At 40.8% G+C, this 288,358-nt stretch overlaps 2 protein-coding genes and 3 long non-coding RNA genes across 16 annotated transcripts; 3 read left to right on the top strand and 2 right to left on the bottom strand.

Moving 5' to 3' along the window:
• Positions 1 to 7,814: 7,814 nt before the first annotated feature.
• On the top strand, positions 7,815 to 76,105 carry AFTPH (aftiphilin). 9 transcript variants are annotated; one of them, XR_014235112.1, is made up of 10 exons: positions 9,873 to 14,100; positions 40,245 to 42,211; positions 52,446 to 52,597; positions 54,406 to 54,532; positions 54,930 to 54,986; positions 57,864 to 57,986; positions 63,598 to 63,658; positions 65,240 to 65,268; positions 69,170 to 69,293; positions 75,853 to 75,990. XR_014235112.1 is itself a non-coding variant. In XM_082358051.1 (10 exons), the coding sequence occupies exons 2-10, from the start codon at positions 40,277 to 40,279 to the stop codon at positions 75,995 to 75,997; spliced, it is 2,808 nt and encodes a 935-aa protein (XP_082214177.1). In that variant the 5' UTR covers positions 13,756 to 14,100; positions 40,245 to 40,276; the 3' UTR covers positions 75,998 to 76,105. The 9 variants fall into 9 exon arrangements, 6 of the variants coding, with proteins under 6 accessions (XP_082214182.1, XP_082214181.1, XP_082214179.1 ...); XM_082358051.1 differs by having other exon boundaries at positions 13,756 to 14,100; positions 65,185 to 65,268; positions 75,853 to 76,105; XR_014235110.1 differs by lacking the exon at positions 57,864 to 57,986 and having other exon boundaries at positions 7,815 to 14,100.
• A 744-nt stretch (positions 76,106 to 76,849) lies between these two features.
• LOC309612513 lies at positions 76,850 to 90,120 on the bottom strand. Of its 2 annotated transcripts, XR_014235234.1 has the most exons (3): positions 85,945 to 90,120; positions 82,708 to 84,826; positions 76,850 to 81,835 (listed from the first exon to the last, which is right to left on the bottom strand). It is a non-coding gene; the product is annotated as an uncharacterized lncRNA (long non-coding RNA). The 2 variants fall into 2 exon arrangements; XR_014235235.1 differs by lacking the exon at positions 85,945 to 90,120 and having other exon boundaries at positions 82,708 to 85,188.
• A 17,923-nt stretch (positions 90,121 to 108,043) lies between these two features.
• SERTAD2 (SERTA domain containing 2) lies at positions 108,044 to 222,698 on the bottom strand. Of its 3 annotated transcripts, none has more exons than XM_082358323.1 (2): positions 222,024 to 222,698; positions 108,044 to 113,289 (listed from the first exon to the last, which is right to left on the bottom strand). In XM_082358323.1, exon 2 carries the CDS (start codon positions 113,283 to 113,285, stop codon positions 112,350 to 112,352), a length of 936 nt encoding a protein of 311 aa, XP_082214449.1. In that variant the 5' UTR covers positions 113,286 to 113,289; positions 222,024 to 222,698; the 3' UTR covers positions 108,044 to 112,349. The 3 variants fall into 3 exon arrangements, with proteins under 3 accessions (XP_082214449.1, XP_082214450.1, XP_082214448.1); XM_082358324.1 differs by lacking the exon at positions 222,024 to 222,698 and adding an exon at positions 221,453 to 222,002; XM_082358322.1 differs by lacking the exon at positions 222,024 to 222,698 and adding an exon at positions 130,250 to 130,577.
• Positions 121,676 to 128,550, top strand: LOC309612546. The gene is made up of 2 exons (XR_014235269.1): positions 121,676 to 125,283; positions 128,292 to 128,550. It is a non-coding gene; the product is annotated as an uncharacterized lncRNA (long non-coding RNA).
• A 315-nt stretch (positions 222,699 to 223,013) lies between the features above and the next one.
• LOC309612143 lies at positions 223,014 to 259,885 on the top strand. Its single transcript, XR_014235008.1, has 5 exons — positions 223,014 to 223,217; positions 224,486 to 224,663; positions 231,436 to 231,515; positions 253,387 to 253,575; positions 257,654 to 259,885. It is a non-coding gene; the product is annotated as an uncharacterized lncRNA (long non-coding RNA).
• The last annotated feature ends 28,473 nt before the right edge of the window (positions 259,886 to 288,358 follow it).

The following is a 288,358-nucleotide window of genomic DNA, read 5'->3' as shown; positions in this document are numbered from 1 at the left end:
ATTATGTTAAATTTACGTGGACAGTTTCAGGCTACATGTATCCTTTGGCTACTTGCTTTCTCTTCCAATCAATCTTGTTTTTGAAATTTATCCATTTGTACATGTAAATCTAGTTCATTCATGTTAAGTGTGAATAACCACATTTTGTTTACCCATCCCCCTGTAGGATAACAGATTGTTTCCACTATTTCACTGCTATAAACAGAGTTGTAATGGATATTCTTATACTTATTCCTTGGACACGGATGCTGGAATGGTTCATGGGAGTTACTGGCATAGGTATTTTCTGAACTTCTTCAGAATGAACTCTGAAACATTTAAGTGAATATTTTATTTATTAAAATAAAAATAAAATTATTATTCATTGAACATATCCATCATTCTATGAGTATTTGTGGTCTCAAATGTCTCTAGATATGTATGGTTTAATTCCTTAGGGTATGTTAACCTTATACCAAGACGAAAGAGACGACAAAATCAGTGATAACGATTCTTTGCCCCTTAAAAAGAGAAATTGAATTTTGTGCTATCTGTCTTTTTATGTATATAACCTATCTCCCCAACTAGCCCATAAGCCACTTGTCAGAAATTAGTGTTAGATGCCTTAGAATTCCCAGCACCTAGGAGGGTGCCCTTTACATACTATAACCCGCTCGCTACTCAAAGCATGTGCTGCAAACTGGCACCATCGGCATCACCTGGGTGCTTGTTAGAAATGCAGAATCATATGTCTCAAGCCAAACTAACTGAATCAGGTTCTGTAATTTAACAAGATCTCTAGGTGACATTAAAGTCTGAGCAGCACTGGTGTAAACAGAATGTTCCCCGGGCCTTACCAGCAGGTATGGTAAATTTTGTGTTGACCTCAATAACTCAGATTCCCTAATCCTACCTGTATTTGCTCTCAAGGACCTTAACTATTCCCGTGCCATATGATGTGTCACCCAGTGTGCTGTGGGGCCTTAGAAATAGGGCATTCTCAGATGAGTGAGTCAGAACATTTTCCCAAAGAAGTTGATGTCTGAGCAACTCTTAAAGGACTCATAGTCATTATCCAAGTAGGCAAGGGAAGAAGTGAGAAAATGCATGCATGCTTGAAAATGTTTAGGGAGCTGCAAGTAATTGAGTTCAAATGAAGAAATAACACGACAGGAAGCTGAGGGCAGACTACAAAAGATCTTATTTACTAAGCAAAAGAGTTGTTTTTATCATTCAGACAGGCTGGAAGAAACTAGAGCAGCATTTTCGGTAATAAACGACACAATTACATTTGTTATATATATATATAGGTCACTCTGGAAGCAATTAATCGGGGGAGGCTGGACTGGCCAAAAAACTGATGGATGGCACGGTGGCCGGCATATCCAGAAGTGACCTGCAGACCAGAGTCAACGAAGGGAAGCTTAAGAAATACCCCACCTACATGGCCAAAATATTCAGAATCTGCCTGACTACAGATCCTGGTTGCTGATTTGTGATGGAGCTGAAAAGTGAGCTTCAGCAACACTTTTCCAGGTTGGGTGTTACAGAAGATGGATAATTTAGTTTCTCTCAGAAGGTGCTGTGGTAAGATCAGTACTCCAGTTGTTCAGGATGGACACATTTCTGGGGAAGGTAACACAGACTTGATACTGCTGATGCATTTGAGACATACATGCTCATTCATTGAATAAACATTTGAGCATCAGATGTGCATTATACTGATGGAAGGGTAAAAGCACCATGGCAAGCTCATAAAAGCTCCCAGGAGATAGGAATCACCAACCCTATTTCCTTAGTGCACGGATTTTACAGGTTCTCTCTCATACCTGAGTACAACCCAGATTCAACCCTGTTTCACCCCACTCCAGGAGCTGCTTTGAGAACAATAGGGAAGGAAGGACCTTGGGACACCTGGAACACTGATCCACTTGAACCCATGCTCAAGAGTCCTGAGATGAAACACATTATTCAGGGTATGACATCCTCTTCTTGGCATGACTTGTCCATCTCAAATTCCAGGCAGCTGATATGGCAAGAAGAGATGAGCTCTATCTCTCAGATGGTAGAGATACAACACCCATGGAATAACCATGACAACAGCAACAGCTAACATTTGCTGGTACTTTCATGTCCCACGCCTTGTGTTCAATACTGTATTTACAGTATCTCACCTAGACCTCAGGTAGATCCATGAGGTAGGGACTATTATTTTTCAGCAATTGTTTTATGAAGGCATAAAACTTATAGAAAAGTGCATAAAACATGCAAAAATCTTTACATGTACCTGATACCAGGCTGCAGACTCCTGGAGGACAAGGAGTAGTTTATTCACCTTCATGCCCCACGGCACCTGGGACTGAGCCTTGACATACCAGTTAATGTTGTTAAGTGGTAAAATAATAAGCTAATAGCCAAAAGAAAAGGAATGGTCCCTTGTCTTAGTAGTTCTCAACTTCTGGTGCGTTTTGCCATCACCTGTGGAACTTCGACTGACACAGCTCCCAGTGCCCTAAGCCTGGGGACTGATGCTGTGGGAGAATTTTGATTCGGTAGTTAAATTTTTGACCATGCAAATATTTTCACTCACCTTTAACCCTATGCTCTTCTCAAATGAGAACACGTTTGCTTTACTAAATCATAAGGTTAGAAGCTCCATGATGTGTATCTATCAGCTCTTTGCTTCTAAAATGATTTTTCTTATACAACTCTTCCTCTCAAAAACTTAAGGTACTCTAGGGAATATCACTAAATGGATTTTTTTTAGACCTACACTTTCATCATTTTTATATCAAAAAGAATAAAAGTAATCATTGGAATAACAATGAAAATTTCTCTGGCACTGCATAAAAAGAGAATAGTTACTAGGCTGAAAAGGAATCCATTAAGATTATGGATATAAGTAATATCTAAATAATTTATAGCAGTATTTTATAAAAGCAATCCTTTAAAATTTGCTCTATTTTTATTGTCAGTAGAACCTTATCAATGCTCTATTATGACAAGAATGTAAATGGTTAAAAAAAAAAAGAGAAACTTTGAAATGATGTCTATTTACGTCCAGAGCTGTTTTAACATACTAAATTTCATACCATCAATTTCATTCATTCAATTACTCATCCATCCAATAGCTGTTAGATGAACGCTACACAAAGCACTAGGGATACAGAGATGAAAAATACAGTTCTTTCCTTTAAAGTTGTGAGTTTAATGGGGTAGACAGTTTAAGAAATTGGAAATTACAATGCTTATGATAAGAACAATATCATGGGTATACACGAGGCACTGCAGGGGCTTAGAAGAGGAACAAAACCTTTGAGTAGGGGGGCAAGTACAGAGATGATATCAGTGAAGGTTAGTAGGAGGAGTAATTCTTGATCTTTGAATTTTATCTTAAGGGAAAAAGAGAAGCCAGCTGGTTTAAAAGGAGTATCATACGTAATAATAATAATGCTAACTAACTAACTAACTAAATAAATAAATAAATAAAAGGAGGACTTCCCTGGTGGTCCAGTGGTTAAGACTCCACACTTCCACTGCAAGGGGCACGGGTTCGATCCCTGGTCAGGGAAGTTCCGCATGCCGTGCGGTACAGCCAAAAGAAAAAATAAAAAAGACGTATCATTCAGAGTTATTAGTCACAAGCAACAGAAATTGACATTGGCTGATTAAAGAGAAAAGAAATGTATTAAAATGATAGTAGATAGCTCACGGAACTTCCTGAATGACTCAAGAACCAGGCTCACAGTACATGCAGCCAGAAACATCCCCCCAAATCATGCCAGAGATCTAGTCCAGTGAGGATGCTGGTGAAGCTGGTATTACCAGTGCCACTGGCCCTGGACATTCAACAGCAACTAGTCCCTGCTGCCTCAGAAGTTCAGTCTTGCTGCAACTGCTACCATCACCATCAGCAAAAGTTCTCTGAGTTCGTGTTTCTGTGTGTCATGAGCTCCTAAATGAAAGTCTAGAGAGAGGCATCTGGTCAGCAAAGCCTAGGTCACATGCTATACCTAGCTGCAAAGGAAGCTAGGAAAGTCAACATCTTCCTGTTTTCTTTACCCACTGCTGCATAACAAACCACCTCAAAACTTAGTGGCTTCAAACATCAACAACAATTATTACAATATGTCTCAAGATTCTGTAGGTTGACTGGGCTCAGATGGACAGTTCTGCTCCAAGTAATGTCTGCTGGGTCTAAAATCATCTGAAGGCTCATCCAAGATGGCTCACTCACATGGCTGGCTGTTGGCTAGGAGTTCAGCCAGCCATCTAATATTATTTTAATAAATTTATTTTCTGCTTAATTAGCCAATTTGATTGGCTGAGTATTACTTGATTGAGGAAAAAATAAGACTGAGAAAGAAATGGAACTGTAGCAGGTCAATTCTCCTCAATGGGCCTCTTCACATAGATTGGGCTTTCCCACAGCATGGTGCTCTCAGGGAAGTTGTATGTTTCCCATGGTGTCTCCCTTCAAAGTGGGAGCATTCCAAGCAGCAAAGTCAAAAGCTTCAGATCTCTTAATGCTCAGCCTGAAAAGTTACACAGCACCGTCTCCACCACTTCTGTTGGTCAAATCAAGCCACAAGCTAGCACACACTCAAGTAGAAGGAAGATAAACTCCATCTCAAAATGCAAAGAGGGGCAAAAATCCTGCAGCTGTCTTTAAGTCCCCATACTGGCACTTTCAGCTCTTATACTTGGAGGAAGGCTTTGCCTCCCACCTAGTCTCATAAGTTAGCAATTGTCTCAAATGTATGAAAAGGGGTTCAGATGCTGAGCTCTCAAAAAAAAAAGGTAACCGACCACTGTAAGAAGCAGAAAGAAGGGCATTCCATGCAGAGGGAACAGTATTGGAAAGTCAGAGAGAGGGCTTCAGTTGATACTGCCACTTAAATAGTGCAGTACTCATGATAACATAATTCTTGCTGTTTTCTTGCTAATGCTGCGTTAGAACTGCTCCTTGTTGAACAGAATTGTAATTCTACCGTATTTGCGCATATTAGAGGGTTTAAACTAATTACAATTGATTTGGGAGTTGCAGTCCTTGCTTGTTTTCTCCTTTCTATATCTTTAAAACACTTTACAAGATCACTGTTTACAAGATCTGCTCCAGAATCAGAAATGTGTGTTTGACAATGATTGCCTAGGGTGTGCAGTAATTTGGAAATAAATATAAGGGAAATCCAAACCTCATATGCTCAGGCATTTTTAATAGTCTTTTCTTTTACTTTTCATTATGAAAATATTCAAAATAGAGAAAAGTAGAAAGAATAGTACAATAAACACCAAGATATCCACCACCTTGATTCAATTCAATAATTGCTAGCATTTTGCCATATTTTCCTTATCTCTATGTACATGGTCTTTTTTTCTGAACCATTTTAAAATAAATTACACTTATTATGATATTTTAGTCACTTCCAAAAAGTAAGGAAATTCTCATACATGTCCATAATTTCATTATTATATCTAAAATAGTTAATAATAATTTCTCAAGAGGATTTCATGGCCATCCACATTCAGATTTCCTCAGTTACCCCCAAAATGTCTTTTATAACTGTTTTGTTCAAATCAGGATCCTATTAAGAACCACGCACTACATTTGGTTATTATTTCCCTTGTCTCTTTTAATCTAGAATATCCCTTTTGAAGAGACCAAGTTGTTTGTTTTGTCCAATAATCCAGGTACTGGATTGGTATGATTGTGTCTTTGTAGTCCTGTTCAACTGGTTCCTCCAGCATTTCCTGTAAAATGGAACATAGGTTTAAAGGCTTATTTAGATTCAGGCTAAATATATTTGGCAAGAATACTGTGTACCTCTGTGACCTGTATGTTTCATCTGTGATCTGTGTACTTCACATTGCATCATATCAGGAGGCTTATTGTGGCCAATTGTCTTTGTCTTTTAGTTTGGGGAGGGGAAAGCAAAAATAATGTATGCCAGGTTCATGAGGCAAAATAATCTAATACAGGGTCATGGCAGGACTAAAGGTGTGGAGAGGAATGATAACCAGCCCACAGGGATGCTGTCTGCTTCTGAGCCCTAAGCTTCAGGCTTACTTGTTCACCTGAGAGACACTCATCTTGATGGTATTAATGAAGGGAGGAAAAGACCGTCTCTGGGATCTGAAGACAAGTCCTCCTCTCTAGCTCAGAGAAGAGGAAGACCCCAGCATAGCCCCTGAACAAGTCTTTCTTGCCCCGTCCTGGGAGAAGTCTGGCCTGATTTTCTAACAAGGAAAGCAGTACAGCAACATTTATTTCATGGGAGCTACAGAGCTGTGAGAATTTAGGGTCTGGTGTACTTAAGTGGGCCCAGAGGCCAGAACACCAAAATTATTGTCTCTGTCAGCTCTAACACACCAGAAGAAGCCCAAAATGGCAGTAAGGAACCCTCTGGAAAGCTGGTGCAGAAATTTGGCTCCTTGAGTGCTTTTAAGTTTTTAGGTGCAGTAGCAGACACTTGAGGGGCCCAGGACTAACAGACCCAGTGGACAGAATTAGCCAAAGCAGTACAGTAGCACCTGGCAGCTTCAGGGTGGTCTGGAGCAGGATTTCTCAACCTAGCAACTACTGACATTTTGGACTGAATACTTCTTTGTTGTGGAGGCCACCCGCTGCATGGCAGGATGTTGAATGGCATCCCTGGTCTCTACCCACTAGATGCCAGCGGCACCTCCACCTGAGTTGTGACAACCAAAAGTTTCTCCAGACATTGCTAAATGGCCTGGGCAAGCGAAGAGGGGGCAAAATCGCCCCTGGTTTTGAATCACTGGTCTGGGGGAAGGATCAGTTAGGCGGCAGTAGGGTTTCCCACTGAGGGACTAACACCAGGCTCTATACTGAAATCTCTTACATACATTAGTGCATCTCGTCTGGATAGCGGCTCTCTGTGAGGTAGGGGTACTGTCTCGATTTTTACAGCTGAGAAAACTTCTCAGCAAGGTTCTGTGATGTTGCTAAGGTTCTGACCAGTATCTATCCCACTTTAAATCTAATTCTCTATCCATATACCCAGCTGCCTCTCTTTCTGATAGCAGGGAGCAGCTGCCAGAATGCCAGCATCCCAGGCCTGGTTGCAGGCACTGAGCTTCAAAGTAGGTGAGGGGTGTGAGGGGAAGAACTGAAGGAGCATTAGCTCGGGGCAGGGAGCAACTTCCAGCTCAGCATCATTAATCTGGTCGTTCGGGGGCACAGGGAAGTTTCCATCGGTGGTCTTCCTGGGGCTGCTGCTACCTGGTCTGACAAAAGACGTGAGGAAGGGATAGCCAAGAGGGTTGCAGAGACCTGGCATGAGAGTTGGGAGAACATGGAACATGTGAAAAACATGAAGGGCAAACGTTTTGGGTCCCTGAGAAATAACGATGAGAAGATTATCCTTAAGGTCTCTGAGTAATGTATAAGATCCTGGCTGCAAAGAAGCCTAAGATAATTCAGGAGTTGCAGTGTGAGAACAGTACCTGGGCAGACTGCACTTCCACGGAAACAGCACAGAGTTGAGAGAAGTTCATCGGATACCCTAGTTAGGAAGGAGGGGCAGGGCCTGAAGCACTGGGCCTGGAGGAGTCTGGAGAGCTGCCCCACTGCCAGTAGAACCAATCAGATACACTGGGGCAAACACATATCTGAAGTGAAGCATTTTCCAACTACTCCAGCAGATCTTCCTCTTCTCTGAACTCCAGTTACTTTCACCAGTTCTATGCAGCTCGGCATTTCATTGTTCTCTGTTTTACAGAATCAGAAGTTTCAAGGTGGCACTTGTTTCAGGTATATTGGTCTTGTCTCCCTAACTGGACTGTAAACTCTTGTTTACGGGCAAGAACCAAGGCCTGTTTCTTTGTAGTCCCTTAGCACAATGCTGAGTGCATAAAGGTGTTCAGTAAGTTGTTAATTTATTTTAAAAGACAAATTACAAAAATAATCAAGGACAGGATTACTTTAAACCATTGAATAACATAGTAAACAGCAAAGGCTCAAGAAAGCTAGTAACAAGTATTTTTCAAAGTTTTTTCTGGAAACACTCATCCTACTGATCCAAGAGAATGTCATTTGTTCAACAAATGTGTATTGTCATCAACCCTGTGCCAGGCAATGTTCTTGAAGTTGGGAACAAAGAAGTGAATAAGAAATCTCTGCCCTCATGCAAGTCTAAGTTGCATGAAATTTTCTCTGTCATATTTCCCTGGATCCTGCTACCACACAAAGTTAAAGACAGATGGAAATTTTTCACAAAAGTAATACACTAGTTTGTCTAATAGAAATATAATTCGATCTACATATGTGATGTAAAACGTTCCAGTAGCTACACTTTTAAAAAAATAAAAAGAAACAGGGGAAATTAATTTCAAAAGATTTTATTTAATTGAATATATCTAACATATTATCTCAACATGTAATAAATATCTTTAAATTATTAATGAGATCATTTACATTATTTTTTCTGTTAGGCCTTCAAAATCCTGTGTGTATTTCATACAATAGCACATCTCAATATAGACTACACACATTCTGAGTGCTCATCAACCACATGTGGCTAGTGGCTACTATATTGAATAATGTAGATCTAGTTGTTTTTAAGTAGCTCATTTGATTAGCCAATCACTTCTGTGATGGTTATTTCAATATGTTAATAAAGGCAACTAAAGAGGAGTTAAGTTTAGGCATTGACCCCTCTTCCCCTACACCTAGGAAATGTCTTTGGGGTCCTTAATTTAAATGCTATGTATTAATGTGAATTCCTACCCCCAGGAGCCTATCCTTCAAAACTTCATCCTTGGAAAGGTCTATATTGCCCTGATATAGTGAATATTTTTCTAGAATGTTCTAGTTATCCAGTAGTCCAGAAAGTACCACAACATTAAATAGTAATTTTCATTATTTATACAATAAGCTTGATAAGCAAGTTCAAGAAGGACCAGTGGGAATGAATAAAAAACCAAATCTCTGTTGTTCATCACACTTCCACAAAGTATAAAATGGTGAAATCCCCATTAAACCAACAAAAAAAATCAGCAACAAAAAAGTTTAATTGTATTCCCACTATGAAACAAGTTTCTTTTTATACTTTTATTCCATATGATTAAGATAATTTATATCTAACATGAATATTTATCTTCAGCACATCTTATATTATGGCCGCAGCCAGCTGAGCATAGAAAACAAGTTCATTTCGGTTCCAAATAGTTTTGGTTTCTTATGTGCTTTGGTAAAAAAGAGAAGATTATAACAAACAAGAAATAATGTAGAGTAAAAACGGAGATTACACTGGATTAGGAACATGAAACCTGGCTTCTAGCTTCTAATACCTAGTTCTCTACAAGCCAATTGGATAACTGAGGACATCACTGTCATTTAACCTCTTAGGACATTATTAATCTTACCTGTAAAATTGGAGGGAGAGGTGAGGATGAGACTGCTTTTGGACTAGATGATTTCTCAAGTTGCTGAAACTTTTTCAGCAAAGTTTTCAATGGCTCAAATTCAATATACACAATACTTAGATTAAGTGAAGGCATGTTCCATTTATTAACCACACTTATTGTGAGAAGAAAAAAACTCCATTTGAAAACATGAAGAAAACGGGGACAGTGTATTAAATGATGACATGAGGCAAATTGTCTTTACTATGAGGAATCTGAGGGACTACATTATTACTCTTCTATAAAGTGAGAAGGCCAAATGGTGTAGGGGGAAAGAATTTTGAATCAGGAAATCACAGTTCTAGCCCTAAATCCATCTCTAACTTTTTAATTTTGTAAAATCCCAATGTCTGCGATCACACCTTCTATAAAATGGCATTAATTCATTCTAAGGGGGTCTATGTGAGAGTCAGAAGAGATAATATACTTAATAGCACTTTGAAAAGTTGTGCAAATTTAAGATATCAGCATTAGCATAATACATCAGGAACTATCTCTAGGATACTGTTCACAATTCATGGTTTTAAACTAACTGGTTCTGGAAAAGTTATTTTTTAACCATGAAAAAATGAATGCAGAATATGTCAGAGAATTATATAACAAACACTCATGTACCCTCTACCTGGAATTTAATGTAAATGGTTTGATCAAAACATCAGGTCATACACCTTAAATATATACAATTTTTATTTGTTAATCATATCTCAATAAAAGTGGAAACAAAAATGTAAATGGTTTTTCACATTTGCTTCAGATTTTTTTTTTTTTAAAGAAATTCACGTTCTTTTATTTATTTATTTATTTATTTATGACTGTGTTGAGTCTTCGTTTCTGTGCGAGGGCTTTCTCTAGTTGCGGCAAGTGGGGACCACTCTTCATCGCGGTGCGCGGGCCTCTCACCTTCGCGGCCTCTCTTGTTGCGGAGCACAGGCTCCAGATGCGCAGGCTCAGTAATTGTGGCTCACGGGCCAAGTTGCTCCGTGGCATGTGGGATCTTCCCAGACCAGGGCTCGAACCCGTGTCCCCTGCATTGGCAGGCAGATTCTCAACCACTGCGCCACCAGGGAAGCCCCAGATTTTTTTTAAAGATATAAAACTTTGCAATAACGTAAAGTCTTCTTTAGCGCTTTCTGACCTATTCCATACTAGCCTCTAATGAATGTTGTGTTTATCATTCCAGTCCATATATTTATACTTTATTATAAAAATGTACATCCATAAATAATGAAGTATTGGTTTATTTTAAAAAGTTACATACATTGTAAAATTCATATCATATACACTCATTTTGAACTTCACATTTGTATTTATAATCTAACCACACTGATACTTATAGTTCTAGTTGGAGTGCTGAATAGTGACCATCTATGAATATATATTCGTTTATCCACTAAAAAGTATTATTTAGACATAAAGTATTTACTGGGTTATAAAATAAAACCATAGGAAATGTTTAGATGTGGAAGAGACCTTGGAGATCATCTGGTACAGGGTTTCTGAAGCTGCAGTTCATAGAACCTCTTCCATGAATGAGATTTAGGAGGCCTAAGAAATTCTGAGCATCCATGGGATGAGCATTTTCTGCAGAAATGGCCAAAGCTTTGATCATATTCTCAGAGATAAATGTGTTAAATAGTTATGTCCTAAGAGAGTGGAGAGCATGTGGTCTAGTTCCATTCTCTCATTTGACATGTAAGAAGACTGAGCTCCAGAGAGGTTAAGTAATTTACACAAAATCATAGTGATAATAGAGCCTGTTCATAGACCCAGGTCTATGTATTGCTTTTTCAGAACGCCACATGGGTGGGGTTTTGTGCCTGCTTGTTTGTTGATTTCTTATACAATATAATATGAGTTAAGTTCCTTTCAACTTTTTAGTCTACAAAGTACAATTCAATCTTTTTTTCTCTTTTAATTATTATCTACTGCTGGTGATGAGGTAGTAAAATTGGTATACTCCTATATTACTGGTGGTGTTGTAAATTGATATAAATCTTCTGGAAAATAATATGAGATGATGAAATGCCAATAAAACATTCATAGCCTTTTGGCTCAATTGTTTTTATATTGAGAAAAAAATTCCTAAAATCGGACAAAGACACAAGCACAAAATGTTCATCAATACAGTATTATTTGTAATAGTGGAAAATATCCACTAATAGGATAATGGATAAATCATGGTTATGTCCACTCAGTTGAATACTATGTAGGCAATTAAAATCAAAGTTTTATATAAAAAAAAAAACAGGATGCAATACTTACAACATAATATTAAGTGAAAAAAGATACAAAATTGGCTTACATTATGATGACAATTTTGTAAAAAGTCTGCACAGGAGAAAAAACTAGAAGTAACTACAACAAATGATAACTGGCCATTTAATTTTTCTTTTCTTGATGCAAAATCTTGAGTAGTTATGGTCATAACTTTTAAAAAACTAATAAAAACAATACTATCATTGGATGCAAATACAATGAATGTTAATGTTTTCATCATCTTCAAAACATTCAGAGATACTTTCTTTTTGTAATACAATTTCATAAGCATTGGAATGCTGTCTTCAGAATTATGTGTAAGATTACCAATTACAAGTTCGTTGATTGCTCACAAGTCAGCTGGCCAAACAGTGACTCAATTTCTATATACAACGTTGGACACTGATTTCTGTATTGTTGTCCTTAAGTTAATAGAATTGGTTTCTGCATTTACTTGACAAAAATCATCATTTTGTAATCATATGTTATGTAAGAAATTAGGAAGATATTTTTCTGAACGCAGTTTTCTTTTTAATATTTTGATGTTTAAATTTATTATTTCAGTTTAAACATTTTCTTGATCTAGGGTCTGCTTTAGGATTTTGTCATATGTTCTTATTCTGGTATTTCTGTTTAGTTGAGCTATCAAATTAGAACAAGCATGTGTTCATCTAAAATCAATTCATTTCCAGTTTCTACACACACACACACACACACACACAAATATTTTTGTTTCTTTCCTTCCTGGTCAATAAACATTTATAGCGATATATATATCGCGTATATATAGCATATATATATGGTTGCACACGAGCAAAACCAGCAGGGGGCGAAATACAATAGGATTAAATTTGACAAACTATATAGATTTTTCTTGCTTTAGTGACTGAGCAATAACAAAAAATCCAGCACCTCCACAAAGCAATTGGTACTCCAATTTAAAGTGATGCAGTCTCCGTATATCTTACAGCGACTGAGTTGTAGAGACAAATGCGTGTCTATTTTAGCGCTCCAAGTTAAGTTGTCTAGAACATTGCAGAGGCGGGATCAACCCTGATGAACTGCTTTTGTCCTTATCTTTCCCCTGATTTGTATAATTCCTCCACTCAAAGGGGTGGCCACTTCCCTGTGGCTGAGGGGGTGTTTTCCAACCTTGTTTCTTCGCGTAGCTGATGAGCTTTGCTATTCCGGAACGATTTTAAATCATTCAAATTGCCGGTGCAGGTTTGGCAAAAGTGAGCAGAATGAGCACGCGGTAGGGCTCAGGATTGCAGGATAGGACCCCGGGCTCATCATCCCGGACGATAACAATAATCCTTGCAGCCTAGCGGTCTGGTTTTTACAGTGGCCGGTGTTCTACATTACAAAGGAAGGGGAAAGGTTGTAAAAATGCAAATGACCAAAACTGATGATAGAAAAATGTTATGACCGCTGTTAAAGAAACGCGGAAGTTGATTTGATTTCTTTAGTTTCATCGAATAGTCTTCCGCAGCATCTATGAAAAATGACCACCGTCTCAATACGTTAGCAAAACCCCCCAATTTTTTTGTTGTTGGTCTCGAAGACGATTTGTCAGTTCGGCAGCTGCTTTCCCTCTTGGTTTCCATTTTAAATTTGATTTCATTCTTCTTTGTTATTTCAATATATCAGCTTCCTCTTCTGTCAGCTTAAATTAGAAAGAGGAAGGGACTTGGTGAACGAAAAAGTCGTTTTTCGGGGCGAAAAGGGCAAGCTGATAAGTGCTCTCCAGCAGCTTTTTGGTGGAGAAGATAGGGTTCCGTATTTCAAAACCTTTGCAATTTTTACTTGGAGAGCAAGAGACTTAACTCAGTCCTGAGCTGAACGTTGACGTTAGCCGGCTAAGGAGCACCTGTCCCTCTCCTGGAGCGCTGCCTCAGGAATCCCGGAGTGCGAGAGTACTTCTTTTCCCCTCACAGCTCGATGACTCGCGAGGAAGTCAAGAAAAAGGGCGGCTTGCCCGCACCCAAAATGGCGGCCGGCGCTCTGAGCGACGGCGCCTGCGCAGGGGTAAGCGTTCAGTGACACTGATTTCCCCGGAGTGTCCTCCCCCCCACCCCCCAGCACCCACTAGCGCCCGGCCCCGACCTAGCCACCTGCGCCCGGAAGTGACGTGTCGGCGGCAGCGGTTCTCCCGCTGCATGATGGGAGAGTGTGTGGAGTGGGCGGGGGGTCTCCGCGGAGGAGGAGGTGGAGGCGGCGGCGGCGGCGGAAGAGGGCGGAGGGTAATGGGATGGGGGTCTCGCGGCAGCGCTGAAACTCCGGGTGGGCGTCCATGGCGCTGCTTTGCTGACAGGGCTGAGAGCAGCCTGCCTTCCGCTTTCACCAGCTCCGCGTCCGAATAACCGGTCCTTCCCCGGGGAGCCAGTTCCTCCTCGGGCCCCTGAGCCATGCCCATCGAGGCCGCCCCGGACGAGCCAGGTAAGCGCCACCGCTCCGCTCCCCTAGCCGCGTGGGGGAAAGAGGATGGGGGACCCGGCCCAGCCCACCGGCCGGATCCTCGCCCGGGCCGGGGGCACCTGCCGCGGAGCTGGGGGCTGCGGGGACGGTGCCGGCTCTGCGGGCCTGCGCGCTGCGGGCTCTGTCCTTTTCCACGGCGGGTGCGGGGACGCCGGCGGCGGCGCCCAAAGCACACGGCCCCTCCTTGCCATCCCGGGCACCGGCCGGGGAAGTGAGAGCCTTTCCAACGTCCCCGGCTGCCACGGTCTCGCCCTGCCCCGCAGCTTCCACCTGCCTACAGCTCCGCACCGGCCGCTCCCTCCCGGGAGCTTGTTGAGAAGTTTGGGGCTTTGCTCCGGCTTCCTCTTTCTCTCTCCCCCTCCCTCGTGACAGGTGTAAACACTGACTGCTTCTCCCAGGCCCTAGGCCAGCCGCGACCAGAATGTGATGCTTCCTAGGGTCTCTGAAGCAAGCGGATTTTGAGTCCTCCAACAGGCAAAGGAGACGGCACCAAAGGTCCTTCATCCCTTCCTGAGAGGACCTTTTCTGCTCCCTTCTTGCACTCCTCAAGAAATAGTCTGCGTCCCCTCCCCAGACTGCGTGCGAAAAGTTGGACCATTATACTTTAAGTGTCCTGTTTGGCACGTGCTACGTCTTGCTTGGGCAGGGGACGGAGTATAGGGTGAACGGTGGTAGGATCCTTTCACCATTAGGAAAGTGCTGAGAATGACTAGGTTTTTCTCTTGTTGGTTAATTCAAGTTACAGCTTGGTTTCCCACTGAATCTTCTTTTGGGGCCGAGGGAAGGACTAACCCCTTCATGGAAATATTTTACTAGGGAGCAAATGAAACAAAATCAGTAGTTCCGTTTCAAAGTTCTCACTTTAGGAGAAGAAAAGTAAAACTTTACTTTTGAACTTTAATCTTCCCTTTCACCAGCTACGTTTTAGTTTTTTTGGTAGGATGGGAGGGAGAGACAGTCTAATCCTTGATGTTACATTTAATTGTTGCTTTCTGTTAACTTTTAGACATGGATATATGCTAAACTCTAAGGGAAACAACTGTTTCAACGCTATTGTGTTGGCATAATCTACACAGTTTCTCTACATTTTATATGCTTTGCCAACTTAAATATTGGCTTTTGTAGTACTCATTTTTAACTCTTTGCAGAAGTAGATGTGTTTAAACAAAGTATCTATGGTAGTCTTCTAAATTTTGTCCACGATGATATTTCACATGTATTAAAAAGCAGATCCTGTGTAAAACATCTAGGCAAGTAAATGTTACCTATTAAATGCTCATTAGATCGAATTCCTCTGTTTATGTATCATTATATTCATTAATCTTCAAGGCATAGACACCCTTTTCTAGATATCTATTAAAAGTATAGATATTCACATAATACGTAGGACATTAAATTTTAGTGTTTTCTGGTCTTTTGACCTAGAGACTGTTATAAAAATAATCCTATAATCAAAGCAAAGAAAATGTATCCACAGTTGCATTGATAAATTTTGCAGAATCCAATTGTCTACGAAAATCTTGTAATCTAGGTGAATCCTATTTTAAAACATCATTTTAAATTCTCATTTTTTTTCTACTTACAGTAAGTTAAAAACTTGTTCAGGAAAATAGTGAAATTTATCAAATAATGTTTTATTTTGTGTGAAATTCTAACGTGCCTCCCTTAACAATCTAAGAAGTCTTTGAATAGCATCTCATTGAGGGATTACCCCTTCTCTCCCAAGCCTACCCCCAAAAACTCATAAAAGGAGGACATTAAATTTTTAGGCATTTTTAAACAGTCATACATTATTTAAACCAAACGTTGATATTCTTATTTAATTTTACCTACAATTTGTAAGTTAAAAAATACCCTTTTCTCTCTATGCTTAGCACTTTCAATTCCTCTTCAAGTAGGCTAGTGAACCTTTCCAGCCTGAAATTTATAAGTATTTCTGGTTTCTACACAATTTTGGAACTATCTGGTGTTATGTGGAGTATATATACATTTCACTTTGGTAATTAATCTTTTCTCAATCAGTATATATATACACGCATACATACATGTACACACACAGTCACAGGTTCTTTTGCAACTTTATATGATAGTTACTAACACTGGTATACACTACTTCCTGTGAGCAAGATACTTTTCTTTTTTTTTTTTTTTTTGGCTGTGCCATGCGGCTTGCGGGATCTTAGTTCCCTGGCCAAGGATTGAACCCAAGCCCTCGGCATTGAAAGTTCAGAGTCCTAACCACTGCATCGCCAGGGAATTCCCAGCAAGATACTTTTCTAAGTGATTTATATGCAATATATTAACTCATTTAGTCCTCACAACAACCCTGTAAGCTAGGAGGTGGTATCCCCACTTTTCAGAAAGGAAACTTAGGCACAGAGATGTTAAGTAACTTGCCTGAGGTCAAACAGCTGGTGACAGAGCCAAGATATGACAGTTTTATTTTTCATATTTATATACTCTTTATGTAGTTTTTAAAACATGCCAATACGATATATTTTATGGGAATCGTATAATATGTAGCAAAAGTATGAAAACATGCATTGGAATGATAAATTCCAAATCAGTTAAAGTTACCTCTGGAGAACTGGAGAGGAATAAGGGATCTAGGAAGAGTCCATGGTTTTTCAGCCATAACTGTACTGTCTTTAAAATAAATCTGAAGCAGATTTGGTAAAGATTAAGATATAACACAGCCAGGTGGTGTGCACTTGATCATTCACTGTATGTATTTTTCTAAACTTTGTTGTATGCTTGAAATCATAATAAAATACAAAGTTCAGGTTTTTCATTTAAAAACAAAGGATCACTCTCATCTTTCAGCAGTGTATATTTAAAAAGAGGACAGGAAGGAGTTAGTGTTATTTTGTGTTGATTTCCTTTTAAAATACAAGGAGCTTTTAATTTGAAAACATTTGAATTAAGAATTGTTGCCCTCCCAAGGGTCCTCTGCAGTAACTTCCCTTGCCTGGGCTCTTCTCTAATTGCTGCCAACCATCTCAACAGCCCTGTATCACACTTCTAATTTCTATTTCTGGCCTTAGCCTAGGGTAGGACTTATAGGTGTCAATTAGATGTATTCCCTGGGAAAGAGAAAAGGAAGACACTATATGTGGGGAAGAAGCAGGGAAGTAAGGAGTTTGGGAAAAGTGAAAAAAGAGGAAAAATAGGAGATTTAAGACTCCATCCTTATCATTCCTCAGTCACCACCACCCCTATTCCAAATAACTAACTTAAAGGTTGTCTGTATGCTCAAAGCTTAATTTACAAGCACTATTTTGGTGAGTAGTTTCCAGAGGGAAATTAAGTAGTAAATTAGAATAAATTCACTGCATGTTCTATTTATGTAAATATTTACAATATGCCACGAACCATTTCAATTAAATATCTACTAACATCATGGTGTTTTCTTCCTTTCATTCATACAGCAGATACCTATTGAGCACTCACTATATGTCAGGCCCTGTTCTAGGTGCTAGGGTCACTGAAATGATCAAATTAAAAAAAAAAAAATAGCCCTTATAGAGCTTCACTTTCTTGGCATTTGTATATGTGTGTGCACATGCATGTTTGTGTATGTGTATTGGAATCAGAGATTTAGAGTGTGAGAGGGCAGTGTTGTAGGGCTTCGTAGAAATTCTAATGTCTTTGGTTTTTTACTGTGTGAGATGGGAAGCTATTGCAGGGTTTTTGAGTAGAGATGTGACATAATCTGTCTTTTAAAAGGATCTGTCTGGCTGTACAGACAGATCTTACTGCTGTACAGTAAGTAGATTATAGGAGTGCAAGAGTGGAAGCAGGAAGATTTCATTAGGAGTTGGTGACTAATACAGCTAAATGATCATTTTGTAATGAATACAAATGTCAAATCTGTATGTAGTACCCCTGAAACTAACAATATTGTACATAAACTGTATTTCAATAAATAAATAATACATCAAAAGTTAAAAATAAATAGATGATAGTAGTGGCTTGAACCAAGATGGTAGCAATAGAGATGATGAGAAGTGGTAGGACAGTTACTAGAATTGGAACCTCTAAGATTTTCCCCATTGCTAAACTCAAAAAACTCAGAGGTACATACTCCCTTCTGAAAAGTCAAGGCCCACACAGCCTACTTTCCCAGCATACTGCCTACTCGCTTCATATATCCTACATTCCAGCCAAACTCTGTGATGTGACTTCCTGCTCTTTGACAGTTGCCCCATGCTTTATCTTTAGTGCCTGCCGTTTCCTCTGTTAATTAAAATCCTTCGCATTTCAAATTCTCTTTCATGAAGTTTTTTTTTTTCTCATTTTCACCACTCTTTCCAGTCAAGTGAGATCTTTTTCTTAGAATCTTTAAAACCACATTTTACTTTATTTGGTGTTTATATTCTGCCTTGTATTAATTACTTTTACTGTCTTCCTGTATTGGTCCTCATAATTAATTATAAGTTTCTTTAAGTTGTGGCTCCATTACTCAGTCCTACCCCTTATAGAACCTGTCGTATGTAGCAGATGCTCAGTAAGGTGCGTGTGTGTGTGTGTGTGTGTGTGTGTGTGTGTGTGTGTGTGTGTGTGTGTGTATAGTTTAATTTTTTAAGTCTTATTACAGAAGCATACAGAAGCATCGTAGAAAATAGTCAATCAAAAAAAAAATTACATTCCCATTACCCAGGAATCCCACTGCAAACAGTTCAGTGCATATCTTTCCACACATATATTTATGTATGTGTACTTTTTACCAGAATGAAATTTTATCATACAGACTGTTTTGTAGGTTGTTTTGATTTAGTCAGTTAGACTCCCTTACCACTTCAAGAAATTTTCATCTAAACTAATATTCAAGGCCATATTCAAATTCTTCCCCAGTTGACTCAAAAATATCCCTTTACAGCTGACTTGGCCAAATCAGCATTCACTCCATATTCTTCTGGTTATTAAAATTATGAAAGGGTAATACACTTTTACTATAGAAAATTTGGAAAATGTGGAAAGTGTAAAGAAAACTGGTATGCCTCTTAGTGGCAAATATCCATCTGTTTTAACACTTGGGACAGAGTAGCACTCAATAAATATATATATTTAAAGGAATAATAGAAAAATATGTCATTAGTCATCACACTACAAAAAGATAACTGAACATTTTGGTTTACATTTAGTTTTGTTTTTTTCCCTATGGATATACGAGTTTCATACACACATACATATATGAATGAATCATATTGCATCTCGGTGAACAAGTTTGTAGGTAATTTGGTTATTTCCATAGGACTGAGTCTTAGAAGTGGAGTTACTAAATCAAAGGGAAAGCCAATTGCTTTCTAAGAGGTTGTAATAAAATCACTCCTACTAGCAATAGTCGGGAGCACCCATCTTCCTGTAATCTGCTCAGATGGTCAATAAATACGCAGTTTTAAAATTGTTTACCTGAATTTTTATTTTGAATTTAGGCTTTTCAGCAGCGTGGAATGTTTGCATAATTTAAAATTTTTTGAAGGGTTTAAACGTGAGACATGTCCTTGTTGATAGAGGTTAAAATTGTTTAATGTCATGCTCTTTTAAAAATAGCTCTGATTCTGTTAGCAAGCTATTTAAGTACAAGAAATAGGATATTATTTTCTAGAGCTATGTTGTGCAATACGGAAGCCAGTGGCCACATGTGCCACTTGAAATAAAGCTAGTCCAAAGTAAGGTGTGCATTAAGTATAAAATACACACCAGATTTCAAAAACTAATGTAAAATATAGATTTCACATTGATTACATGTTAAAATAATAATATTTTGATACTTTGGGTTAAGTAACGTATATTAAATTAATTTCACCTCCTTTTTAATTGGCTACTGGGAAATTTTAAATTGTATATGTGGCTTTATTGTATTTTGATTGGACAGTGCTACTCTAGAGTATGACATTTTTACCTATGGAAAAGAAATGCAAGATAACTTCATTGTTCTAGAAAGTAGTTAATAGTTTTCTTAAAATTACTTCCTACATTTAAGCCTGTCAGTGTGTTTTTCCCAGTATACTCAGTTTGCTCATTTTTCAAATTATGTTTTTTATTACAAACTATAACTTATTGCAGTTCTTATGCTCTGAAGGAAATATGTGTAGTAGGAATTGGGGGAGGGTGTTAGGAAACTTACTTGAGGAATTGATACTTCTTCTAAGAATTGAAGCATGTGTGGGCATGTTTTATGCAATAGGATTGTAGGTGCAAAGGCCTTGTGGCACAAAAGAATGTTATTGTCTGACTTTCAAAAACTGAAAGAAGGCCTAGTTTAGAGCATTGAGAACAATAGGGGAAGGGAGAAGGAATCTGTGATGGAGAGATGGGAATGGCTTAGACTTTATTAAAGATTTTTAAAAAATCTTTATCACAAGCAGGGGATTGATGTGAACAGATTGGCTTTTTTTTTAAGTTTATTTGTTGTGATTGTTTATGAGATATTTCTATATATATATATATTTACATTTATTTTATTTATTTATTTTTGGCTGCATTGGGTCTTCATTGCTGTGCTCGGGCTTTCTCTAGTTGCAGTGAGCCCCGGGGGCTACTCTTCATTGCAGTGCACGGGCCCTTCATTGCGGTGGCTTCTCTTGTTGCGGAGCACAGGCTCTAGGCGCGCAGGCTTCAGTAGTTGTGGCGCGTGGGCCAGTAGTTGTGGCTTGCGGGCTCTAGAGCACAGGCTCAGTAGTTGTGGCACACGGGCTTAGTTGCTCCACGGCATGTGGGATCTCAAACCCGTGTCCCCTGCAATGGCAGGCAGATTCTTAACCACTGCGCCACCAGGGAAGCCCAGATTGACTTTTTAAAAGATTACTTGGGTTGGGCATGATTGAATACTAATCAGGGAGACTAGTTTAGATAATGGAAGCTTACACCAGAATGGAGTCAGGGGAGTTGGAAGGAGGTACAGGTATTCCAAAGTTGAGAGATTCATGAGATAAAAATAATTCTTTAGAGATAGTGGAGGGTGGGGAGCTTTGTCAAGAATGGCTCTGAAGTTTCTGGCTTAGTGACTGGGTGGGTAGTGGGGTCATCAGCCCAGGGTTAGAGAGCTCTGGATGAGGACCAAGTTTGAGGAAGAAAAGCTTGGGTTCTGTTCTTCTTAAGCCCAGTTCCAGGTCTTTGAGGACCTCAAGTGGAGAGAACTGTAGAGAATTGGCTTGGCTGGACTGGGTTTCAGGTTTGAGGGCTGGGCTGCAGGGAAAAATCTGGGAGTTCTAGAATGTACTAATTAAACCTTAGGTGGATGAGATTGTTTGAGGGAGAGTTGAGTAAGAACAGAGCCTAGATGAAACCTGGAAGAACTTATGGCACTAATTTGAGTATGTTCAGTACTTACAAGAAAATATCAGTTTGTTTTGAATCCTACTTGTAAAAGTGAAAGTAAGGAGTAAGTTGGATCAAATAAGTTAAATACTTCTGTTTGACTTATATGTATTTGAGTAGATAATCTAAGACAATTCTTATTTGATTATTTGGAAACATACCTTTTTCCTGCAATAGAAAACAAACTGGGCTTCCCTAACATCAAACACGCTGGGAATATTTATGAATAAGTATTGGTATTTTTGCTATATTAGTAGATCTAAGGAAAAATTATGTAATTATCTCCATAAATACTGAAAAGTCACTTTAAAAACCCATTTTCTGATTTTTTTTAAACAAAGCAACTTAAAATAAGAATTACTAGAAAATTCTGTAATATGATAAAACATATATACCTCAAACCAAAAATCAGTACCTTAGTTCAGTATCCTAATTAAGGGGAAATACTAGATGCCTGCTATCACCACTACTACTAAATCTGGTATTGGAGGCATTAGCCAACACAATCAATAAGGAAAAAGAGACATAAGAATTGGAAAGGAAAAGGTCAAACTACCCCAATTTGCTTATGATGTGATGGTATACTGTACAAGTAACAAGAGCTTTCAATTTTATAAACAGTACTCAGCAGTTAGAAAATAAGACATGAGCAGAAGAAAAAAAAAGGTAAAGTACCTAACAATAAACTTAATAATGTAAAAACCCTACATTGCTGTTTCAGTTTTATTAACAATTCTGTGTTTAGGTAATAGAAGTCATTCTAAGTCATATCTTCTTATTCTTTAAATGCTGACTTCCAATGATACTTTTCAAAGTAAGACTTCTAGGAGTAGGATCTTTAATATTTGTATACATCTTAATGAGACCACAGTTTTTTAAATGGATGAAGTGAATAACATTTCTGCCTCACCCACCCTCCCAAGTGGACATTTTTGTTGTTGTTTTCTTCTTGGTCATTGCTTATGTTTTGTAGTATTTTCTGTTTTGCTGTGGTTTATCATCTCTCATAATAATTGTTTATTGTGAGCATGCAGAAATGTTGACCTGGAGTATTTGCAGATAAAACACGTCTGCTGTAGCAACACTCAAAATCTGAAGCATTGATTAATTTTCTCTCTTAAAGCTTTCATTTTTAGTAGCTATTTATAAAAAGTAATGAACCTATCATTAAGAAATAATTTAACTCTCTCTCTCTCTTTTTTTTTTTTTTTTGGCCATGCTACACAGTTTGTGGGAATCTCAGTTCTCCCCCCAGGGATCTAACCCGGGTCATGGCAGCGACAGCCCAGAATCCTAACTACTAGGCCACCAGGGAACTCCCTAACTCTTTTTACATTGAATATTTTTAATAGCATCTTTGTTCCTTAAAAAAAAAAATTATACAAGAGATTCAGGTATCAAATTCAAATTTTCTCTTAGCTAAAACCAAACAGAATGTTTGACTATTCATTACTTTTTACTTGTAGTTAAATCATGATTTCTTCTTACTCCTTTCCATATTTCAGACTCATTCCTCTATATCATAATGAGCCAGCAGATGATAGCATTCTGTCTCATTAAGTTTCAGAAGTTTACTTGAAGCACAGTACAAGTGTTACACCTGAATAAAATGTACAGATTTTTATCAGGTAACCAGTGACCTTGGTTTCTGGAGGTGGAGAAAAGTTTCTGTTGTTGCTGCTATTCACATATTCATTTCTTAGTGTTCAGCTGCAAGTGAAACTGTGATTAATTTTTTAAATGTGGGTTTTTTTTTCCCAAGAATTCTATAACATTTAAATTATATAGATAATTATAAATGTTTCAAGGATTAGTGCAGTAATTTAAATTTGATCCTTTAAGGAACTTTTCCAATATTCATTTTTAAGAAAAGTACTAATTTATCGTGAACTCCTTGTTTTTGAAATCTTAAGAGAGTTAAATTTTGTAGTGATATTCTCATGTATGTGTACTGACAGAACTTTAAGAAATATTTGTACAATCAAATCACTGTAAGTAAGGGAAAACTTTTTTTATAAGAAAAAGTACTATTTCATTGATTTACCTATATTAATGAGTTCAGCAGTGAAGTTTAGAGATGTTTATGTTATCCCCAGAGTTATGAAGTCCAGTAATATTTATATTCTCTGGAAGCTTAACACAGTGGTTCTTAACCTTCGCTAACCATCAGAATTATCTTTGAAACTTTTTTTTTAAATACAGATATTCAGGCCCACCTATTCTATTAAAAAAATACTTAATACAAAGCTAAGATTGAGACGCATTGGTTTATAGCCTACTAGAGGAGAAAAACATGGAAATAAATTTGATTCACTTTGTTAAATGTAATAAAAGAGATAGATATAAAGAAGAATTAATTCAGACATGCAACCTGACATAATGAAAAGAACACTGATTTTTTTAATGTTAGAATCCTGCTGCATAACTCTTTGTGGGACCTTGAGCAGATTTTTTGACCTCTCTGAGCCTGTTCCTTTTTCTAAAAATGGATGTTTGAGATTAAATTGGATAGTGTACGAGTAAGTACCTTGCACAGTTCCTATCACATAATAACTTGATAAATATTGGTGATATCACTTCACAGAAAAACTCTATGCCTGAATAGGGTTTTGAAGGCTTAGTAAATGGGTTTTCTGGACAGATAAGAATAGTAAATTAGAAGAAGTGGCGTATGTGACAGCCTAGAGGTAACATAGTGCCAGTGGAGAACCCAGGGGGTAGTGTTGTCTGGCTGGAGGGAAGAGGGAGTGTCTTGGCTATATGGCTAAGATAAGGAGTTTCAAGTGGACTACAGGAATCCTGGCCAAAAATAAGGAGGCCCTGAAATACGATATTGGTCGTGGGATATTAAATACAGTAAGAGTTGTTAAGGACTTAATTTGTGGTTCATTTAATTTGAGGGAGGGAGATGGCAAAGAGGGAGCAGTCAGAGGTAACACTCAGATTTCCGGACTTAGAGCTCAGAATGTTATAAGAACGAGTGGTTTCTGTTTGTTCTTTGAGTAGAGGTTGACTTCAGTTTTGGAATTGGAGGATATGAGTTGTACTTGGGACATCCAGGTAGAGAGATTCAGAAAGGCAGTTGGGTAGGCAGAGGTTGGGCAGCCACAGATAGATAGAGGTTTGGCCATAGTGAACATACAATATCAAACAAAATGGGGAAGAGATCTCTCAGGGATAAGAATATGAGGAAGCCAAGGCCTGGGGAACATGGACATTTATGAGGCAAGCAGAAGAAGCAGATACACTGAAGGAGGAGAAAGAAAGGATATGATAGGTAGGAGGAGAATCAAGAGAGAATGCCTCTTCAGAAAGGCTTTTTCATTTAAAAATGTGTTTTAGACACCTTTCCCTATTAGCAGTATAGCTTTATCTTTTTAAAAAATGGTTACAGTTTCTATTTACCCTAATTCCTTATTGATAGATATTTAAGTCGTTTTCAGTTGCTTCTTTAAAAACAAACAATGCTTCTTTAAAAACAAACAATGCAGGAATTAACATTTTGTGGAAATATCTTTGCATACTTATATGAATGCATCTGTGGAATACATTCTTGCAGATGAAATTGCTTAGTCAAAAGAATATGCATTATAAAATTTCTGATATATTACTAAATTGCCTGGAATATGTGAACCAATATATACTCCCACCAGTAGTATCTTTAATTTTATCTTTATAGTGGCTTGCTTCCTAGATTGAGGGTAGTATGAATTTGAAAAATAAATAATATTTTTTATTTATTACTTTTATGTAAAATTCTTTAAAGAGAAAGGGAATACTTTGATTTTATCAAATTACTTGGTTCATTCAAATAACATAATTTAAGAATGCATTTTGTCCTTGAATGCACCAGATCAAGGAGTTCTTTGTTTTAAAAGAAGCTCTGTTTCCTCTTCTTATATGCTGGAAGCAATAATTGGATTTAGAGGAAGTGAATCAGAAGGAAGGAGAATGATAATATTATTGTGAGGTGAATTAAACTTGAACAGAATTAATGGATGCAAACAGTTCTTGTCATTGTTGTAGACATAATGACATAACCAACACAAATTCTGTGCTAAGATTTTAGACAGAAATATTTTGATTTTTTTTTTCTTCTTATATAGACTTTAAGCAATGGCCCCAAGACTGGAAAATGAGTTATTCTTATAAATCTGATCATAGGAGAGTCAGTGCCTTAGAAAATACCCAGAAATACTGCAGAAGTTTTAAGTTGCCCTAAATTGTACTGCTTACATAATTTAAAGGTAAAAACTATGGACAAATTTCACAGTTTGTTTTTATTTTGTTTAATTACCTGACATTGTTCACAGTACCAGTATGGAACTACCCACTGCCTTTTCCTAACTTCAGTGATACAAACAATATTAGGGGGAAATTAAGGTTAATTTTGGTCATTTTCTCTAAACTCCTTAGTATCCTTTTTGTCAGACTTTTTTTTTTTTTTTTTTTTTTTTACACTTTGGGTTATGACCTCTTTCTGGTTTGTAAAATTCGCTATAGGGGATCATGACCAGCTTTTAAGAAAAAATGCAATAGAACTAAAAATATCAAGAGTACACAGAGTAACAGTAAATACTGAAACTTTTTTTTTTTTTTAATTTATTTATGGCTGTGTTGGGTCTTCTGTTTCTGTGCAAGGGCTTTCTCTAGTTGCGGCAAGCGGGGGCCACTCTTCATCGCGGTGCGCGGGCCTCTCACTATCGCGGCCTCTCTTGTTGCGGAGCACAGGCTCCAGACGCGCAGGCTCAGTAACTGTGGCTCACGGGCCTAGTTGCTCCGCGGCATGTGGGATCTTCCCAGACCAGGGCTCGAACCTGTGTCCCCTGCATTGGCAGGCAGATTCTCAACCACTGTGCCACCAGGGAAGCCCCTTTTTTTTAATGTATATATTTCTACTGTGAGTTACAGAGGGGAAATTTTTGAAAAATTCTGCTTTATACAATAGGCTAATTCTCAAGTCATTTGTAACCAAAGGTATAATAGTACATTGTAAATAATAAATGTCTGTTTTTTGTTTTTTGTTTTTTTTCCTTTTTACCCTTTAGTCTTTCTACCTCTTAGGAGAAAGTAAAACTTTAAACCAAGCAATAACACCATTAAAAGGTCAACTAGCTAGAAATTTGTTTGTAATGGGAATTCCTTCCATAGTTTCCATGAAGTTATCAGTACAGGTAGATCCACTTGTGGTAGTACCTGTATATCACACACACACACACACAAGACACACACACACTCATGAGCACTGTTTTGGAATGTGTTTACATTTGATTTTTCAGATATACAAAGCTTTTGTTTTATGATAATTTACCCCAAGAATGCCATTTATGTTATTGTCTGTGGATAATTTATGACTATTTCTAAGCCTGGTTCATTGTCTGGTTTCCTTCTGTTACCTCATGTGTCTCTGGGTCATCTTCTCAATTGATGGGTGGTCAGGGAACAAATTAAAGTAAAACTAATAGTACTTGGGAAAGACATCATTTGTGAGGTAAATCTTCTGTTACATAGGTCATAGTTTAAGGCCAAATTTGTGAGTTTTAGATTATCTAGGACATTGCTTTCTTTCTCATTAGCTCAGATAATTGAATTCTAACTGCATTTGGTTGCAGTTTTATAACTTTAGCTAGATGCTTTTTCCTCCAAAAGGTGAGTTGCTCTCATGGTGGGTGTTATGATACAGAGAGTAACACTGTCAGGAGAAGGGCAGCTGCCAAGAGCTTCACAAGGTGTACAGATTTTAGTTACAGACTAAAATGATGTCTTTAGTTTTGAAAGCCCACAAAGTATGGTTTTGGGGTTGGTTGGTTTGTTTTTCCCAGAATACCCTGGGCCCTTGAGGTTTAACTTACCAGTCTTGACCAGAATGCTAATTTAAAACTTTACAGCAAGAAATTTCTTTCAAAGTATGTCAGCTGTTCATGTCAGCTGATAGCAAAATCTGTGGGAAGATTTACATGGAGTACTGAAGAAAGTTGCTGGGAGCAGAGAACAAGAGCAAGGGAAATTAGTTGACTGCCCAGAGTAGTATCACGCTCTGGTGACACCGGGTGACACCGGCTGACACCTCCACTTAGGCGGAGAAACGGCCTCAGATTGAAGCAGGTATTTATGTTATTTGGTCTATTAAAAGCACACGAACAAATTTTTGTCCTTTGGCTGTTTTTTTTCCCATAGCTGCATGTGAGTACTGTTCCTCTCCACACATTCTTTCCTCAGACAGATTGCAGCAAAATGATTGGATTTGTTTTCTTTCACATGTGTCATATTTCAGACCAGCCTCTCTCAAATCACACTTACTTACCTTGATTGAACTTAGGTATTTCCTAACTTCTTTGGGTGAGCACAAGGAGACCAGAGCTAGGGTTATAAGAAATCCAGCGGGGGCATGGAGGAGGTGGCAGCTCAAGAGGGTCAGTGGACCAAATGCCCCAGCAAGAACAAAAGTAGTGTATGCAGTTCCTACTGTGAGCCAGGCCCCGAGGACGCAGTGGTCAACAAAAGAGGCCTGTGCCTGCACAACCTTTCTAGTCTTTTGAGCTCAAGTAAAGTACCTCTTGGAAGAGCAGTTTCAGTGGAGTGGTAGGGTGAAGCCACATTGTGCTGGGCTGAGGAGTGAGTATAGGAGGTTAGGAAGTAGAGATAGCGAATAAATAAGGCCCTTTCAAGAAGCTTGGTGGTGAGGAGGAGGAGGTGAGCTAAAAGGGCACAGAAGGGAGGGGTTTGTTTTGTTTTGCTCTGATTTGTTTGAGGATGAAAGATTCTTGAACATTGACAGGCTGATGAGAAAGCATCAATAGTAATAGAGAAATTCAAAAGAGGCCCCTGAGCAAGCAGTTGAGAAAGAAAACAGAAGGTCCAGGGATTATCTGTAGACAATACTGTGAATGTAAGCAAGATTTTAGTGAAGGGGCATGAAATTGAAGTAGTTTCTGCTTTTAGATTCTATTTTCAATGTAAAGTTTCAGGGATATTAGGGTGGAAATTTAGCGTGGCTAATTTATTCTGCAGCTATGTAAGAGCAGAGGGTAAAAAGGGGAAAAAATGGTTTTCTGAGGGCTAATGCATCTGCCCTCATTGCTGCTTCTGTTTCATGGCCTTTTTATCAACAGTTATCCAGTGTCATTTATTCAATTTCAAGTTGAAGTACCTTCTGGGAAAAATAGCTAGTAAACTCTCAAATATGGTCAGTTGATACTACAAGTTAAAGGTAAAACAGTTTCTAATGTTTTTATTTATCTTCAATTTTTACTGTGAAACTGTACAAATAAGTAAAATACCTTATGGATTTGCATAGAAGGTTAAAATATACAATGAAAGAAAAGCTCTTTCTTAGGAATTTTTGAAAACCAGATTCTGTAAAGTAATAACTTTTATTGCTGTTTAGCAACATTCATTGAAGAGTGAATATATATTGCTGCTCACATTGTCATTTACCTTATATATAGTATATTGGTACTTTTGTGACTCATCCTTATATTGAAACCAGGGAAGACAGATAATTTGGTTGTCACTTTTGGCAGTCTGGCCTTTTGAGGGTGGTCGACTTAGGTATAAAGATATTTTGCTGTTTATTTTCATTGTTTACCACATTTTTACCACTATGTACATTAATATTGAAACAAATTCACTTCTTGGCATTTTTGTTGGTTATACTTTTTTTTTTTTTAGGTGGGGGCTGCATTGGGTCTTCGTTGCCGAGAGCAGGGGCTACTCTTCATTGTGGTGCACGGGCTTCTCATTGCAGTGGCTTCTCTTGTTGCGGAGCACGGGCTCTAGGCGCGGGCTTCAGCAGTTGTGGCTCGCGGGCTCTAGAGTGCAGGCTCAGTAGTTGTGGCACACAGGCTTCGTTGCTCCGCAGCATGTGGGATCTTCCCGGACCCGGGTTCGAACCCGTGTCCCCTTCATTGCAGGAGGATTCTTAACCACTGCACCACCAGGAAAGCCTGGGTATACTTTCTTCATCTTAGCTCGTAAGCATCTTTTTTTCTCCCAAATTGTTGTGGAAGTTTCAGAAAACTTTTAGGGAAGATTCTTGTAATTCTAATATTTGATGTCAATTATTTCTGCGATAGGACATTCTTCAAATATTTTATTAGCTTGTGACTGACTCACCGCTTACTAGTTATACTACCGTGAGGGATTATTTAACCTCTTTAAGCTTTTATTTCTTCATCTGTAAAATGAAGATAATCATTCCTACCTCATACTATAGTGTGAGGAATAAATGAGATAATTCACCAGTGCTTTTCACATAGTATTGACACATAGTTAGCGCCCAACAAATATTAATATTGTTATTGATGGAAGCAGAGAATGAACGTATGTAGAATATACTATTTATTTAAAAGATATTTTAAATAATATTGCATATTATTGATACAGTTGATGTCAGTGGTATCTTGGGTTTTTGTTTTTAAATTGGCAAGTTCTAAGGAATTCTGAAATCTCTGAAAAATGCTCAGCTTTGAGATTGTGGGAGTGTGATTAAGTAGCCTTAAAGTTTGCAGCCTATGTTGATGGGAGGATGATAGTCCTAAAAACAAACAAACAACACCATCTTTCTCAGTTCTTTACTAAAAAGCTTTTATTTTTAGGGGCTCTCTTTGTTTTCTTAGCCGTGATTGAGCTAATATGCTGAGGACAAACCACTCAAAAAGAGAAAAAATATTATCCTTTTCGTAGATTCTGAATATTAGAGGCATGAAAACTTTTGTGACATCATATTCCAGTCATCTCTAGATGTATTGAAAACCAAAAAGTTAACTAAATTTAAATCTTCATATGGCTCAGAAGAAGGGCTTTTCCTTTTGTTTCTTTATGACAAGACAACTCTTAAGCAGGAATATGGGCAGGGCAGATTCATTTACAGTGCATTTTGATAGTGATAGTATCTTAAAACTCCCATGAGGATTTTACAGTAAAGATTTGAATAATTTCAACTACTGCAATAGCAGGCAACATTTGTAATGCAAATTGATGTTGTTAATTGCTTATGTAATATTTTCATTCATTTTTCTAAAGAAAATACAAATTTTTTTTCACTCACCCAAATGATTTAACAAATGATTAATTATAAACCTCAAACATATTGTGGTAAAAAGGTAGTGATTTTGTGTATGTGTGTGTCTGTGTGTGTGTTTCATTAAATAAGGCTTGTTAGTGTGGTTTATACTACTTAAGTCAGTAGCATAACTTCAGATACAATTGTTTGTCTTTCTTTTCCCTTTTCTTACCACTAACCTTTCTGCCTGTGTTCTTCACCACCACCACCCACTTCTGTCCCAGTCCCTGTAAAAATAAGTTTGGAGCGAAGGGTCCTTGGTAAAGCTGGATTGTATCATCTAGAAGTACTATCTGGCCTTGAAAGTTGATGTACAAGTTGATAAAGCTGGGCTGATGTCCTGTAAAAGATGGGAATTTCTCTGTGGTGGGTTTTTAGCTTCTCTGGAAGGAACTCTCAATGTTTGATTCTGGGAGATTCCTAGAGGGCCTCTTAGAGACCCCACCACTATCACCAAATGTGAGCCCAAGGATCTTTGGGGTAGTTAACACTTTGTGTGGATGATGGAGGGTAGAGGGTTGGTCGAGGATTAACTCTCTCTTAGAGGAGTATGTGGAATCCTAATCCAACCAGGCACGTTCTTAGAAGCTTTTCTTCTTGTGGTCTTTCCTCTAACTTGAAAATATCTACAGCCGTATAATTCAAGGTACTACTGGTGAGAACTTCTGGGTTGCCTTGGCCTGTTCCACTTCAAAACCTCCATCTTTTAACAGACTACTGTTGGTCCTTTGAGTTGGTTCAGAGGATACGGTCTTAGTCCTTTAACCTTGGGCATTGTTTCCTATTTTCTAGGGATTGGTTATAGAAATTAGAAGTAAAGTCAACTTCATGTATCTTTAATGTGGTTAGTAATAGTTTTCTTTAATGATTTATTCTTTCAGTGACTTATAAAAGTATATGCAGAGTCATGTGAATGTTTGTGCCAACTAAGCAAATGTTGGCTTAGATTTTGTTAAGGGTAGACTATGATTTGAGCCGCAGACTTGGTGCAAGTTCAAATGTGATGATAGTTTATAACTTACTGAGTGCACAGAATGTGCCAGGTACTTAAGGTCTGTTATCTTTAATACTCATAACAGCATTGAAAGGTAGGGACTGCTAGCCCCTTTTTATAGATAGGAAACTGAAGCTCAGAGAGGGCAAACTCACATAGTTAGTAAACGGGGAAACCAGAATCTGAACCTAGGATCTGTCTAACTCCAGATCCAACATCTTTCCCCCATACCATACTACCTCTTGAGGCATACATATATAGCCTTAAATCCCAGAATAAGGCAAGGTTAAACAAGCACAACTTTTTTTTAATAGAATGGTATATTTTAAACTATGGTCACATATTCATTCACTTATAACATAGCTGCTGGTAATCTAAGTATGTTGATTTTCTGAGAAACACTTTTTGACGTATAGCATACACACAGCAAAGCACACAAACCTTAACTGTACAATGGGGTGAATTTTTACAAAAGTATGTGCCTGTGTAACTACTACGCAGGTCAAGAGATAATAACATTATCTCTATTAGCATCCAACAGGCTCTTTTATGCCCCCTTCCAGTCAATGCTCTACCCCCTCCCTATAAATAACCACTATTCTGAATTACCACCATAGATTAGTTTTGCCTGTTTTGAAGTTCATAGAAATGGACTTATACAATGTGTATTTTGTGTGTATTTATCTGGTTTCTTTTATACATTATGTCCGTGATAGTCATCCATGTTGTTGCATATACTAATAGTTCTTTTCATTGCCGTGTTTGTCTATACCATGGTTTATCTTAACCATTCTCCTGTTGATGGACATTTGGGTTATTTTCAGCTAAGAATAAAGTTGTCATGAAGAGTCTTGTGCATGTCTTTTAGTGCATATATATATATTAGGGGTATAAACCTGGTATAGTTTTAGTAGATACTTCCAAAGAGAATCCCAATTGCTCCACATCTTTGCCATCAGTGGCTATAGTTTAAATTGTTCTAATTTTAGCCATTCTGGTGGGTGTGTAGTTGTGTTTTGTGGTGTTTTTTTTTGTTTGTTTCTTTATTTTGGCTGCATTGGGTCTTCATTGCTGCATGCAGGCTTTCTCTAGTTGTGGTGAGCGGGGGGTTACTCTTCATTGCGGTGCACAGGCTTCTCATTGTGGTGGCTTCTCTCGTTGCAGAGCATGGGCTCTAGGCGTGCGGGCTCAGTAGTTGTGACACACGGCCCCTAGGGTGCACAGGCTTCCGTAGTTGCAGTGTGTAGGCTCAGTAGTTGCAGCGTGCGGGCTCTAGGGCGCGCGGGCTTCAGTAGTTGTGGCATGCGGGCTCAGTAGTTGCAGCTCATGGGCTCTAGTGTGCAGGCTCAGTAGTTGTGGCACATGGGCTTAGTTGCTCCGTGGCATGTGGGATCTTCCCGGACCAGGGCTCAAACCCATGTCCCCTGCATTGGCAGGTGGATTCTTAACCACTGTGCCACCAGGGAAGTCCCTCTTGTTGTGGTTTTAATGTGCATTTCCCTGACAACTTTTCAAATGCTTACTGGCCATTTGGACATCCACCTTTGTGAAATACTCTTTTGTTTAAATATTTTGGCCATTTTTCTTTTAGGTCGTCTCACATTGATTTGTAGGAATTTTTTGCATATTCTGGATATGAGTTCTTTGACAATTACATGTATTGCAGATATCTTCTTCCAGGCATTGGCTTGCCTTTTCATTCTCTTAATGTTGTTCTTTTGATGGACAGAAGTTTTTAATCTTAAGTCCAATTTATCAGTTTTTTCTTACATGAGTAGTGCTTTCTGTTACTTGTTTAAAACATCTTGTCTTCCTTAAAGTCATGAAAATATTCTCTTAAATTATCTCCTAGAAGGTTGATTGTTTTACCTTTCACATTGAGGCCTACAATCTGTATGGAGCTGGCTTTTGGGTAAGATGTTAGGTAGAGTCAAAGACCTTTCCCCCAGTTGATCTAGCAGCATTTGTTGAAAAGGCTGTTCTTCCCCCCCCCCCCCCCCCACACTGCATTGGCATCTTTGTTATCATGTGGCCATATAGCTTTAAACCAAGGCTTGGTATCTGGTAGGTTAAATCCTCCAATTTTGTCTTTCTTGAGAAACTATTTTGAAATGGCTAGATAGTCTTAGATGATAGACCAATCCTTCTTCATTCCTCTGCCTTGCCAAGCCCATCTTGCCACTTAGCCCCAGAGCTTTCAGCCTAGAGACTCACCATCTTTTTTTTCTAAGACTATTTCAGACTTGAGGCTAGAACTCCGTAAGCAAATGTGGCGCCTCTTCTTGTGAGAGATTAATACTGAATCTCCTTCACTCATTATATCCCCTGTCACCTTGGCTGCTACTCTGGCACAGGCCTGCTCTGACTACCTTTAGGACTACCGTTACTACTCAGTCATGAGAGCCTTGTGTATACTATGACTTGAATCTTTCCTGAATATCCCCATTACTTGTTTACTCTCCTCTACCAGGTCTTGGAATAAGCAGACAAAACAATGGCAAGTTGAGCACACCCCCTTCCCTGCAGACATACACACACACACACACACACACACACACACACACACACAAGTGCTTGTTCAGGTTGTAAAGAAATTGGATGATTGATTAGGACTCCTTGTGCGTGGAGTAAGTAGTTCATTAAGGATGAAGAAACATTTATTGAGGTTGTCGTGTGCCAGACACTGTATTAAAGTAGCTCATCTATCTTTTTTTCTTTTTTCTGTTAAGTAGAAATAGCTACTTTAAAATCCATATTTTCCTGTGGTTAAAAAAAAAAAGTTAGATTTGTCTAAGTCAGACTTAATATGTAAATTCATTATACAAATAATACTTCAGTTAACGAACAAATATACTTCAGTTAACAAATTTTACTGAATTGCCCTGGGCACAGAAGAATTTTCTGAAAAATTTCAGGCCTCCTCCACACTGGCTGGTTGGCATTCTTGGCTGAAACTCGTGAGCAGTGGCACTCTCTTAGGTTTCTGAAGGGTGAGTTGGGCCAGAGCCAAGACCTGCTGAAGGGGAATGTGCAGCCCACGTTCTTCCCATCAATAGGTGACACAGGTTTGAGGAATGTGGAAATGTTCATAGTCTGGGGGGCTGATAGAGCCTGTTGCACCTAGAAGGAGAAAGAGAGTACCTTGCCAAGGTGTGACAGGAAGAAAAACTACTTTGTGTTGTTGGATTGGTTACAAAGTTCCTGATTTCAGGTCTTTGTATTTGCCTTAGCATCTGAGTTTTAAATAAGCCTTGAAATAATAAAATATTTTTCAAACAATGAAAAGTTTTAGAAAAAGCAATAGATTAACCATGAACAGATTCTACTTAAACATCACAGATGGTTCTTTAAAAATATAGTATTATGAGAATATAAAATGATACAGCACTCTAGAAAATAGTTTGGCAGTTTTTACAAAACTAAACATGCACTAACTTAGGACCCAGTGATTATAGTCTTGGGCATTTATCCCAGAGAAATAAGAACTTATGTTCCCACAAAAACCTGTATGTAAATGCTTTAGCATCTTTATTATAAATACTATTTAAATATACTATTAGTGTATGTATTATTAATGTAGTATATATACTATTTATAATAGTAACATATAGGAAATAACCCGTATGTCCTTCCGTTGGTCAGTGGTTGAACAAACTGGTATATCTGTACAGTGGAGTACTACTCAACAATAAAAATAATTGGCCTACCGATGCACGTAATAACCATACATTGGACCTTAAGGGCATTGTAGTGAGTGAAAAAAGTCAACCTCAAAAGGTTACATGCTGTATGATTCTATTTACATAACATTCTTGAAATGATAAAACTATGGATATGGAGAACAGATTAGTGGTTGCCCAGGGACAGGAATGAGGTAGGGGAGTGGGGGCAGTTCTGTATCTTGATAGTGGTAGTTTCATAGATCTGTATGTGGGATAAAATTGAACTATATACAAACACAGATGAATGCAAGTGTTTTGGGTTTTTTTTAATGGTGAAAACTGAATAAGGTCTGTAGTCTACTTAATAGTAATACCAACATTTCCAGTTTTGCTATTGTACTAGAGCTATTTGAGATGTCACCATTAGGAGGAACTGGGTGAAGGGTGTACAGACTTTACTATTTTTGCAACTCTGTTCATCTATTATTATTTCAAACTAAAAAGTTTTTAAAATAAGGTATGCTGTACACTCACGTTCATGGCAGCATTATTCACAATAGCCAAAAGGTGGAAGCAACCTATCCATCTGTCGACAGATGTTAGTATATACATACCATGGAATAATATTCAGCCTTAAAAAGGATGAAATTCTGACTCATGCTACAACGTGTATGAACCTTAAGGACATTATGCTAAGTGAAATAAGCCAGTCACAAAAGGACAAATACTGTATGATTCCACTTATATGAGGCACCTAGAGTAGTCAAATTCATAGAGACAGAAAGTAGAAGGGTGGTTGCAGGAGCTGGGGGAGGGGGAATGGGGAGTTATTGTGTAGTGAGTACAGAGATACTTTGTTGTTTTGGAGGATGAAAAAAGTTCTAGAGATTGATGGTGGTGATGGTTGCACAACAGTGTTAATGTACTTAATGCCACTGAACTGTACACTTAAAAATGGTTAAAATGGTAAATTTTATGTTATGCTTATCTTGCGACAATTTTTAATAAAGCATTATTATTGTATAAGTAACACGTTTTTTTATAAAATAGGCATATTTTAAATGCAAACATAAATCTCCTGGAATGCTTTTAATCTTTTTCATTTTGCAGTGATCACAAACTTATAAATAAGTTGCAGGTTCAGTACAAATAAGATTTTTTTCCAGAACAATTTGAGACTGTTGCCAACCTGATGCCCCATCTCTTTCAAATATTTTAGAGTGTATACCAAGGACATTCTCTTATATAGCCACAATACTACCATCAAAATCAAGAAATTAGCATCAGTGTATTGCTGCTGTCTAATTCTTGGGCTCTTCAAGTTTCACGGTCATCCCAATAATGACCTTTATAAAAAGGGGAGCCAGTTGAGAAACAAGTGTTATATTTACTTGTCACTTCTCTTTAGTCATCTTCAGTCTGGAACAGTTTTCCAGTTTCTTCATAACTTTCATGACATTGATCAATACTTTTGAAGATTTTAGGCCAGTTGTTTTGTAGACTCTCAATTTGAATTTGTCTGAAGTTTCCTCATGAATTTATTCAGGCTATGTATTTTTGGCAGGAATATTCCAGAAGTGAGTCTGTGTCCTCATTGCATCCTGTCAGGTGATGCATGATTTCGATATTCCCATTACTAGTGATGTTCACTTTGATCACTTAAGTGTCAGGCTTCACCACGGTAAAGTTACACTTGTTCCCTTTGTAATTAAGTATGTTGTAGTGATATTTTGAAACTACGCAGTACCTTGTTCCTCATCTAACTTTCAGTTTATTCACTTATATGTTTATATCCATGAGGACTGATAGTTTATTATTTTATTCAGTGAATTATAATCCATCATCATCTTTATTTTGATGCTCAATTTGTCCCTGATTTTAACAGCAGTAACCCCTTCAAGCTGGTTTTTGTGTCCTTTTGACATGTTCCCATCATTATGAATGCTTTTAAATTTAAAAAAAAAAAAGGAATTATGATATTAATGAGTACATAGTATCCTATGTAGCATAATTTGCTTAAGTAATCCCTTTGGAGCATTTTGTTTTACTTTAAAAACTTTTTTTTTTTTTTTTAGTATAGCCAGATTGCCTTCTGGAAGCCTTGTAACAATGTATGCACCCACCAGTAGTATGTGTGTACAAGTGTCCCTTTCTCCACACCTTCATTAACAATTGGAGAGTATTTTTAAATACTAGGAACTTCATCATTAAAGGGAAACTGTCAGAGGTCAAATGACCCTGTACACCCAGCATTAGAAGGGGTATTGGGGATGTTAGACAAGGGAAGAAAATAGGGTTTATGTGTATCTTTTACTGTTTTTTTTTTTTCTCTTTAAATCAGCAGAAAAGAAGGTATCTTAGCACTAAAGCAGTTATTTCCTTCTTTATAATGCTGATTTCATAGGTGAACAATTAAAAGTAGATGTTACAATGGAATCTTTTTTCTCATGACTTGCTTATTTCTCTCAGCAGCTGACCAGTCATTGACCTAAAGATCTTTTCGAAATTCTGAAGCCATTCTCTGCTAACCAGCTGTATGACTGTTGGTAAAGTTGCTCACCAGTAGGCCTCATTTTCCTCATCTCTGAATTAAATTATGTGGTTTCTAAGGTACCTTCTCTGTAAAACTGGAAGATCTTATGAAATTTTATCCTGATAGTCGGAAGAAAGTTTTTTTGTTGTTGTTGTTAGCTTGCAAAACTGGTTGAATTTTGTAGTAAACGTTTTCCTTATGTGTCTAAGGACAACTGTGAATTGTAGTCAGTATCAATTCATTATCTATGGGCTGTTTTTGTTCTAGGACTTTGATGTTAATCTTCCCTTTGCTTTTAATGTTAAGTTTGTCTTGTGACACTTTTGACTGTTTAATACAGAGGACCAAAATAACCCAGACATAGATTTCATTTAAGAATTAAATGTATAGAAAAAGAAGGTATCATAAACAGGTGGGCATGGGAAGGATTATTCAATAAATGGGATTATGATAATTGCTAGTCAGAAAAAAAATTCACTTAGACCCTTGCTTTAGACCATATGCCAAATAAATTGTAGATGTATTAAAAATTAAATGTAAAAAAAAAACCTCTAAGTAGAAGAAAATAAAAATGTATTCAATTGTAAGCTTATATGATAGCAAAATAATGAAGAAAATTACTAATGGAAAATTAATTAATTTGATCCCTTAAAAATTAACTTGGGAAAACGGTTTGGCTTATAAAGTTAACCACACACTTACCATGCGACCCAGCATTTGCACTCCTGGGTATTCATCTTAAAGAAATAGGAACTCATGTTCACATGATAATCTGTACACAAATGTACATAGCAGCTTTATTTGTAATTGTAAAATACAGAAAATAACCCAAATGACTTGAATGGAGTAAGTGGAGAAACAAACTGTGGTAACATCTATATAATGGAACAGTACTTAGCAATAAAAAGGAATGAACTGTGGACACATGCAACAACATGGATGGATCTTGAGGGCATTAAGCTGAGTGAAAAAGCCAACTTCAAAGGGTTACATATTATATGATTCCATTCAGATAACACTCTTGACATAGCATAATTATAATGATGGAGAATAGATCAGTGGTTGCCAGCAGTTAGGGTTTAGGGAAGGGCATGACTGTTAAGGGATAACACAAGGGACTTTCTTTATATTGATGAGTATTATTGAACTATTTTTGCAACAGTTCTAATCCTCAATTATAGTGACAGTTACTGAAATCTAATCTGCACATATGATCAATTTCATAAAGCTATACAGACACACAAAGAAAAAAAGTGAAATCTAAACAAGGTCTGTGGCTGAGTTAATAGGTTGTACTGATGTCAGTTTCAGGGTTTGATCATGTACTATTGTTGTTTACCATATTCTTATTGAGGGAAACTGGGTGGGAGTATACATGAGAACTCTCTGTACTATTTTTTCAACTTCTTGTGAGTCCTAAGCAATTTCAAAATTGAAAGTTATAAAAAATTAAGTAAACTATGGTACAACCAGACAATGGAACATTATTCAGTACCTAAAAAGAAAAAAGAAAAAAGAGCTATCGAGCCATGAGACATGGAGGAAGAACCTTAAATACATAGTAATCAGTGAAAGAAGCCAATCATACAGTGTATACAGGCCACATACTCTGTGATTCCAATTATACGACATTCTGGAAAAAGCAAAACTATGGAGACAGTAAGAAGACCAGTGGTTGCCAGGGCAGGGGAGTGGGAGGGATGAATAGAATAGGTGGAACACAGGATTTTTAGGGCAGTAAAATTATTTTGTGTGATAATGTAATGGTGGACACGTCTTTATGCATCTGTCCAAACTCATAGAATGTACAGCACCAACAATGAACCCTATTATGAACTATGGACTTTGGGTAATAGTGATGTGTCAGTGTAGGTTCATCAGTTGTAACAAATTTACCACTCTGGTGGAAGATGTTCATAATAGAGGAGGCTATGCATGAATGGGGGTAGGAGATATATGAGAAATCACTGTACCTTCTGCTCAATTTTGCTGTGAACCTAAAACTTATCTAAAAAAATAAAGTCTATTAAAACAAAAAAAAAATTAACTTGGGTCAGAAATAAACATTGAAAAGTAAAGTGAGGAAAATATCAATATTCATAGCCATTTTTAGAGATAAAATTTTCATGTCTTTTATTTATAAAGAACTCATACAAATCCATAAGGCAAGCCCTGAGTCCCCAATGAACTGGAAAGAGAGCTTAAGAGAACAAGCAAGTGCCCCAAGAGAGACTTTTGTAGATATACTTTTTTAAGTGTTTATTTGAAATTTTCTGGAATCCCCAGATTCAGTAATGTACTACCAATGCCCGTGGAAACATACACTAGAAGAGAGTGTTTTTTTTCTTTTTTGTTTTTTTTTTTTTGCCATTATATTATAGCTGTGTAATCTCACCTAAGATAAAAATAGTTTAAAAGATAAAAAACAGAGCACTGTAAATTTGCATAGTTTTGAAGTTTCTTTGAGAGAATTTTTAAAGATTTTGTTCTATGTAATCAGTTCCCTAAAAAAAATCTTTTTTTTTTCAGGTGTAAATTAATTATTTGAAAGCAATTGAACAATGGAGCCAGACATCATTCGAATGTACTCTTCATCCCCACCACCACTAGACAATGGAGCTGAGGATGATGATGATGATGAATTTGGGGAATTTGGTGGGTTTTCCGAAGTTAGCCCTTCTGGTGTAGGGTTTGTTGATTTTGATACACCAGATTATACTCATCCCAAGGAAGAGTTTGTACCTTCAAACCATTTTATGCCAATTCATGATTTCTCAGAAAATGTAGATAGCCTTACAAGCTTGAAGTCCATTAAAAATGGTAATAATGATAAGGACATCACTGCTGAACTTTCTTCTTCTGTGAAAGGACAGTCTGATATTTTACTTTCTACCACCAGCAAAGAAATAATTTCATCTAAAACTTTAGATACTTCCATTGATGGCATAGAAAGTCCAAGAGATTTGAATGAAATAGTGGAACAGAGACAGAATGTTGGAACACCTGAAAGTTTCTCTCCAGGAGATTTTAGAACTGATATGAATGTTGTTCATCAAAACAAGCAGTTAGAGAGCTGCAATGGTGAAAAGCCTCCTTGTCTGGAGATTCTAACAAATGGGTTTGCAGTATTGGAAACTGTAAATCCTCAGGGAACAGATGATCTGGACACTGTAGCTGATTCAAAAGGACGAAAGCCTCTTAGCACTCACAGTACTGAGTATAATTTAGACTCTGCACCTAGTCCTGCAGAGGAATTTGCAGATTTTGCCACATTTTCCAAAAAAGAAAGGATACAACTAGAAGAAATAGGATGTGCAGTTTTAAATGATAGGGAAGCACTTACCATTCAGGAAAACAATAAAATTAATAGAGTCAATGAACTGAATTCTGTAAAAGAAGTGTCCTTGGATAGAAGCATTGACGATAAAGGAGACACTGCTGGAGAGGATCAGGTTTGTGTTTCAGAAATAAGCATGGTGAGTAATGGAGCTTTCACCAGTGAAAAACAAAGCCTTCCAACATTGCAACAGGATGAATTTTTAAATTCAAGTGTTCAATCAAAGGCTTGGAGTTTGGTAGACTCAGCTGAAAATTCAGAAGCCAGTAGGAGAGAACAATGTAAAACTGAGGAAAAACTTGATTTATTTACTTCTAAATGTGCTGACCTATGCATGGATTCTACTAAAACTTATGATGCTGATGATGAAGTTGGTTCTTCCAAAGAAGAAAGTAGAAAGTTTACTGATTCCCGAAGCCTCAGCATTGATCGTACAGAAGAAAATGTTTTGGATGATTCTATAAGTGTAAAAAATGGTGATAGTAGTAATGACTTTGTGACTTGCAACGATACCAATGAGGATGATTTTGGTGACTTTGGCACAGCCAGTGGCACGACTCCACCTTTTGTTACTGGTACACAAGATTCAATGAGTGATGTCACTTTTGAAGAGTCTTCAGAGCACTTTCCACATTTTAGTGAACCAGGTGATGACTTTGGAGAATTTGGGGAATCAAATGCTCTCTCTTGCCCAGAGGAAATTATATTTACTGAGTCAGTTCTAAAACAGACTTCTGATAGTTTATCAGAGGGATGCAATTTGGCAAGAAAATCTACTGGGACAGGCACTGAACCTGTTTCAGAACTGAAAATTGGGCAAGAAGGTGAGTTTGGAGATTTTGATTCTGTGCCAAACATTCAAGATGACTGCAGTGATTTTCAGGACTCTGATGATTTTGCGGACTTCAGTTCAGCTGGTCCTAGCCAGGTTGTAGACTGGAATGCTTTTGAGGATGAACAGAAAGATAGCTGCTCTTGGGCTGCTTTTGGAGACCAGCAAGCTACTGAATCTCATCATCGAAAGGAAGCCTGGCAGTCACATAGGACAGATGAGAAGATTGATACTCCAGGAACCCCCAAAACGCACAGTGTCCCTTTAGCAGCTTCCAAAGGAGCAATTGCTGGTGGTCATTTACAGGAAACAGCCACTTCAGCTCAGGTATTTACTCATTTTCTCTATTTTGTATGACATTAATTGCTGTGTAGGTTTCTAATTCAGCTTTTCAAAAAGTATTTTTTAATTGGGTACCTGTTAAAGGCATCTCTTTATGATACACAATGCTTGCCAGATTTGTAGATTAGTTACATGTTTCACAATCATTTGGTTAATGTTAAAGAGACATTCTTATAATAATGCTTGGTAAGATTTTTCTTTATCTCAGTGGGTTTCTTTAATATTTACAGAAATATTAAATAATCATAATCATCAACTTGGTTTTTTGATAAATATAAATACCACTTATGTAAAAATTCATTAGTTAGTGAACTATTCCAGCAAATCCTTCAGTTTTTACCTTTATAGTGATTTTAAAAGAAGGTTAAACTGAGATTTAGAAGATTTTTTAAGCTTCAGAAAGTAATGTCTCTTAATTTTGTCTATCAAAGACCTAGTTTTGATTACAAAAAAGAGCAAGCAGAGTTTGAAACCTCAATCTGTGCTGAAGGCTATAGGGACTTGAAGGATAGAAAAAGAATTTGAAAAAAACAGATATGGGCCTCATAATTTAACAGCTAATAAAAGGCCTGAGGTGAGGATGTCAGATGGATTAAGGGTTAGAGCTAGAACATGCAACAGCTGTAGCCGACTTAGCCGTACTGTGACTATTTATTTGCTTATAATTTCTTGCAAATGTATATTTATGTTTACTCTTAGGAAGTAGGATTGTCAGGAATATTTTTACCCCTTAGCCCCTGTACTTTATCCTTTTCTGGTCCAGATTCTTTCAGAGAAGATTCATTAAGATTTATTTTGACCTAAAGTAGCCCCTGGAGGTGCAGTGTGATATCTAGATTGTTCCCCAGTCCTGAGTTGTACCCTGTGCTAAATTTAACCAGGGGTATGGAAGAGAGCACTCCCTTGAATATCACTGCTTTTTATTGATATATGTAACACTTGGTCCACAGGCCTATTTTAAAAATACTGAGAATAAAATCAGAATCTATAAACTTTGCTTCTCCAATTATCTTTTGCTAAGCAAACCATTTTCAATTGGAAATATTTCCAGAGTCTGTTAATTAAAATGGTTATACATCATTGCTTTGATATCGCTGATACATTAAGATATTGTAGAAATTGTGGTACCACCAGTTGGAGTGCACAGCTAATCACTTTTCATTTGACATTGAGTGTCTGAATAGCTTAATTTGCTAATTCAGTTATTACATGGTTTGGCTAATGTGTATTATTCCTGTTGAGTAATTCATTATTGAGGCAGAAGCTTACAATTTTAAATAAGGAATGAATTAATTATATAATGCAAAGTGAAGACTCTTGGTTTTTGACCTAATCCTTTCCCTGTTTAGTTTCATCTTATTAGAGTATAGGGTGACACTAGTATTGGATAATCTTTAATTTATAGCCTTAGAACTTTTAACATCATCATATAATGTATTTTTTAAAGTATGACCACTTCAAAAAGGAATTTTTTGCATCATATAAGTTGATTGAACTTATTTATGTATAATCTGATAACTGGATATAGGAGGAAATAAAGTACAAGGGCTTTATGGAATCTTACGGATCTGAGTTTGAATCTTGACTCAGAGTCATATAAGTGTTATGATTTTGGACAAGTTACTTCTGAACTCAGTTGTCTGTAAAAAAGGAGGTAATATCTGTTGCAAAGGACTTTTGTAAAGATAAAATAACAGTAAACGTTAAAACGAGTGAAAAAAATCTATTGAAAAATAAGAATCTTGTAGTATGATTCTGTTTTGTAAAAATAAAACAAAAACTATATGGATGTGTCAAGATGCATTGACTTCCTGAGATTTGTCTGGTTCAGTCCTCAGGCTTTTCTTTTCGCTGAATGGCTATGCAAAATGAGCAGAACTTGGAGATGCATGTTGGAAAGGAGAAACTGCTGGAAGGGGGCTAGAAGAGAAGTTTGGAAGGAAATTGAGGTGGGGAAATGGAAAGTGACTGAGTTGGAAAGTGACTTCCATTCTTATCCTTCTGTTGTAAAGGAGGGTTGTGACCTGTAGTTTCTTCCTTTTCCAGAATCTGCTGGAAATGCACATTAATCTAGTTCTCTAGGAGAGGATTAGATTTATTAATATTTTTCTTAAAATGTTTCTCCTAGTTGCCACCATTTTGGGGACAGCACAGAAATCCTCACATATTAATGACACTAAAAGTTAGATTTTTTAATCATAAAATGATTTATCCCTATTGAATCTTACCTGGATACAACAATTCTGTCTTGAACAGAGTGCCCTCAAATTGTGTTTTGACAGAATGTTGTGAGAGTCTTTTAGAATTCAGAGCTCAGTTAATTCAATTAAGCAAACATTGGGAACAGTTCTTTGTGAAGTCAGACAAATGGTATAGTTGTCATTTCAAATTTCTTTGACTTTTTTGCTATGTATGTGACATTGTCCAGGTCCCTGTTTTTTTAGTACTTTCCTTTTTTCAGCCTACCAAAAGGATATCTTAACATTTTAATAAAATATATCTTCCGTGGGTCAAGAGACAATCAATTATTGCAACTTTATTGCAATAATTTGTTACTTAGGGAAAAGTCAACCAAGTAGAAATCTTTGAAACTTATAAAATGTTTTTAGTCAAGCCAGTTCTCAGATGGTGAGTCGAGCAAGCCTCAGAGGGTTCAGGCCTTGATGTAAAAGCCATAATGACCATTTATTGAGAAATATTCTTCCCCTTCAGTGAATACTTTTTTCTGAGAACGCAGAGTTCAGTTTATTTCATTCTCCTGTTAACATTCTTATAAATTGTAGAGAAAAGCAAGTTAGTGGTATCTCTATTGTAGAAATTGGAAAAAGGTCAAAATTATTCTTCACTTTTGGGGCTAAGATTTAAAACAAAATAAAATGACAGTAACAAAAAACAAAAATCTCCTTACTTTGAAAGCAGTTCTTTTTCCAAAAGACCATTATATGTATCGTTTTAACAGTTTTTTGTTTTTTGGGGTTTTTTAACCTGTTAATGTTCCAGAAAGGAACCTTGATTGAAATAGCCAAGATGCCTTTTCTTAGGTATAAGGTAAAGGAGATAATGTCATGAGCACTGCATTAAACTCTGAGCTTTTGTAAAATTTTCAAAATACTGCTCTGGGTGTTATTTGAGAATTTAGGTAATTGGTAAGTAATCTCTTTATACTAACTGGCTATAGAAAAGGAAGCTATGAGTCATTTTCTTTTATTAGCCATCTAATTGATAATGCTACTGGGAAAATGTTATTAGAAGATTTATCTTGAGAGCTTTAAAAATTGAGTATCACAAAAAGGAAAAAGAAGAGAATCACTAATACTTTGGCTTATGTTATTTTGAGATTAAGTTATTGGTTTGCTCACCAGAAAGTCAGCATTCTCAAACTGAGTGTAACTACATTTTTCACCGTCATTTATTTAATCACCTGCCTAAGATTTGTGCAGGTTTTCCTTAATGTGGGTGAACACTTGAACTTATGACTGAAAACATAAGTAAGCAACAAAATAAAGAAATTAAGTGGTCAAAAGGTACAGCCTTCCAGTCATAAAATAAATAAGTCCTGGAGGTACAATGTACAGCATGGTGACTATTGTTAATAATACTGCATTGTATATTTGAAAGTTGCTAAGAGAGTAGTTGTTAAAAGTTCTCATACGAGAAAAGAAAAATTTGTAACTATGGTGACCATTTTGCAATATATACATATATTGAACCCTTATGTTGTACGTATGAAACTAATATAGTATGTCAATTATATCTCAATTTTAAAAAAAAAAGAAAGAAAGAAATTGAGATTTTGGCCGTATAGCTCTTTGCTTGCTTGAAGTATTTGGACAGCAATTCCTTTTGTTATTTTTCCCTCAGAAAATTTGAAATTCTGTCTTTAATTCCAAAATAGATAGAAATACTTTATTCGATTTATCCAGAAACTGTGCAGAAGGGGCAAACCATCTTTTTAGAGCATAGTGAGTACTACAATTGGTTACTCTTCTTACGTAGCTTGAAACTGGGGATTGATAAGTATACAGTTGTAGATTGTACTTGATATCTTACTTAATATTTAATGTTGGTAAGGCATAAGGTATCCTCTTAAATGGAAGATTAAATTGCCCAGTGGATTTTATGTTTCTTCTAAACTTCCACTTAAGAACAAGACCTAATGCTATCAATATTAAAACTATTGACATTAATCAACTACTGTTTGTAAGGAAGAAAGGAAAACTAACTAGAAATATGTTGAAGGAATTTTAGAAATTACCTTAAAATCAAGATACTTTAAAGGGGATATGCCTTTGAGTGGCCTCAGAACCATAGTCTAGGATCCTCGGTGCTGTCTTATACACTCCTTTGGAAAACTGAATGAGAATTTCAATACACAATCTTTTTATACTCCACTGTAGTCATTTACAAAATAGAGTTGTATTAATCATGGTTCTCCAGAGAAGTAGAACCATGCATGCATGCATGCATGGAGAGACAGACAGACAGACTGATGTATTATAAGGAATTGGCTCGTGCAGTTATGGAGATGATCACGAAGTCCTAAGATCTGTAGTCCGCAAACTGTCTTCAGTTGATTGAATGAGGCCCATTCATACTAAGGAAGACAATCTGCTTTACTTAGTCTACTAATTCAAATATTAATCTCATCCAGCAACAACCTCACAGACATATCTAAAATAATGTTTGACCAAATGTCTGGGCACCCCTTGGCCCTGTCAAGTTGATGCATAAAATTAACTGTCACAAGAGGGAACACCAAATATCCATATATAGCTTTCAGGATTTTTGGAAGACCTGTAACCTGTTTGTAACTGAGCCACGTCAGTTGAGAAGCTCTGCATTAGATAATATGACTTATTTACACCAGTGTATAAAATGAAAGGGTTTTCTTCCTCCAAACCCAGACATGGAGACAGGACAGAACTGGGAATGAGTATAAGTGAATTCATGCATAGTGCTTTGCCCTCATTGATGAATTAAAACATTGGGTAATCGTTTTTGCTTTTCCAGAAACACTGTATGGGTTGAAAAAAATAAAATATAGAGGGATTCAAGGTAATAAAGAACCCTGATAGGAAAACAAATATACGAGAAATGAGAAAATTGGGAAAGAGAGAAATCCTATAAAAGCCAGTGTACCTTTGGAGAGTAGTATAGCTAAGACCACATATGACTTTTGTGAGCCCCTTCCCCATAAAAGATATTTAAAATTCTATTTTATGACTTGATATAAGGTTGAGTATGTTAATATTAACTATTAAAACGTTTTCATGAACCCCTAAAATTATTGTGGACCCTAGGCCCTGTGCCTACTGCATAAGTTGGCCCTGGTTATAGTATAGTACCTAAAAATCAAGGCTCTGGAGTCACGCTGCTAGATTCAGATCCAGCTTTCAGCACTGACTTGCATTAGCCACTTCTCTGAACCTGAGATTTAGAGAATAATAATAGTACTTACTTCAAAACTCTCATTATGAAGGTAAAATGAAATTGTGCATATTAAAGGTGCTTAGCGCAGTGTCTTGCACATAACTTGTGCTCAATAAATGTTAGCTGTTACTGAATAATCTCAGAAATGCACTTCTTAGAAAATGATCTTCAAAGGTGCAACAAATAGTGTTGCCAACTGGATTTTTTGGTGAATAGCAAAAAGTAATAGGGAGATAAATGAGAATTTGTGTGGGAGTACCCCTAGTTCAGCTATATACTCACCTGTCAAACTAGTTTGAGAGCAAAAGTGCTGCTTCTGGCTAGTTTCCCTTCTCAGAATAGTTTTGACAGGTAGGAACTCTTCTGAGCACAAGTGTGCTTGTCTGCAAGTAGCAGACCTTCTCCTTTGGCTTCCGAGTGCTGGAAACGATAGAGAAAATAAAAAGGGAGTCTGGTACCTGTCTAGAAAAGCATTTGCCTTTCAACCCTGCATTTATCAGAGCCCCCTGTTCTTAAAATGTTTAATGGCCAGATGTGCTGCTGTTTGCGGGTTTAGAATTTGATATGTGTTTGAATTGACAGACATGGCTCAATCACCAGTTTCCTAATTCCAAATTCAAGGGAGAACTGATGACTCTTTTTCCTCTTTGACTTTGAAGTTGAAGGCATTTGAAATTCAAGTAACTGGAGTGAATATTAACTTATTTAGTTTGCTATTTAGTTACTGTTGTAACCTCAGCTAAATATTTAATATGCTAAGTGGGTGTGTACTTATTTTGTTACCCTCACATTAATTTAGAGTGCAGCACTGGCTCTTTAGTAAAAATTTACTATTTGCTTTGTTGGAAACTATGAATAGTAGTGTTAGATGAATAATTTGCTTATGCACAGTAGAATAAATCGAAGTTTAAATAATATTTCACTTTACTGACTTTAAGGCTGTTGCATGTGTTAAACTACCTTGGCTGACAATGTTGAGGAAAAAATTGAATATATTTTAAAACAATTAAAATTATTTAATAATCTTTAAGAAACAAAAAAACCCAAAACCTTTACCAGGATCAACCTTTACCTTTTTTTTTGGCTGCATTGGGTCTTCGTTGCTGCACGCGGGCTTTCTCTAGTTGCGGTGAGCGTGGGCTTCTCATTGTGGTGGCTTCTCGTTGCAGAGCACAGGCTCTAGGCACGTGGGCTTCAGTAGTTGCAGCACGCAGGCTCTAGGGCGCACAGGCTTCAGTAGTTGTGGCGCGCCAGCTCAGTAGTTGTGGCTCCCAGGCTCTAGAGCACAGGCTCAGTAGTTGTGGCGCACGGGCTTAGTTGCTTTGTGGCATGTGGGATCTTCCCGGACCAGGGATTGAACTTGTGTCTCCTGCGTTGGCAGGCGGATTCTTAACCACTGCGCTACCAGGGAAGTCCCAACCTTTACCTTTTATCTCATGCTCAAATTTTATGAGTTTTTAAAAATTGAGTGTCTGATTACAGTGTTTTGGGAAATCTGTTTTTTTGAAAGAAATTTATCTGCTTGGTCATAAGAGAAACTATTCTTGTGGTAAGTTAGTTTCTCTTCTTCTGAGTGTTAATGTTAGTCGTATTCTTATACCTCTTCTACTTACCATGTTACTTGGGCTATGTTCCATCATATCTTTGAACTTTATTGTGCTTCTTGGGAAGTAAAGCATCTTAACACATCTCATGTGTGGTTTACACTCTTTGATTTTCAGAATGTGATCAAGATTTAAGTTACAAATGCCAACAATCAACCAAAATGTTCACAAATTTTCAAAATTTAAAATCCCCAAGGAGTAGCAGTAACAGGTTCTCATTATATAAGCAGCTCTTAACAACAGATATTTTTTAATTAGGTACCTTTTTCCCAACTTGATAGGAGGATCTTGGGGAGGATGCAAAATATTGGGATTATTTAATTTCTTGATATAATATGGTAGAAATTGATATAAATTGAGACAGGTATTTTCATAATGATTTAGAATGCTAAATAGTGGTGGAGAAATAGCCTTAGTGAGAGTTGAACCTGGTTTTGACATTTATTCCTTGGCAGGCCACTGTGTCTGTATGTATCATCTATATAATAACAAGAGTAGTGATAAAAGCTACCACTTCTTGAGCACACACTGGGTGTCAAGCATTTACTCCTCTAATTTATTATTCACCTTGTAAGGTAGGCCCTGAGAGCTCCAGTTTATAAATCCTGAAACTGAGTCTCAGCCCCTTGGGTCCACAGTCCTCTATTGAAGTGTTATAATTACATCAGCTATTTACTTACTGGAATTAACTAGTAGTAAATGAAATTTGGCATTATTTATTACCATGAACAAGATAGTAGCCCTTTTAGCCTCAAACTGGTCTTATAGATAGTTGGAAATTAATATACTTTAAAAAGTAAAATGTTAGGAAATTTAATTTTAATCAAAATCTTTGTTAATTCTATTAGCTGCTTTCTTGTTGAATTGTTGAGGAGTTCCTCCTTGTGGTGAGTGGTGCTGGTCAGTTAGTGGATTCTGGTTGTTTGAATCTTTATTTAAAAAATTTATTTATGGCTCTACCTCCAGGGTCGGCAAACTATGGCTTAGCAGACAAATCTGTCCTGCCGCCTGTTTTAGTAAATCAAGTTTCATCGGAACACACCCACATTTACTTGTTTATGGATGGCCTGCAACACGAAAAATATTCACCATCTAGCCCTATAGAGAAAAATCTGCCAACTCCTGCTCTACCTCATTCAACAAAAGATTTGAAGCAATTGAGTCTAATATCTAATCCTAAAGACATATGGAACTTTCTTTTAAAATTTCCATGTAATTTTATTCTTTATGAGAAAAGGTTGGGAAGACGTTTAAAACAAAGTTTAAACGTGATTGGGTTAAAATAATGTTCTGTTTCCTCAAGTACATTCCACTAATTTGAGAATTTGCTCACTGGTATACCTAAGACCTGGTAGTTATGTGTAATGATTGATCCAAATCATTGAATATGTTTTGAGGTCCTTTCTTTCATCCTTAGATAAATGTTTTTTCTATCCCATTAAAAGGATAACAAAGAGGATACAAGAAAGATTCTGTTTTAATTTACAGAGAAATAAAAGTTGGTCATATGTGAGTTTTTGCTTACCCTCCTTGCCCAAGAGGAGCCAATGCTTATTATGTTTCCAATTAGACGGTTATCTGATCCCTTTAAAAGTAATGTCTGTCCATTCCCTCTGTTGAAGTGAGTTAAGTATGGGTCCCCTTGATGCACTCAAGTTTCACAAGCCTTGGGATCTTGAGTCTACTCTTTACTGTAGGTTTCATAATTGATACTGAGAACCTTTTCCCATATCACATACATGAATATAATGAAGGTGTTAAACTTTTGTAGAGATAGCAGAAGAGTACCCTGAGACCAATTATGCAGCGTTAAGTTTTTTGCTCTGATACTGCTTCCAAAAGAGATTTTGTTTTGGAAAATATGTATGTGAAAATTTTTCCTTTTGTTTTTAATTTTCCTGTTTGCTGACTATACTAAACAACAGAAATCAAGCATTAACTTGTTTTGTTACTTGGCAGGAAGTACCACCATGATGTGGCATTTTCTTGTACACAGGATGTCATTTCAGTAGTACACTTAATCTTCCAACAAGTTTTGACTTAAAAGTTTGTATTCCTAGTTGATGTTTAAGTAGTAAGGTGAGCTGAGTTGAAAATATTTTACATGTATCTGAAATAAAGTTAGGAAAGTGGGAATAAATGTTATTGTAGGTTACTCATGTAGACTAAACCTACTGGTACCCCCAAAATCTAAGTTAATCTAAATCCAACAAGTTTTAATTAATAAAAATACTCCAAAAATGCCAGTGTTCTCAGAGAAAATACTCTAGGGAATATGCAGGCTTTGCTTGGAGGAAAGGTAGTGTACTATTCAGAAATACAAATATGCACACCATAGAAGAGTAGAGAAATGGAATTTCTAAAAGATAGCACAGATCATCAAAATGATAAATGAGCCATTGAATTTCTTAGTAAAAATTGAGACATTCTTTCCTACTTTGGTTTCTTCTATTAGCAGATATTTTTAAAGGTTTTCACAACAAGGTCATTCTGTATATCACAGGGAACTATATTCAATATTCTGTGACAAACCATAATGGAAAAGAATATGAAAAGGAATATATATGTATGTATAACTGAGTCACTTTGCTGTACAGAAGAAATTAACAAAACATTGTAAGTCAACTATACTTCAGTAAAATTTTTTAAAAATTGTAAATAAGGTTTTCAGAATTCACGTGTTCATATCCAGGTTCTGTCCAACTATAATAGGATAATACTTTTTGCAAGCACCAATCTTATTGTTCTATAGAGTATGTGAGTGGTAGTAAGAAACACCCCAGTGTTATGGAAAGATTATGAATACTGTCTGGTTTTTTTGGTTTTGTTTTTGCTTGCAGATTATTCAAACTTTGAGATTGCTTTCTCACTGTACAATGGGGTAGTAATTTCTTCTTTGTAGAATTTTGTAATAGATTAAGTAAGATAATGTTTGTAAAGTGCCAGGCATGATGCTTGGTGTGTAACGACATTTATTTGTCCTTACACAATTATTTAAAGCTGTTCTATGAGTAGTTATGCTTCTTTCACTTAGTGTTTCCTGTATCTGACTGGTAGTTCCCCCACCCCCTAGTAGCGGACAGGATCTTGGTGTATGGGTGGGTGGGTGTGTATTAATGATAAAGCTATGACATTATTAAAATTACAAAAATGAAAATAAACTTTTGGGGGGTGTTTTGATGCAGACAGCTTTACTAAACCGCCTGGAGCGAATTTTCGAAGCATGTTTTCCTTCCATATTTGTCCCTGATACTGAAGAAGAAGTTACTTCCCTGAAGCACTTGCTGGAAACAAGCACCTTGCCAATAAAAAGAAGAGAGGCCTTAGCTGAAAGTGGGTAAGTAGTAGACACTTTCCAGATAGCATGTATATTTGTTAGTTTCAACTGTTCTAATTTATAAGGTTATCTAAGGTTATCTTAAACCATTAAGGTTCTAAAACATTACTGTGTTTAAATTTAAAAAATTATATTGTGCCAAAAGATATGATTTAAAAGACTCTCTACTTGTCCATTTTTGAGCTTTTTAAAAAAAAATTCTAAATCGATATTCTAATCAATTTTATATATTATTTTTTGATTTCCTAGTATGATAGATGAAAATTTAGATCTTACATCTGCTATTCTCTTCTCTTCATCTTCCCAGTATACTTACATCATAGTTTTTGGTTAAATTGTTATTTGGTATTTTCATTATTATCATCATATATATAGTGTTCACAGCTAAGCCACTATTTTCTTTATAGTATACCTTTTTCCTGGATTTAATAATTGCCTCTCTTTTTCATTTACTGAGTCTTTCCCTACCCTCCAACAGCCTGTTAATATAATTTTACTTGTGATAAAACCTATCAAGCTGACCATTCCATTTTTTACCTGGAGTCCTCCATCTTCCAGTTCCTTCCAATCTGGAATGGATCAGTCTAGGCCCCCTAAACACATGTTGTCTTGGGACTTGCCTTCACTTAAATCCCATTTTGGTGGAGCACATCCTCTAATAGCCTCCTGAGAGAAAAAGGTACACAGGAGGTAAAATTTTACTTTATTCTACCCCTACATCAAATTTATAATTTAGGGTCTTTTGTTGCTGGTGTTCTGAAATTTCACAATGAAGTATCTCGATATGAATCTTTTTTCATTCATTGGACTGAGTACTAGGTAGGAACCTTTCAATCTGGAAGCTTCTGTTCTTCAGTATTGAGCAATTCTCTTATAATGACAATTACCTTCCCTCCATTGCCTCTGTTTTCTTTCTGGAACTCCTATTAATTATTAGATGTTAGAGGGTCTAGATTGACTTGCTAATTTTAATTTCAAAGTTATTCTTATTCCTGGGTACTTCTGTTACATTTCATTACTCCCCACCTCTGGAGGCAGTATTTCTTAATTTCATTGAAGATGAATATTATTTTTGCTTCTTGACTTTTGGGGTGATTTCTGAGAACAGAAGGGGACAAAAAGGTTGATGTTTTGCCATCTTTAAACTGTAGATATTTTTTAAAAATATGCTAGCTGTGCAGATAGTTCATACTCTTAGACCCAAGAGATTCATTCTAAGGAAATAACACAATTCTGCAATAACACACACCATAAAATACAGGAAGATATTCTTGCACTACTAGCAATAGGAGCCAAACAATAAGAACAACTTAATTAAAACTGTAGGATTGTGGCTAAATAAATGATGATGCATCTGTCTAATAGAACATTACACAACCACTGAAAAAGATACATATGTACATAAGGAAATGCTTAAAATCTGAAAAGAGAATACAGAATTTTAAATATGCTGTAATTGCAGTTGTGTATTTGTGGGTCAAGACTCAAGGAGAAAACATATTAAATAGCTCCAGAAAGATGGTGGGATGCTGGGTGGTATCTTTCCTCCTTTTAAATATTTTTGCCTTACAATTTAAAAAGAATAACATACCAGCCCAATTTTTGCTTGATTGTTTCAAATGAGTTTAACTTAGTTACTTTTCTAATGACTAAGTGTTGGCTGTTGATTTCATTCAGATAGTAGTTATATACTCATGTTAGACACAAGATTAATTGAAATGTATATTTCACAGTCACATTAAAAGTAGAATTCATGGTGAAAGCTATTGAGTAACCCATTGTTGGTGGCTTCATCGTGACCTTTGCAGGGAACTGCTGGATGTGTGGGCTGAGCTACAGGACATCCATGATGCACATGGCTTGAGATATCAGTGGGGCGGCTCCCATAGCAACAAGAAGCTCTTGTGCTCCTTGGGAATAGACACCCGAAACATTGTGAGTTTATTAGTACCTTGGAAAATCCTTTAATCAACCTATGAATGTTTTTAAATTCTGTCACACTTCTGTTGAAACTAGTTCCTCAGAAAAATAAATATTAGTTGGTTTAACATGTTCATGTATTTTTGAATATGCCAACATAAATCTATCTAGATTTTTCTGCAATATTTCTTATTTTTAGGAAAAGTTGTTTTAGTGTTTTTCCTTAACTATAAAATGAAGGAATTGGGCTAGGAGATCAAAAATATAACCCCATAAGGGCAATTTAACAATTTCTTCAATTTATCATTCATGATGTATGTAATAAACCATTACAAGCATATTTTGGAAACTTTCATTCTGTGACAGATCATTCTCTAAATATATGTTCTTTCTCTCTAACGTACGTATATAGCTCTTCACGGGCAATAAGAAGCAACCTGTTATAGTGCCCATGTATGCAGCAGGATTGGTAAGTACAAAGATGTCTTTGCATGTGTTTATCATTGCTGCATTTATTCTGTAAAATCATCTTACATAGCACGACATGGAAAGTGTATTTTAAGGGGCATTTACTGTGGGGCCATTAAGAGAATAAATACAGTATCCTTTTTCGATCTCATAAATCCCTTCAAGTCTTGATCTGAGGATATTTTTCTGTATTCTATTAATTATAGACACTTTTGTTTTAGATTGAAGATTATTTTTTATCTTAGTAATATTAGTGCTCATAACTTTTTGTAAAATGCACCTTTGGAAGTCTCTCTCTTTTAATTTGCTTTTAAAAAGAAGAAGCTGAAGTATCTGAAGCCTTAGCTATCACTTGTTTTAATGCATTTGTGATTTTTTTTTAAATAATGCAGTATTGAAGCCATGGATGTATATCAAAGCTTGGAAATATCAAATTATAACAAATGAAAATGAGTCAGGACCCATAATTGGTATTTAGTTTTTCCATTAATGTTTTAAACGTGTTGAATTTTGTTTTTTCAGATATGCCAGGTAGTCCAGGAAAACTGAGGAATTTTCATTCTGTACCTTATCAAGACTCAGTCATATTTTAAAGTTTGACTTGTTTGTGGTTTTTGGCGTGTCTTTGAGTTATTGGTGCATAAAAATGGCCTATCAAACTAAAAATATTTTAAAATTCTTTCACCAATAACTTGAAAATAAGAAAAAAATACTGTGTTTAAGATAGAGAAAAAAAATAACTGAGGAACCCTTGGTATGGAGTTTAAGTTTAAAAACCCTTTATGTGCATGTGAAAATGAATTTGCTGTGGAACTTGACCTTTTTTTAATCTGCAAACTTTTCCATGAATAAGCTCTAATTATTGTTATTAAATTGAAATGTTTGCTTTGTTTTGTTTTGTGGAATTGCACAAAAACTTCTGTGCTTGACCTTTTTTTAAAAACTCAGTTTCTACTCCTTTGTGAATGGTTATCTTGTATTTTCAAAACACCTTGATCATCCCTACTCTCTTTTATGTTGTAGGTAAATGTAATCCAGAACGTTTCTTTAACTTTCTGGTTATGTGGATCTCTTTCCTCAGGGAGTAGCATTCTAGAGATTGTTGGTGGTGTTATTGTCACATTCTGAATAGGAAGTAGGAAATTTAATTTGTGGGCACTTTTCATTCAGCATGTTGGCGACAGTAACCTACTTAATGCTCTGTGTTAGGGTCAGCACATTAGCCAATTCTTTAAGTTTTGTGTGGAATTAGAGACTAATGTCTATGCTTTTTTTCCTATCTTAATTACAACCTTTTATTAGTAATGTAATTTTACCATTTTTGTAAGCTTTTAATACCAAAGTTGGTTTAGTGAATGTATCATCTCCTCCTCCATCTTTGTGATGCCTTATATTTAGAAACTTACTCTTTTTCATATCTGGTTTCAAATTTTAATGATACCTGAATTTTTCCCATGGTGCTTTACACACATGTGATGTTAAGTATCTTTTGATCTCATCTGGAGGAATAGTACCTGAAATTGTCATTTAAGTCACTGGCTCTGAGACTTCAATGTGCATTGGAATTGCTTGGAAGACTTGTTAAAACACAGAATGCTGAGCACCACCCCCATAGTTTCTTATTCGGTAGGTCTGGGGTAGGGCTCAAAAATTTGCACATTTGACAAGTTCCCAGGTGATAGAGAAGCTACTGATGGGGACCACTTTGAGAACCACTGACTTAAGGGAGAGCTCACGTTAGAAAAGTTGGCTAAGACTAGTAATTGTTTGCCAAATGCATGGAGCCTTTGTAGAAGGGCACACTAGAAAGCCTGTATAATGTGTATGGTATTGAATTAGACCATGAATTTATTTTCATTTTTCAAGCTGCTAGATTAAAGCCTTTTACATGCACTGTTAAGAACTAAATCTGTAAATTGCTTATTTAGCTTATGCTTGATTTTATGAGGGTAGGGGGATTCTCCTGAAAACTTGGTTTTAGAAATGTATAGATTCTAACTATAAGATTCCTGACTTAGCAGCTTTGGGGTTTTTTCCCCAATAGTAAAGGGAGACTTTTATTTGGTTGATAACTATTCAAGAGCTTATCAAGTATTATTTTTAAATTTGTAAAAGCTTGGGCCTTTTTTCATGCCAGTAACCTGGATTATTACCCATTATTTTTAGTGTTTGATAGAACATTAATGCAAAATGCTGATTTTTTTCTTCTTCTTTGTTTCTACATCCATCTTGAATGTTTTTCTGTCTTACTCAAAAAGTGTGTTAGATTCATAGTGGAATATGTAAGATGTTTTCCCCTCTGAAATGACTGTCTCTGCTTTGCCAGTCCAAAGAACCAAGAACTAAGGTTCCCATCTATAGTGGAACAAGGATCAAACACTAAATTCACGTTGAACCATGTAGACGTCATCACATTATATGGTGTGTTTTAGAATCAGCTCTCACCTCTCCAAGCACCACCTTGGTGTAATGTGTATGAAGAGTGCCCTTTCCTGCAGTTTCAGATCTGAAACATCAGAATAATGTTGGATTCTTAGGGCATGGATGTAATATACTGTTCTGCTTGCCTCTTCCCCACCCCCACCATCCCATGTGCTTATGCTTTTGTGTGACAGTGATAACCAGGCACTTTACAACAAATCCAGTTCAATTACAACGTCTTGCTTCAAAAAGTTTGGATTCCAAAGGTATTATTATGAAACATTTCCCATTATAGTGCTATAAGATTTTCACTAAGCAAAATTTAGGACTAGTTCCTTTTTGTCTTCAGTTCTTTCCAGATGACCTGTTTTCTTTCTGCTTTCTGCTAGATTAACTTTCTTGTAAAGTTTATGGGCTGATCCTTCCCCCCCATTAATGGCTAATATGCCTTTTTCAGGGTATGTTAGAGCCCACCAAGGAACCGTTGAAACCACTATCTGCTGCAGAGAAAATCGCTTCCATCGGTCAGACAACCACTATGTCACCAGAAATGAACACATGTACATCTGACCAATTCCAGGTAAAAATATCTGGATGTATGTAGATATTTTTATGCATGTATATACATGTATGTCCACACACATTGTTGTTTCCCTTAATATATAATTTTCAGTTTTTAAAATATTTTTAAAATTTAGTTTCATGATGGATGTGATTTCAGTTACTTATTAACATCCCTTGAAATACAATGAGCAAATTCTCTTTAATTTTAAAAAATAGACAAGGCAATTTGAGAACTGGCTGGTTATGGGTAAGTCCTTTAAACCTATCCAGGACTTAGTCTTCTTACCTATAAAATGAGGACTTTGAAGCAAGCATCTCTAAAAATCCCTTACGGCCTGAACATTATGTGATCATTATTACTGACACACAAATCTGGTAAGTGCTAGATTTCAAAAAAATGGAAAACACTGCATTTATACCAGCTCTTCAAGTCTGCTGTATTGTGTTTTTCCTGAAGCCTGCAAAAATTTTATAAAGTAATAAAATTTAGGTGTGTTTATTACATCAAAAACTGTTGTTTTGAGAGTTTGAATAAAGCTGTTAAGTTAAAAATGATGTAGCCTTTAACAAAACATTCTATGGATTAGGAAAAAAAGAAGGCTCTCTTACCTTTCTTATCCTTTACCTCCTTGGGACATTTAAGCACAAATCATATTTCAGTCTAATATGTTTAATATCAGAGCCGTCCCTCTCACTTTTTATCTGGGAGAACATAGCCACTTTGGTTTGCTTACTTTTTTGACATCAAATTAGAAACTGACTCAGTGCTGGTTAAACATTGTTTTTTAAAATATTAGTATTCTTAATGAACATTACCATTTCTAAAACATATTCTTGCTGTGTTTGTCATTTCTTAACCTTAGATATCATCTTTGATTATGTCTAACACTGTAATGTATGTTTGGACAGCCTTTTCCAAAATGTGTGTTCCATTGAACACTAATCCCCAGAAATGCTCCACTAAAGAAGGGTTCCATAGTGAAGTAAGTTTGGGAAATATTTCATATCATACCCTACAACCACCCTTGGAGATTCACAACCCACACATTAAGGACTCTGAAGAATCTTGCAATGAATAACCCTATTTAATTTTACTTCATTTCTCAAATTTACTTGGCCACAGGACCCTTTTCTGAAGAACATACTTTGAAAAATAATTTTGTAAAGCAAGGTCCTACTTTTTCAGGTGTGTTTCAAGAAACATCTAATATTACTGCTATGTACCACTGTGGTTTATACTTGGGCTTAGCTTAAACATCCCTCTGAACCCAGTTTATTACCGGCACTGAATTAGTGGGCAAGGGGACCTAATGCGTAAAATGCCTGGCCTTACTGATGGTTGGGCAAAATGTCTCAGTAGGTTGAATCTGTCCTTAGCTCTCTTCTTTTCATTGGCCTTATATTGCCCTCTGGCTATCAACTGCTCTCCCAGGCCTGCCATGTCTATGCAGGTTCCAAAATTACTTCTCCCACAGCACATTCTCACTTCTGCCTCAGTCAACATTCTTATTCCTACAATGCTAGGTATTAGGAAAGTAATTTGAGTAACTGCCTGGTATGTTTTCTGGAAATGGAGCTGTTCTTACTTGAGGCCACTTGTTGCTACTTTTACTTGCCTCCTTCTCCTCTTCTCCTCTATCCAACTACTTCCACGTGTTACAGCCCCATAAGTTTGCTTATTTTATCAGAGTTAGCTGTCACCTGTCATTTTTGCCTAGTCATACCTCATACTTATCATCGTTCTTATATAATTTAATTATAGACTTGATTAAAAGTCTAGATAACCTAATAAAAAGCATGTGTGTTAATTTAACAGAAGATTTTTAATAGAAATTAATGTGTGTTAATTTAATGGAGGTTAGTTGCAGCTCCATATGTATTCAGCTGCTGCCACCTCTATGCATACATATACACCCCTATGTACTTGTAATCAAGGGACTCTCTCCCTATTTATAGGCAAGTGTAGGAATTTTCAGCAACATTTAAGCATATCTAACATTTTTGCTGGAAGATGGAACTTGGTCTCTTGCTACTTATCTTTTTTAAAAGCTCTTTTTAAGCAAATATGTCCTTTTATTCTGTTTCATGCACACATTTCTCTTTTTAAAAAATACACATATAAATAATGAATTAACAAGTTTATTCTGTACTTTTTTATGGTAGTTTGTGATCCTCACTGGCTTTAGCTTTTAGGCTTTTGGGAAACCAGTGAAAACAATATTTCCCAGTGGAAATTCAAACTTATTTCTGAATTGACTTGAGCCTGTGTAGGTCTGCATTCTAACATTCAAATTGAAGATTTCAGCATGCATATCAGAATTTTGTGCTGAGATGCCTAACCTCCATCACTAGATTGCATGACCTGTGCTTGGCTCCATACTTCTGATTCAGGTTAAGATACTTAACAAACATCTGCAATGCATTGTAAAGATTCTCTATATAAAGTGATATTTCTTACCACTATTCTTTGGCATGCAATGTATATATTCTATATACATTATATAAACATGTATATATTTTTCACTTAACATTTTGGCCATGCAGTCTTTCTCCTAGTGATAATTTTCAGATGAAACAGCCATAGCCATTAGTGCTAGAAGCTTAGCAAAATGTGTCAGGAAAGACCTGTTCAATACCTAAATTTCCCCCGCCCCCCCCCCCCCCCCACCGCCCAAAGCATATAGCAGACCTTCCTCTTATGTTTTGGCATCATTGAACAGTGACTTTCAAACTTAGCATAGTTGTATAATTCTCATTATGACTGCATTCTTTTTGGTCTGTCTTTTCTATTTCAGTTTGGTACCCATTGAATTTTTATCTTCCGCATCAGTCTGTACTCATCAGTCTTAGAGCCATTGCATCTCTTGTTTAGGAATTTAATATTTTACTAACAACTGTTAATGTTTTTTTAAAAGATGCTTTTACCTGAAAAAACATTTTATAGGTAAAAAGCAGTAGTGATACTTTTTCTTGTTGTTGTTTGCCTCTTTATCCACTGAATTTCAAGGTCACACCATTCACGGTGCCATTATTGATTCCCCTCTAAGATCAGTACTTTAACCATACTCTATTCACTGCTGAGTAAAGTCAGCTCTCTGGCTAGCAGTTATCCAACTAGTCACCACTAGCAAACTTCTTTTCTTAGGCTACTTTATGTTGCTATTTCAGTTGTGAATCAGAATTTTAGAGTTAGAAGAAAGAAAAAATGACTATCTAGCACTGTACTCTCTTTTTACACTTAGAAAACATATTAGGAAAGACTAAGTGATTTACCCAAAAGCACACATCAGTGCTATAGCTAGGACTAGAACCAGAGTCTCCTGTCTCTAGTCTTTTCTTTCCCCCTCTTTTTATTATGACCTTGTCTCCTTTCTTTTGTCTCTTCAGTAATCATTCATGCCACATTACTTAAAGTTGTTTGAAAATGTTTCATTCCAGTGCTTTCTCTTTAAGTTGCCTACTTGTCTGTGCCGTTAGTTAGCCTATAATTATTTAGGTATCTGTTTTTCATCTATCTCTTTTCCACTGAATTTTGATTCATGATTTAGCACCTCATTATTACAATATTGGCTATGTCTTCAAAAGGCCATACGCCTCTGTGAGAAGCTAAAATTCCAGAAAATCACTGAAATATTTCAAAACATCCAGCTACTTAACATCATTTAGGTAAAACATGTTAATGAAAGACCTTTGCTCCATTTACCCAGAAACTTTGTTATTATGTAAATCTGGGTTTGGTCCATCCAGTCAGTGTTGAATAGTTCTAAAGGTGTTTCTGATCTAGAAGTAGAATAATATAAGTTGAATCTGTTGGAATGCCTAGAGCTTTTTGTTTGTTTTTGAGATCAGCTAAAGAAGATCTTTTCTAAATGTTATTTATCGGTCTTGCAGGTAGGTTATAAACTAGATTTTCACCAGGATTTTTTAAAATTTTATTTGAAATAATTATAGATTCACAGGAAGTTCCAAAGGTAGTATAGAAGAGGTGCCTTGTGTCTTCACCAGTTTCCCCCGTGATTACATCTTACATAATCATAGTACAAGATCAAAACCAAGAATCTGACATTTGTGCGATATGTGTGTGTAGTTCTATGTCATCTTTCCATGTGACCACCTCCACAGTCAGCATACAGCATTTCTTCCATTGCCACAGCCAAGTCCCCGCCCCACCCCACTCCAGCTCCCACAACTCTCTCTCACCCCTGGCAACCACTAATGTTAGTGTTTTATTTTGTTTATACCTAGCCCCTCCACCTCCAGGCCCGACTTATATGGGGGAGACTAAGTGCTTATAGTAACATTCCTATAATTGGTTATCAAAGCAATTGTATTATAATGTCATGGGATTGGACTTTCAAAAATAGCCGATTCATGTTCCCTTCCTACAGGGAACAATGTCTTTGTCTACACAGAAAAAATGATTATAAAGTTGTTTTTTTTTTAATTTATTTTTTTATATTTTATTCATTTATTTTTGGCTGCGTTGGGTCTTTGTTGCTGTGCGCGGGCTCTCTCTAGTTGCGGTGAGCAGGGGCTACTCATTGCTGAGGTGTGCGTGTTGCTCTGTGGCATGTGGGATCCTCCCGGGCCAGGGCTCGAACCCGTGTCCCCTGCATTCGCAGGCAGGTTCCTAACCACTGCACCACCAGGGAAGCCCCGATTATAAAGTTTTAATAAGTGCCTACCTTACAGTAAAGCATGGTGGTGAGCAATACAGAAAAAAAAAAGATGGCAACATGTTGATAGTAAGAGTCTAATAAAACACAGGTTATTTCAATAATTGTTGCCAACACCACCCTCAAAATAAAAGAAGAAAATGAAAAAAAGGCATTTTTTTTCTTGTCAAGAATATTCTTAAAACAGTGATCATTTTTAAATGTTTTGTACTACCTTCCATCTTCTATGTATCATTTGCTCATTTTATCTTTATGTGTTCAGTAGTTAACAGAATTTTAAAACCTAGAATACTCAAATGAGTTCTGAGTATACTTTTCAGTACATTATTTTAAAAATTAAATTCTAATACTGATTGTAAGTAATTTCTAAATTAAAGAAGATGATTAATTTAAAACAATTTTTTATATATAAGGAAACCAACTAAATTAACCATACATGTTTATACAACTAGTTAACTTAGTCTTTAATAACCCAAATTGCCTCACTTTCAGTGGTACCTTCTCTATTGCATTATATCATCTATTAAGAAATTTTAAGTGGATAGTCATCTAAAATAAAGTGGATAACTCTTTAGTGAAAAAAAATCAGTGATGTTTTTAAATATTTTTATTGTAATCAAGCCAGTAGTTTAAATCATGATTTGAGAATAGATTGAAATCTTGACATAGGATCAGTCCATAAATCTCTGTTTGAAAATGTAAAGATAATTCCATTTCTCAGGTACAACATTTTTAATGTCAACAAGCTGTACTGTTTATAAATTTTGCAATTTCAGTTTGTGTTAATATTTGTAGATAACCTTCTGAAATTGTAAATTATCCCAATTTTGTCTTTAGGTATCTTATTGCCTAATGATCTTGCTATAATAGTGTTTCGTTTTATTTTTAAGGATTCTTTATGTTGCTACAACCTGTACTGATTAATTTTGATTTTTTGGTTTTCAACTCTAGGAGTCTCTACCACCCGTCCAGTTTGACTGGAGTAGCAGTGGCCTTACTAACCCTTTAGATGGTACGTCTCTCCGTAGAGCCTCTAGCACCAGAGCTAGAGTTAAGAAAGCTACAAAGTTCAGACAGACTTCTCTCTGCTGACTTCTTTTTTTGTTTGAACATAACTTCTTATCTTTGGAAATTCAGGCTTTCTTTCTGAATAGTGATTGCTCAAGAAACCAGCTGTTACTATTATTAACAGTATTAATGTCCATATATAGGTAGTAGTAGCCAGATAAAATTTTAGTTTCTTTATCGCAAGTCAAAAACAAGCTTCTTTATTTTTCACAAATATCTAGGCAGTTTAAATGATACTTTAGGTAAGACCAATTTACTTGAAATTTTTTTCTGTAGTTTTAGTTTATGGAATTTTCTTGGATGCAAAGTCTTGTGTGTAGAGGCTGCTTTAAAGCACAAAGCACAATTATTTAACCGAAAACAATGTGCAAATAGATCCATATTTATTGACTCAAAGTAGTTTTCAGATTTAATAATATTTTGTAGCGCACTTATGTGCAAATGAAAAACGAATGATTTTCATGATCCTTTTCTAAAACTTATCTCAAAATACTAGTAGGTAGTTCCAGAAAGAATTGGTTTCACTTATGGCTTTAAAAGAAAATCCTGAAAAAGGATTAACTTATTCCAATAAGGTGGGGTTTTTAAATAATACAAAATGCTAGTTTTCCTGTGTGTTGACATCACAAGTTTTAATTGGACTCTAAGGTATAATTACTCTTACTCCTTATACTTCATAAGTTGTTTGAGCCGTGGTCTAAAACACCTGTTATTCTATCAGCTTTGCCTTAGAGTGGGGGATCCCAGGATATCTGGAAAGCATCCAATTGAACATCCGTGCTGAAGGAAAGCCTGGATGCACCTTCTGCTGTTGTCTGGTGTCTTATTCAGTCAAATCATCATGCTTTTTATTAACAAACAACTTCTTTAAAAATGTATACTATTTCTGATTACTGTTTCAGAGTTAAAGGGGAACAGTACAGCTTGAGGTTGCACGTCAGGGTAGGGCAGTTATGACATTCCTTATTACGTTATTTTATTTTAAGCTAAGTTAATGTATTGGTGCCTGTCCTGAAACTGACAACTTTGTCACTTTTAAAAAGCATTAATTAGAAACCAACACTACTAACATAAAAGATTTATTTGGGCATGTACAGTGATTTAATGTTGGGTTGAGATCAAAGTATTGTTTCCCTTTAACGGGTACACTTTCCCCTTGGTCTTTCTGGTATGGCTTCGAGTTTCGATTGAAAGAACCGAACTCCTAACTAAAACCTTACTAAGTGTCAAATTATTTACATTGTACATGAGAAAATGTACATTGAATTAAATTGTTACTTTAGAAATGTCCTTAGCAGTGAAAAACTAATACTGTACACATTGTTTTAATGTTGATTTTAAAATATGTAATGACTACTAATTATAACTTGCATGTTCAAGTGTGTGTCTTACCCCTTTTTACACATAACCCCTCCTCCCTTGGCTTACCTTCTGTGTGGCTGCCTACCAACACGGTCACTGAATTTCAAGCTAGTGGAGGTTCCACTCTTCTGAACCTTGATTTCTTTGGGCCCGTGGATGACAGTAGCTCTAGCAGCAGCACCACAATCCCAGGTCAGCAGAGTGTTAAAACCATAATTCTAGTTTATTTACTAAAAGCATGACCACATCACTTGACTTTCCTATAAACAAGGAAACAAGTAGATTGTATTCTCTATAATGTCTACTACTTTTCTTTCATCTATCTACTGTTATTTTCTAGTAGTATAACTAAAACAAATGACTTATGTGAAATGTATTTTAAGGAAAGCTTTGTCAGAGTGTGATATTCAGAGCTGAAAGTAGTTTCTAGATATAAAACAGCCCTAATGTCCTTACACAGTTAAAGGCAGGGGTTTTTTTTCCCCCTGTAAATAGAAAATGTGATATTTTATATGCTTATTTTTTAAAGCATATTCTACAAAGCCATTTGAAAAAATACAAATTTAGAGATATAAGAATATTTTAGTACACAAAGATGACTTTACATTATAGTGTCCGTGATAATAGAACCTTTTACAAATTCTAGCATTCAATTCGTTGTTCATTAGTGCTGCTAAATGTATAATTAGGTTCCAAAATGTTGGAGTCTAACACTTAGTTATATAGTCCCACTTAGTTATATAGTCCCACATAGAATTATTACTGTTTTTATGTAGCTCTTGAATAGAAAGTTTACTGTTTTCCATGGAGAAAAAAAAAAATGTTAAAGGTAATAATAGAAAATAATTGCTATGAGATACTAAAAGCTAGAAATTAAAACTTACTGGAGTGCCTGTTAAATTAATGCTCAGCCTGGCAAAAGTTCAGTTCATTGACCAAAGGCCTAATGTACTTTGTCATTTTCTAACTGAATAAACGATTAAAATATAATGGCATTTTTATGTTTACATTTTACTTAATATGATTTTAATGACTCCCTGTCATCCCAACTTGTGATCTGGTAATCATGCCCACTGATACCAGACGGCTGTAGAGGTGCTATGTAGATGCCAATGCCCAGAATGCATAGGGAGGGTCCCTCTCAGTCTCCACTAGGATCAGTTAGACAGCCAGCCTGGTTCCCGAGAATCTGCTGGTGTTGTTCAGCTAGATAACCCTGCCACCCACTTCTAGCAGTTTAGGAGCCATGATGGGAAATGGGGGAGACTAAGACAATCAGCTAAGGGTGAACCTGGGACCCAGAATGCCCTCCTCCAAGAGCTGGTTATGGAAATCTGATTGTGCTATAAGGACATGCCAAGGCCGTTTTGTAGAATGACTGGATTCCGCATATCTAATCCCCTGGTTATCATTTTCATTGTTTCCAAGATTTTACAAGCATATGAAAAAACTAATGTGTCTGGTTTTGACTTCAAAATGATATTTCGCTGTTTAAATTACTTCTATAAATACATGTGAGCTATGGAATGACCTGGGTGAGCTAATTAGTTTTTAATACTTAATGGGGCGAAGAAACCCAAAAACTTGTGTATCAGTTTCCTTATTACTGTAATCCCAAGAATGAATTACCAAGCTCCTATTTTTAATTTGCTCTCAGCTTTGTTTTGTCATGGACTGTATCATAATTTAAATGAGGTCACTATTTTTGGGTGTCTGGTTTAAATTTAATTTTTGGTTACATTTCAAACTCAGTTAAAAGTCACCCATAAGAGCACAAATCATCTGACCGTATAAAGAAGTACAGAAATGACCTGATAAACCAGGCTCAGTATACATACACAGCTTTGAGAAGAGCAAGCAGTTTCAGAAGCTTAGAGCTGTAATGGAAATGAAATTAGCATGGTCAATGACGGTCCTCATTACTTTGGAACCTTTTAAATATTTTCCTTCCGTATTTTCATTAATATACTCTAGCTGCTGTGTAAACCTGATTACTATAAATTTGCTTTGGCTTGTTTTATTGCTATTGGGTTTTGTTAAAACTTACCATCAAGCTACAGGTGTCAACACTTTCCTGAGTATTCCATTTCACCACTTGCTTGCACTTTTTCTGACTTGTTTCTGGGAAAGTCATTTTGTCTTAGCTTGCGGTTATTTAATTATTTTGTGTTTGAGACTTAGGAGGTTGGCATAGAACTTGGTTGGCTAGCTTTATTTATGTAACTAAACTATGCCTCATTAAGGTTCTGTTAAAAAAAAAAAAAAACTCGTCCATTAAAAAATTTACTCTCCAGTTTTTTGTGTAGAGTAAATAGTTGTCTTGTTTTTTAAAAGTATAAAATATAGCCATAGTACTTTTTTTGGTGATAATGGTTTTGGGGGGTTGGGGGAGGTTGAAGGGTTTTTTTTTAAATCTCCCACTTCACTGTTTGACAGCCAAGTTGTCAGTATTGTATAAACCGAACTAAATTTTTACTAGCACTTTCCTGTTGCCAGTCAGAATGCAATTGTTTACTCTGCATTGTGCATTCACCATCTACTTAAATTTTGTGGTTACTTGAAATCTAACCTTTCATAGTGGAGGAAGGAGGTGCTTTGGGTTCATCTGGTCCCTTTATAGGCATCTGTAAATTTTTACATTTTAATTGCAACCTTAATACTTATTATAGAAATACAAAGAGAGGGCCTTTTAAATTATATTTTGAAACTGTACCTTAATGAAATACTAAAAACTTGGGAGAGTCAACAAACATTTTCTATAGCCTTCCTCCCTTGTTGGACATGGTAACTGTGGAAGCCGCTTTTGCTAGTATGATTTCTGTAAACATCTGAGATCTGTGTTTACATCTGCTAGTCAGCTACAAAGTTGGTTAATAGAAGGCAGTTCCTGATTTTTTTTCTTAACCTAGAAATATCCTAAAGGAGGAAACTTGTTTGTTAATATCGATATGGTACATGTATATACAATTTTATCTACAGATCTTAGGGCTTTTTTAGAAATAATAAGTAGAAATTGATGAAGCTATAAGACATTTGTACTTACAGTCTGCTTTTCTATTATACCCTGAAACTACTGAATTTGCTAAAACCAAAGAGAGTGTAGGATTAAAAATTTTTTATCTGATTATCTTTATTTTCCAAAGCTTAGCTTGAGTTGAAAATATTTAATTGTTCCTGTTTTTTGTAGTCATCATATTTGATATAAATTAATGTTCAAGGGAAGTTTTTAAATATGTATGTATATTTTAATGAAGTCAGATGGGAAGGATTTTAATAGATTTTACAATAAATCTAATCCTCTAACTCAGCTTTGTTTTGAATTTTTCCAACAAGATATTTGAACTGTTAGCCACTAGGTTCAGCTATGAGACAATAGAAGTATAACCCTTGAGACAGTTTTCATTTTGTTCAAAAGTAGTGCTTTTATTCACTTTTTCTGAAAATATTTTACCCTCCCCACTTCTTACCTGAAGAAAGAACAATGTGGTATATAACTTTTCTTTAGTAATAGATTGATACTTTGGGTAATGTTTCATGTCCTCAGATAGTCAGAATATATTTAAACCAAATCATTTACTGTATCTGAGACTTTATACTAACTTACAAATTTGGGGGTATGGACGAAAATAATGGAGGACAAATGGTCAGGGAGGTAAGGGAAAAGGGAGGTTCAAAAAATGAGGTTAAATCAGTCAATTTAAAAATTGAAGTGTCATATTATGTAACAAATCGTGCATTCTATTTATAAAACATTGATAACCTTCATATCACAAACAAATAAAAAATTTAGGGAGTTTTCTATAGCAGATAGAATTTTTGAGAAGTATTTTGATGGTATCTTCTACATAAACGTTAGATTAATTAAGGCTATATTTACACCAAAGTGGAATTTTAAGAGTATTTTCCTACTTTATAAAAACTCCGAAGAGTGGAATTTATAATTTAAAAAATAAATGCAATATTACAGTGTTCTAAAGATGTGTTGTGCTTATAAAGACTCAGATGTTTACAGAGTAATTGCCTTTTGCGTCTTGGATTGTGGCTGAGTACCCATTGCAGCGTGCCCTCACTGACTATCATTTTATACTATAAGGTGTGGATCCAGAGTTGTATGAGTTAACAACTTCTAAGCTGGAAATCTCCACCTCAAGCCTCAAAGTGACTGATGCATTTGCGAGACTCATGTCCACAGTAGAGAAGACAAGCACATCTACCAGGTAAAAGCTAGTGCTCATTACACCCTAATTTTGAATTCTGTGTTAAACAAAGTAGCCCAGATGGGAAAGCACATAAGTTGGCAGTATTTCAATATATTATATTAAAATTCACTTTACATTTATAAAACCAATAGATGCCTAATTCCAGAAAATAGTATCAAATTATGTTTAATTATGGATTTACTAGAGCGGAGCTATTTCATGAGAGACTGGAAAGGGCTGACAGATGTTTTCTCTCTTTCCCTACCCCTACACCCAACTTTGTAGAGCAGAATCTGATAAAAGAATGGAGATCATAAAGCCATTACAGAAATGCTCCCCCTTTTCTTTCAAAACTACTGAGATGATCATCTTTGGGAACCCAGTTTCACACTCCCAGAGTCACCTAGGCTGATCCTTTCACCTCTGGGCTAAGAGAGAGTAGGGAATGGCCACTGTTTTATTTTCTGAAATTTCGCTGATGCGTAGCACCTCTGATTTGGGTCGTGAAGCCTTGCTTTTAACAAGCTTTCTGGGAGCCCCTCAGGGGCAGGGCCTTTAGAAAAGCAGTTATCTCAGATACAGGAATGTCATGTGGGCGTTGTGTGCAGGATTCAGGAAACCTTTTGTTTTACATAATTAAGCACTGGAATAATCCATTGCTTTGACATGTTAGCCATAAGAATAAGGCAGTTTCTAATAAGAAGGTAATCATTATGAACCAGGAAATCACTACTGCAAGAGCACATACTGGTTGATTGGCATACCAACTCTGCGGTACCAAATCTATGATTCATCAGCACTTTAAAGTGAAAATATTTACCTGTTTTTGCCCAGTTAGGCAGAGATATTATAGCTCTTTCCCCTGTTTAAATACATTCCACTCACACGTCAAATTCAGATTTATCTTTTAAATCAATTCTTCTGTAGAAAAACATCCATTTAATAAAGCCGTGTTTTCCTTGCAAATAATAAATGTTTACCTGTCTTAAAACTTTGGCTTGAATTATCACATCACCTTTAGAACTGTGTTGTGTGCTTAAGTATCTATTCAACAGATATTTATTATTACTAATACAATTAATATTTATAATCATGAAAATCCATTATTATTTGTTTTATAATTAAGGCTACCCTGAACTTTTCCCGGGAATGGATTTGTAGTCTGCACGTTCTTGTTTGGCCACAGATTCTCTCCCTTGTTCTTATCACCCCTATTTCTTTGTAGTAACACTACCTGGCGCTGTTAAAGCCTCCTATTAAGTGAACTTGCTTGTAAATGAAGCTAGTGTGGATTTTTTGCTTGCTTTCTAATTTCTCTTTCCAAATAAATCATATTTTCAAATTAATGTTCTCCTTATACAAATTTCTCATCCATTTTTTGTATATATGTTAACCAAAAGCTAATGACTTTTAAAACAAACAGACAAACAAAAAACTGATGCTTTTATCGTTTGGGCTTTCTCCTGCTACTTTTTGGACAACCTTTTCTAAGGACAGTCCTAGTGTTTCCTCACCTTTTTCCCTCTGCAGTCTCACTGAGTGAACTGTAGTAGTGTTGAAAGTCCCGGTGGTGAGAATTCATTCTCTGTGCCAGTAGGAGGAGCTCTAAGCCACATTGTTAACTTGCTTGCTCTCCTAACTTTTCAACTCACCCTTAAAACATTCTGTACACTAGAGCACTCTTCCAACTCCTACCACTTTAAGTTATTTTCATTTTTTCTCTTATTCTGTACTATTCTGGAATGAACTGAAACTATAGTGTGAATCCTGGGGTCAGTGTTGTAAGTGTATTGAATTAGTCTCTGGTACCTGTCCAGCTTCACATTTAAAACAAAATAAATTGCAAAGAAAACAAGTTGTCAACTTTGTGTTTTCTCTTTGGAGGAATTAACTATTTGAAAGTGATGAGAAGTGCAAATATTCACAAGTCTTATAATTAGAAGGTAATACTGTAAAATGCCCCCATGAGTGATTCTCAGTTGTACAGGGAAGAGAAAGGCAGGGTGGCATAATTCCAAAGGAATTTTAAGCATCTTTGTTGTTTTTCGGTTTTGCTTCATTTTTTGTTTTTGTTTTTGAATAAAATAAAATTTGAAGTGTACACATCAGCAAAATCTTGGCTTTTGTCAATACACAGAAGATAGAGTGAAAAAGCACTGAAGAACTGTAGGGTAAGAAAAGGTTAAGAAACAGTGGTCTAGGTAGAGGAAATTTGCCATGTAGCAAACAACATCCCATACTCTTCCAAATGCCTTTGCATATGTAAGAGAAAGTACATGTGCTCTTCACTTTCTAAACATAGGTTGTGAAAGTGACTTCTTATTTTAAAGAAATGCAAGTTCTCAGTTTTAAAATAGCTCCATCTTCTTGCTTACCTTTTCTAATATAGAGAAAAATTACTTCCTAATCTTAATCAGTGGGTAGCCAGCTAGTTAGTAGGCACAGACCTCTAACTGAAGATTATACAGGCCAGAGGACTAGTTGCCAAAAGGCATGCATGGTTTTTTCTTTTCTTTTTTTTGACCTTTTAATTGAGATATAATTCACGTGCCATGAAATTCGCCCTTGTCAAGTGTACAATTCAGTGGCTTTTAGTATATTCACAAGGTTGTACAACCATTACCACTAATTCCAGAACATTACTATCTAATTCCAGAACATCACTATCTTAATTCCAGAAGATTTCTATCATCCCCGAAAGAAACCCCGTACCCATTAGCAGTCACTCCCTATATGCCAGTTTTCCCAGCCCCTGGCAGCTATTAATCTGCCGTCTATCTCTATGGATTTGCATATTCTGGTTATTTCATACTAACAGAATAATACATTATATAGCCTTTTGTGTCTGGCTTCTTTCACTTAGCATAATGTTTTCAAGCTCAGCCAAGTTGTTGCATGTATTGGCACTCTCTATTCCTTTTTATGGCTGCATAATATTCCATTGTGTGGCTATACCACATTTTGCTTATCCCATTAATCAATTAATGGACATTTGGGTTGTTTTCACTTTTTGACTGTTACGAGTAATGCTGCCATGAACATTCATGTACAAGTTTTTGTGTGGACAAATGCTTTCGATTTTCTTGGGAGTGGAACTTCTGGGTCATATGGTAACACTATGTTTAATTTTTTGAAGAACTACCAAACTGTTTTCCAAAGCAGTGGCCCCATTTTGCATTTCCACCAATAAAGTTCGAGGGTTCCAATGTCGCCACATTCTCACAAGGCTTGTTACTGTCTTTTGATTATAGTCAACCCAATGGGTATGAAGTGATATCTCATTGTCATTTTGGTTTACATTTCCCTGATGGCCAATGATATTGAGCAGTTTTTCAGGTGCTTATTGACCAGTTGTATCTCTTCTTTAGGGAAGTTGTTGTTGTTGTTAAGAACTCTTTACATATTCTGCATACTAGACCTTTATCAGACACAGGATTTGCAAATATTTTATCTCATTCTGCAGGCTGTTTTTTCACTTTCTTGGTAGTGTCATGTGAAACACAAACATTTCTTAATTTTGATGAAGCCCTATATATATGTGTATATGTGTATATATATCTCTGTATATAGATATACATATATGTGTACATAAATATGTACATATATATATTTCATTGCTTGTGCCTTAGGTGTCATATCTAAGAAACCATTGCCTACTTCAAGGTCAGGAAGGGTTACATCTAGGTTTTCTTTTAAGAGTTTTAAAGTTTCACCTCTTATATTTAGACCTTTGATGTATTTTGAATTAATTTTTGAATATGGTGTAAGGTAGGGGTCCAACTTCATTCTTTTGCACGTGGATATCCAGTTGTACCAGCACTGATTGTTGAAAAGACTGTTCTTGCCCCATTTCCCTCTTGTTGAAAATCAGTTTAACCATAAATGTATGGGTTTATTTCTGAACTCTTAATTGTACTGCATTGGCCAAAAGGATAAATCTTAACTAGGGAGAGTATAAATCAAAATTAGGTCACTGCCTTTGGCTTCAAGGAAAGGTCATGATGTAACTTTTTATTTTCAAATTCCCCTCAAGCATTTTCTTCTTTCTTATATTCTAAGAAAACTAGATCACATCAACGCATAGCAACTACAGATAAATGCACAAACTATGAACTATGTAAACTTTTTCGTATTTTTAAATACAACTTCAGACAGCCTTCAAGTAGTGTCTCTGAAAATAAGGCAATTGGTAGAAACTCTAGAATAATATTTACCAACCATTCCTTGGGTGAAAACTTCTTCTTTGTTCTCCTTCCCCACACCCCAACTGCACTCCACAAATGAGGAAGTCCATTTAGGTGCAATTTTACTGGTTACTGTTTTTAATAATTTTTTATCTTTACAGAAGCAGTAAGGGTAGAAAGTTAGAAAATAGACAAAAATTTTTTAATGAAAGTATCACATTCTTACCAGTCAGATCACTATAACTCCTTAGTGCATATTCTTTCAGATGTTTATCTTTGCAAATATACACATATGGGTGTTGTTTTAACCAAAAAGGAGATTTTATAGTCTATACGGAATTGAGCCTTCCCTTGCAGTCAGTGGTCTCCATCTATTGATTTCAGTAAATTTTCATTTCATCTAATACCCAGGCTATATGTATTCAAATTCCCCAACAATGTCCTTTCTCTCTGCTTTCTCCAAATCAACATCCAATCTAGGACTATTGTACCTAGCTGCTATGGCTAAGTCACTTTTAACCTAGTATATCTACCCCCATCCCTTCTGTTTGCTTTTCAGTTTAATAACACTAGCTTGTTGAAAAGATTGGTCCACTTGTCCTGCAGAAGGTCCCAATCTGTGGATTTGTCCATTTGCTTCCTTCAAGTAGTTTTCAAATATTTCTCTATTCCCCTTATTTCCTGTAAACTGGACATTATATCTAAAGGTTTGATGGATTCAGGTAAAACCTTTTGGCTGGAATACATCATAGGTGTTGTATCGCATCAGAAGACACATAATGTCTGGTTGACCCCATCGTGAGTGATGCTAAGACTGACCATGGTGAGATGCTGCCCTTTCCCATGTAGTCTTCCAGTTTTTCACTTTGAGACTAAAAAGTGAACTATCTGGTTTTATTTTGGAATGATGCAGATAGGCAACTTCCCATCAACCATCCACTTAATAGTTTTACCAGGATTTAAGTGCAATTAAAAATGTAGATTTTAATCAGAAAAAATGTGGAGTGCTATTCCATTCTTCTGAGAAACCCTGGAACTGGGTTCAGTATTCGTTGATCTACTGATGGTTTCAGTGTGCCTGAAGCTGACCCCCATATTGAAGAACTTTGGTCCTAAAAGTCTGATGTTTGATTTTTCAGTCGTTCCGTAAAATCTTTTTATTTCAGCCTGAACTTAAATGTGGTAACAACAGAAAAGTCCAGGTGTAAAACAAAGACCTGCATCTATCTTTTCTTTCTTGTTTCATCTCCTGACCCCCTGCACCTCATCCCAAGGACAAAGAAAATACTTAGGTGGAAGAAATAACTTGTGTCACACCTAATAGAGTACCAACTATCATTTACCATAAAAGAGAATTGGGCCTTTTAGAGTCAACAATTTTAAATTACTTTGATCTAAAATTAATATCTTTATGACTGCAGCTATCTTTCAGTATATTTAACATCCTAGAAAAAATAAAGATTGGATTACAATCATGTGCTCAATTTGAGCCACATTCGAGGCTCAATTGGCATTTTCTGTGGCTCACCTGCTGGGAAGACCCGGGTCAGCAGGAGCTCTTCTTCCCTGTGTCGGCACGCTGCTCACTTCTTATATTAGGGGCATTTCATCTATAGGACCCAACAGATTTCGAGATTTCCCCTCTCCCTGTGTCCTTCCTGCCCGGGTGCATTCTCGGCATGAGTAGCTGGCCCTAGTGCTGCGGCCTTTGGACCTACCATCTAGCTGCATCCCAGTGGGGCAGAGGCTGGGTGTTTTTGAGCTGAGGGCTTTCTGTCCTGGAATTCCCCTTTGGGGTTGAAGAAAGCCTGAGGTTAAAATGACTTACAAGGACTGTGCCAGACACTTTGCTTTATGTTGAGGCAAATTTGGTAGTTTCTCAGGGGGGAGGGGGAAATCCAGTTGGGCAGAGTGTTATTAACTAGGGCTTCAGCATTATATCTCTGCTTCGTAACTTTTTTTTGGCTGCGCCACACAGCGTGCAGGATCTTTGTTCCCCGACCAGGGATCGAACACGTGACCCCCGCAGTGGAAGCACGGAGTCCTAACCACTGGACCACCAGGGAGTTCCCTAGTAACATTTTAAAAGTATGCCTAGGTAGATGCTTCTAAGCTTAAATAGAGCTGCGAGCTGTGCATAGGTACATGTGAATGTCTATGTACATGCCTAACTGTAATGAACATACATAAATTCAGTGTGAATCTCTGTAAGAGATTTGGCCTCTGGCACAGGAAGCACTCAACACAAAGGTATTACGAGGTTCAGGGACTGGCAGAGGGAAAGATAACTCAAGTCCCCACAGACTGCTGTCCACCTTGAGAGTAGATTTTCTCCCGTTTGACCTACAGCAAAAGTCACTTTAACACACTTCTCTTTTTCCATTTGTCAACAGGAAACCGAAAAGAGAAGAGCACCTGAGTGAAGAAGCCATCAAGGTGATCGCCAGCCTTCCTGACCTGACGTTCATGCATGCCAAGGTGTTGATGTTCCCAACCACCTTGACACCTTCCACAAGCTCCCAAGAGAAGGCAGACTGATGACTGACGTGAACTGGACGGTTTCAATTGCTTTTCCTTCCCTCCAGCCCTTCCCCACCATCAAAAGCATACCTGCTCTAATTAAAAAAAAAAAAAAAAAAAATTAAAGTTCAGCTGATTTGTTGGTAAGCCGCACTAGAAAGGTATACATAGTAATGTATATTTATTTACATACTGAAGTCCTAAATTTATATTAGAAACAAATGTAAATAATCGGGGTGAACATTTTTGAAGATTTATTCTTTTTGTGTTGCTGGGGTGTATACATTTATGTCTTTGTGAAATACACTGGTGGTGTCCTTCTTACAAAACTTTTGAAATAAAAAAATGAAAACTAAAAAGTCAAATCTCCACTGTCTGTGAAATCCCCTTCAGTCTTTTCAGATTGCATTGACTGTCCTATTAATTTTTCACATCATACACTGAATTACTTTTGCTCTCATAAATAAGCTCCAAGTCCCTGTTTAAATTTTTTTTTTTTAATTTTATGTGTGGTGGGTTTGTTTCAGATCTGGCTTTTGTTACCATTTTTGTGCTATTTTTTAATCTTTTCAGTCTGGCCTGTTGCTGTTTGACCTTTTGCAAGGTACTTTCATCGATTGCTCTTTTGTTCTAGGGTATGGATCATTGTCAGAACTTGATTGAAGGGGTTTAAAGAGATTGTGTCTGTCTGTTTTAAATCAGTTTGGTTTAGAGAAGGACCAAATTACATGAATGTCTTACCATGAAATTTACTTGTTACTGATTTTTTTGTTCTATCATACCACTATTTTTTGAGGATTTTGCACAGTGTAAAATGACATAATCATAGATTGCTATGGTTTAGGCTGTATATACAGTAAAAACTATGGGTTTTAAATGTTTGGGGAAATTCCTATGGAAAAAAAGAGACATGTAGAGGAACCTCTAACAAGGTTAATGTGCATGCCCAAGGTCTTTTGAGATTTCAGTGTGTAAATTTCCTTTTAGCTTACACAAAAATAAAATAATTTAAAAGAAATTTAGCCTGGTGTCTGTACTTTGGTATCTGAGGGAAAATGTAATGAATTTGAACGTTAAGTTTTATTTCATCTTAATGTGTTTCAATCCAGAGGAAATCATTTGGTAGGGCTTCCAGTTTATTAAAACCAAGAAGAATTAGATTCTCACCCATAAGAATTTGAGTCAACCCTTTAAGTAGCTGAGCTGTTTTTATGTAGAACATGAGATCATACAAGAAATTCCCATGATCATTATAATGTATCTTCATCAGAATTGGCAAAGTTAAATAGGGATTTGTAGGGAATTTTTTTTCTTCCCAAGGAAATATATGCGTGAAATTAAGGTGAGCAGAAAATTTCTTAAAAGCACTTTTAAAATATTGTTATTAGATTAGATGTTGCCTCAGCAAAAAGTCACATGACGTATTTCAGTAAAAATAGGCAATCAGCCCAACAGTAGCCCACCTCATCGACCATGGGAATGTTCCATTGGAACTCTTCTGCACCTCTGTCATTGACAGAGGTTCCTGTGTTGCCAGGTTATTACACGAGCCATTGGAACAGTTGCCTGAGTGTAATTTAAGTAAGGCCTGGAGCAAAGAATGCTTATCCAGTCCATCTCCTGCCGTTTCCCCAACTTTTTTTTTTTTTTTTTTTCAGAGAAGGCTTTCCTTCAGAATAGTCACAAGTCTTCAGTGCCCAGTGGACCTTCTGAATGGAAGGATAAAAGTATTCCTCAGCAGACCTTTACATGTTTCAGTAACTGAAGCTTTTAAAGGGCTGCTTCTACAGTCCATTACAACTAAATGATAATGGTAGCCTTCATCAACCTAGGTTCAGAGCCCATTTATTATCTGTGTGTGATACCATGAGAAAGTTAATCAACTTCTCTGAGCCACAGTTATATTATCTTTAAAAATGGGAATGAAACCACCTACCTGTGGGGTTGATGTGTTAAATAATAGATGTAAAACATTTATCACAGGAGACCATCAATAAACGATAGCCAGAGCATAGAGTCCGCAAAATCTATAAAGGCCCCTGGTGTCCCGGTAGATTCAAGATGCAGTCGCAGGAGATAGGATCACTTAAAATAAGTTGTGTTATAATTTCAAAGTGATCAAGTGGGCATGTCTCATGAAAGTGCCCCTGCTTTAATGACACACAAAGTGGGTAGTCCATCTTATAACCAATCTTCAATAAGCCAGATTTCCCTTTCCCTTTCGTGTGTCATATTGGCCTTTAATGTTTTAATCACTCAGGTACATTAATACTGGGTTGCCATAGCTTCAGGTCAGGGCTCTAGTCCTGAGGACCAAAAGTGCTCAGCTTTGCACCAGAAAGGCTCAAATTACACTGGAAAGCAGTAGCAGGGCTGGTGCGGGAAAAGCCGTGAGCATCTCCATGCGAATCTCAGCTAAGGGAGAGCCTGTTGGCTGCAAGCTTGTCTTGGTCATCAGCTGCTTCTGGCAGCAGCTGCCCATTTGTCCTTCTCAAAGTCAGCCAGGAGGACCCTGCAGAGTTGGGGAGAAGAAACCAAGGAGTCAGAGACCCTAAAACCAAATCACACACAATGGAGACTGGCTTAGCAATCCCCTTTGGGTCTTTGACATCTTAAAACCAGCCCACTCATCCCCTAGAGTCTCATCTCACTTGATGGCCAAATCCAAATAGCCATACATAATTCCCCAGTTAATTCAAGCCAGACTGGGAAGTTATAGGAGAAACTTCCCTAAATTGAGTCATGTGTCACTACTATTTTTATGAGTCATTCTTTTATAGAGACTTGTTCTTCCCTCTACATGATTGTCATGCTCTTTATTTAGAACTTGTCTTTTTGCTCCCTCATGTTTCTTGAATCAGGATTAGGCTTGGCTATGAGTAACAAAAACCAAAAATACTGCGTTTCATGTAATAAGACTCATCCTTTTGCTACATTCGAACTTCTCTGAAGTTGGAATGGGTTAGCTGGATGGGGTAGCTGTTTAATTGGCAGTAGTTTCTTTTTCTTAGTGATGTATGAAATAACGCTGCTCTTATATTCAATGACAGTTGATGGAAAATGGTAACGGTGGCTTCAACGTTAGGAGTTTATTTCTCTTGCCTGTAAAACATGAGGAAACAGTCTGGGGCTGGTAAAGAGGCTTCATAAGCTCATCAGAGATACAAGCTCTTACCATCCTGTTCCACCCTTATCAACACATGGTTTCTAGCTTATGGTCCACGGTGGCTGCTGGGGGTCCAGCCACCAAGTCTGCATTCCCTCCATCATGGGCGAAGGGCATGCTCCTTCCTGCTAAGGACACTTTCCATAAGTCTCTCTAATTCCAACCTATTGGCCAGAACTTAGTTGCAATGCCATATCTAGCTGCAAAAGAGACTGGGGAATACCTTTATTCTGGGTGGCCATCTAAAAGGGACTCTAGTAGTAAGGAAGGAGAGAACAGATCATGTAGGACAACCGGAAGCCTGAGTCACTCCTGTTTTTCACTTCTCATTCCATACAAACAGTATTCCATGGAGCTAAAGTAATAACACAGTGAAATGAAATCTGGGATCGTTGTCTCACGCTGCAGCAATGCCTCAAACAGGATCTGTTGCCTTCCTGGTGCTTTTCCAAGGGGGTAAAGAATCAATAGGGGGCAGCTCAGGTTTACCGGGACCTTCTGGGGGCACAGATGCTAAGACAAATCATGGGTGGAAGTAGGGAGCCTCCTGGTGAGGTAGAAGGGGCAGCGGATTAAGCTAGGAGTTGTGTGTTCTAAGTATAGCTCTGCCACCAGTCACCTGTAAGATCTTGGATAAACCCCTTTTCTAAGTCACAGGTACTTGATGCATAAAATGAGGGAGTGGAATCTATAGAATCAAAAGCTAAAGTAGGAAGAAACCTTAGAGAATCAGAATTTTAGGACTGGAAGTTCAGCTGCCCAGTGCTTTGCAAACCACTCCAGGAGGAGCACTGCAGGAGAGCTCAGCCCTGCAGTCACGGGCGTGTCCACTAGTAACACACTGGGCTTATACGGGGAGCAGGGCGATTTGCAGAAGATTTCATTTGATAAGAGGGTTCCATTGCCACCAAACGTCGAAAGCCAATGATGATTAAACTTCCAGAGCTGAAGAAATTGAAGCCTGGAAAAGGAAATGGGCTTTCACAACATTACTCATCTATAACCAGAGGCAGGACATGAACCCAGCTTCCCGATTCTTGGTCTTTTCATTTACACCCTCCTGCATCTCCCCTCTGAATGGGCAGCCAGTCCAGCCTTTGCCTGAACATTTACAGGGACCTCACATGTGCTCAGAATCTCACAAGGTCGCTTGCCCCCCAAGACACGTGCTTTGTTGGCCAGAACTGATTCTTAGGACATCTACTGAGTGGAAGCCTGGTTCCCCATAACCTCCTGTTGGTTCAAGCCATCCCCTCTCAAGCTTCACGGGATAAACCTAATCCCTTTACCATAAATACTGAAGACCACTATCATGTTCCCTGTCCCCTTCTTCTACAAGGTCTCCCATGATGACCTGGTTTGCAGGCCTTTCCCATATATGTCATCCTTCCCTGGACATTGTTCCAGTTTACCAAAGTTCCTCTTAAAATGTGCTCCTGAGACTGGGCCAGATGTTGCTTCATCACTAGAAAGGGGCTCATATTTATTTTATTTCAGACACTTTTTTAAAATGTAGCCTACAATTACATTATTGTATAGGGCAACAATGTTGCCTCTTTAAATTGTGTAAACGGCCTTTTCCTCCATAACTGCCATCAAGCCAGATTTTCTCTATCATCTACTTGTGTACTTGAGTTTTTAGATCTGAAAACAGAGTTCTACATTTGTCCTTTTACAAATTTATTTTGTTAGCTTTGGATGATCACTTCAGCCTGTCCCTCTCATCAAATCTTTATTGTACCATCTAGCATGTAGTCTCTCCCTCCTTCCTCAGTTTTGTCATCTGCAGATTGATAAATAACCTTTATGATCCAGATCACCGACCCAGATGTTGACCAGTACAAATCCCTGCAACTCCCCTCGCAGAGAGCCAGGAAGACTCAGCACACATCTTCCCAGCACAGCGACACCCACGTTTCTCTATCGTGCCCACGCATCCTAAGAACAGGCGAAGCCTTGCCGAATCCCTCACACTCTGCCTGTGGCAATTTGTGGGTATCCTGAGCATTTCTACACATGATCTCCAATCCCTCATCCAGCTTGATAATGTCTGTGCCCTAGTGCTCCCAAAGAAGCATAAGGGTGATAAAACTAGTAGGAGATAAAATGACTTCTACTCAGGATGCGAGGTTATATGAGGATAATCCATAGAGTCACTGGCACATAGTAAGAACTCAATAAATACTTTTGTATTATCATCACTCATCCAGGTCAGTACTCCATCGCTGATGATGCAGATAAAAGGCTGATGGTGGGAAAAACGATTGTCTTCCTGACAGTAAAGTCAGAAAGTCCACCCAACGTCCACAAACCTCAGGTTGCCCTCCAAGTATCTCATGCCTCAGTTGTCCGTCACTTGACCTCATCTTTTCAGGGGGACTATCTCTGAGGATAGCATTCATATCACTTCATATAATAATATTTTATTTTATTTTAAATTTACCTCTTTCAAGAACTGTTCCCTTCCTTCAGTTTTCCAAAATCAGGATTTAAGGACGACAGACCCCTTATCTATACCCTGAACTTGACTGTGAACGGTGACATTGGCTCCTTTGGCTTTCACCTCTGGACTCACCTTTTGACCATGCTCACGCGCCTCTCCGGTGTTGTCATCTCTCTCCTGGGGGTCAGTGACGAGGGTCATGAAAACTCACAAGGGTCAGCGGGTGAGAATGTCATCAGTGCTGCGTCTGCCTCAGGAAAGGGGCCACTCTGGTCACCTACATAGTGTTTCCCATATGGCTCCTCAGCCCAAACAGGTTAACCAAGAGTCTTGCTGGAGATCCTTACCCTTGCCCCTCCCCCAGCTCTGCACCAGGATTTGATGGCCCCATCGCCCCCACCCAGACGGCCCCCAGACCCCTGCACTGAAGCCCGTGTGCCACACAGCCCTGCACTCCCCTGCCTCCACACCCCCGCCCCGGCCTTGGTGGCCAAACTCCACGCTCGCTCTTGGCCTGCTCCCCTGCCTCATCCCTGATCCTGTCGGTTCTGGAGTCCTACCAGCGATGCCTCCTACATCCCCATCTCCTCCACCTTCAGGCCCCCAGAGTCTCTTACGTGCCCACTGTTACAGCCCACGCTGACCCTCCCCGCCTTGCCTCCCTTCCCATCTAATCTTCTGCTGATGGCAGAGTGCTCTTCTCCTGTCAGAAAGCTTTCCCAGTACCCCTTCACCCTACCGACAAAGTCTTAACTCCTTGGCACGTCGCAGAGCACCTGGGGGCTCTGTCCCCCTGCGCAGTGGGCTCTGCCGGGACTGCCGGCTGCTCTCCGGGACCCAAACGCCCCCTCCCAGGGTCACTCTTCCTCACCGTGCGGCATCACCCTGTGGGAGCCTCTCTGGACCGCCCCCCCGGCCCGCCCCGAACAGCAGACGACTGGTCTCCAGCCACCCTGGGTGCTTGGCAAGCTTCTCTGATAATACTAGGTTTACATTATTATCATCAAACGAGCTTCTCTGCATTATTAGGAGCACCGCCGTGGGCCAGGCACGTGCTTTGCACTGACTCACTCTCTGCAGCCTCCCCGGAACCCTAGGAGGTACCTGAACTGTACTCACCCCCAGTTTGCTGCGGAGGAAACCAACACCTGGAACGTTGTGCAACTTCCCCAAGATCACTCAGCCAGGAAGCAGAAGAGTCTAGAAGCCAGGGCCGTCCGACGCCAGAGGCTGAACGCTTCACAGCGTGATGAGGGCTGTCAAGGCACTTGTGGCCTTGCTTCATGAGGACCGGTTTGCTCATTTCTCCCTCAGGCCGTGAGCTTCTTGAGGGTAGGACCGTGTCTGGCTCCGGTTGGGCCCGTGGTCTCTGGCACAGGGCCTGGCAGGTGGACGGACTTTCACCTTGTTTTTCTTCCTGAACCTGTTAATGCTGAACCCCTCGGTGAAATGGAGGGATCCTTCCAGAACCTGTGCTGTGTGTGCCTTTGCTTGCAAATATTATGAGCCCTACCTCAAGTCCTGTCTGAACTTTTCCAAGATACCCTATGCCATTAATTACCAACTCGATTCTCCAAGCTCTGAAGCCACCCCCCAATGCTAACACCAACCCCGTGGGGTTTCCATTTTGCCCAAAGCTGTCTGTTTTGTTTTGGTTTGGCCTCGATTCCTGCCTTGTGTAAGCAGCAAGTAGGGACTGGACATGGGGGTATCTCGGCCGCCCCTGGGGCACAGCTCACACCGCCAGGCAAGCCCCGTTTGGAAAGCACACAGCTCTGTAGGAGATTCCCAAACCCAGAATCCCGACCTTTCCCCAGAGGGGCCCTCAGTGGATGGTGCTGGACAGTCAGCCTCTGAGCAAGGCCTGGGTGTACTCAGAGGGGCTCAGAGGACCACACTCAGGGGTCGTCAGACAAAGCTTGATATCCCTGAAAGGGGGTGTCACGCTGATAGTTACTGAACTCAGTGACACGACAAGGGAACCTGAAGGCATGCTCCACGTTGAAACCTGCCCAGCCAGCTCTGGGTTTTCAACAGTCCTCCCACTCTCCACCCCTCTTTTTCTGTTCTGTTCTCTAAAGCAGTGCTTCCGCGTTGCGTCTGGAGGTGGTGTGGTCATGGCAGCGGGAAATGCTCTTGACTTTTCCGCTCTGGGCCCAGGCTCCCCATCACGGCCCCAGCACCCCAAACCCAGCAGGATTACTGCCAGAGACAGCTATGCCAGGGGCTCTCCTCCCATTATAAATTCAAGCCTCAGCTGAATGAAGACATTTCACTGAAATCAGTATTTTTACTCAGAAGGAGCAGAGAAGTGTGACTCAAGGGCCGTCCAACTCCTGGCTTCATGCTTTGGTCATGAGAAGCTTGGTTTGAATGGGTTATAATTTGTTTCACTTTATTTTTGCTGAGTTGCCTTGGGAGCCTGAACTTTGATCTGGGTGGCAATCACTAATTCATTGGCGCAAGAGAAGACACAGACCAGTGTTCTACCTCCTGTCAGAACAAGCTACTCCCCCTTGGCTCAAGGAAGAGGCCTGAACGCTGTCCCCAGCACCCTGGCCCCATCCCACCCACCTGCCGGGCTAATCACCTCTCTTGGCTGCCTGGGTCCCATCAGTGCCACACCAGCCACAACCAGAGAGCAGGGAGGCGTTGTTTCCCTTCAGCTACTATCTTGTAACTCCCTCTTAATTTACAATCTGTTTGCACTTTCAGATGTTTGGAAAGAAAACTCCTTAGTCAGCAACCCTGAAAAGCCTCATTTTCAGTGAAATCTGGATCCTTCTTTCCCACCTCAGTTTTTTTTTTGGTTTTGTGGCTGGAACCTAACATCTGTGAGGCAGGCAGGACCTCATGGGTCCTGTGTCACCAGACACCTGTTGAGAGGATGCATTCAGGGGAAGAAAATCGGGGCAGAGCCCACCAGTGACAACTGGTCTTTATCTAATATCAACCTCCGCTGATGGGGAGATGGATGGTCAATCGGCCCTGAGAGAGGAGCAAAGATGAGAAATGGTCTATCCTAGCTCAGATGCTAGTGGGGACCCGCCAGGAACCCCTTCCCCAAATGACTGACAAGAAAGCCAGGGGACCTGAACATTTTCCTGGCTGAAGGGGAGTGTCTGCAACCAGGGTACTTACCTCTGCAGGCTGGCCTCTGGGAAAGGGTCCTCCCAGGCACTTCCATAAAAGGTGACACATCAACCTGTCTGACTTTCAACCATCCTGTGGGTTGCCTCTGAGGATTGTGAAAGAAGAGGCATGAGCTATTATTCTGGATAATCATTTCAACATGGAGCTTGGTCGGGAACAAACACAATAACCGGAGTTGCAGCTCTTGGGCCCTGGGGGCTCATGGCTTTCCCAGCTGTCCTCAAGCATTCACCAGCCCCACGACTAAGGAATCCTGAGCCTTCGAGGACCACAGAAGATGTGGCCTAAACATTGTTCCTGGGGGAGAAGCAGGAATGAGGCAACCGGAGTTTGAATCCTGGCACTGCCACTTCCTAATTGTGAAACTAGGAACCGGTCTGCAAAATGGGGGTCAGAATTAAAGTAAAAAATACCAGAACAGGCTTCTTAGGAGAATTAAAGAAAGAACTTTTGTTATACAGTTAGCATGACACTTGGAAATAGTAAGTGCTGAATAAATGTTACATATTATTATTTTTATTAATTATTATTGCTATTATTATTATCATTTAGGATACCAAGTTCTTCTTGGGTACCTACAATGTGTCTCACCTGATTTGGGAGCCTTACGGGCAACAGGGCTGTTTACCATGCAGCACCTGATTCGATGACATAATTAGGGACCAGCAGGCCAGCCGTTCATGATTAAATGATTATGAGCAACTGACTTTTGACCTGAACGGTGGGGCTACAGAAGTAGCTGAGCTCCACAAGGAGGCCTCCAGGAGGTGCTGAAGGGGCTTGGGGAGAGGTGATGGCGGCAGTGCTTGGAATCATCCAGGGAGACCTCAGAGGACCCTCCCAGGCACTTCCCTCAAAGGTGATCCTTGACAGTCTGCCCATGTTTTTAATTGTCTTGTGATGAGTTTGAAGGACGGTGGATGTAAACGCGGGAGGGGGGCGGTGATCAGCCAGAACCCATCCGAGGAGATGAATCCCACAAAGACTATCCATTCATTCATTCAACTTCGGTTAAGCACCTACTATGTGCCAGGTGCTGCTGCACATTTCCTTCCTAAACCCACAGGAAGTGCACGCCCTGGGGTTTGTCAAGCATTTGGGGCCCAGCCAAGCCCAGGAAGGTGAGCCGTGTCCCCTGGGGCATCTCATTCTCTTCCCTTGAGCCATTCTGAACCTTAGAAAGCTTAGCTTTTATTTACTTACTTATTTACTTTGTGAAGAATTTCAGAGTAAATTATGGACATCATCACCTGTCATCTCCACACACCAACATCATGTCCAAAATAAAGGAATATTCTCCTAACTGCAAATATTGTTATCACACCTAAGAAAATTAACAATAATTTCTGCATACCATTTGAAACCCAGTCTATTGAAATTCCCCCAAAGGTCCCTAAAGTATCTTTTACAGTTCACCTGTTCAAAGCAGGGTCTGCTCATGGAGTACACATCCATTTGGTTGTATGTTCCTTTTAATCTAGAACACTTCTCCCATCCTTTTATTTTTCATTGCATTGATATTTTTGAAGAGACCAAGCCAGTTGTCTTGTAAAGTGTCCCACATTCTGGATTTATCTGATTGTTTCCTCCTGGTGTCATTTAGCTTTGTCCCTCTATGCCCTATATTTCTTCTAAGAGTGTCTTAGTCCCTTCAAGTTGTTTTAACAAAAATACTGTAGACTGGGTTGCTTACAAACAACAGAAATTTACTTCTCACAGTTCTGGAGCCTGGGAAGTAAGAGATCAAAGATGCAGCTTGGCTAGGTTCTGGTAAGAGCCTGATTCCTGGTTCATAGAAAACTGTCTTCTTGCGGTGTCCTCACATGGCAGAAGGGGTGAGGGAGCTCTCTGGCTCTCTTATAAAGGCACTAATTCCATTCATTAGGACTCCACCCTCATGACCTAATTACATCCCAAAGGCCCCACCTCCTCATACCATCACACTGGGTGTTAGGATTTCAACATACGAATTTAGGGGAACACAAACATTCAGTCTATAGCAAATAGTATAACCTGCCTAAAAGTCAATGTCTTGAAATATTGCCAACTTCATCCAGATTTCAGCAGAAGTTTTTGGGCTCTGCAAAGCATAGGTACAATAGGGAGGGGTAAGGATGAGGAAGAAACAGCCCTGAGGGTGCTTTTGGCTTGGCAGGGAGGTCCAAGGCCACGGCCAGGAGGGACCTATGTGCCCCAGGAAAAGTTCCAGCAGAGGACTGGGGGCCTTCAGCAAACTTATCATCCAGAAACCCCCAGCTGTGGGAACTGGCCCTGTGGGTCATTAGTCCTGCAGGGCTGTCCCAACCCAAACAAGACTGGCCACCTGGTGGATGGCCCTCCTTCCTTCCTGGGACCCTCCCCAAACCTCACTCCTTCAGGCCTCCGCTCTGAACACTCACTAAAATAGTGTCCAGCCCTCTCCAGCCCCCACCTGCTTTGACTTTCTTCTCAGCACACATTACCACCCAACATCTATTTATTGTTTATTCTGTGTTATCTGTCTCTCCTGCCAAGACTATAAACTTCATTAAGACAGGAAACTCTGTTGCCTTGTTCGTGGCTGTATCTCGGGTGTCCGGAACAGCTTCTCATATAAAGAAGGTACCTAATAAACCTTGAATGAATGAATGAATGAATGGGCACCACCCACAGCAAATAGCCCAATTCCAAGCACACAATTGGCCTCAAGGAAACAATTGTTTGAAGTTATCATTTTCCCAGGAACATGTACTATAATTCCAAAATTACACTTAACATTAAGCGGGGGGAAAAAATCCCATCATCTGTGAACAACAACAATAAAATCTCCCCCTGCCAGTTGTCTGGGTCGTCCCTGCCCTCTCCACTCTGCTGCCAGCGTTTGGGCAACTCCTAGATGGCTCATCTAGGTGAGTCCAGGGCCTCTTGGCTGTAAACATCATTTAGTCCCACTCAGTGAATAAGAGCCCCATGAAGTATGGTGTTTGGCCTGGAGGATGATTCCTTCTGTCTGATTTTTTTTAAAGTTGAGTCTGTTTTTTTCTTTTTCTTTTTTAGCCCTCAAATGCCGAACAGGTGCTGTATTCAACTCCTCTCCAAGGTTTGCGGCTTGGAGTGGGCGCTGAGCCAGGGGGCCTGGGGCGGGGGGTGAAGGTGGCTGGGAGCTGGGGTAGAAGCTGGGGTACCGTCCACTGAAGGGTGAGGGAGGAGGACCAGCTTTTGTTTTGTTGGAGTAAAACCAACAAATGAGACATGGGAGAGGGTGTCACCTAGAGAGGGGCTTCTTGCCCTGGTCCTCAGCGGGGGTCAGGGATCCCCTGAAAGTCTGTGCAACACATTGTGATGTTTGCTTCTGAGCACCTTTCTGGGGAGAGGGTCCGTAGTTTCCATCAGTTTTCACAGCCACCAAAAAAAAAAAACCAAAACAAAAGGGTAAGAAAAACACAGAGATGGCACCTGGCAGCTTTTTGGATATATGAATCAACCAAGTTGTGTCAAACTCCTGCTGCTTCCCCATCCCATCCAGGAGCTCAGGCTGATTGGGAAGATGAGGCCCAAAGGGAGAAGGCAGATTGGGGTGTTTTGGTTTGGGTTTGGGTTTTTTTTTTTAAGTTATTTCTTGAGGACTTCCTATATGCACAGTACGGTGTTAAACCCGATAACAACAATAATAATAATGGCTGGCTCTTACCTAGCACGTGGTAAGTGGCAGACACTATTCAAAGAGCTTTCCGTGTATAAGCTTGTTTAATCCCCCCAAAAGTCCTATGAAATAGGCACTATTATTCTTATCTCATCTTACACATGATAAAACTGAGGCCCAGAGAGGTTAAATAAGTTGCCCAAAAGCCCACAGCAGACCAGATCTAAACCCGGAGGAGCTGGTTGCCTGTCCGTGTGTCCATGCAACGCCCCCAAGCTCTGCTATCGCATTTGAGCCTCACAGCCACCCCCTGAAGGATCTCCTGTGTTATCTCCATTCTGCAGGTGATGACACTGAGGTTGGGCAAGTGGCCCAAGGTCACCCTGGGTGTCACACACCTCCTGCTGTGAAGGCTGAGAGCCAAGGAAGAATCAGGGGAACTGAGAGGGGCGAGAGGTCACGCTGGGCAGGGGCAGTAGGAATCTAGAAGGCCACTCAGCTCAGAAGCATGTTCCTGAGGGAGAGCTCATGGCGGCCAACAGTCCGGCCCCATCGCACTGCCTCCCCTCTAGAGCCCCAGCCCGGAGAGGTGGCTTGTGGAAGTGGGGATGATCTCCAGGTTAACACTCACTCTCGTTCCCCGTTCTGCATCAAAGTCACAGGGGTCGTCCAAGGAGTGCTTTCTACGGGTAGAGAGAGGTTAACGAGGCAGCGTGTCCAGCCTCTCCCCACCCCAGCCTCCTCCTTGGGCCTTGACCTGGTGCCTGTTTGCCCTTCTGCAGCAGAGCTCTCCCTCTCATGGGGAGTCCCCGTGGTGCCAGAACTCAGGCCACATGGAGACCGGGCTTATCAGGGCCACACGAAGGGCAACTACAAGACAAGCCAGGCCTGCTGCCCCTGACCCCTCAGCACAGATGGCACCTAAGTGCCCACAACCAACGAGGTAGAGGTGGAAGTGTGATGATTCCCACTTCATAGATGAGGAAAGTGAGGGTTGGAGGCCATAGGGGCTAGGTTGACTGGCAGCCCCCTCAAAAGAGACATCTCTCCAAAATTTTTGACTATGATCTTATTTGGGGAAAAAAAAAAAAGTCTTTGCAGATGTAATTAAGGAGCTCAAAATGAGACATCCTGGATCAGGGTAGGCTATATACCCAATGAGAACTGTCTTTGTAAAAGAGGAAAGGATGTGAACGTACTTAATGCCATTGAACTATATGCTTAAAAGTGGTTAAAATGGTAAATTTTATGCTATGCATATTTTACCACAATAAAAAATTAAATTCAGTTTTCTTGTTTTTTTTTTTTTTACTTTTTGGCCACGCTGTGTGCGGGTCCCCGACCAGGGATCAAACCCGCACCCGCTGCAGTAGAAGCACAGGTTCTTAACCGCTGGACCACCAGGGAATTCCCTAATTTAGTTTTTTAAAAAGAGGGAGAAGAGGGGGCTTCCCTGGTGGCGCAGTGGTTGAGAATCTGCCTGCCAATGCAGGGGACACGGGTTCGAGCCCTGGTCTGGGAAGATCCCACATGCTGCGGAGCAACTAAGCCCGTGAGCCACAATTACTGAGCCTGTGCGTCTGGAACCTGTGCTCCGCAACAAGAGAGGCCGCGATAGTGAGAGGCCCGCGCACCGCGATGAAGAGTGGCCCCCGCTTGCCGCAACTAGAGAAAGCCCTCGCACAGAAATGAAGACCCAACACAGCCATAAATAAATAAATAAATAAATAAAATTTAAAAAAAAAAAAAGAGGGAGAAGAGGAAGGGAGAAGTGACGCACTGCGAGAAGGAGATGTGAAGATGGAGGCGGAGACTGCAGTGATGTGTCTTCAAGCCAAGGAACGTGTGGATCGCCAGCAACCAGCAGAAGCCAGAAGAAAGGCATAGGACTGTTTTTCCCTCAGAGCCTCTAGAAGGAACCAACCCTGCTGACTCCCTGATTTGGATTTGAGGCCTCCAGAACTGTGAGAGAACAAATTTCTGTTGTTTTGTGCCCCCCAGTTTGTGGTAATTTGTTACTCAGTCCTAGGAAGCTACCACATAGAATGACACTTGACCAAGGTCACATGGCTCCTCTTTCATGGAGGTCCGGGGCTTCTAACTACAAATCCAGTGTTTGGGCCACTCTGGGGACGTTCCCTGCCGCTGCAAGGCAGGCCCCAGTGGTTCACAGGGCTTCCATCTGTGTTTACCACAATGACCAGTGCACCCCACCTTGAGAATGCAGCATGACCCCCAGAGAAATCAAGTCACTGTACCATGGCTGGGTGGCTTCCACGAGGCCATGTGTGTGCAGGTACCTCAGGAAGCTCTGTTTCTAATCTGTTTCTAAAGATCACCTGGTTGTCCTGAATAACAGGAATGCCTCCAGAGCCACACGCACTGTGCGCTGCACAACTCCAGGGGGCGCCTTCACGGAGTCAACAGCACAAATAGCACCTCCGGAGCCGCAGTGCACAACCCGCACCACTGCACACAGTGGCTTTGACCACTTCTGCTGAACAGGTCAAATTCTCACGTGGCCACCCCTTTGGGGAGACTGGCCTCACCCTCCTGGTCCCAGCTCTCTGGCAGAACTGGCTGGTGGGTCCCAGCCTGAGAATTATGTGGGCTTCATCAGTCCTGGGCAGTGGAGGTCTTTGTATTTTGGAGCCATTACCAGGAAGTAGGCTCCCCATGCCCCGTGCAGGCTCAGGTCTAAAGGAGCCTCTCCCCAGACCCAGAGCCTGGTGAAGTGATCTGGTCCTCTGGCAGACCCTTCTCAAATAGGTTTGCTAAGGATCCCCTCACTCTAAGATTTTTGGAGAAAATTTGCAGTGAGACTTTAAGTTGTTAAGCTTGGGAGCTGCCATTGGAGAGTCCTGTCACATTCAGGGCCCAACGATATCCCTGTCCTTCCTACCAGTTTTTAACCTTTATTTAGACTCTGTGAGCCAAATACACATATAAAATACTGTCTATATTTATATATTTTATAGGTACATATATCTTTAAGCTACTTGGAGAGGCATTTCTGCCACTTGCAAACAGACTGTCTTACATACTTCTCTGAACCATCTGGACATTCTGTGGGCGCTTCCCTTCCTGCAGAGGGGAGCAGGGGTGGGCTGAGGAGGATATGAGGCCTTCGGGTTAATGTGTTGGAAGCTGCCGCCAAGCCTGTAAATTAAGAACTCTTAATTTTGAACACCTTTGAACTCATTGAGTAAATCTGTAGGAAGATGGATTTAAGTTGAAAATAATATTTCCACACAGTCTTGGGAGCACATGTGTGCAGCCTCAAAGCTAAAAGCTACTAGACTTTTGGCTCAAGAGCTCTCAGCCCAGTTGCAGCCGTGCCCCTGGACAGGGCTCCCCAGGGTCCAGCAGGGCATGTGCCGCGGAGACAGGGCCGAGCAAGGCTTCAGCCTCCAGTGTGAGGTACAGTCAGGGCTCCTCCTGCCCAGCTGGATTTTCCAGTCCAGCCTGCACGTTCCTTTCTGTCCCTTCCCTCATCCTCTGGCAAACAGTGACCGCATACCAGGCACCCAGATAGCGAGGGGATTCCCATGGGCGCCTTCCCTGGGTTGGGGCTCTGCCAGCCCGCATTTGGAGGCCAGGACCGAGGGTGGGCAGAGCTGGCTAAGGTACCTGGGAGGCCCCCTCCTGCTTCCCCTCTTCCTTTCCTCCACCACCTCACAGCCCCTACCCGGCTTCAACCGTGTTCTCCCTGCACCAGACCCCATCCCACCATCTGCCACTCACAGGTCAAGGTGGATAGGATAGGAAGTTCAGAAACACCCCCCTCCAACCCAGTTGCTTTACAGGAGGGCAAACTGAGGCCAGGGAGCTGAGGTGAGCTGTAAAGGCCACATGGCTGTGAGCAGCCGCTCTGGGGATGGAATCTGGGGCTCTAGACGGCGGCCCCTGGTGCGGGGCGGGTAGTGGGAGTAGGGACTGCATGTGGAGCGCGCTCTCCTCCCCCTGCCCCCCACCCCGTGGGCAGGGAGGAGAGCCCAGCGCCAATGACAGCCATGAAGGAGGAAGGGTTTGAGAAGCAGGGGCCCAGACAGTCTGGACATTCAGGAGGGACGCTCCAGTTCCGTCCCCAGTGGTGCCTTTGTCTCCCTTCCGGGCGGTGGGCGCAGAGGCCCGGGAAGCCACGCGGGGCGCCCCGGAGCTGCCGCGGGGCCGGGGAGGGAGGCCGGGCCGCCGCGCCCTGGGTGGCCGGAGGGGCCTCCCACCGCAGCCGCCGCCGAGGCGCCCGCCGCCCCCGTGTCACCCGGACCAAGTCACCGCGCCGCCGCCCGCGGTTCCGGCCTCCGCCGCTTCCCTCTCGGGAGGCCCCGGGCCCGGCGTCCGCGCCGCTCCGCCCCGGGGTGTGAGCCCGGCGCCCTCCTGGGGCGCGACCCTGGTTCCCTCCCTTCGAGCTCCCGGGCCAGCGTCCTCGAAGTGTGACCCTGGGACCAGCAGCCTCGGCATCCCCCCGGAACTTGAACTCAGAAAAATGCAGACTCTCGGGCCAGCACTGGTCTCTGGACCCAGCAGGCTGTGTTCCCAGGCCCTGCCGGAGACCCGCACGTTCGCGAAGTTTGAGAACGGCCGCTCTGGAGCACGGACACCGCCCAGCCCAGCTCGGTGGGAGCGCAGGCTGAGCTCCTTGAGGACGACGATCCTGCCCGGGTTCCCTCAGTTAGCGGGCTGTTCTGCGCAGCCATCCGCCTCTGCTGAGTGTCGACTGGTGAGGGAGCGGGGAGGCTGTCCCTACAGGCAGCCCTGGGGTTCTTTAATAAAAATTGTCTTTGCTGGACGATGACCAGGAGTGACTTGGAAATTGACACAAATTACCTCAAAGAATTGACCCACTTAGAATCTCTTTACATTAAATCCCAAATTGTTTACAATGGAGCTGGAAAAGCACTCTGGCTGTGTTGGCCATGGCCTCTGAGGGGCTCACAGCACCTGGTGGCTCATATATCCAGCCCTGTGCTAGAGACCCATGGCCATTGCTTTATGGATGTCATTATAGGCTGAATGAAAATCTGTCCAAGAAAGTGTTGGATACTTTTGAAGATACTGATCTAAAGGTTCACTAAAGGTTATTTCCCTTTCATAGAGACTACTTCCCTGACCTAGAAAAATGTGGAAGAAGGGAAAAGATATAGGCATGATATTTTATCTTTTTTCCCCAGATTAATCTTTAATATTTTTACATAATATCTTCAATAAAATTTAAAACATGCAAAGCTTTGTAATGTCCCAATCCCTGAGGCCCAAGTCTCGGCTGTTAATCTAGTGACAAAGAAGATCTGCCTAGTGGCCATGGCTTAGTGGGAATGTCTCCAACTAGAAGTCCATTTTACAAACAGCAACTTTTTGAGTCACACTGCCCTTAACCCAAAGGAGTAATTCTGATGATGGAGTGCAGATCAGAGAGGGGTAGATTTGGGCATCGGTTGGCCAAGTCTCTCAAGTCCCATCTCCCAGGACCCTCCCACCTGCTTCTGACCATTTGAAAAGGTAGGGGAAGTTGAAATGAGAGAGGAGGCCCTAGGGCACTGGGCCTTCCAGCTGGTAGCTGAGTACATCTGGGTGGGTGGGGATGGAAGAGGGTTTGATAGAGCAGGGCTTTGTTCAGAGCCAACTGTAATGTGTCAAGAGCCTTGGCAATATCCGTTCTCTTTGTCTCAGCAATTCCACTTCAGGTATTTCTCCTCTGGGAATAATCAGAGAGGCCTTAAATGAACCACAACAATATGGGAGTGGTTTAAACAGGAGGGGCACCGTCACAGGAGAGAACAATCTACAACCATCAAAAAACACCATTTTCAAAGAATTTCTAATGATGTGGGAATTGCTCATGTTATAAGGTAAAAAAGCATCATAGGGACTTCCCTGGTGGCGCAGAGGTTAGGACTCCGCGCTCCCAAAGCAGGGGGCCCGGGTTCGATCCCTGGTCAAGGAACTAGATGGATCCCACATTCATGCCTCAACTAAAAGTTCCCATGTCACAACTAAGGAGCCCGCCTGACACAACTAAGACCTGCTGCAACCAAATAAATTAATAAAATAAATATTAAGAAAAAAGTCAGAAGCAAAGAGTACTTTAAAAAAAGCATCATAGAAAATGGTATTGTAAGATGTCTACTTTATGCAGAATATATATTGTCTAAGTAAAATATATATATAATATAAAAACTATATATCTATCAATACTATATATAGAGAGAGAGACTGGAAGGAAATATGCCTAAATATTAACAATGGTTTTCTCTGGGTAGTGGGATCATAGGTGATATTTGTTTTCTGCTTTACTTTTTCTGTGTTTTCCTTTTTTTTTTTTTTTCTATAATGAACACATTACTTTAGAATTAGAAACATAATTTAAGAACCTACAGTGTTCTAAGCTTTGTGCCAGACTCAAAGATGAAGATACAAAGACACATTTTCTGCCCTGGGGGAACTCATGGTCAAAGGAGATGAGAGGTACCCAGAAAATAGCAACGCAAGGCAGGGTGGGATAAATGATGCAGAGGGAGCAGAGCAAGATGCAGTGGGAGCCGAGGGGAGGGAGAGAGAACATCTACTGGAATTTAAGCTCCTTGGGGCAGGCACATAGGCAGTCAGTGTATATGATACCAAACACAGCATGGTGGCATCAGAATCCAGTTCTGTTCCCTAATGCCCTGTGATTTTACGAAGAACTAGTCTGACTTTCCTCATCTGTAAAATGGGGTAACAAAAACCTTCCTGTGAACAATTAATAAGGTAATGGAGATGAAGCTTGGTCCCTGGCACAAAGTAAGTGCTCAATAAATATTAGGTTAACAGTACGTGTTTTAGTTAAGTCTGGGTAGGAAAGTGCAAAGGCGTGGGGTTCGCAAGGAGATGGTAGGAGAGAAGGCAGGGAGGTTGGGCGCGGCCTGGGCACAGGCGGAGGGGTGCAGCTTCCGGGGCAAGCTCCGCTCAGCGCTGGGAGCCCGGAGACCATGTAGGCAGGGCCACCTTCCGTGTCCTAAGAAATGGAATAAGTGGGGGCCGTGGGTATGAAAAAGGGGATGGAGATTCCTGAGCTCGACTGGAGCCCTCAGCTCTGACAGGCGAGGGTAGGGAAAGGGCGTGGAGGGGCAGGCACAGAGAGCTCCTGGCATGTACTGAGGACCTGCAGTGTGCCACATACCGCTTTTTTTAGTCCTCTCGGCAGCCCTGAACATCAACATCCAACTCCATTTTACAGATGAAGAAACAGAGGCTCGGGTTCACACACAGGCACCAGGTGGGCCAGGGTTCAAGCAGAGGCACGTGTTCTACCACTTTTGGGCCCAGCGGCGGCCGCGGTGGCGGGAAGGCTCGCGTTTGCTGTGCTCCGTGTGCCCGACCTTGAGTGGCACCAAGCCAGCCTGGGGGTTTCCAGGGACCTTCCTGCCTGAGTCACCAGAAAGACCCTTTCATCCCATCCTGTCCCCCAGGTGGGACCTGCGTGGCCTGCACTATGGTGGGGGGAAGGGGACAGAGCCTTTGAGTTTTAACGGTACTCAAGTTTGTTTTGAGAATGTCATAACCCCCTTGAGAGGACTAGAGGTGGTGGAGGCAGCCCCTGCACCGGCCCGGGGATCCGTCCCATCCCCAGGGCAGGCCGGGGCATCAGGGAGATGGCTCCCTCCTGACGGACCTGATTCCTCGGCTGCACTCCTCCTGTCTCCTGCTGACATCTGAAAGGAGATGAAATGCCTCAGATAAGACTTTAACTCTACACCTTGAAGCCCCAGAGAGGGCAAGATTGCTGTGCATCTGAAGGTGGGTGCAGTAGAGAAGCAAACGTGTTGTGAAGAACACCAGCTTTGTCCCCTCCATTTAGGGCTCAGGCTGTCTTCAGGGAAAGTCTAATTGCCTGAGTGAGCATTTTTAATTTTTTCCAATCCACCTGGCAGAGAGCCTGACCACAGTGTCTGCCTCACCCTCTTTCCTGAAACTCCAGCCTCCTCGATGGGATTTATAGAATTTGGGACGGGGTGCTGTGTTGCTTCCCAGTTCTGCTGCCCATTTTTCACAAGAGAAAACTGGGTGTCAAAGAAATGAAAATAGATTCTGTGATGAAAGCATTTGGAGCCAGACAGTGGGAGAACTCTAATTTATAACAAGGGTCTCAGCCATGGCTGCAAATTAGAAGCACGAGAACACTTCAAAAAATATTGAAACCCAGGCTCCACCAAATATTTACTCTGGGATGGGGCCTTTTCCCTTCCTTCCTTCCCTTGTCATTCTTCCCTCCTCACTCCTCCCTCCCTCTCCTTTTTCTTTCTTTGTTTAAAGTCCTCCGGGTGATTCTAATATGCCAGGGTTGAGAACTACTCACCTAAAGAAAACTGTGCTAAAAAGAAGACTATCCAATAGAAAAATGGACAAAGGACATGGACGGGCAACTGAGAGAAGAAATAAAAGTGGCTAATAGGCACATGAAAACTGTTGACCCCGATTAATAATGAAAGAAATGCTAAATAAAACAATAATGAGATAGTATTTCATGTATCAAATTGTCAACCTTTTTTTTAAATGAAAGAATATTCCAGGAATAGCAACAGTGTGTGTGTGTGTGTGTGTGTGTGTGTGTGTGTGTGTGCACGCGCTCGCGGGCACTGGGGTGGGGCAGGGGCAGGGGTCTCGGTTTATGAGAATAAATGGCTACAACCTTTCCTGAGGGCTCTTGGGCAACACACGCACACCTTTTGACTCATTAATTTCACTTCAAGGTTCTACATAAGGATGTACTGAGATTTTAACTCGAGCTGCTGATCACAGCAGGAACAAAGTAGAAATTCCTAAATATTTACCATTAGGAGATTAGTTTAATGAATTACGGTACAGCCGTAGAATAGAATGCCACACAGCTGTTGAATATGATATAGTGGGTGAATAAATATGTCCCTACTTAGGAAGATGTTTAGATAAATTACTGAGTGAAAAAAATAAGCAGTTTCCAAATAATAATATTTTTGCTCTGTTAGAAATACAGTGTGAAAAAGCATGTGTGTATATGTGTCTGCACTTAGAAAGTGCATACTGACAAAATATTTGCATATTGACAAAAATATATGCAAGGTTTTAGCAGTCATCACCTCTGAGTAATAGAAAGGTATTTTACATTTTTATTTTTGTGTCTCTGTATTTTCTGGCTTTGCTTTTGTTAAAAGGAAAAAAAAACCTTTTCATTTTAAAATTTTACTTTCAAGAGCAAAATTTGCTAATCTGTTTTCTTCTGAGAGGAGAGGGGTCATCCTGGAGCAATAAAATCTCCAGATAATCTCCTGACCACTCATCTTCTTCACTGTATCTCACCTTTGACCAAGAGGCCAAACTAGAGGCTCAAACTGGATTTTTCCTCCTCTTCCAGGCATTTTCCACATTGCTGGGCTGCGAAATGGCTGAGGGAGGTGGCCCTGGGGAAGTAGAAGATCCAGAGGTCTTAGGGATCCCCATCAGAATAGAGCAGAGCCCAGGTTTTGAAGTCCTGGCTCCACCACCATTTAGCTATTTGATCTTGGGTCAGGCCCTTAACTTCTCTAAGCCTCGGTGTGCACAGCTATAAAATGAGAATAATAATAGTGCCGACCTCATGGGTGGTTACAAGTCTTCACTGAGCTAGTGCAATGTAAAGAGCTTAGCATGTCACCTGGCATGTGGCACTCAATAAATGGCACTTCTGATCATTACTGATTTGGGAAGCCAGACCCTTCCTGCCCCAGGGGTGGGCAGATACACACAGAGAGCCTCTGATTGTCGTGACCCTCATTGAGGTCCTGTGACCATCTTGGGAGGGAAACTGGAGAGAGAAGCCGAGCCCCAGAGCTACAGAATGCAGAAGGACCTGCCTAGTCTCTGCGCCAGGACCGATAACCCGAGAGCCACACTTGGTGAGGTCTCCCGACCCCAGCCCTTCTCCACACTCCATCCTTAGATGCCTGCAGTGCAGACTGGTGCCCGTCTTGACCTTCCCCCCACAGTAGTAACCCCATTTATCTCAGTCCATGTGCGGATGCGTCAGTGCCACCCAAGGCCTGTGGACTCATCTTGCCGCCCCCAATCCCCATCCCTTACAATGTAAGACAAAGGGATTAAAAACCACCTCCAGTCACCGATCCTCTCAACCCCCATGACCATCTCTTTGCCTCCAAGCCCCTCACTGTCAACCTGGCGGGAAGCTCCTGTGGACGTGACCCAGTGCAGAGCGCGGTGTCGCCGGGCCCGGGGTTCCCCAGTCAGTGCAGCAGCCGGCGTCTGTCACCCAGCCTCGGGGAGCCTCCTCAGCAACAGTGCAGGTGCCCTCTGACAAAACCGGGAACAGGGTGGCTTTCTGGTTTCCAGAAGGTTCCATTCCGGAGTTGGAGGAGCTGCGCCCTCTCCCTGATCCAGAGGAGGCCATCGTCCTGGAGGCAGCAAGTGGCCCACCTATTCTCCACTCGCCTCTGGAGGGGGGCTGCCGGAGACCAGGTCCACCAGAAACAGTGCCGGGAGGAGAGAGCCTTTAGAGCACCTGTGAAATCCCCTTCCCCAAAGACCAGGAAAGAGTTGGGAGAACATTTGGGGTTTTTAGTACAGAGGACCTGGTGGGCCAGCCTGACTTCACCTCTCCTGAATGAGTGAGGGAATGAATGAACGAATGATTCAAGTTCACCCTTTTATTTCTAGAGTTAATTAAGGTAGACTGAAATATCTGTGGATGTGCTAACAGCCACTAGAAAATCGTTCGTTAAGCCCGGAACCTTGGTTGTAGCACGCAGCCACATTTTGCATCTCCTGCCCAGCAGCTAAAGCAGAACTTGGCCTGCAGAGCAATACTTCAGTCAACTACTGAATGAATGAATGAACATTACGAGACATCTCAGATAAGGTAGAGAAATGCGGAGGAAGCTCGGGGTATGTCTCCGCACCACATAGAGTTAAAACAACTTGTACTTCACTGTGTCACCCAACAGCTCCACAGCTCGGTGAGCCTTTGGGGTCAAACAGCCACAGATGGGGAGCGCATTTAAAAAGTGAAATTCACAAAGCAGGAGGGGCAGGGGCAGATTGGGGGGTGGGGTTCAGTTCACACCTCAGGCCGCTTATTAATCTAGTAATGAGAGCAGAGCTTCTGCTACATAAACTAGTCAAATAACACCTGCTGGGGCGGCAGGTCTTCCCCCTCAGAATTACTGGACATTCTAAGACACACACACACACACACCATGACCCTGTCCTGGGCTATTCTGTGTGTTTGATGCCTCAGCCAGAGTTAGGGTTTGTGGGGAATGGAGTCCCCGGAGGTTGAGCATCTGGCTGGGACCAGGTGCCCAAGGACTGCTCGGGAGAGCCAGATCCAGGCCACTAGGCAGCCCAGTGCCTCAGGCCCTCTGCCCTTATTGCTGTGTGGTTGACTTGGCTGGGGACTCCTGGTGACTTTGAGGCTCTCCCTGATCTGGACTCAGTCCCTGGTGCTTCAGCCTTCTGCCTGCTCCCTATTTCCTGTCTCCCCCCATCCTGGACTTCCCTGGGTAGTGGGCTGCCCCAGTCTGAAAGAGGCGGTACCAGGGCAGGGCACAGGCCCTGTCAGGCTGGGGCCGAGGCCCAGACAGCATCTGGAGTGGACAGCAGGCCCGTGAAGCTGGTGTTTTTCTCCTGGGGAGTGGCCTCTTTTTGTGACTCAGACCCTGGGAATTTGGGAGCCCTGTTAGGCTCTGGCTGAAGTTGGGCTCCCAGGAGCCCTCACCAGGCTCAGAGTGAATGCACTTGGGTTTCTTAGCTCCCCTGGCCCCCTCCCATTCCCCTCAGTGGGTTCCTTTTGTTGTCACTAAATCCCCTCCAATCTCCCCTTCCAAAAGCTGGCAGATCCAAATGGAATTCAACACCCAAACACTCACACAAAAGCTAGGATTAATAGCTGGCTTTGTCTGGGCACAGATGTGCAGCAGCTTGGAAGGGTGGGGGGACATTTTTCCTGCCACTTGAGTCAACTCGGCTGGCTCCACACTGGGGGAGGGAGAGGAACGAGGGACGGCTGCGTGGACCCCTCTCCAGGGCGCTGTGCCCCAGCTTCCTGAGCTGGTGTGCTCTTAGGGGTCTGGACCCACCAAGGAGGAGACAAAGGTCCTCTCCCACTGGGAGGCCCCTCAGTCTCCCCTCCTTCCCCTTCCAACAAGTCACACTCAGCAGCCAGCTGGCGCTCACACTCCCTGGACTCAGTCCCTGTTCTTCTGGAGCCCGAGCTCTGAAACAGGCCCCAGCAATCCTCAAAACCCCATGAGCTGAGCAAACTAATGGCAGGGGGTTGGGGGGGGGGCGCCCACAGGAGCCTGTGAGCACAGGCAGTCAGGGAAGGTTCCCAGAGGAGGTGTGCCTGAACTCCAGAGGATGGGAAGGGCCTGGGAGGTAGGGAGGGGAAGAGGGCGTCCTAGGCAGGGGACTTTTGGAAGAGTCAGTGGGATGCGAGAAAGCAGGGCCTCGAAAGCCTGAAAAGGGGTTTACATATTTCCTCATGGCAATAGGGAGCCACTAAAGTTTGTGCATCAGAGTAGGAGCTGAGGGAACACAGTAAGTGTAAGGAAAGCTATTCTATTGTTATGGGGGGACAGGCTGGAGGAGGTGGTAGCTGGGGCAAAGCTGGTTCCCACCCAGTCCTCTCTGCCTCCAGCCCATGTTGCTGTTCCACTATACCAACGGAGGAGGCTTTGAACTTGGCCCTCAACACATAAGGGGAAAATATCATGTTTCCCTATTGTTCTGTCAGGTAAATCAGGCTCTGTTCCCAACCAGAGAGCTGGCTGGAAATATGACATCAGTCAAATTTCAGGGGCAGTGGGGTAGCTTCCCCCTCCCTACGGTGGTACAATTATCTGGGGTCCCCAGACCATCTGTTCTCTGAGAAGCTTATTGACCAAGACAAGGTCCCTACTGTCAGGAGGTTTATATACTACAGGAGAGAAAAAAAGAAGAAGAAAAAGAAGAAGAAGAAGAAGAAGAAGAGAGCAAACAAATAAATGAGATAACCTCACATGGTAATAAATGCTACCAAGAAAATAAAACAGAGTGATATGCCTACTTGGGAGTGGGATGGTCAGGGAGGGCCACTCTGAGGAGGTGGCATCTGAGCTGAGATTTGGAGGATGAGAAGGAATAGGATATATTAGGAATCCTGATATTTAACCTTTTTTAATCTACAAAAATAGTCATTTCATAGGGTTCAATGAAATACAAAGATAGAGGGGAAGGGAACAGTAAATGCAAAGGTCCTGAGGCAGACCAGAGCTCGGGGTGCTTCACGCAACACTCTGTCTCAGAGAGTTGATTCGGCACTGATGTACAGAGAGGCTGAGCTTTTCGGCATTTGTTTATCCATTCACCTATTGAAGGACATCTTGGTTGCTTCCAGTTTCTGGCAGTTATGAATCAAGCTGCTATAAACATTTGTGTGCCGAATTTTTGTGTGGACATTATATTTCAACTTGTTTGGATAAATATCTATGAGCATGATTGCTGGATCATACGGTAAGAGTATTCTTAGCTTTGTAAGAAACTGCCAAACTGTCTTCCAAAGTGTACCATTCTGCGTTCTCACCAAGAATGAATGAGAGTTCCTGTTGCTCCACATCTTCACCAACACTTGGTGTTGTCAGTGTTTTGGGGTGTGTGGTGGTATCTCATTATTGTTTTAATTTACAATTCCCTAATTACATATGATGTTGACCATCTTTTCATATGCTTACTTGTTATCTGTATATCTTCCTTGGTGAGGTGTCTCTTCAGATCTTTTGCTCGTTTTTAATTGGACTTGGACTGTTTGTTTTGCTAAGATTTTCTCCCAGTCTGTGGCTTCTTTTCATTCTCCTAATAGTGTCTTTCGCAGAGCAGAGGTGTTAAATTTTAATAAGGTCCAATTTATAATTTTCATGGGTCATACTTTTGGTGTTTTATCTAAAAAGTCATCACCAAACCCAAGATCACCTAGATTATCTCCTGTGTTATCTTGTAGAAGTTTTAAACAGTTTCGCATGTTACATGTAAGTCTATGATCTCTTTTGAGTTAATTTTGATGAAGAGTATAAGGCCTTTGTCTAGATTCTTTTAGTGTGTGTGCATGTGTGTGTGAATGGCCAGTTGTTCCAGCACCATTTGTTGAAAATACTATCCTGTCTCCACTGAATTGCCTTTGCTCCTTTGTCAAAGATTAGTTGACTGTATTTGTGTGTGTCTACTTCTGGGCACTCTATTCTATTCTGTTTATGTATTTGTTTATTCTTTTTCCTATACTGTGCTTTCTGTCTTGATTGCTGTAGCTTTATAGTAAGTCTGGAAGTTGGGTAGTTAGTCCTCCAACTTTGTTTTTCTCCTTTAATATTGTGTTGGCTGTTCTGGGTCTTTTGCCTCTCTATGTAAACTCTAGGATCAGTTTGTCAATGTCCACAAACTAAGTTGCTGGGATTTTGACTGGGACTGTGTTGAATCTATAGGTCAAGTTGGGAAGAGCTGACCTCTAAATAATATTGACTCTTCCTCTCCATGAACATGGAATATCTCTCCATTTATTTAGATCTTCTGTGATTTGTTTCATCAGTGCTTTGTAGTTTTCCTCATATCAGTTTTGTACATATTTTGTTACATTCATACCTAAGTATATAGTGCTAATGTGAATGGTTTCACGTTTTTAATTTCAAATTTCAAATTCATTCTAAACATGAATCAGGCCACTTCCTGGCCCTCCAGCAACTTCCTATTGAACTTAAACTCCCACCTCCTTCTCCGACCAGTCCTGCCCTACAACCTCATTTTTCCTAAGCCCTCCCCAGCTCAGGGCCCTGCTATTGCACTAGAAAGGACAGAACAGAAGCTCTGAATAACTTCAGTTCCCAATGAGTCTGTTACAAAGCTCCAAGGGTTGTAACTTCTAGCTCCATGGCTGGCTGTTGACCATTATTTTTCATAACTAAGTTTCTGGCCAGTTTCTTTAAGCTCTGAAGCACCAGAAGGTAATAAATGTAGGAGTCCAGAGCCTGGGTCTGCAGCCCCCCTCTGTGTGCCTCAGTTTCCCCAAGCAAGCTCAGCCTCCCTCCATCGCCACCCCCTCCAGAGTCGTCCTGAGAATCAAACAGCACGAATGTATGTGAAATGCTTCCTACACCATTAAGCTATACACAAATGTCCAGGATCTCTGGAATGTCTCCAGGCCCAAGAAGGGGGTATTTCCCATGAGCGCGTGGATTGGACTGACTTCGAACAACACCATTTTCAAAGCACTTGGCCACCTGGCACTGTTTTCAGCACTCAGCTGGGAGACAAGTGACCATAAATCCTTTTCTAGAGGCAGCCTGACGCGGTAACACTAACACACAAAAACAGTGACACGCACGTCCTCCAGGGATAACATCCCGGGAAGACAAGTGTGAAAAAGTCTGCTGGGGGTGTTTGTGCTCCGGCTTCTCCAGGCAGCGGGGCCAAGCTCCCTAGAAGACATTTCCCCAGCTCGGCCCGCCCCTCCCCCTTTCTGTCTCCAGCCCTTCCTGGGTCTGGGCCCCTGCAGCCATTTCTTGTCACTGCTGAACAATAGGCCTTGCTAGCAGCTGGCAGCTTGGCTTCCCCGCCTGCGGGGAGGGAGGGAGGGAGGGAGGGAAGCAGGGGCGGGCTGTGGGGCTGGGGCAGCCAGCCTGCCACAAGGGGATTCCCAGCTCCAGGGACGGTGTGTGTGCCTTCCTGGTCTTGCACACCAGCAGCCGGGAAGGCTGGCACTGGGGGGCTTAGAGCAGCAGCCCTCCTCCCACCTGAGCGATTCTGTAAGATCCCAAGGCCTAGGGCTCCGTGCCCAGAGGTGCTGGCGGAGGCCCTCATGCTTCCAGCTTGCAGCCAAGAAGAACCATGGCCCGAAGCATGTGGCATGCGTGTGCCTCCTTCCTTTGCCACCCAGGCAACTGAGTCCCTGAGAGGGGAAGTAGCCGACCCAAGGTCACACAGAGACTTCAGCCCTGTAAGAGCAGTCCCAGCTCCTGGTTCACTGCTGGCCCCACTGGGACATCTTCCTCTCTTGTCCCTCTGGCTAATGCCTCAGCGTGCCAGGAGGGAGCCATACCCCCGTGGGGAAGAAGAGGGGTGAAGCGGCTTGTCCAAGGTCAGGCAAGTGACAGAGGTGAAGCTTGGACTGGGACGCCTGCTCAGCCTCCAGCCGGCAGCCTGCAGGTGGACTCGATGACACCAGCAGTGAGGATGGGTGATGGGGAGTGTGCTGAAGGGGTTATAAGGGTCAGAGGGGCCTGGCCTGCAATCCCAGCTCTGCCACGTGCCAGCTGTGTGACCTTTGGGCGGTTGCTTAGCCTCTCTGAGTCTGGACTCCCTCCTCTGTAAAGCAGAGGTGGTAAGATAAACCTCAAAGGGCTCGGGCAGAGTCCACGTACATGGCGCTTAGTGGTGTCTGGCTCGTGTGAGTGCTCGGGAAGTGGTAATCCTGACTCTCCTCATTCAGTTAAGATTCCTTTCCAGGAGGAGCAAACATACATTAAAAGCAAAGACAAAGGAGACAATAGGGACTCTGGGACCCCCGATTGCCACACAAGCTTGGAGCACAGTGTCCTCAGTAAATACATAGCTGAGCATCATGACCACAGGCGTGGTGTTAGGAAATGGTGGTGGTCCCACAAAACGTGCCTTCAGCATTAAGATGCCCCAGGTTTGCTTAATGGCCCAACCTAAAACCCCACACCAAGTGGAGGCCTGGATTTTAGCCTTGCCACTCTCAGGTTAGCTACAGCCAACATTTGTGGACTTCTTTTTTTAATTCCCTAGAACTGTTGTAAGTGCTTTACATGTATGGACTCCTTTAATCCCTATCATTGCATGAGATAAGCTCAATTACTACCCTCATCTAATAGATGAGAAAGCTGAGGCATAGAGAGGTTCGGGAACTTGCCCAAGGTTACAGGCTATCAGTGATGGAGCCAGGATTCAAACTCAGGTGGTCCAGTTACAGAGCCAAACTCTGAACCTCCATGCTATGCTCTCTTGCCTTAAACAAGAATCACTTCCCCCCTCTGTGTTTCAGTTTTCACATCTGTAAAACGGGGCCCTTTGCCTTCCTAGGTGTTAAGTGCTCTGAAGATGTCCATCCTTGCGGGGCTTTTCTGGCTCCTCCGCCCTCTCTGACCCTCGCATCCCCACCTCGCACTCTCTGTCCTTGGGATCCCTGCCCTCACCTTTGTACTGTACTCACTTTCCAGACCCGTCTCCAGACGTCCCAGTCTGTGTAAGCCCCTGAGCACAGCAAGTCTGGCCTGGTCTCAACTATGGTCAGACCCTGTTCTAAGCATTGTATGGTTTGCAAAGGTCAAGGTTTGGTAAACTGTTTCTGTTAAAGGCCAAAGAGCAAACATTTTAGACTTTGAGGGCCTTATGGTCTCTGTGTCACTGTAGTAGGACAGCAGCCATAGATAATACACACATAAATGAATGCGGCCGTGTTCCAATAAAATTCACACAAACAGGCAGTGGGCAGGATTTGGCCCAAGGGCCGAAGTTTGCTGACCTCTGACAAAGATGAACATCACGAGATAAAGTCATGGCTCCTACATCTCTTTGAACTGCTCTCAGAAGAGCAGCAGCAGGGGGTAGCACAGGAGACAAAGTTGCACAGCTAGCCAGAGACATGGCAAGGCTTGCTAAGTGCCTTTGCAGAGGCAGAGCCCTCCGGAAGAGGAGGAGGCTTCATGGACAGACACTCGAGCTCGGCCTGGGAGTGATGGGTAGAATATCTACAAGCAGAACTGGGGGCACAAGCAAGGGCATGCAGTGTGCTGGCAATGGGGGCGTCCAGAGGGCCGGACGGGAGTGGGCCTGGGACCCAAACAAGGAAGACCACACTCTGTGCTTCTCTCCTGCTGTAGAGAAGGAGGAACCACAGGGTTTGTTTGGTTTTTTTTAATTAAACAAATGTTTTGAGTGCCTACTATGCACTAGGTGCAGTTGGAGGCATGTGAGGAGAGATAACATCCACAGCTTGTGCTTTTATTGCACCGTCAACATGTTCAAAGAGATTTAGGAGCCATGACTTTATCTCGTCCTCACAAGCACAGAGAGATTGAACGAGTCGCCAAAGCTCTATCTGTAATTAATAGCAGATGCTCATATTCCAGAGACAAACCTCTCCACTGAGCAACAGCCTCTTATTTCTAGCGGCCTAATGAGCATCTCCATCGGGATGTCTGGACTGAGCTCAGCCTGTTCTCCCCCGTGTTAGTCTGCTAGGGCTGCTGTAACAAAGTACCACAGAGCGACTTAAGCTATAGAAATCGATTGTTCTGGAGGCCAAAAGTCGGAAACAGAGGTGTCAGCAGGGTTGGTGCCTTCTGAGGGCTGTGAGGAAGAAATCTGTTCATGCTGCTCCCCCAGCTTCTGGTGGTTTGCCGGCAGTCTCTGGTGTTCCTTGGCGTGTAGACATATTACCCTGATCTCTGCCTTCATCTTCACATGGTGTTCTCTGTGCTTGTATGTGTCAAAATCTACCCCCAACCTTTTTTTTTTTTTTTTTTAATTTTTATTTATTTATTTATGGCTGTGTTGGGTCTTCGTTTCTGTGCGAGGGCTTTCTCTAGTTGCGGCAAGCGGGGGCCACTCTTCATCGTGGTGCGCGGGCCTCTCACCGTCGCGGCCTCTCTTGTTGTGGAGCACAAGCTCCAGACGCGCAGGCTCAGTAGTTGTGGTTCATGGGCCCAGTTGCTCCGCGGCATGTGGGATCTTCCCAGACCAGGGCTCGAACCCGTGTCCCCTGCATTGGCAGGCAGACTCTCAACCACTGCGCCACCAGGGAAGCCCCCCTTTTTTTTTTTATAAGGACACTAGTCATTGGATTGAGACCCACCCGAGTAACCTCATTTTCCAGCCCCATTCCCTCACCAGCTAGTCTCGTGGCCCAGAACTGCCTGGAGCAGGTGAGGCTAGATCACACGATGCCCTCAGAGACGGCCCCGCTGTCAGGGAGACTCCACAGGATCTCCTCCACGACCCTGTGGAAGATGGTGGGAGGGGTGGGGAGCCGGACTGTGGGAATGGGGGGGCGGGCTGCTGGAGGATGTGCAACTAATTCGTGAACCTCCGGTGCTGTGGAATACCAGTGGGGGGCAACAAGGATGTTAGAGAAGCAAGCAGGTGGCAGTGAAGAGCAGATAGAAAGCAGATGCAATAACTGGAGGCGAGGGGGGAAGAGGGTCTGAGCTGGGGAAGCTGTAGTAAGTTCGGAAAGGAGGCGGCGGAATCACACCTGGGAGAAGGGTGATGAGGCCAAAGAGAGGCCCAAAGGGGAAGGACCAGCCCCGTGGGGGGGAACGAGGCTGGTTTAGACCCACTAAGCGTGAGATGGCAAAGCTTGGCAGATACCAAGTCCAGAGCCTGGGAGAGAGGTAGGAGCTGGAAATACGTTTTCAGAGTCCTGAGTGGATTAGGAACCCTCGGGAAAGCAAGCAGGAGTGGAGGCTCAGCAAAGAGCTGGAAAAAAACCCCCAATGTTTAGTGAGAGTTGGGGGAGGAGGCTCGGGAAGGGCCCAAGAGGCAGGGGGAGAACCGAGAGACAGGGAGAGGGTGACAGCACCAACTCCAGCACAAGCCGCGAGCAGACCGTTCCCTGACGCGGGCAGACGGTGACACATGAGCTGGTTGTGCTCCGGGCAGAAGGAAACTGCAAACACGCCTCTCTCATCTTTTAACTGTTTATTGTATAATATAAAACTACAAAAGTAAGACTGCTCATTTCCATGTACATTTAATCTGTCCAATTGTTTAGATTACAGCCCAAACCTACACGTGAATACAACCATCTGGGTTCCGATGTAACGTCTAGTAATATTGCATAGAAAAGGCACAGCTCTCAGGTCTGTGGGGGAAAGGTTACACCTCCTGTTTGACAAAAGCCCTCCTCAAAAACCATGCACCAAACATGTCACTATGTACATCTTTTCCAAATCTTGGTTGTTTGCTAGTATGGACCAACTTCCCTTCCAAACTTGTTATCCCCAAAAGACGTCCAAAATTTTTATTGGCTTTGTTTGCAATAGCATTTGATCCTGGCTAATTTTCAAGAACCATTTAGACTCATTCTTAGAAGCCCTGAAAACAACTGTACAGAAGCAGGACGCACACACCTCACTGCCATTGGCAGTTACTGGAAGTTAACCATTTCCAGCCGAAACAGGTTAAATATGCTCTTTTCAATTATTTTCAGAAAGCATATAAAGGTCCAATTTGTAACAGCAAGATTTTGAAATTAAGACAATTCATACAGAGAATAACAATCGCTGCACAAAGTAGAGTCTCTCTCTCTCTCTCTTTTTTTTTTTTTTTTTTTGCACCTGTCATTTGAGAAGGCTGCCCTGCCGATTCATAATTCATTGTTTACCACAAAGGTGGTTAATAAATTTAAGCTTTAAAAATGATCCGTAAGTTGACACTTTGGCTCTTTGGAGTTTATTTATTTAAGAAATTTCCTTGATCGATCTCAGGGCAGCTGGGACACTCCAAGGGGCTATGGCAATAAACAGCACAATTGAGAAAGACACTCCGGTGGAGGCGGTTCTGGCTAGTTCTCACCCTTTGGTGTGAGCGAGGGCGTCGGTGTGGCTGCCCCTTCTGTCATAAAGAGAGAAAGTGCGACTAAAAAAACTTTAAAAAATATCAACCCTTTGATGCTTGATTTTCTTAAAAATTTGGAGGTATTAAAACATTCCTCATCCATACCTTTTGCATATTTCAAATCGACCCATATTAGAGGAGAGAGTAAAAATGAACGTCGACTGTGCATACGATGAGAAGACCCAGGGGTCTGGCTCGGACCCCCTTTTAATACAGATTGACATTCCTACAGGAGAATAAATTCCTACATACATTCTGCACATGTTACGATCCAGATGTTGTTAGAGCGCCACAGTAAAATAAATATATTTACACAGAAAAAAAGGAATAAATAACTTATGAAAAAAAATCACTTCAAATTCAAAGCTCTTATTATTCTGCTCTCATCTTGTCACTTCATTGCACATCACTGTCAATAATTGTCCTCTCCCAGCCCCACCCAGCATGTCTCTCTGTCTCTCTCGTAAAGGCACCTCAAACTGCCTGCCTGACTCTGAATGCCACAGGATGTCCTTTAGAAACGGGAAGGCACTGCTGCCGGGTGGCATCTGGAAGCACGTCCCACACTCAAACTGGGACTTGGAGATCACACACAGGCTCACGTTCTTCCCTGTCGGGACATCACTTTGTAAAAATAAGACACAAAGATAACTGGAACACTTGATGGTTTTGTTCTTTTGAAAAAGGGCCACTAATTCCCCACGTCTTCCTCATTAGACCTTGAATATCAAGAATTTACGGTGAGGGTGTCCAGAGAATTAAAAAGCATTTGCGTGCTGCTGTTGGGGGATTTTGTTTTTGATCCTGAAGCCCAGCCTTACAAATGCGGGAGAGTCAGAGAACCACGTGTGGGCAACACTTCGCTGTGCTTATTTGAACTGCTGCCCAACATATGGGATTTGTTTAAACACACGATTTGCTAATCCAACCGAAGTACAGTTGTTCTAAGTTACTATCAATCAGTTTTTAACAATGGCAAATCAGCCGCCTTACCCTGTTATTGTCCGGAATAATCAACACTATTGTGCATGTACACGTATGTGTATGCGGGCGGCATGTGGAGAGTCTGCCGGGTCCTTGAGTTAGCAGAAGCATGGAGTCTGGGCGGACTTGTTCTCTACAGGAAAAGGAAGCCCTTCAAACGGACAGGCACGGTGACACCGGAAGCATCTACAACAACCCTCACCTTAACTACATGGTCCCTGGTCCTATCAAAGGGAATGACACATCTGCAGTAGTAAGAGGTGTCCGGTGGAGGGTGCTTGCTGGAGAACAGTGCAGTTTGATCGGTTTCTCACTGCTCGTCTGAGTTGATAATTAGCCTTTAAAAACACATTCAAGTTGGCGGGGGTGGGGAGTAAATCAGAACGTAGAAAGATTTAATCATATCATACGTGAATCTTTTGCTTAGATGAGCAGTTCCTTCATCAAAATGTATTTGCTTTGCCATGTGTATTATAAAAATAAAACTATCTATGGCTTGTTTAAAGTGCCATTTTATAAAGCTGTCTTTTTTAATTGGCCAGAAAGACTCAATTTTATCCATGGCAAGAAGTGAGCAGAATTGGTGACTGAATATTGACAAATGACCGACAACAAAGACAACAACAACAACACAAATCCCATAATTTAAAAATTCTTAAATAAATATAAAAGTTATTCCTAAAGAAGCCACCTGCATTTCAACAATATAGGTTGTAACCAGCTAAAGTACCATTGGAAGAAAGAAAAAACTGAAACGGAAAGGCCATTAATAATTACGGCAACAAGCATGATACATTGCAAACGTTTTAAAATTAAATGTACACCGCTAGGAATAAAAAGCTAGTTCTCAAGTTCTCCTGGCAGAGAGAGGATGGCAATGGGGGAGGAGGGGAACATGCATAGAAAGTCCTATCTGTGTATTTGGGTAAAACAGCCTTGTAAAGTGTAGTTAGAGCAGTTGATTTAAGAAAGCATCCAGATCGGAGGCCGTGACGTAATGGGACCAACTCCAGGTTCAGGAGCCATGCGTGTTACAAGAGTGCATCCTAGGCTGGGCCGAGGAGAGCTGGGCTCACTGAGGTGATCGTGAAGATGCCATTTTCAGCACTTAGCAACAGAGGGAAAGAAAGCTCTAAGGAAGGGAAGCAGGAAAAGACAACAGAGCGACATGATGGATGCCTTCTGGGGGAGAGTTCCTTCCTGACGAGCCCTAAGCGTCGCAACAGGGTTTAGTTCCATGAAGAGGTCGGTTGCTTTTCATAAAATTTTGTTCGTGTGTAAAATTTCAGGTCTTCATAAAAATTATGCCCAAAAGGGAAAGATCTGGGGTTTTGTTTAAAAAAATAAAAACAATTAAAAGCGCAGACTTGGCATAAATACAATGAGTACTTGGTAGCCTTCCCCTCCAGAGAGAGAGCTAAAGAGAACCATCACTTAAACCCCGAGCTCCATGGCCACCTCCCGCCAACTGCTTAATGCAAGTTTGATGAGCAGACGTGGCTCTGGCTTTGGAAGTCACAGTGCTGGCGGGTGTTCATGCCAGGGGGTCGGTGCTTGTGAAATCTGGGTGTGATATCTCCTGGCCCTTCTTAAAGCGCTGTGTGTGTGTGTGTGTGTGTGTGTGTGTGTGTGTGTGTGTGTGCGCATCTGGGACATCAACTGCGAATTGATTTGATCCAATTTTCTCTTTGCACCAAACACATATAAAACATTACAACTCTATAAAAGTACAAGTGCAACTTGTACATCTGAAGTTTGCAGGAACTATGTGAGCAAATCCTATCAAAATAGCTATCTCATATGTATAAACAGCATTTGTTTTTAGAAAAACAATATCATAAACTGCGGAATCTGTACAAAAATATAAAATAAATTTGGGCAGCAGTTTCTAAACAGCCATGTAAATGCAACACTTACGAGGAGTAGTTAATGCCTCTAAAAAGGCTGAATTGCCAAGTCAACCTATACAGGGCGAAAATGCCGGAAAAGGTACTGAGATTATCTAAATAATATATATATATATTTTCTTTTTTTACCTCTTGCAATAAAACTTATAGAAAAAATAGACAAATATGCACATGCAATTTACAGCTTTTCCAACTTATTCCTTGTGCTTCACTTGAACTGTTTATTTTTGTCATTCCACATAGCGACATTGTCTTCAAATGTATTCTTTCCTATTCCCGGGGACTAGGTCTCTGAGGAACCACTCAAAAAAAGCATATTAAAAGTGGTCATACTTGGATGAAGGCACTCCAACTCTGCTCAAAGCAAAAACTAGTGTGATCCTTTTGTAGAATGTTCTTTTTCTCAGAAAAAGGCAAGCAAGGGTACATGCACAGTGCGGAGAGCTGTCGGGGTGCGGGGTGCAGGCGACGGGCCCCGGGGCTCAGGACCCGACCAGCACCTCCATGATGTGGTCCAGCTCCGTGAGGTCCATCTTGAAAGGCTGGCTCGGGGCGACGGGCTGGCTGCTGTAGGGGGCCAGCGTCTTGAGGAGGTCGTCGGCCGACACGGGGGACATTTTTGAGGATGTCCCCGACGCGGACGTGCAGGGGTCAAAGTCGTACATGGACGTGTCAATGTCGGCAAACAGGATGTCGTCCAGGGTCAAGTCTGTCAGGAAGCCCGTGGACGTGGTGATCTCAAAGTTGCCGGGCAGGGAGTCCATCAGTTTCGGGTCGTCGGGCCGGCCGTCCTGGAGCCCCTCGGGTCTGTGCGCGCCGGGCCCGCCGGAGTCCCCTTTCGGGTCGTCGGTGGTGGCCTCCGCGGCCTCCGTGGAGGTAGATGTGGGACAGAGCTCCTCGATCTCGTCCAGGGCGGAGGAGAAGCTGTCCTTTTCCGGCGGGAGGGCAGGAGGTGCGAGTCTGGCGGGGGCCGCAGGCTGCGCAGCCGGGGAAGTGCAAAACGTGTCCTGGTCGTCCTCGAGCAGTGAGGCGGGGGTGAGGCAGGCCTCCAGGGGCGCAGCGCCGCCCAGCTCGCAGGGCGCGGGCGCGGGGTGGCTGAAGGCAGGCGGCGCCTCCCGGTAGCTGGAGCCCAGCGGGTCGGCGGGCGGCGAGGAGGCGGGGAACGCGGGCCTCAGGCTGCCCTCCTGCTTCAGCTCCTCCTGGATCCGCCTCAACATGTTGTTGATGAGCACGGTCTTTTGCAAGCTGGGCTCTGTGAGGGGCCTGTGGTTGTAGAGTTTCATAAGGGAAATGTTGAAGATAGTCTGGCGCTGTAAGGTGTAAGACACCTTGGACGGACCGTCGGAGGGGGACACAATTTTGCCTTCCAGCCCATCTTCATGCTCGTCAAACTTCCGTTTTCCTCCTTTCCCCAACATATATCTGCCAAGGAGAAAGGAAGGAGATGGAATCAATCCCACAAAAAAGAATTTCCACTGTAAAAAAAGACGCGGATTCAGAGGTCAGGGCTTGGACTTGAGTTCCCTGCCCAGGGTTGGTTACAACAGAGGAATCGTTGGGAAATCTACCTTTGTGTGCCGGTGGAGCAATTTTTATCACTGGGTAGTCTGTTGAATGTATTTCTTGAGAAATGTGTACAACACAGACAAGTTAAACGTTACCATGGAAACCATGATTTTGACTTTGTGCTCGTGGGCTTGCGTTCACATGCCTATGGCGTTACCATGCAGGTTCAACTTCCCTCCCCCAAACAGATCTATTTTTAAAGCCCAAGAAAACACTGACAATGCTATGACCTAAACAGGTAAAGGTATCATAGATTACAGCTTGAACACACCTAGAACGATGAAAAGAACCCAGTTGGAGAAAAGGGAATATGTACAATTTTTGGTAGAACTGCGTGTGCTTTCAAAACGCCGTTTCCTTCCTCATCACACATAGAGCCTTTCTGCCTGTTTGGTGACATGTGGCGAAGGGCATGGACTGTGTTAAATGACCACAGTGATTGAGCTGCCACTGCTTTTCCGTCTAGAATCAAGTGGAGGAAGGTGGATTGCCCAGCCCGAGTTTTCCCGTGGCTCAATTTCATCACATGCAGCCATGCCTGAGTGCAACTGGACTAATTTAAAAGAAATTTGCTCTGATTATAAGCATTGCTGTTTGGGTACTCGACACATTTCTTAAAACAATACCTACTGTGATTCCAGCCGGGATTTCAAAGAAACAATGATCTCCCTATCTCAGACCTTGAGCATTGGGGAATGGGTTGGATTTTAATTCCTGCCTACCTCGCCTGACACGCACAGGCTCGGAGGTCTGCTTGTGTGCTCTGGCCTGAGTGAAGACACCCTCAGCTGTCTGTGCCTTCAGGAGAGTGGTCCTTCGTCTCAGAACTTCTACCAGCTAAACAGCAATCACAAGTCCACCAGCCTTTGACTCAGAGACCTCACTTTCCAACCAATGAATCAAGAAAGCTGTCCTTACGCCGTTGTTCAGACCAGCAGACATGCTTCTAATCAAGCCAGGCCCATGCTTGCTCCCTATCCCCTCTACACCACTTACCCACAGGCACGTGTTAATGCTCTTCTCAAGGCCGCTCACTCTTTCTGATATCGTCACATACAAGAAAGTGCTTTGTAGTTATCCAGTTTTTCTTCTAAAGGCGACTTGCCTTTTACTGAATGGCCTCCTTCAATCCTTTAACTCATCCCGCATCTACGCTGTTTTGGGCACTCTGCCAGAAAGTGGGTAGTCCTGCACAGGAATAAAGCCTGGTCTTCAAGGGGCTGAACATCTTCGCGGACACACCATTATCATTTTCAATTAGGAGTCTCATCCTAAAGGAATCAGGCTAACCATAATAAAACTTCCCAGAACTTCCTCCCAAGGCTTTGTGAAAGAAGGTCACGCTGCCCCTCCAGGCAGACAGACATGCAGGTGGACACAGAGCCTGGCGCACAAGTCCCACTCCGGGTGACCGCCTTCACGTGCCTCAGTCTCCAGGAGGGAAGGACGAAGACAGCTGCAAGCCATCAAGTCAGAATCAGCTTGAGAATTTGTTAACACTCATAAAGAATGTGGAGTTGCTTGCAGGAAACACTTGCCCTCACTTTGTAAACATTAAGAAAATGGCTGTCTATCACTAGGACCAAAGACCAGTCCCATAATTAACTGTTCTCTGAGGCAAGGAAGGTATGATAGTAACAACTCCCTTATCTAATGCTTCACATGACAGAAACATTTCCTACTGTTCAGTGCTAAAAGTCTCATTTGTATATACACTTTGCACAGAACATTTCCTATCTGAAGTATCTGTGCCCATGTAAACTTGAGTGTGAATCAGAGAGGAGGTGACTTCATTTCACGTTACAAAACACTTTCTACTTTATGCATTAGAAGTATTACTGGACAACTGTGTTTTGAAACAGATAACTGTATTCACATATATGCCATTTGTATTTGTTTACAATTTAAGCATTTAATGTCACTTCGAGAAAAACTCCATTTTTACCAAAGAGCTCACCAAATGCATTTAATTATCATATAAAGCTGTTATATAATCTACATTATATGCTATAATTTAAATGTACCCAATACATCCAAACGTGTGCCAGAGTACACAAGTGCACACACACACACACACACACACACACACACACTCTAAAACAGTGTTTCTCAAAGTGTGGTCCATAGATGGAACCAGTCTGTAAACTCTTACTAGTTCATGATGAGGTAAGTAGAGATACTGTATTGTTTAGAAACTTTTATAGCGGATTTACAGAGTAATTATATCTCTGTAAATACAATTTTTTAAAACGAGGCTTCTATTTTTACATCTTTGTACTCTTATTTCATTTTTCTAGTAATTATTTTTATCATGTTTTACTAAAGTATCAGTCTATAAGGAGGAAAACACAAACAAGATGGTCTTTCATCACAAAAAGTTTGAGAAGCACTGTCCCGAAATGTAAACCAAATACACACCTCAAAACAAATTAGTAAGCTCGTCGCCACTTTAAATTTTTACTGGTTTTCTGGAGAAGTAACACTTAGAAAAGACAACGTAGACTTTTCCTTTCTTTTAGTCATTCATGCAGAGCTGTCTTTTAAAAACTTGTTGCCAGGAAAAAACAACAGGACTTTTTCAATAACTCATACTTCTCTAGAAATAATCACCGAGCACACAGAACTTAAATATTTAAAAAGCACGTGGTACTATAGGCATTTAGCAGAATTTCCATTGCTGAGGGAGATCTATGGAGATACTTTTCAGAGAGATTTCAACATGAGAAGCGCCTAATTTCCAATTAGAATGATCTAGCTGGTCATAGCTGTGTGATAATCTTAATGATTTAAGGAAAGCCTGTTAAGACATTCGTAAAATGCTCTCTGGAAGGGGACAGAGGAGGGCCCGTGTAAGCAAAATCCGTGAGCGGGAATAGGCAAGACGAATCGAATCTTGGATGTTTCTCAAATGTGTAAATAAGGACTCATGATAGAGTATGGCTCAAAGCAGGTTTGCCTTCATTTTTCTATTTCATTTTATGAGGCAAGACTGCTCTACACACCCAGTAAGATTGCAAAATGCACACAATCCTGACTTGTAATCTGAAGTCTATCTACATTTTTACAGTAAGGAGTGAAAAACAACATAGTAAAATCTAATCCACATTCCTACTTAGAACGTTAATGTTAAAAAAATTTTTTTTAATTTAAAATTTGTAAAAAATTAAAGTTTTCCCAAAGTTTGCTTAACGTACTGTTGAGAGTCCCGCCTGCCCACGTTCAGAAGAGGCCTCCAGCTCCTGGAAGTGGGAGGGCGGTGAGAAGGACCCTCACTCGGTGCTGTGTGAATGCCACACCTTGGAGCAGACACAATTCAAAGAAAAGACAAGCTTCGCAAGAACCCGAGGGCCAGGCTGCCTGAAGCCTTCTCGGGCGCGCTAAGACAACAGCAATAGCTCTTCTGGCCATTGGAGAGGCACGAGACGTTTTAAAAGGCCTCACTTGGCTGCAGCCTGAGGATGGAGCAGTGGCTGGAGCTCATTAGGGGCTTCAAGCTAACAAGAAGGAAGGGGGTGTCTGCTGTCCCTGCCCGAGAGGCCCCTTGGCGGTGGACCTGGACACTTGGGTGGCAGCCTGTAGTTCACCAAAGGGGGCCTGTGATAAGTCGGTTTTCCAGGCCACCCCGAGGCTTGGCGCCCCACTTTGCCTCCTCCCTTGGCTTGAGAAGACCCAGGCCCAAAGCTCATGTCTTCTACCCAATCTTTCAGTCAAAGGCCCAGAAGGGGCCCTGAGCTTCAGGGCTGGTTAGAGATCCCCACATGGGGGAGTGAGGTGGGTGCTCCCTTCCTTTCCTGCCCACCCAGAGGGGCCTAAAACTAACCACAGCCACTCTTCTATTGAATATTCACTGGCTCTTAATATAAGGTTCCAGATAAAACACCCTCCCTCCCCAATAAGCTTGTTAGAAACAAACTCCTAGCATTCTGATTTGCTTAACGTAAATTTTGGCAAGTAGTAACTGCAGCAATCTAAGTTTTGAAAATAGAGACCAAAACTCAAGGGTAGCAATACAAATGAACACTTCTCTGCCGGAGTTTTCCAGGAAGTTTAATAGTGAATAAAAATCTCCAGATACTAAACCTGGCTTTCAGTTGTGCCGCTTTCATTAGGAAGGACCCTGCCCTCAAAAGCTACAATCCGCTTGGGCAGATAATCAAAAGTAACATGTCACTGGGAGATACCTCAGAAGAGAAAGAACCAGAGAAACAGGAGAAGATATTACCTATTGGGGAGTCTGCAATTCCAGATTCTGAATGACTCTCACAGCAAGGAGTCTGAGAGATGAGTACAGACTGAGGTGACCAGGGGACTTCTGGGGATAGGATCTGAGGTTTCTGTTTAAGGCAGGATTGTCTTTCAATGTCGGTTTCCCACCCCAGACGGTAAGCCCTCTGAGGGTTTCAGACTGTTCCGTTCGTCTCTGTGTCCTCAGGTTAGGGCAGTCCCTGATACACAGAAGATGCTCCAGAAATAGTCACTGGATAAATAGTAAATGGAAAGAATGAGAAAAGACACTGAGGGACAGCCAGAGAAGGACTGTAAAACAAAGACAGAGATGTGTGTCTTTGGCTCTGACTGTAAACTTGGCATGGGAGGGAGGGTATGACACAGGGGAAGGTTGAACGAATCTCAGAGGGCACAGCTGTACAGGGCAGGCCGTGGGTAAGGAGATTTGTCAGTACCCGAGGCACAGCGGGTGGGCAGGGATGCCTCTCTCGATCTTTAGTTCTCAAACTTGGGTGAGCATCAGACTCACCGAGGGGGCTAGTTAACACAGAATGCTGCCCCCACACACACACACTATCCCAGATTCTCATTCAGTCTGTCTGGTGTGGAGGCCCAAGATGTGCATTTCCATCAAGTTCCCAGGTGATGCTGGTCTGCGGACCTCATTTTGAGAACTATGACTTCCTTTTTTCCCCATCTGGCTATTTCATATGTAAGCCTGAGAATATCTTTACTCAGTTAAACTTGAGTCTAAAGGGCTTCCCTACTTGTGCCTAAGCAGGTAAGGAAAAAAAGAATGAGCAGCGTTTCTGTGATGGCAACTGACATTAAAAAAGAAAGACTACATGCAGAATTAAGATGTCTTCAGCTCAATTTTAATGATAAAGCTCAGCTTCTCAGATAGATATATCAGATCCCACCTGCTCACTGGGGCCTAGATTCTTCTTGCTGTGATCACAGAGTGAATGGCAGTGAGGCCTTATGCCCAACGTCCAAAGAGAAACTGGAATAGTACCTATGTTTTAAAAGGGAGCATTTCATAGCTTTTATATTTTTTAAGGCATTATGGGAAAAAAATGCAAACATTAAAAAAAAACCCACAAGCAATCAAAAAACTTCTTTTAAACTCAATGTTTTTCAATTGTTTAAAAGCTATGTCTTGGAAAATTTTTTTAAATCACTCTCCTTTAATGTTATTTGAACTGTCAAAATAAATGTTATGATTTTTAAATGAAGAATATTAAATCTACTTTTGCAAACCACCACTTCTGTCATCCCCACTAACAACAACAAAATCCACTGCTTTAACCTGCAGCCCTCTGTGGCCACTAGTGCTCCCTAGAGGCCCAGAGCCTGGTGGCCGCTGATTGACAGGTGCACGGAGGGGGCTGTGTGGCCCCTGCGGGCAGCATCACTGCTCGGGCTTGTGAGAGGCCCAAACTGGGAACCCTCCTCTGCGCACCACTAGGGCTGTCTTTCTGACTCGCTGCGGGTCAAAAAAAGATGCAAAAGACTGCATTATGCTTTAACTCAATTCATCCCCCCAAATAGTGATCACCCCAGATAGAAGGAAAACCCTCCACCTCATCCTACTCAGTATCCAAGGGAATTAATGCTACAAAAGGCATTTAAAAGAAGGTCAAAATTGATAGCTTAGTTCCAATTTCTGAAGGGAGGAAATGATTGGGGAAGGTATGACCGACCACATGATCAAAGACGCAGCTGAGAGCGGAGGCAAGCGGCCGGGGAGGGAGTGGAAATGGCTCCCAGCTCAGCTCATCCATCCAGGCAGAGGGACGCTGGTCCACACACAGAGGTGGGGCAGACAGGGGAGATCCCAAAAGACATTACTCCAAAACACCTCAAGGCCGGATGGTTTGTACTTTGTGTACATTTTCAAAAGCTTGTTCCAATTTCCTTTTGGAATAGTAAGCGACAACTAGAAATCCAGGGTTTTTGAGTGTAGCAGGCTTCATGATTAAGTGACATACTGTCTCAACAGTCAGTTAACGAGGCAGAACTCAGCCCTGGTGTCTGCTGTCGGGGAAGGGTAGTTACTAGTGGGGCCCTTGGCTCCCAGAGAACTGGTCTCGTTCTATGTCCTCACCAGGGTGAAGACCCTGGTGCCTGCTTTGGGATGAGTCACTGGTCTGCACACTTATGCCTGTGTCACTAAGTTAACATCTCTCAAGTGAAAGGCTCCTAATCCAGAGGGTCCCTAATCTCCTGAACTACACCATCCTGTGTGGCCACTGGTGTGATTACTGCTTGCTGAGCAGTCCAGAAGTGCCCATGCTGACACTAAAAATCATAAAAGCGAGGCATTTATGGTAATGCCAATGATTCAGAATGATGACTTTTCCTCATGGATCTAGCCAATTTGAAGAAAAAAGAAGCTAAGACAAGACATGTGACGAGTGTCTTCAAACAGGCTAGCAGAGGCTATTTCCTCACTCTGACATCCTGAGCCACCAAACCCAAAGTCCTGTAAGTGGAAACACACACATTCTTTCAGTTTCTTTTGGGGGCAGTGGAAGAAGAAAGGAGTGCCCCTGGCAAAAGTACTGAGTGTGCAACAGTCTTCCAAGAGCAGAAGAGAGGCTGGCCAGAAATGCTGGTGAGACAACTTCTGAAACAGAACCTTTCTCATCTCTCCTCTCCTCACCCCATACACCTGCCTTACAATGCGCTCTGGATCCTGCTTCTGAGGTGGTCCAAATGGAGAGCCTCTGCTCCTAACCAGGACACCTTCCACCAGCTGTGGGCGAACTCTGGGAAAAGGCTCTTCTGTCAGACAGTCACACAGCAGCTCCCAGGAAGGAAGGAGAGGCCCCATCCCCCTTCTACGGGGAGAAGCCAGGTTTGCTTAGACAACTTTCCACACTGTTAAAATATTACACCTTAAAAAACACCCCAAAAAACAAACAAACAAAAAAAACACCCAGGACTCAGAAATCTGATAACACCTATGCTTTGAACACCCCTCCTCCCCCAAGTAACAACAGAACCCACCAGGAGAACAGAAAGGCCACCCTGAAGGGACATGCTAGGTGGTGGTGCTGGCAGATCGGGGAGAGAGGTGACAGAAAGGGGGGTCAGCCTGCAAGGATCTCCCAGCGGGGGTGTGTCATGCGCTGTGGCCGGTGCAGTTCCCCCAAAACCGGGGTGGTGAGCCTCCAGGAGGCGCTGTGGGTCAGCACTCCTGCAGACCCCAAAGTGATTGCCTCTGGCCTTAGGGAATGGCAGAAACACGGGCAAAATTCCAAAAGGGAGGGCTTCCCTGCTGGCGCAGTGGTTGAGAATCCACCTGCCAATGCAGGGGGACACGGGTTCGAGCCCTGGTCCGTGAAGATCCCACATGCCACTGAGCAACTAAGCCCGTGTGCCACAAGTACTGAAGCCCGCGCGCCTAGAGCCCGTGCTCCGCAACAAGAGAAGCCACCGCAATGAGAAGCACACGCACCGCAACCAAGAGTAGCCTCCACTCGCCGCAACTACAGCAACGAAGACCCAACGCAGCCAAAGATAAATAAAATAAAATAAACAAACAAAAAAATTCCAACAGGGAGAAAGCCTCTGCGTGTTTACAGACAGGGTGAGGACTCCCAGAAGACAAGGGTGAGTAACTGAACACCTAAAGCTGCCCGGAACGGGGAAGCTTTTTTTTTTTTTTTTTTTTTTTTTAAACCCAAGCTCATCCAGGATGAGGTCCCTGCAGTAACATCCATGCTAATTGGTAAGTAAGACAAAGCCTTCCCTAACAAATCAGCAATGTAATTATGAAGCCAGTCACTAGATCAAGCCAGTTAGGCGCGCTCGGCGCGGCTCCGAAGCTGTAACCCGACACCACTGTTTGCCGCGGCGCCTCCCCGGGCTCTCCGGGCGGCGCGGGGGACTCGGGCTCGGCCGCAGGCACTGCACGGCCGCGTAGCCGCGATCAGGCTCTGCACTTGGACCCGGACCGCCGCGAACAATCCTCCTTGCTTTCTTGACAGCGTCTTAAAGCCTGGGAGACAAACAGAAATTAAGCCAGGAAGGCAACCTCTAAGTCAATTAAAACAACAACTTTTACTGCTTGGGGATGTCTTCCTCAAGTCTACATTTTAAGAAACTCTAGCTTTCCCTCTCAGGATTTTTACACACTTCTATTGAATTGAAGACGGTTTCTGACGCTGCTGGTTTGTCAAACATCATATTTTCTCTCGGAAAAAGAAAAGGACGTTTAAAAATGTTGACAACTAACTTCATTTAGTAGGCAAATTCTGGGAGAGAGTGTTTCAAGTGAATATTTCTTTGGAATAAATTACGGCCTTGTTAATAAACATCTGGAAAGAAACATGGGCTTTTTAGAATGTAACTGTTAAGTACTAGAAAATGTTTCTAATATCCTGTCTTACTGGTTCCTCCGCCAGCTGGGAATTTTAGGTTTTAAACCTAACTCTTAGGAAGCTAGGGACACCAGTCACCTCTTCCAAAGATACTGAGAATGCCAACAGTTCTCTTATTTTACCTAACAATTCTGGCTAAAAGCACTGCACACCTAAAGTAAAAGATTGAGCCGAATTATACAGTTTCTAAACTTAAGTTTAACAAAAACATAACATGATACGATGCCTGGAATTTGCTTTAAAATGTTCTAGAAGAAAACGGCCGTGAAGATGAAACAAAACTGACAAAATGTTGATAACTGTTGAAGCCGGGTGATAAGCACAAGGGATGCATTGTACTCTTCTCTTTACTTTTGAGTGTGTTGGGAATTTTCCATAAGAAAAAGGTAAAACACACACACACACAACACCAATACATATTTTTAAAATTCTACAAATTAAAAAATCAAATAAGCACAATAAACTATTTACACCCTTAGCGAGAACTATTATATTAACTTGATAGGTTATTTTACATAGAAGAAAGCTATAAATGCTCTATGTAAACAAGCACGCCCAGCACAAGTGGAGACTCCTCTTAAGCTTTGAAAGAGCATATCACATCTAACCACGAGGGGGCGCAGCAGAGCAACAGGCACGCCTGAAGTCTGGTTATTCACTGCAATTTCTAACTAGAGATCTCTCAAAGTATACATATTTCCAAGATTGTTCCCAAATTCAGGTCTCCATAGGACACTGCTAAGCAAGCCAAGAGCCCTGCAAAGACCAAACTAAATTATTTTATGCTATGGTTCAGAATCTGGAAATACTACATGTAAAAAAGGTTGTTGTCTGTATATAAGTAACACTGATGTTTCAAAAACCATGGTTAAAAAGATCCATGGAGGACTCCTGAAGTGAGAACAAACACACAACAACAAACATACAACCCGAGTGATAAGATGTGGACTGGGAGAAGCCAGCAGTTCAGAATTTCCAGTGGGGGCGTCCTAAGGTGATCTCCCAACCACACAGAGAGTCTCAAGGTTAGCAGTAGGAATTTTACTAGGATAGAAAAGCCTTCAATAATCCTATTGCGTCTTAATAACAGGAAATTACCTCCACACTGAACAGAAATGGCTTCAGGCAGTTATTTGGGAAAACTTCGTAAAGAATATTGGGGAGGAGCCATTTAATCGTAAAATGTAACTCAGGTAACCTTAAAGAGATAATGAAGCAAGTTGATTGTATAACTTGCTGGAATTCTTCCTATTCCAATTACAAGTTGAAGTTCTATGATATTGTATGTTCAATAATAGTGTTCATAAGACACGAACTATTACCACCAATCCTTCCATATGAAACTTGGCAAACATGAACTATTATAATGTTATATTTATAAATATTATTGTAGTCATTAAAATTATGATGCTATTACCACACTAGTTTGGTGTCAGGAACACATCTTTAGCATGCTGAATCTAAAGCCTCGTTATCATTAAGGGAAGGAATTCTTAGATTTTAATTTCTTTCCCTTAAGATGATGTGCCAGTAAAGGCTAGCCAGCCTCACCCCACCCCCATTCCCATGCATAATGAAAATATTTTTTTCCCCAGTACTTATAATTGCTTGGACGGGATTCCGGTGTCAACCCTCCTGAACCATCTTTTCCCCAAAGATACCTTGTTTTTCCCCTCACACTAGAGACCCTTAATAAACAAGGTCAGGGGGAAAAAGCTTAGGGTAGAAACAAATGCTTTGCCAAAAGTATGTGGCAGTGTTTTGGTTTTTTGTTGTTGTTGTTTTAAAGAGCGCTTTCAGATACATAAAACAGTCATACTAAAACAGGTAAATATAATTTGCTAGAACAAATCTGTGAAAAATAAAATTGCATCTTAATTAAAGCAAAAGATTACCGTCTAGGTTTTGTTAGCCAACTAACTTGCCACTGAATAAAACTAACAAAAACTAAGTATGCTACATCGGGAAGTGTTTTTATGAAAGTGTTTCTTACAGGTTATTATTAGTTTTTAATCTTCTTTGTTTTCAAATTGAAAAATCACTTAAAAGAAGACATGCTTTATATTCCTCACAAATACAGAACATATTTCATCTTTTAACTTCCACATGCAATCTAAAGAAGAAAACCAGATAAATATTCTTTATTTACTTATTTACTCACTGAGTAAATCTAAACACTGTACTGTATGGTCTAAATCTGGGTTCCTTAAAAGAAAACGATCACATTTTTACAATAGGACATATGGGTATAAAAATTTTAGGTACATGATAAAAGACATATACTTAGAGATGCGTGTAAAGGGGAGGCGATAACTATTCTACTATGTAAATATCTGTTTCATATAAGCAACATACATATTCATAATGTTTACTTCAGTTAATTCTAAGAATTAGGCAGGCTCCTGATAAGGTTTTACAAAGACAATTTAAACTTTATATCATATACTTGAATAATTCACAAAGTAGAAAACGGAAATGAGGATACAAACTATGCTTGAGGGCAGTGAATGATACTTAGTAAAGATGGCAGCCATTCATTTTTAAAAATAATTACTTGGGCTTCCCTGGTGGCGCAGTGGTTGAGCATCTGCCTGCCAATGCAGGGGACACGGGTTCGAGCCCTGGTCTGGGAAGATCCCACATGCCGCGGTGCAACTAGGCCCGTGAGCCACAACTACTGAGCCTGCGCGTCTGGAGCCTGTGCTCCGCAACAAGAGAGGCCACGATAGTGAGAGGCCCGCGCACCTCGATGAAGAGTGGCCCCCGCTTGCCGCAACTAGAGAAAGCCCTAGCACAGAAACGAAGACCCAACATAGCAATCAATCAATCAATCAATCAATCAATAAAAAATAAATCTTAAAAAAAAAATTACTTTGGGGCTATTTTGAGATAACAGGTATTTCTTCCCAAGGACTTCTGGGTATTGATAATTAATGACCCACAGAACTTTATTTACACAAAGTCATTTAGTCAAATACAATAAAATTAATCAGAGCACCACACTGAATGTAATAAATATTTATTTTCTAAGGAAACTACCTGTCAGAACTTGAACTTCTATGATCTTCAAGGACCTTTAAGGAGACCTGCCTCCCACCCACCCCACTGCCACCCCTGAACATCCTGCCTATCTTTAGGGGCTTCAGAAGCAAGAAGGCAGGTGCCACTTGAGGAATCCACGCTTTGAATTTGTTAACCAACTACTTACTGTTAGACAGCTAACAACCAACACCAGGTAAAATCTATTTTATTTTATATTTCCGGCCATAATAAAAATATTTTAAAAAGCAGTCTGTTTAAAAAACTGTTCAGAAAAGACCATCACCAGGTTTGTGACAAGCACAGAGGCAGCGCAAAAATTTCTTCATCAGCTACAGACCACGCACTGTGCTCAAGTTCCTCTGCCAGGTGGGTTTTCTACAACAGCAGAGAAGACAGAGAAGTACACACATACATGGAGATTCCCTCCTCAAAAAAGGAAAGAAATCTGAAAAGCAAATCTGTATCATGTATTATTGTAAAATGGGTAACCACTAAGGGAGGATCAGATTAAAACAGTCACCACCTCGTTATCTCATTGGTGTGGCTAGAATTTTATGCAAACCTGTTCTGGTGCAGAGATGACCTTGGGACTTTCAGATTCCCTGAGTTTAACTCAACACTTCTAAACACCAGGGTGGGGTACTCCAGCAGGCCTGCCTGAAGCCCGGGAGCTGCGGCTGGCGTGGAATGATAAGCAGTCAGCCAGGAGAGCAGAGCAAGGGGCTAAAGGTTGATCTGCAGCAAGTAACGCTTCATTATTTAATTTTCTTACCACGGCATGATCAAGTTAATACTTTTTACTTTTGTTCAACAGGTTCACACAGACAGCTAGAAACACGAGTGAGTGAGTGTGTGTGTGTGTGTGTGTGTCCTGAAGAGCCAGAATTCCTTCCCCTTCACTATTCTACATGAAACTCCTTAGAAGCACAAAAATGCCTGGTTTAGCGTCTTGCTTTCAGTTAACCACCTATGAAGGTTTTTAAAGGAAAAAAAGCTTAGAATTAAATAGCAACTCTGCAAAGCTACAGGTTTTTGCAAAGGGACAGAAAGATAGTAATTCAGACATGAATTCGTTTTAAGAGCTGAGGTTTGCTGCTACCTGGAGTTACTAGAGAAACAAAGCTGCCTTTGGGCACCTAAAACTAGTCAGACCTGCTGTAGCAGCTGCACGGTCGGCTCCAGAGCTGTCCTCCACTCTCCTCCCTCCAGCCCCCACCCCGCGCATCCGCATTGCTCACTCCACACGGGGCGGCGCCGAGCGGGCACACTCAGCCCTCCTCTGCCGTCCCTGCTCAGGGGCAGGGCCAGCTCTGGACACACGGCGTGCAAGTGTAAGAGGAGGCCAGACAAGAGAGCAGATGCCGACTCCATTCTGAACTGAAAGCTGCAGTTGGTGCGGAATACAGCTTCTGTGTTCCCAGGTTGCTAAGATAGATACATCAAATTGTGGGGTTTGCTTCAGTGAATCCTGGCAGGGATTCCCCATTAAGTTGAGAGAGGAGGGACGGGAGATCTTGAGAGGAGACGAAGGAGGCTTTCCAGCTTCAGGAGCCCTCAGACCACGAAGACAGCAGAATTTCCTTCCAAAAGGGAGTTTTCATTGTCTGTATGTGGCGCTTGTTTAAATGATAAGCATCTGTTTTGTCCTATTAGGAATCATATGTTTTCAAAGATATTGCGATGTTTTTATTTTGAAATTTTTATTTGTATTTCAAAGAAAATTTTTAGACAGCCAAGCATGTTTTGTCTCATGATCTTCAAGGAAAAAAAAAAAAACAAAAAAAAAAAACAAGGCGTCTATTTATTACCCAGAATAGGAATGTCGTCTTATTGGCCTGACATATGCCATTCACAGATTCATACAAAGAATGAACTGCCACACAGTGCTCATGGAGAAAGACACCGCTCCACACAATGAGTGACGGGCGCTCCAGGGGACAGCGCTGCTCACAGGGTTTCCCAGCATCTGCACGGAGGGCACAAGTTTGCCTTTAACACCAACCGCACTGGCCACTGGAGACAATAATTTCGTTTAAAAGATACGCTAACTTTGGTTAGTTGCTCTTTCCTTCAAGAATACTGAAACTAAATTAAATATCCACACATTTCTTAAGCAGGAGTCCTAGCTTGGGGGTTTCGGTCAATTGTTTAAGGAATAATTATTAACAGTCAGTAGAAAATATATGATCTGTGCATATGCAGTGGCCACTGCATTTTTTGACGTTCGTGTTCTGCTGGTCAGTGTTGATTAATGGAAAGACCTATGAAAGTAGGTGTTACCCTTATTTCGAGGCCATTTTCACTTAAAATTGGAGCTTGCCCTCTGGTGCCTTGAGCATACACCTGATCTTTGCACTCAGCAATCAGAGACACCTCTCTCTTGTCTCTCTGCCCCCTCTCCCTCTCTCCTTTGGCAAGAAACTACTGCAACTACAGCTATCTCCTATAGGATAGGCCGTAACAGTAAGGATGAAATTTCTATAGCAACAAAATCTAAAAAAATTCTACAAGTGAATTAAAGTTCACACTCCTAAATACCATATTTATCTATACATTTTAAAAATCTCTGTTGTAATATTGACAAAGGCGTCTTTTTTTTTTTGATATAAACAAAATATAAAATAAAGCTGCATGCTTTTACTAGTGTCCTCTAACAAGGAACCACAGCAAAAGAAACCTCTAAGGGTTTCTGTCGTAACTTTTATCTTTCTTAATAGCTAAAGTGTAAAATATTTTGACCAAGGGCAAACTTTTAGTACAATTTGCTACTGATAATTTGAAGTATGCTTTTATTTTTATTTATTATTTTCTGTCAGTTTAACTTTTGACAGAAAAAAATCTTTATGTATTTGTATGTCTGTATGTATGTATATATCTTCAACCTCCCCTTATATGTTTTTTATCTGCTTTGTGTGTGTGCGCCTTTCTAAGTAGCGTTGTAACTTTTATTCTGTCATTGGAACACTGTTTAAAATAGCATATGCCAAAAGCTATCAGCTGCTACACAAATTTGAGTGAGTTTTAAAATATCAAAATATACACTAACTATCTCATTATTAATAATTCAGTGCATGGCAACTGGGTAAAATTTATATTTCAGCTTCTCAATTAAATAAAAAAGCTTTCAAGGGGACAATTCAGCAAATAGAAGTCTAAAGGTTTTCTAAATCTGAGTTAATATCCCTTTCTAATTTTTTTAAGGGAAACAGGCCGGAGCAGCTGTTACCTAAGAAGCTGTGACACTCGTCTGACAATAAAACTGTTCCCTAGGACACTCGTGTCGTACACTTGGTTGGTATTATAAAATGTGAGTCTTCTCTCCCACCTATTGTAATAACGCCAGGAACAGAGCTGAATGTTTAAAAAAAAGAAAGGCTGTCAAATCCATTTCATAAGATTTCTCACCTGACAGCAACATGGTTAAGCACATTTTAATTAGGGGGGAGGAAAGAAATAAAAATTATTTTAAAGGGTTCCAAACCTGATGAACAACATAGACAACTTTACATTAACATATGATATTTCTAAGTAAATCAATAAAGCTAAAGGAAAATTTCTAACGTTTATCTCTCTTTTTGTTGTTTTTCCACGAAGAAACTGCTAAAATGAACAGGAAAGCGGAGATGCATGAACAAGCTCTTCTTGCTCGTGCCAGAAGCTGGGATCTTAGGATGGGTATTTTCATCCTCAGAGCACACCCTACTACACTCAAATCAGAATAGACTGCTATAAAAAGGGGGAGGACTGGGAGGAGTTCTAGGGGTGAGACACGCCTTCTGAGTAGCTGAACAACTATCCCCCCCCCCCCCATCAGCAAAACAACCCAGAGGCAATCAGGTGGACTGTCCTCCAGGGGTTGAGTGGAGCCAAGAGCCCACTTCACTCTTGTCAGAGACTAGTCCCTAATTATAAAAGGCTACTTTGAACACTTAAGGTCTCAGGGATCCTATTGGCTACTACAACTTCTAGGCTCTTTACACACATTATGGACATTTCTTAACATATATTGGGAAATCAAACAGTATATTTCATGAACAAAGCTTGAAAACATATACTGTCTTCCTTAAGACCAAATGAGGCTGCCCAACTTGATTACAATTAAAACTGGTATAGTTTGAAGCTGGATGTCTCGCCCTGCTGAATGTCCTTCCTCACTCAGTGCCTGTAAAAACTTACTTTCCACCTCCTGAAACATCCTGAAATTAACCAGCTTGAAAGCTAAAAGTTATTCTAAAACAAATTATATCTAATCTTTTTGAGAAATTTAAGGATAAACACAGAACGCTACTCCTATCTCAATCTATTACTATTACTTCTGCTAAAAGTAAGGTAACTCGTGGCCAAGGGGGAAAAAAAAACAATTTATGATCTTTCTCTCGATGCAGTGGCCCTCTGACGGCACCCTGTCTTAATGGTACAAAGTCCAGGGCTTGGGACAGCTGGCTCCCCTCAGCCCCCTCCCTTTCAGTCATAGGCGGTCACGACCAAGATGACTTGTAGATTTCTAACTTAAAAACCAATGAGACATCAAGTTTAACATACATACACATTCAAAATCAATTCACTTGGGCACGGGCGAAAAGAGGGTGGAGAGGTATGTTTTTAAGCTAAAACACAGGGAAACTAACAGAAACACACTAAAGCAAGTTGGATGCAAATCCGGCCACAGAACTCAAAAGTGAAGCAGCCTTCGCGCCAGCAATACGAGCCTTAAAAAAAAAAAAAAGTCTCGCACGTTCACAACAACACAACCGCCACAACACGCACACATATCCCAGCTGTAAAAGCGACAGCTCCAAGCTCCCTCCGCCCCGCCGCTGGGCTCTGGTTAGCTCCCGACCCCCTCCTGACCCCGGTCCGTGACTGCCCGTCCCCTGCCCTTCCCCCAGCAGATCTGCCCGCGAACGCTGGGGGTCCCCGGCGCTGGCCCGGGGGTCCAAGGGAGCGGGGCCGGGAAGCAGCCGGAGGGAGCGCTCCTCCCGGTACCTGCTCCAGCCCAGGTCCCTCTCGCCGAGGCGCCCGCGACCCCCGCGGCCGCCCGGGCCCCTCCTCCGCCCTCCCGGCTCAGCCGGCCCTGGCGAGGTCCCAACGCCGCCCCCACCCACCGGGAGCCCAGCGCATCCAAGAATCCCCTCCAACCCGGCGCCGGGAGAACTTACCACATGCAGCTCCACCTGGGAACTAACACATCAGGAGGGGTTTCTGCCCACTCCTCAAGCTACTCCCGCTCCATGCGGAATCCCCCGCTCCGGGGGCCCGAGGGTGGCTCCGAGGAGCGGGCTGGAGGCGAGACCGAAGCTAAGACTCCGCCGTCCTCTGCCTGCGCGCTCGGAGCATTATACAATGGTGGAGGAGGAGGAGGCGGCGGCGGCAGGCAGCGGAGGAGGAAGCGGGAGGCGGGCGGAGGGGGCGCCCTGACCGAGCTAGCGGCAGCTAGTGCTCCAGCACTCGCTGTGCAGGAGTGACGTGCGGCCAGCGAGCCTCCCGCGAGCTCCGGGCCCTGGGCTCAGCAGGCCCCGCCCCTCGGCCCGCCCCGCCCCTCGGCCACCAGGCCCCGCCTCTTGCCGGGCCCCGCCCCCTCCCCCGGAGGTCCCGGGAGGCGCGATAAATGCCTAGCGGGGCCCCGGCCGCCCCAGGAGCAGGAAGGGGCAGGCGGAGCACGCGAGACGCCGGGTGGCAGCGCCGCCCACGGCTCCCTTCCCAGCCGGCGCGCCCTTGATTTTCTCTTAAGGGAAGGCTTAAGGAGCAGGGGAGAAGAAAAGAGACACTCCGGCCAGGGGACCACAACTAACCACCAAGAATCCCCTCACACCACTCATGCAAATGACGGAGCCGCTAGTGACAAAGGCGGCGGCGAGAGCCGCGCGCGCACAGCCCGCTGAGTCGCGCGACCGCAAATATGACAAGCATCTGAGCTATTCTGCAACTTGGGGCCGGTTAGCCGGGCAGGCAGGGTCCCGGGGGGAAATGGGGGGAGAGAAAATCAGACCCCAAGGCGCGGCGTCCACGCTGCCAGCGGGGCTTTCGAGACAGGCGTTCCGGGAGGGCGGGGGCGGCGCACCCGCAGCTGAGACCCTCTCCGATGTCCCAGTCTCAGGACGCACGAGTGGCCCGCAGAGACGTCCGAATGACAGGATGGGTGGGGGCTCCAGCTGGAGCTGGGGACAGAAAATTCCCTTTGCGTGCAGTGGCCTCAGCCCAACACTTGAAATGGGTCACCAAGTCAAGAGTACCTTCGGAACAGGACGGAACCGAGTTGCATCTTTCGTGGCAGGCCGCGGCCGTGGTGCAGACCCGGCAGCCGGCCGCCTACCCTGGCAGAGCCCACGCAGGTAGGCAAGCCAGGCTTGGATACGCAGGGGATACCGAGGCGCAGTTTCACATTGACAGCCTTTTCTCTCTCCTTACGAAAGCTTCTGCCTTGAACTACTTACATTTAGCAGGGAAATTTATACTAGTTGGGAGAGATTGTGTGTATGATGCGAATTTAAAAGCCCTAGGAAAGGAGAGCTCCCCTGGAAAATTAATGATTATTTTAAAAATTACATGCGCGTTCAGTGTAAAGATGTTACAAAAAGTAATTCAGGCACCTTAAAACTTTGGCTGCCACCCCAATCAATATCGTCTCAGATCTCTTTGGAGCTTAATGGTCCACTATACTAGTTATATTTAAGGATAATAAAGCTTTAAGACCTAACATAAAGGTGATTATAAGTCGTTAACATCAAGACAAGTTTAGACCTATTGGAACTGTTCAGTAATGATTTGTTATCAATCAAATCGATGATATTATTGAAATTAAACCTTGGCTAAAATGTTGGTAGACGGAACAATGTTTCTTGTTTTATCTTTCAAGGGAATGAAAAAGGTTTTTACTGGCCCCTCAGTATAATTAAAAGCTTACACAGATTTTTCTTTAAGCATAACCAATGCCAAAAGCTAATTATTTGTGGATATCTTTGGAAAGTTTCATTACAGTGGCATTCCAAATTACACATCGTGGAAGTAGTGCTCAGGGCCCTCAGCAAGTCCTGTTCAGTTTGTGCCTGGGTGGCATAATATTCAAACATTTTGCCATGAAGCCAAGATATTTTTCATTTCTAGAGTTCTGCCTTTCAGAGAGGACACTACCAACAGTTTCCTAACAACCCACTCACTTACACTTTCAGCACTCAGTTTAAGGAGAAGCCATTGAAATAGAAGCTGCAGTAATCTCCTCCTGTGATATCTCTGTAACAGAGGCCAGAGGCTCTGTTGAATTTAAAATAAATTGAAACTGTTATTCATGAATTGAAGTGAGCAGCAAGTTAGACTTGCACAATTTTTGTGACGCTTGGATATTTTCTAGCAAATGAATTACCAAAAGAACTAAGATCAAAGTGACAATTTTTAAGTCTTCAGAGTGGACGCTTGATTCTGCTAAAGTACGTATTCTGTGTGTGCTCAGTAAAAGTTTGAGTTCTTAGGAAAGCAATCTAAGTTCTGGGGGAAAATGGTTTTCACCTTTCCACACTTTTGAAGGTAAATGTCTTATCAGTGCACATGTTATATATAAGTCCCACTTCCCCCACTTCTAAATTCTGGCATCTTGTACCAAGAAGTCAAAGGACGAAGTGGCAGCTTCAACAGCTGCTGATGTAGTCCCACACCAGGTGGTTCATGGCCCACTCCCCTGGGGCCAAGTCCCCCACAGGCCAGCAGAGCAATTTCTGCCTGGTCCTGGGAATCCAACACCATGAAGCTAAGGAAAGGCCCTCCTTGAGCTTTTGAAGTCAACTCCCTTCAGTATGCATGATTTAAAAAAAAAAAAAGTATGTGTGTGTGTGTATATATATATATATATATATATATATATACACACATATATACATACATATATATACACACACATATATATATAGTTTATTCGTAGCAAATGAAATATATATATATATATATATAGTTTATTCCTAGCAAATGAACAAGAAGTGCTTAGTGAACACATAAGTGTGGTTTTCACACTTTCACTCTCTGGAACATTTAAAAGTCCATTTAAAATAATCCTACCCTCAGGATTTAGAGTTTAGAGCTTCTCCCTCTCACTTTCACATACAAGAAATTAGGCCAGTCATCCACATTTAACTATCAGGAACATATCTGTTTAGGGAAAAAAGAAATATTGCTTTTGGAAGTATAGAACTGTGATGGTAATTTTTAAAAATACTCATGAGTTTAATTTCAGAGAGGTACTTCTCAACATTGCTTTGTAGTTCTGGGTACTAGTTTGCACTTCACTGCTTCTCTTGAAAGTTTCTGTGCCCTCACATCTTGCAAACAACCAGACTACTGCACTAACTGAAGGCCACTTTTAGCACTTAATTAGCATGCACCAAAGAATTGACACAAGGACAAGCTGCCTACATAAACTGAGAAAGACTTTACGACAGTTTTCAAGCTCATTCTTTCTCCTTTATTACATTTTACCTTTCAAGTTCCACATGAAATACTGGTAATAAGCATCCATCTATATACCTTGGAAATATTGGTCTTATGCCCCTACCCCCTCAATAAACGTTTCAGTTATTAAACACATTATATACAGCCAGCTGGGCTAAATAATCTTTTCATGGAAAATACAGAGATCCTAACTGAATGTGGACTTCCCATTCACTGATCACTGAAATCTATTAATAAATCTTCAAAATAAAGTCTGGAAGTCCCACATCACCTAACTGATTATCAAAGAGTTGATACAGGATACGATGATTTGTTAAACTAAACACTCTCACAAAGATGGCACGGACAGGTTCAGTACTTTTCAGCCACTAGCAAGTTAAAACTTCACGGTACCAAAGGAGCCAGTTAACTTCTCTACTACTGCAAATTCTTCTCCATCTCTTCGCCCTACTTGTGTCAGGTTTTTTCCTGCCTCTCCCTGAAGTCACGCTTCACAGGAAAAGAGTTTCAACTCCGGTGAAGGGCTGCTCTTGCAAAGCTTCCCTCATTGTTATTGGACTGCTTTGCAATGACTGCCCCTTAAGTTCTGGGAGAGGGTCATTTTTCTGTTAGCAATACACGCCTTTTTCTCTCTTAAAAATCTGATAGTATTTAAATCCTAATTTGGAACAAAATCTTAATGATAATATTGGAAGAAAATGCTCTTAAAACCATTTTCTTTTTTCTGGCATTTTTGATTAGTCCCTTAGAACCATTTCTAGAGGAGACGGCATCTGCTGAGCAAGAGCTTCCTCCCTACTTCATTTGCCACTATTTTCCGGTAAAATCCTCAGATAAATGGTGAGGTCCACTTCCGAGCGGCCCTCCTTAGAGACTCCAGCTCTTGCTTTCATCCTCTCTCAGCTGGAAAGCGAAGGCCTTGCCTGGTGACAACTCCAGTGCTCCCTTCCTGCCAGATGCCACTCCGCCAAGACTTGGTGGGTGCTTCTCAGAAACCTCTCTCCTTGTCCCCAGTTCCCCACACGGCACTACTCTCCTGGTGGCCTCTGCAGGTTGACCCTGTACTTCCTGTCTATAAACCATTCTCCCTTCTTGAGCAGTTCACACTCTTCTCAAGGTACTCAGCACCCCGGGCTTCCCTAGAAAACTTCAATGAATGTTAGAAATCATGCAGCCTCCAGACCATCCTTGTCCCTGGGAACCAGCTTGGTGAGAGGAAGAGTCCTGGAGTAGGAGTTTGAAGATCTTGTACAAATAAATCTCTTAGCTATGATTAATCATTGACTTTTTAGTTTCTTAATCTGCTATGTCACAGATTTAGGATAAGCACTGGTTCCGGTGAAAAGAACACAGGGGGTTGGTCAGAAGATCTCGGGTCTAGTTCCTCAGCCAGTCAGCAGTGAAGCTGAATCAGGGCCTTGACATCATGGGGCCTGCATCCACACCCCACAAAATGAGGCACTAGGGCTCAAGGGTTTCTGTAGCCCCTTCCCAGAACTCAGAGTCTATGAAAAGGTGGCTACAATGGGGACTGCCTTCACGGAGGAGTTTAGAAGAATATAAAACCAACTTCACGTCCTATTTTCTGTGATATACATTCTCATATCTATTGCAGAAACGATCTAAGATTGTGTACCTTTAAATCACCTGTGAGTAAAGAGGTCATTTAAGAGAAGTATGGTGATGTCGGGAACGTAAATAACGTATTTAAACCACTTTTTGAAGTCTCAGCTATAGAAATTCTACTTTGAGGAGTTAAAAAAAGTCAAAGCTTTAATGTGTATAGATGCCCAGGAAATACCTCTAAGTTCAGGCTATGAAGTATCATTAAAAATAAACATGTGGACAGAGAACACAGTTTAAATGGAAACAGCGCATACAACAAAAAATGAATCAGCTCTTTGCCACTGTGAATTTTTATTGGTTTTCGGAGGAGACGGAACACTTAGGTAAGACTTTATCTTTTCTTTTAGTCACCAACGCAGAACTGTTCTTTAAAGACTTGTTGCCAGAATAAACAAGACTTTTTCAAAATTATCCAACTGTCCAATAATACTTGCTTTAAATTGAAAATAACGTATTTTTAAATTAAAAAATTTCTATATTTAAAATTTCAGAAATGCAGAGTGAAAGTCAAGTAGGAAGAAACTAAGGCAAACATCTCAGATAAACACCAATGCTGTATTAGATACACTTGTGTAACTAGTCAATTGTTTTCCTAAACATGCTCTAAATATTGAACAAAAGATTTTATCTTGCTGAGTAATATTTGTTTCAAAACTGCTTTCTTAGAGAACTCTTGTTTGAGGTATATGAAACTCCTTAAATGGGCAATTATCAGAGAAACTGGCTTTTAAGGAGAAAATAATAGTGTGAATGAGCTATATGTAACTTCCCTTTTTAAAAACAGAAGTTGAATCTGTAACACCAAATTTAGAAAGGAGAGTGGATGGCAGCAAATACCACGAGAATATCATCTATAGCATAGACGCCCACTGCCGTTCTGTTCTGTTACAAATAAATGTACGCTCTACAAACTCGAGTTTGCTCAAACAATGCATGTATTTAATTGTCCCTAAAGATGATTCTTTTCAAAGAAAACATACATATGAGTCACATCAAATTTAAAAGACTCATTTAAAAAGTGCCAGATTCCCTGACTTTGACTACAGTGATTCATTTGGCCTCATTACACAGAGGGCAGCATAGTCCATACTGGGACGGCTGATAAATAGCTTTTGTGGGAGTAGTATTGGTAATTTCAACACCATTTATATTTCCTTTTACTTTCCTTTAAGATATCAAAGCCCAAATTATAAAGGTTGAAAAGAATTTTAATGAATCAGACATTCATTTTTAATCAATCCTGATTTGTTATCACTTTAGAACTGTTAGACAACATGCTCTTAGTTTTAGTGATGAAAAAAAAAACAGCTATAAAGATAAAGACTCCAGAATTACTATTTTCACATTATAGCCAAAAATGAAAAGTGAGAAAATAGAAACCTTTCCAAAAGTTCATCAGATGAAAAGAACAGAATTAATGGGGAGATACACCATTTAGGGACAAGAATACTTAATACTATATAAATATCAATTCTCCCCAAAACTCATCAATAAATTAAATATGATTCCAACTTAAATCCCAATGCTCCCCTCCCCCCACCCATGGAACATTAAAAGCAAATCCAGAAATCATCTGGAATAGCAAAGGGCAAAAGATAGCTGTAGTAAGTTTAAAGAACAAGATGGGGGATGTGTCCCACCAGATATCAGGCTTATTATAAAGCTCTAGTAATTAAAACAGAGTGGTGCTGGCAAGGGATATATAGATCAGTAGAATAGAATCGAGTGTGCAGAAACAGACCCACACATATACGGACACATAAAATATGACAGAGGTGAGGTTACAGATCAGTGGGAAAGAACAGGCTATTCACTAAATGACTAAAGGTCACCTGGTTTACCTGCATGGAAAAATAAAATTAAATGAGGTACCTGACATTTTTAGAAAAAATACATTTCAGGTGGACTAACATCTAAATATGTGAAACAAAACATTAAAACTTTTAGGAGAGAATATAGGAAAATATGTTTATAGGCTCAGGATAAGGAATATGTGATTACTGTCTGTCTCCTAAGATTCATTCTCTACTTGCCTCTGCTTTGCCCTGTACCTTGAAATGTTGACCCCTATGGACTAAGCTTCTTTGCCAACTAGCTTCCAGCTGGATTCTTCAACAGGAAGGCACCAGAAAGAGACCAGTGGGTCAGAGAGGAGAGAGGCTGGGGTATTTCTTCCCTGCTCCTTTCTGCTTTGGGCCCCTGTTATGGCATCACCCATCCCTCCAAGACCACAGCTTCTGCAGGCAGCCCCTTGTCCAGGGTGCCAACTCTCACAGATTCTAGCAACACCATTTCCTCCCTTTTCCCCTTTAGACCTAAAGATAATAACACCTTCCTACAGTTCTTGGTCTCCCATGCCTCAACTTTTGTCTCTCTGTCAAAAGTCCTTTTTCATTAAAGTCTCTTTAGTTAAATCACTTGAGTGGAATACTGTTTCCTATCGAGACTCTGATTATTAAGAAACAAGACAGCCAATGCACAAACTATAAAGAAAAAGACCAATAACTTTGATTATATTAAAAATTAAACATCTATTAAACAAAATATACTATAAACAAGATAAAGGCAAGCTAAAGACTGTTGAGTGATACATGTGATTCATATAATCAACAAAAGATTAATATTCAGAATTAATAAAGAACTGAATCAATTTTTAAAAAGTCATATAAACCCAATAGAAAAATGGGTAAAAGAGGAAGCTCAAATATCCAACAAATACATGAAAAGATATTCAATCTCATCAGCAATAAGAAAATGCAAATCATAAAAGGTTAGTTCGCAGCTATCAGATTGACCATTTTGGAGATAATGTGGCATTATCTAGTGGAGTTGGAGATGCACACACTCTGTCCACATACATGCAGTCTTTCTCAGTTAGGGTTCCATGAGAAAATAAGCCCTACAGAAAAGAATTCAAGTGACTATTTCCTCAGATCTCCCAAGGGTGGTATAAAGGTAAGAATCAGTGGTGTGCTGGTAAATGTTTAACAACTGGCTGGTGTGTGGGTGGGGAATGGGGAAAGAAGGAAAGAAGCCCTTATTTGTAGAATTTGCTGATTTCTGTGGTGTAAATAACCCACCATGGCTGATTTCAAGCCTCCCAGCTGAACTGAAGAATTAGAAAGACTGGCATAATCGCTCGCTCTTAGGAGCAGGTATCAGTCTCCAGCTCCAGCCCAACACGTGAACCATTCTAGACTTAGAGGACAGAAGATAATTCATTACATACAATAGATGCCTTAGGGTACTCGGGTTTAATTCTCTGGAAGAATTCTGGATGAGAAGGGCTAAATCTAGAATCTAGAGAAACTCTTGTTTTTATTCCCCATGGAGACATAGAAGAATGTTTATTGTAGCTTTGCTTGTAATAGCTAAAAATCAGAAACAATCTTAATGTTCATTAAGATGAGAATAAATTGATATACTTGAAAACTATGGTGGATAAGAAGTACTAAAAATACCAAATATCAACATGGTTAAATCTCAAAAACATAATGCTGAGTAAAATAAAGCAAGCTGTAAAGTATGTACAGTATAATATCATTTATATAAAATATTTTAATACATGCAAAACAATGCTATATATTGTTTACCAATACAGACGTATGCAATTATAGAATAAAAACATTACAGGGCTTCCCTGGTGGCGCAGTGGTTGAGAATCTGCCTGCCAATGCAGGGGACACGGGTTCGAGCCCTGGTCTGGGAAGATCCCACATGCCGCGGAGCAACTAGGCCCGTGAGCCACAATTACTGAGCCTGAGCATCTGGAGCCTGTGCTCCGCAACAAGAGAGGCCGCGATAGTGAAAGGCCCGCGCACCGTGATGAAGAGTGGCCCCCGCTTGCTGCAACTAGAGAAAACCCTCGCACAGAAATGAAGACCCAACACAGCCAAAATAAATAAATTAATTAATTAATATTAAAAAAAAAATTACAGACAAAAGCATTCAGGAAAGTGGTTGACTTTTATAAATGGAGGAGAATACTGGAATCAGGGAGAGACACTATAAAGTTTAATTTCTTTTTAAAAACGTGTAAAGCAAACAAATATGTTGTAATAAACAATCTAAATTTATTGTTTTAGATTTCATCACATTAAAAAAATACACTTTTTCCCTTTCTTCCATATGGTTCCCATGAAGTAGAACTTCGTAAGGTTTTTTCCCACAATTTCTAATATCTATTAATAAAGCATTGGGTAATATTTATATTTCATGCATTTATTTATCCCCCATTATTTCAGTAATAACTTAATTCTTTTTACTCATTTGATATATTGTCCGTCTTCTCTGTCTCTTAATAATAGACTGCAAAATTCAATGACGATGCTAGCGTAACCTAAAGTTTTTAATAGGAAGCCCAGCTGACAAGGCAGGTATAAGAGAATAATTGGTTTAAAGCCAGTATTTGGGGTATATTTCTCACCTGCCAGGCTAACTTCTATCATACTAGAAAGGATAAAAACTTCCTTACAGAATATGTAAGGCTTCCTGTTACTTCCTTAATATACCAAATAATGCATTTAGCACTAAAAAGTGAAATCTTGTTTCCTTTTGTTTTAAAAAACAATGGAAACACACTTTCCCCGTGAACTATCTTTCACTTGGTGTTCAGGTGACCACTTACTGCTACACGAAATGCATTCTGCTTCTCTCTTATTTGTGTCCCTTGATACGGGGTTATAGGAATAAAGCCCACACACTCTCTTGACCTTCGGCAATGTGATGCTGTCTCAGTGCAAGGGTAGTGTGACTTTTTTTCAGAGATTGTATTGAAATAAGCCTATGTTTTAAATACACACTTTTCTGCTTGCTAGCAGGCATTCTGAAGCTAGGTGGTTCTAAATAAAGAACTCTAGTCAACAACAGGAAATAACTCCCACAGAAAAAAGGGGCAGAATACAAACTCTCACCAACTCTTGTACACAGTTCACAACGGCCTTTTGTTCCATGCACATTAAGCCTGAAATCTTTACTTTTCAGAGCATGTTTGGGCCTTTGCAGAGCAATTAAACCTTCCTTTTCCTTTCGCTGGTGTCCTTGCCTTCTTCTCTCCGAGAAAGTTAACCTTACAACTGACTTCTTACTATGAGGTAGCAGATCAGAAAATGGAACAGTTTCTATTCTGAAACTTAACATTTTTTTCTTAATGGAGCTTCTCAAGGGGAAAAAAAAAAATCAACTCTCAGTGTAGAACTCACTTTTCCTGTTAATACATAGAATACCACGTAAACACACATGTATATGTCCCAAAGGAATATGTTCATCTGCAGTGTATGTTTCTAAATCTATCAAGGAAGACATAATCATATCAACCCATAAATCTAGTGATGGGTTATCAACACTTTGCCAGTGACATTTCAGCAAATCAATGCATCTAGAAGATACATTTATATTCTATTCAAAGGCTCCCATCTTGAATCTTTAGTGAAAAAGATGGAGAAAAATCTAGGTCCCAAGCCAACCAAATAGAAAGACATCTGAAGGATGGTTTTTAAAGTCTCAGTGACGGGGCTTCCCTGGTGGCGCAGTGGTTGAGAATCTGCCTGCTAATGCAGGGGACACGGGTTTGAGCCCTGGTCTGGGAAGATCCCACATGCCACGGAGCAGCTGGGCCCGTGAGCCACAACTACTGAGCCTGCGCGTCTGGAGCCTGTGCCCCGCAACGGGAGGGGCCGCGATAGTGAAAGGCCCGCGCACCGCGATGAAGAGCGGTCCCCGCACCGCGATGAAGAGTGGCCCCCACTTGCCGCAACTGGAGAAAGCCCTCGCACGAACCGAAGACCCAGCACAGCCAAAAATAAAAAAAAAATAAAAAAAAAAAAAAGTCTCAGTGACTCCTACTGGGACAGAATGGTGGCATTCAACTATAGTACAGCATAGGTACTCCAGACAAGAAAATGGGGCTGAGTAAAACAGCTTAAATATGACTGCAGACTGGTATTTCTTCCTCTCCTATACACTCAGCCTTGCCCTCTCTACTGGCTCCTTCCTGCAGTCAATAAATTACAGACTCAGTGTTCTCTCTCTTCACTTATAAAACAAGAAACAATCCTCCCCTGCTTCAATGTTGCAGGAATGTTGGTGGCTACTTCTGTCTTTACCCTTCACAGCTTTAGTCCCACCTACTTCCTCTGGCTTCTGCAGAAAAACTATATTGATCACCCCCAGAAAAGAGCACCAGTGCCCCCTAAGTGCCAAGCCAATGGACATTTCTGAGTTCCTCTTATGACTGAGCCTCTCTCTATACAGCATTTGACATTAATGACCACCTCCAAACATTTCTTTCAGAAACTCTGGCTGAACTATAGTCAGTCTCCTGGTTCCTATCTCTCCGTCCACTTGCAGTTTCCTTGGCTGGCTCCTCTTCCTCTGACCACCCTATAAACCTACAGTTCTGCACTTTAAAAAAAAAAATCACCCCCCATTGCAATTTGGGACCAGAGAAAATTACAAAGGTGAGTGGGGAATGGGGATGGTTAGTTAGGATATCAGAATCTTCAGGAAAATTTGGAGACATGGGTGTTTTGAAAAAATTTTACCAGTTGATAATCACTATCTAAATGTTTGTATTCCCTATGGTTTTGTTTTGCTCCCTCTTCTCTTTTCTCATCCTATAAGTTCTCCCTGGGCAACCTCACCCACTCTCAGGGGATCTGTATGCTAAAGATTCATAAATCAATAATCACATTCCAGACCTTTCTCTTTGAGGTTCACATCTGACCTTTATATATATGAGAGACCATACATATTATCATTTGTCAGGGTCATTCCTAGTTTATGCTTGTCCTGGCATAATTAGTAATAACACCCTGCTTCAATCTCAAAATGGTCCTGGGTTGAACAATAAAAGTATATAATTAGCCTATTTCTACCCCATTGCCTATTAGACATCTCTACTGGGTATCATAAAGGCATCTCCAACTCACAGCATATCTAAAATTGTCCTAATTTTATCCTCCTTAAATCTGCTCCTCCTCCTGAATGCCTAAATATGGTTAAGGTACCAACAAGGTACCCCTGATGTCTAAGTAGGAAATTTAAGATTCAAAGTATCTTCTCTCATACTTAATAAAGTCTCATAAAGTCCTGTCAATTTTCTCTCTTAAATATTTTTCAAATATGTCCCCTTCTCTCCATTTTTACCACCACTGCCCTAGTCAAGGCCCTCATATCTTTCACTTTGATTATTGCAGCAATCCATCTCCCGACTTTCAGTCCTAGATATTCTCCTCTAATCCATCTACACCACCTACTGTGTGACAGGTAGCATGCTAGGTACAAGAAATACAAAATGAACAAGAGATGCTCCCACTGAGTTCACAGGGTAGACTAATTCATCATTGTGACACAGTGGGTTATGTGGCAACAGAGACATGCGCAGGGTGACAACAGACACACGAGTGGCCACAGAGCCTGGCCAGTGTGAAAACAGGGAGGTAGTGATGGATTTTAGGGTAAATGGGAGTGGGTCAAGGTCATTAAAGGCAGATGGAGCTGCAGAGATGGGGAGGTGAGAAAAAGCAGAGGATGTGGGTGCGGATCTGAAGCGTAAATCGCAAGCAGGGAATAACAATAAACAGGCCCAGAGAGTCTGACTGGGCACGTCTAGGAAGGCCTTGGATACCACATTAAAGGGTCTGGCCTTTATGTTCTGAAGGTGGTGAGGAGTCATTAAAAGATTTTCCGGAGACTTCCCTGGGGGTCCAGTGGTTAAGACTCCGTGCTTCCACTGCAGGGGGCACGGGTTTGATCCCTTGTCGGGGACTAAGATCCCACATGCCACATGGTGCAGCCGAAAAAAAAAAAAAAGACTTCCCATGGGGGAGAGGCACAATATGATTTTTATTTTACGACGTTAATTCCACATCTATTTCTGAACTTGACAGAATGATCCTAAAATTTATTAAGAATAATCAACAAATGAAAAAATAAAATAAATTTTAAAAAGGTATTAAAAAGCTGTAATAATTAACAGAGTTGGGTTCTGGCAAATGAAAAATATAAATGCATCTACATTGAAAAACCTGAAACAGACCTTAGTATAAAGATTTAGTATATTCTAAAGATAGCGTTGTTAGTGCAATAGTTTACGATTTAAGGGGAAAAATGGATGTTAGATTCTCGTATTTTGTGACAATATGAAAAAACACAAGAGATTAACTAAATAATAAAATATATTTTTTAAAATGTAAGAGAACTAAAAAAATTACAGATGAATAATTGATTTTAGAAGGAGACAAGATTTTTCCAAACACAAAGCAAAAAAAGAACTATAAAATTAAAATGGATTAAAAAACTATACATCAAGAAACACCATAAGCAAAACTAAAGGAAAAATGACAAACTTGGAAAAATATCTGCAAACCAGATAACAAAGGCTTAGTAACCTAACCTAACCTAATTTTATGAATCAATTAGAAAAACACCAATACTACAGTAGGAAACACTGAAATTAAATTAGCAAAATGGGCAAAGGACAAAAGCTGATGATCACCAAAGGAAGACATGCATGAAAAAACAAAGACAAATGCACCTAATCAAAGCAGTACGAATTAGAAATATAACTGCTACACACCAAGCTGGCTACAGGTGTGTTAAAACTGATAACAATGTGAGGGCACAGTGGACAGGCTCGGTCATAGCCACTGATGGGAGTGTCAATGAATTCAACCTTGGGAAGGCAGGGTTTGGACATCTGTATCAAGAACATTTTAAAATGTCCATATCTTGTACTGTGGTCATTTCATTTCTAGGAATTTACCCCACAGAACTAATCAGAGCTGTGTATAAAGAATATATTCATTCAACAAATATTTATTGAATGCCCACTGTGTCCTAGGTTCTAGGAGTTGGGAATGTGGCAGCAAACGAAACACACGAAAATCCCTGTTCTCACGGCTCTTACATTCCAGTGAGGGGAAAGAGAGAAAATAAGATAAATTAGTAAATTATATGGCGTATTAGAAATTAGGTGCTCTAGGGAAAAGTAAAACAGGGAAGAAGGATGGGGAATGTGTGCTTGGGTGTGTATGTGTGGGGTGGGGGCAATTCTGAAGAAGTGGTTTAGAAAAGCCTTGCAGAGAGGATGACATTTGAGTAAAGATCTGAAGGAGGTGAAGACTCAAGCCAAGCACAGTTTTCCTGGCAGAGGGAACAGAAAATGCGAGCAGGGCTGGAGTCGGGCATGTGCCTAAGGGTTCAAAGACATCAAGACAGAGGGGAGGAGTGGGGGGGAGGGAGTGGGAGGAGAGAAGGTACAGGGAGGAGGGGCAGGGTATAGATGGCCTTATATGCCAATGCAATGACTTTGACTTTGACCTTAAGTCAGATGGGAAGCAATTACTGCAGTACTCTTGGCCCCTAACCGTGTATCTCAAGATAGTGGCCAGTGATCCTTTTAAAACAAAAGTCAGGTCACGTCACTCCTCTCTTAAAACCCTCCGGTGGTGGAGACTACATTGTAATGATTGACTTGTTTAGTGTTGCTTTGAGTTTTTAATCTCTTCAAGTGTGCCCAAAACTCTAATATTTGAAAATGTGCTACTAACACTACACGACAGAGAATCACCGTCTGGGTCAGTGTAATGGTTAAGAGCCTGAGCTTCACAGTTAAGGCAGATCTGCCACTTATGAGTTTTTCACTTGTGAACCTTGGGCATGTTTCTCAATCTCTGATTCTTAACTGTAAAAAAGGGGAAATATTACCCACTCCACAGTGTTATAAAGATTAAGAAAATGCTTTTTTTTCCAAAGTGAAGGGTGCCCACTGGTGGCACATGAGGTGATTTCAAAAGGTATCCATACAAAGAGAACTGGCACTAAAGGATCATCTTTGGAGCGGGGAGGCACCAGCTAGATGAGAAGTAAGTGATGTTTGAGGGATGCGAAAGTTTCCCAGGAGGAGGAGAAGGGGAGAGCGTTTTGAGACAGTACTCGAGGTTTCCTCCCGTCTGGCCTCCCTTGATGGGTGATGCAGTTCCAGCTAATTGGGTAGAAGGGGAAAGTCTGCTGGGAGCCCTGGGAAAGCATTTTTCCTCTCTGATTAAAAAATGAGGGACACACAAGCATGCAGGAAGAGCTCTTTCTCCCTCATGGCTGTGTTAGGATGTGGTCCCTGGGGCTATGGTAGCTATCCTGTGTCCATGTTAGAAGGGTAAGGACTGAGGGTGACGGGGTAGAAGTCAAGGTGGAGCCTGGGTCCTCGAGGACATCACTGAGCCGATGAGAACAACTGGCTCTAGGGCTACTCACCTCCAGACTTCCGAGGGAAACAACAGATGGCCTTATGAGTCTGTTTGTAACCACAGGTGAGGTCCAAGGACACAGGCCACTCAATCACCAAGGGAATGGTTTAACCCCACATCCTTAGACCCCGCCCAGCTCTGCTAAAACAGTATCTTTGTGGGAGGGCTTAAGAATCTGTATTTTATATTTCCCAGTTGTACTGGTTTCCCATTGCTGCTATTTCCTATTACCATAAACTTAGTGGCTTAAAATGACTCAAATTTATTCTCTTACAGTTCTGGAGGTTCAGAAGTCTAAAATTGCAGTGTTGACAGCTCTGCATCCCTTCTGGAGGCTTCAAGGCAGAATCTGTTTTCCTGTCTTTTCCAGCTTCTAGAGGCTACCTGCACCCCTTGGTTTGTGGCCTCTTCTTCCATCTTCAAAATATACCATTCCAACCTCTGCTTCTGTCGTCCCATCTCCTTCTTCTGCCTTTGACCTTCTTGCCTCTGTCTAATAAGGACCCTTGTAATTATATGGAGCGCAGCCAAATAATCCAGGATAACCTGGACAACAAGGATCTCAAGATCCTTCATTTAGAAACATTTGCAAAGTCTCTTTCACCATGTGAAGTAACACAGGTGGGGAAAGAGGGCACTATTCTGACCACCACATCAGTTGCCTACAGGGCCATTAAAAATCATAAATTTAAGCCACTATTTGTTGACCTGCATGTGAAAGCATCTAAATAAATCACTTACTGGTCATAAAAACTTGAGCCAGTGGTTCTGAATGGGAGCAGAGGTGGTGGAAGGGTTTGGAAGATGGGGAAAAGGGTTGGGGAAAGCTATGCATGTTAGAATTATTTGGGATCTTTTTCCAAAATATAACCTGGGTCCTGCCCAGACCTATGGAAATGGGATATCCAGGTAAAGGGAACATGCAAGTCTGGGTGAACGAGCCTCCCTAGGACATTCAGCTACAACCCCCAGGTAAAATAACCTCCAACTATGCCATAGTTTTCTCATCTGTAAAATATTAAAAAAAAAAAAAAATACACACACACACACACACACACACACACACACACACACACACACACGCACCCTGCCTATCTCTCATGATCATGTTGAAGGGATGTTGAAGAATTTTTTATTTTTTTTTGGCCGCGTGGCATGTGGGATCTTAGTTCCGCCAACCAGGGATCGAACCCGTGCGCCCCCTGCAGTGCGGAGTCTTAACCACTGGACCACCAGGGAAGTCCCTTGAAGAATTTTATAATTGGTAACGAGCTAGATAAGTACCACTGGTGATTATTAGAGGAAACTGATGCAGGCTGTAAATGGTGGTGTTGGGCAAAACGATTCATTCAGAGAGACTCCAGTTACTCAGAACCAACAAAGCAAGCAGAAATAAATCCTCGAGAAAAAAAAGAAGAAATCACAAAGCCCATGCACCAACCTCATGCATTATCATGTACTTCCTGAGTGTCTATTTAATCTTAAAGATGATTTTATTTATTTGTTCCCCCAAACCATAGACTGTAAATGGGAATTAGAGGGGAGAATGGATTTAAAAAGAAGCAAATTGATACTAGCACAAAAAAAAAGAAAAAGAAAAAGGCAGCTAACAATTAGAAATCACAGGGTTGGGGGGATTAAAAAATGTTGATACAAGAGCTCAAAAAGTTTAGTGTGGGAAATCATTTAGAGGCAAATAGCACTATGCCCCTCACTAGCCCTGCCCTAAAGGGCTCTGTATTCTAACAGAATACCTAAGCAATCTAAATGATCCTGAATCATGAAGAAAAGGTACCATTATGCTCAATGTTTTCTGTGGGAAAAATGTAATAATAAAACAGCAGTATAGGGAAATGATACAGGGAAAGAGTTTTATTGAACAAGCTTACATTAAACAAATTTGTGTACTTAAAGAGAAACTTCAAACATCTGTATAAAAAATGTACATGTATAGAATGCCTGTATGCTATATAAAAATATGCCACTGCATAAACCATGGCTGCTGTAAATCTAAACATAAGCTCTGCTGATGTGAAGGAAGTCCTCACACAGCATAAGAGCTCAATAAATCTGTGTTGTCCGAGAGACTAAAATAGACGTTGTCACCTGCCTGGATGAAGGATGGTGTTAGATTGGTCCATCTGCTGGTTGTGGAGTATACAATAACAATACCGCACCTCTGAATCTGTATAATTACTTATTTATACACATGATAAAGCACGTTGACATCACCATCTTAGTTGCTCCCCACATCCTAAAGCCCCAAGTAGCCCCAGCTACTACTATTCTGTTTTACACTCGAGGAACTGAGGTTCAAGGAAAACTTTCTCAGGATGCCACAATGACCAAGCAGCAAAGCCTAGATTCCAGATCTAGTTTTTATTTTCAAATTTACATTACTGCAAATACCACTACACTTAACCACCTAATGAAGACTCTCTGCCAAAGCACATTTCTGAAAATAGATTCAGATGGGAACTTTAAGCATGGTGATCTATCTATCCATTTATTTATCTACCTACCTATTTATAAAGCAGCAAATTTTTAACATATCTTTTAAAAATACATCTTATCTTTTTCTTTTCAATATGCCCACACACTGGCTAAGTTTCTATAAACAGCTTTATTTCAGAGTGAGATTTTATGACTGAATCTTAAACGTTAAGTAAATAGAAAACACTAAGACGGTCTAAGTTAATAAATGAAATCATTAGCTCTAAAAACAAACAGCTCAAAATGTACAGATTTCACAAATATTTGGTTGCTATATGAAATGCTGCAGTTATTCCAAAGGTGTATTTTACTTTTGTTTATATTTCTTGTGGACTACTATGCTTCCACGCAATTTCAACCCACATATGTTGATGACACACACGGAGCTTAAAATACCATGATACCTCAGGCGGCCACAGTCAGGCAGCTCAGTGATATACCCATCGGATGTGAAGCTGAACTCTGCGTAATGTACATTCACGCTCTTCTGCCCGCACCAAGCGTTGCTGTAACTCCAGCAAAGAATATTCATCTACCTCCAACCCACCCTCCCACTTGAAGGAGAGCGCATGCTGTGAAACTGAAGTAAATAGAAAAAGATTATGTAAAGCACCCTTTGTGAGAAGTCATCTTTTCCACATTAACAGTAAAAAAGTCTTCACTATGAGTTAGGCCGCTTTTATACCATTACCTTTTGGCTCTTTGCAGAGAAACCAAAGTACAAAATACAGAGTATTTTGAGATTATTTAACATATAATTAAGCAAACTATAGTCAAGATTTTCTGACATGCCTAAGAACACTAACTTTGGAGTCAAATAGTCCTGAGACAGACAGGGTTTCAAGTTCCAGCTTGACCATGTGCTGGCGATCTGACCTTAGGCAACTTGCTTAAGCCTCAGTTTTCTCAACTGTAAAAAGGAGACAGAATCAGGACCTGAGGCATGGTGTTATCATGTGGGTTAAGTGAGATTATGTATGTAAAGATGTTAGCACAGCCTCTGAAAATGATAAAGAAAGGTAGCTCTTTTTGTTATTAATAATTACTTAGATAATGCTCATTAAATTCAATACTGGGCCAGCAATCACTGGTGTTGCAAGGAGAGCTCCCTTGTTCCTCCCCAGTATCGCTGCCAAGTATGGTGAATCTTATGTACAGGTTTGGGATACACACTGGAGATTAGATGGAGCTGCACTCACTTCAGGCATTAGGTAAGACTGGAGTACAGGAAAAAGACATTTTTATTGAATAAATCTCATCATCTGACTAGCATTCAAAATGCACCTCGGTCCCTGCAATTCAATCTAAAACCAACCCCACCTTTTTTTTTCTTTGTCTAACAAACATTTACTGACTGTCCACTGTGTCAGGTCCCAGGCTAAGCTTAAGAAAAGAACTGGGAGAATGGAAGATCTCTGGATTGTTAATTATTTGTAATTTCCTCCTCCTTGTCACTTTGCTTTAATTATATTCTGATGGGAAGATGTGTATATAACAAAGCATAATAAAGACTAAGAAAGATCAGCTACTTTCTTCAATGGCTTTAAAATATAAGTAACAGAAGCAACCAGCATGTCTCTTCCTACTTTCATTGTTATTACTAGGCTATAATACTTTCTTTTTCCACCTAAAAAAAATGCCATTAATGCTTGGCAAGTGAACCCAAAGAAATGGAGAATGTACACAAAAAATGTAGAAAGCTTTAAGTCTCATTAGGAGTAGAGGTACCCATCTTTCTTTAATACCCATTATACCTCTATGCAACTGAAACTCAGATCTCAAATCTCAATCTCTTGAGTTGCTCTGAAAAATGCTGGTGCTCATCACAGACACAAATATCTCCATTGGCCACGCTTCTATTCTGTTTCATGGATTATGGGCTTAAATGGTATATTAGGATTTACACTTGGCTGTAAGTAAAGAAATGCTAACAGTGTGAAATGACTTAGAGTTTATTCTTTGTTCTCATGAAATTAGAAGTCTCGGGTTGGGCAGCTCAGGACTGGACATATGGCTCAAAGGTACCTGTTCCACCGTCCTCATGGTGCTGAGGGTCATAAGAAGGCTGCTATCCACCAGCTATTTCATCTACATTCTATGTAAGAATAAAGTCAAAAGTCTTGTCTTCATGAGGCTTTGTCTTTTTATTCAAGGCATGTTCTCCCCAGGGACCTCTACGCACATCTCACGGGCCAGAACAGAGCAGAACGTAGCCATCTCATCTAAAAGGGTGTCAGAACATCAAGTATTTTAGCTTAGCACAGAGCTATCCCAAATAAATTCAGAGTTCTCTTAAAACAGAATGAGGAGGAGAGGATTCTGGGAAGATGGTAGAGTAGGAAGCACCAGGAATCTATCTTTCCACCTAGACAACAAATGGCCTGGCAGAATCTGAATGATGTAACTATTTTGGGACTCAGAAGTCTGTTGAAGGCTTGCAAGTTCCAGGGAAAGACTTATATGGTAAATTGCAGTAAATTCTGGTTACTTTCAGTCAATTACACCTCTTAGCACAGTAGCAGCTAGCCACCCTCCTACCCCAGCTATGCACATGCTCCTGGAGCAGCTTGCAAGCAGCTTACAAGAGCTAGGGGAGCAAAAAGAACCCTGTCCTCTGAATATCAGGGGTCTGCGCTCTTATTGTTGCTTCTGATGACATTAGTGCAGACAAAGAGGTGGCAACCATTGTTGCTGCACCTGCTCCCCACCATCCCCACCACACTGTCACAAGCCTCTCCCCCTGAAGTGACTTTCCAGGGGATTTAAAGGGCCAGAACCTACCCCTCCCCACCTTCATTTTTCACTTACCCTAGACATTAAAGACTAGGACATTAAAAAACTGTAATATACAGGGAAAATAAGAACATAACCGTGTACGCCCAGAGAAAGGCTCAGAAAAGACCTGAGAAGACCTTAAATTTATACCTCAGGCTGATCTTGGCACAGAGACAGCCTACCACATTCTAAAAAACAACAATGATAAAGAAAAATACAGGAAACCTTGAGGAAGAGGGAGAATCTGATTTCCAGAGTCATCACATTATTGGATTCAAATGTCCAGTGTTTGACAAAAAAATCACAAGGCATTCAATGAAATGGAAAAATATGACCCATTCAAAGGAAAAAAATAATCAACAGAAACTGTCCTTGAAAAAGACCTAATGGAGATATACTAGACAAAGACTTTAAAACAGTGTTTTTAAAATGTTCAAAGAACTAAAGGAAGATGTGGAGAAAGTCAAGAAAATGATGTGTGAACAAAATGGAAATTTCAATAATGAGAAAGAAAACCTAAAAAGGAAACCAGAAAGAACTTCTAGAGCCGAAAAGTAACATAACTTAAATAAAAAACTCACTAGAAAGATTCAAAGGCAGATTTGTGTAGAAGGAAGAATCAGCAAACTTGAAGACAGGACAATGGAAATGATCAAATCTGCGAACAGAAAGAAAAAAAACATTGAAGAAAAGTGAACAGAACCTAAGGGACCTGTGGAGCACCATCAAGTGGACCAACATGTGCATTGTGGGAGTCACAGAAGAAGAGACAGAGAAAAGGTAAGAGAGAATATTTGATGAAATAATGCTGAAAATTTCCCACTTTGATGAAAGCCATGGATATAAACATCCAAGAAGCTCAAGAAACTCCAGGTAAGATGAACTCAAAGAGACCTACTTATTATAATAAAACTTTCAAAAGACAAAGACAAAGAGAGAATCTTGAAGGCAGCAAGAGATAAGCAAATCATTACATACAAGGGATCCTCAATAAGATTATCAGCACATTTCTCATCAGAAACTTTGGAGGCCAGAAGACAGTGGGCTGATATATTCAAAGTGCTAAAAGGAAAAAAAAAAAAAACTGTCAACCAGGAATCCTATATCTGGCAAAACTGTCCTTCAAAAGTGAGGAGAAATTAAGACCTCCCTGGATAAACAAAAGCTGAGGGAGTTCATGATGACTAGGACTGTCTTGGAACAACTGATCAAGGGGGTCCTGCAAGGTGAAATGGAAGAACACTAGACAGTAACTCAAAGTCATATGGAGAAATAAAGATCTCAATACAGGTGAACACATGGGCAAATATAAAAGCTAGTGTTATTGTAAAAATGGTTTTTAATTGAACTTTTGGTTTTCTACATGATTTAAGAGACTAATAGATTTAAGAAAAAAAAAACCCAATTATTAGTGTAAAAGCTAGTATTACTGTAACTTTGGTTTGTAACTCCAAATCTTGTTTTCTCTACAATTTAAGAGACTGGTGCATTTAAAAGAATTATTAGTTCATGTTTGGGGGCACACAATGTATAAAGGTATAATTTTGCGACATCAATAACTGAAAGGGGTTGGGAAGGAGCTATAAAGGAGCAGAGTTTTTGTATGTTATTGAAGCTAGGTTGCTATAAATTCAAATTAGAATGTTATAACTTCAGGATGTTAAATGTAATCCCCATGGTAACCACAGAGAAAATAGCTATAGAAAATACACAAAAAGAAATGAGAAGGGAATTTAAACATTTCACTATAAAAAAAAATCAACTCAACACAAAAGAAGACAGTAATACAGGATATGAGGGACAAAATCTGTAAGTCATATAGAAAACAAATACCACAATGACAGAAGTCCCTCCTTTATCAATAATTACTCTAAACTGGTTGCATTTCTATAAACAAACAATGAACAATCTGAAAAAGAAATTACAAAAACAATTCCATTTATAGTAGTATCAACAAGAATAAAATACTTAGGAATTAACTTAATCAAGGGGGTGAAAAAGACTTGCACAATGGAAACTACAAAACATTGCTGAAAGAAATTAAAGAAGGCATAAATAAATGGAAATACATCCCATGTTCATGGATTGAAAGACTTAATATTGTTAAAATGTCAATACTACCCAAAGTAACCTACAGATTCAATGAAATTCCTATCTAAACCCCAATGATGTTTTCTGCAGATACAGAAAAATCATCCTAAAATTCATATGGAATCTTAAGAGATGCTGAATAGCCAAAGTGATCTTGAGAAAGAGCAAAACTGGAGGAACTTGCACCTCCTAATTTCAAATTTTACTACAAAGCTACAATAATCAAAACAGTGTAGTATTGGCACAGAGACAGGCATATAGGCCAATGGCATAGAATAGAGAGCTCAGAAATAAACATTCACATACAGAGTCAAATGATTTTTGACAAGGGTGGCAAGACCATTCAATCTTTCAACAAATGGTGCTGGGAAAACTGGATATCCACATGCAAAAGAGTGAAGTTGGACTCTTATCTAACACCACATACAAAAATTAATTCAAGATGAATCAAGAACCTAAAAGTAAGAGCCAAAACAATAAAAATCTTAGATGAAAACATAGGACAAAAGCTTCACAACATTGGATCTGGCATTGATTTCTTGGATATAACACCAAAAGTACAGGCAAATAAATAAAAGACAAATTGGACTTTATGAAAATTTTTAAATATTGTGCATCAAAAGACACTATCAAGAGAGTAAAAAGGCAATTAACAGAATGAGAGAAAATATTTGTAAATCATATATCTGACGAGGGATTAATATCCAGAACATATAGAGAACTTCTAAAACTCAACAACAAAAACAAACAACCCAATTCAAAAATGGGTAAAGGACTTGAACAGACATTACTCCAAAGAAGATATATGAATGGCCAATAAGCACATGAAAAAATGCTCAACTTCACTAATCATTAGGGCAATCCAAATCAAAACTGCAAGGAGATACCATCTTACACCCATCTGGATGGCTACTATCAAAAAACAGACAAACAAACAAAACCCAGAAAGCAACAAGTGCCAGCAAGGATGTGGAGAAGTTAGAATCCTGTGCCCTGTTGGTGGGAACATAAAATAGTATAGCCACTGTGGAAAACAGTATGGTGGTTTCTGAAAATTTTTAAATATAACTACCTTATGATCCAACGGTTCCACTTCCGGGTATATACCCAAAGAATTGAAAGTCAAGGTCTCAAAGAGGTATCTGTACACCCATGTTCATAGCAGCATTTTTCACAATAGCTAAAATGTGGAAACAACCAAGTGTCCATCAACAGATGAATGGATAAGCAAAATGTGGTATATACGTACAATGGAATATTATTCAACCTTAAAAAGGGAGGAAATTCTGCAATATGCTACAACTGGACAAACCTCACCCATGGATGATCACATTATGCTTACTGAAATGAACCAACTGCAAAAAGACAAATACTATATGCTTCCATTTATATGAAGTACTTAAAATAGCTAAAATCGGGACTTCTCTGGAGGTCCAGTGGTGAAGAATCCACCTTCCAATGCAGGGAACGTGAGTTCGATCCCTGGTCGGGGAACTAAGATCCCACACGCCACAGGGCAACTAGGACCACACGCCGCAACTACTAAGCCCACGCACTCTAGAGCCACGCACCACAACTAGAGAGCCTGTGCGCCACAACTACTGAGCCCATGTGACACAACTTGAGAGACGCCCGTGCCACAACAAAAGATCCTGCATGCTGCAACGATGATCCCATATACTGCAACTAAGACCCGACAAAGCCAAATTAAAAAAAAAAAAAAAACACAGCCAAAATCATAAAAACAAAGTATAATGGTGGCTGCCAGGGGCTGGAGCTAGGGGAGAATGGAAAGCTATTATTTAATGAGTACAGAGTTTCAGTTTTACAAGATGAAAAGAGTTATGGGGATGGATGGTGGTGATGGTTGCACACAATACGAATGTATTTAATACCACTGACCTGTACACTTAAAAATGGCTGAGATGTTAAATGCTAGCTTTTATATATTTTACCACAAAAACAAGCAAACAAAACCAAAATGAGGGAACAGGGGAATAGCTATAGCATAGATAATTAATAGAATTTGCCATAAGTGGTAAGAGACTGTGGCTTAAATTTATGACTTCATTGGGGGAAAATAAATTAAAATGTCAAATGATTATTAACAATTAAAACGGTTTTGTACTGGTTGGTAATTAACAGTAATAACCCCAATAACATCTTGGACTTATTCACATAGCACTTTTCTCTGAGGCTCTCCATATGTTTTCTATACATATTAACTTTTCTCACAAGGTTAAATGAGAAATTTTCCAGGGAATATCTGCATAAGGTAAAGGAAAGAAACAGAATATAGAACTATAGAATGAGTCCTTGTGCCAAGTACTCTGCTAAATGTGTTACACATGCTGCCTCATTTTCTCCTCCCAGAGGAGATTCAGAAAGGTTAGGTAGGCTTTTAAGGGCTATCCATGAGAAATGCAATCTGAGTCTAGTTAGGTTCACCAAAACTGAATGTGCTGAACCAAACAGACTTTTCATGAACCCAAGACTCACCCCTTATCAAAGAGATTTGCAAGCACAGCCCTCGTGAGTAGCATGTACAGTGAAACTAAAAGAGGTCTCGATATTTAGGTCAACGTAGTCAAGTTGTCAGTGCTAGACCAAAAGAGGAAGGGAGGGAAAAAAGAGGGCAGGGGGTGAAAGGTGGAGCTTAGATTACTATGAAACAACTCCCAAGGATTTAGATGAACTAAAGCCATGTCACTTAAGATATGATTCCCTTAAATTCAAATGTAAGTTCACAGATGGGAGCATTGTCCCAAGGAAATTAAACTTTCAGAGAACATGTATGCAACATATTCAAGTCCAGAATATATTAAAACTTGGTAGGGTATCACATAGCCATTAATTAATATTATAATTGCTCCTGAACATACAGAGTTTCTGACTCAATCAGAGCATATTTCTAAATTTTTAACCATGCTGTAGACTAAAAAAAGAGTAGTATTACAACACTATTAATAAGCAAAATACTAAAAATACTAAAACACAATGGAAGCTATTCTCTGCTGAGCACATACACAACTCCCATTGTTATTAAGAGAGCTGAGTGCACATGCATTTGGAGGAAAAAAGAAAAAAAGAAATACACCGTAATGCCTCAGGGCTATTATAAGTGATGCATTAGCTTCCTAAGACTAAATAAGAAAAGCAGAGACTGGTTAGATTTACAGTTTTCAAATATGTACATGTCCAATCAATTATTTATTTCATGTTAATTTAATTTAAAAAATTACCCCACATAAAATGGTTGCATCACTGATGTATTAGATCATAACACTCTTTACAGGAAAGCAAAGATAAGTTTAGTAAGTTTAATATACTAAATAAAGTTTCCTTTTCTCAGGCGAGAAAACATGTGAGTTGAAATCAAGCATGGGGAGTTCTGGAGTCAAGTTTCATAATTACTTATGACCCCACAAGTAGTAAGAGCAGAAGTTCTTAATAGGAAAAAAAATGGTTTTAATTCACAATTAATTATGTGGTTGGGTACATATTCACCACTAGCTATACATATCATAACGTCTCAAAAGCAAATTAATATACGCTCTCTGTTTTGAGATCTTGGTCTTTCTTTGAAGAAGAATGGGTATGGCAGTGGTGGGGGAGGGCCCCTAAGCTGGAACTGGCCTAGGAAGTTCTTCCAAGACTTTCATTTTAAGAAAGATAGATAACAAACCAACATTGGGTCCATGATTGAGGAATATTTGCCTGGTTGCAAAAATGAATACATTTCTTTTACTGCGGTGTGTGTGTTGAAGAGGTTGACATGATTTTACCAAAATTAATTTTGGAATATTACCAAAATGGGTTTACAACACTTTGTGTCTGTTTTAAAACTTAAAAAAAAAAACAAATTTTAAGTAAAACTTTTTACCCCGGTGGACAAAGACTTGGGCCCTCTAATGGCTTCATACGAGTTGGTTTTTAAAACCTGGAAACTGATTGGGTGACATTTAATCTCTGAGATTAAAATCACTTAGTGAATATTGTATTGTGCCACTCTTCTCACTGTCATTTTGGCATTTGGGGCCTCGCTCTGCTGCTTCTGCTGGCGCACTTACCAGCTAATGAAACCTAGCCCAGGAGCAGCTGCCTGAATCTATGTCAAACTGCATCTGGCGCCCATCTATCTTCCAGCCATCTAAATTCACCTCTGAAATCATACAAAAGCAGCGCACAGCTCCCCGCAGCCACACCAACACACCAGTCTTTGTTTCATCAAGGCTGTAAAGCAATTTCAGACTTTTTTTTTTTTATTTTTAATTTGCCACATATTTTAGAGTGGCAGCTTTTGAAAGAAATAGGGGAAAGGTTTTTTTTTTTTTCTTTTTAATCATGAGAATATCAAGTCTTAAAAATATCCTGTTAAAATTTGGTAGACCATCATTAGTGCAGTTTTGGCTGAAATAGGACATTTAAGGGCTTGCCAGGAGAGACACACTGGTGCCGACAGATCCCAGACAGGGAGGCGAGTCTGCTTAAAATTCTTGAGTTGTCACGGTTATTAAATATGCTGTGCCACAAAACCTTCCCGTACTCAAGGTTTTCTCCATATCACCTCTGCTAAATTATCAAAAATGCTGGTTTTAGCAGGAAAATTATTTACATGTGCATTCAAGGAACATTGTTTTCAAGAACCATTATGTGAGAGAAAGAAAAAGGTTTTACTGTATGAGGGGGATATATATATACACACACACACACGTATATATATATCTATATTTCTTTTAGACGAAATCTTTTTCCAAAAATTGTAATTAGTTAGATCACTCTGTAGCAATTGACTCTTCCCCTGCCCTTCTGATGATAATGACCTTTCTAAGGGGACACTAGTTTCTTTAACTGCAATGGCTAAGGCTTGAGCCATTAAGAAAGGACTGTAACAAACATGTACTAAAGGATCTCAAAAGAAAGTCAAGTCACAGACGATGCTTAAAGCAAGCTTAGTTCTTAGATCGGAAGAAATAAGTTAAAAAATAGCCTTTTTGGGCTTCCCTGGTGGTGCAGTGGTTGAGAATCTGCCTGCCAATGCAGGGGACACGGGTTCAAGCCCTGGTCTGGGAAGATCCCACATGCCACGGAGCAACTGGGCCCGTGAGCCACAACTACTGAGCCTGCGCGTCTGGAGCCTGTGCTCCGCAACGGGAGAGGCCGCGATAGTGAGAGGCCCGCGCACCGCGATGAAGAGTGTCCCCCGCTTGCCGCAACTAGAGAAAGCCCTCGCACAGAAACGAAGACCCAACACAGCCAAAAATAAATAAATAAATAAATAAATAAATTTATTTTAAAAAAAGAGAAAAAAAATAGCCTTTTTTTTTTTTTTGCTCATTCATTGATTTTATTCACTTATATATATAATCAGTTTCCTTTTAGACAGTGTTTTATCTGCATCCTATACTTTCTTTTTATTGTGGTATTTACATTTACCATTCCAACCTTTTTAAAGTGTATAATTCAGTGGCATTAAGTATATTCATATTGCTGTACAACCATCACCACTATCCTTTTCCAGAATTTTTTCATCATCCCAGACAGAAACTCGGTACCCATTAAAAAATAACTCTCCATTCCTTCCTGCCCTCATCTTCTGATAACCTCTAGTCTACATTCTATCTATATGAATTTGACTATTTTAGGTACCTTATATAAGTGGAGTCATACAATATTTGTTCTTTTGTGTCTGGCTTATTTCACTTAGTATGTTTTCCAGGTCCACCTATATTGTAGCATGTATTCGAATTTCATTTCTTTCTAAGGATGAATAACATCCTATGGTATGTGTATAACACATTTTGTTTATCCAATCATCTGTTGATGGACATTTGGGCTGCTTCTACCTTTAGGTTACTCTGAATAATGCTGCTCATGAACATTGGCATACAAGTGTTTGTTTGAGTTCCTGCTTTCAATTCTTTGGGGTATATACCTAGAAGTGGAATTGCTGGATCATATGGTAATTCTTAACTTTTTGAGGAATCAAAAGTAGCTTTTTAAAACAAATCTTCTAAAACCTAATTTTGTCCTTGAAATGAACCATAGATTAGTTTAATGACTAAAATTCTTCTTTGATGTACAGAGGTCATCAGTTTCCTCATGCACATTTAACCTGGCAGGAAATCCTGTTGTCTCTGCCTTCAAAATCTAAACACAAATGGATTATTTCTCAGGACTCCACTGCTACTACCCCCAGCCAAATCACCGTAGCTTCCTGCCTGGAGTACTGAAGTAGCTTCTGAAGTTCTCTTCCTCGTTTTTACCTTGTTGTGCTACCGTTCATTCTCAACGCAACAGCTGTTAAGTCAGGTCATGTCACTCCTCCACTCAAAACCCTCCAATGCTTCCCCATTTCATTCAAAGTAGGACCCAAAGACTTTGCAGCACCCTACACGGCTCTACATGTCCTGCACTCTTGCTGTCTCTCAACTTCATCGCCAAACTACTCTCCCTCTCTCATTCTTGTTCCTCCAACACTGGTTTCACTTCCTTGCCAGCCCTGAACATGTTAGACACCTTTCTGCCTCCGAGCCTTTGCACTGGCTGCTCCTCCATATACCTGCATGGCTTTCCCCTTACTTCTTTCAAGACTTTGCTCAAATGACACTGTCTCTTGGTCTTTAAACCCTGGTTAAAATTACAAATTGCAACCCACTCACTTCTGCAGCCGTTTCCATATCCTCGGCCCCTAAACGTTGCTTAAAACTACTTTTTTCTTAGCACTTACCACTTCCTAACGTATATAATTTCTGTATTCTGTTTACTGTCTTCTGCCCCAGTTAAACTGTAAGCTCCATGAAAGCAGGGATTCCTTCCCCACCCCTCAATTTTGTTCCCTGTTGTATTTCCAGCACTTAGAAGATGAGGTAAGGCAGACGCTCAATAGTTTTTAAATGAACAGTTCAGCAGAGAAATACCCTTCATTTGGGGGTGTGCTGTCAGTTATGGGTGCTTAATATAATTACATTCATATGTTCAGCCTCTCTCCCTTAAGGGTACCCATAAAACATTTTCAAAGCATCTTTCATGAGGCAGGCACTGTACTAGATGCTGGTGAAATACAGATATTCCTTCCCTCATGGAGCTCACAGTCCAGTGGAATTCTGAGGACTTCATAATTTTTCAGTTAAACTTTTGAGATAATTGTATTTTCACATGTAGTTGTAAAAACCAATATGGAGAGATACTGTGTACCCTTTACTCAGTTTCCCCCAAAGGTAACATCTTACGAAACCACAGCACAGGGTATCGACATTGATATAGTCAAGATACAGAACTTTTCCATCACCACACAGATCCCTTGTGTTGCCTTTTTATAGCCACACCCACTTCCCTCATACTCCTCCCCACCTTCCTTAACCCCTGGAAATCACTAATCTGTTCTCCGTATCTATAGACATGGAATCATACGGTATGCAGCCTTTTGGGATTGGCTTTCTTCACTCAGCATAGTCCATCCAGGTTGCATCATTACTTGGCTCCTTTTTGTTGCTGAGTAGTGCTGAACATACCATAGTGAGCTTCGCCATTTACTTATCGATGGATCTGAGTTGTTTCCAGTTTGGTGCTGCTACGAATAAAGCTGCTACAAACATTTGTGTTTGTGTTTTTGTATGAACTTAAGTTTTCATTTTTCTGGGATAAATGCCCAGGTGTGTAATTGCTGGGTCGTGTGACAGTGACATGTTTCTTTTAAAAAGAATCTGCCAAGCTATTTTCCAAAGTGCCTGCAACATTTACATTCTTACCAGCAATGGATTGGTGACCCAGTTTCTTGGCATCCTCACCAGCATTTGGTGTTGTCACTATTTTTTATTTTAGCCATTCCGATAGGTGTATACATATCTCACTGATTTAGTTGGCATTTCCCTAATCTAATGATGTTGAACATCTGAAAAATGTGTCTCTTCATGTGTTTTGCCTAATTTTTAATTGGATTGTTTGTTATTTTTACTCTTGAGTTTTGAGAGTTCTTTATATAGTCTAGATACTAGTCCTTTGTCAGATACATTGTTTGCAAGTATTTTCTCAAAGTCTGTGGCTTGTCTTTGCATCCTTTTAACATAGGCTTTTCATAGAGCAAACTTGTAAATTTTGATGGTCTAATTTGTCGGTTATTCCTTTTATGGATCATGATTTTCATGTGTAATACATTTTATTTTGTAATGGACCTGGGTCTTAAATGAGTAAGAGTTTGCCAGATTGAGAAATGGGAAAGAACATTCAAGGCTAATGTATCAGAATGGCAATAGTAGCTATGATGCCAGTTGGCTTTAAAAATATGAGAACTGGAGAACTCTTTGACAATCCTACACTTACAGTAATACTCTATGTGTAACCAGAAAGTGCTGCACTCTTTACAGGATAGTGGGGATGGGGAGTAATTGCTTTATGTTTACAATTTGAAATATATGGCGATTGGCTAATACATATACTTTCTTTAAAAACAAAGAAATCACTAATGTCAACCACTTTGAGACAATATACAATTCTAGATACCAGAAATGGAACTCAGAAAGAATTTTCCTACACAAATAATGTGGCGGTAATTAGATAAGATGAGGAGTATGGTGAGTAGAAGGGCCTCTCCTTTATTTGTCAGGATCATTTTTACAGAATGTTCTACATAAATGAATTTTCCAGATAACTGATGAAGCTTACCTCTTTCAGAGTGCCAAAATGTATTTTCTTCTTTGAAAAACAATGGAAGACTCTGGATCATCACAACTAAATCTAAGTATTTTAGTCAGTGGTGATGTTAAATGAGCACTGCCTCAGGCTACTAAAGTTCCGAGGACTGGCTGCCCTTCTATCAAATCTCTCTGAACCGCCAGTTTAGTCTTTGCCTCAGCTTTTTGTATGTCCATATTTGCTACTGGACATTCTACTCTCAATTTTTGCCTGCTTCTCACTATATTTCCTCCTAATCTGCAGTGGTTTGAGAAGTCCCATAACTAAGCTAATAAGAATCCTGTCTGAATTAAGAGTAATAGGCTCTGAAAGAGGACATTTACTCACCTCAGAGTAAAATGCATTAGTGCATGGCCAGGTGATGGCCCTTTGAATGCTGTTGAAAGCTTTGGCCAGAGGCTTCTCCCAAATATTCTCCCTTTCTTCAGGGATTTTTATTCTTATAAAAATTATAATAGCATAATTTTTAGTTGAGCCCATGACTGCCCAACCAAAGACTAAGTTTCCTATCCTCTTTTGTAGCTGGGTGTGGCCATGTGACTATGTTCTGGCAAATGGGATATGAGCTGAAATGAGAGCTGCTACTTCTGGGCTGTACCCATCATCCCCCTCACTCTATTTCCCCTTTCCAATGGCTGTTTTAGTGAGTGCTGAGCCATCCTGGACAAAGGTTAATGCTCCAGGCATAGTGGAGCAATAAGATAGAAAGTGATATGATAACAGTTCTAGTGTACTGTTCCCCAGTCCTTTATCCATTACACCTTTGAGCATCACTAATATTTCAAGAGATGCCATAATATTCTTAGCAAAAAATGAATTCTAAGCCATAATATATATTATGTAGACCCTTCTGAGAGGAATGTTGTGGTAGGCAGCCTCTAACACGTGCCCCCCCTGCCCCGATTCCTGCTTCCTGGTATTCATGTTCTTGTGAAATTCCCTTCTCCTGAGTATAGACTGAGCTAGTGATTCACTGCTAACAGATGATACAGCAAATGTGATGGGATGTGGCTTTCAAGGTTAGGTTTACAAAAAGACTGTGGCTTCCATCTTGCTCACCCTCTTGCTCGACTGTTCTGATGGAAGCCAGATGCCACGCCGTGAGCTACTCTAGACAAAGGCCCACAAATCAAGGAACTCCTTCCAGCAACCCATGAGGGACTAAGGCCTCCATCCCAACAGCCTGTGAGGAGCTGAGTCCTGCCCACAACCATCTGAGTGAGCTTAGAAGTAGATCCTCTGTCCATCAAGTCTTCGAATGAAGCGGCAGCCCTGCCTGACGCTGAGAAACCCTGAGGCAGAGGCACTCAACCAGGCTGAAACCAGATTCTTTACTCACAGAAACTAAGATGATAAATGTGTGTTGTTTTAAGCTGTTAAGTTTGGCGGTAATTTGTTATGCAGCAACTGGTAACAAACAGAGCTGTTCCAAAATATAAATATCAATGATAAGAGATCATAATTTCAAAACATCACACATAAATTTCGTTTCATGGTTTTGCTGCTTTTATACATACCAGAAATTTGTAGGTAGTGCTTATGTGAAAATGAAAGAAATACATTATCCAGAGTATGAAAATAACTTTGTTCAGAGCTATACAATTTGGACACTAGCAAATCAGTCTTTGAAGATGACCAAATAATTAACTTTATTAAATCTTTTAGGACTAATGATTTAATATCACAGCAATGATCCATATTACATAGCCATAATGATTTCTTACTCTTTTCTACCAAAATAAAATAGTATCTTGATTATAACATAATTTAGGATTGAATTCTAATTGTGACACTTATAAAAAATTATAAAATTCATGAGAGATATCAATAATAACAAGAAAACTTCTAAATGTTCAGATTTGGAAATGTTTTAAGTATTGGTAACATAAATATTCATTTCTTGGTAATTCCAACTTCCTAAGTAAACTCTCTCTTGCACAGACAGTAACCAACTTTTTTCCTCCAGATTCAGTTTTCAAAAAACTCAAATACAGCGGATAACTTTTTTAACAGTTTTATTGAGATAGAATTCACATATTATACAACCCATCCATACAAAATGTCTAATTCAATGGCTTTTAGTATATTCATAGAGTTGTATACCAAGTGCTTTTTGCACTTGGTGTTTTAAGAGAGCAGGATGGAAAGAAAGTAGAAAGAAAGGACTTTTACAGAAACAAGCACCTTTTTCAAAGGCTGAAGTCCCATCTTTCAATGTTAACCTGCAGGCATTTTTCCAAAGCTTGTTCTCCGTCAGACAACTGCCTAAAATTCCTAGATTCCTTTTCAGTCTACCACCTCCTCAGGGAACCTGGAAGGTAAGTGCCACCTTCTTTACCTTGTCTGTCACCACATCCCAAGACCAGCACCATGCCTGGCTTATTCCAGGTGATAGACAACTTGGCTGAATGACTAGAACTCACACTCGTCTTCTTATGCAATGTGACCCAATAACTAAGGGTTCACTTTTGTCAGACTCTGCAGAATTACAAAACCAATGGAACATGCAATCTTTGTCTTTAGTCTCCTGGGATTAATTGATCCTTTTCTGGGGACTTCTACGATCTGGTATTTCTCAATTCTGCATTAAATGTATGCATAAGAATTCATTTAATTTAACAAATAATGAGTGGCCGCTATGATAGAAAGCCATCATCTTACTGGAAAATTTACAGACTTCACAATATTCATTTTTAAAAAACACTATCTGCCAAATAAACCTTGGTAAGAAAAGCTAGGTTCTAGGAAGGGCATGCCTTCTTTGTTTTTGCTTTTGTTTAATGTATGGAAGAAGTTCTGAGAAGAAATAATCAAGAACTGCCTCACCCAGGAGGCGATACCTAAGAATAATAAGAAAGAGTGAAAGCATAAGTGGAGAATTTGAACTCAGAACAAGGAAACACTCATTAAAACAAATCAAAAAGAAAAACAAACTGAGTGCGGATGGTCACATTCATTTTATCTCTCTTTTGTAATCTATGATGGACTTAGACTTCATACTCAATAAATAAATCTTAGAATTCAAAGTTGCTTGGTGTTTATTTCCCACCTTTAAAAAAAAAAAAAATACAGCTCCATACAAACAAAAACAAACCCTCCTATTAGGGAGTAAAAAAGAGAGAAAATTATAGAAAATACAAAGTTACAGCTATAGCACATTCTACTATTTATTTTGAACTATAAAAACACCACTGGGGGCTTCCCTGGTGGCGCAGTGGTTGAGAATCTGCCTGCCAATGCAGGGGACACGGGTTCGAGCCCTGGTCTGGGAAGATCCCACATGCCACGGAGCAACTAGGCCCGTGAGCCACAATTATTGAGCCTGCGCGTCTGGAGCCTGTGCTCCGCAACAAGAGAGGCCGCAATAGTGAGAGGCCTGCGCACCGTGATGAAGAGTGGCCCCCGCTTGCCGCAACTAGAGAAAGCCCTCACACAGAAACGAAGATCCAACACAGCTAAAAATAAATTAATTAATTAATTAAAAAAAAAAAAGAAGTATAGCAAATGTAGGAGAGATACAGCACAAGACAAATGAGACCAATTGCAAAATGATCAAAATGATTGTTAAGAAATTTTGAGGTCTTGAGTTAAAGTTAACAATAGAAATAGGAAGGAAAGAGAAAATAAATTTCACAGGTATTTATTAAATGACAGATACTGTGCCTAAATATTTAAAACAAACAAACAAACAAAAAAAACACCACTGACGTACAGCTGTCAAATACAGCAAACTCAAAAAATGTAGGAGGACATGCATATAGGAAACATGAGTGCAAACAATTCTCAACAATAATGGGTATAACTATTACTCTGTCACACTTAACCCCTGGGATTCACAGCATTTAAAGAATTCCTGGTAGCTGAAACTGTACAACAGGCAGGAAGAATGATACTCCTGTCCTTAAAACTGGCTCTTCTCTGGGCCAGTTAAAAGTCTCCTTCTAATTCTGAGCATTGTACCCTATCTAATCAAACCATCAAAATTCCCTCAGAAAAGGAATCCTTATAAAGTTTTCCTTGAGTCTGCCCTATCAGTCTGTTAACTATAAATCTTCTGCCTGGGGTGAAAATTCATACTTTAGAAGGAAGATTCTCAAAAACAGAAAGAAACTATTCTTGAGAAGCAGGTGGACAGCATATTACAAACTGAGACGATTAAATGAAGCTAAAAATTAGAGTTTGAAATTGAATTCCACCTACGATCCTGAAATCCCAGTCTTGGTTGTTTTATCATTGTGTATCCTTCCTCCACCCCACCCTACATGAAGAAACTTTTTAAAAACACTATTAGAATGTAGCAGAACTGACTGGTTTGGTTTTAAGTATTTCTTCCTGTATCTGGGAGGCTCATAATCAGTGAGGTGTTTCAAAAGATGAAGAGCAAAATGAAACCAAAGGAGGGAGCTGGATTATGTCACTTGATTCTAAGATTTTATAAGGAAAAGAGAAAAGCTGTATAATCCATGAATAAAACTATCAGATAATGAATAATCAAGAAAGAATATAAATTTACCAAATATCCTAGTGATTAAGAGAATTTACTTGATTTTATTTTTTCTTTGGGCTTGTATTTAGTATATGCTGAACAGTAAAGTGGTTTATTATCTTACAATTTGGATAAAATTGAATATTTAAGATCACTTTCACTATGGACAAAATTAGTCCTTATACATTTTTACCTTGCTTCATCTTTTGTTTCATCAAAATTCTGTCACTGAGTAACACTGCAAATAGTGGTACAGATTATTTATGAATGGGTTTGATAACTGAAGCAGTCAACTATTCAAAATTGTACATCATTTGCCATGCTGGTGGTTTAGTCTGTGTACACTTTTATTTCTTTTGGCAGGTATTGGTTAATCTATAGTACTGAATAACACTCACAGTAAATGTGTACTGTGAAAGCATGTTTCTGACAAATGAAATCTACAAACACTCGATGTGTGTTTTTCAATATCTTTAACTGAATTTTCCTGGAACTTATATTATTACTCAAACTTTTCATCACCTGCTTTATATACTTTTTTGTTCAAAACTGAAAACAAAATACAGAATTTAACAAAGAAATTGTGGAGGTTCCCCCCAAAATACTATTTCTCCCTGAGTATAACTAATTATCTTTCAAAGAAATCTTTCTGAAATAAATACAATCAATCATAACTAAACTTGTAACTGACAAATATGTTTTATTATACCTCAATACCTAGAGATCTCAAAAAAAGGCCATGTATCTCAAATAAAAAACAATTAAGGAGACAGCTTTTTAGTTTTTAAAAATTCATTTTAACAGTGTACTATATCATGTTTTAAGACTGCAAAAAGGAATCACTCATAATATATTTAATAATAAATTTAATTGTTCTTTGCAAAGAACCAATTTTTGTTTCATAGATTTTTAATAGTCTTTGCCCTTTTTCTGTTTTGTTGATTGATTTCTCTTTGTTATTACTTTCCTTCTACTTACTTTGGGTCTAATTTGCTCTTTTTCTAATTTATCCAGGTAGAAATGTTAAGTCAATGATTTTGCACCTTTCTTCTTTTCTAGCATAAGCATTTAAAACTATAAATTTCCCTCAAGCACTGCTTTAACTGCATCTCACAAATTTTGATATGTTGTGATTTCATTTTCATTCAGTTCAAAATATTTTCTATTTTCCCTTCTGATTTCTTCTTTAAGCCATGTGTTATTTTCAAAGTGTGAAGTTTAATTTCCAAATATTTGGGAGATTTCCCAGATATATTTCTGTTATTGATTTCTAGTTTGAATCCATTGTGGTCAGAGAACATATTCTCCATGATTTCAGTCTTTTAAAATTTACTGAGACTTTTTTTTTTTGGCTGTGTTGGGTCTTCGTTTCTGTGCAAGGGCTTTCTCTAGTTGCGGCAAGCAGGGGCCACTCTTCATCGCGGTGCGTGGGCCTTTCACTATCGCGGCCTCTCTTGTTGCGGAGCACAGGCTCCATATGCGCAGGCTCAGTAGTTGTGGCTCACGGGCCCAGTTGCTCCGCGGCATGTGGGATCTTCCCAGACCAGGGCTCGAACCCGTGTCCCCTGCATTGGCAGGCAGATTCTCAACCACTGTGCCACCAGGGAAGCCCGAGACTTTTTTTTTATAGCCATGAACATAGTCTATCTTGGTGAATGTTCTATGTGCACTTGAAAAGAATGTGCATTCTGCTACTCCTAGGTGGAGTATTCTTTAAAAATCAATTAAGTTAGGTTGGTTGATGGTGCTTTTCAAGTTTTCCAATTCCTCTCTGATTTTGTGTGTGTGTGTATTTATTCTATCAATTAATAAGTGTGGAGTGTTGAGGGCTTCCCTGGTGGCGCAGTGGCTAAGAATCTGCCTGCCAATGCAAGGGACACAGGCTCGAGCCCCGGTCCGGGAAGATCCCACATGCTGTGGAGCAACTAACCTGTGCGCCACAACTACTGAAGCCCACGCGCCTAGAGCCCGTGACCCACAACAAGAGAAGCCACTGCAATGAAAAGCCCGTGCACTGCAACGAAGAGTAGACCTCGCTCGCAACTAGAGAAAGCCCGTGCACAGCAATGAAGATCCAACGCATCCAAAAACAAATAAATAAAAAAATAAAACAAAAAATAAGCTTGGAGTGTTGAAATCTCCAGCTGAAGGAAATTATTATGGATTTGCCTATTTCCGCTTTTAGTTCTGACAGGTTTTACATTATATATTTTGAAGCTCTATTATTTAATAAGGTTTTTTTGTTGTTGTTTTGTCTTTAAATTTATTTATTTATTTATTTATTGTTGTGTTGGGTCTTCGCTTCTGTGCGAGGGCCCTCTCCAGCTGCGGCAAGCGGGGGCCACTCTTCATCGCGGTGCGCGGGCCTCTCACTATCGCAGCCTCTCTAGCTGAGGAGCACAGGCTCCAGACGCGCAGGCTCAGTAGTTGTGGCTCACGGGCCTAATTGCTCCGCGGCATGTGGGATCCTCCCAGACCAGGGCTCGAACCCGTGTCCCCTGCATTGGCAGGCAGACTCTCAACCACTGCGCCACCAGGGAAGCCCGAAGCTCTATTATTAAGTGCATACAGATTAAGATCTGAATATCTCCTTGATAAGTCAACCCCTTTTATCATTCTATTAGCTCTATTACTGTGTAACAAACTACTTTAAAACAGCAGCTTAAAACAACAAACATTTATTTTTGATTCTCATACAGGTTCTGAGGATCAGAAATCCAGAGGCAGCTTAGCTGGGTGGTTCTGGCTCAGGGTCCCTTAGGAGGTGGCAGCTAAGATGTTAGCTGGGGCTGCAGTCACCTGAAGGCTTGACTGCAGCTGTAGGATCTGCTTTCAAGATGATTCCTCACGTAGCTCTTGGTTGGAGGCCAACCAACCATATGGACCTCTCTTCATGATGTGGCAGCTGACTTCCCACAGCGAGTGATTAAATAGAGTGCAACCAAGCTGAAAGCCATACTGTCTTTTACCTCTTCCACCATATTCTATTCATGAGTCACAAAGTCCAACCCCCATTCAAAGGGAGAAGAATTAGGCTCCACTTCTTAAAGAAAGGAGGTTTAAACAATTTGAGGACACATTTTAAAACTACTACAATCTTTATGAAATGATTTTATCCCTAGTACTATTTCTTAGTCTTAAGTCTACCTGTCTGATGATACAACCACTACAGTTTTCTTTTAATTAGTGTTTGTATAGTTTATTTTTCTCTATTCTTTTACTTTGAATCTCTGTCTTTATATTCTAAGTGTATAGATAATATATAATTGTAGATGGCATATAGTTGGGCCCTGTTTGTAGATAGCATATACAGTTGAGTCTTTTAATCCAGTCTGACTCATTTACATTGGATTGTTTAAACCATTTACACTTAATGTAATTACTGAAATAGGTTGGCTCTAAGTCTAGCATCTCATTATTTGTTTTCTATTTATGTCATTTGTTCTTTGTTACATTTTTCCTCTTTTCCTCTCTTCTTTTGGGCTGGCTATTTTTTGGTATTTCATTTTATCTCTTCCATTTGTGTATTAGCTATTCCTCTTCACTTAATTTCTTTATTAGCATTTGCAATATGCATTTTAAACTTTACACATTATACCTTCAAATAATATTATACAACTTCACATACATTGTAAGAACTATTCTTGGTACTATTGATGTCATTCATTTTACTTCTACATAAGTTATAAGCCTCCAAATACAATCTATTTGTTTTAAATAGTCAATTGTCACTTAAAGAGTTTTTTTTTTAATGTTAATGGAGAAATGTCTTTCCTCTTTACCCACACATTTACCACTTCCACTGCTCTTTATTCTTTTATGAACATCCAAGTTTCCATCTGGGATCTTTTTCATTCAGCCTGAAAATTTTTCCATTACATTTCTTGGTGTGCAGGTCTGCTGGCCATAAATTCAGTTACCTTTTGTTGGTTTAAAAGGTCTTTATTTTGTCTTCACTTCTGAAGGATTTTTCACCTTGTACATAATTTTATATTGGCTCCTTTTTCCTTCAGCATCTTAAAGATGGGAGATGCTACTGGCATCTAACAGGTAACAGCCAGGAATGCCACTAGGCACCCTGCAATCCACAGAACAGCCCCCCTACAACCATGAATTCTATGGCCCAAAATGTCAGTAGTGCAAAGGTTGAGAAACCCGGCTCTAGACCCATCTAACAACTTAAAAACAAGCCTAGAAAGGATCAAGTTGATCTGCCTGTTGAACAGTTATGTATCTGCAAAGGACCAGCTACCCATGGTCACTAATACTGATTATCCCCTTGTGTTACCATTATTTACCAATGCTTTCTTTTATTCATTTAGTCTATCTCTTGATAATTTTTTTGGCTTTTTACCCATATCTCATTGAATAAGACCATCTCCTAGCCACTCTGTCCCACATGCCTGTTTATTGGAATCTCATTCATTTACTTGTTTCAACAGATATGTATTAAGCACCTACTCTTAGGGAGCCTAGTATAATGGTTAAGAGCAGAGGATCTGTAACCAGGTTGCCTGAGTCCAAATTCTGGTTGTTCTTCTTACTTAACCTTAGACAAGGTGCTTAAATTCTCTGTTCCTCAGTTTCCTCATCAGTTAAACAGATACAATAGTATTTCCCTCATAGGGTTGTTATAAGGGCATTTGACCTTCTCAACAACCCTCTGAAGGAGATACTGTCAAAACTTCTTAGAATAGTGCCTGACACAAAGGAAGATCTATAGAGCCCTTACTACCACCAGCACCACTGCTACTACTCATAGTGCCAAGCGTTAGCGCAGATGTTGGACAGAAGTGAGTAAGACGTAGCTCCCCTTTCCTCCAAGGAGTTTAAACCCAGCAAAGGGCACACAACAAGAAGCAATGCAATAATATGTCAGGAGTTCAAATAATCATTGTAAGAAAACATTTACTGAGCACTAAATAGCCTTATCTATCACTTAATCGTCATAGCAACTCCATGAGTTACAGACTATTATTATGTACCTTTACAAAGAAGAAAACCAAGTACTTGAAGGTTTATGTAATAACCCAAGGTCACTCAGCTGCTATGCAGCTGGGATCTGAACTCAGGTAGTCTAACTCCAAGCAATAGAGATTTATTGGCTCACCACAGCCAGCGGTTAAAAGCATAAGCTCTGGAGTCACAGAAAGAAGCACTATTAATTCTGCCTAGTTGGGCCAAGGAAGAGATAACATTTGGGTTGTGCTTAAAGGATGAACACAATTTCACCTGGCAGAAACAGGGAAAAGCAACCACAAAATGAGCCAATTTTGACAGGGGAATGAAACAGCTAAGTGTATTTAGAGTACTGAGACTTGTTTGATGAGATTATAACATAAAATGCACTTGTGGGGAATGAGAGGAGCTGAAGCCAGAAGTCAGTTGGGGTCATCTTTGGCACAGTCTTTATGGGAGTGCATATTTTATCCTGTAGAGCAATACTTTCCAAACTTTTTCAAATCATGCACACAAAGAAAATATGTGTAGAGCAAATATACATGAAGGGATGCCCCTGCTGGTTGCTGGATGAGTTCACTGGGGACTGGGGCTTCGGGCCACGCCCACACCGCCAAGAGCTAAGGGCATTGGACATGGAGTGTGAGGAAGAGCTGGGGTGCAGTTAAGATGATAAAAGGATGGAGACAGATGCCATAATAGGAGACAGAGAATTTAAGAGGGTAAGCCAGAGGCTGGGGAGAGATAACAAGTTTGACTCAGGATATGCTGAATCAGGGGCCTGCAAGACATCTAGAAGAGCACTTTGTAACACCTTATGGAGATCAGGAGCAAGGTCCTACCCATTATCTCCTTTTCTCACCTTAATTAATTACCCTTGGTGCTGTTTTCAGACCACACGTCCAATGTCTTTTGGATGTACGAAAAAGAACACTATTGAGTATGTTTGGAGAAATGTGAGTCTGTGAGTTTGGGGAGAAAGTAGAAGGGTTAGAAGAAGGAGTTGGAGTGAAAATTATCAAATTTTTAGAAAAGGTGCCAAGTTCACCTTCTGGTGTACTCTTACAATAAGAGCACAGCCTATAAACAGTTTTTAAAGTTAAGGAAATAGGTAGCAGCCAAACAATTAGATTTACTAGGTATTAGGGAAGGTAGAACGCAATTGTGCAACACTGGGATTTGACCAGGCCATTAGGGTCAAGTAGTTAAATGTAAAAGGTGCTTCTGATTGCCTGGAACATCAAAATGTCTGTTTTCCTAGTCATTAAAACAAAACTTCTAATCACCCTGATTTTCAGTTCTCTTTTTCCTTAATTCTAAAAATAATTAATCACACTTTAATAAGTGGTACAACTGAAGGAGAGAAAAGATAATACCCAAAAAAGTATATATGACAAAAATCTTTCAATTAATGATTTTGAAATAGTTTAATGTGTGTATTAACAACCGTTGTTCTGTAAAAAGAAACCATGTGGAGAATATACCGACATTTAGTTTATGTTTTCACAAGTATATGCTGACTGTCTCATAATTAAGTACACAGAGCTCAAAACAGCCAACACTACAGAGAGCTTACGCTGTTAACCATTATAGAAGTGGTTGGGAGATATTTGCTAATGACTACCATAAAAGGAATGGATGACTAAGAACAGAGAGGATGTGTGACTAAAAAGTCCCACTACAGTTCTTTGAAAATTCCCTGAATAACTAGGCATGCCAAATGTGGCCCGTCATGAAATTATTTGATGCTAAACTCTGTAGTTAAGACAGCAAATAAAGGATAAAGCCTTTGCATAAATCATTCAATTGCAAAGTGCCGAAACAACAAGGTCATCATTAAGTGAAAGTGTTAATCAAATTAAAATATGGCCCGGACTTCAAATGCTGCTGGGCCAGACTGGGCTAACTCCACAGACAACTCATTCAATTCCGAGGGCGCTGGACCACAGTGCAGTAACCAGGCACTTGGAGCTGCTGCTGTTGGTCCCTAGACCTGAAAATGCACAGGACGTTTCCCACAGATCTCGGAACACTAGAAAAAGCCAAGTAGGCACATCACAGCCTACCTTTGACAAACCGATCTTTTCACCCCAAAGGCTTACCACAACTATACCTAAACTGTAGGTATCAAAAGAAAACCCCAGTACACATGTGGAAATGCATCATATTTCTTTCATATACACAACTGTCTCTGAATTTGCTAACTGACACAATGGATTTTCCAAAAGAATGTTACCTTTTCCCTACAAAATAATTCTAAATTGCAATAATAATGGTAATAGTTACTCTTGTTATATAAACTGTGTCATTTAATCTTTAAATTCATGAGATACATATTACATCATTTTTCAGATGGGGATGCACGCTTTAAGTCACATCATTTAAGATGAGATTGAAACTCAAGTTCGGCTGACTCCAAAACCCTTCTTTGCTTCACTACCCTTCACTGTTTTTTGATATTTTTCTGTTTGTTACTGGCACTCATGGGAGACAATACATTAAGCAAGTACTGACTCAAATGGGGAAACAGTTTTGAATGACTGCAAAAATGTCTTGTAACACACAGCAGTGACTTTTCATGCAATGTGATTGAGGGTACTGTATATGTATTTTTCTTTTCTGTTTTATATTTTTGACTTTCCTTGTATATGCTACTATCTGGACCTCTAAACATATTTATAACACTATATCAGATTTCAGTAACATGGATTTTTAATAAAATGTACATCTCCACCATGTATGAATCTTGCATCTTTAAGAATCCATGTTCTATGTATACAATAAAAAAGGAGCAATTCTTTACTCCTCTGTACAGCTGTCTTTTTCTTTTTAATAAATTTATTTATTTTATTTATTTATTTTTGGCTGTGTTGGGTCTTCGTTGCTGTGCGTGGGCTTTCTCTAGTTGCGGCAAGTGGGGGCTACTCTTCGTTGCAGTGTGCGGGCTTCTCATTGCGGTGGCTTCTCTTGTTGCCGAGCACGGGCTCTAGGCGTGTGGGCTTCAGTAGTTGTGGCATGCGGGCTCAGTAGTTGTGGCTCGTGGGCTCTAGAGCGCAGGCTCAATAGTTGTGGTGCACGGGCTTAGTTGCTCTGCAGCATATGGGATCTTCCTGGACCAGGGCTTGAACCCGTGTCCCCTGCATTGGCAGGCGGATTCTTAACCACTGTGCCACCAGGAAAGCCCTATACAGCTGTCTTTTATTCAATATAATTGACTCAAAAATGAAGGATACACGTTACTTTCCTTATTAGGATTTTAATATTTCCTCTTCCTAGTGACTGATGTACAATGAGAAATAACTAATTTAATAAAAAACATTTTAATTTTCTGAAACAATAAGTTACCAAGTGGAATTTTGCTCTACTGAAAGAATGCAGAATGCAGTATTATTGAAAATGTCAAATACCATGATTACGGAGGACATCTGTTTGCTTTGTTGCATCTGTTCCTCTTTTTCCGTAACAGCACCCCGCTTTTCTTTGCGAACCACCCCTCTCTTTTTTCTCAATCCAGCTGATTCTACTATCAGTACCAGGGACAGGCACCTGACCTATGCCTGGCCAATCAAAACATTCCACCCCTCTTGCCACAGTGACTGGTACACAGATACATATGTGTCCCAAGACAGGCCAATGAGATTCAATGCCAAGACTTCTGCACAAACAACTGGTAAAGAAGTGCCCTTGGGCTTCCCTGGTGGCGCAGTGGTTAAGAATCCGCCTGCCAACGCAGGGGACACGGGTTCAAGCCCTGGTCCAGGAAGATCCCACACGCCGTGGAGCAACTAAGCCCATACGCCACAACTACTGAGCCTGCGCGCCACAACTGAAGCCCGCATGTCACAACGACTGAAGCCTGTGCGCCTAGAGCCTGTGCTCCGCAACAAGAGAAGCCACCATAATGAGAAGCCCGCGCACCGTAAGTTAGAGTAGCTCCCACTTGCTGCAACTAGAGAAAGCCTGCGTACAGCAACGAAGACCCAATGCAGCCATAAATAAATAAATAAATAAATAAATAAAATCTATTAAAAAAAAAAAAAAAAGAAGTGCCCTCTTTCTGCTAAGGATGTTAAAAAGGTAAGACTGTCACTTCTGGCTGTCTTTACTACCACTGGGGACAATATACCTACGAATGAAGCCACCACAGGTGGGAGGTGGGGGGGAATGAGGAATGAAGAAAAAGTAAGAAAAGATTACATATTCCTGACGCTATTATTTTAGCAGTAGCAGGTTCAGGATGAGAAGGTTGGTCTTACCAATCTATCCTTGTCATGTGGCCTTACTCTGCTGCAGGCCACCCACCTCCTCTTGACTCCTTGTTTCCAGCTTTCCTGGCAATTCCGTGAGCACCTGATACCATTTTTGGCTTAAGTAAAACAGAGTCAGTTTCTGTTTTTGCAACCAAGAACACTAGCTAGTCCAATGAGCAAACAATTTTATGACCTTAGGGTGGAGAAGGCCTGCCTAGAAAGATAGATCTGACTACATAACAATCTAAAAATAGTAATAAAATAAGAAAAATTTACAGAAAAAATAAGTTTGTAAATATGCAATTCACAAAGAAAGAATACTAGTCAATATTTATTTTAAATATTCAAATTAATGAGAAGAAAAGAAATGAAGATTAAAAAAAAGCAAAAACAAAACAGATGCTAGTATCCCCAAACAAACCCTGTACCGTTTCTGTATTGGTTTTTTACTTTTTAAATTTTTTTAAAATTTTATTTATTTATTTTTGGCTGCGTTGGGTCTTCCTTGCTGCGTGCGTGCTTTCTCTAGTTGCGGCGAGCGGGGGCTACTCTTCGTTGCGGTGCGTGGGCTTCTCATTGCGTTGGCTTTTCTTGTTGTGGGGCATGGGCTCTAGGCACGCAGGCTCAGTAGTTGTGGCGCGCAGGCTCAGTAGTTGTGGTGCACGGGCTTAGTTGCTCCGCGGCATGTGGGAACTTCTCGGACCAGGGCTTGAACCCTTGTCCCCTGCACTGGCAGGTGGATTCTTAACCACTGCGGCACCAGGGAAGCCCCTGTATTGTTTATTATTGAAACTTTAGTATACCTTGGCATGTAGTAAGCACTCAGATTTTATTAAATAAATGAATCAGTTAGGAAAGAAGCAAATGGGTATAACAAAACAGACCTTCTCATGCCCTGTTAGTAGGAGCACACACTGGCACAAACATTGGAGAGCAAATCGGCAATATTATCAAATGTTTTAATGTGCTGCTAGACTCAGCAAACCCATACCTACGAATTTATCTTATTGAGAAAAATGCAAAAGTGTGCAAAGATATAAGTATAAGTGATGTTCCCAGGAGTACACTGCTTCCAAGAGAACAAAAGAAAAACAATACAAATGTCTGGCAATGGTGGTTTACTGAATAAATTATTACATATCCATTCACATTGGAATACTATGCTGCTATTTAAAAATATAATCTATATTGACATGGAAAGAGTTCCATGACTGAAAATAACAAAAAGCAAAACAGCATCTATAGTATGGCTTTATTTAATAAAGTTATTTATTTCTATTTATTTCCTGGGGGAGGGATTAAAAGCTTGTTCATTAAAATGATGTCAGTGGGGCTTCCCCGGTGGCACAGTGGCTAAGAATCCACCTGCCAATGCAGGGGACTTGGGTTCAAGCCCTGGTCTGGGAAGATCCCACATGCCGCGGAGCAACTAAGCCTGTGAGCCACAACTACTAAGCCTGCACTCTAGAGCCCGTGAGCCACAATTACTAAGCCCACGCGCCTACAGCCCGTGCTCCGCAACAAGAGAAGCCACCGCAATGAGAAGCCTGCACACCGCAACGAAAGAGTAGCCCCCACTCGCCGCAACTAGAGAAAGCCCACGCACAGCGACAAAGACCCAACGCAGCCAAAAATAAATAAATAAATAAACAAACAAATAAATAAATAAACAAATTTATTTTAAAAAAATGATGTCAGTGGATTCTGAGTAGAGGGATTGGGGGGTGGTTATATTTTTACGGTTTGGATCGCTTGAACAAACATCTATTCTCTTTATAAACATACAAAATAATAAAAACAACATATACATGTACATATACAGAATTAGTACAATTTCCAAAGGAATTAAATTTAATATGTAGTCAGATAAGACATGAGAGAATCTTAATTTTTTCATTATGGCAATGTAAACTTAAAAATATACCAAACTAGCCTCATAGGGAATAAAATTCCCCCTTTTCATTCTAGAGGTGTAAAACCCAAGGGAAAGACAGAGGCTAGAGCAGTTACCCAGGTAAAGCATCCCAAGAAAAGAATTTGTTTTATCTTCTTATATGCTCTTCTGAATTAACACAAAAAGCAAGGAAACTGAGGAACTATGAGGGAACGAAACAAGGCCATCAGTTGTCCAGATGGCACTCCATCAGTTCTGACCAGTCAGAAAACCTACACTAGAAAACACGTCCAAAATGCAATGGAATTCCTTTGTTCAGCACCACCAGAATGTCTCTTATTTTGCTGCAAATTCAAAGATATTCACCCACTACTTATCTCCAACTCCTCAGACATATAATCAATTTTAAAAGTAGTTAAGGCAAATGCCTGGCATGTAATATGGAAGGCAAGATTGATACCAGGAAGAGGTAATGTAATACAAACTGTCAGTCTAGTACAGTAAACAGTACAACCAGCGTATCTGAAAGTCTTTTTTTAATAATATTTTTGTTTCTGTAATATTCTGAAGTACTTAAATTCTCAAGAATTCCCCCTTTGAAACAGAAAGCTCTCTACAGGTACCATAACTTGTACAATAAATTCAAGTTAATATTGTGAACTCTCTCCACTTCTTTAAAAATGAAGATACATGGGGAATTCAAGCATGTTAAACTCCCTCTCAGAATTTGCTTATTCAAATATAGGCAGTCTAGCATAGTGGTTAAGGTCCCAGAGGTGGATTGTATGAGTACAAGTCTCGGCTTTGCCACATACTAGCTGCGAAACTTGGGCAAAATGAGACCTGTTTTAAAGCTGTAAGGATTAACTGAGCACTTATAACATATAAAGCACTTAGAGCAGTTCCTGACACAGAGAATGCTCAGTAAATAATAGCTATTATATGACTGAGGCATAAATGATTCTAGTACTCTAATATTGTGGGGTAGCCATGGAACTATCCAAGGTAAATTTAAGTTCTAAGGCATTTATAATTCAACTTATTATGGTTCTTTTTTAAAAAGTGGTGAATAATTAAATTCTTTGAGGTGCTTTAACACTCTGCATTAACTAAATGTTATTTATAAGGTTATATAGTATTACAATTGTTTAAAAGAGCTCAGAGGCTTAATCTAGTTATTTATTTTAAGCCAAAATATGGTATTATTTTTTTCAAATAAACGATTTCTGAAAGTGGTTATGTTTATGAGTTGCAGGTCTTATTCTGAAAAAAAAAAATCTCTGCAAACATGACACATATACTTCAAAGAAGTGGTAATGAGGAGTTTTATGCCAGTAATTACCACAAATTTGAAAGGGATCATTGCAAAATCCAACTACAGGAAAAACCTAGTACTAAGAAATGCTCTAATCTTAGATGACATTTCGCCCCTCCATTCTATCAAAATGATGCTTCTTTCTTTTTACTTCTTTATCATTCCACTTTTAGCCATTCTTTAATTTCATTAACACATCATCAGACTTCATTTCATTGTCTCTTTTCAACAGGGATGCTCTTTTAAAATAAATGTTTCTCCAACTTTGCAAAAAATCATAAGGCTAAAATCTGGCCAACTCATCATATTATTTCATGTAAAAGAGTCTGCCTTTTAACACATAGCACTGTTGGTTTTGACAGAGATGATCTATAAAATTTACATTTCTAGAAATCTACTACATCCCAACATAGTTGCCACTTATCTTAGTGCAAAGACCAAGATTTTGTGTGTTCATCAGCGTACAGACCGTCTCTGACTTCTAATGGTTCAGCTTAACGAATTAATGGTTCATCAATCTTATGATGGTGCGAAAGTAATACACATTCAATAGAAAACTGGACTTCGAATTTTGAATTTGGACCTTTTCCTGGGCTAATGATATGCTGCACAATCCTCTCTCGTGATGCTGGGCAGGGGTAGCCGCAGCTCCCAGACAGCCACGTGATCACAAGGGGAAACAACCAATACAGTTACAACCACCCCAGGACCCTGTAACCATTTTGTGTATTTCAGTACAGTATTCAATAAATTACAGGACATACTCAACACTTCATTATAAAAGGGGCTTTGTGTTAGATGATTCTGCCCAATGGTAGGCTAATGGAAGTGCTCTGAGCACATATAAGGCAGGCTAGGCTAAGCTATGATGTTTGGTAGGTTAGGTGTATTAAATGCAAATTTGACTTCCGATATTTTCAACTTACAATGGGTTTATCAGGATGTAACCCCATTGTAAGTCGAGGAAGATCTGTATTTCTTTTTTTTTTTTTTAATTTTATTTATTTATTTATGGCTGTGTTGGATCTTCGTTTCTGTGCGAGGGCTTTCTCTAGTTGTGGCAAGTGGGGGCCACTCTTCATTGCGGTGCGTGGGCCTCTTATTATCGTGGCCTCTCTTGTTGCGGAGCACAGACTCCAGATGCGCAGGCTCAGTAATTGTGGCTCACGGGCCTAGTCGCTCCGTGGCATGTGGGATCTTCCCAGACCAGGGCTCGAACCCGTGTCCCCTGCATTGGCAGGCAGATTCTCAACCACTGCGCCACCAGGGAAGCCCTGTATTTCTTTAACTGTGAGATTTGAGAGAGACCCGTTTGTAGCAGGTCTGATTATTTAAAAGTCATAAATACAGCCCCCTTTCTTGGTAGTAGACATCTGAACTTTGCCAGCAGCTTTTTCACCTGGTCCTTGACTTGAAAGGCAAAGATCATCTCCTGGGCCACAGTCTAAGGTCTAGTAAAAGTCTGACCTTGTGATGTAAGTTGTAGTCCAAATCACACTTATGAATCAGCATACGCCATTGTTACTATGACTCACAATAATAATTTCTAACAGTACTGGGTGCTTTCCATGGATCGACTTACTTATCAGTCCTCACAATAAACCTATGAGGTAGATATTATTTTCATGCTGACTTTATGAATGAGAAATCTGAGAAGAAAGATTAAGCAACATGACCAAAGTCACACACGTTGTGAGTGACAGTGACATGGTTTGAACCCATGGTTTGACATGGTCTGAACCAGGGTCCACGTTCTTAACCACTGTATTATACTCCCTCAAGATGATTTTGGACAAGCGAGAAATAAAAATAGAGTGGTGTGAGTTGCATCATCATATTTAATTTATACAAAATCAACTATATGTGCTCAATTAAAAAAAGAAAACTGGAAAATAACAATTTAGGTAGTATAGGCAATTCCACCTATTCTACTCATTGTATGCCCAGGACAGAGATGGAAAGCTAATTGTTTTGTACCTTTAGTCCATTTTAGTACTTAAGTACTCCTCCTTTTCTTTTCTTTTTTTTTAAATTTTCCTGTTTTATTTTTAAACTTTTATGTTTCTTTTCTACTTTTTAAAAACATTTATTTTATTTTATTTTATTTTGGCTGCATCGGGTCTTAGTTGCAGCACGCAGGATCTTTCATTGTGGCGCGGGCTTCTCTCTAGTTGCGGCGCGCAGGCTCCAGGGCACGTGGGCTCTGTAGTTTGCGGCATGCAGGCTCTCTCGTTGAGGCGTGCAAGCTCAGTAGTTGTGGCACATGGGTTTAGTTTCCCCACAGCACGTGGGATCTTAGTTCCCCGACCAGGGATCAAACCTGCGTCTCCTGCATTAGAAGGCGGATTCTTTACCACTGGACGACAGGGAAGTCCCTTAAGTTACTCCTCCTTAATGAGCCAAGGACTTCTCCTTAATGAGAATATTTAATTAAGCTGAGTGTGGTTTTAGAGTAAAGAGACATTTTTTTTATATACCGTTAGTTATATACAAGTCAACTATTTCATCTGGTGCTCAGGGGAAGAAACAGTGATTATTCCACCGATCCTAGGGAAAACTGGCTCTCTGGGGAGATGGAATGTCAGTCCCCACTGTGCACCTTCCTAAGGGATTTACAAGACCCATTTTGACCAAATGCAATTTTTGCTGCATGTGTTACTTCAATAACCATGAGTAATAGAGGCCAGATAATTACAGAATGCAATTCACGCTCATCTAGGCCATTACTGTGGCTTTGCAGTCTCTTATATTCCTCAGAGCATCTGTTCAGTTTTTTTCCCTACTCTGCACAAAATCTCAAATAGATCCACACCCCACTCATAGTTAGTAGCTGACAACAACACTTACTTTATAAGAAGATGGGGGCCATGCAGCATCAATTCCCTACATTTACTTTACTTTTACCACAAAACTCTGTATCCTCATCCAGCCCCTCCTGCTACAATTTGGAATTTAGTCTCGTCATTTTACTGAAACTGCTCTCTCAAAAGCCACTGATGACTTGGTTGCCAACTCCAGTCACGTCTCAGTCCTCATCATATACTCTCTCTATAGCAGTGATTCTCAACCTGGCTACAACTCAGAAGTACAAAGAAAATACTGATGCCAGAGCCCCACCCACAGATTCCAATTTAATCGGTCTGGGGTTGGCAGAGGGCTGGGTACTTGCTTAAAGCTCCCCAGGTGATTCTACAGGGTCAAGAACCACAATCTACAGCACTGACTCCATTCATTAACTCACCCCTTCTATTTGAAACTCTTGGTTGCCACAATATCATACTCACTGGGTATTTCTACTTGCTCCTAATGTTCTTCAATATCCTTGTCTGGAGTCTCTTTCTCTGATTGCATTTGCTCTGCCAACTGTCCCTTTTCCTCTCAACCCTTAATTTAAAGTTTCTAACAATCCCAAATCTCAAATCTCCATATCTAATCTTGAACTCAAGCCTCAGCTCCAGACCCTCACCTCACACAGAAACCGTCCCTCTGAATTCAGACTCCACGTGGCCAAAATCCTACAGTTTTAGTTGCCTTGCTCTCCATTCCACATAGTAGCTGTTTCAAACTTTCTGCATTTTTCTCAAACCTGTCATTCCACCACATCTCTCCTTATTCATAGCAGAAAAGCTTGCTCCTACTTCACAGAGAAAATAGAAGCCTTCACAATCTCTTAACTTGACCCTGATCTGACAAAGTCACCTACATATGCACTCTTTCTCTGCACTCCAACCCCTCCAGGGCTCTTGTTCTCAGGCACCCTGGAGACCAAGACTTATCAATTATTTCCTTTTCCCTCTTCTGGATCCTTCTCATCAGCATCTAAGTAAGCATCTTCACTTAGATGAAGTCTTGCCCATTTTCAAAAAAGGAACTCAGAAAACTATTCAGCTTCATAATCTCTTAGGTACCACCACTTCTCTCCTCTTTGCAGTCAAAATTCTTAACCAGTTCTCTACCTTCACCTTTTCTCCTTCCCATTTGCCGCTCAACTCACTACAACAAGTTTCCACACTACCACTCCATCCAATCGGTACTTGTCATAGTCAGCAAGGGGCTCCTTGTTACTAAGTCCACGGAAACCTTTCAGAACTTAGCTTTCCTGATCTCTTTGCAGTACTGTACACTACTAACCGTTCTCTCCTTTTTAAATGCTCTTTTCCCCTGGCTTCCAAAACACTTCACTGTCAATCTCCTCCTACTTCTCTGGCCACTCAATCTGTCTCTTTGGAGGATTCTCTCCCTCAAGCTATTCCTGAGGATGTGTCCTCATTTGCTCTCTTATATACTCTCCCTGTACATTCTCATCTACTCCCAAACATCAATTGTGGGCTATCTGCCTCACAAGTATTTCTCCACCCAGATCTTTCATGAGATTCAGATTTAAAAATTCAAATGCCTAACTCTACTTCCTCTCTGAGAAGTCTTATGGGTTTTTTAAATACAAAACATGTCCAAAACTGAACTCATCCTCTTCTCATGCCTCTCCTCAAACCTGCTGCTCTTTCTTTTTCTTGGTGAAAGGCATCATCATTATCCATCCAGTTTCCCAAGCAAGAAACCTGGGCATCTTCCTTACCTCCTCCTCTTTGTAAACCTACCACATTCCAGCAAGTACCAAGTTCTGCCCATTCCACCCCAACTGTTTCAGTTCAGTTCAGGCTGAGACTATCTCTTGCTTGAATTTTACTGGAACAGAATCCTAACTGGCCAGCGTGACCTCCTTACAAATCTGATCATGTCATTCTGCTGCTTAAGACTATTCAAGGCGGTGCATTTTATATAAGCAAGGGAATAGACAAACAGATTTATGGGCTGAAATAGAGTTCAGAAACAAACCCAGAAAAATAATTTTATATATGATGACATTTAAAGCAGCACTTAAAACACTGGAAGAAGATTCAATTAATGGAACTGGGATAATTGGCTATTTAGTTAGGAAAAATGAAAATGGTATCCTTACCTCATGTAATGAATGGGTATAAATTTGAGATAAAGATCTAAATGTAATAAAATAAACCATAAAAGAACATAGAATATATGAGAAAATTTGTAGTAATCTGGGGATGAATAAGGTACTTGAATAAAAGGTCTAAATTCTTTAGAAGGATATATGAGGACCCTTGCTTACCTCCTTAACATCATTTCTCTCTACTGCCCCTGTTACTCCTCTCCAGTAAAGGGCATCTCTTGCTGGAAAAGATGCACCATACATGTCTCTCATCTGAGGGCCTCTGCTGTGTTCTTTGTTCTCTCTCTCTAATTTACTGAACAGTCCATCCTCTTCCCTTTGATTATAAAAGCTGTATTTATCATATACTCAATTTGGTTCTATGTCTTTTTTCTGGATTCTATTCTGTTCTATTGATCTGTTGATCTTTTCCTATGCTAATGCCATAAAGTTTTTTTTTTTTAACATCTTTATTGGGGTATAATTGCTTTAAAATGGTGTGTTAGTTTCTGCTTTATAACAAAGTGAATCAGCTATACATATACATATATCCCCATATCTCCTCACTCTTGCGTCTCCCTCCCATCCTCCCTACCCCACCCCTCTAGGTGGCCACAAGGCACTGAGCTGATCTCCCTGTGCTATGCAGCTGCTTCCCACTAGCTATCTATTTTACATTTGGTAGTGTATATGTGTCCATGCCACTCTCTCACTTCGTCCCAGCTTACCCTTCCCCCTCCCCGTGTCCTCAAGTCCATTCTCTATGTCTGCGTCTTTATTTCTGTCCTGCCCCTAGGTTCTTCATAACCTTTTTTTTTTTTAGATTCCATATATGTGTTAGCATACAGAATTTGTATTTCTCTTTCTGACTTACTTCACTCTGTATGACAGACTCTAGGTCCATCCACCTCACTACAAATAACTCAATTTCGTTTCTTTTTATGGCTGAGTAATATTCCATTGTATATATGTGCCACATCTTCTTTATCCATTCATCTGTCGATGGACACTTAGGTTGCTTCCATGTCCTGGCTATTGTAAACAGAGCTGCAATGAACATTGTGGTACATGACTCTTTTTGAATTATGGTCATAATGTTTTTGTTTTTTTTTTTAAACCCCACATTTGTTTATTTATTTATTTTTGGCTTTGTTGGGTCTTCGTTTCTGTGCGCAGGCTTTCTCCAGTTGTGGCAAGCGGGGGCCACTCTTCATCGCGGTGCGCAGGCCTCTCACTATCGCGGCCTCTCTTGCTGCGGAGCACAGGTTCCAGACGCACAGGCTCAGTAGGTGTGGCTCACGGGCCTAGTTGCTCCACGGCATGTGGGATCTTCCCAGACCAGGGCTCGAACCCGTGTCCCCTGCATTAGCAGGCAGATTCTCAACCACTGCGCCACCAGGGAAGCCCGGTCATAATGTTTTAATTACTCTAGATTTGAGGTAGATGTCTGTACCTGGTAGGATTATGCTTTTCATTCTTCTTTATTCAAATTTTGAGAAACGCTGGAATTAGCTTATCAAATTCTATTAAAAATTCCATTAGGACTTTGGTTGTAACTGCACTGAATCTATAGATCGCCTTGGGGAGAACTGGCATCTTCTCACCTAGGAATATGTTTCTCTACATATTTAGTCCTTCAGCAAAAGAAAAATTTTAAAGTCTTACAGAATTATTATTAAAAACTGTTCCTAGGGACTTCCCTGGTGGCACAGTGGTTGGGAATCCGCCTGTCAATGCAGGGGACATAGGTTCGAGCCCTGGTCCAGGAGGATCCCACATGCCGCAGAGCAACTAAGCCCGCGCGCCACAACTACTGAGCCTAGAGCCTGCAAGCCACAACCATTGAGCCCGTGTGCCACAACTACTGAAGCCCATGCACCTAGAGCCCATGCTCCACAACAAGAGAAGCCACTGCAATGAGAAGCACATGCACCGCAACAAGGAGTAGCCCCTGCTCGCTGCAACTAGAGAAAGCCCGCGCGCAGCAACAAAGACCCAACGCGGCCAAAAATAAATAAATCATAAAAAAAATTATTTAAAACAAATTGTTCCTAGGTATTTTATAGTTTTAATTGCTATGGTGATTGGAACTTTATTTCATTATATTTTCAGTTATATATGTTTTTTCATCATTATATTTACCTTATTTCATCGTGATCATTGATGATGTATAGGAGAGCTACTGAATTCTGTGTACTTCACTTTGCATCTGGCCACCTTATTGTTTTCTCTTGCTAGTTCTAATAGTTAGTACTCTGGGAGAGCAAATGAATATTAGGTTCCACAGGAAAGAAAAAAGGTAGTTGAAGCAGGTTTGTATGCAAGATAATGAGGTCCAAATGAGACAGGTTGATCTTAAAGTGACAATGTTATACTTAACTGGAGATGTCCTAATAAAAGCATACAGAAATACAGGACTGGAGCAGTGGGAAAACATGAGGACTGAACAAGCTGTAGAAGTCAACACGTGCATACAGGTAAGAGTTGAAAATGCTCCTTAAGAGCAATGTCAATGTCAGGGTTGATGAAGAAAAAAAAAAGTTTGTCTATTCCAAAATTTGCTACTAAAAACAAAAAAAAAGACATTTTAAAAATTGTGTGGTACTTTGATATTACAATTATTGAGTATAGACCTGGAAAATGTACTTTTCCAGAAAGAATTTCAGGAGACCAAGGGGTGGGGTCTCCTGACTGTGGGTCTGACTACTACATTACTACCGTGGGATTCATGTGAAAAAGAATCCTGATGATCAAAAGTAAAGGCAGGAAACGGGTGGAGGGAAAGGGAAATGCTGAACTACAAGGTCATGGTCAGGAAACCAATTTGGCAAGGCACATGGAAAACCAAGGCATACAGATTTTAGTACCACATACAGTAGTGCACAGTCCAAAGCCAGCTTTGTTTTCAGTAATGGGACTCAAACGGCAGGGTGAAGGCCGGTGCCTGCGATCCACAGAGGGAATCACCTCAAAATTCCCTATCGAGCTCATTTTCTGTTAGCCACTCGTACTACGGAGACAGACTTCCAAATGGAGCTCGGACAAAAGGCTGCCTAGATCCCAAGAAATGCATTAGTAAAAAATGCCTAATGCTGATTGTCAGCAATGTACACAAAGTCTGCCTTTCATTCATTGCCATTATTTTCCTAAACAAGTCAAAGAACGATACTTCTAAATCATACAATAAAAGAAAATTAAGATATAGTATGTAGAGCCACATGCTAATTTTATGAAGAACATGTGTCAAACTGTTAAAAGTAAATATCACTCAATACCAGAATGCAACATCATTTGTATGTTTTAACTTATTCTTTTCTGCACTTTTACAGTTTTCTACAATGAATATTTACTGATTTTGTTATAAGAAAAATACAACAGGAGGTGTTATGAAAAACAGACATCAAGATCCTGATAAAATTTTAATATCAAAGAAAAACAATCACAACTGTAATACAGGATTTCAGATTACTCAAGACATAGCAATTCTGATTAAATCTCCAATCAGAATAAACGTAACAAAATAAAGGAAGATGTACACCTAAACTTCTCCTTTGGAGAAAGCGAAAAGAAAAGGGTCCTAAGGAGTAAGTGTGAGATCCATAGAAGTAAGTGTAGCAGCATGAAAAGAGAACGTAATTGATACTCTCATTATGTCATACAATGGGAAAGAGGTCAGAGGAGACAGTCACCTCAGAAATGGCCCCTCTGAAACAGCAAGTGAAAACAGGGTCATACTTTGGGGAAATGAATGCAACATCTCTCAGAAACCGATGAGGTGTAGGGTTAACTGCAGGAGGGAGCTTCTCCCTTGGCGCAGTCTCCGGGGAGGGGAGTCATGGGGGGCAGCTGAACCTGCCTTCCCCTGAGATAGCTGTTTCGAGCCTGGCCTCTTACCTCCCAGCACCCTGACGAGGCTGCCCTCCAGGTGCCTAGTCCTTCCGGAGAGTCCCTACCAAAATCCCATGACCCATGACACGTCCTCCCCTCCTCAGAACACAAACTTTTGAAGCTCAGAGGGAAGAGGCTGGGAAAGCAGTTAAGTGGACAAATTAGAGTCCTCTGACTTGTGGCTGGAAGACGGTCTGCCAGAAGACAACCGCCTAAAACCAAGAGCAGTTTACTTGTGACCAGATGTGAGAAATGAGTGTTTATTATGCTCAATTGAACACATGTTTGTTAAATATCTTCTACAGATGAGGTACTTGCTAGGTGCTGTAGGGGATATAAAGAAAAATTACTCACCATCCTAAGGGAGCTAGTGTAGATAGAGGAGGGGGTGGAGGAAAAATAAAGTAAGTCAATAACAATGCAATATAATAATGAGAAGAAACACTGCATAGTGGGTGAGAGTGGGCTCTGGAGTCAGGGGAGTGAGTCCAAATCCATAGCTTCCTAGCTGTGTGACCTTGAGCAAATTACTTCTCTGTGTCTTAGTTTCTTCATCTGTGAAATAATGACAATACTGGTATCACCTCATAAGGTTCATAGGAAGAGTAGTTAAAACATAAAGAGCTTACATGCTCTCATACCCTCTCCCTTTCTTCACATTGGCTTGTGAACTTCTTGTCAAATGATTCAGTTGATTCATGATTGTTAAGTTTCTTCAAGAATATGTGTCCCTGTTTTGAAAATAAAAACTGAGGTATGCTAAAAACAAACAAACAAACAAAACATAAAGAGCTTAGAACAGTAACTGGCATATAATAAAACATTTGCTATCATTTTGTGCCTACTATGTAGCAATGTGCTGATATTTTATATCTCATATTAAATAAGGGAGGCATTATTAGCCGTATTTGTAGATGAGGAAACTGAGGGTCAGAGAATTAGTTAATTTGGATAAGATCTAGAGAGAGGAAGAACAGAGTTTTAAGTTGAGCCCACATCTGCCTGAACACAAAGCTTACGATTTTTATTACTACTACTGTCACTATAAAACAGTAGTGGCCAGTATTTCTTTAGTACTTACTCTATACCAATCATGGTACGCATAATTGTGATTATTCTCACAAAATACTATTTGACCCCATTTTACAGAAAAAAAGAAGAAAGCCTAGGTGTAGAGGCCGGCACCCATGCTGGAAATCCCTGGGCTGCTAAGTGGCAGAGCCACGATGTAAGCCTGTGTCTGCCCTTTGCTGGTGCCAGAGTGCATCACCCCCTGCCCAGTGGTGCTTCATTCAACTGGGGGGCTTTGAAAAGAGAGAGAGATTTCGGAGAGTCCCACTCCTAGAAGTTTCTGATGAGGTAAATCTTGGGTGGGGAACCACGGCAGCACACTAATCTGGCCAGTGGTTCTCATGAACCTGCAAAGGCACGTTTTTAAATGCCAAGGTGAAAAGTTTATACTCAATTCATCTAGAAATGGGGAGTCAATTAAGGTTTTCCAGTGAGGTTTTTCAGTAAGCAGTGTTTTAGGAAAATTAATCTGGGAGTAATGAATAGGATGGACTGAAGGGGAAAAAAAAAGTGTGGCAGGGACCGACTGGCAAGGAGACTATTCTAAGCCACAAAGCTTATTTTAGTCTTAACACAGCTATATATCAGCACACAGAAAACAAGTCCTTGGAAAAAGACCTACCTGAACGCAGATGACTTGCAGCTTGCAGAGAAAGATATTTTAATATTCCAGACTGATACCTAATAACTCAAAAATTGGGTTTTTCCTTTTTAAAATTAACAAAAGAAATGTGTGCATACACAAACATCGATTTTTTTAAAGCAAACTCTGGTACCTACTAGGTGTATAAATATGATTGAACTGACCTAGCATATTATGAAAAAAAGAAAAATTAGGATTTTATAGGGATTTATAGTTTTAAAAAAACAGTGATATAAACTTTCTGGAAATACTGAAGGAAAGAGAAGATAGTATGTGGGATTTATTTTATATAATAAAGGATACAGCTTATTTAGATAATTATAAATTCATGAACTGCATTTATTTTTAATTTATATTACAGATGTAAATGTATTTATGAGATGCTAAATTTAAAGGAATAATAGTTTTTTTCAATTTGAGATTTAAAAACTGAAATCAGAATTGTGGTAATAAAGAAGGTTTTATAGTTTCTAGGTTTATTATCATTAGAGTGTTAAGCAGATATAGAAAGTACTCATTTTCAGAAAAGAACTGAGACAAGCACCATCAAGATATTATACTCTTTGACTAAATAAATCTACTCTTAGGACTCTGATTCTAGGGAAATAATTGAATAAGAGCAAAAAGGAGCTACACAACAGAGTGTTTCTCTAGTACCTAAAAACAAGAAACAATCTAATGATCCAGCATTAGAGAACTGCTTGATAAATTATGATTTATAAACATAATAGAATATTTATAATACTAAGTAAATTTCAATGATAAAAATGCTATAGAAATACAAGAAAATGATTGTTATATTTTAAGTACATATTCCCGACCACATCATTGTATAGATATTATTTATATATACCTATATATAAAGCATACATACATGGAATAAGGAAAATGTCAAAAGTCAAAACAGTAGTTCAATGTTTGCGATTAGGTGTCTTTCTTAAAATAAAAACTTATCATATTATTCTGTTGTCTTTTTATCGTCTTTATATCTGTATCAATTTTTCAGTTTCTTTATAGTGAAGTAAACTTCATAAGAGAAGCCACCTCCCACCCACAATCTCACTGATTAAAACTTCTCTCATGTATGGTTTTGCCTAATTAATCTGATTTCTAAGGCAGAACAATAGCCTTTCTTCTCATTCTTAATATTTATATTAACTGGAAATAACATAAATCACTGTCCCGTCTCAGGATTCTGAGTCCAGGGCTAATCCAGGCAAATACAGGACAGGTGCTCCCACACCCACACTCCTTCCTTCATTTTTGGATAGGAGCTCTCTGCAGCCTTGCAACAGGCTTGCAACAAAATCCTTCCTATTTCTAAATAAAGTATTTCTCTGTGCTTATAAGTGGAAATGCACTCAGATTCTCCCAAAGAGTTCATTTTATCTGGGCCATTAGATAAAGAATGCCTGACAAAGGGAGAATGGGATTCAGGGAAGTGAGAGCTGCAGATGGTTTTTCAGAGAAGTCTTTCTACTGCCAGGTTTTTAGAAATAATTTGGGAAGAATCAGCAGTTATGAGCAGGTTGCAACAGAAACACCTTAGTTTAAACAATTTCTCCAATATTCTACATTCAATTTCAGAAAAAAAAAAAATCTCTGCAAAAAAGGGTAGCTTTCAAAAAAATTTTTTCCAGCTTTTTTCTGTGCCTTTGCATCCCTAGGTAAAATCCAAAGAGTGGTTAGGGATGGACATAGATCTCACAGAATAATAGACAGACGTTGGGCAATAGCAGGGCAAGGTGAAAGAATGAGTTTCCTCTCTCATTCCAGCTGCCGACCCTCCCCTCCCCTTTCCCATTCTCTCCGTGTCACCCCTCCCCCACTGCTCACTGTTAACTCTATGTCTGTGTTCAATTCTATAGGTCTTTGAAAATACATCCACTTCCAGTCCTCTCCCCTCAGGGTACCATCACCGTCAGATCCAGCTTCCTACAGACAGCTCCATCCACACCACCCTCCTCTTCAAAACCTGCACTAACTTGGCAAATTCCTTAGCACAAGCTTCAACGTTCTCCCCAGCTGGTCCAACTATTGTTCCTCTATATACCTTGGGCTTTTCCATCTCCAAGTCTTTGCTCACAACATTCCCTCTCGCTGAAATGCTGTTCCCCTTTTCATCCTCAATGCTCCAGACTGTCCCTGTTAGCACTAATGAGATACTCTGTCCTTCCTCTGAACTGTCATCCTAATTTAGGCCTCTGTTACAGCATTCATGATATCTTGGAATTTTTATAGTTATTCATGAATAAAGCTTATTTCTCCACTTAAAAGTACTGACAACAGCATCTCTTCTACACTCCTCATGATTGTTGAATCAATGAAGGACAAAGTTTTTTTGCTGAAGTTAAGACTGCATATGTACATTTGTGTGTGTGGGTGTGTATGTATGTGTGCACGTGTTTGTGTGTGTGGAATGTTCCCACTTGTTTAGAACTTGGAATGGGCAGGTTTCCAGGCTAGCCTTCACAGGTATACTTAACCCATACGTAGCTAAAATGCTTCCCCACCCTGGATGCACACTGGTTACCTGAGGTGCTGCTGGGTCTCACCCCCTAAGAAATTCAGATTTGAGGGACTGGGGCAGGGCCCAAGCATGGGTCCTTTTTTATAAGCTCTGCAGGTGACTGAATGTACAGCCAGAGGGCAGATACAGTATTAACAGTCTCAGCCTGAGTTTGGGGTCCTAGCAGCAATGTGTATGAGGTTCAATAGGAAGGAAGAACAGGAAGAATTCACCCCTTTTCTGGGGGAACAATGTACCCAGTCTCATCTTTTAGTCTTCCTTTCCCCACTTCCCAGGGCCTTATGATGTTCCACATCTCCTGACTTTCTCACCTTGGCCTGCCCCTTTCCCTAGCATCTCCACGCTAACAGTGCCCTACTGTCCTACCCCTCTCAAAATGTCAGCTCCGGACAGCTACATGTAAAAGAATGAAATTAGAACACTCCCTAACACCATACACAAAAATAAACTCAAAATGGATTAGAGACCTAAATGTAAGACCGGACACTATAAAACTCTTAGAGGAAAACATGGGAAGAACACTCTTTGACATAAATCACAGCAAGATCTTTTTTGATCCACCTCTTGGAGTAATGGAAATAAAAACAAAAATAAACAAATGGGACCTAATGAAACTTCAAAGCTTTTGCAGCAAAGGAAACCATAAACAAGACAAAAAGACAACCCTCAGAATGGGAGAAAATATTTGCAAATGAATCAACGGACAAAGGATTAATCTCCAAAATACATAAACAGCTCATGCAGCTCAATATTAAAAAAACAAACAACCCAATCAAAAAATGGGCATAAGACCTAAATAGACATTTCTCCAAAGAAGACATACAGATGGCCAAGAGGCACATGAAAAGCTGCTCAACATCACTAATTATTAGAGAAATGCAAATCAAAACTACAGTGAGGTATCACCCCACACCAGTTAGAATGGGCATCATCAGAAAATCTACAAACAACAAATGCTGAAGAGGGTGTGGAGAAAAGGGAACCCTCTTGCACTGTTGGTGGGAATGTAAATTGATACAGCCACTATGGAGAACAGTATGGAGGTTCCTTAAAAAAATAAAAATAGAATTACCATATGACCCAGCAATCCCACTACTGGGCATATACCCAGAGAAAACCGTAATTCAAAAAGACACATGCACCCCAATGTTCACTGCAGCACTATTTAGCCAGGTCATGGAAGCAACCTAAATGCCCATCGACAGACGAATGGATAAAGAAGATGTGGTACATATCCACAATGGAATATTACTCAGCCATAAAAAGGAACGAAATTAGGTCATTTGTAGAGACGTGAATGGATCTAGAGACTGTCATACAGAGTGAAGTAAGTCAGAAAGAGAAAAACAAATATCATATATTAACACATATATGTGGAACCTAGAAAAATGGTACAGATGAACAGGTTTGCAGGGCAGAAATTGAGACACAGAAGTAGAGAAAAAACGTATGGACACCAAGGGGGGAAAGCAGTGGGAGGTAGGGGTGGTGGTGTGATGAATTGGCAGACTGGGATTGACATGTATACACTGATGTGTATAAAATGGATGACTAATAAGGACCTGCTGTATAAAAAAAATAAATTAAATAAAATTCAAAAATTAAAAAAAAAAAGATCCACATTTAGTGGATGTGTGGTTATAAGTCCAGTGTGAAAAATAAATATACCTTGAAAATGATGAATTAAATTAAAAAATTATTTCATAAAAAAAAAAAAAAAAAAAGTCAGCTCCTCCGGGGAGTAGAGTTCAGATAGATATGTGGAATAAAGCCTTGTCTTAAAAATAATTTATGCTGTAGGGATCATGAATGAACCTTTTAATTGTCTGCATATATGAAAAGAGCTACCATCTACTGAATGCTTACTATCAATACAGCTTAGGCATGGGGTCATGTATACCATATGCATACAGGTCATAATATAATCCTAGAGTAACCCTGGGAGGTAGGTACAATTATCCCCATTCACAGAAGACAAAACAGACTCACTAGGTGGGGTAAAGCAACCTGCTCAAAGGTCACACAGCTGGGAGGTGATAACAGCCAATTTCAAGTCTACAGTGTCAGACTCCAGACTCATGCTCTTATTCTCCTTGCTATAGGTTAAAGAAGACCGCTGCTGGACTTCACTGGTGGCGCAGCGGTTAAGAATCTGCCTGCCAAAAAATAAATAAATAAATAATTTTGAAAAAATGAAAAAAAAAGAATCCACCTGCCAATGCAGGGGACACGGGTTCGAGCCCTGGTCCGGGAAGATCCCACATGTCGCAGAGCAACTAAGCCCGTGTGCCACAACTATTGAACCTGCACTCTAGAGCCCGCGAGCCACAACTACTGAGCCCATGTGCCACAACTACTGAAGCCCGCGTGCCTAGAGCCCATCCTCGGCAACGAGAAGCCACCGCAGTGAGAAGCCCACGCAACAAAGAGTAGCCCCCGCTCGCTGCAACTAGAGAAAGCCCGTGCACAGCAAAAGACCCAACGTAGCCAAAAATAAATTAATTAATTAATTAATTAATTAAAAAAAAAAGAAGACTCCTGCTAATCCACACTTGTTACTCTGTCCAATGGCACTTGATGAGCATAAGTAAAACAAAGAAGTCTTCTTGTGGACAAGGGGACAGGAAACTGCCACAGTATGACGGCACAGGCTCTGTTCCTGGGGTCTGCTCTCCCGGCACTGTTTCTTTAACTGTCCCTCCTTCCTCCACTCCGACCCACAGATCCTCTGAGCACTGACAGCGCCTTCCGTGGCAGCCGCACCTGGGCCTGGTCAGAAGGGGAACCGTGGGGCAGGAGCAGCAGACATTTGTGTGTAGGGGTTGCTTATAATTAGACTACTGTATTTGAAATGCATCCAGAAAAATGCAGTTAGTAGATTCATTTCTAAGATTTCTGTTATATTTCACTTGTGAAAGACTCGATTAAGACCTATATCTCAAAAATAACATCCTGGTAGGAGCTAATGAGAAAAATATTTACTAAATGTAGGTCCTGGTTGTGAAATACAGGGCCCATAATATCCATTTATATATAATATCTATTTATCCTGGGACTCTAACATTAAACAAAGGTAAACATTACTTTCAAAAAAGAAAAAAGATTAACCTGGACAAACCGTAAAAAGAGACTTAATTTTTTTCTAATTCCCTCACTCTGTTGCCAGAGATTCTGCTGCCACTTGCGGGAAGACTTCACATGTCCATTTAAGTCAGAGTTGGTTCTATGGGCCATTCCCCATATCCTCCAGAGCCCAGGAGCTCTTTGCCTAGGCTCTCTGCCTAGTCTGTTGCAGCCAAGCTGGGATCATTCTTTTCTGTTAGTGCATACACTCTTGCACACGCAAATCCCACGTGTGTGGACCTCGGCCAAGGAGCAAGAAGACAGCACTGCTGGGAGATCAGGTACATCTGAAGGGGAACTGGTTTTATCTGCAGTCCAGCTCCGCCACCTTCCAGTCACCCTGACAGCTAACAAAAGGAGCATAAACACTCCTCTCACTTACGGCACGAGGGTTCAGGTTGAAGGCCGTGATTAGTAGCATAGGACACACACCTCAGTGGACTCAGTTTCTAACAGACAAAGTTGAAATTTCATTCAGTCTTTGTGGTTTTCTAAATGTTCTCATTCCAAGTGTCAGAGCATAAGGAAGCATGGTAGGTGGTGCTGACGTACATACAGAGCACTGACTGACGTTCCTGACCAAGAGTGGAGGAGCTCGGCTTGTTAGGAGAGCTAACGAGGCAAAGACAAAAATGCCCAGGTTTTGATGACTATCTTGAATTCCTTAGGAGTCATGAAATCTAGAGTAGTCCTGGCTTTGCTACTGAATTAATTCACAGATCTTTTCTGTGCCTCAGTTTTCTTATCTATGAAATGGAAGTATCAGTACTCGCTGTGCTTAATTCAGTGTTATGGAGATAAAATTAGACAACTAAAGTGAAAGTGTTCTCAAAGCATGACCATAAGTAACATAATCCAGTAATGCCAAAATCTTATTACGACTTCTTATTTCATGTATGGTCACCGTAGTTTTATGATTTAATAACAGCAAAAGAAGAAATGGTTTTACTCTGCATTTGGGTCCTTACTCGAGTTACTTTTAATTTTGTTCCCCTTCCAGAAAATAAGAATATGGGAATAGCTTCTATGGTAAGGTTCCTAAGTCTCAAATAACTAAGCACTATATAAAGTTTTCAATTAAAAGAAAAAAAGCTTCCTCATAATTTTCACTGCCTTAGCCACGTCAGAAACTATGAGGGGGAAAACACACTAGAAGTACTTGAATTCCTACCTCAACTGTAATATAACCAAAAGAACCACAGCCCAAAATGCAGAAAAGGCTGGATAAATACATCCCATACACAATACAAAGAGGGGAGCACTGGAGGGTGGTTCCTCCCTTCTCAACACCCTTTATTTTGCTAAACCAGAGACTAACACTAACAATGCTAGTGAAAGTCAGAGAATCAGACTTGTAAATAAAAGACGTATAGATCCACATATCATAGAACAAACACCCCCACTCAGGCTAAGAAATAGAACACTGTCAGCATCCCAGAAGCATCCTCCTCACCATATACCTCTCCTTGATCATATGCCCCCCCCCACCCCCCACACTCACATTCATGTATCCCTGATGGATCCTGTGTATCCTGGTGCACAAGAGTTGTGCTTTCTCTAGGGCACAGTTCTCAAGTGTGGTCCAATTCCTGGACAGGGAGGGGATTCTAGGACCCCTGGGGATCTCCAGGCCCCTTCAGAGGGTCCACAAAGTCAAAACTATTTTCATAATAATTCTAAGATATTATTTGCATTTTTCACTGTTGAAAAACAGTGAAAAGCTTAGATGGATTCAGGATGACACGAACAAAGGCAGTAGCACCAAATGGTACTAGCAGTCATTGTTTTCTTGACCTTCACCCACTAAAGCAGAAAAAAATATTAATTTAATTAAATCTCAACCCTCAAGTACATGTCTTTTTAATGCTCTGTGTGACGAAATGGGAGAGTACACATAAAGCACTTCTGCCACATACCAAGGGACGAAGGTTGCCTGGAGAAAGGGCTTGGGCAATTGTTTGCCTTTGAGCTGACGGTAGCTGCTTGCTTCATGGGACACCATTCTTACTGAAGGAATGACAGTCAGACAAACTGTGGTTATTCAGACTTGAGTATCTAGCAGACAAGTGAGCCAATCAGTTCGAGAAAAACAACAGAGTTTTGGTGCCAGTGATAAAATTCGGGCTTTCAAGTGAAAATTAGAATTTTGGAAAACTTGCTATCTGCCACTACGTGCTTGACAGCTTCCCAATACTTAAACACTTTTCTGATGATATCACAGTAGTAAAGTTAAAGAATGTGACATTTTAATATTGTATAATGAAATGTGTCAACAATGAAAATATCTGCATAACTCAGTGAAACAATATTTTCCAAACAATCAGTGTATGATGTTACAAAATCAGGCATGAGTGAAAAATCTACTCAACAACATGCAAGGTAAACTAAAAGATTTTAAGTAAATTAAAGTATATTGATATGGTTTCAGATTTTACAAAAAAGAATATCCACAATTATTTGAAAAGGTTATTAAAATATTCCTCTTTTTTCCAACTACGTATCTGTGGAAGGCTACATTTTCTTTGTCTACTTCAACCAAAACAACATACCACAACAGATAAATGCAAAAGCAGATAGGAGAATCCAGCTCTCTTCTATTAAGCTAGACATTAGATAGGTCTGCACAACTGTAAAACAGTTCCAGTCTTCCCACTAATTTTTTTTGCTTTGGAAAAATTTAGTTATTTTTCATAAAAAATAAGTTGTGTTAACACATAATGGTTTTTTTATGAATACATAAATATTTTAAATTTTTCTTTATTTTCTAATATGGTAGCTATCAACAGATATAATCCACATAAACAAAAGTTCTTTGAGGTCCTCAATAATTTTCAAAACTGTACAGTGAGATCAAAAGGTTTGAGGAACTATTGCTCTAGGTTATAAATCTAGTAGGAGTGAAACTGTTGAATCACAGGGTATCTTATCTTCAGCTTTACTAGATACTGCCAAACTTTTTCCTAACATGGTTATACCAGTTTACACTCCCATCAACAGTTCTTTATATATTTTGAATATCAGTCCTTTGTCTATTATACGTGTTCTAAATACTTTTCTCAATCTAATTTTTCCAATCTTTTTAATGACTAAAAGTTCATCAACAGTAGTCAAATTTATCAATCTTTTCCTTGATGGTCAGTACTTTTTGTATCTTGTTCTGTGAAATCTCTCTGTATTCCTAATTCTATATTCTCCAATATATTCTTCTAAACATTTTATGGCTGTGCATTTCACAGTAAGATTCATGGCACTATATGCTAATCAGTTGTTATTTAGGATCTCCATGGGCTTTTGCAGGAAGGAATTCTACTACTCTTCTCTGCATTTTCGTATGTCTCGTTCAGGAGTCACTCTGCTCTACTGCTATTAAGTTTCCATCTGAACTTCTCAATTCAACTTAAAAGGTAGAAGGCTGGGGATTCAAATGTTTCAGTAGAACATAAAAAACAAGAGGCCTTAGTTCTTCAGCTGACTCTTGGATAAGCAAAGATTTCATCCATCCTTTTACAGTATTACAATGATCAGGAAAGCTGTCCTTCATGCTGCCACAACAAAGTTTTCAAGAAAGTGGTGCTGATGTTTTGTTTTAAGAGAGAAGTGAAAGCACTTAGGGAAATTTTCTAGGTCCAGAGGATTTCAGTATTTCTCAGCAAGAGGTAAGTCCATAACAGAGTGGAGTGCAGCTGATTGCATATGGCACTCGTCTTGCTTACTTTACTTTACAAAGGGCTGGGAAAGCCTCCACAATATTCCTCAGTAGGAAAAGCACAATCATATCATCCACCATGGAAGCTGGAAAAGGCATTCATGTCACATATTTGTCACCCTATGAGACCCCAGCCTCTTTCTAGAACATAAGTTATTCAACAAGACTGAATAAATATCCACGCGCAAGTATCTGTTTGCATGTGAAATTATCTACCTGCTACTTTTAACATCTAGCATAGTATTTTTCAAACTACAGATCTTAATGTCATGAAATCAGTTAGGTAAATTATAATCAATATTTCTTAAAAGTGAACTACAATAGAATGTAATAGAAAGTATCAGAATGCCTTGTACATAGTGAGGGTAAATACTGTTTCACAATTTTTTTTTTCAATTAAATGTGTGTGTGTGTGTGTGTGTGTGTGTGTGTGTGTGTGTGTGCTTAAATGTAAAACGTATTTTTTACTATGGTTTTCTGTCAAAACATTTGAAAGGCACTGGTCTGACATGTTGTAGTGAGCATACATGCTGGGGAATTTTCTTCCCAACAAGCATGTCTTATCCTGGGCAATACCCACCTACCCACTTTTAGTCCTATGGGTAAACACACACGTGTTGCCATGTTTCTACATGACCCCCATCTCCCTAACCCTGCTGAATGACCCAGGGATGGACACATGACACACACTGATCTGAGTTTCTTGCCTATGATTTTTTCTTAACTTGGCATTCAGAGAACTTTTCAGTGACAGAAGCTATAATAAAAACTGTTGGTGGCCATGTTGCCAGCCATGAGAAGGAATGAAACAAAAATGCAGAAAGAGACAGAGATGAAAGATGGAGAGAGTCCTGGCCACGTTCAAGCCGACTACGGTACTGCTCCTCCCACAGTCTGGTGGCCCAGGCCTTTCTTAAATTCTTTAAGTCAGTAAGTCTCCATTTTCTAAGTTAGTTTGATAGGTTTCTGACACTTTCCGTCAAACAAATAGACAGGCAATGCCTGTTTTTCTCCTAAAGTCTTGGGGGCTGAAGTGATGAACTGAAAATTTAAATAATGAATAATGAATTGAATGAATAATGAGTTGGGTTCTTGCCCTAAAATTTATGGAACTCCCCTTCACCACCACCATTTATCACCTAAGAGGGAAAACTGGCAAAACCCACAAAAAGCTATAAATATACATAGATTGTTAATGAAATTCAACTTTGGTCTTCACTACCAAAATGAAATGAGGGACACTTTTGGGTAAACATGGTAAGTGAAGGTAGGACCCTCACAGCCTCTTCAGCAAAGTTTACATATGTACCATTTACAGTATTTTACCTCTGTCTTTGGCCTGATTTGAAGCCAATGAGACACATTATGGTAGAAAGGTACTACACAGACTGTAATCAATGGGGTATCTGGTTATTTTTTTAAAGCTAACCCCAAATCATTCTATCCACTTCTTAGGCCCTGGAGAACGGAGTGAGGACAGGACCACCTGATTATAAGCAAGTACTGCCAAGTGTGATTCAAGGACCTAGAGGCAGGAACGTGAGAGAATAAACAGAGGAGCCAAACCTGGAGCTGACAGAGGTGAGCACGATCCAAGCCAAGAGACTGGGAAATTGAACGCAGCTTTTAAATTAAAGAGAATTTTCTCTTCCTCTAAGAATATAATATAATATAGCTTCCTCATATATCTGCTTTACTGGAAGCTAGTTTGGCCTTGAAATTTATAATCCAACTGCCTTTGTGTATACCTGAACATGTCATGCAGAATACTGCACAAACTGACCCGTTTACACAATGAAGTTTGTTCAGCTTTGGAAGTAACTACTGAGAAAGACAAGTTTAATTCTGGTGCAAGTTAGGTCCTATAAAGGCATTCCCTGAGCATTTTTGTTGGCCAAGTTTTATATAATGGAACTTGTAATTATTCTGATCAATTCTGCATCCCCTATCAACTCAGCCTGACTTGGAGACTGCCCAAATTACCAGGGGGTTCAAAAAGGCTCTCCAAGCTCTCGCTCACCATCAGTTCTTTGAAAATGTATGCCAAGGAGTTAAAAGGTATTAGCAGAGCTTTTATAACAAGGCACAAGTGATACACGATTTTCTCAGTCAAAACTTCTAGGGACAATGCCTAAAGAGAAATCCAGGGCTAACAATCAAAATTTGATTCGCTTTTAATCTTCATACTTCAGCTTCTTAGGGATAGGCAGCGTTCGTTATTCTGAAACACTCCTAAGTGGCCACAGTTGTCATTTTTCTTACAAATAGAAGGTCATATAAGAAAGGGCTTTTTCATAAATGTTTTCCAGAAGACTGAGACCAAATCTGAGTTATCCATGAATCTATCCGTGACCTTCTTAGTCTCTTAAATGACTGAACACTTAGCACTGGGGCATTTCACCCTGGAGTAAGTCTCCCCCACTAGATCCTAAACTCCCACAAGCCTGGTTCCAGCACAAGGCTTCGCAAAGGGTAACTGCTTCTGCTGGAAACTCAAGTCAAATTAGCTCCTGGGATGAGGACTCTAGCCTCTGTTTAAGGAGGTGTCCTTTTTAAAAGAAAACGCCACCTGGTCTGAGGCTGGGGAAATGGGCTCTAGTCCTCTGCAATTAACTGGAGTTTCACTTTCCTTATGAAGGGCTTTACTCTGGGTAAAACAATGTGTATTAAAACCAAATGGTCCCTATGGTTCATTGTGCACTACTCTTCTAATTCTGCGTAAGAAATAACAAGTCTTCTCTTTTTTTATTGGATTATTAACTTCAAAGTCAATCAAGAAGCTGCCCTTTGATGATACAGTTTACTGGGAGCAACAGGAACCGGTCACTAAGCTCCATTTGCTGCCTGTGGTTTTCTGCGCAGATGCGAGAGCGAGGGGTGGGAAGACCATGAAGCTGGGTGTTATCAAGGTGCTTGTTCCCGGCTCGGTGACAGGAATGCTGGGGTCAAAGGACAGGGATTCCAGTCGAAGCCCTAGTACTGCCTACTAGCTGGGTGCCCTTCGACCAGTCATAACCTCTCAGAACTGTGTTTTCTCACTTATAAAGGCGAAGGGCAGTACCTCACGAGGTGGTTACGGCTGCAGGTGTTAAATAAAATAATGCTCATGAGAGTGATTATGAACTGCAAGGCACCGTACAAATCCAGGTGGTATCATCATTCGTACCAAATCTGCCAAAATGGTATTTTCCAACTCTGAAATGCTAAAATAAAAAGCTAATGCTTTTATGGAGGGCTAAAATTCAAATTCCACCTTGTTTTCTGCTCATATTTTACCCACTGTGGAACACATAGCCAGATAATTACTTAAAAGTTAAAATCTAAGGCCAGCTTGGCTCTCCCACTGCTCTCCCACTGACTTCACTTATCTAACATCTGTCCTCTGCCCTTACTACTATGTGCTTACAATTACAAACAGCCGCTTGCAGTGATGAGAAACTCCACGCTGTTAAGTGACAGACTGGGACACTTGAAGCATCAGTTTTTTAACTTAAAGCTGGGTTGGGGAGACCCCCTGCAGCCTTTCCTGTAACAAGTGGGCATGGGCTTCCCCCAGGGGCAGCGCTGGGGAAGCCCCGCACTGGTGCGCACACTGCACCGGTGGCACTGCCCCCCACTGCTGGGGCGGCTCACTGCACTGGCCACTCCACTCCCCCAGCACACCCAGACTTTGAGACTTCACTGCCCAACAGAAATGAGGGGCTCTGACTGGCAGCTGTTACTTGCTCCTTATTCTTTGCCACAGACAGAAAGAAGCAAAAGATGGTGAGAAGGCAGTGACTTGTTTTCTTTGTTAAAGTAGATTTGATGTAATACCCTTCTATTCCTTCAACCTGCTATAATTTTTAAAACCAGCAGTACTGTCTTTTAAAGGCAAAGCTACTTTTTTTCCATTCAGTGAAATAAAAAGCAAAATAAACAGCTCTTTTGGTTCATTTTAAGTTATGCAATAAAATATGTTTCTTCCACCCCAAACGCACTTTTTTTCCTTGGGTATACCTTTAGTCAACTACTATAATAGATGCTAGCTTATTGAGGTTGCTAACATAGTTAATTTCTGATTATCACAGTTTCATTTAAAATTCCTTTTTGAGTGCCTACTGTATACCAAAGTGCAGTTTTAGAAAGCAGTTTCTTTTTTTAAAATTATATTTGCCTTTTTAATACATAGGATTATGTATTAAAACATAATACATTTTTTTGTCAGGGGTAAGCTAAAATCAACATTAATTTGCATTCTCTAAACATACACTTCAAAATCAGGGGAGCTGGCTCAAATTGCGGCATTCAGCAGAGAAGTTAAGGTCCGACTAATTTACTGTGTGTAGTCCACACACACCTAAACACCATTCTACCTATTCTTCAACGTCACACTGAAAAACCGACTCAGAGTCAAAAAGAGAAAACCAAGAGTTATCTACAACCTGAAGTATTCCCAAACCACATACACAATTATAAATCATGAAAGGTCATTGTTCTTTTTCACTTTTTGTAACTGCCTGAAAATAAACTAGAAGTGGGTATGTGAGAAAGACAACTACTTATACAACAAATAAGTTATATTTTAACCAGTAGCTCAACTCTCCCCTCCTTCCCAATAAAATTCTGATTTCTAACTAATAGAACAGCCCCTTCATGTTAGCTTTGTCTCTTCCTGTTAACAACACAAAAGAATTACGATCTTCCATCCTCTCGATTTTATGTAGCTTTCAGAGGCCAAATGAAGAACAGGATCTTGTTAATAAATCTTTCCAATTAGGCTGGTGAGTGTAGACTTATGCTAGATTTTTCAAAAGGCTCTCTCTGAGGCAAGGAAGTGGGTTAATGTATTGTCTGGGAGTTTCCGAATGCAACAAGACTGTATCTGATTTTAACGCACAGATGTCTTGACTGGGAAAAAACTCATAAATCATCATCCCACACATTTTAGATGGGAGAGGAAGTAACAGAACAATTAACAATTACTAAAGAAGTTATTTAACATAGTAAAAAGAGACAAAACAGTGTTTAGAAGGCCTGAATTTCAGTCATTCCACCACTGGCTAACTTTTTAATTCTCTGGACTTGAGTTACCTCATTTCTAAAATAGAAATAACTACAATTCTCCTGCTGGTCACACAGGTTTCTCATTAGGATTATATGTGAAAATTCAAGGTCAAGTACTTCACAAACCATTTTAAAGGGCTACACCAGTATTCCTGACATTAACGAATTTCTCCCTACTGCATTTATTCAAGTGTGAGTGAAGATGATCAAAGCCAGTGACAGGCCTTCAGCAGATCTGCCAGTTGAGAATCTCTAAAGTGGGTCCGCTATCACTGCTGCATGGGGTGACGTCAGGCTGTTGTTTACAGGAGAAGAAAGGCTGCCAATTTCCCCTGAGCAGAAGACTGCAGCGGCCAGCCTCCTTGGCTGCGTGTGAGCAAGAATGGACTCTTTATGTGAGGCATGTGTGGACATGCAGTGGTTCACGTGCGGGGCACCAAAACAAGAAGACTGCTTTGTGTGTGCACACCAGCACACGCTTTGCGCCTGAAGTTGTCACTAAGAAGGCTGAGCAAAACTGATCAAAATGCAGCTTTCACTTCTGTTACTCTGAAGGAAAAAAAAAAACAAAACCTGCCACTCTCAGAAACTTTATCCTGTTTTTTTTTAAGTATTTTTAAAGTAGAACGATCAATTCTTCTAGTTTTTACAGACTCCCCTCAAGTTATACAAACATTCACTAACAAAAAGAATTATTGAAGATCTACATCAAAGCACAAAATATATTCAGACTGCAGTAACTAAGTTTTATAGGAACAACTTCATTTTCAGAGTGGCTGGCGTTGCTTCCCCCTGTAAGTTCAGGAAGTACTCGCTCAAGTTTAACACACTCTAACTGAATCCACTTTGGGGAGATATTTTGTTAAGTTTATTACTATAAAAGAAAAAAAAGTCTGGCTTATTAACATATGCCCATTCATGAAATTTCCTGGCAGAAAGCAACCTTATATTAAATCAAATTTAGAAGGGCAAAAAGAAAATATGGGATACATTCATTATACTCTTTCTTCAGCTATCCATCACCTTCTGGGATAGTAGTCAAATCAGGAATAATATGGGAACAGATCGTGTTTATAACCAGCACTGAAACTTTACTTCAGACAATAAATCTAGTATAAATCCTAACACTGGAACACTGAAGAAGAGATGTGGGAAATATTTTTGGAACCCGGAAATGTATTTTCTTTGGTCCTGTTGTAAGTATATTTATCTGTAAAGGAGAGAAACTATTGCTCAGGAATAAAATGAAGTCGAGGAAGAATCCCGTGTTCTGTTTTCGGCACTGCGGCTGATTATAGTATAATCCTAGGTCAAATACTTAGCCAAGATATGCCTTGTTCTTAGTATCTGAGAAATGGGGATGATACTAGCAAGTATTACTTTCCAAATTTTAGGAGAACCTAAGAAAAAAGATACTGAGTGGAAGCCTTATGCAACACTGTTACAAGAATTATAAAATAATAGAAACATGGGCTGGGAATCTTGCCTGATATTGGCCAACTCCTTGGAGAGCTGGGGAGGAAAACGTGCTAAACAAGTAGGAAGTGTTATTAGCACTTCCTTCATTTTATAGTTAGACATAACAGTAGCAAGAAATATATGGCACCAGTTCAACTTTTCCAGGGCTGGTTCCAGCAAGTAACATTGACTGCATATTCTTAAACACATCAGAAAACCTGAAGGGCCATCCTGGGCGCCTCCTTTAACATGAATGCTAAAAAAGGATGCCAGAAAACCTCGCAGAAAGATGTGGAGTAGATTAAACATTATGCATTAACATACACCGTTATAAAATGACTGTTGCCAGTTTCATTCCTTCATGTGGTGAAAGACACCTGATCACACAAGTCAATGATGATGCAAAACGATGATAACAAAATGGCGGCACGTAGTAGCAGTGCTAACCTGACAGTCAGGGATGTTTTAAAAGTACAGGAATTTTACTGACTGAACAGAGCAGTGATTAAAACACAGCATCACACATCCTGAGTCAGTACAAAGTTCATGAACTTTTATTTTTAATTTAAAAGAAATAAAACTTTACATAAAGAGAAGCAGTCAACTTGTCAGTCAAGGAGATAAGCAAGAGGAACAGTAAGAAAAATCAAATTGATGGTTATCCTCACACTTAATATGTTCCCCTATTACAACTTACTTAAAATTCTAAAATCAACTATTTGGACTTTATTTCTGTTACCCTTTCTGGTTGTCAAATTGACAGGATCGCTTTAAAGCAATTACAAATACACACCAAGAAAATGACAGCATATGAAGAGTAGAAACTGATAACTGGATTGACCAAGTGCCTGAGTTTCCACTTGACACCTCGTGTTAACTGCTGTGCTCCAGGATACCAAAACATCACCTGCTCTATAGCATGCTAGTCAGAAAAGTCACAATATACTTACTCGCTATACATTTGCTTCACAAACTGCCTCCTTGGGAGTACAAACGTTCCCAAGAACTCACTACTCTAGACTACTCACACAGATGACTACTGAATCATTTCAACTTCAAAGACATACATAATAAAAGAAAACTCAGCTCTATTTCAGTAACTGAACAGGACAGAACTTCTCTTTGCCAAGAACTGTTTCCTAGTCATAAACATGTCTTTTTTTTTTTTCCTCATCACATAATGGCATACTGAATTTGCACTAATACCTGTGCATCCAGTATTCAAAAGTTAAAGGATAAGTAGTCTAAAGTGCATCTCCTTTTGTATTCCTCAAATAAGAAGTACGGATACTGCCAGGTAGAATGCCAACAACTTGGACCGAAAAACAACTTGAAAGCTTTCAAAACAGGAATTCTCACACCAAAAATGTTTATAAGCATACAAATGGCTAATATAAGATGAAGCAGAAGAACAAGAGAAAAGGCTTCCACATTTTATTTTATTTTTTTCCCCAAGGGCGCAGAGCTGCATTTTTTGAGCACCGTTTGTCTCCTGGCCTCCAGATTTCTCAGCCTCACAGCAGTCCTTTCCCACTTTATTTTAGGAAATAGGAAATCTGTTTTTAAAAACCCATTTTCTTTTTTTTTTTAATTAATTAATTTATTTATTTATTTATTTTTGACTGCATTGGGTCTTCATTGCTGTGCGCAGGCTTTCTCTAGCTGTGGCGAGCGGGGGCTACTCGTCGTTGCAGTGAGCGGGCTTCGCATTGTGGTGGCTTCTCCTGTTGCGGAGCACGGGCTCTAGGTGCGTGGGCTTCAGTAGTTGTGGCACGCGGGCTCAGTAGTTGTGGCTTGTGGGCCCTAGAGCACAGGCTCAGTGGTTGTGGCGCACGAGCTTAGTTGCTCCACAGCATGTGGGATCTTCCTGGACCAGGGCTCGAACCCATGTCCCCTGCATTGGCAGGTGGATTCTTAACCACTGCGCCACCAGGGAAGCCCTAAAAACCCATTTTCTTATTCATACAATTACTCAGAAATAAAAATCACAGTTTCTCCAAAAGAAGTAAAACTTGTCACCAGAACAGTTGCCAGAGACCATATGAAATGATTAGTAGATTACACAGATGGACAAAAAGTGGTAGCAACAAGCACCTCTCTTCCATCACCTCCCCTCAACATCGATTCTTTGCCCATCTCCCCATCCAGTAATCAGGTGAGAGCAAAACAGGAAAAAAAAAAAAAAAGGTCAAATGCTTTATATCTCTATTGGTGATCCTAAATTAACCCAAATAGAAAACGCTTCAGTTTTCACCATGTTGTTCTTATGATGCATAAGTACTGCAAAAAACAAAACCAAAAACTTATGACCCCTGTTGATCTAGTGCACTTACCACTCAGCAGTCACTACATTAGCCACAACATGTGAAATGGGTTGAAGTGGAACATGACAACAGTGCTGAGAGGACAGGAGGGTCCCTGTACCAGAACGTTTTCACACTAAGTTAGGACTCTGCATCTCCAGCAGAGTCCATGACTTGGTCCACAATAAAACTAAATTTATGGCTAATTACAGACAAATTTTCTAACAATCAAAATTTTCAACCATAATACAATTCCAATAATACCCTCAAACTACCGTTTGTTTTTGTCCGGCTGCAACTTAAAAAAAAAAATTTCTCAAAACTCAAAGTTGACCAGTAAGTGTCCCCAAATGCCTCATGCTCAAATATATAGCATATAATTAAAGATGCACAGACTGAATGGCACGAATGGTTAATACAGCAAAATGGATTCATGGCTGGAACATTTCTCCATGGTATATGGGTCTTTCAGAAATAATAATCTTTAAGTATAATCTCTTTTCCAAATAGGTTTTTCAAAGCTACTGTAAATATACTTTTCTTAGCTGATCAACAATTTTTTGTTGGTCATGCTGCAATTTTTCAGCCAAAATAAGAACTTCTTACAGAAAATGAAAACAATAAATGACCTGGGACAAAAGCAGTTTGCCCTTAGAATCCATTCCACACAACTTTAGACCCCGCCCATGAGAAGCTCCCAAGGCAACACAGAAATGATAGAATCAAGAAAGAAAAACAAAGCTCTAGCAATTATTCTATCATTAGAGTATATAAGTCCTGGGTAACAAGAGGCAGATAATGCACTGCTCTCCAACCCACTGTCACTTGGACTTTTGTTCCATTCTCTCAGGGAGACTAAAAAGTAGGGGCAAGAAGCATAGTTGAAACATTTCTCTGTAGGGAGGCAAAAAAGAAGTTGAGTCAGTCCCAACTGCTTTGCCTTGATTGGTTTTTACCTGCCTGATTATCTGAAGACAGGAGTACATCCCAATCGAACTACTAATCCCAGCAATCAGTATGGCCAACTGTTTAGCTATTAACAAATGTTTCTTACGGATGACTTTTCACATCATGGCAAAACCAGCCTTATTCTAGTTAGGAAATTAAATTTTAGTTTGAGCTTTTGGATCTTGATCTTTGATTTCTTTTCATTTCTTTTTTTAACACTGGGTAGTGGAAATAAAAATAAAATCCAGTATTAGATGGGAAACAACAGCCATTTCACTTTTCCTTTCAGCCTCTGAGCCACTGGTAGTAAACCTTAGCTAAATAGTAAAAACATTTGTTACACAGCAAAGGGAATCTTGTCCACTAAACTTTTCTGCAAGGTACTAAAATTTAAAATTTGCCCAAACAAAACCAAGCTTCACAAGTTACAGTCTTATGTCTCCCTTTTTAAAAGTAACCAACAGCACTTTGAGGAAATGCAATACAAAGTTCTAACTTTTTTCCCCCCAAATTCTAGCACTTTTAACTAAAATTATAGCCACAGTGTCCCTTCTCTGGTTTCTTTAATAAAATACAATTTATTTCAGAATTCTGCTTTCATTGTGCTGCTTCGTAATTTAAAGTTTACAGAACTTTCATTTGAGATGTATAAGAAACATCAAAACATACTTAAATAGTTTTTTTTTAAAAATTTATTTATTTTATTTTTGGCTGCATTGGGTCTTCATTGCTGTGCACGGGCTTTCTCTAGTTGTGGCGAGCGGGGGCTACTCTTCGTTGCGGTGCGCGGGCTTCTCATTGTGGTGGCTTCTCTTGTTGGGGAGCACGGGCTCTAGGCGCTCGGGCTTCAGTAGTTACCCGTGTCTTCTGCATTCGCAGGCGGATTCTTAACCACTGCACCACCAGGGAAGCCCTTAAATAGTTCTTTTAAAAAGTAACCCTCTGGCTCGAAACAATTCATGCCAGCAGACGCTTTGAATTATGGATGGAACCATTCAAAATCTGAGTATTTTCAGTATTCACAGAGCTTACTAGAGCAATAGGCACCTCATCAACACTAAACCTAAAAATGAAAGACCAAGTAAAAAAACTGTAACTGAAAATTTAGGGACAACCCAAGACTTAGCATCTTCCAAGTCAAGAGAGACACAAGACTTTCACCCTTCTTCTGTTCTTTCCATGGAGGTTGGCAGGAATCAAATAGTCTACTTGAGGGGTCAAGAAGAATCAGTAGCTCCCCTTCAAGAGTGATCCCATCATTTAGGAAGAAAATTTTTTAAAAAGGTGAAGATCTTCCGACGTGATTGGGTTGTGACAATGTTGCAGGCTTCGCAGGTGATTCAGGAGTGCTTTAAAAATTCCAATGGGGGAAAATATGACAATCCTTCTCTACATACTTTGAGAAGGGCATGCGTGAACAAAGACCCACCAGTGTGCACACATACTGGAAAACGCATCTTTACAAGATTACTTTCTCACAGTGGGTGAGAAAGGGCTCAAGATCAAACAATCCAGAAAAGACTGACTTGTAAATCAGACACAATTCTATTTAGAAAGTACGTTCTAGAGAAACTAGAGTGGCTAAACTGCCTTGATAAACCTGGCTAACCTACCATGATAAGCCTAGATATTCCCAAAATATCAAAGACCCGGTCTATCCTGGACAAATAAGGTACTGTATTTCAAATATAGTGCTTTATTTTGCTGACTTTTCCACAGGTCATGGTGCATTTCTTTTAAATAAAGGAAAAAAATCTATTTCAACTCTGTTGTTTTACGAATAGCGAAATTAAAGAGATTTTTGTTCCCATTTGATCTGTCTCTTGATGAATATATGCACACTGTTGACAGTTTCCCTTCCCTGGCTTTGGAATAATATAAAGTTGAAATACATAAGAAAAAATAAGAAGGGCCAAGATAGATTAATGGAGGGTACCTGACCAAAGTGCAAAATTCACATAAAATGCTATGCCCTAGAGCTTCCCTGGTGGCGCAGTGGTTCAGAGTCCGCCTGCCAATACAGGGGACATGGGTTCGAGCCCTGGTCCGGGATGATCCCACATGCCGCAGAGCCACTGGGCCCGTGTGCCACAACTACTGAGTCCATGCGCCACGACTGCTGGGCCTGGGCACCCCAACTGCTGAGGACCACGTGCCTGGAGCCCGCGCTCCGCAGTGGGAAAGGCCACCACAGTGAGAGGCCCGCGTGCCACGGAGAGCAGCGGCCCCTGCTCGCCGCGGCTGGAGAGGGCCCACGCGCAGCGGTGAGGACCCGGTGCAGCCAAAAATAAATAAATAAAATGAATAAATTTATTTTAAAAAAATGCTATGCCCTAGATACTGAGGTTAGAGGACAGGTAAAAGACCAGTTGAGAGAATCACTTACATATACTTACTAGAATGGAGTGTAGCAGTGTCAAAGGAAGAGAGAATTTTCCGTAAGATGAAAAGGAGAGAAGAAAAAAATAGGAATTAGCATTTATTAAAATCAGCTGTGTATTGTTGCTTTAACTGTTGTATACCAATTAATAATCATAGAGGTAGATATCACTGTTCCTATTCTATAGCGAGGAAACGGAGACTTGGAGAGGAGTAATGAACACTGTTAGTGGTACACCCGACATCCATTCCTCCCTTCCTCTCCCTAAGAGAACCCCAGCCCTCTGGTCCAGATGTGGGCAGAGATGCCCAATCAGACAGAAAGACTGACAGTCCACACCTGTGGAGGTTTCTGACTTCCTCTGAATGCCATAACATAAGCATGTGAACCAGCTTGAGGAAGGAGCCAAAACAGACGTGGGAGCCAGCAAGGAATCCAGCTGAAAGCCAAAAGACCCTAAGAACCTGAGCTACAGAACTGACCAACCCTGGAGCCCGCCGTAGCTCTGGATTTGTTGTGAAATAATAAATTTCCTGATGATTCCAGCAAGCTTGAGGGTGGTTTCTAAAAGCATCCTGATACATGAATTCAACTTCTCCAAGGTCACCTGCAGTAAGTGGCAGAGCAAGAATTTGAACCAACATCGTTCTGGCTCAAAATGGGGCTTTTTCCACTAAACCACACTGTGGCATGAACTTTGATAAATTTTTTTTCTCATGATACAATCATGCGACGTTAGATCTAGAAAGGATCTTACCTCGGCATACATAAGAAAAGGCATTTACCTTATAAAAATGTTTGAAGTAGTGGCCTTACTTGCAAACACAGATAAGAAACATATCTTTAGCAAAAATTCCCAGAATTTCATATTCTGCAGAACTTCTCACTTCATATGCATTTAACTTTTAGCAGAATGTGAATTCATACATCTTTAATAAATGGAATTGAGCTCTTGAAAAGCATTCCAAGTTATTATTAATTTTCTTAGGTGTGATAATGGTACTGTGGTTATGTAGGAAGATGTCCTTATTCTTAGGAGATGCATATTGAAATATTTAATGGTAAAGAGTCATGATATCTAGAACTTACTTTCACATGGTACAAAAAATTATACATATAAAGAAAGGGAGACAGAGAGTCATAAAGCAAAATAAAGCAAAAGGTTAATAATTACTGAATCTAGGTGGAGGAAATATGGGTCTTTACTGAATTATTCTTTCAAGGTTTCTACATAGTTGAAAAGTTTTACAACAGAAAGTTTGGGTGTGGGGGAATACGGTGTGAGATACAGCCCTGCAGAGCACAGTGTGGCTGTACATTGGAATAAGTTGAGGACTTTCAAAAATACTGAAACCAGGGCCTCTCCCTGGGTTGTGGCCTGGGGATGGGTGATTGTAATGTGGCCCTCTTGTATGGTAGAAGGAGCCTGAGCTTGCAAGGCACAACTCATTAATACCCTGACAGCCCCAATCCCAAAAACACAACTCAAATTTTTTTCTGGAATGTTTTTTATTCATAAAAGATTGCCGTTTTAGGGACTTCCCTGCGGTCCAGTGGTTAAGACTCCATGCTTCCACTGCAGGGGGCGGGGGGTTTGATCCCTGGTCAGGGAATTAAGATACTGCAAGCTACGTAGCGTGGCCACACACACACACACACACACACACACACACACACACAGTTGCCGTTTTAAAGTTAACATAAGCATTAATTCCAACAATGAAGAAATTTCTCTGAAACACACATTGGGTGACATAAGGAATACTCAATTAAAATTAGACCAGGACTCTAACAGATCGATAACGAAGGCTTCTGTGCTGTGCTCAAGACCACGAGGGCAAGAAGAATGGAGCAGCCTCGGTTATTCCCTAAACAAATCTATCCATAGACTCTATGGTCCAACATGCCAAAATTTAATTTATAAAAATGCAATTTAAAAAAAGGAACAATATTTAAGGAGAAGCATTAAGCCATTTAATCTCTTTAAAAAAAAAAGTCCTACTAAAATCATGCTCTTTACTCCACGCCAAAGATGAGTCACAATCCGTTAAACTATAAGGAAAGAAGAATTCCTTGAAAAATACACAACTCCAATTCTCCAAATTCAGATTTGTACAAATTACTTAAAAATACTCTAGTGAGCATTACATACAGTAGAAAGCTCTCTAAGGTCCTATATCTAAATTTCAGCTGGCACATGAGTCTCTGCAGTTCCATTTGTCTTTCTTAAAATGTATGTGACTGGGGTATGGGATAGAGGTAAATAAACAGTAGATAAAATTTAAAAAGAAATAAAAAATAAATGACAAACTTTAAAAATATAATCTTACAATAGAGGTTTTATCTTGAAAAATATACCTTACAACCTAGGTGACTTTTTCTTAAAGTTTCATTGATATCTAATAAATGCATATATTTAAAATGTATAATTTGATAAGTCATGACATATCTATATACCCTTGAAATCATCAGCAATCAAGATAATGAACATAACTATCCCAGGTGGCCTTTAAATCAAATAGATATGTGATGGTTCTAGCACAGATACAGTTTCTCGGAAAAGAAACAATTAAAAAAAAAAGTCTCCATACAAGTGTCCAAATACTTTCATCGACAGCTAAAATAAACATTAAGGCTTTAGATTTTTCCCCCTAATTTAAATCTAACAGACAAGCATATATTGTGTTATTCTACCTTAGATTTAGGTCCAAATAAACAAATATACTCAAAAAACAAAGAAATTCTTAATATTTTTAAATGTGCAGGAAAATGAAAACAAAAGCCATAGTCACATGGCATTATATTTTAGAATTTAAACACACACATATCAGGAATCTCAGCTAACTGAAAAGCAAAACAATTTAGAAAGATCATACCTACATATTACAGCAATATACAGACTTCCTAAGTTTGGCATATCAGGCCCAGGGCATGCCCATCTCACAGGCAGGACTGCTCCAGGCAAAACTAAGGGAAAAAGAGTGTGCCTTCAGTAACTATCAAAAGTCTCCATCTCCACTTCTTTCCTCCCCTTTCAGTGTTCTTCCATTTTTCAGGGAACTCCCCTTGTGTACAGGGCCCTCACTGATGTACCACCCTTCCCAAAGCTCTGGAAAAATTTTTGTTCTCAAGAACCCAAACCATATCCATTGTGTGCCCATATACAGATCTTCCTCAACTTACAACAGGGTTACATCCTGATAAACCCATGTAAACTGAAAATACTGTAAGTCGAAAATGCATTTAATACACCTAACCTACCAAACATCATAGCTTAGCCTAGCCTACCTTAAACACGCTCAGAACACTTCCATTAGCCTACAATCAGGCAAAATTATCTAACACAAAGCCTACTTTATACTAAAGTATTGAATATCTCATGTAAGTTATTGAATATTGTACTGAAAGTGAAAAACAGAATGGTTGTGCGAGTACAGAATAGTTGTAAGTGTATTAGTTATTTACCTCGTGACTATCATCACGAGAGGATCGTGTAGCATACTGTCAGCCCAGGAAAAGATCCAAACTCAAAATTCCAGCTCCATTTTCTACTGAATGTATAGAACTTTCACACCATGGTAAAGTTGAACCATTGGAAGTTGAACCACGGTAAGTTGGGGCATTTGTATTCTATTTTTGGTTCAGAGTCCCTGCTTCCCTCGGGGATAGCTAGCGAATGTATTGATAATAAATGGCTAGGGTGTGTACTCCATTTCCTTTCCTTCTTGCTGAGCAGTTGCAGTAGCTAGAAAAGGGACTGTTCTACCCTTAGGTGCCTAAGGCACAAAGATGGCCATCTTTCCCAAACTTAAAAGGATTAAAAACAAAAACAATAAAAGGAAGGATGGATTCCCATGAAGGCCATTCAGGACTTCCAGAAGGCAAGTCCATTTGACCTTGCTTACTGTAGTGGCCTACACCAGACTTTCCATCAAGTTAAATCTCATATTGCCCAACACAAGAGACAATTTTCATGTGGGGATCTTTTGTCTCCCCAACTGGACTGTGAAAACCATTATGGACAGGTGCCATGTCTATTAGTCTCTGATACCCCCAAGCACTTGGGACATGTGTTAAATATTTACGAACAAAAATGAAATAATTAATGAAAATCATTACATTATATCATACTCGTACTATTTGTACCGCAAAAACACATATATCTTCTTAAATATTTGAGGTGGAAATGTACACTAAGAGTTTTATTTGTTTAGGAAATTACATAGTTTTTACAATCACAGAAACAAAAGATTAGTTCTTTATATACACTAGACAAAGGAAACTTAAGATTTTCTTGTTAATTGTGCCATATAGCTGAGATGACTACATTTCCATTGTGCAATTTTCAGTGATACACATTTTTTTCAGGCTCTGTCACAAAGAAAACAAAGCAAAGTGAGAAAACAACTTCAAAGGTGTAAAGAAAAGCTAGGAGAAAAGCTAGGAGAAATTTCAGACCATGTCCAATGTAAGGTTTCCCAGGGTTCATAAAAGAGGATGATTTCATGATTTCTGGTGGAAACATCGACAACATTATAGGGTTTTTAATATTTCAACTCAAACTCAAATAAAAATTGTCCATTTGAATGCAGTTTTGTTTCAGGATTCAGTTTTAGACTTTTGTACCAACTTAAAAGGTATAAAATCCATATGAAGAAATCTTGACTTTTTTTTCAAACCATTATTACACAGTGTTTAGTTATCACTACTCAAAATAGTAGATAACAAGCTCTAAACACATCAGAATAGTTTAGAATGTAATTTCTACAAGGACAATAATATTTGTTTCTTTTCTTCACTGCTATAATGTATATGCCTCGTAAGAGTAGCTGGCACATAGTAAGTGCTCAATAAATCTGTTGAATGAAATGAATAAATGAATGAAGTCAGGAATGGGATATAGGTTTACAAAAGAAGAAAAGAAAGACCAAGCTTCTTCCAGGAGGCATAGATTTTACAAAGTACAATTTCTGGAAAGTCTCTTATTTAATCAACTCCAAAATGAAGTTTATCTAACCCTATATTTGAATTGTTTAAATAAAAAGTAACAATGGACTGCTTGTTTTGTAAATCAAAAAGGGGATTCATTTCATTTAATCAAATTGAAAGGTTTTCTACTACCAATGTCTGAATAATGTCAAGTATTTTAAGAAACTATTAAACATATAACTGATTCACTTTGTTATAAAGCAGAAACTAACACACCATTGTAAAGCAATTATACTCCAATAAAGACGTTAAAAAAATAAGAAAGAAACTACTAAACATTCTCTCCAAATCAATGGATTTGAGTCCTTAGAAAATCTTTTTACTCAAAGGATTTTTATGTAAATCTTTTTTGTTTAAAAATACATATTCATTTTCATACCCTTTGATCTTCTCAGTGAAAAGAAGTCTTAAAATCAAAACAAAATTAACTCAAAGGGATACATTTCATTTGAGCTGAGGCCACTGGAAGACAATAAAGCTAATGGTTACTTCACCAGGAACATTAGTCATTCAACAATGGCGAACCCTGGAAAACCTCACAGTGGACAGAGTCTGAGGTTCTGTCTGGTTTTACGGAGTTAAAAACAAAACAAAGGACCTGCTCTTCATGTCTAATGTGCTGTTCTCAGGCCCACTCGCCCCCCACGTGGTCAGGTGGCCATGGTCATAGCTCAGACTGCCGCCAGGGCTCGCCCAGCACTGGGCGCCGAGCAACACAAAGCCTGGATGTTTGAGCTGTTTCAAGGTAATGTGGACAGAAAAAATTCTGTGGTTAACCCCCCAAAATAAGAGATTAATAGAAAAGCAGTAAATAATAGACACATCGTTATCGTCCCTTTTTACCACCTCACATGAGTTAAAACTTGGTTTTAGGTTTACAAAATGGCCCCTTAAGTTTTGTGTAGATAAGATGATCAGAGAGCTCATCTTCTGAAATAAGGCAAAGCAAATTTTCTATATGGAAGGCCTTTGCCCCTATCTCATAAAAGCAGACTGAAATAGATGAAAACCCCTATTCCATGCTTTAAACAGAGGCAAAGGCAAAAGAGAGGCAAAGAAAAAAACCTGTCATAATCAAGGAAAAAGACCAATGTGAAAAGAAGAGCAAAATGAGAAAGATGCCACATTAAAAGAAATACAAATTCAAGTGGTAATGTTAAGAAAACTGAAAAACAATGGTAGAATAAAGGGAAGAAGGTTGTGAAAATCAGATAAAATTTAAATAAAAGGTGGACTGTTTTGGTCATTTTATTTAATATGTTAAAAGTAAACATTCAATACTACAGAGTTGTACGTAACATCACACAAAACTTCATAAACATCAGTGTGGACTTACATTCAAAAGTAGAAAAGAAATCTGATCGTTCTGAGTTTTCATCAATTGGATGTTGAACAATAAGGACAAAAGGACAATACACTTTTAAAAGTTGCTTTCTGCTTAGCAACCTTGCATTTGAGGATGACTGTTCACTATACTTAATATTAGTTGGAACAAAAAATATTTCTTTGTATGTCCCACTTGTTTTAATAGGTCTCACTCTGAGTACACTAGAATTTCATTTCCACTTTAAAAAGTGATAATATCATAAGGTTGTGACAACTCTTCTGTTAAAAACCAGAGAGAGGGAAAGCTGAATTCAAAGAAACTGACATAATGTGCTAACTCTGGGCTTTTTGACTTTTAAAGACTCAGAACTCATTTTTAGGGACAAGAGGAAAAAAAAACTAGTTTCTTAAAATACAGCCTTTACATACCTGTCTTCACTCACCTTCCTAAATAAAAGATTCGCTGGAGTAAATAAAATCCTTCAAGCCACTATATTCTGAAATGTGCACATTTCACTGTATTCAAGGTACAAAAATAACTGAGTGTAAGGAGGGGTCCTCTAGCCAAGTAAGCCTTTTGAAATTTAAAAGTAAATAATCTAATTTTTCTCTTTGAATATACTGCTGACGAAACTGATACATCTAAACATTTTTTCCTGCAACACACGTGAAAGTTTTACAAGCTTTAAGTTAATAAAATGTATTATCTCCTAGATACATAAAGTTTGTTCTTATAATATCAACATCTGCTATAATCCAGGATATACCAAAACTCAATGTTAACATTTAAAATCCCTTTCAAAGTTTCTTGCCTCTTTAGGTACCTTATACTTTCTTGTGAACATACCAGTAAGAAGTCTCTACAAATATAAAGTTAAAAGGAAAAATGCCCTTCAGACAAAAAGATCTAAAGTCACAATTTTTTAATGACAAACAAATGTCCATTTCTAAATGCAAATGTTTACTTTGTATTTGCTCGCACCCTGTCCTTCTCCAACGCTTTTAAAAAGCACTTACAACTTACCCCTACAATGTCCTCTGTGAGTGAGGGCAGGGTAACTGCCTTCCCTCTTCCCACTGAAAGGATAAGAACACTACTCAGCCATAAAAAGGAACGAAATTGAGTCATCTGTAGTGATGTGGATGTATCTAGAGTCTGTCATACAGAGTGATGTAAGTCAGAAAGAGAAAAACAAATACTGTATGCTAATACATATATATGGCATCTAGAAAAATGGTAGTGATGAACCTAGTGGCAGGGCAGTACATAGAGAACAGACTTGTGGGCACGGCGGGGGCGTAGGGGGAAGGGGAGGGTGGGACGAATTGAGAGAGTAGCACTGACATATATACACTACCATGTGTAAAACAGATAGCTAGTGGGAAGCTGCTATATAGCACAGGGAGATCAGCTTGGTGCTTTGTGAGGACCACAGGGGCGGGATGGGGAGGGTGGGAGGGAGGCCCAAGAGGGAGGGGATATAGGTTGCATATAGCTGATTCATTTTGTTGTACAGCAGAAACTAACACAACATTGTAAAGCAATTATAATCTAATAACGATGAAAAAAAAAAAAAGGATAAGAACAGGGAGAGTCCTGGAGGTTAAGTGTAATGCTCAAGGTCATGTGCCAATCGGTTCAGTCTAGAACTCCAGGGACTTTAATTCTAAGTTTATGTCAATAGATAACACAAAAATAATTTTCCTCTCCTTTTGATCACTGACAGAGTATATTATTACCCATTTTCCTAATGTTAAAAGACAAGGATAGAAATCACAGGCCCTAAAGGTTATTTCTATTCCTCTTCCTCTTCCTTCCAGACAATTCTTCATCAGAAACTTCACTTTTTTTAAAGTTGAAGACATTATATACATCTGTAAAATATCAATAAATACTCAAATGTCTTCACCAAAACGAACAAGGTTAAATGAAAGAGATATAAGCTACAGAAATAATGTTATGCTGAAATGTGTTAAGCAAAAACTCAGACCTTTCATCTTGCAAACCAGACACTTAAGTGTAGTTTCTAAGTGCCTATAAATTAATTTTTTAAAGTTTCATTTTAGATTAGCTGCTTTAAAAGTGTATGAACAAAAAAGGGCGACTTTTTAAAAATTAATTGTTTTAGCCAGTGAAAATGCAATATATTCAACTAAATTGGATAACTGATGATTTGGTTAGACAAAGGATTATATACATAAAATTACCCACATTGTACTAGATAGTTCACATATTTGAAAAGTTTTAACAATGTCATGGAACTCTGTAACACTTCTGAGTAGATTAGTTTTCAGATTTTGTTACTGAGGATATCTCTTCCATGAAAGATATTTCTTGCATTTTTATAATTTCAGAGGGCACAGTAATTAAACTGGCTTTATTGACAAGTAAAGCAGAATGATTCTAAAAATGAAGCGGGTGGCACAGGCACGATCAATTTTGCTTATTTAAAAAGATACATTACCCAATTGTGTAATGCGTATTAAGTGTGTGGTGAAGTTAGTTAAAGTGCTTTATTTACTAATTACATATACCTTCTTTATGATTCCTATTACACTATTTACTACGCTTATTTGAAAAGCTAATTATTTATTAAGACTGCTCAAGAGAAAGAATTTCACTCTTGAATGGAAAGAGAAATAAAGCTTAGGTCCTTAAGGAAATGATATCGTTTTATTTCCGCAGTGTTGGTTTGATAAATTCTCTTTCTTATTATTAATTCTGAAGCCGATAATAACATCACATTATCATTTGGGACATTCAAAATCTAATTTGCATAATTTGTATTAATTATAATAACATCCAACTTAGTTACAGGAAGTCTGGGAGTCAGAAGGTCTTTCAGTAAAAAAATGGCCACGTCAGGTATTAAAAGAAGATATTTGATATGTACTTTTCAGAATATTTTAAGTTCAATCTTCAAAATGAAAAATATTTTCCTAATAAAACATGTTATAATTCCCTCTCTATTTCCAAAAATAGTAATTGAGAACATAAAAATTCAACTCAACACCACAAGTAATAGTATGCTCCATATCACTTACAATGTCATTCAACTACTCATAAACAAATTGAGAATAACATTGTTTAATTCATTCTACAGCATTCATTAAGCCTATCTATGTACCAGGTACTCTGCTGGGCACCTGCGATTAAATTATGAATGAAACACTATTCTTACCCTCAAAGAGCTTTCTGTTTAGTAGAGGAGAAAATCACATATAACAGCAAGTATGTGATAGGTTATCATTATAATAGTGGTATATATATTTGGTTATGCAAGTTTAAATGAAAGAGTGATCAACTCAACTCATCCAATAACTCACTTTCATAAAAACTCATATAAACTTTATTGAAAAGTATAAATCCCATAAATCATCATGCATATGGATAAGAACTCCGCTTATTTCATTGACAGCAATAATTCTTTATCTTTACAAAAAGTATAGTTCTAAAAAATATAGTCACCCATTGTTTCAAGACATACCAGGAACAAAACAGAATTAAACTTGAAAAGATGTACCAAATACTAGTCAAACTCATTCTGACCTCACAGTAACCCTATGAAGTACATTTTTCTATTATCCCTGCTTTATAGATGGGGAATCTGAGGTTACCTCGGCCAAGATCACAAGGATAGCAAGAGGAAATGCTGGCACTTGAACCTCCAGTCTGGTTGTGGAGGTCCCCTTAACCACTACACCACACATACTCTCAGTGGATGATGATGATGGTGACGATGATGATGGGGCAGCTAACAGCAAGTACTCTGTGCCTTGTGCCCTCTCAATTATCCTTAAGGCAACCCTTAGAGGAAAAGTCATCCCTCCTATTTACAGGAGAAAACCCTCACAGGCCAGGTTTGAAACCTGCCTAAGGTCAGTCAGCCATCCAGGGATAGTGGCTAGATTCAAACTCAGGCAGCATGGCTTCCCTCTGCTCTGAGGCCTCTCAATAATTCAGTCTTACACTCAAGAAAAAGACCACATGATGAAATTTATTAAACAATTCAAAAAGACTTTGTATAAGTCTTCCTGAAACACTCTGCAAGGTTTTGGGGCTTATGATAAGCATTTCCTTATGACAGCACTTACATTTGAGTCAACTTTACTACTTTGGGCTGATCATAAACACATTTCTCCTCTTTAAAAAGAAATCTTTCTGTAGAAACTTGGCAGATTTCAGTACAGGAACAGTCTATTCTCTACAATTAAATTTATCAACAACTTATTCTGGTTAGTCTGAAAGAGAAGGAGAGAATGAACTACTAAGAGGCCTTTCCTGTACTTTAATATTTCAAAACATGTTTGGTTTGGCCTAATTTGAATCTTGTGGACAACTAGACCAGAACTTGATTCAAAAAGAGGAATACTATTTTAAATAGGCTGAATTCTCAAAAGCGACCTCAGAAGGTGATTCAGAGTACCTATTTCTCATAATTTTTAGTTTTATCTCAAATTAAATATTAAAGATGCATAGGGCAAGATTCTCATAAAGCATATATGGCCAAGTATGTGTACTTTTGAACAGCCAACAACCAAGAGACCAAATTAAAATTTTGTTCAAGAGCAATCAAGTATACAAAAGAGGGATATCAAAAGAAAAAAAAAGCCCTTTTTGTCCTTAGCACACCCCACTGTGCCCAGTGACGGAGAAATAAAAAATTCTGTGTTTTAATTTCTTACTAGAATAGAGGTAAGCTAAAGATGAAGTGTCAAGCTGGATTTCCATCTTACCTTGCTTTCCTCCAACAGGTTCAACGACTTCATAACCTTTACGTTAATATTGAATTCACGTTTTTTTTCAAAAGGGAACCTATAGAACTATTTTAAAATAAAAATAGTAAGCCATGCCACAAGGCAACCTGTCTTCTCTTGGTCTATCTCCACACATTCAAATTAGAAATACCTTTTACTTTGCCTTTATTGAATAAAAGTTTAACTTTGATTTGGAGGAAAACCTACCCAATAGCCGTTTTGCACTTTTTGCAGGTCATACAGTCTATCAGATCACATCGCTGACTATGACCACTCACTAAGAAAGCATGCCATTACAGCTCATTTTATAAGCGTTATAATGCCCCGATGGTGGAAGTCTGGCAATACCTAGAAATACAGCAAGGCTGGTGAATAAGGAGTCGAGGGGCGGGGGAAGAGGGAGTGAGGGGAAGGCAGTCGCCACCTCAAATCCACGCCTGACCGGGAACCTCCAGCCCACAACGTGATCCCTGCCCTCCCCAGAGTGGACCGGCTACAACATTTTTCTAGATTCTCCCCCACCCCTCCGCCAACCCAACACGGTACTCACCCTTCTCTGAAGTCGGCACCGGGTCCAGCCCCGAGACGGGTCGGGGTGGCAGCGAGGGAGGGGACGTCTGGGCTGTGGGCGGAGGGTGTCGCTGCGTCACTCGAGTGCAGGACGCTGAGTTCGAGGGGTGGGAGCGGAGAGGGGCAGGAAAATCAAGTCACGGCCGCAAAGGGACAAGGAGAAACGGGGGGAGGGGGGAGAGCCCCTTCCCTAAAATAAACCCACCGGCCCCTGCGACCCCCTTGCCCAAGGGAGGGAAAATAAAATCAGGGGAAATAAAAGACTGACAAATAAATCCCTAAAACGATGAGGAGCGAGGAACAGACTTTAAGTTAAAGGGGGGAGATTGAGCGAGGGCTGGAGGGGAGACAGAAGTGGCTCTAGATCTATCCCATGCCTTTGCAGTCCCCAAGCAGAGGAGGAGGCTGGCTGAGGGGAAGTTGCAGCGGCTCCTGAGGAGGAGGCGGAGGAGGCGGAGGAGGAGGTTACACCGTAACAAGTACAGACAGCCATGGATCAGAGGGGCGCTGCGAGAAGGGGCGGCCGCGGCTGGGCGAGCGGCGGCGGCGGCAGCACCGCCTGCTCGGCTCGCTCAAGACATTTAATTGGATTGATAGGTTGTGCAGTGACTCACAGACTTTACAGAGTCGTACAGCAGTCCCCGCCCAGCTGGACAGGGGAGACGCGGCGGGGACGGGAGGGGAAAGGGGGCCTTGGAAGAGCCGGGAGGGGAGGAGGCGACTGAGAAGGCGAGGCGTTGGGGGGGGGGCGGGGAGCGGAGCGAAGCCACCCAGTGGCGAAGCCTGCCGCTCCGACGGGCGTGGGCGTCGGCCAATGACGGCGGGGCTCGATAGGCGGCTGGCTTCGCCCCTGGCCCAATGAGTCTTCTAAGGACACTGCCGCGAACTGGAGGAGGTGGGGGGGGGAGTGGAGTGGGGGCTGGGGAGAGGTGGGTGGACGTTGAAAAGGGGGGGTGGAGGGAAAGATGAGGCGCCAGAGACCGGCGGAGTCACTCTGCCCTCCTCGCTCCGAAGTGCGCCTTCTGCCAATCCCGGGGCCGCGTGGGGGTGATGGACGCAAGCGTATGACCAATGAGGAGGAGAAGCTGCCGCAGGGAGCCAGAGGGGAAGGAGTGGGCGGGCCAACGCCCTCCCCTCCCTCAGGCGCCCAGGTCCTCCCTCCTGCCCATTTCGGGTCAGTCAAGAAAATAACAGTGAGAGGGCTGGGGCTGTGCGGGGTGGGTGTTGGGGGGGCGGGGGGCGGCGGAGGGGCCGCGCTGCTGGCGGCGTGACAGCGATAGGGACTGGCTGTGCTGCCGACTCCGCGCCGGCAGGAGGAGGCGGCGGCGGAGGCTGGCTCCTTACTCAGCCTGCAGGCTGTTGCTGCTGCTGCTGCTGCTGCTCAGCCTCTGCCTGGTGCTGCCGGGGAGCCCCTGCGGCCAAACCCCACTCTCGAGTGGCAGGCAGATTTGGAGGAATCAGATCAAAACTTTGCCTCAGGTCGGTGCAGTGCCCACTCTTGGAGACAGCTCCGTGTGACGTCCTGTGGGGCTGTGCTCTGGGAGCTGAGGGAGCTGGACGCCAGAGACCGGAGGCTTGGCAATGGCATTTGCCTCCTTGCTTGGCTGTTTTCTGGGGAAGTCAGGGTAGGGTGTGGACAGGTTGAAACAGCTCCTGAATACATACCATTTCTTTACTGAGTTTCTGGAAAAGGCACTTCTTAACCTGGCATGAGTGAAGCCGTATGGGCTTTGTGCGTGTATGTATGTATTAGCTACCTCCAGCCCTCTCTCCCGCACCGCTCCCACTTCTCTGCCCACCGTCCTCACCTTGTACCCTGACAGCAATCCTAGGGAGCACTCACTACTAGATCTTCTCGCGGCTCATTCCCAGGAGCTATGGCTTTTTCTCAATTTCTTGCCTACTGTCTCGTAATCATTTTACAGACCTTAACACTTTCCAGGCACTTGTACTTGAAAGGAACTGTAATCACTAATAAACCTGAACAGAGATGCCCACAAAAGCATATACACTGGCAAAAATCCACCTTCTTTCCCACAAGGTGCATTTCTGCACGTTATTTGAAATTTACGACAATTGCTTCCTACCAAGAAACCAAGGAAAGACAAATCACATATCACATCCCTACCAAAAAAGATTTTCAAAACCACTTAGAATACCCAAAGTCCATTTTCCATAGACAAGTCAACCAGAGAGACCTAGGGTTGATTTACGGTCTTGAAGTGAGCAAGATCATTTTCCCCCCCATAATTATCAGATTAAAACCTACAGTGGTCTGGAATTCAGAGGAGAGATAATAAGTGAACAATAAGCCTTCAGGCTTATTCCAGTCATATTGGGGCTTTCCTTGATTATTGTCATTTTAAGGTATGGATCCTTCCCCTAAACTGTAATTGTGACACTCAGCCTGACACCACTTACCTCTTCTCTTTCTGATTTTAGCACTACTCCATGATTTCAGCCTGTATCCTAAGCCCACCTAAGAAAATGAACCCGGCTGCAGACTTCTCATAGTGTCCAGATGTGTACCCATTGCCCCTCAGCGTTTTGAAACTTCTTTGGAGTTTGGCAGTGCAAGGAGGCCAGCATCCTCATCCCAGGACATAGTCGTCTGCAGGAGGTGGGCCATGTTCCCTTAGCCAGGTCACCCTGTGATGATTGAAACACACTAAATCCCTCATGTGAGAAAAATCAGCTCTGTTTCTAGTGTGGGCTATTTTACTGCATTTAAGAATGTGCTAATGATACTTTTTAGAAAGCCTGTTTCTTATTTCTTTCACTGTGAGGTCATTTTATGGCTCAGGTGAATATCATTGGTCGGAGTGTTATCTTACATACTGTGGATGGTACTGAAAACACAGAAAGAGATTTTGAGTCTAGACATACACTAGTGTCTTTCAGAGGATCTCCAAATAGCTAGGGTTAGCATCCTGTGGCAGAAGTTGCTCCCTTGTCAGTTGTTATTGGCATGTCTCCAGTCCCCACCATGTGTCATTTTCTAATTCTGTGCTCACCCTATTCCAGTATTTCTTAAATGGTTGTCTAAGGCCAACCTAGATTCCTGAGTCTGCTCTCAGATCTATTGACTCATTATCTCTGTAGTCTGGTCCTGGACGTCTGTTTTTTTAGCAAATACCCCTGGTGACTTGAATAAATATTAAAATATCAAATGTTTCATTTGAAAACCCCTGTTTACTCCTTCCTTTTGAAAATTTAAAAACCCTTATTTATTTCTTCCTTTCTTCTTTTTCCCTTTCTCACACATATCTATTTCCTTTCTTCCACATATATTCCTTTCTCCTATATATTTTCTTTCTCTCATTTTTGTGATCACTTCCCTTTCTACATTTCTTGTGCACAGGACTGTCTTATACACTGGCAGGGTGATCCCTAAAAAAAAAGATGAAGTTGGCAAATGGGCTTTCATAAATACCATAGGCATACCTTATAACTACAACACTTAAAATATGGGGAAGTCAAATAAATGTATAAGCTTAAAAATATCATTGTAATTGATGTTATGTATAAATCTACAATATGTGTGAAACTTACTAGTTTATGATTTCAAAGTATACAAAGACAGAATTTTTTATATGTGGGAGTCACATTTCAAAATGCAAATTTCAATATACAAATGATATCAATACATTTATATTGTTACTGTCATTTTTTTTCTAAACAGTGGAGTGAGACTAATGATGTGCTAAGAACTATTATGGTTACCAAAAAAAAAAAAGTACTATATGAGATTTTTGTTATCTCATAGAGCTTATATACAACCCACATGGACCGGGAAGCAAAAGCACATCCTTTATTGAAGATAGAGGCTTCAACGCGGGTCTCATTAGCATTCCCAAAGAGAGAGCCCAAACATTAGCTCACAATCCAAATTACAAAACAAATGAAGAAAAAAGCCACCATGACTTAATTGATATTTATAGGACATTCCATCCAAAAACAACAGAATACACTTTCTTCTCAAGTGCTCATGGAACATTCTCCAGGATAGATCATATCCTGGGTCACAAATCAAGCCTCAGTAAATTTTAAAAAATTGAAATTATATCAAGTATCTTTTCCGACCACAACGCTATGAGGCCAGATATCAATTACAGGAAAAAGTTTAAAAAATACAAACACATGGAGGCTAAACAATATGCTACTAAATAACAAAGAGATCACTGAAGAAATCAAAGAGGAAATCAAAAAATACCTAGAAACAAATGACAATGAAAACACGACAACCCAAAACCTATGGGATGCAACAAAAGCAGTTCTAAGAGGGAAGTTTATAGCAATACAATCCTACCTCAAGAAACAAGAAACATCTCAAATAAACAACCTAACCTTACACCTAAAGCAATTAGAGAAAGAAGGACAAAAATCCCCCAAAGTTAGCAGAAGGAAAGAAATCATAAAGATCAGATCAGAAATAAATGAAAAAGAATTGAAGGAAACAATAGCAAAGATCAATAAAACTAAAAGCTGGTTCTTTGAGAAGATAAAATTGATAAACCATTAACCAGACTCATCAAGAAAAAAAGGGAGAAGACTCAAATCAATAGAATTAGAAATGAAAAAGAAGTAACAACTGACACTGCAGAAACACAAAGGATCATGAGAGATTACTACAAGCAACTATATGCCAATAAAATGGACAACCTGGAAGAAATGGACAAATTCTTAGAAAAGCACAACCTTCCGAGACTGAACCAGGAAGAAATAGAAAATATAAACAGACCAATCACAAGCACTGAAATTGAGACTGTGATTAAAAATATTCCAACAAAAAAAAAGCCCAGGACCAGATGGCTTCACAGGCGAATTCTATCAAACATTTAGAGACGAGCTAACACCTATCCTTCTCAAACTCTTCCAAAATATGTCAGAGGGAGGTACACTCCCAAACTCATTCTATGAGGCCACCATCACCCTGATACCAAAACCAGACAAAGATGTCACAAAAAAAGAAAACTACAGGCCAATATCGCTGATGAACATAGATGCAAAAATCCTCAACAAAATACTAGCAAACAGAATCCAACAGCACATTAAAAGGATCATACACCATGATCAAGTGGGGTTTATCCCAGGAATGCAAGGATTCTTCAATATACGCAAATCAATCAATGTGATACACCGTATTAACAAATTGAAGGAGAAAAACAATATGATCATCTCAATAGATGCAGAGAAAGCTTTTGACAAAATTCAACACTCATTTATGTTAAAAACCCTCCAGAAAGTAGGCATAGAGGGAACTTACCTCAACATAATAAAGGCCATATATGACAAACCCACAGCCAACATCGTTCTCATTGGTGAAAAACTGAAACCATTTCCTCTAAGGTCAGAAACAAGACAAGGTTGTCCACACTCACCACTATTATTCAACATAGTTTTGTAAGCTTTAGCCACAGCAATCAGAGAAGAAAAAGAAATAAAAGGAATCCAAATCAGAAAAGAAGAAGTAAAGCTGTCACTGTTTGCAGATGACATGATACTAGAGAATCTTTAGAGAATCCTAAAGATGCTACCAGAAAACTACTAGAGCTAATCAATGAGTTTGGTAAAGTAGCAGGATACAAAGTTAATGCACAGAAATCTCTTGCATTCCTATACACTAATGATGAAAAATCTGAAAGAGAAATTAAGGAAACACTCCCATTTACCACTGCAACAAAAAGAATAAAATACCTATGAATAAACCTACCTAAGGAGACAAAAGACCTGTATGAAGAAAACTATAAGACACCAATGAAAGAAATTAAAGATGATACAAACAGATGGAGAGATATACCATGTTCTTGGATTGGAAGGATCAACATTGTGAAAATGACTCTACTACCCAAAGCAATCTACAGATTCAATGCAATCCCTATCAAACTACCAGTGGCATTTTTCACAGAACTAGAACAAAAAATTTCACAATTTGTATGGAAAGACAAAAGACCCCGAATAGCCAAAGCAATCTTGAGGAAGAAAAATGGAGCTGGAGGAATCAGGCTCCTGGATTTCACATGATACTACAAAGCTACAGTAATCAAGACAGTATGGTACTGGCACAAAAACAGAAATATAGATCAATGGAACAGGATAGAAAGCCCAGAGATAAACCCACGCACATATGATCACCTTATTTTTGATAAAGGAGCAAAAATATACAATGGAGAAAAGACAGCCTCTTCAATAAGTGGTGCTGGGAAAACTGGACAGCTACATGTGAAAGAATGAAATTAGAACACTCCCTAACACCATACACAAAAATAAACTCAAAATGGATTAAAGACCTAAATGTAAGGCCAGACACTATAAAACTCTTAGAGGAAAACATAAGCAGAACACTCTATGACATAAATCACACACAGCAAGATCCTTTTTGACCCACCTCCTAGAGAAATGGAAATTAAAACAAAAATAAACAAATTGGACCTAATGAAACTTAAAAGCTTTTGCACAGCAAAGGAAAACATAAACAATACGAAAAGACAACCCTCAGAATGGGAGAAGATATTTGCAAATGAAGCAACTGACAAAGGATTAATCTCCAAAATTTACAAGCAGCTTATGCAGCTCAATATCAAAAAAAACAAACAACCTAATCCAAAAATGGGCAGAAGACCTAAACAGACATTTCTCCAAAGAAGATATACAGATTGACAACAAACACATGAAAGGATGCTCAACATCACTAATCATTAGAGAAATGCCAATCAAAACTACAATGAGGTCACCTCACACCAGTCAGAATGGCCATCATCAAAAAATCTACAAACAATAAATGCTGGAGAAGGTGTGGAGAAAAGGGAACCCTCTTGCACTGTTGGTGGGAATGTAAATTGATAATAGCCACTATGGAGAACAGTATGGAGGTTCCTTAAAAAGCTAAAAGTAGAACTACCATACGACCCAGCCATCCCACTACTGGGCATATACCCTGAGAAAACCATAATTCAGAAAGAGTCATGTACCACAATGTTCACTGCAGCTCTATTTACAATAGCCAGGACATGGAAGCAACCTAAGTGTCCATCGACAGATGAATGGATAAAGAAGATGTGGCACATATATACAATGGAATATTACTCAGCCATAAAAAGAAACAAAACTGAGTTATTTGTAGTGAGGTGGATGGACCTAGAGTCTGTCATACAGAGTGAAGGAAGTCAGAAAGAGAAAAACAAATACCGTATGCTAACACATATATATGGAATCTAAAAAAAAAAAAAAGGTTCTTAAGAACGTAGGGGCAGGACAGGAATAAAGACACAGACGTAGGGAATGGACTTGAGGACACGGGGAGGGGGAAGGGTAAGCTGGGACGAAGTGAGAGAGTGGCATGGACATATATACACTACCAAATGTAAAATAGATAGCTAGTGGGAAGCAGCTGCATAGCAGAGGGAAATCAGCTCCGTGCTTTGTGACCACCTAGAGGGGTGGGTCAGGGAGGGTGGGAGGGAGATGCAAGAGGGAGGAGATTTGGGAATATATGTTTATGTATAGCTGATTCACTTTGTTATAAAGCAGAAACTAACACACCATTGTAAAGCAATTATACTCCAATAAAGATGTTAAAAAAAAAAAAAAGAAAAAAGAAAAAAGCCACCATGAGCAAGAGGAGGCAGAGAGAAAAAAAGAAAAACAGCAGAATTAGACCCTAAATCTGAAAATGGACAATTCAAAAATAGGCCCATTTCGCTATGAACATAAATGCAAAAATTTCTAAATATTAGCTAACCAAATCCAACATTCTTACTCCAGTGAACTAGGAAAACCCTTGAGATTCATTTCCCTCTCTTTAGAATATACCTGTCTAGCTACCTATCTAGCCATTTATCATGAAAACATAATAAGTAGGGTTTATTCTAGAAATTCAAGTATGATTTAACATCAGAAAACCTATCCAAATAACTCACCTCAAAAAGAATAAGAGAGAAAAATCATTCGAGAATGTGCATCATTATTAATAATAAAAACTTTCAGGAAAGTTAGGAATAATAAGAAATTTACTTAACTTTATGAAGGACCAAAAATGTACAGCAAAATATTATTAATTGATTAACTTTAAACACATTCCATTTAAGTGTTGGATCAAGAGAAGGTTGCCACTGCTGTTTAACATGTTATTGAAAGTCCTGGCTGACAAAATAAGATTTGTAATAAAAGGAAGGAGAAATTAAATAGAAGAATCAGAAGAAAAGAGATAAAATTGGGATTGTTTGCAGTAATATGATCAACCACATAAAACACCTTATAGAAACAATAAGCTATTAGAAATAATAAAAGAATGCAGCAAGGTGACAGAGATGCTTTTCTCCCCTTCTTCCAAAGAACTACTTTTTTTTAATGGGGCACAAGGCCAACCAGAATAAAGACAACATTTGCTAGCCTCCCTTGTAGCTAAGTGTTGTCATGTTCCAGGCAATGGGTTAAAAGCAGAACTGGTACACACATTCCTAAAGGGAGGGAATGTGCCTCATCCTCTTTCCTGCCAACTGAAATGAAGATACAATAGCTGGAGCTTCGGCAGTCATCTTAGACCGTGAGCTGAGTTTGAATATGGAAGCCACACATAGCAGAACAAGAAAGAAGGCACCTGCTATACTAACACCAGCCCTAAAATGTCTACCTCCAAACTTTTGGAACTTCTTGAATAAACATCTATCTCATTCATGCCACTGTTATTTTAGTTTGTGTATGTGTGTGCCTGGTGTTACAGATAGCCAAACCTAATCCTGATACAGCAAGATTCCCAAATTCAAAATCAATTCATGAAAACCAAAAGTATACTTACATACTAGTACTAACAAACTAGAAAATAAGATACTCCTTACAATAGCAACAGAACTCTAAAGTCTTTGGGAATTAACCTAAGAAAAAAATGCACAAAACTTTTATGGGAAAAAATGTTAATGCTATTAACAGACTTCAAAGAAGACCTAAATAGGGGTATATATAATGTTTGTGGATAGGAGTAACATTCTTAAGATATCAATGATCTCTAAATGTATTCATAAACTCAGTGCAAACCATTCAAACTTTTAATGGGATTTGAAGAATCTAAACATTCTCAAACACATATGGAAGATTGAGTTCCATTATAATCTGGTCATTTATGAAAACAAAAATCATAGAGGGGAAATTTACCCTTCCAGATAATGACATATTATAAGTCACAGTAGCAGACATGTAGAACAGTGGGACAGAATAGAGAACTCAGAAACAACACATTTACCTATGAGAACTTGGTATGTGATAATGGTAACATCACAAATCTATGAGAAAATCATGTAGAGATAGTCAACTATTGCTGCAGTAATAATACCATGTAATGAACAACCCAGAAATACCAGTGGCTTATAGCAGCCATTGTTTTTTCTCTCTCACAGGTCTCTACTGATCTCATCTGGTCTGGTCAAGACTTGGCTGGACTCAGCCGAATTCAGCTGGGCTTTGCTCCAGGACACAGGTTAAGTTCAGGTCTTTATCACATGTCTTATTCTGGCAATGACAGGAGCTCAAGAGGTGAAGTCACATCACCCAAACACATTTAACACGTCTGCTGCCATCTCCTAATATTTCATTGACCAAATTAGTCACATGGCCAAGTCTAACAAATTGGTGGAAGGTGCTGCAAAACCACATGGCAAAGAGCATGGGAGTATAATTCTATAGCATGAAGGATTGGGAATAATAATCCAACCTAACACACAAGTTTTGTTTCATAGATAATGTTGGAAAAATTGGTTCACCGTGGAGAAAAGTAAAGCTGCATCCATATCTCATACCATTTGGAAAGGTGAAATTTCAATGAATAAAAAAACCTAAAAGTGAAAGGGAAAACTATAAAGCTAATAGAAATTAAAAACAGAAGAGTAGCTTTGGAATCTTAGGATAGGAAAAGATTTCTTCAATAAGACTCTGAAAGCATAAACTATAAAACCAAAAGAATGATGAACTTGACTATATCAAAATTAAAGTTTCTGGTTAACAAAGAACATCATAGACCAGCTAAGAGAAAACTGATAGACTGAGAGGTGTTTCCAAACTAAGAAGACATTAATGTCTAGAATATAATAGGAATTACTGCAAATCATTGAGAAGAAAAAAACAGGAAACACAATAGAAAAATAGCCAAAGGATATGAACAGGCAAATTTACAGAAGGGAAGCTTGAGAGACTAACAAGTAGATGAAGAGATATATTGTACAACATGGGAATATAGCAAATATTTTATAATAACTATAAATGGAATATAACCTTTAAAAATTGTGAATCACTATATTGTATACCTGTAACTTACATACTATTGTATGCCAACTATACTTCAATTTAAAAAAGTAGATGAAGAGATACACAATCCCACTTATAATCAGATAAATGCATATTAAAGCAACAACACACTTCTTTACATCCATTAAATAGACAAAAATGTGAAAGTTAGGTAACACCAAGTGTTGGCTAGGATGGGAGGAAGCGTGAACCGTCATGCATTGCTTTTGGAAGTTAAGTCCCTGGTATAGCTGTTTTGAAGTTATCTGGAAATATGTAATAAAATGTAGTATGTGTTTTCCTGTGGCCCAGCAGTTCCACTCCTGGGAATACATACCTCTAAGAAACTCTTGCACAAGTCCGTAAAAGGGCACAATCGAGGACAATCATCACAGCAGCACTTGAAGTAGCAGCATATTGTTGGCAGACAGTATATATCACCTGTGCATTACGGAAGGTTAAATAAAATGTAGCAGATATCATGGAATAACATGCAACTATTGGAAGTAATGCACTAAGTGTCCATCTTGCAACATGGATAATTCTTTAAAATGTTTTATAAGTAAAAAACAGTAAGAAACAACAAGATGGTGTAAGCCCCAGGCCTTGGGATGTCTTTCACTAGAAGATGCATCAATGTTTTTCATTTCTGCTCTTAGCTGGGCACTCTGAGGGAAGGATAAGGAAGGTGCTGTTATGACTCACTTTCAACTCAAATATTTCCTCCTAGTTTTCACATGAAGTTGTGGCAGTTTTCATGTAGGCCTTCCCCCCATGCCCCGGAGTGGACTCCTTCTGCAGGCCCCCACGGTTTCTACCACCATGCCATCCCCAATCGCCTCCCTGCTCCCCTATATGTGTTTAATATACATTTATCTGGTTCTAAGTTTCCTTGCCAGGCTGGGTGGGAGGTAAGTGATGGCTCCTGAGGAGTGGCCACAGTCAGAGATATAGAATACACCCTTGCCACTCTGCTACTCACATCTGCCTACTTCCCCATTTCCAAGTCAGGAACACCCAAACATTACTAGATTTTAAAAAGCTTTATTTCAAGACTGATCTAGAAATGTATTTGCATATGTATTTTTTCTGTACCTCCTAGTGTGCTGTCAATGCTAGGAACAACGGTAAGGATGAAACAATAACAGTAACTGTAATATTAGCTTTGTGTCAATAAGCAGTAGACACAAAGGCCTTTTAAAGTTGACTGAGAGGGAGGAGATGGAAAAAGATAATTAGCTGTGGAGATTTAGGTTAGATATCAGAAATAGCTCTCTGAAATCAGGGTTGACAAACAAGTGAAGGAGTTACCAGGTTTGGGCATAGATAGGTAATTTTTTAAAAAAGATTTAGGAGTTTTCTAAACTAAAGACAAGGGCATGAATGCAATGGCTCTTCAAGTTTCTCCCAGCCCTGTCAGGTGACGAATGTCCCCCACGCAGGCATGTTGGAAACACAATTGATTCCCACCAAGGTACACTGAGAATAGCCCCTGCTTGGGTTACACTGCCTTAAAAGCTTGTCTCTGCCCAAAGCTTTCCTTAATGGCTCATTACTAGCATGTGAAATTCTGACACTTAGTAATGGCTACGATTTCATGGCCCTTAAAGTCCAGGAACTTGCCTGAGCCCAGGTAGGGAGCTCCACAGGGCAGCACGTGAGGCCCAGCGGCCCACACCCTTCCCGGTGGACTAAACAACAGCTGCAGGCTTCTAACCTAGCTAGAAGGGACCCAGCTAGCTTTGGGTCCCTGATTTCTGCAGAAGCCAGGATGTGATCCTGAGGAGATGACTCTTCTCGGGATTGAATATCTTAATGACTCCCATTTAGGGTCTGTATAACACTCATCACTGGCTGCCAATATTGGGACATTAATGTTAGCTCGTATGTATTACCTAAACCTAACCGTAAAAGGGCTAATGATTTATCCATCTGTAGTTTCTATAACTCCTAGGAGCTGTGTAATCCAGTCATTCCGTATTTGTGCAACCATTACTGACGGAGTTCTAGGGAGTCTTCGGAGATGAATTTGGAAAAGTAGATTGAACCCAGATTATAGAACCTGAAACGCCTGGTTAGGAGTTTCAATTTGTAGGTTAAGGCAATAGGGAGGCTTTGAAGGTGTTTGAGAACTGCATGATGAAAGAGCATTTTACATTTAAATGAGCAAATATTTATTGAGGAAAAGGACAACTACTAAGTCCCTATTAAAGGAAAGCTCTATGGTTAAGCACAAGAGAAAGAAGGTCCTAGCCTTCAACGAATTTATGGTTGCTAGGTGTTCTTCTGTTTTTTGTTTTTAATATAGGGGGGACAGTATTCTGAGATATTAACAGTGTGGTTTTCCTACATTTTCTCTACCCCAGCCTGTTCCCTCAGGGTATGGACATTGCACAGCAGAGGTTTAGAGAAAAGAGTCTTCTCTTGACTTCCAGGTCTCGAAATGGCCTTTAAGTAGCCACAGCAGAGACAAGAGTTTTAAAGAAAAACCCTGGATTTTCATGAGCTGCAAGGCGACATAAACCATAGATTTGGAACTACAATTTTGGGGGCCCAAAAAAAGTGCTGTTAAAGGTTTTCCCACAGTCTCTCTCTCAACTTTCCTTGCCTTTTTTTTTTTTTTTTATTGTTATTTAATGTTATTCTAAGTAAGCAATAATTGAAAATATTAGCTTGAATTGTATCATTTATTTTTATATTGTGAAATATCAGTTTTAAATTCAACTATAAGAGCATTTAACTTATAAGCAGAATCACTAAAAAGATCTAATTCATATTTCGTAGCTTGTAGGTGCTTATGTATTTCGTTCTTACCAGAACAGTGGAAACGCCGCACAAACTAATTCACTTGTTTTTATTTCACTTCTTGATATGTGCTCACTCCACCAACCCTCTACCTTCAACTTACTGTTGAATAAGGAAGGACTGAAAGGAAAAGGAACTATGGGGTGCCCTAATATTTCCCTTTCCTCCTATGTCTTCATTTTCAGGATATGTGGTTGGCTAATACAGAGAGTATCAAAAGAAACAAAGGCTACGATAAGATTCCTTGGTTGTTCATGTCTTTAGAATACCATTGCCCTTTTTCTACCTTCAAAACAAGTCCTGGTTTGAATGCAAAGCATGACCTCTCAGGGCTGTCAGCGCCCCAACTTACTCAATCAAAGATGAAATACACTTACATCTTGCTGAACTCGAAATCATGTGGGACAACCGGAATTCTGTGCTCATGGGGCAGCAAGAACAGCAGACGTGCAATGCATGCATATGCCCTCTGCTATACTCCACTGTCCTATCGGATTTCACATACAAAACATAGGTTCAAAAATAAAATCAAGACTTTTGAGATAGCATAGCTGCAGAAAGCCCTTCTGAGTGTGGGCCCCTGTGTGACTGCAGAGGTGGCACATCCATGATGCTGGCCCTGTTTGCAAGAATGGTTGAAGGGCCCGGCTGCCCTGCCTCAGATGAGATAATGATGCTCTGGACTGGGGGTGGGAAAGAAAGCCTGTGGCTTTGACTACAAACGTGTCATTGAGAAAGGGGGCTCCGTGTTCTGCTCTTTTGCCCTACACACCCACCTCTTCACCAGGTCAGACCTCAGAAACCACTGGGAACTGGGAAGATAAAAGCAGGGAAGACCTGAAACTTGCGTCCAAGGCTTCCAATGAAAACTTGGGAAACAGAAAAAAATTAAGCTATCTATAATCCTACCGTCCAGAGAGAGCGACTGTTAAAATTTTGTGTGATTTGTAATATATATTTATACAAAATTTGTAAAGGTAAACATTTCTCATGCCACTGAATACACTGCTAGAAAAGTTTTAAATATAACTTCTCATTTTAAGGTGAGGATTTGGTGGTGGTTTGCACAGTGAATTCTGGAGGGAAGAGTCTGTCAACAGAGAGCCTGGTCAGAAGATAAATGCAAGAATCCCAGAGGGGATCTGGGCTGAAGGCCTGCAAAGAGGAGAGAAGGGAAGGGACTGGATGAGGCTCAAAAATAGAATGTGGAGCAAAAAAAGCAAGTCATCAAAGATTCCATCTATTTCTAGTTCAAAAGGCAAATACAACTAAATACTGTGTTATTCAGGAACACATACATAACCATTACAACTATAAAGCAAAACAAAATTCAGAAAGGTAGTTCCCGAGAGAAGCCAGTGAGGCAGATGTGTTCAGAAATGGGCACACAGGGGCTTCTTAAGGAGCTGGTAATTGTCCATTTCTTAGGCTGGGTGGTAGACACGTGAGCGGCCAATTATTTTTTGAACAGTACCCTTTCATCTTATACAGGCACACCTCAGAGACATTGCTGGTTTGGTTCCAGACCACCACAGTAAAGCAAATATTGCAATAAAGCAAGTCACGAATTTTTTGGTTTCTCAGTGCGTGTAAAAGTTATGTTTACATTCCACTGTAGTCTATTAAGTGTGCAATAACATAATGTCTAAAAAACAACGTACATACCTTAATTTAAAAATACTTTATTAGGCAGTTTGGGATTGACATGTACACACTGCTATATTTAAAATGGATAACCAACAAGGACCTACTGTATAGCACAGGGAACTCTGCTCAATATTATGTGACAGACTAAGTGCGAAAATAATTTGAAAAAGAATAGATACATGTATATGTGTAACTGAATCACTTTGCTGTACACCTGAAACTAACACAACATTGTTAGTCAACTATACTCCAATATAAAATTAAAAGTTTAAAAAAATACTTTATTGCTAAAAAAAATGTTAAACATCTTCTGCGCCTTTAGAGAGTCATAATCTCTTTGCTGGTGGAGGGTCTCACCTCGATGTTGATGCTGCTGACTGACCAGGGTGGTGGATGCTGAAGGCTGGGGTGGATGTGGCAGTTTATTAAAATGAGACAACAATGAAGTTTGGCCCATAGATTGATTCTTCCTTTCATGAACAATTTCTCTGTAGCATGCAATTCTGTTTGATAGTATTTTACCCGGAGTAGAACTTCGTTCAAAATTGGACTCGGTCCTCTCAAACCATGCCGCTGCTTTATCAACTAAGTTTATGTAATGTTCTAAATCCTTTCTTGTCATTTCAACAATCTTCACAGCATCTTCACCAGGAGTAGATTCCACCTCAAGAAACCACTTTCTTTGCTTATCCATAAAAAGCAACTCCTCATCTGTTAAAGTTTTATCATGAGATTGCAGCAATTCACTCACCTCTTCAGGCAGCACTTCTAATTCTAGTTCTCTTGCTATTTCTACCACGTCTGCAGTTACTTCCTCCACTGAAGTCTTGAACCCTCAAAGTCATCCATGAGGGTTGGAATCAACTTCTTCCAAACTCCTGTTAATATTGATATTTTGACCTCTTCCCATGAATCACAAATGTTCTTAATGACATCTAGAATGGTCAATCCTTTCTGGAAGGTTTTCAATTGACTTTGCCCAGATCCATTAGAGAAATCACTATCTATGGCAGGTATAGCCTTATGAAATATAGTTCTTCAATAATAAGACTTGAAAGTAGAAATTATTCCTTGATCCATGGGCTGCAGAATGGATGTTGTGTTAGCAGGCATGAAAACATTAATCTCATTGTACCTCTCCATCAGAGCTCTTGGGTGACCAGGTGCATTGTCAAGGAGCTGAAAGGAATCTTTCTTTTTTAACACTAGGTCTAAACAGTAGGCTTAAAATGTTCAGAAAACCATGTAGTAAACAGATGTGCTGTCAACCAGGCTTTGTTGTTCCATTTATAGAGCACAGCCAGAGTAGGTTTAGAATAATTCATAAGGGCTCTAGGATTTTTGGAATGGTAAATTAGCACTGGCTTTGACTTCAAGTCACCAGCTGCATTAGCCTTTAACAAGAGAGTCAGCTTGTCCTTTGAAGTTTTGAAACCAGGCATCGACTTCTCCTCTCTAACTATGAAAGTCCTAAGTGACATCTTCCAATAGAAGGCTGTTTCTTCCACATTGAAAATCTGTTGTTTAGTGTAGCCACCTTCATTAATTATCTTAGCTGGATCTTCTGGATAACTTGCTGCAGCTTCTATGTCAGCACTTGCTGCTTCACCCTGCACTTTTATGTTCTGGAAATGGCTTCTTTCCTTAAACCTCACGAACCAACCTCTAATAGCTTCAGACTTTTCTTCTGCAGCTTCCTCGCTCCTCTCACCCTTCATAGAATTGAAGAGCGTTAAGGTCTTGCTCTGGATTAGACTTTGGCTTAAGGGCATGCTGTGGCTGGTTTGCTCTTCTAACCACTAAAACTTTCTCCATATCAGCAATAAGGCTGTTTTGTTTTCTTATTATTGTGTGTTCACTTTTAATTTCCTTCAAGAACTTTTCCTTTGCATTCACAACTTGGTTTAGCTTTCAGCCTGTCTCCTCAACTTTTGACACGCCTTCCTCACTAAGCTTAATCGTTTCTAGCTTTTGATTTAAAGTGAGAGACTTGTGACTCTTCCTTTCACTTGAACACTTAGAGACCATTGTAAGGTTATTAACTGGTCTAATTTCAACATTGTTGTTGAAGCAGTCAGAACACAACAGGTATCAATTAAGTTTGCTGTCTCATATGGGTGTGGCTTGTGGTGCCCCAAAACAATAGTAATATCAAAGATCACTGATCACAGATCACCATAACAAATATAATAACAAGGAAAAAATTCGAAATATTTCAAGAATTACCAAAATGTGACACAAAGACATGAAGTGAATAAATGCTGTTGGGAAAATGACACCAATAGACTTGTTTGATGTAGGGTTGCCACAAACCTTCAATTTGTAAAAAACACAATACCTGTGAAGTGCAGTAAATTGAAGCGCAATAAAAATGAAGTCTATGCATGATATAGTCTAGGCCAATATATCTTAGGCCAATTCCAAAAGATAAGGTTTTCCACAACCTCACTCTTCCGTATAATGAGGCTTCGCCGGACAGGTTACACAAACCGGGGCTCTTCTGCCAAAACACTCCCACCCTTTTTGTCTTCTTCACTACCCACATAAGGTAATCTTGTTCTTAAACAGCTGGCTGGAGTATATTTATTGGAAAGTGTCATTTCTGAGCTGAGACCAGCAGCAATGCAAGCATCCACCAGAATATGGATACACAGACACGTGAATATATGCAGGTCTAATCATGCATGGCCAGGGGCTGGAAAAGCTTTCTGCTCTGAAAGCATCTGCCTTGCAGGATGAGTAGCAGGTGATTATCATGCTCTTCCAGCTTCTGCAGCAGCCACCCCAAACCAAATCTAGGATGCTGAAGGGGTATAGTAGCTGCCAAGGGTCTCACAGGGTCCACTTCAGGTTATGGGAAGACAAACAGTTACATGGTGATTGGGTTGACATGCTACATGAGGTACTTTCAGCAGGTTCACAGACAAGCATTTTTTATTCTAATATTATATACATAATATATTTTATTCTAATAGTATATGCATATTACATATGTCACTGACACCTAAAAGCAATGATTATTGCTTTGAGCAAAGCTTAGCTAAAGCAGAGAGCCAAGTTAACTTGAATTAATGGTTTAAAAACTCCCTACATATAATAGTGTAACTGGTGCCTAGAGATAGTACAAATCATGAAGGTGGTTCACTTTGGTGGTACCTGAAGATGCGAAACATTGCACAGGGACTTGGCAGTTCTTAAGAAACTGGAATATGGGCAGCCTTATCCTACGACCTCAAACACAGCTTGTGACCCAAGAGACTATCGTAAACCTCTCCTCATTCCAATAATAATTCTATTTTGATCTCCTTTTCTCTGCCAGTCTCTGGCAAAGTGCTCTACATACATTAGCTCATATGCATGTAAGCGAGCAATATTTCTGTTTGATACCCCTCCTCCGGCTCCTCTGTGTCTTCATCATCACCTTCATCACAAGGCATTGGTGCTGGGGCCTCTGAAAGAATCCACCCTGGCAAAGTCAATCCTGTACCCATTCCTGTTGTTACACTGAAGAGTAACAGCACAAACTCACCTGAACTTATATAAAAGATACCTACAACATTATTTCGCAATGTGTAAGGGTATCAAGTCAACACTTTGTACACCTTAAACTTACACAATGTTATATGTCAATTACATCTCAATAAAGCTGGAAAGGGGTAGAAAAAGAAATACCTAAAATGGAATTGAAAAGATAAACAATTTGACTCATTTTTGGTATAATTTTGTAGTGCACACCCCTCACCGACCCCGAACCTCTGTGTTTTCACGTTTTTAACAGAGGCAGAAGCACCCTGTGCACATTACCCCACTGGAATAGTTTGAAATCTAACCACTTCATCTCTAGTATAGAAAGTCAGTGTAGGAAATATGAATTCTGATAAACAGGCCCTTGTTTTACGTGACAGTCTGGCGCAAAACAAAATGGATGAGTTATAAATCTCTTTAAGTAATTATTTTATAGTATATACTCAATAGACCTTTAACTCTGCCATTACTCCCATTCATAACATGCCACAAGAATAGAGAAAAAATATATCAACAACTGAGCACCTTTTTTAAAAATGCTGGTAATAGAGTTCTAGCAGCCTCTGGGCAAAGCATTTCTATGATGATTCACAGATCAGGTAGGGCTAGGATAAAAGGGTGCTGAGGATAAAAGCTTAGCTTACTTTAGTTTAGTTTAGTTTTGTTTTGTTTCATCAGAGTAAACTTCTCTAAAATGATAGTAATCCCAAATATGGAACGTCTACAAATTAAAGAGAGATCTATCATATGTGGGTAAATTTAGAAAGGAATTTAAAGGTATTTTTAGGGTAACATTTGCTAATAGATGATGCATGCTCATGGAACAAAATTCAAAGATACAAAAAGATAGATAATAGAAAATAAGTTTCTCTCCCATCCTAGCCTCCCAGTTACCTCCCAGGAGGCAAACATTGCTACCAGTTTCATAAATATTTCCATATAAATATACATTTGATATATATAAAAGTTAATATATGCATTACATTTATTTTTGTAATGTAACTGATAGTATTTTACACTGTTTCTGCATCTTTCTTTTTTCACTTAACAGTGTATCTTTTTTTATTTATTTATTTATTTTATTTATGGCTGTGTTGGGTCCCCGTCTCCGTGCGAGGGCTTTCCCCAGCTGCGGCGAGCGGGGGCCACTCCCCATCGCGGTGCGCGGGCCTCCCACCGTCACGGCCTCTCCCGTTGCGGAGCACAGGCTCCAGACGCGCAGGCTCAGCAATTGTGGCTCACGGGCCTAGTCGCTCCGCGGCATGTGGGATCCTCCCAGACCAGGGCTCGAACCCGTGTCCCCTGCATCGGCAGGCAGACCCTCAACCACTGCGCCACCAGGGAAGCCCTTAACAGTGTATCTTAAAGATACTTCACTATCAGTACAAAAAGAGGTTGCTTTAATCTTCTTCAAGGCTACGTAATATAGATGTATATGGATATAGTACCATAATTGTAGGACATTTATATTGTTTCTAACCTTTTGTTAGTACAAACACTGCAACTACCAATGACTTCACAAGTGTGTACTGCGTCTGTAGCATATACTCGCAAGAGTGGAATTGCTGGAACCAAGGGTATATACATTTAAAGCATTTTTAAAATTATATTTATTTTATTTATTTTATTTTTGGCTGAGTTGGGTCTTCATTGCTGTGCACAGGCTTTCTCTAGTTGCGGTGAGCGGGGGCTACTCTTTGTTGTGGTGCATGGGCTTCTCATTGCAGTGGCTTCTCTTGTTGCGGACCACGGGCTCTAGGCGCGCCGGCTTCAGTAGTTGTGGCTCACGGGCTCTAGAGCACAGGCTCAGTAATTGTGGTGCATGGGCTTAGTTGCTCCGCGGCATGTGGGATCTTCCCGGACCAGGGCTTGAACAAGTGTCCCCTGCATTGGCAGGTGGATTCTTAACCACTGTGCCACCAGGGAAGCCCTCAAGGGTATATACATTTAAAAATGTGATGGCTATTGCCAAATTGTCTTTCACAGGGGGACCTACTATCAAATGGGTATTTTATAATGCACTGTAACAATTGCTACTGTGGTCATTCTTAAACTTTATTAAATGCTTCTGCAGTAATAGGGCATGATTTTTCCACAGCAAAATCATGTTTAATACAGTTAACCCTTGAACAACACAGGTTTGAATTGTGTGGGTGTGCTTATAGGAGGATTTCTTTCAATAGCACTACAGGATTGTGGTTGGTTGAATCCACGGATACAGAAACTTGGATACAGAGGAACCCCATAGGGATATGAAAGGCCCACTCTAAATTATACTCGGATTTTTGACTGCACAGAGGGTGGGAGGGTCAGTGTTCCGACCCCCTCGCTTTGTTCAAGGGCCAACTATATTGTTTTTACAGATACCCCTCACTTTATACACTAGGTGTTAGCAAGAATGGCACATTGGATATTCTGCGTTCTTAGAATTGCCTGCATGGTAACCAAACTGTGGTTTAGTTAGGCTTTTAAAAATGGGCCTCTACAGAGCTTAGAGGATTTTTAGAGCATTGAAAAGACTTTGTATGATATTATAAAGATGAATGTATGTTGTTATACAGTTGTCCAAACCCATAGAATGTACAATGCCAAGAATGAACCTTAAGGTAAGCTGTGGACTTCGGGTGACTATGATTCGTCAATGTAGACTCACCCCTGGTAAAAAAATGTACCACTCTGGTGAGTGATGTTGATAATGGGGGAGGCTATGCCCATGTAGGGGCAGAGGTTATATGGGAAATCTCCGTACATACCTCTCAATTTTGTTGCTCTAAAAAGAAGTCTCTTAAAAAGGCATATTAAAAATGCCTATATCTACATACATATATCTTTTTTGTTAATAAATGTAAAGGGCAGTATTTCTTTGGTCTACTCTGGAGTTTAGAAAGTGAAACTGAATAGAAACCAAGATGAAAGATAGTGATCAGTCTTCTTTTTTAGTGTTGACTGCAGCACAAACAACCAAATTATGAGAAATAAATTACAGTTTAAAAAAATCCCCTGTTTTAATTACTGCAAATGTTACTATGACTAGGTAAGAATTATTTTTAATCACCTATACTTACATGGGTGGTGTACATCTAAAAGCATCCAAAAACCCCAATTAAAAAAAAAAAAAAACACAACCCTAAGACAAACTTTGCTTTTGTTTGAAATCTGCAATGTTTTCCCTCTATATGCTTCCCCTACCAAATAAATTTTATGGTTAGAATTGCTGGTTTTTAGCAAATACAGAAAGTCAGCTAGAAACATCCTTTCTCTGAATTCAGTGGGTTTGCGTCTTACCCAGTTGGAGCAAATTCTTGGCGAATATATTTCATGAATTCACAAGAGACGAATTTATTTGACATGTTTAGGAGACATGTAAAATAAGGTCGTGTAGGTGTTAAAGCGTCAGAAAATCGGGGAATTCCCTGTGCCAAAGAGAGCTCCCTAGATCTGCAATTAATAGTTGGAATTATAAAGCAATGTGCAAAATAGAATTCTTCCTTAACACTGCCTATTAGAAGCTTCCATTCTAGGTAGGATTTTTCCTCCCTTCCTTCACGAAGGAGGGAAGAAGAGCGAGGGCGAGCTAGGTCTGCGGTCGGAGGAGTGTCTATAAATAGAAGGTGAAGTGTTCTAATACCGAGAGGGTGCGTCATAGCGTCCCTCCCTCGAGCTGCGAGAGTCCGGGCGGCCGCGGGAGCCACAGCGCGGCACCGGACGCCCGCCCGGCTTCCTGCTCCTGGCCCGGCCGGCCCGCGCCCGGCTCGCGCCCAGGATCTGGGGACCTGCGGGAAGGGAAGGGGAAGGGGTCCAGGGAGGTGTTCGGCGGCCCCCGCATCCCCCCAGCCTCAGGTGGCATCGGACCCAACCCCGGGTATCCCAGGACCGAGGCGCCCCTGCCCGGGTGGCAGCCGCGCGCCGCCGCCGCCCTCTTCCCACCCTACTCCCTGCGGGCGAAGGGAGAACAATAACCTGGAGCGCGCCTGGGAAGCGGAGACTCCAGGGCGCACAGACAATGCGAGGGGAGTTCCGAGGGGGCGGCCCCCGCGCGCCGCGCGCTCCCGCGGGTCTCCCTGAGGGTTAGGACCGCGGCTGCTGACCGGCCCACCCGGGCACTGTCGGAGGCCACGTGGAGGATATTTAGGTCTGTTGAAATCTAAAATCTGAAAGCGTCTGTTCAAGGCCGGGGAGAATTTCCGCTAGTCTAGATGGTACCTCATCAGGCGGTTAAAATACACACAGACAGCGTGTGATTTGGGTCCTTCTCTATTTCGGATTTGAATCTCAAAAGTCACTTGTGGAATTTCCATAGGCCTATCTTTTTGTAAACAGATCGTTCTGGGATTCCCCACCCAGGCTCTGGTCTTACTCTGCCTGTTCTTCCAGCTTGACCTGGTCTAGACCTCGAGATTTCAATCTGCCTCTCTCCCTCTCGATCTTTCTTTTTTTTTCTTCTCTCCCTCCCTCCCTCTCTTCCACAACATACAGTTTTGTTCCCTTTGTACCTTTTCTTGAAAGTGTGTGTGTTTGTGTGTGTGTGCTCCCGTGTGCGTGTCCTGCAGTTCCCTCTCCCTTCTGATTGGTGCCTCTGCTGGGTTCCCCTGCCCTTTCTTACGTGTTGATTTTATTTCAATCTTTCTCATAATCTGCTCCCTTCAATTCTTTCTTTGTTTTTCTTTCACAGGTAACTGCATTTGCATGATTTTTTGATTCCCATTACCTTAAGTTCTGTCCCATTAAGGAGTCAGAGTTTCCTGGAAAAAACCAAGAGGATTCCACAGCGTTTCATCTCAGGGAAATGTGTTGCAGTTCCACTTTCAGTGAGTCTGGAGTAGCTGGGATTTTTCTTATATATAGGTCAAGCCATCTTAGCTGAAGAAATCACAAACCTCTGTAATGTCTTGGGTGCTGGGCTGCTAACTTACAATAAAAAGGCATGCAGGGAAAGCAGGAAAAAATAGTATCTTTTTAATTTTCAAATTAGGTCTCTGAATATGGATTCTACACAAACACACATACACACACTTATTTTAAAGCAAAACTTTGATCATACCGTATTTGAAAGTCAGGACACTGGCATCTTTCACTCACCCATTAAGTGTCATCTCCCTGGTCATCTTTTTGCACTTTTTCCCATCTGTGGAATGGCTGACCACTTGCCTCTTTCCTCTGAGTCTGGTCTGGAGTACAAAGTACAACCCTTTATCAACCACACTAATCAGAAACAGCTCCTAGACTTGGGACCTGAAAAAAAGCCAGGCAAAAGATTGGTTAAAGTTTTAACAAAAAGCATACCTTTTGTGGCTAAAATATTTGGAGGTGAGAATGGATGTGAGTGGCTGGAGGTGAGGTTGGAGTTGGGCAATCATTACACAGATCCAGGAGGCATTTTGTTCTGCCAGAGCTGACCCTCAGGTTGGGAGGGGGCTGAACATAGAACAAATCAGATAATGTCAGAAATAAACTTGGTGCTGCCATGACAAAGGGAAAAAAAAACAAAACAAAACCCAACAACATCCAAAGGAGAAAAAGAGTCCCCTGACTGATGAGAAGGGAGTAGAAGGTAACTGGCAGCTTTGTCTTTTTCAGCACCATCTGTGGAGGGCAGGGGTCTCCTCCCTCCTGCCACCACTTCCGCCTGCCTTTCGGACTTACCAAACCCACTTTCCTCCAGCCAGGGCGCAGGTTGAAAGTGGATCAAGAGCAAGCTTCTTGAACAAGCCTATTCACATAAGCCACCCTCATACCCTTCAAAAAATTGTGAGGATTTGGGAGCCCAAAGGTCAGGCCCAGCCACCAGGATTAAGACTCAAAACTAAATTGACCTTATTGAAATTTACTTTATGCTAGGCACTCTGCTATCAGCTCTAACACTGTATCTCATTTAATCTTCACAAGACTTTGGGACAGATATTACCACCCTCCCTTTACACATACGAAAACCAAGGCACAGAGTAATAGCTAAGAGCTTATTTGCCCAAAGTCACAAGGCTAGTGAGCAGTAGACCAGAACTCAAACCCTAGTCTAGCTCCAAAGCCTACACAGGTTGACAACAGCTCCAGAGATGAGCCAACTCTAGGTCAGCAGGCATCTGAGGAGTACCAGACACGCTCAGGGCTTCATGAGGGCAGCACAGGCTGGAGATGTTTGTCTAGCAATGGCTCTGGAGTCAAACTGCCTAGGTTCAAATCCTACCTACATCCTTTCCCAGCTCTATGACTTTAGACAAGTCAATTAACCCCTCTCTGCCTCAGTTTTCTTATCTGCAAAATGGGATGATGATGGTACTAGTGCTTCTCTCATAGGGCTGTTACGAGGCTTAAATGAGAGAATGGATCAAAAGCACAGTCCGTGGCATACTGTAAGTCCTCTCGCTGGTGTAAGCTGTTATTGTGATAACTGTTCAACTTCAACTTGACATAGGATGAGCCCCCTGAGACTGACGGAGGCGGAAGGCGACAGGGGGATTCCCGCTTCAGGTGTACATTCCCCAGCTAAGAAAATAAAGCAAAACCAGACAACAGAAAGACTTGTGAAGTTAGAACTTTAGCAAAAGACTGGAAAGAAGCTTAAGCATAATATAAGACCCTTAATTCCATCCCCCTTCACCCCCAGCCCACACCCTTCCTGCTGAAAGAGCAAATGAAGCTTCCACAGAACGAGCAGCAGTGTGGGGGAATGAGGCAAGAGTCTTGACTGGCTGCCAGATGAGCCAAGTTTAAGTACAAGTTGTAACTTTGAGTAAGTCACTTAATTTCTCTGAGCCTAAATTTCCACATCTGTAAAATGAGTCAGAGTGGATTTTTTTGGGGCGGGGAGGGAGGTCTGCCCATCATCTCCCTCTCTTCTTCTGGGAACTGTTTCTCTACCACACCCCAAGTATTGGACCTCCATTTTCTAATAGGACTCCACCTCCCTGGCCATAGTTGATTAGTTCAGGAGTCAGCACCTGACCAAACCTGGACCAATCAGAAAGCTTGCTTGAGATTTTTGTTTTTGTTGTTGAACTGGAACTGGGAAAATAGTCAACATCTCTGTGTAAAGTGTGTAGAATGGGGCTCAGGACCACTTGACAGTCCTGGTTCTGCCACGTGAAGTTTAAGAGCTAACATGCAGTGAAAAGCAGAGGTAAGAGATCATTCTGGTGGCATTTGGATCAGGTGTCTTTGAGACCCATGTATACTGCCTGGCCTGCCGTTAAATGAGACACTAAGGTGATTCCAATCAAATTTCCTTTTTGCATAAGCTGGTTCAAGTTTGTTTTCTGTCAGTTGCAAACCCCATACCCCTGACTGATACAGACTAGTTTATTTCTAAGATCCCTTTAGCTCTAAATGTCTATGCTTTTATACAAAAAAAATAAATGAATGGTGTTCAAATTGGGCTATGTCTCATAACCTTGTTTAGGTGTATGGAATAATCAAAGATTAAAAAAAAGAAGAAACTTCATTTAACTCACAAGTGTAGAATAGGTTCAAGACTCTTTATAGCATTTTATTATACCTAAATGAAAGAAACAAATAGGTCAAAAGCTGGTGTTTTGGTGAACTGTGAGGAAATCAGCCATTAAATTATAAAACTTGGTTTCAAAACTGTTGATGTGGTGACTTGGTTTTGAAATTGAATCCACTTTTTTCCTATGCCCAGTAGAACACGAGAGGGAAATTAGTAACTTTGGCGTGACGAAGACCAAGAATTTAGAAAGACTCCATGACAGTGTCGCTACTCTGAATTCCTTAGTTTCCCTACACTACCTAGTTAGCAATGAGTGAGTGAAGTCTTTTCTTTCTTTTGGTTTAAACAGCTATAGCTATCTAATTCTCCACTTCTGATTTCTACTCTAATCCATCCTTCTATCTGTGTATTATTAAAAATAACTTATATTTAGCTTTCAACAAAATTTTTTTGGTTTCTTAGCATTTATGAATTTCAATATATAAAACTTCGCAATTTTTCCCATGGTAAAATAACTCAGGAATATCTGGTAACAATAACTCTTCTATTTACTTTTAATGACCTCTCCTCAATATTAAATTTGAAAGGCAGGCATATGTGTCTATATTTATATCTGTAACTGTGTTTTATTCTTCTCATTCTACTAGAGTTAATTCTTGATAACTAATGGTATGAGCGATGGTGCTTTCAGAGATAGTATTAATTGAAATCCAACCCTACAGAAAATTATGAGATCTCATTTTATGCTATTACTGTCATTTTAATCTCCCCAGAAAAAAAATCTTAAACCAGCGCTTACATGTATAAAAGTAAAACTGTTTTGGGTTTCACAGACTCTTTTAGGTTCCTTTTTTAGTTGAAGACCTCATAAGATGTAAAATCATAGGTAAGTGAGAAGAAGTAAGAAGAGGTAGGGGAAGCTGGAGCTTGTTTAAGCCACTACTGAGATATTAATACACTTGAATAACAAAACATTGGTGATGTGGGATAGACCTGGAATATCAGTGGTGCCTAATGACTGGCTCTGACTCTCAAGATCATCATCTGGAGCCCAGCAGGAACCCAACTATCAAGATCACCCCTAATGAGGGACTTCCCTGGTGGTCCAGCAGTTAAAACTCCACACTCCCAATGCAGGGGGCCTGGGGTTCGATCCCTGGTCAGGGAAATAGATCCTGCATGCCGCAACTAAATATCCCGCACGCCACAAGGAGAGTCCCGCGTGCCACAACTAAGATCCGGTGCAGCCAAATAAATAAATAAAGATTAAGATCACCCCTAGTGAAAGGTCAGGGCCACGAATATAAAAACTTCTGTTTTATTGCCACTTAATAACCTTTGTGCAATCCTTCCTCTCAGGGTACTCCTAACCGGAGTCAGCTGACCTCAGCCATGCGGTGGGCCGTCTAACCCATACGCACCACAACCCTGTCATCGTCTTCTGTGTCCTTTGTTCTGTCCAATGTTAGACTCCTGCTCAAACACCTCTTTGCTCTGCCCTCATCTCCACCACATCTTGACCACAGAATATCCTGCCTCAGTTGACTATTTCTTTCCTTATGTCTTGGTACCACCTCATTAAAATTGAAGGCCATCAGGGGTCGATTTCCTAGGAGACAGTGGGTGGGTGGAGTCTGCAGGGAGCTCTCCTGGACACTTGGCTTTTAATCTCCTTTCACTCTGATTATTGTGTGTGGCAGATCCGTCGTGCCTGTTCTTTGTACAGTTCCTGCTTTGACCGGGGCGAATTTGGCTTACTCTTAGTTCCCTTTATCCACCCTTTGCTACTTACACAGTTGGAAAGAAATACCCGGCTCTACCTAACAGTTAGAAATACACTCAATAGGGGATGTGCAACCACTGCCCACACGTACAGAGAGTTACACGCCCTCACTTTATAGGTACATATTTAATAGAGGAACCCATATGTGTCAACAGTGGCTCTCTTGCATTTGAGTCAAGCCAAGCATCAGAAGACTGGTAGTCAATAGACCGGCACCATGATGTGCAAGTGGTGAGCTGCAAACCCTGCACAGGTGGGCGAGTTCAGAATCACGAACAGAATGTATTTTTGCTACAATGTAACATACAATCACCACAACAGTGTCAGTCAATGAGTATTGCAACTTGGTGTGGACACAACTTGTGTCTGCACCACTTGCTGGAAATACCTTAAATACTAAAGAAGTTACATCTAATGCTAGAATATGGATAGATGTATGTAGATGTATGGTCAGGGAAGTAAAGTGCTGATAACCACCATGGGAACAGTAGATAATTTTGTAATTACTGTGAGACATTGTTTTGTAATCACTGTTCACTTCTTTAGCCTTATTTTGAATCTTTTTATTTCTTCAAGTGCACAACCAAATATTCAGGCACTGAAACTACGTCATGAGCACAAAAACGACACTGAATTATTAGAACACCCATGATGAAGAGGAGTGGGGAAAGTGGAAGGGGTTAGGCAGACATTAGTGCAGATCGGTTTTCTGCAATGAGGATGGACATGCACACGAATTCCCAGACCCAGCAGGGAAGCCTCCTAGCCTATGATGAGAGTAAGGACTCTGTCTGAGAAATTACTTAATCATTCATTCTTTTTAAGTTCCATCAATAAATGTTTACTGGGCACCTGTGATATGCCATGTATTGTGTCCTGGGAGGTGGAGATATGACAGCAGGCACACTGTCTCTGCTCTCAATGAGTTGTTATTCTAGTTGGGGAGAAGGACAAAAGCCAAGTAAATAGAAAATACTGACAAGTGCAGATGTGTTATGAAGAAAGCTCACAAGGGGCTGAAATAGAGCATGGTGTGTTTGGGGAAGAGACGCTTTTTAGAGAGAGTGATCTGGGAAGGCCTGAGGACAATAAGAACTTCTAATTTTTATTTCCCTCTTCAGCTCTTAGCAGCCAGCAAACAGCCTCCTTAGTTACCAGGGAGACTTCAGGGAGAGAAGCTCTGCCTGTTGCCCTGTATGAAGTAACCGCTTCGTAGATTTCAAATGAATGAAGGATGGTATGGAATCACCACTGATTCAGTGGTATAGAAAAACTTAATGAGGAGCGCTCAAAGTATCTCAGAGATAAAAGAGGGAAAGTCAGTTACTTGAGATAACGAGGAGTGGGCAGTGTCAAAGAGATAAAGGAGGGGCTTTCAATGAGTACCACAAAGTGGAACATGTAGGGAATAAAGGGGATAAAAATTCAGCAGGTATTTACTGAGCATCTCCTACGTGCCAGGCACTGTGGGAGAGCAGACATCAGTGATGAAGACTGAACCAGCCACCCAGCCTGCTGACAGGGGTCAGACCTGAGTACCAGAGAAGGCAGCTGGACACCTGGAGCCCAGAGTGGGCACCCTGCAGAGCCCAGTATTTGCCCAACTGAAAAACCCAGCACTAATTTAATAGCTAATATGGGACAGAGATGAAGAGCGGATTTTTGCTTTTAAAAGACTTACTTCAGGACTTCCCTGGTGGCGCGGTGGTTAAGAATCCACCTGCCAATGCAGGGGACATGGGTTCGAGCCCTGGTCCGGGAAGATCCCACATGCCGCGGAGCAACTAAGCCCGTGCGCCACAACTACTGAGCCTGCGCTCTAGAGCTTTCGAGCCACAACTACTGAAGCCTGTGCACCTAGAGCCCGTGCTCTGCAACAAGAGAAGCCACTGCAATGAGAAGCCCACGCATCGCAACGAAGAGTAGCCCCTGCTCTCTGCAACTAGAGAAAGCCCGTGTGCAGCAACGAAGACCCAAGGCAGCCAAAAATAAACAATAAAACATATATATATAATTAATTAATTTTTAAAAAGACTCTTGTAAAATAAATAAACAAATAAATAAAAATAAAAGACTTACTTCACTTTCCCTCCCCCATCCTCATCCCCCATAGTCCAGATTTTGTGATGGATCAGACTCTTGGCAGAGAAGAAAAAAAAAAAAATCCATTCAATGCTCAACCTCTGGGCCCTTAGATTTTATTTTTCCTTTAATACCAACAAGTTTCTTGCCCCTGTAGGGCTACAGTCTAGCAGGGGAGATCAACAGGTATCAAGACATCACATGGAGAAATAAAGGCAAGTTTATTCTGATCTAATATGAACAGTGGCTATCTCAGAGAGCTGGGGTTTGGGTGATTTTTATTGTCTCCCTTGTCCTTTTATGTAATGTTCAAAATTGTTGCAATGAACACATATTATTTATATTATCATGAAAAAAGTTACATTTAATATTTTTTTAAAAGGAAAAACATACAAATAAATGCTATATTATAACTGTGGGGAGAATCAGAAAAAAGAAGTTCATGGTGCTTGGGAAGGAATCACAGGGAAGGGACCTGCTCAGATGAGTCTGAGAAGGCTTCCTGGAAGAGAAGCTCCTGTGCAAATAAGAACGTGGAAACAGGAGAAAATTAAATGGTAAAACCACATACAACAGATGCAGGCAAAGATATGCTTAAAGCAGGGGTTCTGAATCTGGAGGGCTGAGGGTAAAAGTCAGGGGCTCAATGAACACGAATGGGAAAAATTTAACATATCTCTTTTTCCTAACGTATAATTGAAATTTAGCATTCCATTCCATTTTGAATGCAAACAACAAATACAGTAATATCAGCAGTACCTATGACTTTGTCAGCAGTAAAAATCTCAGATATTTTCAAATCATATAAAAGCTGTTGCTTATGTCTTGGAGTACCTTTAACACTTATTATCTTTTCAAAATTACTGTAGCGATTAAACTCACCATTAGATCATGTTAATTAATATTTTAATGAAGAAGTGTACATTACTATATCACAATTTATATGTTGCTATGTGTATTTTGTTTCTTTCATAATCCCATTCATTTTATTTTATGCATTTAAAAACATTATTCCAAAAAGGGATCCAGGAAAGGGGTCCTGTAGGCTTTACTAGATAGTCAAGGAGGTCCATGGCACAAAAATGGTTAAACATCTTTGCCTGAAAGAGAAGGAATGGCCCCCGGTCTGATTATATTTTGTATAGGAAGTCACAATCAGCGTGAGAATTGATGAACCAATAAGAAGCTTAGAAATGAGAAAAATAACATCTCTTTTCCAGCTCACAAAGCCAAAGAGTTGATTTGAGGACACAGGCCACCAGGACTGATACCAGCCTTTAAGAGTATCCAGGTTGGGCTTCCCTGGTGGCGCAGTGGTTGAGAATCTGCCTGCCAAGGCAGGGGACAAGGGTTCGAGCCCTGGTCTGGGAAGATCCCACGTGCCGCGGAGCAACTAGGCCCGTGAGCCACAACTACTGAGCCTGCGCGTCTGGAGCCTGTGCTCCGCAACAAGAGAGGCCGCGATAGTGAGAGGCGCGCGCACCGCGATGAAGAGTGGCCCCCACTTGCCGCAACTAGAGAAAGCCCTCGCACAGAAACGAAGACCCAACACAGCCATAAATAAATAAGTAAATAAATAAAATTTAAAAAAAAAAAAGAGTATCCAGGTAATTCCTCTTGCTCAGCCTTCCTGTTTGCCAAGCAACCTGCTGGTTTTCATGTGGTTTCCTAAGCAAGTTTGCACGTAGGGAGAGAAATCCAATCAGCAAACGTGAGACTACGGTCAGCTTGTGAGGGATTCAGAGTTCTTATTTCTTTCTTTCTTCTTTTTTTTTTTTTTAGCCGTGCCTCGCGACTTGCAGGACCTTAGTCCCCCGACCAGGGATTGAACCTGGACTCCCGAAGTGAGAGCGCCGAGTCCTAACCACTGGACCACCAGGAAATTCCCCAGATTTCTTGTTTCAAATTCAAGTTGAACAACACCAAATGGTGGTGAGGGTGTGGAGCAACAGGAACTCTCATTCATTTCTGGTGAGAATGCAAAATAGTATGGCTGTTTTGGAACACAGTTTGGCAGTTTCTTATGAAGCTAAGACTATTCTTACCATATGATCCAGCAATGTTGATATTTGCCCAAATGAACTGAAAACTTATGTCCACACAAAAACTTGCACAGGAATGTTTACAGCAACTTTATTCATAATTGCCTAAACTTGGAAGCAACCAAGATATCCTTTAGGAGGTGAATGGATTAAAAAAAAAACTGTGTTACATCCAGATAAGGAATATTATCTGGTGCTAAAAAGATATGAGCATTCAAGCCATGGAAAGACATGGAGGAACCTTAAAAGCATATTACTAAATGAAAGAAGCCAACCTGAAAAAGCTACACAGTGTGTGATTTCAACTCTATCACATTCTAGTAAAAGCAAAACTATGGAGACAATAAAAACATCAGTGGTTGCCAGGGATTGTGGGAGGGAGGGATGAATAGGTGCAACACAGAGGATTTTTAGGGCAGTGAAACTACTCCGTATGATACTATACTATATGATATTATATGATACTCTGTACGATACATGTCATGACATATTTGTCAAAACCTATAGAATGTACAACACCAAGAGTGAACCCTAAGGTAAACTATGGACTACTTTGAGTGATTATGATGTGTCAGTCAATATGGGTTCATAGATTGTGACAAATGTATCACTCTGGTGCAGGATTTTGATATAAGGGAGGCAGCATGTATATGGACACAGAGGATATATGGGGACACTCTGTACCTTCTACTCAGTTTTGCTTCTACTCAGTTTTGCTGCGAATGGACACAGAGGATATATGAGGACACTCTGTACCTTCTACTCAGTTTTGCTGCTCTAAAAATCATCTGTTTTTTAAAAATTCAAATTGAAATGTTTACATCAGTCATTGTGAGTTGGGCTAATGTGAGTCTGCTGCTGAGAGATGGAGTCCCCTCTAGTGTGCCAGGAGGGTCAGCCCATCTTCCTGGACTGAAATAAATGGACCCAGGTGGTTCTCCCAGCCTCAAATGCTCTTTTCTTTTCCAGAGAATTGCTTCTCATCTGTTAAGGCCCAGGCATGGTGTAATGTCTTTCTGTTTCCCTCCTTGGCATCGCTAAAGGGCTCCTTCTACACTCCCCTTGCGATTAGCAGAGGTTGGTGCCCCGCTCTGGGGTGGCGCACATCACCTGGTGCTGCAGGTCGCTGCTGTTGTGTGTCTCTCACTGGACTGTGAGTTCCTCAAGGGCAAAGGTCACCTCTTTATCATTTTTCAATCTCCCCAGCATCTGGCACATTAAAGCTGTCTAGAAGAGTGACAGTATCGGACCTGTGTTTTGAGGCAATTCCACTGGCAGCGATGTGGAGGAAGGCTTGGGGAGTGAGAGGTGAGGGACAAGGAGACTCTTCCAAGGTGCTTGGCAACATTCCCACCGAAAGACGATGAGGTTCTGCAAGAAGTCAGTAGCAGAGAGAATGGCAAAAAGGGAATGGAGGTAGAATCATGAAACTTGAGCAATGGGTTAGATGGTGGGGAAGAGGGGAAGGAGGACTGGAAATCTGGAAACCTCTAGAGCCTCCTTATTGGTCTTTTGGCATTAGTCCTTGCTCTCCTAAGAACTATACAGGCTGTTTTCAACACAGTGGCCAGTGAGTTGATTAAAAAATTAGAATTATTTTCTGCTTCCCCTCAAAACCTTCCAATTCTTTCCTGGTGATCCTTACCATAGTTCTCACAATGGTCTATAAGGTCCTACTTGCTCCAGCCCCACCCCTTGCCTCCTTTCCTACTGGAACCCAGTTCCCACTGCCCTCTCCCTTGCATCCTGTGCTCCAGCTGCATGTCGCACGCTCCCATCCCAGTTTCTTTGCACGCTCCATTCCCTCCGCCTGGAACCCTTCCCCCAGCTAGTGCCCTTGCTTCCTTTGGGTCTTTACCCAATTGACACCTCTTCACTGAGGCCTTTCCAGGCCACACTATTTAAAAGTGCAAAACCCTCCATCAATTCCGAGGCTCCTTCCCCCTTTACATTGTTCTTTTCCCTCATGCTGTCTAACATGCTATGTATTTCAGTTATTTTTCTGTTGGCCATGTTAGACTGTAAGCTCCATGAGGGCAGGGATTTTTGTCTGTTTTGCTCACTGCTCTATCCCAGGGCTAAGAACAGGCCTTATCCAGCACAGAGTTGAACAAATGCTCAATAAACAGTGGTGGATTGACTGACTGGATTTTCATGACTTGAGTCATAAGCTCCTTGGACATAAGCTCCTTGGACAAGGCCATAAGCTCCTTGGATGTAAGGATTCTCTCATGACCCATGTAGCACCTATCAGGTTTTGGGCATGTGGCAGATGACCAAGTGGACCCTGGGGAGTGAGTTGTCCTAGACTTGACCCCCTAGGGCTCCTTTTATCTCCTATTCACCACCAACTTGCTGACCTGCTTACACCCTGCCAGAAATACAGTCTGGATGGATGACAAGCTGGGGTCCTGTGAAGAATGAGCACATAAAACGCAGTTCAGCAAAGACACCACTCCTGGGTAGCTACACAGGCAGTACTGAAGAGTAGTCATTTACGGGGTCAAGATCATACTAGATTTCCCACTTTGTGAAGTGAAGCAGATAAAGTCTACCTTGTTGAGATGCTGTAAGGATCGGGCACGATGAATGTGACACATCCGTGGCAATGCTTGTACCTAGCGCGTGCCCAGTAAATGAGGGCTATTAGATGATGAAATGGGGTCAGTACTCCCCACCATCCAGTGCCGTGACAATGTTGATGGTAATGAATATGTGACTCATTACAAAGCCCAAGGCCACTTGGCAGCCTTACCTGCCGCAGGTTCTGAGGACACAGTTATTTCTTAAGGCTTCGAGCAAGACCTTGCCAAGACCCACTCAGGCATTTCACGCAGCTCATTTCCTTCCTCATCCAGCAGCATCAATGACTTTAGACATTAAACATTAGAAGAATGTATCTGTGTCATACTTTAAAACTGATTAGGACTGGGTCCAAAAATAATGTCAAAAGAATTCCCCAGTTCCCAGATAATAGCCACTGCTGTGAGCTGTTATAATATCACAATTAAAACAAGAGGGGTGCTGCCATCTTCTCTTCTCTTTCTCCCCTTTTTATATGGAGAAAAATGTGTTGTCTCTACCACTGGTGAACTTAAAAAAAAACAAACAAATCTTTGATCAATCCCATGAAATCGCATATTTTGACATGGCCTGACTTTTCCTCTGAACATTTTCCTTTTCCTTTTCTTCCTTTTGCACTTCAAAATTTCCCTCCAATTATTACTTCTGTTTGGCTCCTCCCCCGCCCCTTTCTGTTTGCATCTCTCTCTTCTTTGCCTGATGTACTTAGTCTTCAGTGAGTTGCTTTATGTTCACCCCCACTAGTCCTTCCAAGTGGGATCCCAAGTTCCTAAGCTCCTTTCCCCTCCTGTGTAATATTAATAGCTCTTTTGGCCTTTAAGTTATAGTTGATGCCACCGTGGCTCAGAAAGTTCCTAGCTTCACTTTTCCACCAAGTCCATTGAGTTTAGAAGCCCTGGTGCCTTCTGTTTAATGGCTAAGGGCTTAGAGAGACTCTCAGACTAGGAAAAAGGCATGTTCAGTACATCCTTGCTCCCTTACAGCTGGAAAGAGTTAACATGCAAACAGCGCTTTACAAATACTCAGCAGAGACTGAAATACCAGAAAAAGAAAGTGCTCTGCGTGTTGCTGTGTCCTTAAGGGCGATGGTGAGGCCAAGAGACCACAGCAGAGGCCGCGGCTGGTGTGGGTGACCCACTAGCCCCAGGCCACAGGTTTCAGAGGGGGATCCCTCCACTCCTTCTCCTGTTGTGACCCCCATCTCCACCTACCCCAGGTGCCCAGCTCACCTGGCCTCTGCTCCAGCCCTTTGGCAAACACAGCATGCCCGACAGAGCTGGACCTTGGCCCACTGCTTCTCCGTTGCCAACCAGCCAAGAGAACACCTGCTTTTCATTCTCTTCAGGGGAGTGTGAAGTTTCCCCTTGGGAAGAAAACCTGTGCCTGGGCTATAACCCTTCCCCCTTTTTTATTTATCCATCTAGCCTCACTCCAGAAGGTGTCCCGATGAGCCCCAACCTCTGCTCTCCGTGGCCCAGGATCACCTTGAGTTTCTGCAGTCAGTGACAGAGGGTCCGCGGTGTGCAAGTTGCCTCTATGGTTTTGTTTTCCTTTGTCTACATTTGGTTGGCATAAACACTTCTGAAAAATGGGCTGCAGCTGATGCCTTTTCATTTGGTTCCCGTTAACGAGAGGTTTATAAAACGACTCTTACTATGCAGAACACATGTTCTAAGTATACAGTTACTTGATGGATTGAAACAGTGCTGAGAGAGGCGGAACACATGTTTTGAAATATTCCTAAAATACATAATTACTCCATGGACCAATTGCATACATAATATACATTTTAATATACCATTTAACTGCTGTTTACCTAGGAGACAGAAACCTTTCTGGTCTCTCGGGTTAAACTATAGATTTTTAGAAACCCTCTAAACACATATTTACTTGATTCATTCTCATCTCTTGGATGATGAATCCTTTTCCAAAGAAGCAGCTTTACATGAAAAACAAGAGAATTCAATGCTCGGAGGTAGAGGCTACTAATGAAAAAACCAAAGGTTTTACCTTTCATGACTCAGGGATCACAATCCCAAAGATAGGCTTAACCCAAAAGCCCTAAAATTAATCCACATCACTGAAACTCACCCCCTCCCAACGCACCTGAATATTTTTTCATCATAACCCTTTCTGATGAAAATGTTTAAGTTGCATGATAGCAGCTTAAATGGCTGGAGAGCTCCATTTCTCCAAATTTATTATTATTGCCAACCATCTCTCCTAGTCCAAGGGAGAGCTCATAATCTTCCCCCCAAAAAACTTGCTTCTCCTCCCAGGTTCCCCGTTTCAAGAAATGGCACCAATATCCACCAGTGTTCATGGCAGAAAGCAAAATGCCATTCTTTACTCTTTCCTCCTGCCCTCTCTCTCTCTAGTAACTTCATGCAATCAGAAGCTATCTGGGCATGTTATTCAGCTTCTTTGTGCCTCAGTTTCCGTATCTATAAGAGGAGGATTATAATAGTACAGACCACATAAGGCTGTCACTGTAAGCTTTAAACATCAAGTGCCTCACACAGAGTAAGTGGTGTGTAAGTGTGTTCCTCTTTTTCCTCCTCTCCTCCACATACATTATCTTTATAATCTGTCTACTTCTCTCCATCACCACAGCCAATGCCCTGATTCGAGCTGCCATTCTTCCTCACCTCTGTCCCTAACTGGCTTCTGAGCATTCACTCTTTCTGACCACACCCTGCCCCACTCCAATCCATTCTTTGCAAGGAAGCCAGAGCTGTCCCCCATATTCAAATCGGAGCATGCCTGAAAGCTCCTCCATCATTCTGAGGATAAAGACCAACTTTTAGAAATGGTTTTCCAGGCCCTTCATGATCTGGCCCCTGGCTCCCACTCCAGCCCTGTCTGAACTCTAGAAGGTCTTGGTTACCAGAAGTCTGACTTCAGCATGAGTGACACAAAACAGTACACATGAAGGATTATGAAGCCTGGTCCTGCAACAAGGGGACCCTCTCAACATGACAGTTTCCAGAGAGCTCAGAAAACCGTGCTGTCTCCCCCAAATCCTTCCCCTACCAAAAGCCTATGACTCCACTGTTAGTTTTCTTAGCCTCATGAAACAACAGTACCCCTGAGAGGGGCAATACTTCCCTCTTATCTGTCGTGGACACCTGGCTTCTCATAACAAAGTATAGAAAAGTTTGGTTCATGCCCCAAGAAAGAACTGGGCATAGGCTAACAGGGGTTGGCCACCCTGTTTAAAGTGACAAACCACAGTCACCCAGGAAAACCTCTTAGTCTTGTGAGGGAAGTGGACCTGGTTCCTCCCAGGAGAGAGAATCAGAAGAAGCCACAGGAGAATGGTTCTCATTCTGTGTGCCTCAGACTTCTGTGGGGGGCATCTTAAAACACATTGTGGGTCCCACCCCAGGGATTCAGACTCAGAGGACCGGGGGTGGATCAGGGGTGGGGTCAATGGGCCTGTGAGGAACTACCTGGGCCCGGACTTCACCCTGAGACCATGACATCCCTGTGGCTGGTGTCATGGCAACACCTGAGCTTTACCTGCTTTATCTGCCCTCAGGCTGGGGGGGCAGAATGAATGAATGAAGGTCAAGGAATGAAGCTTGCAGCCTAACAGATGGGGGAGGCCAGCTTCAGCAAGGGTGTAACCACGAATAGCACTCACAGAAGCAGCTGCACCAGGGAGAGCTAAGGGCGGGGGTGGGGGGAGTGGGGCAGGTATAGGGGTGGAGGCACCCTTTTGTCCTGGCACCTCAGAGCCACTCACTCCGCGCCTGGCAGAGCCTTCAGCTTCCAAAGATCCAGGATCAGAGCCACCAGCCTTGAATTCTCTGAAGGCAACCTTCCCCTACCCCATTAGCAACCACCAACATCTGTGTCTGGGTTGATCACCCTCAGGGCCACTCACCCTCACGACGGAGTCCTGTTCTCCGCTGGGAAGACTGAAGACCATGAGCTTGGGGCCCACATTTTCACATGCGTGAGAGAAGGTTTTAATGGTAGGAAGGTAGGCAAGAGGGAAGTGAGAGGGACAGAGCCCCCAGAAGGTGAACAGGAACAGACAAGAAGGGGGATATAACCCCTGTATGGCATCTGTTTCCATGGTGATGGCCCAGAAGGAGAGCAGAGGTCTCGCTGGCCACTGACCATCACAAAGACTTTCTATTTGCTGTAGCAGCAGAGGGGAGGGAACAGTCAAAAACCATCATTCATGACTGTAGATTTTTAGGCGGAAGGTGCCAGGCAGGGCCAGCTTATCTGAGCAGGGGCGACAGATGCTTGGCCAGACCCACTAGTGCTTAAGAGGATGAAATTGGAGGCAGAGAGAAGGTTAGCCTAGGGGTTGGGACTAGGGCAGGTGCAACGACTGGAATGGAATTGGGAGCTCCTTCCCAGCACAAGTCAACTGGAGCAGCTGAAGCCATGTGCCCTACATGACAGCCAGCAGTCCAGTAACCTGGGAGACCACTTTAGTTTCCAGGGAAGTCTAAGAGGTGGTGATGCAAAAGTTAAGCTTATCTGGTGCAACAGCTGACAAGGCTGAGCTTGACAAGTGGAAGAGCTGCATGATGAGACATACAAGGATGTCTACAGCAGAAGCATGATAGCAGAGGATACTAGCAAAGATTGAGGTATGGATTCAAATCCTAGTTTGGTCTCTCACCAACTCTGTGACCTTGGGCAAGTCACTTTTGTGACTTTCATTTTTAAGAGAGGAAAATAATAGTACCTAGCCAATAAGGTGCTTATGAGAGTGATAAGAAATAAAGAACATGTAAAGTGTTCAGCATCTTGCCTGGCGTATTGTGAGCACTAAATTTATTATTATTGCCAAGCAATGATGTCTATGAGACATATATATATATTTTTTTTTTTTTTTTTTTTTTCTTCTTTTTTGGCAATGCCACTCGGGCCACGCAGTGAAAGCACCAAGTCTTGACCACTGGACTGCCCGGGAATTCTCGATGATATATTATTAAGTGAATAAATAAAGCATATGTATGGCACAATCCCATCTATGTGAAGAGGAACCGCTGTATTTCTCTCTGTGTGTGTATTTATAAACACATGAAGAAAAGTCAGGAAGTATCAAACTGTTAAGAGTGGTTAATTCTGGGGAGTCGAATTGGGGAAGTGGGTAAAGGGATTTCGCCATTTCACTCAAGCATCTGGACTGTTTGGGTATTTGCGGGATGGGGGGAGGAGAGTGAGGAAGGTAAGGAATGTGGAGGTGGAAGGCACCCTTCTGTCTTAAGGGGCTGTAATCTGCAAATGAGGCTTTGCCAAGGTCTCAGTACTTACTTATTTGTCCAAGAACCTCATGTGTGTCCTTGGGTAACACTCACAGTGCTTTCTCACTGTGGGTGATACTGTTTACAAGGCACACACTGCCTGCCTGCCTGCTTCCTTTGTTTAGTAGCCTTTCTTTCCCCATGGCCAGGGCCACCTGCCTGACTTGGCCCTAGCTAGGGCCTAGCCCAGTTCAGGCTCTACACCAAACTAGAACCCAGCTGGGAAACTATGAAGAGCTGGAGACAAATTCTTTGGTGCTCAGCGTTGGGTGAGGTTTGCTGCATTGACCAGAGTTTCCTAATTCTGAGTACTGGGTGTTACAGAGCCCATTTTCTCCTTCCTTTTAGTAATTGAGTAACCCTGGAGTAGGCTGAATAATCCCCCCTCCCCAAATATCAGGTCCTAATCCCTGGAACCTGTAAGTGTTACCTTATTTGGAAAAAACATCTTTGCAGGTGTGATTAAGGATCTTGATAATCTGGATGGGCCCTAAAAATGCAGTCACATGTATCTTTATAAGACAGAGGTAGAGGGAGATTTCATCCTGACAGAAGGGAAGGTGATGTGACCAGGGAGGCACGGATTGGAGTGATGCGGCCACAAACCACAGAATGCCAGCAGCCATCAGGAATTGAAAGAGGCAAGGAAGAGATTCTCCCATAGAGCTTCTGGAGGGAGTGCAGCCTTCACAACACCTTGATTTCAGCCCAGTGATACTGATTTTGGACTTCTGGCCTCCAGAACTGCAAAAGGATAAATTTCTGTTGTAGAGACTACATTTCCCAGTTTCTTTGACAACTGGGAGTAGCCATATGACTAGGTTTGGCCAATGGGTAAAAGTGATGTATGCTACTTCTGCCTCTTGAGTTTCAAATAAAGTTTCTTGCCCTCCCTGTTCTCTTTCACCCCTGCTATGGGCTGGACTCCAACATGGTGCTGGTAAGCCAGCTGAACCAAGAGGAGAAGACAGCTGGAACAACAACCTCAGACACAGTGAAGGGAGCCGTGAGCAGAGGATGGTTTCCTGGGTTCCTGGACAACCTCGTGGAGCTGTGGTACCCTTCCTGTTTCGCAGTGTTGCATGAGAGAGGAATAAAATTCTATATAATGGAAGCCATGTTATGTTGGGGTTTTTTGTTACAGCAGCTATACCCAGGTATACCCTAGCTAAAACACTGGGCTTCTGACTTTTTCTGATCATCTTGGCCTCTACCTGCCTATAAATCCTCCCTAAAACCTGTGTCACGGTCCTGGATCCTGTTGACCTACAGCCCCAGGGTAGATGATCATCTTCCTGGATTTCTGAAAGTCACCAACTCCAGGATTATCGATTACCATACTTTGCCTGTCTGTTGGGGCACCTCCACTGTTCTGCATGGAAGTGCCTATTGCAGACTCCTTACTGGCACTAAGTTTGCCCGTCACCATACCCTCTGGATGCCTGGTTCTACCCTCATTGCTCCTTTAGCTAGCTGTGTCTCCTTGGGGTCTGTCCACTCCAGGAGGAAAATTTGCTTCTAGGTTCTGACTCCTCCTTGTGCATCCTGTCCTATAGCAATTAACTAGGCCACGCCTGGCTATGTCCTGAGATATGTGGGGAAAGGGTTGCCAGGCTCCTGACAGGAAACACACAATACGAGACCTAAGTCTCCCGTGACACTTCCCTAGCCAGCCCTGAAGCCAACTAGTATCTGTTTGCAGTGTCAAACCAGCAAATGACTACATGGGGCTTTGGTAACAGAGATACATTTCACTGTTTGTTGACTTACACTTATGTTTGTTTTCCTTTACACAACTTTACAGTCGATAATGTATCATCAGAAACTGAGGTTGGCCTGAGGATGTGTACTGCTTCAGGAACACACATTTCAAACTTGGAATGTGCACAGGTCTGACTTCAGGTAAAGAGTCACCTGGGCTCCTGGTGAGAAATGCGTTTGATTAACTCTAAGCTGTGGAAGGAAACTCATCCAGGGTCCTGGATCAGGCAGCTACTATTTACTTATGCAAAACATTAAGACAAAGTCATTAAAGCCGCCATTCCTAGTAGTTGTCTCAGAAATTGCAATCCCTGGCTGAGCAATCAGTTTTGTACAAAGCAAGAAGATATTTGGGTTAATAATCTTGAGTTTTTATGACTCAATCAATATTTTGGTTGCTGCAGGCTGCTTTGCTACTGTAAATTTTGAGTACAGTGCTTGTGGGGTGTATAAATAGCTAGCCATTGAAGCATCAATTAATGAAATCATTTCTTCTGTTCTTTAATTTAGAAGGTAACGTTTGTAGTGTACTAGCATGAGGTGTTTATTTCAGCGCCTATTATGGATAGGAAACTAAATTGCTACTGTGCTGTATGGTCTATTATTTTGTCCCTTTGCATATCCATCTCCCTTTGCATATTATCTCTCTTTTAGATGCATCTCCTTCAAATAGATCTTGAATAACCTAGTCACTTGCTTCAGATGGTTTTGACCTGATTTTAACTTTACAGCCATACTTCTCTGTTTTAAGATTTGCAGTGTTTTGTGTGTGTGTGTGTGTGTGTGTGTGTGTGTTTGTGTTGTGTGTGTGTTTGTTAATATCACTGATGTAACTAGGAGTCACAATCAGGACTGATCACTAAGCCCTTCCTTTTAGAATGTGATGACTTTAAAACAGAAAAACCTGCATGAGTCCAAACCTATCACTATTAAATAAATACCAAAACAGTCAAGTAAAGTGAAGCCTTCTTTCAACTGGTTGTTTTGTCTAAATCAAGGTTTCGCAAAATGTGTTCCTCAGCATACGTATTGGTGGGATGCTAAAAGGATTCTCTTTTGTTTCTATTTGGAAAGTCAAGCGAAGAAAAAAAAAAAAGTGGTACAATCCGGTTATTAGTCTCTTCTCCAGCCAAGAGACATCTTGAGGGTGAAGGACTAAACATCCTCTGTCCTGTGTTTTTCAGGCTGAATTATTAAGAGGTTTTTAGCTCTAACAGTGTCCTAGAAAAGAACTATCAACTATTGTACGTTTTTCTAACATGTGATTGCTTGGTCCTGGCATTTGGTTGTAAAACTGAATCAATATGACAAGCAGAGAGTTCCAATGGTTTTACTGAAAAAGGGGGCTCTGATATTTTAGGTAATCAGGGACATTGAATATGAACTGGGTATTAAGTTATATTAAGAAAATATTTTAATCTTTTTAAGCATGATGATGACACTTTATGTAAGAAAATCTCCCACTTTTTGGGAGATGCACGCTAAATTATTTAAGGATAGAATAGCATGCCGTCTGGAATTTCCTTTAAAATACTTCAACAACAACAAAAAAAGTGGGCATAGATGAAACAAGTAGGAAGAATAATGATAGTTGTTGAAGCTGCGTGATGAGTAGGTAAATGTTTTTATAGCCTCCACTTTAATTTACTTTCAACAATTTTTATATTGCAAAGTTCAAAAAACGTTCTATGGTCAAATAAGTTTGAGAAATTGTAGTTTTGGTAAAGTGAAATTAAGCATGTTTCTTTACCATAGGCCTTCTTAAGATCTTTATATGTTAGTGTGTAGGTAAATCTTTTAATTTTTTTTTCTTTGCTGAACATCTCAAAAGACTGATATTCTGCCCCAAACATGCTAACATGCTTTAAGAAATACTGGCCTAAATTCTACCTAACAACTGGTTTGAATTGAATTGCCTGCACTGACCACTATTGGACTTTGTGATCAAAGTGAACGGTGAATGCTTTCCTGCCTGTCTTCATCCATTTCAGCCCTAGGCAGCCAGCACTGAGGTGGAGTTAGGAACGTCAAATGGAGTGAGGTTTAGACCTTGGCTCAGTCACTTACTAGCTCTCTAATCTCAGGTATGTCATTTAACTTCTTTGCCCCTCAGTTCCATACCTCCCTCCATTAAGGCAATGATCTATGTATCCACCTCTGTAGTAACCTTTTGTGTATGTATGTTTCTATCTATCATCTATCTATCTATCTATCTATCTATCTATCTATCTACCTATCTACATACCTGAGATGAAACCAAAGGGTCAAGGCTAGTCCTGCAAAGAGCCCATTGCCTGCTCTCTGGTAGATGGAAAAGACTTTCAGTGCCTTTAATATAGTGATTTCAGGATAGGAAAACAACAGCTTCCTGATGTTATAAGTATCATTGGGCCTTTGTCACACTAGAAAACATCTTTTGTATTGACACACTTGAATGCTATTTAGAAAATAGCCTTCAAATCAAGGAAAAAAATTGCATAAGTGCCTCTGTAGCAGTAATGTCCCCACTGAGGCACAGCAAGCACACACTGAGCATTTTGACAGGAAAACATGCAGATATTTACTTTGGCCACAGCCAGATTTCACAGTTATTACTTCCCAGGTCTAAGCTATATAGTCATACATCTTCTGAAAGAACATGCAGGCAGCAATGTGAAACCTGGGACTTAATCAAATTTATAACTGTTTCCTTAGCATGAGCAAGGTCTCTGCCAATTCATAAGCATCTTTTCATTTGATTTTCCTGATGTGGTATGTAAGTGAGAAACCAGGTTAATCCAGTAGTGAGGACATGCAAATGGCAGAGACCTGATCAGAATAAGCTTTGGGCAGGCAGAGCTTAATTGAGTATCTTTTCTTTTCTAGTTGTGGTAGAAAGGAGCTGATACAATCAAGAACACATAGCTCTTCAGTTCCCATGGGAATAGCTACCTAATTCATGGAGAATAACAAAAAAATCCACAGGTGATCTAAAACTATCATATTGACTGTCAGATTTCACTTTCTCCTTTGATGAAATTTTACCCAATTGGCAAACAAGTATAAATGATGATTACTTGTCTATTTTCCCTTTTCGCCTCTTTCCCTTATCACTTAGGACATTTCTTCTTATTGAAATTAATAAAAATATATTAACTGAGTATTTGCTGTGCATTGTAAGAAAGACAAACTATATGAGGGCACTGCTTTCTCTCTAGGTTTAGTTTACTGTCCAGTTTGTTTTATTTACAGTTTTTGTTCATTTTTAGCCCAAATTATGGCATATTATATAACTACTGTGCACCTTGGGTTTTTGCTTATGTATCATGGAAAGGGTTCCATATTATTATAGATAAAAATATGGAATAGATAGCAGTGTGGAATATTCCTACAATAGGAATATGGAATGGTCCACATATAGGAATATGAAATTCAGAAGAACTACCTCACTGTTTTTAATAGCTATGTAATATTCCAATGTACGAAAATATCATAATTTACTTCACCAGTCCCTAAATGATGCAGATTAAATTTTTTGCTATTAAAAATAATGTTACAACGAATAACTGTACATTCTCTATTTCCCACCTGGGCAAATATATCTGTAGGATATATACCTAAAATTTGAACGAGTGGGTTGAATGTCAGAGAGCATCTGCTCTTGTGATTTGGTACCTACTGCAATCAAAATAGCTATTGTCAAACTGTCCTCCATGAAGGAAGATGATTTGCACACTCCACAAAAACTCACATATCCACTCATATATTTGGTGTGCCCTCATCAAGAGAGGAAATTACCAAATTTTGTGAATTTTGCCAATTGGAAAGATAAAAAATGTCAGCTGGATTTTAAATTTACATTTATTTTATTATGAATGAGGGCAAGTACTTTTCACATATTGAAGCAGGTATTTAGGTCTATTTCTGGATTCTCTATTCTTGTTCATTGATCTGCCTGTTATCTGTCTATTTCAGAATTAAGAAGGATGATTCTTAATCTTTAAAAAAGGTAGAAGGTTCAACTGAGCTCTACCACTGACTAGCTATCTTGAATGAATCCCTTCATCTCTTTAATCTTAGCTTCTCCATCTATAAAATGAGTGTCAGATCCCGTAAGCTTGTTTACTCAGTGTATGTTTGTTGAGTGTTAGGCTCTGTGCTGAGGATGCAAAGAACCAAAGAAGATGCCATCTCTGCTGTCACGGTGTTTACAGTCAGTGTGGGAAGGAGGCAGACACTATTCAAACCCTGACATAGATCACTGAGATACTGTAGCAAAGCAAACTTAGAGGATGTCAGGGAGGAGAGAGCAGAGAGGGGGCCATAGAGATTTCCTTTGGAAGGAAGTGATATGGAAACTGAGATCTGGTGAGAAAGGAATTAGCCCCGTGAAGCCAGAGGGGTGGTGGAAAGAGTTTTCCTAATAGACTTTCTGGCATGTGAGGGCTCGGCATTAATGAAGAACTCTGTACTGTAGCTGGAGATAGAAAAAGGATGGTAAAATGGTAGGAGATAAGAAGCTAAAGAAGTAAACAGGAGGACTTCCCTGGTGGTACAGTGGTTAAGAATCTGCCTGCCAATGCAGGGGACACGGGTTCGATCCATGGTCCAGGAAGATCCCACATGCCTCAGAGCAACTAAGCCTGTGCCCCACAACTACTGAAGCCCACGCGCCTAGAGCCCATCCTCTGCAATAAGAGAAGCCACTGCAATGAGAAGCCCGCACACCACAACAAAGAGTAACCACCACTCACCGCAACTTGAGAAAGCCCATGCGCAGCAACGAAGACCCAACGCAGCCAAAAATAAATAAATTAAATTAAATTAAATAATTAAATTAAAAAAAAAATGTAAACAGGAATCAACCCATGTAGAGTCTTGGATAGATATTTCGGTGTTTCTCCTAAGCATTTGTCTTGCCTGAGACCTGTAGGAAGTAAAGTCTGAGTTAAAGACTAAAGTGGTGACACTTTATGGGGAGGTGAAAGCCCAGGACAGTGAGAGTGAGGAAAAGGGGAAGTGAGGCAATGCAATGCTATCTATGTGTTATCACTCTGATCACCGGGTTACAAGGAGTTTCAGCTGCAAAGAAACACAGCTGATCAATTGCCAGGTGTGTTGTTCAGTCCACAGGATTTCTCCAGGAAGCTTACAAGGAAAACCATATTTCAGAGCAATTCTTAGTAGGGAGAAAGGAGGGCGTAATTCATCTGCTTCATATTCTCCTATCTTTATTGCTCGTTGTTTGTATTTCACACTGCAGAAAGCTAACCCCCTGCACTTCCAGAGGGCATCATCTAGCCCCGCACTGGTCAGGCTGGAGGTGTGGCATTTTATCCAAACCTGGAAGTTGAGGTGTGGGTGGAATACCAGTCAAGAGAAAGAGAAGGACGCAATCAAGAGACTCTGAGAAGCACATGGGGTTTGTGTCCAACATACCATTAAAGGATTCCATGCAAGAGAGTGACATGGCCTGTCAACGCTGTGGAGAAGAGCCTAAAGAGAGCTGAGAATGGATGTGTGGGAAACAATTGCAATGGTCCAGAGGAAAGTAGTCAGTGTCTAGGGTTGGGGTGGTGGGTGTGGAAATGGAGAAAACTGAATAAATATGAGAAATTTGGGGAGGCAAAATTGCCAGGGCTAAGGGAATGGTTGGATTTGAGAAATAGGGATAGCTATCAAGGATGTCAGGTTTATGACCTGAGCAGCCTGGTGGATGGTGGCATCATTTGCTGAGATAGGAATATGAGGTAGAAAACCAAGCTTGGAAGGAAAAAGCTTGACTTGGAGCTTGAACTTGTGCCTAAGAGAAACCGTACTGGAGAGTCTGAGTAGGCAAATGAATATACGAGTCTGATTGTTGGAGCTATACACATGGATGGTAGGGATTGAATATAGAGTGAGAAAGGGAAGTTTAAAAACTTAAACATTCAATGACTCTGTAAAGAACGATGGGCTTGGAAGGAAGATAAAGGAAGAACAAGGCATCTGAAGTGCCTTAAGCAGACGCTTAATTTACTTTTCTAATTATGGTTTAAATATTCTTTGTTATGCATTTAAAAACACTATTCAAAATGACACGTGGTAGTGGCAAAGATAACCAAACGTCTGGCTGTTTGATCATATCAATAAACTTTTACAATCTAAACAAAAAAAAAAAAAAAAAAAGAAGAGGCAAAGAAGTAGGAGGAAAATAGAAAATAAGAAGAGCTTTAGGTCCTTGAAGCCCAGGGAAGAGGGTTTCAGGAGCGCAGGGTCCCCAAGAAGGCAGGAGAGGAGAGGACTGAGTCATTTGCTTTAGCGACATAGTGGTCATTAGTCATTTTAGCCAGAGTGATGGGACTGAGGAGTGAGGGGAGCTGATGATAAGGAAGAGGAGTATATACAGCCCTTTCAAGAAGTTTCACTAGGAAAGAGAGAGGAAGGAATAATAGCAGGAAGGGGCTGTGGATTGAGACAAGTGTTTTTGTTTTATCTTAAGAGAAACTTAAGGGTGTCTAAATGTAAATGAGAAGGATTCAGATTCAGGCAAGGGTTGAATATACAGGGGAGAGGAGCCATGTGATAGCATGAGACTCCGGAGAGAGCAGGAGGGGCTGGGATCCAGAACACAGGTCCTGACATCAGGATAGGAAGCATCCGCTGAGGGATGGGAGGAAAGGAAGGGAGATGGCGCCAGGGAAGGTGGGGCTGTAGCAGGAAGTTGAGGGTCTGGTTCAATGGCTTCAATTTCTAAAGAGTAGGAGGTAGGTCATAGGCAGAAATGTGGGGGGGAAGGGCAGGGGGAGGAAGGGTAGGCAAGAGAGCGGAGAGGGTTTGAAATAGAAGAAACTTCCAACTTCGTGATTTTGAGAGAACTTCCTTCACGGGCAGGTTGGAGGAAAGGTAACTGGGTGGTGGGAAGAGGGAAAATGCAGAGGGAGGAAAGAAGGAAGGAAGGGGGTCACAGCCAACCTGCCAACATCTGCCTCCCTGCTTACCTTTTAGCTAATCTTGGCTCTGATCTTCCAGTTCATAGACAAGGAAGCAAATAAGGTGGGTCTGATAGAGCAACCGGCAGGTTTTGGCTTCTAGATAACTGGAAGAGGGTGTCATTTTTATGACTCACAAATATTAACATAAGAACCAATCCATTTTTGAAAACTCTTCCTTTACTGTGGCATCATGGTGTTACTTCCCAATGTTGACACTAGAAAATAAAATATTGCGAGCATCCACTAAAATTTTAATAGAGAAGTATGTTAAAAGTCTTTTGTTCCCCAGGCTTTTCTTTTCGGCTAGAACAGGACCTGACTGTTTAACTTGTGGTTAAGGATTATTTGCGCGGGGCACCTTGGTAGGTGAAATGTAGTGGATTTGGCGTCTTGCCCGTGGAACACTGGGCAGGAGCTCCAGTTACAAATTGCAGCTGTATAAAATAACAGGAAATGTGGGGCTTTGAAAGATTCCACTGGAAAGATTAATTATTTGGAAAAGAGTTATGCAGCAGCTTCATGTGTTTTTGGAGAAAAGGTGGCCCACGCCATTTTTAATAGTGCAAAAGAAAATTCTGCTACTAGGAGAGAGAGGGGAAGAGAGGAGCTCTTGTTTCCTGGAAGGGCTCACATTTAGTTTTAAAACCATCTTTATTCTCTTTGTTGGAAGACAAGGAGTTAGAAATGAAAGCCAGATGGAATCCCAGAAAGATCTGAGGCTTAGAAAAGATCAGGATTTCCTAATTCTCTGAGATGACCTCCCTGTTCATTTTTTTTTCGTTTCTGCCTCCCATCCCCCATCTTGCCCCTCAACATCTAATAATTTCCTATACATCAGTCCACCGTGGACATTCATTTTTCTGTAGGAATGTTATTCAAATAAACTCACAACTTCTGGGTAGACAACTGACTCTGGATTTAGCAACTCTGTGATGTCCAGAAAGATAAACCAACATTTATTGCCCAGCAGGGATAACCCCAGATGATCAGACAAGCTGACACACAGATAGACTTCTGAGAACAACGTGTTTCTACACATCTGAAGTAGAATAATTCAGTCTTTCCAGTGTACTCTGACTGTGAACTGCCAAAAAATTGCAGGGCAGCTGATGTCTAAGGGGAAAACAGCATTTTTCTCGATTTCTTGAGACATCTGTCTATCAATGTCTATAGAAAAGGGACGTATGTCTTCAAGTAGGTTCATCGCTTTGTTTCACCTTGAACATCACTCATCTGAAGTCAGCCCTGGAGAGATTTGTTTGGCTTGAAGGTTTACTTGAGCAATGGAGGGAGGAAATTTTCTTCCTCTATTTCTTCATCTCTCATAATTGAGCCTGACCACTGAATATGAGAAATGTTTGCTCTCCGACGTGATGGGAAATGGGATGTTTAGGTCAATCAACTATTTGCATTCATAAAGAGCAACCACTTGAAGACTCTCTGTGCAGTAATACATGCTTCTTACCCAGGTCTGAAGCTGTGAAACTCAGGCTTTCTGAGATAACCAGGACTTCAGGACTTGAGAAGCTGTCAGTGAGTTGGATCATCACTATAACACGAGTCAATCTCATGGAAAGTAGATGGGTAGTAAACTGAGTATTTCCAGTTACTAGGAGGCCAGAAAAACATAGCTCCGTTAAGTTTCTAATTGAATTTTTAAGTCAGAGAAGCGTGGTTTTATAGAAATTATGTTGGAAGTGCGTGGTTTCTCCTTACCCCTAAAATCTAATAGCATAGTCTCGCGGCTGCCTCAGATGTGAAGGGAGAGGATGAACACGAACCTTGTCTGTTTACCCATCGACTCCATTTTCTGTACTTCCTCCCCACCCCCACCAGCCTCTTCTGCACACCTTGACTCTGGTACCCGGGGTCTCTCATCATCTTCAATAATAAACTTTTAATGGCCCTTGTGCTAAGGGTTGAGGATGAGAAAAGACACAGTTCCCGCTCTCAGGGGACATTCATTTTAGCTGGAGAGACATAAGTACACGTCAATCCAGGGAGGTGTACGCTTGGAGCAGAGAACACTGCCTGGAGCCCGGAAGGAAAGAAGCTGGACCAGGAGAGACCAGAATCAGCACTGCCATTCACCAATCCATCTGGGCCCCAGAAGTGAAATCTGGAAAAGGCTTTGCTTCTGTCACACCTGCTGTGTTGTTCCCCGGCCTCTGGATGATATCAGAAGCACTCATCCCACTGCTTTTCCAGCCTTACTCAGGTGTTACTCAGGGGTCTCCTGCTAGCCCAACCTCAATCAAACCCTCACTCTCTCATTTAGTTTAAAGCTTCTTTCCTTCTCCTAGTCTTGGGAATCCTAAATGTCCCACATTTTTCTATCTGTTTTTCTGTCCCTCCTCCAGGCTCTGTTTCCTCCAGGACGGTGTACAGGGAGCAAAGATGGGTAAAGGGCAGAAACTGTCTACCTGACTGGGGCCATTATAAAGAGCCACTGGGAAGTGGCACAGGTATTGCAGGAGAAGGGGGAACAAGAGAATGGTCATGTCCCAGGTCTCGAGCAAGTTCTTTGAGCAGGAAAGAATTCAAAAGCGATCCATGGTAAAGTGGAAGCGAGTTTATTTAGAGAGATACACATTCCATAGGCAGAAAGCAGTCCATCACAGAAGGTAAGAGTGGGCCCGGCGTGTGTGGGGTGGTTAGTTTTTTACAGGCTGGGTAATTTCATAGGCTAATAAGTGGGAAGATTATTCCAACTATTTTAGGGAAGGGGCGGCCATTTCCAGGAATTGGGCCACCAATTTGGGCCTTATATTGCCAGCCTCAGAACTGTCATGGTGCCTGTGGATGTGTCACTTAGCATATGTTGCTGTATTACAATGAGCATATAATGAGGCTCAAGGTCTACCAGAAGTCGAATTTCCCGCCATCTTGGGCCTAGCAGGTTCTAACCAGTTTTTGTGGGTCCTGTGTTTCTCAACGGCTGTGTCATTCTTTTAATGGTTGTGCCCTGCCCCCACCCCTCCTGTCTCACGGGTGAGCCCTCCTGCTTTGTTGAGTTCTTTTGAGGCCCCCATGGAGTGGGAGAGCGGTGAGTGTGCACTCAGCTTTCCTCAGAAAGGGCTATACCATTACAGCCCCCCACTTAAGTGCCTTCGGCTTCCGCTTTTGTTGACAGAGCACTCCCACACATACACCACCCCTACCCCTACCCTGTGGTCATCTGCCCTGACAAGCAGAGCTTAAAAGACCTTAAAAGAAATTGCAAAACAACTCAAAGCTTTTTTCCCACTGTGTCCATTCGAACTCCATTCTGCTGGAGAGAGCCTCTGAGACCCCCGGTGGGACACAGCTGTTCCTTGGTAGCACTCCCCTCGCTCCGCCGTCAGCAGCGGGGGCAGACAGTACCTCCGCCTTGAACTTCTCCCGTCTTCCTCATAGCAGGAAACCCATGCCGAGCACACCGGGTCCACCTCTTGGGTCCCCTCGCTTGGCTTGAGGGGAACAGAGCCACCCAGGACTCCAGGACGACTCTCTCCCCAGAATCTTCACTGCTAACATTTAGAAGGAATCGCCTGAAGATGAATAAGTGATAGGTTCCGAAAGGCTGAACTCTGGTTTTTCGGGGTTTTTTGTTTTTGTTTTGTTTTGTTTTGTTTTTTAATTTAACAAGTCCTGCCCACATGGTCCAGCACCTTTCTTTTAAAAAAGAGTGTTCCTGTTACCTATTTTATCAATTTAGGGGGCCTCAACTGTGCCTAAAGGAACAAGGAAAGTCCTGTACTACCACTCTGTTACTCTTTTTTTGGGAGGGTGGGTTGTGGTTGTAATTGTATTTTATTTTTGGCCTTTATTTATTTTTATTGAAGTATAGTTGATTTACAATGTTGTGTTAGTTTTGGGTGTACAGCACAGTGATTCAGTTATACATACATACATATATATATAAATCTATTCTTTCTCAGATTCTTTTCCATTATAGGTTATTACAAGATATCGAATATAGTTCACTGTGCTATACAGTGGGCCCTAGTTGGTTATCTATTTTATATATAGTAGTGTGTATCTGTTAATCCCAAACTCCCAATTTATCTCTCCCCACCCCCGTTATTCTTAATTAAAGGAATATCTAGAATTTGTATAGCACTTCCTCAGGGCACCACTAGACATTGTGTGCCATGTGGATGGCACCCCCTAGAGTTGTGCAGAGCACAGCCTGCACAGCTGAGGTGGCAGCCTTGTGATTTACGGTTTTGCTTTAAGAGCTATAGGCTCTTTCACATACATAATAGCAGTAGTTGTCTTTTTTTTTTAAGCATATAGACTGTACCAGTATAAATTACACAGTATAGCGTATACATTTTTGCTCAGCAATAAGCCGTCAGGATTTGAATTTGTCACCTCAGGCCAATCTCTTTCCTTTTGGATTCCACCAGTTATTTTACAGATGAGCAAACTCCAGCTCAGAGAGGTAGCACAGCTTGCTTTGAGTCGCACAGAGTCTTCCACTTTATTTCACAGACTTAATGTATCTGCAAGAATGTGATCTTAAAGGAGAATCTCAGGGAGAGGCATAATAATATTGAACACACACACACACACACAAAAGATATGGCTCAAGCTCTTGTAGCATCTTTCTGTTCCTTTCCTCTATGTATAGTTGTCTGGGCGTCTTGAGGGAAGGTAGGCTGGGATGGCAGGCAGATCCTGAGAGGCGAGCCCTGCATGTATTACCCACAGAAAGTGTTTGGTTCTCTTAGCTTGGATTAAAAGAAAGAAAGAGGTTAAATGTAAGGTGGACTCAATGCAAATCCAGCAAGTGAAATTGGAATTCTGTAACCCAATACTTGTGTGTTTTCAAAAATAAATATTTACTGATTTTTTCTGATTAAATATAATACATGCTCAAGTAGAAAATTTATGTGATGCCGCAAAGTATCAAGAAAAATATAAAAACCTGTTTCCCAAAGATTAATCAGGTTTGTTTATTATTTTAAAACTGACAAAGGGAAATTGCACTTTTATTTGCTCCTTATGACTGTCCTATTGGGGCTGAGGTTACAGGCATTTTTTAGTCCTAAGAAGACAGAGAAGACCAGAACTCATATTGTATAACAGGGAGAATGGCCTACATAAACCTGGATCCAGCTATTCTTAGTCAAAACTACATTTTTTTCCCTCGATCTTCAGTTAAAAGTCAGTCTCTTCTCCCTTAGTTCAGTACTAAAAGTGATTTACAGACTAGAAAAACAATTCCTCCATTATATTAGGGGCTCAATAAATGCTCTCAGTTGAGATGGAATGAAATAGATGGACAATGGGGGCAGGGACCATTGTCTGAGATCTTATGAAATCTGGTCTGATGGAGGAATTAAGGTAAATACATGGGTGGGTCAGAGAGATCTGGCTCTGTCCCTCCTAACTGTTTGACTTTGGGCAAAGGTTCCACATGTGCCCAAATGGACGTAGGTACCAAATATAAGATAGCACTAAACTTTCCAACGGGGAGATCCTCCCATAATATTTTGGTCAACCTGAGCACATAAAGCTTTTAGTGAGATAGATGAAATTGTGATGTACTTTTTCAATAAATGAATTTAGTTACACATCCATGTTTAATACCATTTATGCAATATAATAAATTAATTTATAAATACTGCTTTTTTCCACTTTCATATTTCATTTAAAAAATCTATTTAAATTCTTCATGTACCTCTTGGTCATCAACGTCCTAACTGTGACTAGACCCATTTATTGGGCATTCTCACTGCCATCTGGATTGTTGGAGATTCTCTTGGACCCTTTATGGGATGCTTTCCCTGGAAGTTTTATCCCAATCCACAAAGTGTCCATTCGAATAGCATTAGTCAGTTCATGCTTTCACTGGTCTCTCCAACATAACTGCTCACTGTTCTGCTTTTTAAAGTGATCATAAAAAGCTTGTTTATAGCAACTTCCGGCATTGCAAATGTAAAGTCACATTCCCAGGAATAACTAACAAAACTGTGTTACATTTTCTCACCTCCTTTTGTACTGAGTTGGTGATCTCTGTAAGCTTCCAAAACTAGAAATTTGGAAAGCATTGGTGTAACATGAGATGCATTGCAAGGACCCTGTGATATTGTGATTTATGTTAAGAAATATATATTTGGTCTTTTTCCCATTTCTGGTTCAGAGCTCCTAAAATCCTTGGAATTCCCTAAGTGATAAGAGCCATAAAGGTGAAATGGGTGTCTTTCATTATTCCTATAATAAGCCCCTTTCAACCACACCTGAATTTATTAATGAGCTGATTTTTGGAAATTCCCAAGATAACCTAAGAGTAGGGGCTGGTTGCCAGGGGAACCAACCTTGGGATTAGAGAGATGAAATTTTCACTCTCACCAGCTTGAGCTCTGGAAAGGGGCAAGAAGCTGAAGGTTAAATCAATCACTGACAGCCAATGATTTGATCCTATATGCATATGTAATGAAGCCATGAGTGACACTCTTAGAGCGGGCATGGAGGCTCTGGTGTCCTTCCCATGTAACTGGCCCTGTGCATCTTTCCCATCTGGCTGTTCCTGAGTTATATCCTTTTATAATAAACGGGTAATCTAATTTATTTATTTTATTCATTTATTTTTGGCTGCCGTTGGGTCTTTGTTGCTGCGTGTGGGCTTTCTCTAGTTGCAGTGAACAGGAGCTACTCCTCGTTGCAGTGTACGCACTTCTCATTGCAGTGGCTTCTCTTGTGGAGCACCGGCTCTAGAGCGCAGGCTCAGTAGTTGTGGCGCACGGGCTTAGTTGCTCCGTGGCATGTGGGATCTTCCCGGGCCAGGGCTCGAACCCGTATCCCCTGCAATGGCAGGCGGATTCTTACCACTGCGCCACCAGGGAAGCCCACAAATGGGTAATCTAGTAAGTAGAGTGTTTTCCTGAGTTCCGTGAGCCACTCTAGCAAATTAATGGAACCCAAGGAGGCGGTCATGGGAAACTCTGAATATAGCCAGTCAGTCAGAAGCACAGGTGACCACATAGATTTGCCATTGGCGTCTGAAGTGGAGGCAGTCTTATGGACTTAACCTGTGAGATCTAACTACGGGTAGATAATGTCAGAATTGAGTTGAATTGTAGGCACCAGCGGGTGTCACAGAATGCTTGATGTATGGAAAACCCACACATCTGGTAACCAGAAATGCCAGAAGTATTAAGTGTTAGTAGGAAAGGAAGCACACAAGAGTATATTTTTCTTTTACAGACCCCAAAATAAAGTACTCCCCTCTCTTCTGGGCTGTAACTTTAGGGGGAAAAAAACCTTGCCTCATTGGTAGACATATATAGTGGTTAACATCTTTACACTTTACATGCCCAGGTATAAAATGTAGGTAATAACTGTTAGAATTAACTGTGGGCTCCTGGAGGGCAGGAATTTATCCCTGCATCTAATTTATTCATCCTTGTCCTCTGTGCCCAGCACAGCGACTGGCTCATAACAAGTGCTCAATTATATATTTCTTGGACAAGTGAATGAATCCAAAAGTATTACTTAGTTTACAAGGTAAGCATCCATTTCTGTCTGCAAGACTGTCTGAACCCCAGGCTCTTCTCACAGGTTCGGGTGTGGGAACTGGCCCAAACCAAGTGATTATGCAGGCTGATGTGTCACACCCATGACTACAATCCAGTGCTTGGAAGAGTGCTCCACGCATATGGATTTCAAAACCCACCTAAGTTAGAAGGTATTCAGACAAGACGCTGATTTTGAACGCTGCCACCTCTACTCCCTCTGGCACAGCTCTGTAACTTCCCGCACTTTGCAAAGCCCAAGGGGAGGCGGAGCAGAGGTTGATTGACTCTGGGAGATCAGTCTGGGCCTGCGGTGGGGCTGGGGAACCCTGGACCCGTTACTAAGACAACATCTGAAAATAAAGGACTAGCATCCAGAAGCGAGTTTGATTCAAAAGGCCAAAAGAGCGTGGAAGCTGGGTGGCGTTTCCACGGACAGGTCAGAACCTCCATAGAAAGAAATCATGAGGAAACTTTAATAACCAGACGGGACATGGTCAGAAAACCCAAACTGAATTATATTTAGTTAAACGAGTATCACTCCACCACCCTGGTTTTTCTGTTTGCTTTTTTTTTTTTAATTTCCTCACATGGTTTTTAATTCATTTTAGTCACTCAACTTTTTTTTTTTTAATTAAGTTCTTTGGCTGCATGGGGTCTTAGTTGCAGCACGTGGGATCTTTTGTTGTGGCACTCGGGTTCTTCCTTGCAGCTTGTGGGCTTCTCTAGTTGCGGCACGTGGGCTTCTCTCTAGTTGTAGCGTGCGGGCTTCTCTCTAGTTGTGGCGCGCAGGCTTCTCTCTAGTTGTGGCGTGGGGCCTCCAGAGCTCACGGGTTCAGTAGTTGCGGTGCGTGGGCTTAGTTGCCCCACGGCACGTGAGATCTTAGTTCCCCGACCAGGGATCGAACCCGCGTCCCCTTGCATTGGAAGGCGGACTCTTAACCACTGGACCGCCAGAGAAGTCCCACCACCCTGTTTTTTTAAGGAGACTTTACCACAAGCCCTTAGGTGCGTGTGAGTGCATGTACGAGAGAAGCCTGTGCATAATGGGGTACAAGGGGTGACAGCTTCCTGCCCTTAAGGGGCTGAAGAAATGGAATCAATAGGGAAGGAGAAAACAAACATCAGCAGAGCACCAGGCACAACGTTGTGTCTGGTGCTCTGGCCCCGCTGCCGAACAGCCTAGACTGGAACCCTAGCCCTCCTGCTGACTAGCTGGCTAACCTTAGCCACGTTAGTAACATCTTTGCTCTCAAGTTTCCTACTTTCAAATGTGAATAATATCAGTCCCCACCTCGTGGGTTTGTGGTGAGGACTGCATGAGTGGATGCATACTGTGGTGGGTTAAAGAGCCACAATAGCTTTGTTATTTCTTCCATCAAAGAGTGGAGTCTATTTCCCCTCCCCTTGAGCCTGGGCTGTCCCTGTCACTGGTTTGACCACACGATCAGCAGAATAAGGGCCTCCCCAAAAGAGTGTAGAAGTTGAGTGGCAGTTTCATGGATGGGACAGAACCTTCATAACCGGACAGGACATGGTCAGAAAATCAAAACTGAACTTATATTTACTTAAATGGGTATCACTCCACTGCCCAACGTCAGAGCACTGGCAGATTTGGTTTATAGATGGCTATGAACCATCTTCCTGGATCATAGATGGCTATCTTTTCCTTGTGTCCTTACATGACAGAAGGGATGAGGGAGCTCTCCGGGGTCTTTTGTGCCCCTTAATAAGGGCATTAATCCCATTTATGAGGGCTCCATCCTCATGACCTAATCGCCTCCCAAAAGCCTCACCTCCAAATACCATCACATTGGGAATTAGGTTTCAATTATAAATTTGGGGGTACACAACATTTAGTCTATAGCAGCACGTATTATCACATCTGTGATAGCTGGGATTATTGTTGAACAAATATTCCTCCTTTCCGCCTCTCACTGTGAGCAGAGTGGACTTGGCCTTGTGGCTCGATTTGGCCAATGGGATGTTAGCAGTGATGTTACCAAACCCGAACTTGGGTCTGCTCACCCATGCACAGTAAAACCAATCTACTGACACTGGGTGGTGGTGAAGGAAAGTGCAGCGTTTATTGCGGGGCACCAAGCAAGGAGTCCAGGGCAGCTAGTGCTCAAAGCACCTGAACTCACCGATGGGTTTCAGCAAAGAATTTTTAAAGACCAGGTGAGGGAGGGGAGTCACAGGATATGTGATCAGCTCATGCACAATCCTGATTGGTTGATGGTGAGGTAACAGGGTGGTGTCACATAATTAATCCTCAGGCTCTGGTAAGTCTGGGGGGTACATGCTTGTGGTCATCTAGTAGTTAATTTATTCCATTTGGTGGGATTTTAGCATCTGCAAAACAATTCAGGAAATGTACATCAGGTACTATTATGTAGGTACTTCAAAGAGGAGCTAAAGCAGAGGATATGTTGAGGGGTCTGTCCTGGGAAGGCCCCATAGGGTCCTGTTTGGTTACAGTGACAAAAGCAGAGGCTTTAAATGTCAGCTTGGGCTTCTGCCATCACCACAAGATGCCCAGGAGGCCTGTAGGTCTCAGAAGAACAAGCCGTGTATGGAGCAGAGGATCCCAGCCACACCAAAGACCTTCAAATGAGGTAATACATGATCATTGCTTTATGCCACTGAGCTGGGGGGTGATTGATACACAATCTTTAGGTGAGAAAATTGAGGTTCAGAGAGCCTTGTTTAAAAACAAGAATAGCTCATGGAAATGTTCATAGGAAAGGAAGCTTTTTATTTAGAGAATCGAATGAAAGTCCTTATATTAGTTTTCTAGGACTGAGCTGACAAGTTACTACATACCGTGCGGCTTACAGCACTGGAAAAGTATTCTCTCCCAGTTCTGGAGGCTAGTTGTCTGCAACCAAGGGGTCAGCCCGACCATGTTCCTTGGGAAGGCTCTAGGGGAGAGTCCTTCCTGGCCTCTTTCTAATTTTTGGTGGTTCCCAGCAATCCCTGGTGTTCCTTGGCCTGTACAAGTATCCCCCACTTTTCAAAAGTTCACTTTACGTCACTTCACTTTTATGAAAGATCTACATTAGAACCTGTTTTCACTAACCAAAAGAAATCTGAAGAGGAATTTGGCTTTTACCCAAAAAAAGGCGAAAAGTGAAAATAGCATTCACCATTGGTTTTGCAAGAGCTGTTATAGAGGTAGCACACCCCAAGCAGCCAGCGTGGCACCGCCAAGCTCCTTCCCGGGGAACTTCACTCAGCATCTCAACATCCGGCCACCATAGTTTTGAACTGTGTCTGTGAGCACCTGTGCTGTATCTCGATTTATTTTGTGCATCTGTTAGCAAGATGTGTCCTAAGGTAATTGCTTCTTTGCTTTACACGATCTTGGCTTACAAAAGTTTTCCTGGGAATGCTCTACTTTCAGAAAGGAGGGAAACCGGTAGATGCATCACTCCACTCTCTTCCTCCATTGTCACATGGCCTTCTTCCTTACGCGTGTCTCTGCGTCTGATTCTCCTTCTCCTTTCTCTTAGGAGGACACCAGTCATTGGATTTAGGGCCGTCCCCCAATCTAGAATGACCTCATCTTAACTAATTACATCTGCAAAGACCCTATTTCCAAATAAGGTCACATTCTGAGGTTCTGGGTGGACATGAACTTTGGGAGGACACTACTAAACCCAGTGCAGTTCCTCTGTTTAATACTAGAAAACTAGAGGTATCATTAGGCAGACTATGCTCAAAAGAGAGCTTCAGGCAAAAATTCAGAGAGGGCATAGTTTAAACCTTGAGGGGAACAGGTTGGGAAGACTTGGGGTAGAAGGTAAGACTGAACCTCTACTTAGGTATCTCGTACATCTGTGACAGTTTGGGAGCTGCAAAAGAACACGGTTGGGTGCTGTTGCTCTAGGTCATGTGAAGGTGAGCATCGCTTACTTTGAATAAAACTCTCAAGCCATTTTAGACGCTCACACCCTGAGGTGCCATTCTCCTTCCACTGGTTTCTCTGTCAGAGCCTTTTGTGATGTGCTTCTGTCCTGATGAGCCCCTCACAGGAAGTGGGGAGCCCTGGATATCACCTCCCTAGTACCTGCTGTCCTCCGGGTGATTAATTTCTGGAGGAGTGTATTTCAGAAGTTTGGGAAAACAAACGTGCTGTGTGAGTGTTGGCAAGAATACTTTTGAATGTCTACAAACCGGCTATTTCAAAATCAAGCCTGTGGGCGGACAAGACAAAGCTTGAAGTCCTTGGCTAAGACATCATGTGTGCCAAGTTCAAAGGTAGAAGACACCGCTTCTCGGGCTAGTTGATCCAACTACAAAACAGAATGTAAAATGTTATTACTATATTAAGTCGCACTGTCTCTAATTTTCTTTAACATGCATGGGCTCTGGGGTCAGGCAGACCCGATTCAAATCCCATTTCTGCTCCCCAGTAGTGATGAGACCTTGATGTGTACCTGCTCTGAGCTTCAGTTTGAAAATCTACAGAATGGTCCTAATACACCTGTGCGGAGACCTGCCATGAGGATTAAATGACAGAGTAAGTGTAAAGGGCCGAGAACAGAGCCAGGTCTGTAGTGGGTCCTCACAGTGTTAAAGTTCAGTTCTGTTGCCCTTATCTTCCTGCATAGAGACAGGTGCCGAAGGATGGAGATGTATTACCGTCATGGATCTCGGGAGAGTCCCCAGGTGTAAGGATCGTGCATCCTTCTCTTCCAGCACCAGTCTTTGTCCTCGGCACATACAAAGGGCTGGGGCAGGGAGACACCAGAAATGGGAATTTGGAAGGAGACTGGACAGTGCAAAGACGAGCAATGAAAGAGACACAAAAGCAGGGAAGGAAGCGTTTGTTTTTTCTTTGGTACGCGGTGGGCTTTTTGCCCCTTATGGAAGGAGGTCGAGGCATTGATAGTCCTGCAGAGGAAGAGTGGAAGAGTGAAGGCTCGCTAAGGCAACAGGCAGGAGGAAGAGGTGCACAGGGGTCTGCGGAGACTAGGAAGATGGGTCAGGCCAGAAGAGCCTGGACTGTCCCCCTGAGCCAAGTCGGGAGAGCAGGGCAAGTCGGAGGAGGACAAATGGAGCAGAGACAAGCTAATCTAGTTCCTGGTAACAGCAAGTGGGGTCACCGTGTCTGGGCCACTTCACATAATAATTAGAGCTAACATTTACAGAGCACTTACCACAGCTGTATATCAACTCATTTAATCTGAATGACAGCTCTACCAGGCGGCTACTGAGGCCCAGAGAAGGTGTGGTTGCCAAAAGGTGATCCAGTGATCCTTACCTCCTGGTGTGGCACCCCTGAGGAATTTCCCTACTACACGGAACCTTCAAGTTGGGGACTAGGGCTGCCCTGCCCCTGATACTTGCCTGTGACCTCACTTTTGGAGGACATGTTTCTGCAGCTCAGCCTTGGCACCCCGTGCAAAAGCTGGTGGCATTTGTCCCCCTGCCACAGGAAACAGACCCTGAGACAGTCCTGCCTCACACCCTGAGGTCCTGAACGAGACAGGCCTGCCCCTTCCTGTCTATCCTCCGAGGGCTGGGAGAAGACAGGCATGATTTCGGTGGTGAAGGAGGGCGGTGAGGACTTTGCCCCAACTCCTCAGTATACGACAGTTCCTGCTCTCAGGGAATTGAAAAAGCTTAAGGAGGCAAAGCTTTTTGTTCTATAATTATGGCGGGTAAGAAATTTAAAGGGCAAGTACCACTAGGAGCAAGGAGTAGGCATTGACTTGAACTCACATTAAGTCTAAAGAATTCTGAGAGCTGAGTTCAGAGCAACTGGGGCTGCGGTTGGAAGTGAGGGACAAAAAGAATCCACAGAAGGAAGAAAAGGCAGGCAGAAGAGGAAGGCTTGGTTTAACCAAAATAAACAATAGTTCCTCAAACTAGTCCTGCCTGGAAGTGCTCTTTAGGTCCATTTCCTAAAATCTCCAGATTTCAGCGAAGATAAGGCAGGCTAAGCAGTTGACTGAAGGACACGGGGTGGGTGAAAGTAGTTGGATTCACTCACCGGACACAGGTTTGCCAGAAAAGGAAGTGAGGGTGTCAGGGACATTATTTCCACTTCCTGGATACACATTCAAACATGCAACAACTGAGTCCTAACAGGACGAGGCAATAAAATAATCGAGCACCCCAGGCGGTACCACACCCCATGCAATTCAGAATAGAGTAAGAACTAGTAGTCGTATTTATAAGGCTTCCAAAGAGCAGTGCCTAGCTGCCACCTTAAATCTAAAGGACCACAAAGATACCTCAAGAATACTTCTTTAAAAAGCCAGCTCTGAAAAGCTTGGACACAACCTCTTTGCCTTTTAATAAAATTAAATAAATTGCGGTACATTCAGACAATGGAACACCATGTGGCCTCTCCAGAAACCGAGCTATTTTCTAGGTGGTGGTATGGAATAATTACCAAGATAAATGTGAAAAAAGCCAGAAGCAGAACAGTCTGGATAATATGCTACGTAGAGTGCAAAGTATATTTTACTACATTTGCACAAAATCATAACATATCCGTGTTCTTGTATATGCGTAAAATATCTCTAGAATACCCATGAATGTGTATGAGCTAGTCAAAATAATGACGGCGTTATAAGTCAGGATAGCGATTCTCCTTATGGGGGGGCATGCAGGGCGCTTCTGGATGCCGCTGATTTTCTGTTCTTGACCTGGATGCTGGTTACACGATGTGTTTAGTTTGTGAACGCTCACTGGTCTGTATTTAGGACTTGTACACTTTTCTGTGTTATACTTCAAAGAATTTTGGAAAAATTTTTTGATTGATAAATAAGTAAAAGAATATAAAATAAATTTTAAAACAATTTTGAATGATAATGAAAACATAACTCCAAACTCAGGCAGTGCAGGAGGTTCTCAGCCCCTTTCCCAGCAGATTAGTCCTGACTATCACGCACGCGCCCCCCTGATTCAAGACTGGGGATGAAAGAGGCTTACGTTTCAGCAGTCCCCAATCTGGCCTCATTTACTCTTCCTTCACGCTGACCTCAGCCTCCTGTTTATCAATTGCTTCAGGACTTTTTTTCTTTTCCCAAAACAGATTAAGCCACAGTTGTTCATCTGTTCAACAAAGTCTGCCCACTGTGCATGCAGTCTGTGGCTCTGCAGGGCTGGGTGCTGCAGAAAACCTGCTGGCTGTGAAACAGAAGGAGAGTTGTTTTATTTCAAGCCGGTACTTTTCAGCATGAGCAAGCATATTTCTTGTTTAAAAAAAAAAAAAAAGGTGAAGACTTAATTCCTTGATCTCTTAAATTGAGGAGAAAGAAAGAAACACACCGTTTTCCTCATACAAGGTGGTGATATTTTTCTTAAAGGGGTCACATATTGTCCCAGAAAGAAAAAAATCAAGTGCTCTCCAACCCCACTTTCAAATTTGATACTAGGCATTCCCTCTGAGGAAAGTTGGGTGTCTGCCCAGGAAGTTTGGAGCAGTGGCCAAGATTCACTCATACCTGGGATATATAGCCTCCTGGAGAAGGGGCAGGCAGGAGCTTGGCATTTACTGAAGACCTACTGTGTGCCGAGCACTGCGTTTGGCGCTTCCACCATTATTACACTCATATCACAATAACTCTATGAAGTGGATACTGCTATTTTGCCCATTTTACAGAAGGAAACTACACCTCTGAGCGCTTATCTCACCCAGTATGTACTGGCTTAAAACAACACATTATTATTATTGCTGATGGTTCTCTGGGGCTCAGCTGGAGGTGAGGGTGCCTCACTTGGGGTCTCTAATGCAGGTGCGCTTAGGCATTGGCTGTGGCTGCAGTTAGTTATCTGAAGGCTCCACTAAGCTAGATGTCCAAACACAGCTTTGTTGCACAAGTGCTAGCTGGGGCTGTCACCCCAGAGTGCCTACAGTAGCCTCTCTGAGAAGGAATGTCTCCGGAACATTCTGAGAGAGCCAGGCAGGGGTTGCAAGTCTTCTCTGCCCTAGCATCACTTCTACTGCACCCTCTTGGTCAAAGGAGAAGGGGAATCAAGTCTGCCTCTCAATGGGAGGAGGAGTAGAAAAGAATTTGCAGCCATCTTTAATCTATCATACCTGAAAGTGGTAAAGCCAGGATTTGAATCCAGGTCAGCCTGACTTCTTCCTTTACGGTCACCTTCGGCTTAACTATGAACTTGCCCAGCGACTGGAAATGGCCGTTATCGATTCTGGTGTTTGAAAAGGAAGTTAGGTGGCAATATCGACGCCACTTAGATAACATCTTGTTAAAGATGCCAGTGCGCAGACTTCCCTGGTGGCACAGTGGTTAAGAATTCGCCTGCCAATGCAGGGGACACGGGTTCGAGCCCTGGTCCGGGACAATCCCACATGCCGCGGAGCAACTAAGCCCGTGTGCCACAACTACTGAGCCTGCCCTCTAGAGCCCGCGAGCCACAGCTACTGAGCCCGCGTGCTGGAACTACTGAAGCCCGTTCACCTAGAGCCCATGCTCCGCAGCAAGAGAAGTCACCACAATGAGAAGCCCGCGCACCACAACGAAGAGTAGCCCCTGCTTCCTGCAACTAGAGAAAGCCCACGCACAGCAACGAAGACCCAACGCAACCAAAAATAAATAAATAAATAAAATATTCAATTACTTTAAAAAAAACTTATGAATTGTTTATTAAAAAAAAAAAAAAAAAAAAGGATGCCAGTGTAGGCTGCACCAAGCTCTACCAAGAAGGGCCCCAGTCTTCCCTCTAACCACAGGAAGTTGCTGTCTTTTCTAACAACATGTGAGCATCTTGGGAACCACTGAGTCCAATGCCTGCAAAGCCTCAGAGATGCCAGGCTGCCCTCCTTCTAAGGTGGCTGATTCTTCTGCCATAAGATGCTAGGCCCTAGTTGAAACTGGACATGTAAGTTAGGCATTCTCTGGAGGCTCTTGAACAAGTGTTACTTGGAATCCTAACCAAAGGTCTGTGAGCTTCAAAACTAACTTTTTACCATGGTTCCTTTTAGACATCAGAGAGCCCCAGCCACACTCCCCTGCCACCAACCTACTGTCCCTGCAGTAACCCATCCTCTCTAAAGACCCATCTGTGCAACCATCTTTGGTTCATCTCTGTTGTTGTGTCCTATGCTCCTCCAGATTTTTCTGCTGTGCTGTCTGGCGCTGTGAGGTGAAGGTGTGAATGGGCTTCACTAGGGTACAAGACAAGCCCAGTCATCCTGGGGCACCGAGTCAGTCAAGACCAGTCAGAGAGGGACCCTGCCCTGGGAAATTAAGGTCTTCCCCCAAGAGGGCCTGGACAGGGTGTTTCATTCCTGCAGCACCACTGCAGCTTTTAGTCGTTCCTTGAATGCTCCATTGGTGCTACGCCTCGCCAGGCACTGCCTTCCTCATCTTCTCATTCTAAGCACCTCTTCCCTGGCCTCAGTTACCTCCTCTCCTCAGAGAGGCTCCCAGACCCCACCTCTGGTGACGAGTCATCTGCTTCAAGCATTCACTGAATAAAGAAACTTCACTGTTAAATTTTAGAAAAAGATTTTAAAGTTGAGGGGAGGAGGCAGCTTAAAGAATCTGAATGCTGCAAAGTGGAGAGTTTAAAACCTAATTACTCTTGGACTTCCCTGGTGGCGCAGTGGTTAAGAATCCGCCTGCCAATGCAGGGTACATGGGTTTGAGCCCTAGGTCTGGGAAGATCCCACATGCCGCGGAGCAACTAAGCCCTTTTGCCACAACTACTGAGCCTGTGCTCTAGAGCCCGGGAGCCACAACTTCTGAGCCCGTGTGCCTAGAGCCCGTGCTCCACAACAAGAGAAGCCACCTCAATGAGAAGCCCGGGCACTGCAATAAAGAGTAGCCCCCGCTCGCCGCAACAAGAGAAAGCCTACGCGCAGCAACGAAAGACTCAACGTAGCCAAAAATAAATAAATAAATTTATTTTTAAAAACACCAGGGGCTTACCTGGTGGCGCAGTGGTTGAGAATCTGCCTGCCAATGCAGGGGACACGGGTTCGAGCCCTGGTCTGGGAAGATCCCACTTGCCGCGGAGCAGCTGGGCCCGTGAGCCACAACTACTGAGCCTGCATGTCTGGAGCCTGTGCTCCGCAACAGGAGAGGCCGCGACAGTGAGAAGCCCGCGCACCGCGATGAAGAGTGGTCCCCGCTCGCTGCAACTAGAGAAAGCCCTCGCACAAAAACGAAGACCCAACACAGCCAAATAAATAAATAAATAAATTTATTTTTTTAAAAACCCAAAAACCTAATTACTCTTTACACACGGGCCTGGAAATGGTCTCAATCAATGTTTATTGAATGATTAAGCGAACTTTACATTCATACTGTTCATAAATAAGAGGATTTTAAAAATAAGCTAATCATTAGACGAGATTGCAAGAGGGAGTTAAACTCAATTAAGAGGATAGTTCTCAAATCTTTTGTTTTATCCATTCCAAATAATAGGCATCTTACACATTTCAAGTGTGCCTTAGGTATTTGTTAAAGAAAGTCTAAGACTTGTCTCCATTAGACAAGATTTCATATTGGTTAGTTTATGTTGGCGCTTAAAAGCAATAACGCTGCATAGCTTTCAAATAGACCTTCTAATTTTTTACCAATTCAAAATGATCTTTAATCTTCTCACCCACCATACACCAAAAAGTCTCCTGGCAAAATAGATCTTAAGAAAAA

The sequence above is a fragment of the Balaenoptera borealis genome, assembly GCF_965194805.1.
Source record: "Balaenoptera borealis genome assembly, chromosome: 15".
Classification (NCBI taxonomy): Eukaryota; Metazoa; Chordata; class Mammalia; order Artiodactyla; family Balaenopteridae; genus Balaenoptera; species Balaenoptera borealis.
This window is presented reverse-complemented; position numbering and strand designations above follow the sequence as displayed.

Excerpts from the sequence above, each read along its gene's own strand:
- SERTAD2 (XM_082358323.1), bottom strand. The coding sequence starts at position 113,285 with ATGTTGGGGAAAGGAGGAAAACGGAAGTTTGACGAGCATGAAGATGGG.
- AFTPH (XM_082358051.1), top strand. The coding sequence starts at position 40,277 with ATGGAGCCAGACATCATTCGAATGTACTCTTCATCCCCACCACCACTA. Across the intron at positions 63,659-65,184 it reads CCTTACTAACCCTTTAGATG|CTAGTGGAGGTTCCACTCTT; the intron begins GTACGTCTCTCC and ends CTGAATTTCAAG. Across the intron at positions 69,294-75,852 it reads AAGACAAGCACATCTACCAG|GAAACCGAAAAGAGAAGAGC; the intron begins GTAAAAGCTAGT and ends ATTTGTCAACAG.